Here is a 288358-nt window from a genome sequence, read left to right as displayed (position 1 = left end):
CAGCAATTCATGATCCTGGTTATGGTGATGATGGTGGCGATGATGGAGATGGTGACATTGTTGGATGCCATTTGTCCACAGTGGTTGATCCTAAGGATGAGCCAAGTCTTACTCACCTGTGTATTTCCTGTGACTCACAGAGTCCCTGACACAAGGAAGACAAGAAGTCATATTTGTTAAACAGACAAACAAACAAAAATGATGACTGCATCCCTCAGATGTGGTTCACAGATCTAAGAATGTGTCACAGGAAAAGTAAACTGGATCCTAAAGAAAGAATATTCCTCTCGCTCCTAATGTCACCTACTGTGGGGTGAGCAACCAACCCATTGGGCCTCATTACTCTAGTTGTAGTGTCCTTGCTCCTGGGGTTGGGGACACCTGACGGCTCTGTCCTTGCTGTGGGTGACTATGGGGATCAATACACCTAAGGATGGTGGGGATGGGCAGTGTGTTCAGCTATGAAGAGGGGAGTCCTGGCTAAACCAATTTAGCAGGCATTTTGCTAACACTAGGCAATGCAAAGATGAATGGGAAGCCCAACAACCAGGACCTGGTAGACAAGATGGCCCAGGGCTGGGGACTTGAGCTCAGTGGTGCTGTGCCTGTCTTGGAAGGTCTTGAGTTCAATCCTTGGTACAAAAAAAGATCGCCCAGAGGATCCAGAGTAAATTTTGGTCAAGAAGAGAATCTGTGTCCTCTTCCTCACTATAATCGCCAGTGGTTTCCTGTCTGTAACAGGAAAAAAAGACTATATCACAAGAAAATCTTACCAATAGAGATGACATGGATAAATGGGCTTAGCAAACCTTATTACCTTGTTTACCTGGTCATCACCCTATAATCAAGCATCAGCAGGCAGTGGTACTTACGCCTAAATTCCAAGCCACCTCTTAGAGACTTGTTCTTTGTTCTGGGTAGCCCTCATGGATACAAGAAGCATTGGTGTTGAGAAACAGCACTGTGTTTTTCTCTTGTCTCTTATTACAGGGGAGGGTCCAGCTAAGGACTTCAGAAAAGGCAGAGGACAGTGTTTTCCTACACTGCACCATGCGCTCACTACATGTGGCTGCCATCGCTTGAACTGTGGCTCCTCCACCTTGCTGGGCTCCAAGAGTAAAATACACATCAGATCTCAAAGACTTACTGGGGGAAATGTTAAATAATTTTTATATCAATCAGATATCAAAATGGCATTTTAGCTATATCAGGTTAAATATGTTATTAAAAATAATTTCCCCAGGCTGGGGGTATAGCTCAGTGGCAGAGCACCCACCCAGCAGTTGTGAGGTCCTGGGTTCCATCCCCAGCATTCCAAAAAAAAGTATTTCCAGCTCCAGATCTCCCAGATCTGCCAGCTCCAGAGCCCCGGGCCCACCTGGTCTTGGACCCTGGCCAACACTGACCATGCCTTTATCCCATCAAGCCTTGTGGTGTTCAGCACAGCCTGCTGGTGACATCTGAACCAAGGGAGAAGCCAGCGTGTGGCCGTGAAGTTCCCTCTGGCTTCTGAGGAGCCTTTGGTGCAGCCTTATGCCGACCTAAGGACCCAGCCTTGCTTGCCCAGGCCGGGAATGCTCGTGAACTCAAGGCTGGTCCTAGCCTGGCCCTGGGAGGGACCCACGGGAGGGCCTTGGGATCTCCAGATTTGGGTCAAGCCCTGACTCCACTCCCCAGCTGAGGGGCTATCACCAGCTTAACCATCCTGTCCAAGCCTCAATGGCCTCATCTACAAAACAGGGTCCATGAGAATATTCTCTTTTTCACACAGCTGTAATAAGGATTAAGCGAAATAGTGTCTGTGAACTGTTTTTGGCAGAGGCCAACAGAACTTGTTATTTTGAGCGGCAGGATGGTGCAAAGATTAAGGCCATCAACTTTGAAGCCAGATGGCATAGGTTTGAATCTCAGCTCTGTCATTTGCTGTGTGACCTTGGGCCCATTACTTAACCGCTCTGGGCCTCAGTTTTCTCCTCTGTAAAATAAGGAATATACTTTATGGAGTTGTCAAGTTATTAAATGAATATACACTGGTATATAAAGTGTCTCAAAGAAGACCTGGTGTACAGAAAATTTTATGAAGTTTTAGCCATTTTCATGGTCATCCTGGGCTTGGGACGGGTGCTGGCTGCAGTGGGGAGCAACATAACCTTTCTGGGTGAGGTCAGTGGTGGACAAGCCCCTTCCTGGGAGGGGGGGACCCTGAGCTTTCCCGCCTGCCACCCAGGGTGACTGTAGTCAGTCCCTGCATCATCCTGGGTCTCATTTCCTGTTCCCACAACCTGGAGGCAGGGTGAGAGACCCTCAGACATGAGCCCCTTCTTTGCAGTGACTGGGGTGGAAGCAGAGACATGGCTCAAATGACAAAGCAGAATTCTAAGGAGACATTTGGGAGCACCCAAAGGTGCCAGCAAGCAGGAACACTGTGGGACTGGTGACAGCCATGCTCATCCAGCCCGGGAGCAGCCCGCTGCTCAGCTGAGGGACCTGACTGCTGCAGTGGCTTGGAGGGGATGAGAAACCTCAGCCCATGCACCATCCCCACACCCTGAGCTCCTTGCCAGCTTGCGGCAGTGTGGCACAGACTACTCCAGCCTTGCTTGCTGCAGGAGAATAAAATATTCATGCTCAGGGGAGCCATCCCTGGGCCCAGCTGGCTCCAGGGAGGCACTCAGCAGCCTCCTCCCTCCTCCCTGAAGGTGTGGAAGGGGCCCAAGGGCAACCCATAGGAGGGCTCTTCTGAGACCACACTTCCATGGGGACCTGGGGGCCTGAGACATAGAAGTGGGAGGTAAGCTGGGGTGGGGGATGGGGGTCAGCCTGGTAGTGGAGCCCAAGGGAGGCAGAAACCAATGGGGGGACCCCTTCTCCACTGATAACCTCCTGGGTTGGGCACTGGAATTCAGTTCCATGCTTTTAGAGCAGGCCCAGGATAGGGGCCGGTGCTGGGGACACTGACAAGAGCAAAAGGCAGCCCGGCCTCCCTACTTGGGGTGAGAACAGACCAGGACAACAATGACTGCACCAGACTTGGGGCCCTGCAGGAGCGGACTGAGCTGGAAACTGGGGTCTTTCCACATATGGGCGGAAGAAGAGTAGAAACAGCAGTGTATGGGACTAGGGTCCCTCTGTGGAAAAACAAAAAGAGTATGTGAGGTGTGCATGCATGAGTGTGTGTGTGTGTGTGTGAGTGTGTGTGTGCATGCGTGCGTGCATGTGCACGTGCTTGCCCATGCATAGACTATTTTTTGGAAGAAGACAAGAAAATTAAAATGATTCCCTGTGGGGTAGTGCTGGGCTGGCAAAGAAAGAGGAGGACCGTTATTTCTTACTTGTTCTCTATATTGCTTGAATGTTTTAAACAAACATATATCACTTTAACAATTTAAAAAATCATTTAAAAGATTAAGATACCATGGTGAGTGCAATCACAGAGATGTACACAGAGCACATTTCCAAGGTGGAGATGGGGAGGCTGCAGAAGAGCTTCCCTTTGAAGAGATGGCTGAGAACTTCTTGTGAGGAAGCTTCACCCCCACCCCCAGATTATTCTAAACAGTTTGGTCAGGCACTGAGGATTGGAGAAATCGGGGAGCACAGAGAGAAGAAGTAACCAATCCCACCATGTGAAAGAATTGTTGAAGCGATCTCTTTCCACAGATAAGCAAACTGAGGCACAAAGGAGTTAAGTGAGTTGCTGGTGAGTGGCCACACTGGGAACTCAACTCGGACTTCAAACGCATGCAACTCTCCAGGGAGGTCCAAGTCCCTCCTCCGGCTAGCCATGGAGATGCCAAATCCCCCATAGACAGTGAGCCGATTGACACTGCCCTGAGCCACAGGCAGAATCTGGGGCACAGGAGCATCCACCCCCACCCTGGGCAGTGGTCCCTGTGCTCTGCGTTGGGTCCCCATGGCCCCCACAGAGTGCAGATACCACCGTGACCCACCTGATTCTGCTCTGTTCACTTTTGGATACAGCATGATTTCTGAGCACCTCACTGGGGCCTTTTCATCTGAATCATTCGGGTGATTTTTCAGATATACACCCTCACCAAAGATGTTTTGAGGGCCGGGGATTTAGCTCAGTGGTTCTGCCTCCAGTCTCACAAGTGCAAGGACCTGAGTTCAATCCCCAGTACCAAAAAAAAAAATGCTATGTAAAGATGTTTTGAGACAGCAGGGCATGGTGCCCCACACCTGTAATCCCAGCACTCAGGAGGCTGAGGCAGGAGGATTACAAGTTCTAGCCCCAGCCTGGGCAACTTAATGACTAGCAAGACCCTGTCATAAAATTTAAAACAAACAAACAAAGCATTAAGAAAAGATGGGATATAGCTCAGTGCAAAAGCCCTGGATTCAATCCCCAGACTATTACAGTGAAGTGTGACAGCTCAGCATTACAGCCAAATGTTACAGCTATCCTAAGGTCCCCAGAGGAGAAGAAACCAAGGGTGGCACTCAGAAAGATGGAGAGAACCAAGTTTATTATTACAATGGCAGGCTCAGAGGAGTTCATACTCCATAGTCTGAGGCACGAACAGAAATGGAAGCAACCTTATATAAAGACCTACAGAGTAGAGGGGTGGGCCTACATACCAGGTGAGCATGCTCACAAAAGCAGAAGGGTAGAGTTAACAGAATATTCTTGAAACATTAGGAAGGAACACCATGCAGCTCAAACAGTTACATTGCTTGAACAGAACATTTTATGGCAAAAACATGGTGGGAGAGAGGCTTGGCAAACAGACAAAGGCCTGCCCTGTTGTGCATTATTTCCTTATCACCACAAAGAAAAAGGGAGAGGTGCAGTCTTGGTGAGCTATGGAAGGAGAGATCAGAGATCAGGGCTGTTTGGAAAGCAGGGGCTTGTTAGGCAGGAAGGGGAAGAAGCGGGCATCTAGCTGTCCTAGGAATCCACAGGGCCTATCTGCTCTTGAAGCAGCATGCACTGTGAAATTCCACGAGGCCCAACAGAGCTGCTGCTGAGGGCAAGGAGGTCTTGAAGGAGCACAGTGCCCAGCCCCATGGCACAGGGTCCAGCCTGAGTGGAGAGACCTCAGGTATCCCCTCAGGAGCCTTGAAAGGTCAGGCTGCAAGATTAAGCAGCAAAATCAAATATAGACCCATCATTATGAATGAAATGTTTATGTCCCCCCAGAATTGATTAGTCCTGCAACAGCAGGTATTAGGGATGGGACCTTCAGAAGGTAATGATGTCAAGAGGCAGAGCCCTCATGAATGGCATGGGAGCCCTTATAAACAACCCCAGAGAGCTGCTGGCCTTTCTGCCATGTGAGGACACAGCAAGACAGCGGTCTGTGAGCCAGGAAGCAGGCCTCACCACTTGCTGAATCTGCTGCACTTGGGTCATAGATGTCCCAGCATCTAGAACTGTGAAAAATACATTTCCATTGTTTACATGCCACCCAGTCTCAGGCAATTTGTTGTAGCATCCTGAGTTGACTGCAAATCCATCTCAGCAAAGCATAAAACCAGGATTGAGGTGATCCTGCCAGTCAGTTCTCTGCCCGACACAACAAAACTGCACACCTTCTGAGTGAAGGTGATTGTGGTGGGCAAGTTCAACTGTCACCTGGACTGAAACTCCTAAGAGGGGACTGGACCAAGGGGTGCTGTACTCATCAGTGGGTTAATCTACTGATGTTCCTAGCGGAATGTGACCCTGTGATTGCAGAGTGATTGCCTGCGATGTGCAAGACCTTCAGTTCACGCCCTGGCCACACACACACACATCACACACACACAAGAAAGAAAAAATTGGCTGGGTGTGGTGGACCTGTAATCCCAGCACTCAGGAGGCTGAGGCAGGGGGATCACCATGAGTTTGAGGCTAGCCAGGACTACATAGCAAGATCTTGTCTCAAAAAAAACCAAAAGAAAGAAGAAAATTTTACCTATAAAGTTAAGCATATACCTACTCTGTGATCTAGCAATTCCACTCCTAGATATTTACCCCAGATAAATCAGTCTCACACAAAAATGTTTGCTCCCCATGTTCATAGCTACTTTATTTCTACTAGCCAATCCCATTAATGACCCAACTGTCTTTCAACAGGTAAACAACTGCTGTACATTCACACAATGGAATTCTACTTAATATCAATTTTTTATTTTATTTATTTATTTGGGTCTGAGTGCTGGGATTACTGGCATGCACCACCACACCCAACTCTCCAACAATTTTTTTATAGAGTTAATGCTTTGCAATAACATGGATAAATTTCAGAAACACTATATGTTGACTAAAAAAAGATAAACATAAAAGAGACCATGTTGTATGTCATTTCTATGAAACTGTAAACCAGACAAAACTAAGGCAGATGACTGGTATCAGATCATTGGTGGCCCAGGAAAGGGGGAGTATTGCAGACTGATTATAACCCATCACTTTCTAGGGCAACTTTTAGGATGATGAGAAAGCTATCACAGAATGAGGTGGTGATTATATGGGAATATTCGTTTGTCAAAACTCACTAATTGGGGATCAAACTCAGGACTTTGTACTTCTGAGGCAGTGATTTAGTGCCACTGAGCTAAATTCCCAGTCCCTAAGCCATATGTTTTTTGTGGGTTTTTTTTTTGCTTTTTTGGTACCGGGGATTGAACTCAGGTCCTTGTGCTTATGCAGCAGGCAGCAAAACCACTGAGCTAAATCCCCGGCCTCAAGCCATATGTTTTTAATGTGCATTTTTTTGTTTGTAAATTATATCTGAGCAAATTTGATTTTTTTGCAGTGGCAAAGTTTATTTGAAAAAGTAAAAGTGAAGAGTGAGGGAGAAACTGTCTCTGCAGAGCGAGCTTGGGCTGAGTAAAAGAGAAAAAAGTGAGATAGAAGCACACTCTGGAGAAAGCAGGGCTGGCTATCATGAGGAAAGCCACGGTAGCCTGATTTTTTAAAAAGACCTACTGAACATTTACTAGATGTCAGGTTTGTAAAATGAGAAGCAAGAATGAACAAGGAAGAAGTAGTTGAAGATATGAAAGAAAAGGGTCCCTCACCAGTCATAGTGGCACATGCTTATAATCCCAGCATTTAAGAGGCTGAGACAGGAGAAACTTGAGTCCCAGGCCACCCTGGGCTACAGAGTAAGAACCTGTCAAAAGGGCCAGGGATTTAGCTCAGTGGTTCTGGCACCTGCCTCGAAAGCTGAGGACCCAAGTTCGATTCCTGGTACCAAAAAAAAAAAAGTAAAACTATCCTGGTGTTGGAGCCATATTCTTACAGAAGTTCATTCTTGATGAACATGCTGGTGCAGGAATCAGACTCCTAGGAGGGCACACACAGTGCCTCCTGACAGCCCCTGCTGGCCACTGTGGACAGTAATGTTGACATTATTTGAGGTAGCAGGTATGATGCCTGTCTTCTAGTGTATTTGAGTGAGTAGCTGAGCCAGCCAGGAGAGTTTGGATGATTAAGTGAAAAATAAGAGATTCTTGGTTAAGCTGAAGACTTCATTTGGGAACCAAAAACAAGTAATCTCTTGGACCTCAAATCCCATGTTTTCCTTGAAAAGTATGGATTGTCCCACAAAATTTTGTTGTGGGTTATATTATTGAGAGGTAGAGTGAGATGAATAGGAGGTTTTATTTAATGGCACACTGTACCAGAAATCTGAAGACCTACAGATTTAAATTCCAGCTCTTGGGCCAGGGATTTAGCTCAGTGGTTCTGGCGCTTGCCTTGAAAGCGCAAGGTCCTGAGTTCAATCCCCAATACCAAAAATAAATAAATAAATAAATTAATTAATTAATTAATTCCAGCTCTTGTTATAATTTTTTAAGATCGTGAAATTACAAAAAATGCATGAGTCAAGTTTTAATAGACTGTATGATGGGTGGATGAGGCAGTCCATGGTACCATTTTTTTTTTTTTTTTGGTACCAGGGATCAAACTCAGGTCCTTGTGCTTGTGCAGCAGGTGGCGAAACCACTGAGCTAAATCCCTGGCCCCCATTTCTTTCTTTGGATTCTCAGGCATGGTTTGGCAGTGCAAGAACTCTGTAACATTAACAAAGTCAATAAAAAGTAAATAAGTAATATGGGGAAAAAATTATGGTACAATTTCCATACAGTGGAATTCACCCTTTCCAGGGTATGGAGCTGTGAGCGTGGGCCACAGTCGCTCACCAGTTAAGATATGAAAGCAATCAGCCACAAAATATTCCCCTCCCTCTGGGCAGCCAGCCTTCCCCTAGCCCTGCCCTTGGTGACTACTGGTCTGCATTTTGTCCCTGCTGTCTTACCTTCTCCCAACAGTCACATGAATGGACATACATGGAAAGGAGCCTTAAGTCTGGCTTCTTTTGGGACACAGGTTCATTCATGTTGCTCTGTACATCAACAGTTCATTCCTTTTTATTGCTGAATAACATTTCACTGTCTGGATGTACCACATATTATTTATGCTCTAGTCAAGGCACATCTGAGTCGCTTCCAGTTTCTGGCAATTATGAATAAAGCTGCTATAAACACAGATCTTCATTTCTCTTGGGTAGATGACTATGAGTGGGACTTCTAGGCTGTATGGTATTTCTCCATTCCTACTGGCAATGTCTGAGCTGTCCAGTTGCTTTGCGTTCTCACCAGAACTTGGGTTGTTTTGTTTTTAACCCATTCTGGTGGATAGATAGTGGTACAGTATCTCACTGTGGCTTAAATGTGCATTTTCCTAATAACTAATTATGTTAAACATTTTTGCATGTATTTATCTCCCATGCATATGTTGTCATTTAGGAAGTATCTTTTCAAACACATTACCTTTTTTTATTTGGTGTTTTTTTGGTACCGGAGATCGAACTCGGGTCCTTGCACTTGCAAGGCAGGCAGTGAAACCACCAAGCTAAATCCCCAGCCCTTTATTTGTTTTTTTGTGTGTTTTTTTGGTACTGGGGATCGAACTCGCGTCCTTAGCTTGTGAGGCAGGTGGTGGAACCACTGAGCTAAATCCCCGGCCCTATTTGGTTTTTTTGAAACGGGGTCTCATTATGTAGTTCAGGCTGACTTTGAACTCACTATGTAGCCAAGGCTGACCTCACACTCACAGTAATCCTGCCTCAGCCTCCCGAGTGCTGGGATTATAGCCATGTGCCACCATGCCTGACCGTATTACCTATTTTTGTTTTTAAATTTTTTTGTTGTCCTTGTTTGAGGCAGGCACAGTACAAACTGAGCCAAATGCCCAGCCCTGGTACTATTTTTAACATGCTGTGTCCTTTGCTGTGATGATTTTATTGATTAGGGGACAATGTCTTACAGATAATTAGCTTTGTATTCATGATGCCTAACAGTGCTTACACATAATAGAGAAAGAATAAATGTTCCTGGAGAGAATAAAATGAGGGGGGAAAATATAAGGGAACCAAGGAATAAAGAAAAAAGATTAGAGGTAAAGAAAAAACATGGGCTCAAGAACTGAGAAATTAGCTTGCAACATCAGGCATAGTGAGTTCTGAGGTCCTAAAAGAACAGAGTTCATGTGTGATCCTAAGGATCAACTTGACAGTGGATGATGAGTGGTAACGTTCTAAACTAGGGAGACATAAGCAGAAATCTCTGTACCCCTTAAGCCTAATACTGAGACTTCTTCTGAGGGGCTGGAAAAACATCAGCAGAAAAGCTGCCAGGGTGATTCCCTGACACATTCTGTACCTCAGAACAGCTATTCGAGAGGGATGAAAGTTAAATTCGACACCGTGGCTGGAGCCAGTAGGTGGGAAAGTGCTACAAGGACGAACGGACTGCAAGGTCTCAGTGCAACAGGCTGGGAGTGGCTCACCTGCCTGGGTCCCACACAGGTCAGCTCAAACTTATTCCTGTAAATGCTCCTTCGGAGGCAGCAGTCAGACTGTTCCACTGCACCACAGAGTGTGCCCTGGAAGGAAAAAATGACAGCATAAAAGGGAACATATACTGTACTCCGGCATGAAGAGAGTATCTAGTGACATCTTCAAATTCTAGGCTCTAGAATTTAAAGAAGAGCGGGCATTTCTGAAAGAACTGAAAGGAAAGAGGTGGCAGTCACAGGACTCCAGGGCATCACATGTGGATGGGAGAATGAGGGAGAAGTCAGCCCTGCCTGTACAGCTGTCTCATGTGTGGCCTCCAACTGAGTATAAATTTCCATTTAACACTCACTCCATTGTCAGTTTGGAATCAAAAGGAAAGGCAGGATTCCCTATTGCCAGGTGGGTGTGTTTTCAGAGAGGCAGGATTTCCCCTAAGCCACCAGTGGCGAAAGGGACTGCGAGTGACGTACTGTGCAGAGTCCTGAGGCATCCCGCCCGCTTCCAGGCCAAGGCAGTGATGGTGTGTAAGTTGGCAATCTCCTTGGGCTTCGCCTCTACCCAGATGCTTCTTCGAGGACTCCAGTTGATCACCGCAGTCTGAAATAAGGTAGAGGTTTTTAGAAGAGATAGAGGCTCAGCAAAAGCATGAAAATAAGCTTCTGACAGAAATTAGATTGGCTATATCAGAGAAGAAAGGGAATACAAGAAAATGAATAAGCTGGGCAGTTTAGCAGAGAGAACAAAAGGGGCAAAGGAAGCTGGAAAATAAAGGCAAAATTAAATGAAATAAGTAACAGGAGTGGAGAAAACAAAAGATCAGGGCAAGTGAGAAAAACCAACTGTCATAGTAGAGAAATATGGGAAAAGAAAAGAGAAATGGTAGGAGTTAGAGAAGAAAGAAACATGAAACATAAGAGTGCAGGGGACAGAAAGACAGGACTGACAAAGTTGGGGTAAAGCATCCTTCAAAGAACTGATGGGACTCAGGAGGCTGAGGCAGGGGAATTGCCGTGAGTTTGAGGCCAACCTGGGTTACCTAGTGAGTTCAAGGCCAGCCTGAATTACAGAGCAAGAATGTCTCAAAAACAAAACAAAACAAAACCCAAAAAACTGATGGGACTCAGACCCTCACTGTTTACCTGCTTTCCATTCATTCATTCACTCAAACACTGACTACATACTATGCACTAGATGCTAATCTAGGCACCAGAGATAAAAAGAGAAATAATAAGCCCTGTTCTCAAGGACTCTTTAATATAGCCAGATATGTACAAGCAAGGCATGATAATGTATTGTGATAAACTCCAAGCCAGTGATCTGAAAGAGGCAATGGGAACACACAGACAATGGTGATGAATTCTGCCTTGGAATCCTTGGAGAAGTACAGAGACAAAACGGCTAGCACGATGCATTTACAACTGCTGGCCCCTGCCAATGGATGGTGGGAGTAGGAAGAAGAAAAGGCATGAATTACAATCTGAGAATCCCTGAAACATACACTTCATTTTGTCCAGGCTTCTATTCCTGCTGAGAGTAATTTGGTCAGGCAGAGAGTTTACAGGGAAAGGGTACCCACTGTCATAACTTCTCAGGACAACAGACTGGCCCCCAGGACTCGCTGCAGCCTTGCTGAACTCCCGCTCCTGCGGGTCCTGGCTGTAATCAAAAGTCTGCAGCATGTGCCCTTCCTTTCCACAGGCCACAGTCTTCCGGTCACAGCCAGCAGCCACAATGCTACTGGTTGCCCAAGCCAAGGCATACAGTGGGCATGGGTGGTTAACCAGCTTCCCTTCAGACAGAAGGAAAGGGTTTCAGTCATACTTTTAGGGCTCCGCCCCAGAAATTCCTCATCCAGACACCAAGGACACAGGTTGGGAAGCAGAAGGGTGGATGCTTCATACTTGCTGGGAAACGGAGTAGCCAATGAAGATGCTGCCTTCTGGGACGTCCAAGGACACAGTGGCCGAGTTGGCTTGGGGGTGAGTGACCTCACATTCCTCTCACTCACTGCTCACAGGAAGCCCAGGTCACAGCTGACCAGCAGCTCATATCTGGGGCTCAGATATGAGGAGAGATGACGAGAGGGGCATCAGGGAAGCCATGGTCCCACCGAGTCCGCTGGGGGGCATTGGGGCATGCGCTTCACATCCAGGCGGAGCTCCTGGAGGGGGCGAGTATGGGGGTCAGGAGCTGCCTCGGTGGGCAGCAGCTCTCCCGGGCTCCCCGCGGCCCAGGGCAGCCCCGTTTCCCCCCGCCGGCCCCAACCCTCAGAACCTGGCGCCCCCAGTGCGAGCTCCCCAGGCGCACATCCGCCTCCACCGGCCTTCGGGCAGGTCAGGCCTGGGGGGCTGCTCGGAGCCCAGAGGGCGGCCCATCGCCCCGCTCAGAGGCGCCGTCCCTAACCCATCCCGGAGCGGGCGGGCGAGGCGGGAGGCGCGGCCAGAGGCGCGGGCCGGGGGCAGAGCTGGGTGCGTGCGGGCCGCGGGTCTGCGGGGCCCCCGAGCGCAGGCGTCCGGCCCCTGGCCGCTGGCCTCGGTCCCCAGTGCGGAGGGCAGTGCGGCTGCCTGGTCGGCCCCGCAGCGGGACGTAACCGTCCCGGCGCGGGATGATGCAGCCTTCCGCAGAGCCGGCTCCGCGCGCTCCGCCCCTCGCGCAGGGGTTCTCGCCGCCGTTAACCCCGCCCCACACCCGGCTCCGGGGCTCCGCCCACGACCCCCCCAAGTGGCGGCTCGGCCCCGGCGCTCTCTCCGCTCTCCAGCCGGAGGGACTAGCGGGGCGCGCACGCGCGCGCGGGCGGGCGGGTGCGGGGTCTCGGCACCTGGCGGCGCCCCCTTTTCCGGGATGGCGTTAGAGGAGTTCAGAGGAGGAATTCCTTCTTGGGTGTGGGAAGGGGCTGACCGGAGAGGAATCGGAGTGGTCGACATCATTGTTTTACCCATCTCATACTTGTAGACTGCGTCAGTTTAAGTCTCTTTCCCATTCATAATCTGATTTGGTTCTGTTCATTTTCTCATTCATTGTTGCATTTATTCAGCCAAATTTAGTGAGCAGCCCCTGTATGTCTGGCGTTAGGTTAAAGGCTGGAGACAAGGCGACTGACTGTTAGTGCTGGGCTTATAGGGAAAATTGGAGACCAAAGCTGGAGACACGTGTTCCGCGGCCCCCCTCCTGTGTGGTTTAGGAAAATTGGTTTATCTGCACCTCAAGTCTCCCACCTGTAAAGCACAGCTTATGAATGAAGCCTCGCAGGGTTGTGGAGAGGATCGAATGAGACAATTTGGGGAAAGACCTTTCTAAATCTTACAATACTGTGTGAGTCAGTGATTATTATTGGTTGACTCTGACTTGTTAGTTGCTTCATTCATTCAATAAGCACATAAATGTTTTAAGTTATTTCATGCTTTGGCTGAGTATGATACCTGGAGAATTTGAGTGTCTTAGTTGAGCCAGCTGTATGATCTTGAGCAATGACTTCACTGCTCTGAGTCGTTTCACTGCCTGTAAAATGGGGCTGTTGATATTGACTTCCGAGTGTTGATGTGGCCGGTAAGGTACAGGTGGATGAAAAGTGCAAGGCTCAGTGTAAATAAACAATGGCTAACACTGTATTTAGGGCAGGTTCCTTGGTTCTCATGCTCATTGCAGCATTTCTATTTCTGTGGCATTTTTTTCTCCTGTGATACCCAGTTTAGTGCTTGCACACCTGGGCTCTGAAGCTTCTGTTTGCTTCTGAGAAGAGAGGGTAAAATGGGCCAGGGGGGCAGGGAAAGACAGTGTGTGCTGAGTTTGTGATCAAGACATGGCCGGGGTCATCTGACTTCTGCTGACCCCAGGACCCTGACCTCTGGCCTCCCGGGGCACCCTGGTCCCAGAGCACTCTTGCCCAGGGATTCTCACTGGCCTGAGTGTTGTCCTGCCGGCCCAGGCTCTAGGCTTTCCAGAGGTGAGGGCACTGTGCCCAGAGGGAAAACACAATGAGCCTCCAGTCCATCTCTTCGGGGGCCAAACAGAGGTTGGCAAGTTGAGGTGCAGGCAAAGAGGACCAGGGGCTCCCCGGATGGCTGGGGGCCTGGTGACCAGGACAGGATGGTCCAGGAAGAAATGCAGGGGATGGTGCTCCGAGAGGCCAGTGCTCCTAGATTAATCATCTCTGTGGCTCAGATAAGCCTCTGCCAGCTGGAAGCAGAGTCACTGTGACCAGAGGGGTTTGTGTGGCTAAAGAGGCAGACAGGACAGTGTGACCACAGCAGGGGACCATGCCAAGCACAAAACGGTTTCAACATGTGATTGAGACCCCCGAGCCTGGCGAGTGGGAGGTGAGACCCCTCTCGGTTTTGGTCTTTTGCACTGATTCCTAGAACTGTTCTTTTTACCTGGACTTCCCTTCTCCCTGGGTTTCTGCTCCCACACACACCTCCCTTTCCCTCCCACCTCCCCCTGATCTTCCTTCCCTAATAGCCCAGAGCACCAAGTGCAGGTTAAGTGCCTGGTGTGGTGTGGTGTGTGTGTCTGTGTATAAGAGAGAGTCTGAACACTGTGCCCGCTGCCACTCCCACCCCAGCTCAGCAGGCACAAATGAAGCTTTGGCTTCTTGTCCCTATGTTTGTCCCCACTTTTTTGTAGCTGTCTGGGTATGAGGCAGCCATGCCGATCACAGAGAAGTCAAATCCACTGACCTGGGACTTGGACAAAGCAGATGCTGGGAAAATTGTTCAGTTGCTGGGGCAGTGTGATGCTGAGATCTTCCAGGAGAAGGGGCAAGGCATGCCTGCCTACCAGTTAACCCAGGCTCATCCCCTGGACACCGAGAAGAAAGATGCCTTCCCCATCTCCGCCTCAGCCTCTGCCCTCCCAGACCATTTCTCCTGGTTTGGAAACTCTGAGAGCCCTTTCTCCTTCCACTGCAATTTACACCCTCCTTTCTTGGCTTCTGATTTCCACCTGCTCCCTGCAGCGACTGTACAGCGAATCAGTTCTGACCACCATGCTGCAAGTGGCCGGGAAAGTGCAGGAAGTGCTGAAGGTACTGACCCCGACTTGTTCTCTGCCTAAACTCCTATTTCCCTCTACTTTCTCTGTTTTGATCACCATCCTTCACTTCTGTAGATCTTACTTCTCCATCCTCCCAGTCCTTCCTTTTGGATCCTTATTGTCATCTTATTAATCAGTAACAATTATAATAACATTAGCTAAATTAGAATTGACAGTGCACTTCCACACTTATTACCCTCACACAAACGTGCGAAGTTGATGTAATTGTCTCTAGGTTTCTTTATATACACACACACACACACACACACACACACACACAGAGGGAAAACAAAGACTGAGGAAAATCACAATAGCTTGCTGAAATGCACCCAGCTAATAATTGTTGGATAATGCCACTTTTACTGTAAAATTTTTATTTAGGTGACTATGTTGTTGTCAGTCCCTTCCAGAATAAATAAGGGGTTGATAAGCAGTTAAACCAGAGATGGGAGTCATATTCCAGTTTCTTTCTCCAATCCAGCGTTCTTTCTGCTGCCCCTCAGGGCCTGTATTTTATTCAACTTTGTGATGAGAGGAAGGATAAAGGAGGCCCTTTAAGTTCTCTTCCATTACTAACAGAGAAAAGAACATATTTCCCTTGGCCTAGCTGGGCCATGGTGACCTAGGCATCTTTCCTTCCTCAGGAGCCAGATGGGGGGCTGGTGGTGCTGAGTGGAGGGGGCACCTCTGGATGGATGACATTCCTCATGTCGGTGAGTACCCTGGTCCGATTTTCGTCAGTCTCCCTCTGGGGATAAGCCCTAAGACCATGAAGCTCATCATAGTTAATTTCTAGGTGGGCTCTCTCTTTCTCTTCTCACCATGGATCTCATTTCTCCTGAGCCCACTGAGACTCCGCCAGTCTGTTGCTAATGTCCCTACACCCCACACATCCCTAAAAAAAAGAATGGGGTTGTACATCTACCTCGTGCCTCTCCAGTTCCTGGATTCCCCACTGAACACAAACTTATACTATGGAAATGCAATACAAGCATCTGTTTTGTTATGTCTTTTTTTTTCTTTTTTGGTACTGGGGATCAAACTGGAGTCCTTGTGCTTGCTAGGCAGGCGGCGAAACCACTGAGCTAAATCCCTGGCCTTATTTTGTTATTAAAACTCCGCCCAACCATCCTTACATGGAGGAGGAGCCCTGGGCAGCGGGTTCCCTAGAGCCCGGGGGAGGCGAGGTCACAAGGGGCCCGGAAAGTTTGAGCTGCGGGAGAGCTCAACGCACCACCCGGTGAGCCAGCTGCAGACACCAGTGAGCGCTGGGCTCTGGACCTGGCTCTGCAGGAGAGAAAGCCCCACGCTGCAGGGGCAGGGAAGGTGGGATGTGTTCCCTCCCCCACCACAGGGAGCCCCGTGACCACAGCCCAGGATGCTTCCAGGAGAAGTGTAACAAATGTATTTAACTCAAGTTTTTCATGACTTTGGAGTCTTCAGAAATGAAGACTCAAAGACCCGGGGAAAACTATTTATTTGTTAGACTATTTTTATCCTTAGATTGGTAAAGGATGAGCAGCTGTGTGTGTACGGAGAGATGTGGATGGACAGAGAGGTCTGACCTGGCGCTAATGCTTCCTGAGGTCCGCGGCTTCACTCTTCCCGTTTCTCCGCAGCGTCTGTCTCTGTTGGGCGCAAGACAGAGTCTCGGGAAGAAACTCCCAACCTCCCGATGTCAGATTTTGGGAGTTCGTGTCCCCCCACCCCCAAGGGTGGATTCCAGGCCAGAGGGGATTAAGACTAGGAAAAGTAAGAGAGATAGGAGGGGTTCTGAAAGTGGGAGGTCTCCGAGGCTCTTTGTCCAGGGGTGATTTATACTCAAAATCACAACTCGGGTAACTATGGGTCAAACCACAATCAACCCATAGGATTACAAGTATAGTTGCTTAGCTAATATTGATCCAGTAAGGAAGGGAAGCTTGTAGTATTGCAGATAGTAAGTTAATTAAATATCTTGTAGACAGTTAGACAGGGCCAGACCATGAGGAGCCAAGATGGAGGAGAGTGAAGACACATACACTGAAGGCCGGGTTGTAAAAGGAGAGTAACTACCACACCACGTAGGATGAATAGCACTGATTGATATTCTAAATAGGTATCAATCACCTGGGTGGGGCACCAAGGTCTTCCAAGAAAGATCCCTGACCCACCCCTTACCACTGAAAAATCCTTGCTCATTCCTTGTATGCTTGCTACATGACTTGTTTCCCCATTTAATCAATGTTACCTGAGCAAGTATACTTGTCATAATCTTATTGGTTGTTCTTAGTTTTGTCCACCTTGTGATTTCTCATTGAATCAATATTACCTAAGTGACTGTACTTGTAATCTTATTAGTTGACTATAGTTTTGTCCTACCTTGAACCCGCCTCACCTCATGGTTTTGTCCCATAAAACACCTTTGAGAATCAGGGTGAGGGGGGAACCCATTTTCTGGTCCCCCTTCTGTTTTAGAAGCTATCTTTTGTAAGCCTGCTGTCCTTACCAAATGCTCCAAGGAGCTGACTGCAGCGAAGAACACGCGGGAAGGAACACACCCCGGACAAGTTGGAGAGTAAAACAGACCTTAATCTGGCCAGACGGCACTCCCAAAGCAAAGTAGCTTAGAGAGGCAATCAGCCCAGCGTCCGAGGCTCTTTTTATAGGGGGTTGCAGGGAAGTTAACTGGCGAAATTTACAGAAGAGGGAACAAAGGTTAGTGCTTTTACATTTGTATGTTAATTAGCCTGACATGTACTGATGTTCAGCAGATGTTTTGTAGATTGTTCTATAGATAGCGGTGTCTGGAACATCAGTTTTGAACAAAGAGTTGAATAATTATGGCTGATACAGATCTTATCTAGTGTCCCGGAACTAAGAAGCATCTTTATCTATTTACTCACATTCAATCACAGTTGGGGCTAGGGGAGTTTTATGATTACAGAGTTATGCAGTCCCACATTTTCGCTCAATAAATTTTTCCTGCTTTTTTTTTTTTTGGTACCAGGGATCGAATTCAGGACCTTGTGCTTGTGCGGCAGGCAGTGGCACCACTGAGCTAAATCCCCGGCCCAGATTTTTCCTACTCTTAACCTCCATTATTCCTAGAATTCATTCTTTGATTTTAGAAAACACGAACTCACACTTCAGATATCTATCAGGCTTGGGAGTTGCATCTCTTCCCCCTTTATCATTACGAAGGGTATACAGTAGGTATCATTAACTTCAGTTTAACCTTGTACTTGCAGAGAACAAAGGCATTCCTGGAAAGGGCTGGGTGTCTGGGTCAGGGCGTTCTGGTCACCCACCTTGGTGGCTGAGGCCTTGTCTGGGCTCCCTGACCTGGTAAGCTGATCCCAGCACAATCTCAAACTGCTGTTTATCTCTAGAGGCTGGAAGGCTGGGCTCTTGCATTTCCATCTTGAGGGAGTGGTTGTCTTCAGATCGTCTCCGGCCAGATTCAGTGTCTCATCTGCACTGACTCTCTGGAGGGCCCGATCCCTCTCTGACTGCCTATTAATTTCTGTCTAATTTAGCTGTCTATAATAACATGACCTCCTAGAATTAGGGGCTTGAAGGGAGAGGGAGAGAGCAACTTTTCTAGGTTTTCAGGCTTGCTGTGGGGCAGAAGGCTCACATTTCTATGCCCTGTTCTGGGGAAGAGGACTTCTGGTTTGGTGGGCATACAGGGAATCTCTCCCCTACCTCCTAAGGTTCCAGTCTTGAAGTGTGCTGAAGCAAGCTGGCACGGACACATCTGGAGGGAAGCACACATTCAGTGACACCCGCACAGGAGGCACAGGAGCCAACAGCATGACCTCCAAGAAGACCCAGAGAAGGCCTTGCTGCACTCTGCTGGGGCCCCGCCCACCTGGCCGAGCTCGTCCCACAGCTGCTGGTTAACTGGCCTGGAGGACTGTTTTGTCTGGGGAATTATTTGGCCAGGCCCTTTTGAACTGTAGGGTCCCAATGAAGTACTAGATATTATTTATGTAAGAATGAGCTCTTTTAACAATACATAACAATAATGCCCTTTCAGAAATTTCTAACTACTTTCCATGACTTAACCTGGTGATAGTTATTAAAAGTCTACCTTTAAAAAATAATAAATAGGGCCGGGGATTTAGCTCAGTGGTTTGGCCGCCTGCTGCGCAAGCACAAGGACCTGAGTTCAATCCTCAGTACCAAAAAAAAAAAAAAAAAAAAAAATAATAATAATAATAAATAGGGCCAGGGATTCAGTGGCCCCATGCCTGCCTCACAAGTGCAAGGAAATAAAGGCCAGAGGGTTGAAGCTGAGCAGCCTCTTCAGTGGGAGAGGGAAGTGAGAATGTAGGCAGTTTTAGAGGGGAGGAAAGTGCTTATTAGGGGCAATGAATGGCCCCAAAGAACAGACAATCATTTTCAAATGATTCTTTTTGGAAGTTGAATGGGTCCAAACAACAAAGTTCCTTTGGTTACCAAGTTTCAGGAGACTGAGGCAGGCTTTGGTTTGGTTCTCTGTGGTACTGGTACTGGGGATGGAATCTGGAGCTGGCAGATAGTCTCTCAAGGTGCTCAGAACTGCCCTCCGAAGAACAGAGGGCAAAGCGCCTCTGAATGTTCCTTAGTGACTTTGATATGGGGGGGATAAATGCAACTCCCAACCTGCTAGATGTCAGATATTCCCAGTTCCTGTTCCCGGAAGTTGAAGAATGAATTCTAAGGAACAAGGAGGTTAAGAGGAGGAAAATTGGGCCAAGGATTTAGCTCAGTGGCACCACACCTGCCTTGCAAGCGCAAGGTCCTAAGTTCCATGCCCAGTACCCCCTCCCCCAAAAGGAAAATTTATTGTGGAATAGGAATGGGGGGGGTAAGAATAGCTCCTGGGAGACAGGAAGAGTCCCGAATGAGTTGCTGTCAGGTGGGTGGGCTGAAGGGAGGCCGGGCCAGGAGAGGTTCCCAAACAAAAGAATAGGTGTGGAGCAGAGATTACCAGAAAGAAGGAACCAACCAAACTTTAGACACAGTAAAGCAAAACATTTTGGGTGCCTTGCATAGTTGTGTGTTTGTCCATGTGGGTTCGTTATTATAACAAACTTCATCGTGTGCCTGTGCTAAATGACAGTTGCAGTGGGCTCCTACAGTTGACAATAAACCTACTTCTCAAAGGAAGTTTTATAGAGCAAAGTCAGGAGGGGTGGGTATAATGTGGGTAAAAACTGTAATCACCCAATAGGATTACAAGTATAGTAGCTTAGGTAATATTAACCCAATAATAACAAGGGTATATGGATGACATCATTAACCTTCATTGATAATCTGTGGTCTTAGTTTTAAATCTTCTTGGTCTTAGTGGTCTTGGTTTTAAGTGGGTGGAGGAGGACAGCCCACCTACAAAGAGATAATGGGAAAACCCAAAAGGGTGGTACCAATACTCTGAAGCTTCTGTTCATCCCTTAGGAAAGTATGCAAATCTGGCCATTGTGACTTTAATTTAATTGTGATTTAATCACCTTCAGGTGTGGCTCCAGCCATAGCTTTGATGTGTTTTCATTCTCTGCATTGACTTCAAGAGCCCAGCCCTGTTGACTTCCTGCAGTATTTCTACCTTAGCTGTCTATGTCAACTTGATGCGCTTCCTAGGGAGGAAATGTAATAAAATCACGTTTCTTTTTACTTTTTGAGACAGGATCTCACTGTATTGCCTGTTCTGTGAACTTGGGATCCTCCTGCCTCAGCCCTGCATCCTACCCCCAGTAGCTGGAACTTCAGGTGCCCCCTGCAGGTGTGCCCTTGCACTCACACAGGCCATGATTTTTTTTTTTCTGTTGAAGTTATTTTATTTTATTTTTTTATTTTTTGGTATATCCTTTTATCAGTACATTTTAGGTGTACAATATAATGACATTCATCATTGGAAATTTGCACCTTTACATACTCTCTTGGTTCTTATTTATTCCCCATTCCCCTACCCTCCCTTCAACCCCTCCATCCCTCCCTATTTACAAAGACTTTGTTTCCTTTTTTTCATTTTCTCATTAATTCCATTCCCTTCTTTCCTTTCCCCTACCCCTCCCACTTCCCCCGCCCCTTTGCCCCTTTTTTTCCTATTTCACAGAGAAAAAGTACTGCACCCACTTACTTCCCCTGGGGATAAATAGCAGTGATTGTATTCTAAATAGTTATCAATCTCCCTAGCCCATTTCCTCCCACGAATTCCTTGTACACGATTGTTTTCCCATTTGATCCCCTTTCAATCAATATTACCTGGTCAGGGCTGGGGATTTAGCTCAGTGGCACCGTTTCTGCCTGGTCCTGAGTTCGATCCCCAGTACCAAAAAAGAAAAAAAAATATTACCTGGGTGACTGTACTTGTAATCTTATTGGTTGATCATGGTTTTGTCCCACCTCATGCCCAATTTGTAATTTTCCATTGGGTCTTCTCAGGATCTTGCACTTGTGAGGCAGGAGCAGTGCCACTGAGCTAAATCCCCAGCCCTCCATTGGGTCTTATAGTTTAGTCTCAGTTTGTACTACCTAACCCCATGGCTTTGCCCTACAAAACACCTTTGAAAAGCGGGGTGGGTGGGCAACCCAGTTTCTGGTCCCTCTTCTGTCTCTCTTAGACAGAAACTATCTTTCTCTCAGATTTTTCCTACTCTTAACCAACGTTGTTCCTGGAATTCATTTTTCAATTTTAAAGAACACAACTCTCTCTTGGATATCTAGCAGGTACAGAGTTAAAGTATTTCCCTTGTTTAGATTATTTTTGCTTATTTGGATAACATATTTTGAATACTTGGTGCCCTGTATTAGTTTTGTACCACCTTATACCCACCTCATGGTTTCTTTCCTACCTACCTTGTGATTTTGATATACGAAGCCTCCCCTGTAAGTGGAGTCCTTTCTGGGTCTCCTTCATCTCTCTTAGGAGATATTTTTCTCTCAATAAGAATTTCCTACTCTTGGCATATTGGATATTTAGCAGGTTGGGAGTTATATCTATTTCCCCTATATCATCCTTAGATCAGAAGCACCATACCTTGGGCTATTTTCTGAGCCCTAGCAGTTTCTGTGACCTGCTTTGGAGGAGAAAGAGAGGTGGGAGACAGGAGAAAGTCAGAATCCAAGTGGGTGTAGTGACAAATTGTAATCCCAACACGGAGGCAAGATCACTAGAGTTTGAGGCCAGGCCGGGCTACATAGTGAGTTCAAGATCAGCCTGAGCTACAGGGCAAGACCCTGTCTCAGAAAAACAAAACAAAACCACCAAAATAGGGTTGCCAAGGGCTGGGGATTTAGCTCAGTGGTACTGCACCTGCCTCGAAAGTGCAAGGTCCTGAGATCGATCCCTGGTACCCCAAAAAAAGTAAAATAAAAAAGGTTTGCCAGACTCTGAAGAGAGTGCTGTCTGTGTAGCGGAGACCTGGAGATAACTTGTATGTGCTGTGGCTCTGGCGACAACCTCCTTCCACCTGTCCGGCTGCGTGTCTCTGGGCATCCTGCGCCTGCAAGGCTCAAGCGCTTGGCAGGGCTGCCCTCTGGTGGCCACGCCGTGCCCTACAGCCCCAGCCTGCGCCCGGAGGAACCGGGTTTGGGAGCTCCTTGTGCCTGGGTCCGAATCCCAACCCCCACCTCCGTGATTGAGAGGGAAGCACCAGGCAGGCCAGGTTCCGACTCACGGCACGGCCGGATCGGAGCTTCCTATGGCTCCACTCTTCCAGGTTGCCACTCTGCCTCCCTCAGCCTGCTGCAAACCTTTAAATCCTCGGGACTACGGAGAGGCTGCTGCCCCTCGTCCCCCGCCGCCCCCCACCCCCCTTTTGGTACTGGCTATTGAACCCAGGCTCTTCACAATAAGCTACATCCCCAGTACCCTCCCCTCCTTTAATTTTTTTTTGACACAGTATCTCGCTACAATGCTTAGAGTGGACTCAAACTTGAGATCCTCCTACCTCACACTCCTAGGGTGCTGGGAATACAGACATGTGCCCCCTCACCCAGCTAAGTCTGCCCTCTTGGTCTTTCGTTTGTTTTGTGTTTGAGGTTTTGAGGTTTTTGTTTTGTTTTTTTTCCCGGTACGGGCAGATCGAATTCAGGACCTTGTGCTTTCGAGGCAGCCGTGGTGCCACTGAGCTAAATCCCAGGCTCTCTTTTGTGATACAAGGTCTTGCTTTGTAGTTCAGGCTGGCCTTGGACTATGTAGCCCCAGCTGACCTCTTGGCAGTCCTCCTGCCTCAGCCTCCTGATTGCTGGGATTACAGGCATGAAATACCATCCCAGTTGGCCCCTAGCCGCCGATGTGGCATTTGGAGCATGGAAAGGCAGTTCCTTGAAACCAGCAATGGCAGCCCCATCCAGGGGAGGGCTAGGCCCATGATCTTCCTGTGTGTGATCCCCTCATGGGTGGATCAGGCCGTTCCCAACCAGTGACCACATTGCCTCTCAGGAGCCAGTGCCCTCCTCTGTGCCAGGGTTTTTCCAGTGCTGCAGGTTGTGCAAGGGAGAAAACTGCCTTTTCCTCACCCATCCTCACAAGGTTCATGGCCCATATTCCAGTAACAAAAGACAGGCAGGGGGCCAGGGATTTAGCTCAGTGGCACTGTGCCTTCCTCATAAGTGCAACATCCTGAGTTCGATCCCCGGTACCGCAAAAAAAAAAAAAAAAAAAAAAAAAGACAGGCAAGCCAGATGTGGTGGTGCATACATGTAATGGTAGCATTCTGGGAGGCTGAGACAGGAAGGCCACAAGTTCCAGTCTAGTTTGGGCAGTTTAGCCAGACCTTGTCTCAAAAATTAAAACCAGCTGGGCGCAGTGGTGCCCATCTACAATCCCAGCACTAAGGAGGGTGAAGCAGGGGCATCACTGAGAGTTTGAGGCCAGATTGGGCTACATAGTGAATTCCAGGACAGACTGAACTGTATACTGAGACCCTGTAAGAAATAAAGAGGAGGGCTGGGGATTTAGCTCAGTGGTTCCGCTGCCTGCCTCGAAAGCGCAAGGACCCGAGTTCGATCCCCGGTACCAAAAAAATAAAAATAAAAAGAGGAGCCAGCATGGTAGTGTACACCTGTAATCCCAGCACTAAGGCAGGAGGATCAGGATTGCTGAGTTCAAGTTCAGTTTGAACTAATAGTGAGAACTTGCATCAAAAAACCCAAAAAAGGGGAAGAAATAAAGAGGAGAGAGAGACTTGCAGCAAGGACAAGCTTTATTGAGATAAAGAATCAAGAGGGGCCACTGGTTCTGAAGTGCCGAAACAGCAGCTCTCTTACAGAGTTAGGGGCTTATGAGGCATAGCAGAGAATGAGGAAGCTGGGCACTATTCTGGGATGGTGCTGTCTATCTTAGTCCATGGTCACTGGTCTGTTTCATGTTTGCATACAGTTCCCTATTCTTCTGGAGCTGAGGGCCTCTTGGTCTGGAATGGTCATATTGTAGATAGGTAAATTACACTTGATCTTAGCCAAAAGGCCGAGAAGCATAGGTAAATTAATTAGATAATTTATAGTCAGACAGGGCCAGCCCACAAGGAGCCAACATGGAGGAGAGTGAAGACACATTCACTGAAGGCCAGCAGTGTAAAAGGAGAGAAACTACCTCACCCATGTAGGATGATAGCAGTGATTGTGTGATTGTTATTCTAAACAGGCATCAGTCACCTGGGTGGGGGGCCAAGGTCTTAACCCAGCCTCTCTAGGAAATATCCCTGACCCACCCTTACTGAAAATCCTTGTGTGCTTGCTGTGTGACTTGCTCCCCCATTTGATCCCCATTTAATCAATATTATCTGGGTGACTGTACTTGTAATCTTATTGGTTGGTCATGGTTTTGCCCCACCTCATGCCCACCTTGTAAAATTCCATTGGGTCTTATAATTTTGTACCCACCTCACCACAAGGCTCTGCTGTATAAAGCATCTTTGAACCATGGGGTGGGCAGGCAACCCACTTTCTGGTCCCCCTTCTGTGTTTCTTAGACAGCAACTTTCTTTCTCTCAATAAATTTTTCCTACTCTTAACCTCTGTTGTTCCTAGAATTCATTCTTTGATTTTAGAGAACATGAGCTCACATTTTGGATATCTAGTAGGTTTGGGAGTTGCATCTCTTCCCCTATATCAGTCTGTTCTGTAAACAAGAACCAGGTGAGTTAATTAGGGGTACTGATATTACCAGGCTAAGAGAATGTGGGGTGGGTCAGAATGCTTGGGAAGATGTCCTTCCGACTTTTCCTTACAGAGTCTGTCTCAAAACAAATAAACAAAGGGCTACAGATGTAGCTCAGTGTGAAAGCTGTGAGTTCAATCCCCAGTACAAAAAAAGATAAAAAGAGAAAAGCTCACAAACTCTAACCAAAGTCTTGTATGACTTGGGAGCCTCAGGATGAAGCCTGGAAGCCCTGGGGTGATGGGATATTTTTATACACGGGTTTGATGAAGAGCCAGCAGTCGTGGAAGAATGAGGGGACCAGGAGGGGTTTAATGTGACCATGCAGGCTGGGGGTTAGCAGGCCTGGTGGCTCAGCCTCTCTCCTGGGTTTCCCTGTGACCTTTCCCTGTGTATGGTCAGGACACTGGTGCCACTGAGATAAGGGAAATAAATGTAGCTCCCAACCTACTAGATGTTAGATAGCCGAGTTCATGTTTCTCAGAGACAAAGAATGAATTCTAAGTAGCAACGGAGGTTAAAAGTTGGAAAATTTATTGGGGAATAGGGACGGCTCCTGAGAGACTGGAGGGGACCTGAATGGGTTGCCAGTGAGCCCACTTCTCTGAGGAAGTTTTACGGAGCAAAGTCAGGAGTGGGTACAGTGTGGGTCAAATTATAATCAACCATTCCGATTACAAGTATAGCCACTTGGCTGATATTGATCCAGTAGTAGCAAGGGCATGTAGATGACATCAGTAATTTTGGTCGATAATCTATTGTCCTAGTCTTATGTTTAGTCTTAGTCTCAGTAGTCTCAGTTTTAATAGTCTTAGTCTTAGTGGATGGGAGAAGACAGCCCACCCCTAATGAGATAATGGTTTATATGGGAAATTTCAAAAGGGAGGTGCCAGTAACCTCAAGTTCTTCCAGGACACAGTCCATCTGTGACACAGTATGACTTCTCAATTTGTTACCATTTGTGTCTAGATGTCCCCCCAAAGCCTCAGCAATCATAGGTGGGGCTTTTTCACAGGTGGCTAGAGTGTGTGACACTGGAATTGATCCACGGTGCAGTGCTGGAATCAAGGGCCCTAGGATTAAGGGTGTGTGAGTGCTACCCGCCCTAAGTAGGCTGGATAGGATAAAGGGGGCAGAAAGAGGCTGTTAAAGTGTAGGGAACAGGGAAAGGGGATGTTACTAGCACCTCTGCAGTAAGTCCTAGTCTCCTTCGAGCCCCGGCAGTACAAGGTGAATTACAGGAAAGGTGGAAAAATGAGACTGAGAAGAAGCTGAGCTTTGGATCTGATCAGTGCTGCTCTGGGTGGCAAAGAGGAAAGCCCCCAGCTTACATCGGAGAAACAAATGTAACAAATGACTTGCAGAGAGTTCAGTACATCCACGTAAACAAGATGTAACAATCCAAGAACAATGAGGAACTGAGTAGATATTTGTTCCTCCCAGGATGTCTTCAGCTGGTGTAATCTTGTCCTGGAGAATCCATAGCTGGGCTGTAGGCAGGAGAATTAGGCTAACCAAATGATTTTACCCAAAAATTATATAGCATTGCTCCTGACATTAAGGGGCTGGGGATTTAGCTCAGTTGTTGCGGTGCCTGCTGTGCAAGCGCAAGGACCTGAGTTCGATCCCTGGTACCAAAACAGAAAGAGGCTATTAAGGTCCCTTGCTTGCTTGCTTTTGCTGTTTTCCATTTGCCATGAACCGTTTCTCCTGCGAATCCCTTCTGCCATGCCACCCTGCCTTGGAGCCAGCCAACTATGGACTGAAACCTCTACAAATGGTGAGCTAAGTAAACCTTTTCTCCTTTAACTGTGAGTGTTAGGTATTTTGTCTCAGCAACAAGATAAGTAACTAGGACAGAATTCATTTTTCAATTTCAGGGGATGCAAACTCGGTGTGGCAAATGGCCGGGGTGGGGGGCAGTGGTGAGACTACCTGAGCAGGCTAGTGGGAGGAAACGTGGCACAGACTCTATTCATGTGGGTGCAGGTTGATTGAGGGTGACAAAAGCCATCAGTGGTGAACACAGAAAAGGCTGCAAGTTTTTTTTTTGTCTTTTTTGGTACCAGGGATCGAACTCGGGCCCTTCCTCGTGGAACCACTGGGCTAAATCCCTGGCCCCCTAGGCAGCAAGTTTTATAGGGGATTGGGAAGGGGTCTGGCATACACTGGGGGTCAGAGCAAATATTTGCAGTCAGGGTCCATGCAGCTGTCAAGGCAGATGCATGGATTTTATCAGGTAACTGGGTGCCTGGAAGATGTTGTGCTGTACTTTGTAGTTGTATCTGTTTTCTATAATATCCCTTTCTGTGTTCCGTCCACTTGGAGACAGCACAGCCTGCATCTGGTTTTTAGCCACCTAGGGGAGTGGTGCCCTCCTGCTGAGGGCTTTGGTTTTGCATCTGCTAGAACCTGTTGTTTGGAATTAAACAAAATGTATACCAGCAGGTTGGGAGTTGTCTCCTGTAGCAGTGGGATGGGGACAGAGACCAGTGACACCTCTCTCAGAACATGTTCCTGCCAAGTGATGAGTGACTCCTTGGCAGTGCCAAGCTGCTATACTTGGGATGTCATGTCCTGAGCACCCATAGATGCAGATACCACCTCCACAGGCCCTGCATCCTTGGGCTGCTGAGCACACAGCCCAGACACGAGTCGCCACACAGAACAGAGGGTGCTGACGAGCACAGGGTATGACTGCAGCCCACCCCAGGCCCAGGAAAGGTACTGCTGGCCTCATCCTTCCAGAAGTGCAGGGGCAGCATCCCCTGGGGGTGCAGGTGACTTCCCAGGGCCTCCCTTGCATCCCCAGACCCAGCTGATCTTCCTGACAGATGCTGTGGCCTTGGCACTCAAGGTCTTGCTGGCCTTGCCCGCCAGGCCAGGGCGCCCCCTGTGGTCTCTGTGTAAGGCTGGGACTCTGGGGACCCCCACGTGGCACCCATCTGCCCCTTCACATCCCCTCTCCACCTTCCTGCGCCTGGCTGCTTCTCTGGAAGTCAGCGAAGGACCCCGTGGGGACACCAGCCAGAGTGCAGGGGGAGGGCGGGCCCCAGGCCCACAGTGCCTGGGGATTAGGTGGCCGTGGTGTCTGATGACCGGTCCACCCTGAAGCACTGGAAGGGATTTGTACTGCTTTGCCCTCAGGTGGAAGCTGGTTTAAGAGAATGTGACTGATTTCAGGGTTGGGGCGGAGCTCCTGCCTCTGGAGCAAAGCTGGGGCGTGGCCGGACATTGGAGGCCGTACTCTGGGTAGCTGGACCCTGCCACTTCCCACCCTGCCCTCTGGAGGGACCTGGCAAGGCTCTGCCAGGAGAGAACCAGCTCCATCTCCCCACTGCGGTCCCAGGGACAGACTGACCCCGCTGAACCTGAGGCCATCCCCCACCTTCTCTCTCTCTGAGCCACACAAACAGCAGCTCTGACAAGGACAGGGAAGAGCTGGGTGCTGTGGCACCTGCCTGTACTACTAGCATGGAGAAGCTGAGGCAGGAGGGCTGCAAGTTCTAGACCAGCCCAGGCTACCTAGGAAGTTTGAGGCCAGCTGAGGTACCTAGGGAGGGCCTTTCTGAAAAGACAAAGGAAGGGCTGGAGATTTAACTCAGTGGTGCTGCCGCCTGCCTTGCAAGCACAAGGTCCTGAGTTCGACCCCTGGTACCAAAAAAAAAAAAAAAAGGCAAAGGAACAAAAAATAAAGTAAAAAATTTTTTTTTCCATACCAGAGATTGAACTCAGGACCTTGTGCTTTCCAGGCAGGCACCCACAAAGATAAAATTTTAAAAGGGGAGGGAAGATGGGAGAGGGTTGTAGAGAGCCACAACCCCACCCTTTTGCCTCAAGCTGGAGGTGGGACCCAGACAATCCTGCAGGCCCCGCACCCCTGTGCTGCTCCTCCCCAAAGTGTGGGCTGGAACTGGGAGTGTGAAGGAATAAAAGTCTTCTAGATATCCACTGAACTACCTGGGTGAACTCCTTACCACTTACAAGTCCAATTATTTAAACACAGGCTGACCAAAAAATTGCATATCTTTGTTAATTTTTATAAGATAATATAACAGGAAATATAAAAATGACAATTGAGCAAATTTATTCACTGGTTGAAATGATACCTGCCCAAGTGACACAAATGCACTGCTCTAGTGACACTCAGGGTAGACTATTGAGCCATTAAAAAAAACTCAGTGTTGGGACCGGGGATTTAGCTCAGTGGTTTTGCCGCCTGCTGCACAAGGACCTGAGTTGGATCCCTGGTCCCAAAACAACAAACAAACAAACAAACAAAAAAACAGTGTCAGAGACTCCTACTGGCTTCAAGAAGGAAGTAATCTTGCCAGGCATGGTGGTGCATGCCTGTGATTTCACACTTGGGAGGCTGAGGCAGGAGGATTGTGAGTCCGAGACCAGCCTAGACTACCAGGGAAAATACCAAGAAGAGAGAGAAGCAAACTGCCCTGCTGTGAGAGCCTGGAGGCCACCAGGCAATGGCCTGAGTGTGGTGTCATTGCTGACAGTGGCCAGCAGGAAGTAGGAAAGCAGAGACTTCAATCCCAAGGCTGCAGGGAAAATAGCTCTGCCAACAACCGAGCCGGAAAGAGGGCACAGCTGACCTGTGCCTGGACTCCTCACAGAACTGAGAGAAAACACATTGTGAGGTTGTTAGCTGTGAGTGTGCAGTCTCTTGGGAACACTAGTGCAGCTAGTGTAGCGACCAGGGACTTCACTCTGGAGCGCTATCACTATCCCTGGCCCAGGTTGACCTTAAGCTTGGTGGTCCTCCTGCCTCAGCTTCCTGGGTAGTTGAGATTGTAGGATGCCATTGTACTCAGCTTCTGGCTTCCTTCTCAACCAGACAGACCAGTAGAGCTAATTTTACCCACAGAAAGCACTCCATGTGGGATGTGCCAAAAGGGAGCCCTTAGATCCAAAGAAACCCTCCATATTTCCTATCTTGCTCTTGTGTCTAAAATTCCATCAATATTCACTTAGCAAATATTTATTGAACTCTGTATCAGTTATTTATTGCTCCAACAATGCCATGTAATAAATTCCATGAAAACATTAGCACTGTCACGGGGCTGGGTCACAGGTTCCCAAACTTAACCCACCCCACTGCACCAGGCTCACTGACTCCCATCAAAGAAAGAGTTTTCAGGACACATTCCAAAGAGGCACATGTAGGTTTATTAGGCACAGACAGTACAGGTCACACTCCATGTGCTCTGAGGAATGAGACACAGGATGGTTTGGACCTGGGTACATTTACGCTCCCCCCACCCCCCAACTTGGGTCCTTATGCTTGCAAGGCAGGTGGCACAACCACTGAGCTAAATCCCCGGCCCAGCTCTTTTTTTTTTTTCCTTCTGGTACCAGGGCTCAAACTCAGGACCTTGTGCTTGTGAGGCAGGTATGGCACCACTGAGCTAAATCCCTGGCCCCTATTTCCGCTTTTCTTGAGGGGTGGAAAACCCAGGAAGACAGTGCCATGGATGGGGTTTGCTTTGTCTTGTTTTGGAGAGGGGATTTAAACCTTCTCTAGATTCACTCAGCATTTCACTTAATTGGGCCAATTGACAGCCTTATGTTGATGGGTCTGGTAGGAAGATGTGTCGGTCTGGTAGGAAGATGTGTCAGTCTGGACAAGAACTGTTGGCACAGGGCTGTCTTGAGTGACTTCCGATAGGTCCTGGAAGTTGCAGTGTTTTTACAAAGTAAGTATAATTACAAAGTGTCAGATCCCAGTCCAGGCTGAAGAGAAAAAACTTCCCAGGCAACTCACATATCCTGCAAGATGCAAAAGATACAGCCCCCTGCCCCACCACGCAGCAACAGGGGTCCAGATACCCCTGGAGGCCACCACATTTCCTCCATCCCAGAACAAAAGACTTCCTCCACTCTAGGACAAAATTTTCCTGTTTTAGTTCGATCCCTGATACCGCAAAATGAAAAAAAAAAATCCACGCCTGACACTACACCTACCCTACCGAAAGTACCCTATAAAGTTTTCCCCTCACCCAATCCCCCCCCCCCCCCCCCCAGTCAATAGTCTTGTCATTCTTGACTGGCCTGCACCCACGCTGGAAATAAAACCTCACTTGGGCCGGGGATTTAGCTCAGTGGTTTCGCTGCCTGCTGTGCAAGTGCAAGGACCTGAGTTCAATCCCCGGTACCTAAATAAATAAATAAATAAAAATAAAACCTTACTTGTTGCTTCATTTTTGCCTGTTCTGATGGTTTCAGTCATGCCTTGGTTTACCCTAACACAAAGAAGTACAATTTTTGGTTATAATTTCCTTGTCTCCTTTTATTTCTTCTATGTTACCTCAGTATGAGCCAGGCATGGTACACACACTAATCCCAGCACTCTGGGAGGCTGAGGCAGTCAAAGTTTATGAGTTCAAGCGCAACCTGGGCAGTGTGGCAACTTAGCAAGACTGTCTCAAAATTTAAAAATCAAAAAGGGTTGGGGACTGCTGGGCGTGGTAGCCCACGCCTGTGATCCCAGTACTCTGGAGGCTGAGGCAGGAGGATCACCACAAGTTTGAGGCCAACCTGGGCTACATAGGGAGTTCAGATCTGGCCTGAACTACATAGCAAGACTGAATCTCAAAAAAAGGATTGTAGCTCTGTTGGAACATCCTAGGTTCAATTTCAGCACTGCAAAAACAAAACAAAATCATGGATCCCTTCCACAATTCATGTGGCACAGTGCTGGGGACATTCAGATCATGAGGCTCAGCTCTATGAATGGGCTGCTGTTCTGAAAGGGCTGACAGAGGGGGAGTGGTCTCTTGTTGTCCCTCCTGTCATCCCTGAGCTGAGTGAGACTTTTAGCAAACCTGACAACCTCCACAAACAACAGGACACCACTACAGGGTCACACTGCCCTCAGCAAGCTGAACAGATGGCCATTAAGAAAATTTAGGATAGGGCCGGGGATTTAGCTCAGTGGTTCTGTCGCTTGCCTTGCAAGTGCAAGGACCTGAGTTCGATCCCTGGTACCAAAAAAAAAAAAAAAAAGAAAAGAAAATTTAGGACAGGGCCTACAATCTCCCCAGTGCCAGTATCTGTGCACTTGCTCTGACCGCAAGCATTCCATCCCAGATTCCTTAGGATTATAACCCCATCCCCACACCCCATAAGAGCTTTGCCTCTTCTCCAGCCAGCGGCTGAAATCATTCAGAATCTCAGCCCTGTCTACACCCAGACAGATAAATCCAGCCTATGCCTGGGCAGTCCCCCATGTGCCCTCTGTAACACCTCCATCCTCCCCCTGTGCAGTCCTACCTTTGCCCCTCTTGAAGGTGCCCAGTTCAAGGTGCACCCTTGACTCTTAAGACAGCAGTCTGCTGGGGCTCTCAGATCTGTGAGATACAAACATCTCTATAACTCACTCGGGTATTCTATTATAGCAGCACAAACACACAGGGATCTCAATGCCTGTGAGTCCTTTGGCCCGCTGCATGATATTCTAGACCCAGCAGCTGGCTGGAGTAGCCACAGTCTGCCAAGGGTCAGGTAGGTGGCTGGCGGACTTTGGGTGATCTCCCTTGCACACCCAGGGGTCAGCTGGCTGTGGCTGCCTTCACCCTGCCCACTCAACCCTCCCCCTTCACCTCCGCCCCACAGGAGGCCGGGCTCTGCGTCTCACACAGCAGCAGCCTGAGCCGGACAGGCAGGACTCACCTCAGACAGCCCTCAGCTTCAGGCCTGTTGGCCCAGGCAAGATCTGTGGTGAGCCAGATGCCACAGAGGGCCTACACCAATACACAGGGGAAAAGGAGGCCACAAAGTGGGGACCGTTAACTGATTGCCACAGCTGCCACAGGGCCAGATGCCACAGGCCAGAGTGAGGAGTGGGGGAAGACAGCAGAGGTGACAAAGTGGATGTCATCTGCTGGCCACCCAGAGGAGGGGCAGGAGTCCATGACAGAGCCCCCAAGGAGACACCACACAGGCATGGAGCAGGGGCAGTGAGGCAGGAAAGGGAAGCTGTGAAGTAAGGCTGGAGGAAGCTCTTCAGCCTGCATTCCTAGTCAGATGGAATCCACTGGAAAGTTCCAAAGGGGCAGATGACAGGATCTGATTTGTGGCATTAAGGGTCACTGGTAGCCAGACATGGTGGCCCATGCCTGGAATCCCAGCACTCAGAAGGCTGAGGCAGGACTGCAGTGAGTTCAAGGACAGCCTGAAGTATAAAAGTACAAAGTGAGACCCTGTCTAAAAAAATTAAAAAAAAAGCAGGAGGATCTTGTGTTGAAGACTATCCTGGTCAACTCAGTGAGACCCTAATTAAAAAGAATAAAAATAAAAGGATGTTAGTCGGGTATAGTGGTGCACACCTGTAGTTCCCGTACTTCAGAAGGCTGAGGCAGAGGGCCGGGGATTTAGCTCAGTGGTGCTGTGCCTGCCTTGCAAGCACAAGGTCCTGAGTTCGATCCCTGGTACTAGGAAAAATAAAAATTATAGGGACAAATCTGCATGACCTTGTATTTGGCTATGGTTTCCTTTTTTTTTTTTTTTTTTGTGGTACTGGGGATCAAACTCAGGACCTTGCTCTTGTGAGGTAGGCACACGTCACAGCTAAATCCCCAGCCCTGGCTATGGTTTCTTAAATGTGACATCAAAATAATTAGTGAAATACAAATTAAAATCATAATATCTCATATCTACAGAAGGGTGAGGCAGGAGGATAGTACGGGTTACATAGTGAGCTCAAGAACAGCCTGAACTACTAGTACATAGTGAGACTGTCTCAAAGAACTGAAAGAAAGAAAGGTAGGTCACTGACTGGGAAATGGATGCATGTTAGGGAAACAAGTGAGGATACTGAGAGCAGAGAAGAAAAGGGAGTTTCCTGCTGTGTTCGGGTGGATCTGGCAGAGGGAAGAGGGTTCAGGTTACTGCTGTTTCCTGCTTGAGCAAGTGAGTGAGGTACCACTTGCTGGCCAGGTGTGGTGGGGCATAGGCTGAGGCAGGAGAATCGTAAGTTCAAGCCCAGCCTGGATAACTTAGTGACTTACTGAGAACTTATCTAAAATTAAGATAAAGAAAAAGTGCTTTTGCTCAGTGCAAAGGCCCTGGATTCAATTCTCGGTGAAGCAAAGAAAAAAGTTACCACTTACTAAGATGGTGTCTTAGTTACTTTTCTCCTTGCTGAGACAAAATACTTTGACTCCCAGAGTTTAAGGAGGAAAGGTTTATTTGGGTCATGGTTTGTAGAGGGTTCAGTCCATAGTGAGCTGGCTCCAAAGCAGGGAGTCCTGGCAGAGGAACATTGGAGAGGAGAAACAGTCCATGCCGTGGAAGGCAGAAGGTGGCAGCAGCAAGCAACTGACAAGCAGCAAGGTACAAGCGACCAGCAGGGACCCTTTCTGTCCCTTATATCCTGTCCAGACTACCCACCCTTAGAGCGGGTAGTATGGGGCAGCCTTAATCCTAGCATCATATCCTCAATCCCAGCATCACACACCCTAGATCCAGCCACCTTGAAAAAGCACCACTGTGACTGCATGAGGCTTTGGGGGGACATCTGAACATAGCCGTGCCACATGGAGGAACTGCAGGACAGGTGGAGAAGGACAGCTTGACGTGTGAATTTCCGGATGCCTGTGAGATAACACAGGGCAGCTGTGCGGACACCCTGGAGCACCTGGAAGGAAGGGTTTGGAGACTGGGTCTTGCAAAGGAGGGAGCTCACTGGATGCACGGAACTGATGATGGGATGGAGTGGTGATGGGTCCAGTAAGACGAGGGTCTTGATTTTTTTTTTTTTTTGAGACAAAGTCTTGCTATGTAGTTCAGGCTGGCTCTGAACTCACTAAATATCCCAGGCTGTCCTCCAACTCAGGGCAATCCTCCTGCCTCAGCCTCCTGAGTGCTGGGATTACATTACAGGTTTGCACCACCATGCCTGGCTGAGGTTGAGGTTTTTATGAGGGTTTGAGTATTTGGAAAAAGGGCCTAGGCAGCAAAGGTCATTGATTATCTAAAGAATGTCCTTGCCCGATATGGTCACGCATGCCTGTACCTCAGCACTTGGGAGGCTGAGGCAGGTGATCACTATGAGTTCCAGGCTAGCCTGGGCTACACAGCAAGGCTCTGTCTTAAAAAACCACAATGATAACAACAATAACAACAACAACAACAACAACGTTCTTTTCCTGGCCCATTTAGCACCTTGCAGATAGATCTTCAGGGAGTCTTGGACTGAGTTTAAAGTCCTGTGTTTACAGTTGTACTTGCAAGAAGGCCATTCTCCTCCACCCAGGGAAGACCTTCAGCTCTGGCTAGGCAATGATTTGGAATCTTTTAGAAAAAGTATGTGGGACTCCTGGGTGGGGGGAGTGAATGGGCCTGACATCAAGGGTGATGATGGCTTTGCCAAGGGCTACCACTGTAGCAAGCAGCACTTGAGGCTCAGCACACAGGCTGCTCTCCTCAGTTCCAGTTCCGAGCTGGGAGGTTCCAGTGAGGGAGGGGACATGAGCTGATGTCCCCAGGAATTTCAAAAGGTGGCTAAAATTTGGAGCTTCTACTCCTGATTTGGTAGAGAAATTGGAGAGAGGAGAAAAGGTATCTATGGGAAGAACAGGGCTTTTTTTTTTTTGAGGGACAGTAAACGGACTTTTAGACAGACAAATTGGGGTTGGGTGCGGTGGCACAGGAAGGTAATCCCAGGATTCGGAAGGCTGGGGCAGGAGGATCACTTCGTGTTCGAGGCTAGTCTGGGCTATAGTGAGCTCAGCCATCCTGAGCTGCATAGTGAGACCCTGTCTCAAAAACAAAACAAAAAACACCCCCACCCAAAAGGGACAAATTGTAGCTAAGAAAAGTCTGTGGCACTGTTTGCTTATGCAAGTGGCTTCCTCACAGCCATATGCCCCCCCCCCCCGCCCCGTTTCTCCTGGGAGTGGCAGATGCTCACAGAGGGGATTTATGGCAGTCCTTGTTTCTCAGATTTTCTGCTTTTAATCAGATATGTGGGGATCTCTGAGAAGGTTTCTTTCTGCATCTGTTAAATCTCAAATATCTTCAGTTTGAAATAATCTTTATCCAAAGCAGGTTCTTGAGCAGTCACTCAGAGCTCAGCACTTCCGCCACCCTCTGGCTCACTGTGAATGGCTCAGGTCACCTGAGCTCTGTAGCCAAGAGCTGCCCAGCCTGACATCACCCTGTGCATCCTGACAGTGCTATTTACAGCAGGGATGGGCAGGGATGGGACTTCAACCGACCTGGCCAGGGTTTTTTTTTTTTCATTCAGTTCTGGGTATTGAACCCAGAGCCTCTGCACTGAACTACATCCCCAGCCCTTTTTATTATTATTATTTTTTGAGTTAGGTCATCTGTAAGTAGCTAAGTTGCTTCAGCTGGGCTTGAATTTGTGATCTTTCTGCCTAAGCCTTTTAAGAATGGTGAAATTGGGCTGGGGATTTAGCTCAGTGGTTCTGCCATCTGCCTCAAAAACACAAGGTCCTGAGTTTGATCCCTGGTACTGCAAAAAAAAAGAATGCTGAAATTATAGGCATGTGCCACCCTGCCCCACTGAGCAAAAAATTTTTTTTATTTTTTAGAAAGAGTCTCGCTATGTAGTTCAGGCTGGCCTTGGACTTATGGTGATCCTCCTGCCTCAGCCTCCCAAGTACTTTGATTACAGGGGAGCACCTCTTTGTTTTGTTTTGTTTATTGGTACCAGGGATCAAACTCGGGACCTTGCACTTGCACGGCAGGTGTGCACCTCTTTATATATCTCTTTACATCTCTGAGGCTTCTTTTTTTTCGTACTGGGGATCGAACTTGGGTCCTTGCACTTGCAGGGCAGGAGGCAGAACCACTGAGCTAAATCCCCAGCTCCAAGGCTTACTTTCATTGGAGTTTTCTTGGGAATATAGCAAGCAGGATTTACAAAGCAGAGCAGGGGTTGCATGTGTCAGGGGAAGAGCTCAGAGTTCTGGCAGGAGTTTCTGAGTCCCTTACACCACTGCCTTTTGGTGACAGATTACAGAAGTTGTCATGGCTACTCAGGTACATTCTTCAAAGAGCACAGTTGCCTAGTTAAGCCATAGTTGCCCAATAACACAGTTAACCCATGGTTGCCCAATCCCATATGGAGGGGCGGTCTCTTCTCTCATTAGCAGTTTTTAGATAAACACTCCATGAGGGGTTAACTGCTCTGTGCAGAGCGAGCGGGGATCTGATTCCAAAGCTTTAGGTGGACAACAGGAGACAGATACAAAACGAAGGCAGAGAAGCCAAGCTTTATTCTGCTCTTGCTCACTTATTAGACACCTTGAGGCCCAAGTGAAACGTTGGTGCTTTTTCACAAAAGCACTTTTTAAGTCCCTCCCAGCCCAAGGCCATCCTCCTGACAAGCGTGCAGGTCAGTGGCCATTTACCAGGTCAGAAGTCCAAGGCTTGAGCTCAAGTGGTGCACCAGGCCCTCGCTCCACAAGGTCACTAGGGCCCTGAAAGTGCTGACAGCAGGAAGGGCTGGGAAACAGCAGGGCCCAATGCTGGGACATTGGGGGCCAGAGAGGAGAGCACATTCAGCGCAAAGTTCAAGCCCGGAGTATTAGAAAGAGGCCAGGGAGTTGTACCCTGCTGGCTCTGGACAAAACGACAGCCCTCTCCTCTCCCCCTACCTCAGAGTAGTCTTCGGGGGTTGTCTCCTGCCGACAGTGTCTCCCTTTCTTTCTTCTGAGCACCGAGAATTAAAAATTAGGAAGGAAGGAGACATTCAAAACATGCCCTGCCATTCATCCAGCTGGGACAACAAAGAAAGCCAGTTAGAAAGTCAAACAGGACTGTTTCTCACAAGGGCAAGGACAGGCAGCAGCCACAAAGTGGCAGGAGGAGGAGGAGTGCTGCTTTCTCTTTCTCGCTCCTAGAGATTTCAGACATCTGTTCTCCAAAGCCAGACTCTAGACCAACTGTGCCATTTCTGGCAGTGCGGTGGAAATCTCCCATTTTTGCCCAGAGCGTTAGGTGACTGTGACAGCAGCATCAATGTACAGCCTGGGTGAGCAGCTTTAGATAAGCATCCACATCTACCTACTCTGCCCTTTCCTTGGAAAGGACCCTCAGCTCCACCTGGCAGATTTGATGTGACACAGCTTATTTTCAGGCTTGCAAAACACTGCTTGGGGGCAGATTCCTCCTAAATTTCCCCTCCCCAAAGCACCTACCAGCTGCCTTTCCCAGGCCCAAGACTGCCATGGCTCTCACTGAGGGCTCTTCCTCCCTGCAGCTTCCCCCAGCTTGACCTCGTCAGACTCCAGGCTTGTCCCCGGTGGCCCTGCTGTTTGGTCTGGGACAGGGCCTCACAGACATTCCCCTCCTGTCCCCAGCCTTGACTTTGACTCCCAAGGCCTAGCTGGTTGGGTCAACCTCGGCTGGGCAGCACAGGTGCTTCGGCTTGTGCTCTTTCACCCGCCCATCAAGCATTCATGGTGCCAGGCGCTGGGCCGAGGCCTCCTGAGGTCCTTTCTCTCCATCTTTTACCCAGGTTGCTGGTGGGGTTCCATCAAGGCCCTGTGGGCCGGGGATTTAGCTCAGTGGTTCCACTGCCTGCCTCGAAAGCACAAGCACCGAAGTTCGATCCCCAGTACCAAAACAAACAAACAAACAAACAAACAACACAAGGGTCTGAAGCTGGGTCCCTACAGTTTGGATTTCTTCTCCCTCAGACCATCAAGAGTACAGGAAAAAAAACACCCAAAAATGGAAAAATAAGTTTATTTATGATTTGGCCAAATGGGTGAGGCAGCTAGCCTGGCCCCCAGCACTATCTTGTAGAAGGGGTAGAAGAAAAGCCAGGAAATATGCAAATTTAGCCCAGCCTAGGCCCACAAGGAACCCAGGAAATGTTGACTCCTCCTAGTACCAGGGCTAGAGGTGGGAGGTTCTGCTCTCAGCAGGAGGAAGCTGAAAAAACTGCTTACTGTAAACATTTTTGTTGTTTTTTTGAGACTGGCTGGCCTTGAACTCACTGTGTAGCCTCTATGTGGCCTTGAAATCTCAGTGATCCTCCTGCCTCAGTCTCCCAAGTGTTGGGATCCCCCAACCTTTAAAAATTTTTTATTTTGTGACACATTCTTGTTTTTTGTTTTTGGTACTGGGGATAGACATTGGGCCCTTGTGCTTTCGGGGCAAGTGGCGGCACCACTGAGCTAAATCCCCAGCCCCAACATTCTTGCTACATTTCACAGGTGGGCTCAGTATCCTCCTGCCTCAGCCTTTTAAGTGCTGGCATTACAGGCATATACCCCACTCCTGGCTCTGCAGGACTTTTAAGCAGTATTCAGAGAATTTAAGTTCACATATATATAAATGAAAAATCGCTTCGAGGCCTTTTGGCTAAAATCAAGTGTAGTATAAATGAAAAAGCAAAAAAGGCCTATGCCTGTAGTTCCAGCTACCCTTGAGCCTAGGAATTTGAGACCAGCCTGAGAAACATCATGAAAACCCATTTTAAAAACAAAGCAAAATTTTGCTCTAATCTCCCCCATCCTTTTATTTTCTTTTTTTTTTTTTTCTTCACGTTTCTCTTGTCCAATTTAATCTATGCGTTTAACTTACAGTGCTTGGAGAAGGCAACGCCACATGGTCCCAGGCCATCATATTTTTTAAGGGAAATCACTTTTTTTCTTTAAAAGTACTCTTAAAAATATGCAAAAATACAAATGGGACTGCTAAATTATAATGCATGTCAGAACAAGCATGTCTTTTCTTCCTTTAAAGTGCCATACAGGGAATGATGTCTGGTGACCCAGAGCCACTTCATTTAAAATCCAATGTGAATGGACTCTGAGAGAATGAAAAGTCTGTACAAGTCCTTGGAGCAGTGAGTCTGCTACGTGCAACTTAGCTACAAAGCACTCAGGCCTTCGTAGCTTTTCTGAAACTTGAGTCCCCATCCCATATTTAATGGAAATTAACATTTACAAGGGTGCATTTACATACACTATAATACAGGAATGATGTCCCTTTGCTGGAAGATAAAATTGTACATATTTCCTTGCTATTTCTTGGTTCCAACTCGATAATTTCTTAAGATTGTAAATTATATAGTACTCAGCTAAAATATTTCTTCATAAATAGTTACAAATCCTCAAAGCAAAATAAAGGTCTGAGGATGAAGCCAGCTCACTTGTAATCCTGCTAAAGAATGAGAGTCACCGTTTAGGTCCAATGTACTGGAAAACACTTGCTAGCTCAGAACGGTGTATTTGTAGCTTTGCTAAGAATTCAACCATGGATGCCGAAGGCATTCGCCAGCGGAGGCTCATTTTTCTGGAACCATTTCTAACATCGGGATGAGGAAATCTGTAACCTGTGCAGCATCTTCATGTGGCCAGCCATACTTTTCCACAAGTACATCAAAGAGGCTCCAGGGCTTCAGCTTGGTGATGTGCCACAGTTCTCCTTCATCCCTGGAATAGTCTTCCCCGGAATGTGGTTCAAACAAATAGTCTCCAGTTGCCAGCTCAAATGCCATGCACGCTGTGCTCCAAATGTCTGCAGGTGTGCTGTAGCCTGCTCCTATCAGCACCTCTATGGATCTATACTGACGCGTCTGGATGTCCTCGGTGAAGTGTTTATGCACCCAACAAGCATTTCCCAGGTCAGCAATTTTTACTCTAATTTTATCTGCATTCCGAGGATCCAGGGGGTTCACCAACAAGTCGGCCGCCCGGGTCTTTGTTTTTGGCAAATCCCCAGTACTGGAGGCTGAAACCGTCCTGCTTCTGTCATGGGAAGGACTGCTTTCTTCCTGCTTGGTAAGTGGCGATCCCTCGGAAAGCACAGAGCCGCAGGCCACAGGTTCATTGAATTGTTCATAGGAGCTGCTATATGTGTAATCACTTTCTGCATTTGGCTCATCAAGGTTATACTCCTCAGGATTTGGGCAGTCATCTTCATCATCCTCTTCATCTTCCAGCTGCTGTTCCAGTAAGAATGGGCCATTCTCAATATGGCCATTTGTTTTGGGTGACTCGATCCGTGTAGGGTCTATGTTCCCAAGTTCTTGATCGACATCATCTTCATCCTTCTCAACATTTTCTTTCTCAGCATCTTCCTTCTCTTCCTGGTCTTCAGCTTCACCATTGTCCTTTGCAGTCTCTTCCTCAGCCGTCTCCTCTAATCCTGCTTTTAGTTTCACCTCTGCACAGAATTCATCATCTTGCTCACTGGAAGGTACAGAAGAGCTGATGTTTTCCTCTATTATTTTCCTTTCAGCTTCTCGCTGCAATTCTTCTCTCTTCCGCAGGCGTTTTTCCAATAACTCAGCCTGCCTCTTCTGTTTCTTTTTCAGCTTTTTCTTCTTATTTTTAGATATTTTTCCTATAGGTTTTTGCTGTGGAGCCGTACTCACTGCAGACCCTGAAGGAGGAGGAGCACCTGCTTTCTGCCACTCCGTCGCCTCTGCTGCCATTCTTCTCACATATGCATCATCCACACACATCAGGATGTTTTCTGGCTTTATGTCAGTATGAATAATCTTGCACTTACTGTGTAGATAATCTAAACCTTGGAGGACCTGTTGAATGATACTCTTCACACAACGTACTGGGAGGCCCTGATAGTTGGACTTGATGATCCACTTGAGGAGATGGTGGCCAAGCACTTCGAAGACCATGCACACATGTATTCCATTCATGCCTGAAATCTTGAAGTCATCAGTGAGCTGTACCACCATGTCTTTGTTTGGGTCATTGGGATCACTTTCTCGAACACATTTGAGCAATTTTATTTCATCCAAGGCTGTCTCTGTGTAATGCTGGGCACTTTTTACAACTTTCATTGCAACAAATCTTTTCCCCTGCATATCCCAGCACAGCCAGACAGTAGAGAAGTGCCCCCATCCTAGCTTTCTAATGACATGATATCGACCATTGAAGAGGTCTCCAATTTTCACTGGATGATAGCCACCTTTCTGAAGAGGACGACTTCTCAGAGTTAACTGACATCAGCAGCTCAATCTTCTGCTTGATTTTGCAAGGATGAACTTTGGTATATGTACTGCTGAAGCAAGCACTGCAAGGATGAACTGTGGAAACATCAAGTTTTTCGGATGTTTCTCTCTTTTCGGCCTCCGCTTTCGGGCCTGAATGGCCAGCACTTTCCGGGAACTCATCTTGGCGCGGCCGGAGCGAGGCAGGGGGCTTCGCGCGGCGGCGGCGGCGGCGCCAACGCAGGAGCCCAGCCGAGCCCACTTCCAGCCTCCACGCGCTCCACCGGCCGGGAGGAGGCGGCTTCTTTTGTTTTTTGAGACAAGGTCTCGCTGTGTAGTCCTGGCTAGCCTTGAACTCCCTATGTAGCCCAGGCTGGCCTAGAACCCCTGGCAATCCTCCTGCCTCAGCCTCCCCAGTGCTGGGATTGTAGGTATGCACCACCACACCTGGCTCCCTTCTTTTTTTTTGGTACCAGGGATTGAACTCAGGACCTTAAGCTTGCCAGGCAGCTGCGGTGACACTGAGCTAAATCCCCAGCCCTCCCTTACTCTTAAAATAAGGCCGTACATAGTAATGGATTGTGTCTGTTGGGCACTGCAGGTTAAAGACAATTTAGCAAGAGAAAGATTTTTGTGTATGTGTGCTGCTGAGCATGGAACCAAGGCTTTTTGAATGGCAAGCAAGTGCGGTACCGCTGAGCTACAACCCAGTCGTACATAGATTGTTATTTGCATCTGTACACAAGAGTTCATGGAAATGTGATCCAAGAGGCCATAATATTAAAATTTGGGGCTGAAAATACCATTTTAACAATATAAAAGAAAGGGAAACGAAGGCTTCTACAGAAAGAATGAGTGCGTTTCTGTGGAAGCAAATGAGAGTCCAGAAGGTGGAGATGATGTCTGTTTATGCAGGAGGAGGGTCTTTGAGTGCCTCCAATTTAATGTTATTGTAACTCATTAATTCTCTCAATGACATTGCAGTAGATTGAATGTAGGGAATGCCCCAAATCTGACCTTTGCAGAGTACAAAATTTTAATTCTTTTTGGTCTCGCTTAATATATTGTTGTGCTCATCTTCCAAAGAATAGTGTAGGCTCAGGAGGGATAAGCCTGCTGTGGGACAGAAGTTAAGGGGTAGAGTTCTCGGATAGCTGGAGAAGGGGGCTCTGATCCCACTAGAGGACTGTGAGTCATCCGACCCCTGTGGAGTTGCTTCCTTAGAGTCTTGGGGTTAACACGTTTGGGCAGCTACAGTTGGCTCCTTCTCACAGACTTCACTGACAGTTGACTCAGTAAGAAGTCATGAGTGTTCTAGAGTTGACAGGAAGGTTATTTTAAATTTAATGCCAGGCCAGGTGTGGTGGTGCATGCCGGTTGTCCCAGCACTTGTGAAGCTGAGGCAGGAGGATCACTATGAGTCTGAGGCCAGCCTGAGCTACTGAGTGAGACCCTGTCTCAAAAAGAAAGAAAGGAGGGCCGGGGATTTAGCTCAGTGGTTTTGCCGCTTGCTGCGCAGGCGCAAGGACCCAAGTTCAATCCCGGGTACCAAAAAAAAAAAAAAAAAAAAGGGGAAACAAAGCTTTGGGCTGGGGATTTAGCCCAGTGGTTCTGTTGCCTGCCTCGCAAGTACAAGGACCTGAGTTCAATCCCTGGTACCAAAAAAAAAAAGAAAGGAAGGAAGAAAGAAAAAAATAAACATAAGGAGTCAAGATTCAACAGATACAGAAAGAAGCTTTTTTGTTGTTGTTGTTGTTACTGGGGATTGAACTCGGGTCCTTGCACTTGCACAGCAGGTGGCAAAACCACTGAGCTAAATCTCCGTCCCGAAAGAAGCTTTTTTAAAGCTTGTCTTATCTTCTTCTTTTTTTTTTTTTTGGTGCTGGGGATTGAACTTGCCTTATCTTCTAACAGCAAAGGGGAAACACTGATCAGCACCCAGAACTTGGAGGCAGAAAGCAAACTTTATTACATTGATGGACCTGGTTGGGATAGTTCCTCAAAGAACCAGGAAGCTGTCTTTTGTTCTTCTACAGTTTATATAGGGTTTGCAAGCAGGAACTAAGTACAGAAGCAGAGCAAGCAGTTGATCGGTTACACATGATACCATTTTTTTGGAACAGGGGTAGAACTCCGGACTTTGCGCTTGCAAGGCAGGTGGCAGCACCACTGAGCTAAATCCCTGGCCCTTGATATCATTATTACTGATTGGTCTACAGCAAGTTCTAAACTGTTAGAAAACATTAGTTCAATGGCTGGGGATTTAGCTCAGTGGTGCTGTGCCTGCCTTTCAAGTGCAAGGTTCTGAGTTCGATCCTTGGTGGTGGTGGGGTTATTAGTACTTGGAATGGGGATCAGTTCAGGGCAGGGTCTGGCAAGAAGGAATTTGCTTGGGCTGAAAGAAATGAAACTGCTCATGGCCAACATTATCCTGGACTGGTGTCCCACCTATCTGTCAGCTATTTTATTTTTCTGTCTCAATCTTAGGAACTGCAGGGAGTGTGGCTACCATAAATCCCTTCTCTGGAAGATTTTTATTTTCTTTTGCGGGGGAGCATAAAGGGTTTTTTGCGGAGGAGGGGGGCAGTTGAGATAAGGTTTTACTATGTAGTCCAGTCTTAAACTCAGAGCCATCTCCTGCTTCAGCCTCCAGAGCGCTGGGATTATAGGCCTGTGCAACCATTCTCAGCTCTTCTGCAATAGTTTTACTGGCCAAAAAGAATTCAAAGGCCAGGCTCCCAATTTCTAGAATTCGAATAGGAACTTTAAATTCTCACACCCTCTTGCAACAGTAAGAACTCTATTACAACTCTGAAAAATCCTGCCTTTTATTTTATCTTTGGTACCAGGCATCAAACTCAGGACCTTGTACTTGCCAAGCAGGCATGGCACCGCTGAGATACATCCCCAGCCCAAATCGTACCTTTTATTTTTTTTCTAATTTTACTTTTTTTTTTTTGGTACTGGAGATCGAACTCGGGACCTTGTGCTTTCGAAGCAGGCGGTAGAACCACTGAGCTAAATCCCCTGCAACCCCGTACCTTTTAAAACACAGCTCGACCCTGGCGTGGAGGTGCACACTAGTGGTACCAGCACTTGAGGGGAGGCTGAGGCAGGACTGCTGCGAGTTCTATGCTAGCCTGGGCACATATGCATTGAGTTCAAGACCATCCTGAACTACATAGGAAACCCTGTCTGAAGAAACCAAACCAAACTTGACCCAACCCTTGGGCCTAAGTGCTCAAATGAGGGATTTTTTTTTAAATCCCTGGCCCTCAAATTAGGGATTTTGAACCTGAAGTAGATCCTCAGAGATTGAGAGGATTAAATGTGTTGCTTCATCAGTGGTTGGCAAAGGAATGCTATGTGCAGCTGCAAGATTTTTTTTTTTTTTTTTGGTTCAGGGGATCGAACTCGGGACCTTGTGCTTGCGAGGCAGGCGGCAGAACCACGGAGCTAAATCCCCCGCCCAAGATTTTTGTTTTTGATGCTGGGAATGGGGCCCAAGGCCTCCTGCACGCTAGGCAGGTGCTCACTGTTGGGCTCACCCCGTCTCACAGGTGCAGGGTTTTTTTTTTTTGGTACTGGGGATTGAACTCGGGTCCTTGCGCTTGCACAGCAGGCGGCGGAACCACTGAGCTAAATCCCCGGCCCACAGGTGCAAGTTTTTAATCCGACTGTGCAAAAAGCTGAACACTTAGCATTCGTTTAGCATTTACAAGCGCCCAGTACCTGCAACGCCTGGAGAATTCACTGGGAACCCGAGGCGTGGTACAAAGTTGACCAAATTTTGGGTGCTCTCCCCAGGTTGTTAGGGGACTGTACGTCATCGTCTCCCCAACCCGACCCACCCCCCTCACTCCCTCCACCTCTCTCCGCCTCCCCAATCGCCTCGGGCCCAGAGGCCAGGCAGCACCTTTAGGCGGCTTGAAGCTCCCGCCCGCTACCTTTCCCGTCGCTCCGCTCCGCTCTCGAAAGGCTAATAGCCTGGGGGCGCGGCCCACAAACCCCCAAGAGCTACAGCGCTAGGCCCGCCCCTCCCACGTAGCCACGCGCTCGGAGGCGGGGCCTACAGAACGCGCGCTCCTTCGTGCCAGCCCCTCCCCTCCCACGTCGCCACGGTGCCTGCCGATTGGCCGCTGGGCCTGGGTCCTTAGGCGGAGCGCCCTCACTCCCCCCAGTTTCCCGCCAGCAGGAGACGCGCGCGGTGGATGCGGGGTCTTTGGTCGCTCGGCCTGACCGAACGGTTGGGTTTCGCTGACTGTCGCTATGTCTCGGCAGAGCACTCTGTACAGCTTCTTCCCCAAGTCTCCAGCGTTGAATAAAGCCAACAAGGGTCCGGCCAGGGCCTCGCGCGAAGGCGGCAGCGGCGATGCGGCCCGCGGGGCCTCCCCAGTCCCTGGCGGGGATGAGGCCTGGAGCGACGCTGGGCCCGGGCCCCGGCCTTCGGTGGCCTCCGCATCGCCGCCTGAGGCCAAGAACCTGAACGGAGGGCTGCGGCGGTCGGCAGCGACTGCGGCCCCCGCCAGGTAACGGTGCGGAGAGGGCGGGCGCGGAGCCACGGGGCCGGGGAGCTTCGCCCGCTGTGGAGACCAGGCTCGCGGGGAGCGGGCTGCGTGCGGGCTCTCGGGGAGTCTGCGCGGAGGTGGGGCTGCGCTGCGCCGGGCGAGGGGGGGGGCTGGGGAGGCCGGAGGCGCGGGGGACGGCGGGGGCGGAGAGCGGAAAGGCGCCTGGCTCGCCAGGGGTCCAGGGGCGGGGCTGGGGCAGTGAGTGCGGCGGGGCGAGTTTACTTGAGCGGAGCGGGAACTCTGCCTTGAGCGGCGCGAGGCGCGGGCGGCCGCCAAGAAGACGCTGTGGCGCCTGGGCCGCCGGGTGGGGGGAGGGAGTGGGTGTGTCCGGCCGCGGCCGGTATCCTGATTGGCAGAGGGATCGTTGCGAGGCGGGGCGAGCGCGGAGAGGTTGGGATCTGGCTGGATCCCCCCCCCCCCGCAGGTGTGTGGCGGGCGCACTTGGACAAATGGAAACAGCCAGAAGCTGTTTTAGCACACGTGGAAGTTCGCGCGGAGTGAAAAAAAAGGATGTTTTTGGAATACTTAGGTTTAATGCAGGAGTCCTTGAAAAGGTGGGGCACTTCTTTTTTTTTTTTTTTTTTTAATCTTTTCAGAGTTGATTGTGGGCCTTGAAAGGCCCTGATTTGGCCCAGGCTAAGGATGTAGGGACACGACCGTAGGGAAACTTGTCCCGAGGTGGCCTCTTAGCTTTCTGGGTAATTTATTGCTCTTCTGGGGCTTGGCTGTCCTTAAACTGGGGGACGGGCGGCATTTTGACACTTACTTTTATCGTGTAGCAGATACTGTTAGGGATAAAATGGACTGGTAGTCTTATGAACGGATGAAGAAGTAAGAGACCCAGGAAAAATAACAGGATCAGAAAGTTACTTAGTGGTTCCCAGTGTCCAGATGTCCTACAGGAATGCTTAGCCCCTTCGCCCTTCCTTTTCTGGTACTGGGGATAGAAACCAAGGCCTTCCCATTGAGCTACATCGTCCTTCTTTCTTTCCCTCCCTCCCTTCCTCCATCTTTATTTTTCTTTCTTTTTTTGATTTTTTGAGACAGGGTCTCACTTTGTAGTTCAGACTGGCCTTGAACTCACTGTGTAGCCCATGCTAGCCTGGAAGTCGCAGCCATCCTCCTGCCTCTGCCTCCCGAGTGCAGGGGGATTACAGGCATGCCCAGCACGCCGGGCGTCCTCCCTCTTTCTCTTTCTCACTTTGTTTCTCTTTTCCTTTTTTTTCCCCTTTCCTTTTTTTTGAGGCAGAGTCTTGCTAAGTTGCCCAGGCTGGGGTCTAGTTTGGAATCCTTTGCCTTAGCCTCCCATCACACCTGGCTTCTCAGGTTACTCATTTTATTTTTACATTTTGGTTTTTCGAGACAGGGTCTCGCTATATATTTCAGGCTGGTTTTGCACTTTATTTTGTATGGTCTATTTTTTTTTTTTTTTGATACTGGGGATCGAATTCAGGACCTTGCACTTGCGAGACAGGAGACTTGGGCACCACTGAGCTAAATCTTCAACCTGGCTTTGAACTTTCTATGTAGCCCAGGCAGGCCTCCATTCTCCTGCCTCAGCCTCCCAAGTGCTGGTATTACAGGCGTGTGCTACCATGCCCGGCTTCTCAGGTTTTTCAAAGTCTTAGGGGTGTGTGTGTGTGTGTGTGTGTGTGTGTGTGTGTGTGTGTTTGTGTGTATTGTTGGAGATTGAACCCAGAGGCTCACATGCTAGGCAAGTGGTCTCTTGAGATTCATCTTGAGCCCTGGGTTGTCCTCTTCTAAGCTATCCCTTCTGGCACTTTACATGTATAGTTGTGGGCTGGGGTGTAGATCGGTGGTACAGTATTTGCGTAGCATGTGAGGCTCTGGTTGGATCCCCAGCGCTGCAAAAACATTCGATTGTAGAATCTGTTTGTGGGAAACAGCCATTATCTGCAATAACAGGAAATGCATGATGTCTTATAATGATTTTTTTTTTTGTCTTATAATGATTTTACTTGAGCACAAGTTGATCCTTCCAGGCATCCAAACTAAAAGAAGCATTTATTGTAATGTTGTACTTTACATATTTTGGGTTTTTGAGACAATGTCTTGCTCCATTTAGTTCCAGGCTGGACTTGAACTCCTTAGGAGTCCAGGCTGGCCTCAAACTAGTAGCAATCTTCCTGTTTCTGCCTGTACTTTACATATTGAGTAGCATTTGCTTCTTGAGGTCTGACATCAAGATTGTTGTATATGGGCCGGGGATTTCGCTCAGTGATTTCGTCGCCTGCTGCGCAAATTCAAGGACCCGAGTTCGATCCCCGGTACCAAAAAAAAAAAAAGAAAAGATTGTTGTATACACTAGTTTAGTGATGGCAAACCTTGTAGTTACCAAGTTTCCAAACTGCAGCCCAAAATCCACTTTTATTGTAAAAGTGTCAACTAACTGCAGTTAAACCTGAATTCTGCGGTCTTAGTTTAGAAAAAGCTCTGTGTTAACATCTTTTGTCTTAAAAATACAAAAACAGCTTTCAATGATACAAAGAGTTTTTTGCTGAAAGATAAAAGTTTGCATTTGGCATGCTTTTGTACAATTAATGTGATCTTTGTTGTTGTGTGCTCTGGCTGATAAGTGGCCAAATTTATCAGTGACTTGGCTTGTGTGCGGGTAGAGATGGACAGAGAGCTCTGCAGGTTCCCTGTGGCACATGTGCTATAGGTTTACCATCAATGCACTAGATGTACTATGGAGAGAGATTCCAACATGGGTATTAAAATATGGGCATTTGGGCTGGGGATTTAGCTCTGGTTCTACGCCTGCCTCACAAGCCAAAGGTCCTGAGTTCGATCACCCCCCCCCCCCCCGGCATTTGATACTAGGTTTCTAAAAATTTGTCTTTCAACAAGTTCCTCTGTAATCCCAGCATTTGGGAGGCCGAGGCCGGAGACTGCCATTAGAGGCCAGACTAGGTTACATACAGTAGTGAGTTCAAGGCCAACCTGAACTCTACATAGTGAGACCTTGTCTCAAAAAACCAAAACTAAAAAAAAGTTCCTATACTGACTCTGCCAAATAGTATTGGGCATTGTAGATCCTGGATAAAACAGTGAATAAGACAAATAAAGAGGCAATTCTAGACTACAAACAGATTGAGAGCTTTTTGTGTTTTGGAGGAAGGAGGGAGGGTAGGGGTTAGGCAAGGCTAGTGAAGGCAACAAACCTTTTAGACCTTTCAATGATAACAGTTGGCTGTGGCTCTTTTGAAAGTTTACCACCTTTGGCAGGCTTTCAGCTCTGTAAACTGACCAGTGAGGAGGATAGCCAGATTATGGTGGGGGTGGGAGAGAGAAGCTGGTTCAAGAAGAGTGTGAATCTTCAGATTTTGGGTGGAATGAGGGGGGTATGAGGCTTGGAGGAGGTTAATTAACAGGGATCCAGTCAACAGGTTGAGGGATCACAAAAGATGTGGGATTGTTCTGAGAATCGAAAGCTATAAAATGAGCATCTTAGTTGGGCATATACACCAGTAATCCCAGCACTCAGGCTGAGGCAGGAGGATTGCCAGAGTTCAAGGCCAGCCAGAACTACAGAGTGAGACCATCTCAAAAAAACAAAAACAAAACAGAACAAAAATAAAATGAGTATCTTTTAATGTTTATCATTTAAATTTCCTTTTGAGTCTTTTGCCTGTTTTTTTTCCAAGTTCTTTGTCATTTACATGTGATATATATTTTGTCTCCTATCCCTAGTTGTCTTTTCACTCAGTTTTTTTTTTTTTTTTTTTTTAGTTCTTTTATTGGTACATTTTAGGTATACAATTCGTTCACATTTATCATTGGGTGTTTGTACCTGTACATGATATATCTTGGTTCTTATTTTTTTTTCCCCATTACCTGTGCACCCTTCACCACCTCTGGCCTTTCCTATTTACATAGATTTCATTTCCATTTTTTTTTCTTTTCTCATAGTTTTTTCTTTCCCTCTTTTCCTTTCTCCTTCCCCTCCCTTCACTCCTTCGTCTTTGGACCTTTTCTCCTATTTCAAATTATCAATTATTCATTTTAACCATTTTAACCCTTGTTTACACTATCAGTTTCTCACACTAGTGAAGCTATTCGTATTTACACGTGTGTCCTATTTATTTCACTTAAGAGTATGGCCTCAATATGCTTCCATTTAGCTATAAATGACTAGTTTTTCGTTCTTTATGGCTGAGTAGTACTCCATTTTATAAAAAAACCACGTTTTCTTTATCCAGTTTCTAGTTGATGGGCACTTGGGCTGCTTCCAAGCTTTAGCTATTACAAACTGTGCTGCTGTGAACATGGGTGCAACATATATCACTGTGGTATGATTCTTTTAATTCTTTTGGGAAGATACCCAGCAGGGGAATAGCTGGGTCAAATGGGACCTCTAGTCCTAGTTCTTTGAGGTACCTCCTTCACTCAGTTTGAGAAAGTTTGATGAACAGAAGTTCTGGGTTTTTTTGGTACCAGAGATCAAACTCTGGACCTTGTGCAAGTGGCCGAACCACTGAGCTAAATCCCCCAGCTGTTTGTTCTGTTTTGGGGATTTTTTGGCATTTTGAGACAGGGTTTTACTATACATAGTTCAGAGTGGCCTTGAACTCACTATGTAGCCCAGGCTGGCCCCAAACTTGCAACGATCCTCCTGCCTCTTTCTCCCAAGTGCTGGGATTACAGGTGGGACACTGCACCCAGTGTTATAACATATAATTAGTTTGTCCATCGTTTTCTTTATGGTTGATGCCTCTGTAGGTTTTATTTACAAAATGCATAGAGGAAATTCGTTTTAATTGCTGTGGCTGTGTGGTCTTTAAGGAAACCAGTTTTTATAAGATGTGGAGGACTTTGATAATGGTTATGGGGATGGAGGGATGGGTAGAGCAGTTGAGAGCACACTCCAGAGTGCTGAGCATGATTGTGGGAGATGAGACGGGAGTTGGAAAGATTAACCTGAAATACTCTATAAATGGCTAAAAGTAGCAGGATATACGTGTAACCTGAGCTTACTTCTTTTTACTGTTTAGTTTTTTTAAAAGACATGTCTTTCAGTCTTTGTTTTTTTTGGTACCAGGGATCAAACTTGGGTCCTTTCGCTTGCGAGGCAGGCAGCGGAACCACTGAGCTACCCTGGCCCTAAAGGACAAGTCTTGTTCTGTACTGCAGCCTAGGGTGCCCTTGAACTTGAGGTAATCCTCCTGCTTCAGCCTCCTGAGTGTTGGGGAGTACAGGTGTCCGTCACCACGCTGAGCTTGAGCTTGCTTTTTGGTGGGGAGTACTGGGGATCAAATTCCGGACCTTTTGCTTAGGAGGCAGGTGTGGTGCCACTGAGCTAAATCCCTGATCCCAGAGCTTGCATTTTTTTTTGTTTTTTTTTTTGGTGTACCAGGCATCCAAAGTAGAACCACTGAGCTAAATCCCCAGACCTCTTTTTTTTCGGTACCGGGGATTGAACTTGAGACCTTGCGCTTGTGCTTGTGCAGCAGGCAGTGGCACCACTAGGCTAAATCCCCGGCCTGAGCTTGCTTCTTAGTACTTTATTTTTCTGCAGTTCATTAAGTTCATAACTGAGCTGTGAGCAAGGCCTCTTACCTTAATCTGGCTTCTAAGCAAATCTTGGCTAGTTCATTTTTCACATTTCTGACCCCATAAATAGACAAGGAGAGAGAGGCATATCAGATCTGACAATGTTTTTTTTACTTTGAGACAGTCTCCCTCCCTATGTAGCACAGGCTGGTTTTGAACTCAGGGTGATCCTCTTGCCTCAGATTCCCAAGTGCTGGTATTGCAGGTGTGTGCCACCACACCTGGCTTTGGTTTTGGCTCTTTGAGACAGGGTTACTATGTAGTTCAGGCTCTTGGTGATCCTCCTGCCTCAGCCTCCCAAATGCTGAGATTACAGCCATGTGGTGCTACGCCTGGCTTTAATTTTTTCTTTTCTTTTTTTAAAATTTTTAATTTTTTTTTAATTTTTAATTTTTTTGGTACTGGGGATCGAACTCGGGTCCTTGTGCTTGCGCAGCAGGCGGTGAAACCACTGAGCTAAATCCCCAGCCCTCTTTTTTAAAAATTTTTAGACTAGTGTTGTTGGGTGCCTGTGCTGGCCTTCAACTTGTGATCTTCCTGCCTCTGTCTACTGAGTAGCTGGGATTACTGGCATTCAGAACCTGTCTGGCCATTTTTTATTATTACTTATATAAAAGCTTTTACATTTCTTTTTCTTTTTTTTTTGGTACCGGGGATCGAACTCGGGTCTTTGCGCTTGCGCAGCAGGCAGCGATACAACTGAGCTAAATCCTTGGCCCATATTTTTCTAAGCTGTAAGCTTTTCCTCTTAACTGTTTTCAGTCTTTTTTTTTCTCGGTTTGGGGAATTGAACTCAGGACCTTTCACTTGCCAGGCAGGTACGGCACCACTGAGCCATATTCCAGGCCCCCTGTATCACTGTCTTTAAAATATAAAGAATACCAGAGATTTAAGATAAATTACAAAACTTTGAGAACATTTGTGAAATAATTGACTCTTTAAGTGTATATATCATAATTCTAATTTTATTTATTTTTTTTGATACTGGGGATTGAACTCAGGACCTTCTTGCACTTGCAAGGCAGGGGCTGTGCCACTGAGCTAAATCCTAAGCATAATTCTAATATTTAGCACAGTGATGGTGAACCTTTTAGAGACTGATTCCCCAGAGTGCAACCCAAAACCAATTTGCTTATCGCAAAGTGCCTATACTGCAATTAAACCTGAATACTGAGGTTTTAGTTTAAAAAAACAACTCACACATTAACATCTTTGGTCTTTTTTTTGGGGGGGGGTATGGGTTTTTTTGTTTGTTTGTGAGTTTAAGAGCTTTTTAATGCTTAAGACTGAAACATCACGGGCTGGGTTTTTCATAGTTATTGGTCTATATCATACAGGCCACAAGTGGAGGCCCAAACTTGCCAGCAAAGTGTTCGGAGTGGAGAGGGGCTTCCTGTGTAGTGCAGTGGCTTCCTGCCCCAGAGGCCGGAAAGCAAGAAGAGTATGTAGTGAGCACCGTAACATCTTTTGTATTAAAAGAAAAACAACATGTGTGACGTAATTTCTCCACTACAGTTCTAGCATTTCAATTTGGACTGCAGGAAGAGCCAGTGTGTTTCACAGTTGGAGTATGAGGTGACTTTGGCCTTTGCACTTGGGTTTCCTTTGCATAGGCTGGACAGTCCCAGTAACAATAGTCACAGTTATATGAAAAATATGAAAAGAGAAAGATGTCAGAACTGTGAAAATGTAGCCAATTTTTTTTTTTTTTTTGGTACTGGTGATTGAACTTGGGACCTTGAGCTTGCAGGGCAGGCAGCGGAACCACTCAGCTAAATCCCCAGCCCAGGTTTATCTATTTTTTAATAGAAGAGAAATAGGTTATATGTAAATTTTTCTAAGTAAAGGTTTTTTTTTTTTTTTAACCAGGGATCGAACTCGCGTCTTTGCCCTTGCACAGCAGGTGGCGAAACCACTGAGCTAAATCCCCGGCCCAGTAAAGGGCTATTTTGAGGGCAAGGTTTCTGTTTAAACAGTTGCATTTCTGACAGCATTTTATATCCGGACCCCCCCCCCCCCCACTGACTCAGGGCCTTCACACTGTGCTATATCATCTTGGTAAGTAGCCTAGGTCATTTCATTTCAAAAAATTTATTACAGGCTGGTTGTGGTATTGCATGTCTGTAACCCTAGCATTAAGGAGACTGAGACCGGAGGATTGTTTGTGAGTTCAAGGCCACCCTGGCCTATGTAGTGAGACCCTGTCTCAAAAAACGTAAAAAAGAAAAAAAAAAGAATTTTGACTAGTTTTTCTGGGAGGCTGCAGTGACATCTGAGATTTCTGCAGTTTTGGTTGCCGCATACTAGGCAAAATAGAATTTCATTGGGTTTAGGGCATCTTGTTCCCTTGAATTTCAAGCATACTATAAAGGTGTGCATTTTTACTGAGCAAGCAACAGGCATGGCAGAGCATACTTGTGAGAGGCTGAAGCAGGAGGATTGAAAGTTTGAACCCATCCTAGGCCAATATACATCCTTTCTCAAAAAAAAAAAAAAAAAAAAGGACTAGAGATATACCTCAGTGGGAAGGCCTTGGGTTTAATCCCCAGTATTGCAAAATAAACCAGTTAAAAAAAAACCAGTAGGGCTGGGGATTTAGCTCAGTGGTTCTGCTGCCTAAGATGTGTATTCTTTTTTTTTTTTTGGTACCGGGGATCAAACTCGGGACCTTGCGCTTGCGAGGCAGGTGCCGGAACCACTGAGCTAAATCCCCGGCCCATAAGATGTGTATTTTTGCTGGATGTCATAGTGTGTAGCATCTGTAGTCTTAGCTCTAGAGCCCAGGAGTTCAGGATTAGCCTGGGCAACATAACAAGATACAAAAAGATGTGCAAGGTGTGGTATTGGGGGGGGGGCGGGGGGCTGTTGGGCTCTATGCATGCTAGGTTAGTGGTTTACCACTTAGTTACAACCTCAGCCCCAACCAAGGTGTGTATTCTTGTCAGTCTCTCCTGTACTAACTTCATTCTTGAGAATGCAGTTAAGGAAACAGCTGGTGTCTATTTGAGACCACCTTTAGATCTTACTCTCCACAGCGGAGTTCACACTGCAGGAGAAATACTCAGCTTCAATTTGACAAACCAAGAAGACAGTGTAAACTTAGTCCATATTGGTCTCAGGGCTCATCTAGAAGTATTTAGTCATTTCAATACACATGGGAAGAGCTTCCTCAAAGTAGTGAACAGCTGAAAGCTTCACTGTGTGCACATGCCAAAACCTTAAGGAATATACTTGCCATTAAATAGGGCAGCCAGGCTTGACCCAGTGGATACCCTCACCCTTTTCCCCTGAGGAAAAATCTGGCCAGTATACAGTTGAAGCCCAGAATCGGCTTTGTGTAAGGAGATGTTTGTTGACATTCATCTGCTCTGTCTGGGCCAGTCTTTAAGGAGTTCCTGGGAGATTTCAAACTGAGAATTGTTAGTTTCTTAACATACACAAAAGTGACTTTATGTAGCAGCAGAAAGGAAAAGTCTTTTCTAAACACTTAAAAAGAAAGCTTGTTTTTTTAGATAATGAATGTGATGCGCTTCATGGTTATGTAGCCAAATGGTCTAAGTGAAGAGAGGCCTTGGAGCATAGCATTCCACAGTGATAACAGCTTTGGATGTTAGTCAGGAGGAAGGACAGCTGTGTAGGGGCTGGAATTGTGCAGGCACAGCTTCCTCTTGAACATGGCCTGTGTGGTGAGCCTTAGGCAGCATTCATAAATCTGGACAGGTCACTATAGACTGAACTTACCTCTAAAGGCCCTGGAGACTAGTAGAAGCTGAAGTCATGCTCCTGTTCTTGTTTCCCTTTTAATACTCTTTTTGTTTGCTTTGTTTTTTGAGATAAGGTCTTGATTTGTAGTTAAGCCTGGCGTTAAACTCACTGTGTAGCCCAGGTTGGCCTTGAATTCGAAGCAGTTCTGTCTCAGCTTCCTGAGTGCTGGGATCACAGGCATGTGCTACCACACCTGGGTTTCTCTTAATAATTCTTTTTTTTTTTTTTTTTTTGGTACCAGGGATCAAACTCCGGTCCTTGCGCTTGCGCAGCAGGCGACGAAACCACTGAGCTAAATCCCCGGCCCTCTCTTAATATTCTTACCTGTACTTTTTTTTTTTTGGTACCGGGGATCCAACTCAGGATCTTGGGATCTTGTGCTTGTGAGGCAGGCGGTGGAACCACTGAGCTAAATCCCCAGCCTAAGCCTTTATTTTTTCCCTTTCATCCTTTTTTTTTTAAATCCTGGGGTCAGACCCAGGACCTTCCACATGCTAGGCAGGTGTCCTACCACTGTGAAGCTGTACACCTAGCTGTGAGTGCGTGTGTGTGTGTGTGTATTATTATTATTATTATTTTGTATGTGTATTATTTTTTGAGACAAGGTCTAGCCTTGTAGTCTCGCTATCCTTGGAACTATATAGGTAACCCATTACAGACACACATCACCATGCCTGGCTTTTTGGCTTCAGTTATTTTAAAAAATGTCTTGCTGAGCATGGTGATGTATGCCTGTAATCCCAGCACTTGGGAGGTTGAGGCAGGAGGATTGGTGTGAATCTGAGGCCAGCCTGAACTACACAACATTTTTGAGACCCTGTCTCAAAAAAAAGGTCTGAAGTATTATATGTAATGTGCTTATTTTAATTTTGTAGTTACTCAATGAAAACCTTTAAGCAGGCCTAGAATATCTTGTGGAGCAGGGATTAGCAGCTATTTGTGGGTCTTCATCACTGAGGAGTTCTTTAGTTTGTTAGCTAGATTTTTTTCCTTTTTGTCTTTTCAAAGAAAAACCTATAGGATCGAACTCAGGACCTTGCTCAGGACCACTGAGCTACATCCCCAGCCAAGAATGAATCTTTTTGAGTCAGTAGGCATGTGTGTTCTAATTTCTTTTTTTTTTTTTTGGTACCAGGGATCGAACTTGGGACCTTGCTCTAGGGAGGCAGGTGGTGGCACCACTGAGCTAAATCCCAGGCCCTGTGTTCAGTAATTTTGACACATCAGGCACAAATTTCTGATTTGGGTTTTTCATGAAACTAGCTTGAGGGGGGAGGGGTGGTACTGCATGAGGTAGCTTTTGAAGAGTTTGGAATACACAGTCTACCTGGAGATTCTAAGCAGTCTATTGAATTAGATACAGTAATGTGATTAGCAAGTTAATCAGTGTGCTTCAGCAAGAGAAACCAACAGAGTGAAGAGACAACCCATAAAGTGGGAAAAAATTTTTACCAGCTATTCAGACAAAGGACTATTATCTAGAATATATAAACTCAAAAAAAAATCAGTCCCCCCAAATTTAAAGACCCAGTTCAAAAATGGGCATCTGAAATAAAAAAGACAGTTCTCTCCAGGGATTTAGCTCAGTGGTACCGGGCCTGGCTCGCAAGCACGAGGTCCCGAGTTTGATCCCCGGTACAAAAAAAAAAGACACTTCTCATAAAGAATTAGAAATGGCAAATACACATTTGAAAAAATGTTCAACATCACTGGTCACTCATGAAATGCTAATTTAAACAATGCTGAGATTCTACCTGACTCCAGACAGAATGGCTGCTATCAAGAAATCAACCAGTAGGGCTGGAGATTTAGCTCACTGGTGGTGGTGCCTTCCTGGCAAGCGCAAGGTCCTGAGTTTGATCCCCGGTACAAAAAAAAGGAGGGGAAAAATCAATAACAAATGCTGCAGAGGCTGTAGGGACAAAGGAGCCCTTCTCCACTGTTGGGGGAATGTAGACTGATGCAACCACTAGAAATCAGTGTGGAGATTTTTCAAAAAACTAAAACTAGAGGTTCCCATTTGACCCAGCTATACCTCTCAGTATCGTCCCAAAAGAATTCAAAGCATCATACCACAGAGGTATATGCACACTCATGTTTATAGCAGCACAGTTTGTAATAGCTAAATCTTAGAAACAGCCCAAATGCTCATCACTGACAATGGATAAAGAAGATGTAGTCTTTTTATACAGTGGAGTACTACTCTGCCATAAAGAAGGATGAGCTTCATTTATAGCTAAATGAATGGACCTTGAGACCATCCTCCTTAAGTGAGATAAATTGGATACACATGTTTAAATACTGCATTCTCTGGTGTGAGAAACCAAAAGTGGAAAGGAGGACTGAAATGTATAATGTATGTTGCAAAATGGGAAAAAGTGTTCAAATGGGAAAGGGAGCAAGGGAGGAGGAAGGGTGAAAAGGAAGGGACAAGAAAACAAGTGAAAATAGAAGGAGAAAAGGACCAAAACTTTTGTACATAGGGAGGGGAGGGAGCTTGAAGGCGGAACGGAATAAAATAAAATTTATTTTAAAAATATCTGTGTTTTATATTAATGTAGATAGATGTGGTTTCTGACATATTGCAGTTGTAGGTGGGGCTCACTGTAATTTGGGAAGTATGTACAGTAAGTGTACCTGCTTTCTTGAACATTTTGCCAGTTTTTCCAGGTATTTTGGTTTAGGACCCCCCCTTTACTGGGAATCAGACTCCCAGACCTTGCAGTTGCAGCCACTGAGCTAAATTCACACCCCCTTGTTTTGTTTTGTAGTCAGGCTGGCCTTGGACTCACTATGTAGCCTAGGCTGGCCTCAAACGATCACAGTGATCCTCCTGCCTCAGCCTCATAAATACTGGGATTATTGGCGTGTGCCATGAGCCTGGTTTAGTTTTTCCAGTTTTTATTTGTTTTTGTTTTGGGGTCTTGCTGTGTAGTTTAGGCTGGCCTTGAACTCACTGTATCCCAGGTTGGCCTCAAACTGAGGGCAGTCGTCCTGCCTCAGCCTCTGGAGTGCTGGGATTATAGGTGTGTGCCACCACACCTGGCTTCCAGTTTTTAAACTTGCATGATTTTGAGAATTAGTTTCTCACTTTAATACTAGAATGTTTTTCTTAAACTTAAGGAGATTTTTGTTTTGTTTTTGGTACCTGGGATCAAACTCAGGACCTTGAGCTTGTGAGGCAGGTGGTAATGCCACTGAGCTACATGCCCAACCCCTTCTTTTTTTTTTTTTTTTGGTACTGGGGATTGAACTTGGGTCCTTGCGCTTGCTGCAAGGCAGGCGGCAGAACCACTGAGCTAAATCACTGGCCTAACCCTTCTTAAACTTAAATAAGCATCATATCAGCTTCATGTTTCAAAAGTTACTTGAACATTTAACATGTGACATAAAAAACCATTAATTCTTGGATTTCCCTGCTTGAATTTTAATGCCAGAAGACTTCAAAGGGGTCTTAAGGATAACTTCCCTTAGAATTGTTTATTTGTAGTTAATTGCCTTGGAAGTGATTTAACCAACTATTAACCAAGTTATGTGTTTCCTTTTGGCAACAGTTCCTGTGACTTCTCACCAGGAGACTTGGTGTGGGCCAAGATGGAGGGCTACCCCTGGTGGCCTTGCCTGGTTTACAACCACCCCTTTGATGGAACGTGCGTCCGTGAGAAAGGGAAGTCAGTCCGGGTTCATGTACAGTTTTTTGATGACAGCCCAACAAGGGGTTGGGTTAGCAAAAGGCTATTAAAAGCATATACAGGTAAGAAAGCAAGAGACACAGCGGTGTGGGTGGAAGGGAGGGGAGGAGAAGAGAGAGCAGGCACTCCATACAAAATGCATTTTACTCCAGTAAGTTGCAAGAATGGCAGTTGTGAAAGGTTTGGGCATAGTGAAAGGGTATGCAGCTGGTTATTAGCTATTTTGTTTTATGGAGTTTTATTTCTGTTCTTTGACTTAGAACAATTAAAGGGAAAATCATCTCATGATTGGAGTTAACCAAAATACAAAATTGCAAAACGAAGGGTAAATTAAACGGTCCTTATTTTGAAGGAGCCCAAAATACGTGAGCAGGATATATATCGTGGATGAGTGACATTTGCGACAGAGATGCACACTATATTGTCTTCAAAATCATCACCTTTGAGCTCACACCAGAATTCTGTGAGTTGAGCTTCACACCAGAATTCTGGAACCATACCTTTCTCTTCCCAGGTCTATCCTCATTTTACCCCAAACCTAGTCATCCTGCACCTTTGCCTCACTTGCGCTAGGGGTGCGTTCCTGTGTCTAGGAATTACATAACACTGGCTGCCCGGTGTGATTACAGGCAACACTCCTCATCCTCATCCTTTACCCTCAGGATTGTACATTGTTGAGCTTCAAGCGTGAGAATCAGAACAGGATCAGCCTCCTAGAAATCTCGGGGTATCATAACCTTTTGGTCAGTGTGCTTATCCTGCAGGGCATGGGGGACTGAAGAAGCTGATATATAGTGTGGGAAAAGAATTGGGAAATTTGTGTTGTTTTCTGACCTGCTGTATGATTTTGGCCAATGGAAGTAAATGATTTTCTGATACCTTTCTTCATTTATAAAATGCTGTCATTTAATTTCATTGCAGTCAGGTGATAAGGTCTTCCCAGGATTTAATTTTGCAGTTTTTAAAAAGTCTGCTCAAAAGGAAGAGATTGAGAAAATGTTTACGTTTATGTTGTCTGTGCACACTGCTTTCATTTGGCATTTATTTATTTACTTATTTTGGTGCTGGAGATGGAACCCAGGGCCTCTCATGAAGACTACCTAAGCAGTGTGCCACTGAACTGTATCTCCAGCCCTGCTCTTTGTTCTTTCAAATTCCCAATTGTAAAAGTCACTTGGGAGGCTGAAGGGAGGATTTCCAGTTAAACACCAGCTTAGGCAGCATAGTGAGATGCTGTGTCCACCGCCCTGCGGTGGCGCCCCCCCCCCCCCCCCAACTCAGTTGCTTAGTTGGGGTTGTAGCTTAGTGGTTTTAGAAATCTTTCCTAGCATGCACAAGGTCCTGGGTTTGATCCCCAGTACCTAATTAAAAAAAAAAAGCAACACCCAGTTGTTGCAGTACATGCATATTAATCATGTGAGAGGCTTAGATAAAAAAGCAAGCATCTGATTGACTTGATTGTGGTACTAGGGTTTGAGCTGGAGGCCTTCACACTGAGCTATATTGCAGGGAGGGTCTTGCCACCTCCCCTCCCTTGTTCAAATTTGGGATCCTCCTCCCTCAGCCTCCCAGGCTACGGTGTGTGCCTCACACTTGGCTTGAAATGAATTTTTTTTGTTGTCTTTTTGAGACAGGGTCTCACTATTAGTTCAGGGTGGCTTTGAACTCAACTTATGTACCTCTGGCTGGCTTCCAACTCACAGCAGTCCTCCTGAGTGCTGGGATTACAGGCGTGTGCCACCGTGCCAAGCTTTGAAATGAATTTTAAATGAAATTGGGTTTTTCTTTAAAGCAGAGAACTGAGCCGGGCATTTAGCTCAGTGGTGCTGCCACCTGCCTTGCAAGTGAAAGTCCCAAGTTCGATCCCCAGTACCAAAAAAAAAAAAAAAGATTTCCTATTTGGGCCAGGGATTTAGCTCAGTGGTTTCGCCGCTTGCTGTGCAAGCACAAGGACCCGATTTTGATCCCTGGTACCAAAAAAAAAAAAAAAAAAAAAGCAGAGAACTTTATGAGTGATTTTTTTTTTTTTTCTTTTTTTTTGGTACTAGGGTTTGAACTCAGTACCTTGTGCTTGCAAGGCAGGCGGTGGCACCACTGAGCTAAATCCCTGGCCCTAAAGCAGAGAACTTTAAAATTGCATACCCCCCCCCCCCCCCCCCCAGTACTGAGGCTCAAACTCAGGACCTTTTGCTTTTGGTTGCAAGGCAGATGTGGTGCCACTGAGCTACATCCCCGGCCCCTGGGTACCATTGTTTTGTAAAAATATTTTAATACATTGAGTCTTAATTAGGTTATTTTCCCAAAATGGTAAGCCTCTTGCAGTTGATTTTAATTATTCATTCATTAAAATATCTGCTGTAACTGCTTTGGGACAAAAACTTTAGAAAGGATCCCAAAACAAACATCATTACATTTCCTGCTTTACTTGAGGTGTTAGGTGTGCCATACCTGTGTAGGACCATGCTCCCAAGTCATTAGAAGAGAGACTTAAAAGTGGTCCTGGGTGACCCAACAGTTAGGACAACTTCAAGGAGGTAAAATTGGTGATTCCAGTTTCATTAGTAGTTTATTGATGAGGATTCTTTCCTGTGGGCTTTATTGATCTATCTCTAAGGATAAAAAATAATGGACATTAGAAATTGTACTTTACTGCTGTCATTCTTGTTCATTAGGGCAAATGTAGATTGATCTAACTATCCAGCAAGTTCTTATTTATAAATATATTTCTAGGTTCAAAATCTAAGGACGCTCAGAAAGGAGGCCATTTTTATAGTTCAAAGCCTGAGATACTCAGAGCAATGCAACGTGCAGATGAAGCCTTAAGTAAAGACAAGACTAAGAGACTTGAATTGGCAGTGTGTGATGAGCCTTCAGAGCCAGAAGAGGAAGAGATGGAGGTGGGACATTGCATTAAGTTACCTCTATTAGGAGAGTGATGGGGAAAAATGGCAGCAGGGGCGGGGGATATACTGTGCCCTCACATGAACTTGTTATTTTAGTGTGCATGCACACACATACTTCTGGACCCTTCTGGATTGAAGCTTAAGTTAGGCTGGTAGAATCTCAAAGGTAATTGCACTTTAACTTATGTTCTCAATCCTGTTGGTAAGGTAAGGCACATTCTGTAAAAGGTAGTGCTATTTTGGTAAGAATTAAAGAGTTTTAGGTAGTATAGGTAGTACAGTAAAAAGTCATTAAATTGGTGAGGTTGTATAGGCTTCTATATGAGTGTCAGCATGCCCTGAAAATTTTCTAGGTTTATGCTTATAGTTTTAGTACTTTTTTTTTTTTTGTATCTTGCCTTGATGAATAGATGATGTATTTTCGTTTGGTTGGGTATTTTTGTGGTGCTAGGGATTGAACCCGAGGCCTTGAAACATCCATGTTAAACAAGTGCTCTACCAGTGAACTACATCCCCAGATTTCCCCTCCCTTTTTTGGGGGCCGGGTACTGGGGATCAAACTCAGGACTTTGCACTCCCCCTCCCTTTTTGAGACAGGGTCCTGCTATGTAGCCCAGGCTGGCCCTGAGCATGTGACAATCCTCCTGTGTCAGCCTCCCAAGTACTAGGATTACAGGTGTGTGTCACCATGCTCAGCTAGAACAGATGTTAGGTAACTTTGAGATACAAACTTGGTTTCAAATGCCATTAATTCAAACCTGTTAAAGAAATGAACAAATAATTAGTTCATTTAAAACAAGATCATTCTTTAATTTAGGAAATTAATGAGCTATTTCCAAAGTAGATTTTTGTAGCTTGATTTTATGTATAACTCCTTGAAGAATTCTTACAGATGAGATAGTCAATAAGCAAGTTAATACCATGAGTATTTTAATCTTATTTTAAAGGTTGAGATTAGGGATTGTAACACAAATCATATTTAGGACTGGATGGTAACTGGAAATAACAGCTCAATACTGCTCTATACATGCAGGAGGTCCATGATAGGTCACTGTACCATGCCCAAATGATACAGCTAGTTTGTGGAAGAGAAAGCACTGGAGCCAGTCTTGATTGTTCATGCTTTCTTAAGCTAGAGAATTTAGAAAGTAGTAAATTTATAACATGACCCTTTGTTAGGTGACCCTGAAAGACAGGTATTAGACATGAAGGTAAATTCTTTTTTTGGTACTGGGGATTGAACTCGGGTCCTTGCACTTGCACAGCAGGTGGCGAAACCATTGAGCTAAATCCCCGGCTCCATGAAGGGAAGTTTGAAATTACTTCCATGCTGTAATTATTAACGATGACGTCTTTGTGGTAATAACTTTTTATAGTACAGAACTCTATAGCAATATTTAAATCCTATAGTGTGATACTTGTTTTGTGTGTTGTTTTTTTTTGGTACCAGGGATCGAACTCGGGACCTTGCGCTTGCGAGGCAGGCGCTGGAACCACTGAGCTAAATCCCTGGCCCAGTGTGATACTTGTTTTAATTTTAGGGGAAACCAAAATTAAGCAGTTTCTCATTTCTGGAGGTATATGAGTCACAGCATACTAATAGATATTTCACAGCAGTACCACAACTTTTAAAGTTTTATTTCTTACCCTTTTTTTTTGTGGTATTAGGGATGGAACCTAGGTCTTTGTGCACACACCATACCACTGAGCCCTTTGCTTTCTTTTTAAATGTACTTTCTTTGTCTGGCAGGTAGGTGCAACTTATACATCAGAGAAGAGTGAAGAAGATAATGAAATTGAGAGTGAAGAGGAAGTGCGGCCTAAGATGCAAGGATCTAGACGAAGTAGCCGTCAGATAAAAAAAAGAAGGGTCATATCAGACTCTGAGAGTGACATTGGTGGGTCCGATGTGGAATTCAAGCCAGATGCTAAGGAGGAAGGAAGCAGTGATGAAATAAGCAGTGGAGTAGGAGATAGTGAGAGTGAAGGCTTGGATAGCCCTGTCAAAGTTGCTCCAAAGCGGAAGAGAATGGGGATCGGAAAGATTGGTTTTAAAAAGAATAGTTCAAGGACGGAAACACCCTCAACCACCAAACGAGCAGCTGGCATTTTATCAGAAACCAAGAATACTTTGAGTGCTTTCTCTGGCCCTCAAAATTCTGAAGCTCAAGCCCAAGGTAGTAGAGGAGGTGATGACGGTAGTGGCTCCAGCGTCTGGTATCATGAAACTTTAGAATGGCTTAAGAAGGAAAAAAGAAGAGATGAGCACAGGAGGCGCCCTGATCACCCCGATTTTGATGCATCCACACTTTATGTGCCTGAAGATTTCCTTAATTCCTGTACTCCTGGGATGAGGAAGTGGTGGCAGATTAAGTCTCAGAACTTTGATCTTGTCATCTTTTATAAGGTGGGGAAATTTTATGAACTGTACCACATGGATGCTCTTATTGGAGTCAATGAACTGGGGCTGGTATTTATGAAAGGCAACTGGGCCCATTCTGGTTTTCCTGAAATAGCTTTTGGCCGATATTCAGATTCCCTGGTGCAGAAGGGCTATAAAGTAGCACGCGTGGAACAGACTGAAACTCCAGAAATGATGGAGGCGCGGTGCAGAAAGATGGCCCATATATCTAAGTATGATAAAGTGGTGAGGAGGGAGATTTGTAGGATCATTACCAAGGGTACACAGACCTACAGTGTACTTGAAGGTGACCCTTCTGAGAACTACAGTAAGTATCTTCTTAGCCTCAAAGAAAAAGAGGAAGATTCTTCTGGCCACACTCGACTGTATGGTGTGTGCTTTGTTGATACTTCACTAGGAAAGTTTTTCATAGGTCAGTTTTCAGATGATCGCCATTGTTCCAGATTTAGGACTCTTGTGGCACACTATCCTCCAGTACAAGTCTTGTTTGAGAAAGGAAATCTCTCAGTGGAAACTAAGACAATTCTGAAAGGAACGTTATCCTCTTCTCTTCAGGAAGGACTGATACCAGGCTCCCAATTTTGGGATGCAACCAAGACCTTGCAAACTCTTCTTGAAGGAGGATATTTTACTGAAAAGCTAAATGAGGACACGGGGGTGATGTTACCCACAGTCCTTAAAGGTATGAGCTCAGAGTCAGATTCCATTGGGTTGACACCAGGAGAGAAGAGTGAACTAGCTCTCTCTGCTCTAGGTGGTTGTGTCTTCTACCTCAAAAAATGCCTTATTGATCAGGAGCTTTTATCAATGGCTAATTTTGAAGAATATATACCCTTGGATTCTGATATGGTCAGTATAAGACCTGGTGCTATTTTTACTAAAGCCAATCAACGAATGGTGCTAGATGCTGTGACTTTAAACAATTTGGAGGTTTTCCTGAATGGGACAAATGGTTCTACTGAAGGGACCTTGTTAGAGAGGATTGATACCTGCTACACTCCCTTTGGTAAGCGGCTCCTAAAACAGTGGCTTTGTGCCCCACTCTGTAGCCCTTTTGCTATCAATGATCGCCTAGATGCAGTAGAAGATCTCATGGATGTGCCTGACAAAATCTCTGAAGTTGCAGACCTTCTAAAAAAGCTTCCAGATCTTGAGAGGCTACTGAGTAGAATTCATAACGTTGGATCTCCCCTAAAGAGCCAGAAGCACCCTGATAGTAGGGCTATAATGTACGAGGAAACTACATACAGTAAAAAGAAGATTATTGATTTTCTTTCTGCTCTAGAAGGATTCAAAGTAATGTGTAAAATTGTAGAGATTATGGAGGAAGTTGTTGATGAGTTTAAGTCTAAGATCCTTAAGCAAGTCATTACTCTGCAGACCAAAAATCCTGAAGGACGCTTTCCTGATTTGACTATAGAACTGAACCGATGGGATACAGCTTTTGACCATGAAAAGGCTCGAAGGACTGGACTAATTACTCCCAAAGCAGGATTTGACTCAGATTATGACCAGGCTCTTGCTGATATAAGAGAAAATGAACAGAGCCTTCTAGAATACTTAGACAAACAGCGCAGTCGAATTGGCTGTAGGACTATAGTCTATTGGGGGATTGGTAGGAACCGTTACCAGCTAGAAATTCCAGAGAATTTTACTACCCATAATTTGCCAGAAGAATATGAATTGAAATCTACCAAAAAGGGCTGTAAACGGTATTGGACCAAAACTATTGAGAAGAAGTTGGCTAATCTGATCAATGCTGAGGAACGTAGAGATGTATCATTGAAGGACTGCATGCGGCGGCTGTTCTATAACTTTGATAAAAATTACAAGGACTGGCAGTGTGCTGTCGATTGCATCGCAGTGTTGGGTAAGACCTAACGAGCTTGTTCCTAAGGCTCTGCTTAGTAATGATTTATTCTAGGAGTATGTTTTTTAAACGAAAGTCACAAGGTAGGTGACATGTACACACTTGCTTCCTCACTAGGGACAGGACTAGGTTGCCCACAGCAATGAAAATAACTTTAAGCATTGACTCGTTCATTTAGTGGCATTGGGGATTGAATCCAGGGCCTTTACATTGAGTTATAATCCCAGCCCCTTTAAAAAAATCTTTTGAGACAGGCTCTGACCAATTTATCCAGGCTGGGTTTGCGCTTGTAGTTCTCTGACTCAGTCTCTCAAGAATGTTAGGATTATAAGGTGTGTGCCACTGCTCCTGGCTCGAAGATCTCCTTTAATTACTAATTGCCATCTGATCTTCAGTATTGAATCACTGAACAAAAGACTGATAAAAGACTAAGACTAGCTGTATTTTATTTGAGTTTTGAATTTTTTTTTCTCTTTGGTAGTGGGGATCAAACTCAGGACCTAGAGCTTGCAAGGTAGGCACAGTGCCACTGAGCTAAATCTCTGGCCCTTGACCTCTGAATAATTTTGAGATGGGTCTTACTATGTTGTCTAAGCTCATCTTGAACGCCTGGCCTCAAGGTGATCATCCTGCCTCAGTCTGCTGAGTGCTGCGGACTAATGGCCTATACAGCAAGCTTTATTTTAATCAGACTCCCTCCACACCTCTGGTGCTAGGGTTGCCAGATTCTTTTTTTGTTTGGTGATGTTGGGGATCCAAGCCAGGGCCTCAAGTTTGTACTCCACTACTGAGACACACCACCAGCCCAGTACCCAGATTTGTAACAAGACTGTTCGAGTGTGAACACAGTTAGCTAGTGGACTAAAATAGCATCCTTATGTTTTAGTGTGCTGCATTTGGTAATTAGTTTTAAAAATCTTTCCTCAGTACAGATTGAAATTGGTCCCAAGTTTTAATAATAGTATGCCAACACTGGGGGGGAATCTTACCTGATTCCTCTTTGTTGTATGTTGAACTTCCCTTCATAAACCTCTGGAGTAGACGTTAGAGGCCAGCTCCTGGGCTGAAGCTATTTCTCATCTCATGAAAGTGTTAAAGGAGTTAAATAAAATACCTACGCGGATAACTTGTTTTAAGTAACAAAGCATTTTATGCACTGGGTGGTTAGTGGTAAAGATGCCATGTCTAATACAAGCAAATAGAACATACTGCCTCCACTGAGTGAAAAGCATTTTGGAAGACTTCTTATAGACGTGAGGTACTATCATACCCACTAAATAGCACAAAGACCCATCAGGAAATCCCTAGCTGGGTGTGGTGATGTGTGTTTGTAATCCCAGAAGTGGGGAGGCCAAGGCAGGGGTGGTCCCAAGTTCAAGGCCAGCCTGGGCTACATAGTAAGACCCTGCCTTAAACAACAAACCCAGAAAACCCCACCACCCACACACAAAAGCAAAAGAATGAAAAATGAAGCCCAAAATGATGAAGCCTTGTTTTTACCTTTTTTTGACAGATGTCTTACTGTGCCTTGCTAACTATAGTCAAGGGGGTGATGGTCCTATGTGTCGCCCAGTAATTCTGTTACCAGGAGAAGACAATCCACCCTTCTTAGAGCTTAAAGGATCACGACATCCCTGCATTATGAAGACTTTTTTTGGAGATGATTTTATTCCTAATGACATTCTAATAGGCTGTGAGGAACAAGAGGAAAATGGCAAAGCCTATTGTGTGCTTGTTACTGGACCAAATATGGGGGGCAAGTCTACACTCATAAGACAGGTAACTTAACCTTAATGTTCTGTTAACCAGAGAGAAAGGAGAGGCTTTTTTTTTTTTTTTTTGGTACCCGGGATTGAAGTTGGGCCCTTGTGCTTGCACAGCAGGCGACGAAACCACTGAGCTAAATCCCTGGCTAGGCTCTTTAACTTGATGAAATTCAGCAGGCAGGTGTATTTAAAACAGAGTGAAGAGATGAAATGTTTCAAGTTTGTCTTTTTTTTGTTTTTTGTTTTGGTACCGGGGATCAAATTTGGGTCCTTGCGCTTGCGCAGTAGGCAGTGAAACCACTGAGCTAAATCCCTGGCCCTTGTCATTTGTTTATGTACATATTTTTTCGGTATTGGGAATCCCAACTCAGGACCTTGCACTTGCCAGGCAGGCGCTGCACCACTGAGCTACATCTCACCATTTGTTTATTTTTGGTGCTAGCCAATCAATCTGGGGATTTGCACAGCCAACCTCCTTCACTTAATTATGCCCCAGCCCTCCTTTTACTTATCTGTAGGAATCCTAAAAAACCCATGGCAGAGTTGTTCAGAGGGTCTGAACTAGTGATGGGAACAGCTTTTAGGGAAGATGTGATACTCTTTTTTTTTTTTTTTGGTACCAGGGATCAAACTCTAGACTTTGCGGTTGCGAGGCAGGATGATGGTCTTTTTTTTTGATACATATTTATCTTCACTTTTCTGAACTGGTCACTTGATCCAAAATCTGTTCTGGACACCATCAGTATTTTTTTGGGCGGGGGAGAGGGTCTTACTATACTGAAGTTTAGGCTGCCCTTGAACTCACTAATGTAGCCCAGGCTGGCTTCGAACTCACACTGATCCTCCTGCCTCTGCCTCCCAAGTGCTGGAATTACAGGCATGTGCCACCACACCATCAGTAGTCTTAAGCTGGTTCTACTGTCTAGGTAGGGTTGGGACTCAGGAGTGTATGTAGTAGACTCTGATGCTGTAAAGCTCCTAAGCTAAGCTTAACTTTTCTCCATTTCAGTAGATGGGTATAAGAATAGAACCAATGTATAGTAATTGGGACTGTGAAGGCTTTTTACAGAGTGCCTGACTCACGTATAAGGATTCTTTGTAAAGAAAAATGTATATTGTGTATATCAAACTTTTTCCTGTGTTCACAGGCTGGTCTATTAACTGTAATGGCCCAGATGGGTTGCTATGTACCTGCCGAAGTGTGTAGACTCACACCAGTTGACAGAGTGTTTACTAGACTTGGTGCCTCAGATAGAATAATGTCTGGTGAGTTGTCTGTCTACCCCCTATCCCTTCAATGCTTTGACAAACCTTGGAAGTGTTTCTTGCATATGAGCCATTTAAAGTTGTTATTTAAAGAGCTGATTGGTTCAGACATTACTGTGTGCCTTATGATACTCAATTATGACAAAAAAATGATCATTTGCTCTGTGATTTCCCCCAACCCCTGTAGGTGAAAGTACATTTTTTGTTGAATTGAGTGAAACTGCCAGCATACTTAGGCATGCAACGGGACATTCTCTGGTGCTTGTGGATGAATTAGGTAAGACAAGGTTTTCTTTTGAAGACTATCTTTAAAATATTAGTAGGAAGGGGCCAGGGATTTAGCTCAGTGGTTTCACTGCGTGCCTGGCAAGCGCATGGTCCTGAGTTTGATCCCTGGTACCAAAAAAAAAAAAAGTATTTGTAGGAAGAACTATTTGTCCAGAAAATTATTTTTTTACACTTACCAAGGACAGATTAGTTGCCACGCTAATTACTAACTGGAACAGTACTCTTGGTTAAACTCTATTTCCCTAAGGGCTGCTTTATTTCTCTTACCAGGACCCATTTATAGAATACTTTTGGATGTACTAACTGATGTTATTTTAGGGACCCTCCCTTTGCATTCTTTAGTGAGGTGTACAGATTTAAGTCTACGTATATTTTACTTTCACAGGAAGAGGTACTGCAACATTTGATGGAACAGCAATAGCAAATGCAGTTGTTAAAGAACTTGCTGAGACCATAAGGTGTCGTACATTGTTTTCTACCCACTACCATTCATTAGTAGAGGATTATTCTAAAAATGTTGCTGTGCGCCTAGGACACATGGTATGTGCAGATTATTTATTAAAAATGTTTACTTTTTAAAGGGAATTAGGGAAAGAATTGTTAGCGTATGATATAGCTAATAAAATATTCTTTCTTTAAGGCATGCATGGTAGAAAATGAATGTGAAGACCCCAGTCAGGAGAATATTACCTTCCTTTATAAATTCATTAAAGGAGCCTGTCCTAAGAGCTATGGCTTTAACGCAGCAAGGCTTGCTAATCTCCCAGAAGAAGTTATTCAAAAGGGACATAGAAAAGCAAGAGAATTTGAGAAGGTGAATCAGTCCCTACGACTATTTCGGTAATTATATTTGTATATACTTTCACTGCATACCTATCCTTACTAAGTTTTCTGGAAAAACTAAAGGGAAAGGGAAGATTTTGCACTGATGAGAGATTAAAAAAAAACCAACTTTTTTTTTTCTTTTCTTTTTTTAAATTTTTAAGGGAAGTCTGCCTGGCTAGTGAAAGGTCCTCTATAGATGCTGAAGCTCTCCATAAGTTGCTGGCTCTGATTAAGGAATTATAGACTACATTGGAAGCTTTGTGTTGACTTTTGACAAAGGTGGTAACTTCAGACAACATTATGATCTAATAAACTTTATTTTTAAAAAATGACCATTTTTCCATTTTCTTTCTAGGAAATTAAACCCTTTTAATTCTTACCTACCTTCTACATAATGGTTATTGAATACTCCACAATATATTAAGTCTAGATGTTATGGTACATGCATACACTTTCAGGCTGTTTATACCCACTGTCACCAATACACATTAAAGGGGCTGGGGGAGCTATGAAACTGTATAGGGCTGTATATATACTGGTCTCAGCTTAACGCGGGAAATTGTTTTAATTTCCAGCATTCTGTCTAAACTGTTCAAAAGAAAACTATGAACAGAGTTCAAATACAGGACTGTTTTGAAGAGACTTTCTAAAGTGTACTTTAAAACATAGTAGTTTTTACCTTTCACAAAACTGAGTTACAAGAATACTTTTGTTTTACAGTGCATCCCTTCCTAGGAAGTCTCATTAAAACACTCACTTTTTGTAGGGGTGATTTTTGAATGTTGCACAGGGAAGGGAAGGAAATAATAAGTCTTAACTTTTCTTAAAGGATACCAGAAACATTGCTGGATATAATTTAAGATTAGTGTTTTCTCTTTCATAGAAAGAACGTACATACTGGGACATGAGTACAGTTACAGCAAGTCTAGGTGTGCTAACAAAACAGGGCACATTCAAGTACAATAAGATTTTGCTTGAAATTAAAAACAAACTACATGAGATTAAAGCATTAAAATCATATTTCTCAGTCTGAATACATGTTAAAAAAAAATCAAAAGAAACGCAGAAGTGCTAGCTCACATTTTTACCATATTACAAAAAGCAATTGGTACCCATGTCCGTAAAGGCAGCAACAAAGCTGCTTGTCTATTGAAGATTACTACTGCAAATGGGACTGCATTCAATGCTAGTTGTAAAAACACCAGCTTTTCAGAAGTTGGTATCTATACAAAATTGCAGCTTATTTTCTTCACTTCTGTCCCTTCAAAAGTCTTTACACAGTAATGCTAAAACACCCAGCTTTGAGATCCTGAGTCAATATATTGCCACTTTCTTTTTTGGTAGCTTGAGCTTCATAGTGTCAACTGACCTTGTGTATCCACTTTTAAAACAGTCTCTTCCTGTAGCATGGGCAAATATTTTAAATCTTCTTCCAAAAAAAGTTTTAAGTTATGATGTTAGAATGGCAGGACTTTTTCTTTAGGGAAGGAATTCAGTTGTGCTGCAATGTATTAGATTCTATAGGTGGAGCAGAGTCATATAGTGTATCTGTATCATGTGTAGGCTCACCAGCTAATGTACAAGGATTAGACAATGTTCCAGCACCACAGTCACAGAAAAACCTAAAGCAAAATGAAAACCCAAAAATTAGGAAAAGCGAGGAGAAAATAATTTGGTAACATGGCAACAAGAAGTGTGCTACATACATACCTATCATGTCTAATGAATTCTACATCATGTCCCTGATGGCACTTCTTAATGCAGTTCACACATATGGCATTTCGATCTGTGGTGTTGCAAGTGTGACATCTAAAAAGCAAAACTTTATATTAATGTTTTGGCCACGTCATTAGTTGTATTTTTACCCACTGCCCTATGACCTTTTGGCTTAATAGAAAAAGACTAAAATGGAAAAAATTTTGTGGCTTTACCCAGATTAAAGTGAAATTCATGTGTCTTTCTGAGGAAATCAATTTATAAGTTGAAAAAAACAAAACCCTCAGCTCCTATCAAGTCTTTCTGGGCTGAATCATTCATAGTGACTGTGACAGCTTTACAGTGAAACTTTTAACTTACAAACACTGCTCCATACTTTAGAGTACCATTTTCTACAATACTGGGTTTTTCCATACTTAACCATCTTTGGTTTTAGGACTCAACTGAAAAAGTTTTTATTGGCCACAATAAGTTTCCACTGGCAAATAGCCAACTACCAACTTAAAAAGGAAATCACTATTTTCCCCTTTCTGGGCTCATAAAAATGAGAAATATACCTGTAGAAGTCATGCATGGGATAGCTGGTATAACTTGATATTTTATATAAACACTGGCCTCTACTAACAGCCTTTTCTATGGCGTCTTGATTGTTCATTATTTTGTTATCTGTAATAAAAGAAAGACAGTCTAAATGACAAAGACTAAAACCACTAAAGATTACAGGATTAAACAGACAAGTTACCCAATGATGTAATTATAGGAACTCAACAGAAATGGGTTTTCCTTATGCAAGGTGTTCTAATAGAAATTAAGTTCTCTTAAGTTGTTGCTAAGTTTAAGAGAGGCAGAAGGAATCAACTAAAATAATGGCTTCTGAATGTACTTATAGGCAGAACATACTCCAACATACCTTTCATTGTCACATTAACACCAGATGCTAAAAATAAGCCTCCAAACCGGTTGTTAAAAATCTGATTGCCTTCTAATGTTGCAGTTGCATGATTTGTAATTTCAATACCTAAAGTAAAATTTACAAACAAGTAGGTGCATCATCATTTTATATTGTTTCTTAAAGAGAAACCCAAAATTAGCAAATGTAGCAAGCTGGTTCTTGTATATAAAAAGTACATTAACCCTCTTAATGTGTAAAGGATAAAATGCAAATACCGGTATCACTGACAGTAACATTGACATTTCATCACTGATAGTCTGCACACTAAGTTGAAAGGAATAGTGCCCAGAAGTAGGTTTAGGTAACTGGTAGTTTACTCTGAAAAGGAGCTAAAGTACCTGTTTTCTTCACCTGTAAAAGTGTAACTCTGCTCACACTACGTGGAATTCATTTAACAATATATTTTAAATGGGCTTCTGAGGTCAGAGTCCTTGAGTTTATCTGTGTTCCTATCAGTAGAAGCCTGCACTTTATCTAAATGTTTTATAATTAAAACTATGAACACTGAGCAGTAAGAGTACTGTAAGTTTTGGCCTAGAGTGGAAAAATTCAGACTTGGAATAGATACTCTCATAAGTGACAATTCCAACAGGCATCTGGCTACTTTGGCAGCACAGTTTGCACACTATTAGAATATACTGTACCAAAAAATCAGGTACTGCAGAATTATAAATATGCCACACACACAAAAAATACAAACCTGCAGCAAATCCATCAAATATTCTGTTTTTCCTTAAGACTGGATGGCTATTAGTGCTGATGAGAACACCTGCTTGAGCATTCCTGAAAATATCATTTTCTTCAAGAAGACCTATAATAAAATATTTTCTTAGATCAAGGCTAATGCATATAACTTTACTAGTTATTTTGGTGGCAGGTTTTCTTTTTACCTAACTACATTGTAAATTCACATAACTATTTTCTCCACCTAAAAGAAATTTGAGTATTTCAAAAGCATTTAAGGTATGACTTAACCAAAAATGACTAACCAATGAATTGAAATTCATGTTATCAAGAACCATGTCTAAGTTTCCTCATTACTCATCCCTAGAACCTGATACATAACATTCTCAATACTGTGAATTAACATTTATTTCAAATACTTTTAGAAACTTACTGCCTTTTGAGTTGACAGCAAGCCCTTATTATTTCTGGCCTTTATTACTATCTATGATCATTCTCTGATTAATTTCCCTTAATCCAGTCTCCTTTTATGTGTGGCATGGTTTCCAGTTTCTTACAACTTTTTTAAAGACGGACTTACTATGTAGCCCAGGTAGGCCTTGAACTCCTAGTGGTCCTCCTGCCTCAGCTTCCTAAGTGCTGGGATTATAGGGGTACACCACACCGTTTCCAGTTTCTTAAAGCTCTTATGCCTTTTTTCTATTTATAAATCTACTCATTTCTTTTTGGAATGTCCTACACTCCTGTCTCTTCTTCTGAGGAGGTTTTGGTAGCAGTCTTACTTTCTGGCAGTGTAACTGTGGATATACCACTTACTAGCTATATTAGGCAGGTTACTTACCTTCTCTGTTTCTTTATCTGTAAAATGGGCACAATGTACCTACTACATAGTTTTTATGATTAAACGAACACATGTAAAAGCACAGCACTAATAGCTATGCCCACAAGACCTAGTTATACACAGTGAATTATTGTTAGTTACATAGTGATATTTCTTTGCTCCCTGAAGATATGAGACATGACTATTTTTGTAGACATCTGACCTGTCTGGTATTATATAGTAGTGAAATACTGTACCTCTAAATCCTTTCCCCCTGGATGCCATGGGGAAGTTTCGCTGAAATGGTCTTACAACTTCCCATGGTTAGAAATATCATACACAAGGCTAATTATTCCTAGGTCTGTTTCTTTGCTTAGTATGATCACCTGATAATACCAATTTTGGATATTCCAAAGATGACACTAAATTCATTCTCTTAAAACTGAATTTTTTTCCCCAGACAAGGTCTTGCTATTAGTTCAGGCTGGCCTCAAACTCACAGAAATCGTCCTGCCTCAGCCTCCCAAGTGCTGAGATTACAGGTGTGCGCCACCATACCTGGCAAAACTGACCTGATGTTTTCTGCATTCTGTATCTACGTGAAAAATACCACCTAGTAGTTACCTTAATTGGAATCCTGAGTATCATATTTCACTGTCATCCCCCATATTCCTCCTTTGTTTTTTTGGGGGGGTACCGGGGATTGGACTCCGGACCATGTGCTTGCAAAGCAGGCGGCAGAACCACTGAGCTAAATCCCCAGCTCCTGCATATTCTTTTTTGTTGGTGGGGGATGCTGTGCAAGACTGAACATGGGCCTAGCTGATACTAAACATGTATTCTGTCTCTGGAGTACTGGTCCCAACATCTATCCACTGCCCCCTTTCTTTCTTCCTTCCTTTTTTTGGTACCGGAACTTGGGTCCTTTCACTTGTGAGGCAGGCAGCGGAACCACTGAGCGAAATCCCCGGCCTGTTGCTCCCTTTCTGAGACAGGGTCTTGCTATGTAGTTCAGCCTGGTTTTCAATTCACTACTGTAGCTCAGGCTGGCTTCGAACTCACAGAGATCCTCCTGCCTTTGCCTCCCAAGTGCTGGAATTACAGGAATGTGCTACCATGCCCCACAGACACCTATTTTTAGATCAATAATATGTCCCCCTGCTCTCAGGCAGTTACTTTAGTTCAGACTCATTATTTCTGGCTTGGGTGATTCCAAATCTCTGCTTCTGATCTTGCATACTTCCACTATAACCTCAAGAGCTACTGCTGAGAGGCCAATACCCTGTGTGTAGAAAACGTGTTATTTGAGCCTTGCCTCTTCTCCAGCCTCAACGTTCCAGTATCTCTTGTCTTAGTAAACCACTCTGTTTCTTTGAGACTGTTTACAATGTGCCACTCCATTAGACTGTAAATTTTATGGAAGTAGTACTGTTTTATTTACCAATTTCTTTAGCATCTCTATCACAGTGGTTGGTACAGAGGTGTTCAATCAGAATTTACAGAGCAAATCAGAGTGAAATAAATTACAGCTGGAATGGCCTCCCCACCCCTTACCCAGAGAATGCCTATTCATTTTTCAAGACAGCTCGAGCAATTTTACTACAAAAACCTTTTCTCAAACACCTTGCAACTAAAACCAACCTTTCTGTATTTTGTGTCTTTATTTTGTAAAAATAAAACCAACCTTTCTGTATTTTGTGTCTTTATTTTCCTATCACAGAAACGTTTCTTTATTGAATTATACTGGAGTCTTAAACTCCTTGAGTCTCAACAGGTTCATTACTGCTTGTCTGCAGCAGTGAATTTTGTACTAAGTCTTGGTATGTTTGGCTATCCTTCCACGTAAGATAATGTACAATTTGGGGGTTCTGACATTTTGGGAATAGTAACATTTGCATTCAAATGCATTCAGCATTATCCAGTCTCTATGAACAGCATGTATTTGCAAGCAACTAGCACTGGAACTTCTGCCTCAATGCAAAGTCAGTTTTCCTTTATGGATATCAAGCCAGGCAAAATTTGGCTTTGTTAATTCCATTCTCTAACAAATATAGAACAGTTAAAAAGCAATAACTGTTTCCCATAGACACACCACTTTAGATACTAATTTCCTCATACTTAGTTCTGTAACTTGACTTTTTTTTTGGTACCAGGGATCGAACTCGGGTCCTTGCACTTGCACAGCAGGCAGCAAAACCACTGAGCTAAATCCCCAGCCCCTGTAACTTGACTTTTAAAGTTCATTGTATCACTATTCAGAATAAAAGGTCCAGAGTCAGGATGTAAAATTCTGCTACCTTAAAAAAGCTTTACTGACAATTGGCAGAGTCAAGGTGGCTACAAAAGGAAAAGTACTGTAAACATTTGTCTTTAACTCTAGGCACTAATCTAAACCATCTCAAGATTTGAGAAGGAAAGACTGAGATTTGTTCATTTATATTAACTGACAATGTCATTAATCATTAAAGATATGGAAGAATAATGGAAAACTGGGTTTTTCACTAATGCAAAATTAACAACAATACCTCGACCCCCATTAAATATACAGATGCCACCATCTCTTCCATCGTGGATTTTATTTCTTCTTAGTGTAGGATTACTATCTGTCTTAATCCAGACTCCAGCCATTGCATTGTCAAATATTTCATTGTCTTCTATACAGCCTAGACCTATAAATGCAAAAATTTTATGTTATTTAAAAGGTATATTTCTAATTTCATTTTTTATTTTTTGGCAGTACTGCAGATTAAACCCAGGGGCCTTCATGCTATATCCCCAACCCCTTTTAAAATTTTTGCTTAATATTTTTTGCAGTCCTGGAGACTAATCCTGAGGCCTTTGCCCTGAGCTACATTTCCCAGCCTTTTAAAATTTTTGCGACAGGGTCTCACTAAATTGCCCAAGCAGGATTGAATTTGTGATCCTGCCTCAACCTCTCAGAGTTCTGGGACTACAGGCATGTGCCATCACATTTGTCTCCAAACATTAAACACAGATGATTAAACATACCAGAATTATAAACAAGAATTCCACCATTCTGTCCTCCCCAAATTTTGTTACGTCTGATTTTGGGGTTGCTTCCAGTCCTATGGATAAGACAGAATATACTATTTAAATCGCTTCTCCTATAGTCCATGTTACATGAAATAACCAGAAAAATCTACATTAATCATGGTAGAATTAACTATATAATGGAGTTCTTAAAGATGCTCTGAGAAGTCTATCAGGAAAGAAAATGGTTGAATTTAATCACTTAATTTGTACACAGAAATATACCTTCCAAAATGTTGCTGTGGATTTACATTATCACTAGAGAGCCTCCAAGTATGCAGGGTAAACCAAGGTGGTTAGATCGACCTACTGTTATACAGTCTCCCTTCACATGTAAAATGTAGGGTTAAATTATATGATCAAGACTATTAAGAGTTCCAAGGGGAGTACAAAAGCTATCAGTTTTACGTAAGTACCGTAAGAACAGAAGGTCCCATTTTACTATGTGCCAGGGGCATGTCAGGCATAAGGCAAAATACATGGCAGCTGATGTGACTCGTAGGATAGAGGAACAGTAGAAATAAGCTGTTAGGGCACATGTTACTGACTCCTGCTGCCCTTACCTAGATGAAGAAAAGCTACATTCTGACAGCTTAAGTCCGGTACAGTAAGACTGAATATATTTATGTCAGGGTGCATAAATACCAGGCTTTAAACAATTAGGAAATTCCTTCTACATGAGATCCACATATACCCAAGTCATCCCCAAAAGAAAGGCAAATGTGAAAATAGTTACCTTATTTGAACTCCTGAATACATATGATTATAGATATCATTGTCCTCTAGCACTCCATGTCCATTGTCATAAAAATAAACACCAACCTAAAATTAAAAAAAATATTTTTCTTAAGTGGTGTTTACAAAGCAGTATTTCCCATCCAAGAGTTCCAGCTAATCCTACCTGCTTGCCACTGTGTATCCGGTTTCTTCTCAGTACTGGAGTGCTGCCAGTTGTCACCCAAACTCCAGCCAGAGTATTACTATAAACTTCATTCTCTTCTATTACACCTTGTCCTTTTTCATGCTAAATAAAAGTTTCATTGGTTACAGTATATAACTTCTACAAGGAAGTATGTTTACAGTGTGCAACTTAAAAGATAGTAATGAAGTTGGCGGGGATTTAGCTCAGTGGTTCCACCGCCTGCCCTCAAAGCGCAAGGACCCGAGTTCGATCCCCGGTATAAAAAAAAACATAGTAATGAAAACAATTTAAAATTTTGGTTTTTTAGTCGAACAACAAGGTAATAATATTTTTTGGGGTACTGGAGATTGAACTTTGGGCTCACACATGTTAATGTGCTCTATCACTGAGCTACACTTCTGTCCCTGACAACATTCATTTTATGTAGTGTCTACTTGAATTTAAACTTCTAAAATTTTTATACTGTCATAAGAGTAGAAGAATTCAATTTTATTTTGTAAATGAACCTTTGCCATTCTAAGATGTGTAACAAACCGAGGACCTCTAATTTCACTTTTAGCAGAAAACGTATGGGCCATTGTCTCAGTCACTTTCTCATTGCTGGGACAAAATATCCAACATCCACAACTTAAAGGAGGAGAGGTTTATTTGATCTTACAGTTTTTAGAGGTTTCAGTATGAAGTCAGCTGGCTCCAATGCAGAAAGGGCATGGTGGAGGGGACTGGACAGAGGACAGTTGCACATCCTTAGCAGCCCGAAAGCAGAGCTGGAAGGGTGGAGCAAGGGAGGGATATATGCTCTTCCAGGTCATCCCCCATTGACTTGCCTCTTCTAACTAGGTGCCATGTCCTATCAGTACTTTTAACTGTTAGAATTAGTCCACTAAATGAATATAGTGCCCCCATAATCCAATCACATTCCAAAAGCCCTACCTCTAAATACAGGAGGCTTCTGGGGGATATTCTAGATCCAAACCAGTAACAGCCACCTCTAGCATTATGGTTTTTTTTTTTTTTTGGTACCTAGGATCAAGTTCAGGACCTTGCGCTTATGAGGCAGGCGGTGGCACCACTGAGCTAAATCCCCAGCCCACCCAGCATTATGAATAAAATTAAAAGCCTCACCTAGAGCCAGCCGTGCTGGCACTTGCCTATAATCCTAGCACTCTGGGAGGCTGAGACAGGAGAATCACAAGTTCGAGCTCAGCCTGGGCAACTTAGTGACACCCTGTTTCAAAAATAAAAGGGTGGGCTGGGGATGGTGGATCATGCATGTAAACCCAGCAAAGGGAAGGCTGAGGCAAGAGGATCACGGCAAGTCTGGCCAGCCTGGGCCTCACAGTGAGTTCATATGAGCCTGAAGTACATAGTGAGACCCTGCCTCAAAAAAAAAAAAAAAAAAAAAAAAAAAGTGGGGGTTGGGATGTAGCTCAGTGTGAAGGACCAGAGTTCAATCCCTACAATCTCTAGTATGGCATTAAAAAAAAAAAAAAAAAAATGAAGGCAGCTACACTACTGTACTTTCTGATGTTCATCAATGATAAGTTTATATCAGATAACCATGATGATAGATGATGACACAGGACTAATACATAACTTAAAATTTTGAAAGATAATTATTTTTCAACATAAATTCAAATTAAAGTGGCTTTTTGAGAAGATAAAAATCAAGCCTACTATTTTTAGACTTGTGATATTCATGTTTTTACAGAATTCCAAAAACTTACACAGCTGTTGCACTGGCAAAATTCCAATGTAAGAAATGTAATGTGGACTGCCAATTCCTTGTTAGAGTTTAGCATATACTGTCTGTAAATTAAGACATCAATAAAGAGGTATGTCTCCTATTCCCAAATTCAGTCAGCTGCTGATTAAATTTTACACAACTCTACACATATTATAAAATTAGAAGTTATTCATACACTGGCAGGAAGAATAGAGTCTTATTTATTGTCTAAATACTAAAGACAGCTACAAATTCATACTTATAATGTTGAATATGGCCCACCTAAAACTACATATAGTCCCTCAAAACCCTTTTTTTCGGCCCCGGCTTTGATGCATGCATTTAACATAACTGCATCCATTAACTTACCACATAAATCCCACCATGTTGGCCATCATGAATTTTGTTATGTCGAACTATTGGACAACTGTTTGTCCTAATCTGAATTCCTGCTAATGCATTGCCTATTTAAAAATAAAAGTCACAATGTCAATTCCTAGAGTCTAGTGGGACACAGTAAGAATTTTACATCAGCCAGTAGTAAAAATTTTTGCACTAGAATTTTAAGGAGAATTACAAGACAAAAATAAGGGAACTAGCGTGTAAACATGTAGAAGGGCTGTAGGCAGTACAGTACAGTGATTAAGAGTAGAGATTCTGGAGCCAGGCTGCCTGGTATTGAATGTCAGGGTTCTACTTATTTTCTGGGTGACTGTGAGGGTAAGGTATTTAACTTCTTTGTGGCTGTGTCCTGATCAGCAAATGGGAATATTGAATAATATACTTCATAGAATTATTGTGAATATTATGACTTAATTTAGAGAAGGTGCTCAAAATAATGCCTGGTACTTACTGAGCAGGTAAGTTAGCAGAATAGAAAGCCTACAAGCATACTGATTTTTTTTTTGGTACCGGGAATCAAACTCAGGACCCTGCGCTTGGGAGGCTGGCGCTGTGGCACTGAGCTAAATCCCCGGCCCTAGCATACTGATTTTTAACACAGAGATACCTAATAAATGCTGAATTAATATTTATAAAGCTTTAATGAGGAGTATTTTCCTTTTCTAGTTAAAGTGCGTTAAACTACAACAGAAATAATTTATTAATTGTTATGTAATGGAGTGTATCTAAGGAAGCTGTAGACAGATATTCCTTAAGACTAGGGTATTATTTACATTTTCCCTGTTATCTGGCAAGATGCCTGGTGAAGACTTTAAGTGAATACATATCATAGAATAATCTTTATTGAGAATATAAAAAAATTACATCAGTTCTCCCACTTAAGATGGTTCAAAATGGTCTATTCTGCTAACATGCACCAAGAAGACAGGCTAATCTTTCAGAACAAAACAATATGCTTACCATAAATGTCATTTCCTTCAATAAGGCCTCGTCCATCACCAAAGATGTAAACTCCTCCTTGATTTCCATTAAATATAGAATTCCCCCTACAGTTATGTGAAACAATACAATAAAAGAAGCATCTATGTAATGAAGCTGTATGACCATTTAGTCATGTGACAAATTAACTTCTACAGGCTTGGTTTATTAAATAATCTGCAAAATGAGGCATCTCTGACTACATGATTTCTAAATTCTCTTGCAGTTTTTTCTAATATCTAAGGCTTTGGAAAAGTCACCAATTGTTTGGGACAAAATAGCATTCTTCTTTTTTTTTGCTGTGCTATACGTAGAATTCAGGACCTTGCAAATGGTAGCAAGTGCTCTACGACTGAGCTACGTCCCTACTCCCAACATAGCATTCTTAAAAATTCCCCTTAAAATACTCAAAACAATTTTTTTCTGATCAAGATGTAAATAAAATTGGACAATTAAAAATAATCCCATATTCTTGATTAAAATGTAATAGAGCTGCTGGGCATGGTGGTACACACCTGTAATCCCAACACTCAGGTGGCTGAGGCAGAAGGAACACTGAGTTCAAGGCCAGCCAGGGCTACATAGTGAGTTCAAAGCCAGCCTGAACGATATGGCCGAGACCCTGTCTCCAAACAAAACAAAACAAAACAAAACAAAACAAACACCCTAACCAAACCAAACTAAACCAAATAACCCAAAAAAGCAACAGTTCTATACCATCTTGGCCAATGCCACTAATAAATACTAGGTTTGCTTGCTTTTTAGTCTGACAAGAAGAGATGGTAGGAACTATTACGGAAAGTGACAGCTTGCAGTTCCAACTTTTTGAAGTCTTAGGTTATCCAAGAATCTTTGAGATAGTTTGCTGAGTTTTCTATTTGCTGACTCAGGAAAAAAAGAGAAGACAAAGTCATTCAGGTTCCAAGGGAACCCACTTTAGTCATTTATAATAATAGTTTGGGCCAGGGATTTAGCCCAGTGGTTTCGCTGCCTGCTGTGCAAGTGCAAGGACCCGAGTTTGATCCCCGGTACCAAAAAAAAAAAAAAAAAAAAATAGTTTGGGGTGGGTGTGGTGGTGCTTGCCTGTAGTCCCAGCACTTGGGACGCTGAGGGAGGAGGATTGCTGCCAGTTCAAGGCCAGTCTGGGGTACAGAGTTCGAGGGCAGCCTGAACTGCATAGTAAGACCCTATCTCAAAAAAACAAAACCAAGGGGCCAGGGATTTAGCTCAGTGGCACCGTGTTTGTCTGGCAAGCGAAAGGTCCTGAGTTTGATTCCTGGTACAAAAACCAAAACCAAAACCAAAAAACCCCCCAAAATCAAAACAAACCCCAAAAACCAAAACCAAAAACCTAAAGGTCAGTATTTTGACTTTCTTCTTCCCTTTTTTTTTTGGTGGTACTGGGGATTGAACCCAGGGCTTTCAAACTTTTCTACATTCCCAGCCCTTTCTTATTTTTTATTTTGAGACAGGATCTCACTAAGTTGCCCAAGCTGGGTTCAAACTTGTAATCATCCTGCCTTTAGCCTCTAAGAAAGGTGAAGCAGGAGGATCACAAGTTCAAGGGCCAGCCTGGGCTACACAGTGAATTCCAGGTCAGCTTGAACTACACAGTAAAATCCCATCTCAAAAAACCAAACCAAACCAAACCAAAAAAAACAAGGTGAAAAAGTAATTTCCACCCGTAATTATGTGTAAATACCTTATTGTTGGGTCACTATTTGAGGTAATCCATACACCTGCAAAGTTGTTTGCATAGATTTTATTCTCTATGAACTGTCCTCTTCCTTTTTCATGGACATATATTCCTCCAGTTTGCCCATGGTGAATTTCACATCGAACCACTGTGGGGTTAGCATAGGCTTTGACTTCAAAGCCTGCTATCCTGTTTCTGTGTATGTTGCAACTTTCAAAGTAACCCTGAAAAATTCAGAAATTAAACCTGTAGGTAAAGGCTACTTTGCAAAAAAGAAATTCCACCTGCAAAACTTTGATGCACACCTCAAAATTAAGTATCAGAAATGTTCAAGAGTGAATGAAAAATATATGCTACACATCAAATGATAAATATGGAAAGAAACAGATTTAAATGTTTTAGTAAAATACAATTACAAATCTGGTTTGAGTACAAAGGCAAGAGAGAAAAACAGGGAAACAGCTATTCAATAAATACAGATAAATACCATTACCTAAGGAATATATATACACATACATCTATCTACAACAAAAGGATTAAGTCATTAAAGAAAATTGGTTGCCCTATAAATGTCCCAGCAAAACAGGCCGGGGCTGTAGTTCAGTGGGATGGTGCTTGTCAAGCATACAAAAGGCTCTGAGTTTGATCCCCCAATGCCAGAAAAAACAAAAAAGAAAAATACATACAAATAAAACAGCAAAAAACTAATGGGGTGGAAACAATCCATCAAGACTATCCAAAGTGAGGTGAAATGAAGAAGAGAGAGGACAGCTAGTTCTCAATACAAATAACACAGGTAATCTGTAATCTGTCATAGGTTAAGTTCAGAAATTTGGAATAAATGCTTTAAAAATGTTACAGCAGTTTGGCACTGTTACTAGATTTTTATCGTATTTTACAAAACTAGCACTGCAAAGGACTAAACAGTAAATAGAAGATAATTGGGAAACTAAACACGGACAGAAAATTTGATGATGATAAGCAATTATTCCTAATCACTCATTTATTGCAGTACTAGGAGTTGAATCTGGGGATGGGGGATGGCTCTACTACCAAGCCCCTTCCCCACCCCGCCCCAAGACCTTTTCGAGACAGGGTCTTACTATGTTGCCCAGCTGGCCTTGAATTTACAATCCTCCCATCTCAGCCTCCCAAGAACCTGGGATTACAGTTGTGTGCCATTGTGCTCATCTTTCTTTTCTTTTTTTTTTTTGGTACGGGGAATTGAACTCGGGACCTTGAGCTTGCGAGGCAGGCAGTGAACCACTGAGCTAAAAATCCCCAGCCCCATTGTGCTCATCTTTTAAAAATGATGTAATTTCTATAATCCCAAATCTGTGAAAAATAAACTAAGGGGTGTGTGACAAGAGGGGTAAATTACTACACTGAACTTTAGTAAGTGACCATTACCATAGGTTCTTCAAAAACAAGGAACTTATTATAATCAGACTATCTCACTGTATCTCAAATGCTTTGTGAATGAAACAGAATTATGCAAATATGATACATGAAATGGACATAACTCTGAGATACAGCCTAAAGGCAACATAGGCATTAAAATAACAGCACACAGTTCCATTACAAAACAAGGGTTTTGGATCTATAGCCAGTATAGGTCTCTAAGGAAGGGGACAGTCTCCATATTTAGACTTCTCTAATTCCCACACTCTCCCAATCCTTGGAAAAAAGCTATGCTCTGCAACAAGATGTCAATTTTTTTTTTTAAGAGTAGGAAAAATTTATTGGGAGAAAGAAAACTTCTGCCTAAGAGAGACAGAAGGGGGACCGGAAAGTGGGTTGCCCACTCACACCACTTTTCAAAGATGTTTTATACAGCAAAGCCATGTGGTGAGGTGGGTACAAAGTGGGAGAAAACTGTAAGACCCACTGGAAATTTATAAGGTGGGCATGAAGTGGGACAAAACCATGACCAACCAATAAGATTACAAGTACAGTGACCCAGAGAATATTGATTAAATGGGGATCAAATAGGGGAGCAAGTCACACAGCAAGCACACAAGGATTTTCAGTAAGGGTAGAGGTCAGGGATATTTCCCAGAGAGGCTGGGTTAAGACCTTGGCCCCCCACCCAAGTGATTGATACCTGTTTAGAATATCAATCGCTGTTATTCATCCTACACGGTGTGGTAGTTTCTTTTACAATGCTGGCCTTCAATGAATGTGTCTTCACTGTCCTCCACGTTGGCTCCTTGTGGGCTGGCCCTGTCTAACTGCCTACAAGATATCTAATTAACTTGCCTATTCTACAATATTCCCCCGCTCTGAAGAAGTAACCCTAACTGCTGTGAAGGGGCAAAAGGCGAAGACCAGTCTGGCTACTTGCGGCTGAAGAGGGTAGTAGTTGTGATCAGCAGTCAGGGTTACTCTACAGAGTAGCTATCTAAAGGCCTTCAATAGGCACCAGGCATTGTCATCTTGGGTAGCCTTACAGCTTTAAGTCAAAGATATAGGATCCTGTAGGAAAGGTTCCTTTGTGTCCTGGATCTTTGTTGACCTTGAGGAGCCAGGGCCAAAATATTGACTGTCCTCACAACCCAGTTTTGATCTCCAAACTCCAACCAGTAATCTTGGTGGAAGACCTCCAAAATGATACAGGGGGGAAGAGATGTAACTCCCAAATCTACTAGACATCTGAAATGTGAGTTTGTGTTCTCTAAAACTGAAGAATGAATTCTAGAACAACAGAGGTTAAGAGTAGGAAAAATTTATTGGGAGAAAGAAAGCTTCTGACTAAGAGAGACAGAAGGGGGACCGGAAAGTGGGTTGCCCCAAGATGTCAATTTCTGTATTCTTTGTTTTTGGTACCAGGGATCGAACTCAGGACCCTGTGCTTGTGAGGCAGGCGGCAGCATCACTGAGCTAAATCCCTGGCCCTCAATTTCTTTATTCTAACTAGAGAAGAGAAAGTAGACCTTTTTTCACTTTGCTTTCTTATTTACAAGTGTAAGCTACATCCTGAGTTGTAAGTGAAATGAAATCTTTTCAGGTTATACTTGTAACAGGAACTGGCTAATATGATGAGTTAGTTTCTGGTCTGAAACTACAGTATTTATTTAGGCTTAAACAGCAATTGATAAAAGGGTACTCTTCATGGTCTAGTTCAGTTGAGACCTGAATTAGGATTCCAGGTACAAGCAATGACAATGACAAACATTTTCTTTGCCACTATCTGTATATATGGTCCTAGATTGCTTAGTTAATACTACATAATGGCAACAAAACCTCACCATAAAACCCTTTTTGTCATCACATTACCACCTTCTCTTCCATCTCTCTAATGCCTGAACAAAAATACTGCCAATGTTGTACTAGACAGTCAAATGAAGAGTATCTGGACACTTAAGAATACTATTTAAAACAGCAGCCTTACAGAGCTCAAAAAGTTGTCTCTGGAAAATTTGTAAAACTGTATCATAGTAGTATTTAAAATAAAGTATTATCTATGAAGATCCCCCCGCCTTTTTTTGGTACTGGGGATCAAACTCAGGACCTTGTGCTTGTGAGGCAGGCATGGTGCCACTGAGTTAAATCCCCAGTTCCTATCTATGAGGATGCCAGCATTAATTGCTGCATAACAGTTTTAGAAATGACATCATCACTGTATCTCTTATTAAAGTTCTGACAGTTTATATAGAAGTCAAACTAATAATGAAACATTTTAAAAAATGTATTCTATAGATAATTTATGTTAAACTCATTTATGGTTCTTAATAAAAATGTCTATCTTTGTTGTTGTTTTTTTTTTTTTTTGGTACCGGGGATCGAACTAGGGACCTTGCGCTTGTGAGGCAGGCGCCGGAACCACTGAACTAAATCCCCGGCCCAAAATGTCTGTCTTTGGATCCTTGGAAATTCTGATTAAACAGGAAGAGTCCTGTCTCAAAAAACGGCAAGGGATGCAGTTTAGAACAATGGCCCTGATTTTTTTGGAGACAGGGCCTTACTATGTAATTCAGGGTAGCCTTGAACTCTCTATGTAGCCCAGGCTGTCCTCGAACTCGGCAATCCTCCTGCCTCAGCCTTCCGAGTGATGAGATTACAGGTATGTGGCATCATGCCCAGCAATGGCCCTGAGTTTAATCCCTAGTACCACCGCTGTCAAAAAATAAAATAAAATAAAATAGATAAAAAACCCCCAAGGGGCCACGTAAGATTTAGCTCAGTGGTTCCATGCCTGCCTCTCAAGCCCAAGGTCCTGAGTTCAATTCCCAGTACTGCAAAAACGCCCACAAACAAACCAAAACCAAAACCAAATCTTTCCCCCAAAATATGTTGATGGCACATGCCTATAACCCCCAACTGCTCAGAAGGGTGAGGCAGGAGGATTGCAAGTTTAAAGCCAATTTGGGCAACTTAACAAGACTCTCTCTCAAAAAATAAAACTGAAAAGGGCTGGGGTATAGCTCAGTGGTAGAGTGCTTGCCTAGCATGCCGGAGGCCATGGTTCAACCTCCAGTACAGCAAAATGAAAGGGGGTTGGAAGAGGGTGTTTGTGAAGTTTAGCTTCTGGGTGATTTTCATGTATACTTATATTTGAGAACTACTTACTCCCGCAATTTCCTACAGCCTCTATCAGCATTACTACATTTACCTGGATATAATGTTTGATACATGAATTCATATAATGAATATTGCATATTGACTTTAAGATGTGTTCAACTTGCTTTTACAATTATACTCAATTAAGATAATTTGATGAGAAAATAATGCCAAAACATATTTGACATTTACATGACACAGAAGTCAGTTTTTCTATTAGGAATAAATGTTCTTACCATGCCATGATCAAATGTGAACACACCGACGTCGCGTCCATGATGAATATGATTCCGTCTAATAATTGGGTTCCCATGGTTTTTAACCCAAATCCCAGCTAAAGCATTATTGGAAATTTCATTATCTTCATATATTCCCTATAACAATCAGAAACAAACATTAGTAGAGTTTTTTAAAAATTAAGGAAGAAAAAAAATCACAAATTAAAAAATACCTGTGCATGATCTGTTATATAAAGTCCAACATTTTCACAGTCACTGATGTTACAGTGCTTGATAGTGGGACATGCTCCTTGACCACTAACACATACTGCAGAACCAACTATAAAGAAAAATTATTATTTTTTCATTAAAACGCCTACTGGGCAATAATATAGTGACTCAATTTTATCATAAAAGGCAAAGCAAACACTAACCTGTACATGTACTCCGGATGATACAGTGATCAATAATAGGGCTACAATTTACTGTAATCTCTAAGCAATGGTGTGCATTATGGTGTTGAGCAGATTTGTCATCAGGGTTAAACTGAAAAATAGAAATTTTATTTGAAATAAACAACCACTGTCTTAATGATTTCAATATACATATTTTAAATCTTAAATTTCTTACCCTTATTGTCATATATCCAACATAAGCATCTTCAGAACCTTCCATAAAAACAAAGGTTGAATCTCTAGTGTTTTCAATTATAACTTTGTCTGCTACTTTGCCAGGTGCTGTGGAGAAGATATTTTAAGGTATATTACCTTTATTTCATTGCAACAGATAGGTACTTCTATGGAGAGGGAACTTTCTAAAACCATTAGTATTAGACAGTAGGACTAATATTCACTTTATCAGTTAACTATGTTTCATCAGCTTTTGCAATAGTCATATTTAATAGGGATAGTATCTGATTACCACTGCACGCAAATCTATGCACAGAAATATAATTCAATGTGAATACTATTAATATTAAAGAAAAGATCATACTAAAAATGGCTTCTTGTAGAAACAAAATTATCACCAGTAGTGGTACTGAAAAAAGGAGCTCAGGGAGAGAAGGGAAGAAGAGACCTCTTTATTTAAACGTATTTTTATTTTTATTTTTTTTCTGGTACTGGGGATCGAACTCAAGACCTTGTGCTTGCAAGGCAGGCACAGTGCCACTGAGCTAAATTCCTGGCCCATTTAAAAGTATTTTTAACAGTCACCCTTATTTAGAAAGTAATAAAACCACTGGGCATAAATTTTCTATACTCTCCTCTTCTTTTTTGTAGTTCTGGGGATCAAATCCAGGGCCTCATGTGCTAGGCAAGTGCTCTGACCTTCAGCCACATCCCACCCCTTTCCTTATTTTCTATGAGGCAGAGAAAGGAGGGAAGCAGAAGAGATAGTACTACAAATTTCACTAGCAAACAGTAGGTACTACTAGCTATCTGCAAATGATCTTTATCCTCAAGAAGCTAGAGACAGCACAAATCTTTAAATGACTCATCAATGTTCAATAAGTACTTCATTATTTTCTCAGAAACTTAACCATAAAAATCTCTGAAACAGTACAAAAAGTATTTAAAAATTACATTTCAGTTTGTTTAAAAACATACCAATAAAAACATCAGCACCTTTATTTTCAAATGAAACATCAAACTAACATTATTTTCTTTAAAAAACTACAGACAACTGGGGCCGGGGATTTAGCTCAGTGGTTCCAGCACCTGCCTCGAAAGCGCAAGGTCCCGAGTTCGATCCCCGGTACCAAAAAACAAAAAACAAAAACAAACTATAGACAACTAAAGTACTAACATTAAAAAATATATACAATTTCTTCGAATTTCTATAATTTCTAAAGTCTTTATGTTTGATTTCCTTTAGAAAGTTTGAAATATCTTTATCATTAAAGTATTAACAAAGTTCAATTGGATTTTAAGTCACATTTTAAAAATCCAATATATAATTAAATAATATGAATAAAATGTTAAAATTCTAATGACAGTGCATTTCAAAATACCTGCACCAATCATGGTGATTGGAGATTCAATATATATCCATTCATCAGTATATATTCCAGAATGAACAAAGATAAGTCCATCAAAATGAGCTTCTTGTACCCCACCAAGGGCATCTTCAATAGTATCATAATACTAGAAAAAATTAAAAGTATTAGTACACAGAAAGATTTTATATATATACATATTATATATATACATATTATATATATACATATATATACACATATTATATATATACATATATATATATATATATTTTTTGAGACAAGGTGTCACTGTAATTCAGGCTGGCCTTGAATTTGCAATCTTCCTGTCTCAGCTTCCCAAACTATGGGATTACAGGCATGTGCAATCCCACCTGACCTTGAAAGAGTAGCACATAAGTCATAAAAATACATACCAACATATTTTCTCTTCCTTTATATCTTGCAGGGTTACTGTAGAAATGTTCAGCAAATCCTGGCTTTACATGTGCACCTTTATACTAAAATGTCAAAAACAAAACAAAACCAAACACTGACTAATGTAAACATTATATTCTAGAACAATGTAGCATAGTAAAACTTTCATTAAGTATTTAAAAAGCGGGCTGGGGATTTAGCTCAGTGGTGCCGGTGCCTGCCTCGCAAGCACAAGGTCCCAAGTTTGATCCCCTGTACCAAAAAAAAAACCCCACTCCAAATATTGAAAAAGAACCTCAACTATTCCAACTAATTTTCTGTCAAAGTATAATATAGAGTAAGTTATGACTCGGTAATATCTAGTAAGAAAGGCAAAGTCTCTCATTCTCACCACTACTATTATTTTGGGACAAATAATTCTTTGTGGTAGGGACTATCGTGCAATGAAAGACACTCAGCAGCATCTTCAGCCAATGTAATAGCAGCAGCACCCTCTGCTAGCACTGTGACAAACAAAAGTATCTCAAGATACTGCCAAATGACCTCTGATATTTAACCTCATATTAAAATTAAGATAAATGTGGGGCTTTGGCGCCTGCCTCACAAGCACAAGGTCCCGAGTTTGATCCCCCGTACCAAAAAAAAAAAAAAAAAAGATAAATGTGGGGCTTTAAAACAATACAGTAAACTAGTAACTTAAATACAAACAAACGAACTCACTGAAATCATAACTGCTCTCAGGCTATGATTAACACTGCCCCTGGATAATACAGTGATACTTTGGTTTATGAATGCTTCTGTTTGCAAACAATTTGGTTCACAAACAGAAGCATTTGGCAAAATTTTGTTTTGGTTTGTAAACTCTGAATCAGGTGACAACACAACAGCAACCATCTTTGCAGCATAAACACAAATGTGGCCATCTTTTCCAAGATTGTAGAATAAATTAAGTTCACGAACCTATACCAATTGTAAAGAGAATTAGAGAATTGAGTATTTTGCTGGTTAATAAATGTTCACAGGCTTGTCTTTAAAATCTACCTATAGTATTTACTTATTTATGGATGAGACCAGGTCTTGCTATGTGGTTTAGCCTGTCCTTGAACTCATTAGGTAGCCAGGCTGGCCTAGAACCACCAGCAATCCTCCTCCTTTAGGCTCCCAAGTGCTGCAATTACAGGTGTGCATCACTATACCCAGCTTAAATTTATTTATTTATCCGCCCTGCCCCGCCCGGCATCGAACTCAGGACCTTGCACTTGCAAGGTAGGTGCAGTGCCACTGAGCTAAATCCTCAGCCCTTAAATTTATTTTTTAAAGGAATATTTATTTACAAATGTATAATATAAATCAGTATTTTTATTTATATTTCATACCAACTGCTGGAAACTCTCTTTCCAAGGATTTGGATGTTCGTATTCTTCTGGATTAATCTGATAGAATTTACCAGGTTCAGGATGCATCATAGGGCGGGTATATTCAAATACTTCCATGTATAATCGTTTCCTGAAGGGAAAAAGAAATTAAAGATTTCTTTGTAAAATATCCTTAAAGTTAATAAAATTTAAAATTTAGGCTACTCCAAAGAACAAAAAAGCGGCAATGTCTTAAAAAGTTGTTTACTCAGAAGGAGAAAACCCCACTCCTATTGTGAAAACTTAATGCAATTATTTAAAAATTTTTCAATAAAATATTTTAAACTTAATTCTTCCTACATCTTCAGTACATTTACATCCTATCAAGTACCATAAATCTTTTCTTGTACAATGCAAAATACTTTCTTCTGCTGCTGCTTTTCATTCTCAGTTCTCTTTTCTTTTCTTTCTTTTTTTTTTTTTTTGAGGCAGGGTCTCTTGTAGTTCAGGCTGGCCCTGAACTCACTGTGTAGCCCAGGCTGGACTTGAACTCATGGCAATACTCCTGGCCTCAGCCTCCTGAGTGCTGGGATTATAGGCTTGTGCCACCATGTCCAGCTCTCAGTTCTCTTTTCTAAACATATCTTTTCTCTCTTAAATATAAAGTATACCTTATTTTTCACATCATAAAACACCTATAAATGGTAAAATACAAAAAAGTATAAAGAGAAAATGTAAAGAGAAGAGATGAGGGCCGGGGATTTAGCTCAGTGGCACTGCACCTGCCTCACAAGCGCAAGGTCTTGCATTCAATCCATGGTACCAACAAAAGAGAAGAGATGATATGTAGTTTCTTTGCGTGTGTGTGTGTGTATGTGGTTTTTTAGAACAGGGTCTTGCTATGTAGTACAGGCTAGCCTCGAACTCATGGTGATCCTCCTGCCTCAGCCTCCTGAGTGCTGGGATAACAGGTGTGTTCCTCTATGCCTGGCTTGACATACAGTTTCAATACAGGTATTATTAGCTGGTTTAGTACATTTCCTTCCAGTCTTTTTATCTAAAGATTACTCATTTACATATTAATAATTATATAGCTTACTAAATTTTACATTCTGCTCTTTTTTATAGTATAGTATTTTTTCCATTTTATTAAGAAACTGTCAGGCTGGGTGTAATTCAATAGTATAGCACTTGCCTTGCATGCTCAAGGCCCTGGGTTTGATCCCTAGCATTGCAACACCCTTCTCTTCTTTTATAGAAACTGCCATAAGCAGACAGTCCTCAATCCTCCAATTAAGACATCCTAATAGCTATGATGTTTGGAAAAATTTGTACACAAAACAAAAAGATCGTCAGAAGTAAAATTACTGGGCCAAAGGGAATGTGTATTTTAAGTTTTATGAGTGTATCTTACAAAAGTGATGTATAAAATACCAGGTTTAATTCATTAGCTATTTTAAATTACTTTTAACTGTTTCTACAAAACAAATGAAAAACATTTTCCAAAATCACTCAGTTACAATTAATTGATAAACACTAGAGAAAATTCTTCATTTACTATTTCATAAATACTGTATGGACTGAGCCCACATTTGTGGTAAATAGGTAACGTGGAATTTAAAGCATTTTAGTTTTGTTCTGACTACTTACTTGTAACTCAACCTATTCTTCAACACTCTTACTATATATTTAGCACTTTGGGCAGCAAATCATGTATCTTAAGATAATATGGAATAGGTTTTCACTTACCACAAAATTGGGTCATTAGCAAGTTCACTAAAGCGTTTACACACACAAGCTGCTCTACAAAGATCCTGTTCCAGCAAGTAAGAGAAGATTTTTAGAACTACTTCATCTGGCAGTTTTTCCTGAAGATATTGTTCAGCAGGTGCTGCTAAAACAAGATTGACAAATAGAACGTAAACAATTTATTTAACATGTTAGTAATGACTTTCTCATTATTCAAAAGTTTTCATTTTATTTAATAGCTTTTATTGTTTGATGGCACTCATTTATAGGAAGCATATAGTTTTCAGAGATAATACACATCTCGACTTAAGTAGTTTTCTTTTTTTTTGGTATTAGGGATCAAACTCAGGACCCTGCCCTTGCAAGGCAGGTGTGGTGCCACTGAGCTAATCCCTGGCCCTATATAATACCTAAAAGAAAAATATTTGGGGCCAGGGATTTAGCTCAGTGGGACTGCCGCCCGCCTCACAAGTGCAAGGTCCTGAGTTTGATACCAAAAAAAAAAAAATCAAATATATGATAAATCTGCCAATAAAATATTTAGCACCAAGAAGGTCAAAAGTACTATAAAATTTAAAAAACTTATTTACCATATTAAACAATGGATTCCATTAAAATAAGAACTGAGAAAAACAAAAAAAAATTCAGCTCTTCTTCTTTTAGTTATGTGTTATCTGAAAAACTTCTTAAAATAAATTAAACTATTTTTATGTAACAATAAAAGTTAAAGAGGGGAGAGGCCAGGATTCTAATGTATATTTAATAAATTACTTTCTCATCCCAAATGTAATGCTCCCATCTAATTTCAATTTTCTGGTATCAAACAACTTTTTAAAAATTTTTTATCCCATTCCCTTAATATCCCCATAGGAAATACCAGATAAGTCTTGGGACTTTCCAGATACTCTTGCACGTTTTGCTCGATGACCAAAGTTTTCGGTAGTTGAAGTTGAGGCCCCCTTCAAAATTAAAAACAAAAAGAAAATAAAGCCAGGTGTAGCAGTGCAGGCCTGTAATCCCAGCTATTAGGGAGGAGGAGGCAGTAGGATAGTAAGAAAGCCTTGGCATCTTAGTGATACCCTGTCTCAAAGTAAAATAAAGAAGGCTAGGGATACAGCTCAGCACTCCCTGGTTCAATTTCTAGTACTGCAAAGAAACAAGCAAATATTTTTATCATACATAATAATCATTACTTTCTAAAAAATGACAGTGATAATTTTTGTGTTTCCTAAAAATGGTTTCATTTATTGTACAAAAAAAATTGCAATTAACTTACCTCCATATTGCTCTTTGTAGGACACGCTGTTCTTTTCGGCAAAAGAGTTTTTCTACGAAGTTGGTAAGGACTATTTTGTGCACCAGGACCTGATTCTTCTGCAACCATATCTGCAGGTACATCATCATCTGTTACAAACCAAAACAATAAGAAAAATGTCAACCATTTCTTATAAAAGGTCTATGGATGTAGTAAACTTTGTTAAAACTTCAAATCTGGAGCAAGAAGGGACAAATACAACTTTTATGTAAAATTCTAGATAACTGAAAACCATCTGAAAGAAATCTAAGATTTTTACAAAATTTGGAAGACATTAAAGAGACCAAAAGAATAAACCCTTTGGTGTTAGATTAGCATTGGAGATACTAAAAATATAGTACAAACTAATGGTTTCTGAACATAGATAAAGAGACAAATATTTGGATTTTGTACAGACATATGCACTTATATTCCCCACCTTTCTTCACTGACAAATCCTGAGACCAATGACCTTCTAAAAGCAATGAGCATCACTAGCAAATGGATCTTGGCTTCTGAATAACATTTTCTATAAAAGGAGAAATGGCTGATTCCAGGGCTGGGGCAGGCATGTGCAAAAACCTGAATAGCCTGTGGCACAAATCAAGAAAAGTGCTCAAAGAGCAATGAGAACATGTCAGAACATACCAGTCAGGATGAAAAGACTTACACTTAGCAAAATTATGCTGAAGCATAAAAACTAATAATGAAAGTAAAAGGATTACCCATAGAATAGCAACAAAAACATTTATTAATATAAACAAATGAATACTATACATTCAAAGACTCAGGATGAACAGGATATTTAAAGTTATCTCTCCACAAAACACTTAAGTAGAAAAGAAAAAGGAATTTAACTGTACAGTGGAGATGCCATTCAGTCTTAACCAAGTGCTCCAAGTGAGCATCATCAATAGGACAACCTGAAATTGTGCGCCACCTCATAGTATAAATAAAATCACAGCACTTCTATGATATTCCTGACAAAGATACATAATCTGAATTGAATCATGAACCAATTTAAACTCAAATTGGTTTTAAGTTGTTCTATAAAATAAACTCATCTGTAACTATTACACTAACAAAATCACGAAAGGTAAGGAAAGTCTGAGGAAGTGTTCCAGACTGAAGTATTTGTTTGGGATTGAGGGAGATTAAGGAGATATAACAACTAAATGTAATGTGTGGTTCTGAGCTGCATTACTCTGGAGAAAGGATACTATTCAGAAGATCAGTGAAACTGGAACTGGGTCTAGAGATTACAACATGAGTTAGTATTAATGTTCCAATTTTAACAGTTACAGTATGGTTGGTTGTTAAGAGGAATTTTCTTTGGAGGGTAGGAAGTATGCATTGAAGTATCAGGATGTGACTGGGCAACATGTTGAGAACTCTTAAATGGCCTGGGGTGAAAACTGTATTATCCTTCTAACTATTCTGTATGTTTGCCTTTTCAATACCTAGCATATTTTGCTAGGTGTGGTGATACATGCCTATAATACCAGAATTTGGTAGGCTGAGGCAGGACGATTGTGAATTGAAGACCAGTCTGGGATACATAGTAAGACAATTCTCAAAAACCAATCAGGGCCGGAGATTTAGCTCAGTGGTTTTGCCGCCTGCTGCACAAGCGCAAGGACCCGAGTTCAATCCCCGGTACCAAAAAAAACCCAAACAAAAACAACAAAAAACCAACCAAGACAAACCAAATACAACACCTAATAAACTTCAGTGATACACATAGACACATATACATATATATATGTATATATCTTTTGCAGGTTGAGGTACAAGAGCAAAACCACATTCCTTTTTTTTCTTCACAATTCCACAGAGAGATTTGTTCTTAGCGTAGATCTCACTAGTAACTTTGGCATATGATTGATTTGTTTTTCTTTATTTAGTTTTTACCATTTCACTTTAAAGAAAGCACCATATCTGAACTGCCAACATTACTCTATGGGGCATTGAGTAAATTAGGGGTTACTTGAACACAAGCACCATGATATGGTGACAGTTAATCCAAGGCAACTACTAAGTGACTAACAGGTGGGTAGCATATTCAATTGGGTATGTTGGACAAAGGGATGATTTACAACTTGGGACAGCTGAGCAGTGTTTTTATTATGCTACTCAGGAGAGGCATGCCACTTAAAACTTATGAACTGTTTAGTTCAGGAATTTTTCATTTAATAGTTTTGGACTACAGCTGACCTTGAGTAACCGAAACTATGGAAAGCCAAAGTGCACGTAAGGGTGGAGGACTACTGTAGTATCTTATAATCAGTGGGCTGCTGAAAGGACTTGAATAACATACGCAAAATACTCAGCAGTGTGCCTCACACATATTCAGTGTTCAGTGAGTATTCTAGATATTATTATTTCAGATATTTGAGACGTTATTAAGTATCACTTTCAAATGAAACTTGGAAGACTAAGCTTTCCATGTACTGCACTGGAGTCTGAAAAGGTAGCCTGTGTGATATATATAGTTAGGTATTCATGGAATCGTTTTTGTGATCTAACATGTGGTTAAGTTCTATAAATGTATCATGTGCGCTTAAAAGAAACATCCACATTTTTTAGAGTACAGTTTAAACATATCTAAATATCAAGCTTTTTATTTTTGTTCAAATATTCTACACCTTTCCTTTTGTCCAGGATGGTGATGGTTTGATTTCTCTACTGGCTTCTGAAAAAAAGGTGCTAACATTTCCCATGATTTTTGGGTAGTTTATTTTTAGCCTGTAAATTTGTTTTATATACTTTTTTTTGAAACAGGGTCTTGCTACATAGCCCAGGCTGGCCTCGAATTCATGGCAATCCTCTTGCCTCAGCCTCCCTAGTGCTGGGATGGATTACAGGCATGTGCCACCACACCCAGCTGTTTTATATACTTTGAAATGATGTTATTTGGACACAGATTCAAGATTACTCTCTCTTCCTCATGAAAGATTCCACATATCATTATGTAATTACCTTTCCATAATTATGCTTTTTCCCTTAAAAATCTGTTTATGTTTGATAACAGTATTTTGCCTTTTTTTGATAACAGTACTTTTCAGATCAGCTTTTTGGTTTTGTATCAGCCTAGTATTTTTTTCAGTCCTGTATTTTCAATACTCTACTTCTGTGTAATTAATTACCTTCTAGATTTGGATCTTCTTAATCATTTATTGATAATTTTCTTTCTTTTTCAACCACAGGAGATCTAACTTGAAATCTAACCCATTTAATGCCAATTTCCATGATTATACTGTGAATTTTTAAAAGTGGACGTGATTTTTTCACATTGGCTTGTTACTTCATAATTCTTAATTTCCTTCTTTTATCGCTTCAATTATTTTACAAATATATTTTTAGACCCACATGCCTGGGCTTTGCAAAGACCTAAGGTCACACGTCCTATTCCTATATGTACACTAAAATTCTACCCAGACTCCAAAGGACACACTGTATATCAAGGATCAAAAGGCCCTTGTGCTTCTATATAACGGCACCAGATCTCACTCTTCTGACTTCTCTCTTTCTGATATTTATGAATCTCTTCATCTTCTTTCTTTCCTTAGAATTTAGTTGCATATTTTGTCTTTTTTTTTTTTTTACTGGGAATCGAACTCAGGGACTCATGCTTGCCAGGTAGACACTGTGCCACTGAGCTACACTCCCAGCCCATTACATATTTTATTTTATTTTATTTTTTGGTACCAGGGATTGCTAAATCCCCGGCCCATACATATTTTATTTTAATATGTTTTTAGTGTTTTTGCATATGGGGGTGACATATCTATCATGCTTTGCCATGGTGCCAGTAGTTTCTATAACAATCAAATGTACATTCTCAAATATTTTATCCTATACAACTCCTTTACCCCCTGACTTTCACCTGTTTATTACTGATACCCACCCATCCCATCATGGAGTCCTTTCTTTCTCACTAACAACACAACAAATATTAAGACTGAAGGGCAACAGGAAAGAGGTGTGTTGGCTAACCCAAGTGCAACCTTAAGTTTACAGTAAATAAATGCAAGAAGCTACATGAGTTGAACTGTAAATTACAGAACCTTTAACTTCCCATTCATAAACACTGTCCTACTGCAAAGCAAAGCTTAGTTCTAGCTCTTTTTTTTTCGTTGTTACCAGGGATCGAACTCAGGACCCTACCCTGCGTTTGCAAAGGAGGCACGGTGCCACTGAGCTAAATCCCCGGCCCATCAAAGCTTAGTTCTAAAAATACATTATTATACTCTCTGCTGAGGTAAGGAATCTGTGCTAAATTTCCATATAGTTCTAATAATTAATTACCACTTATTCTGAGAAACAGGTACCGTGCCAAAAGATACATAAGAGAAAGCTCACTTGGCTACTATTGTGATAAGAAACAAAGGAAGCTTAAAAACAAAATTCTAGTCATTAGTGTTTTCTTCATCTTTTAACTCCATAAAACTGAACATGTATCATATATTCCTTACTACTACTCTTTAGTTGACTTATGCTATATTTACTTTTTTGGTTATGTCATATATCCCTAACAAAACCAAACTCCAAAGTCAAAGTATAGTCTTCTTTAGTGTTTAGCGCTATGCCTAGTAAGAAATCAATAAATGCTGACTCCCATTTACAGAGAACTGTTTAATTTCATTCAAGTTTTTCTCAAAAGCCATCACTAGTGGGGAGCTATGATGATCTTATTCCTACTTCAGTGAAGAAATAAAAAGCCAGACAGGAACTGCTTCAATTTCTATCTCCAAATCCACAAATTCTTTTCCATGTGTACTTATTATTTTTTGTTCCCTCCTGAAATTATAAAGAAGTTTTCCCCCAAGACAGACCTGGAACACAATAAGCAATAAAAAAAAATGTTAATAAATAAGCAAAACAATGAATAAAGCCAATACCAATAGACCATGGCAGCTGCCAAACTAGCTCCAATCCAAGAACCATGAAATCATGAAGGATTAGTTTTATGCTAACAAGAAGTCTAAAACAAGATCTTAAAATAATTTTGTTGAATTTTAACTTTCATATCTAATTGTAAAGTTACAATAGTTATGTTGTTATAATCTATGACTACTAAAAAATTCCCAATACTACAAATGTTCACACTATAACTAGGAGAAATGCAATTTTCAGAAAAAATGTTCTAGACCAGGTATGCCCACAGAAAACGTAATCCATGTACGTAAATTTTTTTTTTTGGTACCAGGGATTGAACTCAGGACCTTGCACTTGTGAGGCAGGTGGTGGAACCACCAAGCTAAATCTCTGGCCCCCATATATGTAATATTAACTTTTCTAGTAACTACATAAAAAGAAAATACTGAAATCAACATAAAATTATCAATAAGATGTTTTTACATTTTTTCATACTGTTTTTTTTGGTACCGGGGATGGAACTCAGGGCCTTGTGCTGAGGCAGACGGTGGAACCACTGAGCTAAATCTCTGCCCCCCCCCCTTTTTTTTCTTTCTGAGACACGGTCTCACTATGAACCCCAGGCTGGCTTCAAAATTCCTGGCAATACTCCTGTCCTAGCTTCCGAGTGCTGGGATCGCAGGTGTGCATCACCATGCTCAGCTCACACTTTTTCTTTGAAATCAGTATGTATTTTAACACATCATGCCTCAATTCAGACTAGCTATATTTCAAGTGCTCAACACCCATATACAGCTATAGTGGCTGCCCTAATTGGGCAATACAATCATCTGTATCTATACATATCACACATATGTATTTTTCATTAAAATTTTATCAGTTACTTTAAAGCATAAAGTTAGTACCGTGCAATTTATTTATTTTTTCCAAGACAAACTATCCAGCTTTATTAAACTCTTCATAAACAATCGTGGTATTTTAGGCAGGACATGGGCACACTACTGTTAACAGTACACAACTTTTAAACTCTTCTTGATTGGTTGGACTACCAAAAATTTGAAAGCCATTACAAAATCCAATGAAGTCTTCATTTGATGCTCTGAGTAGGGAAAGTTTATAGAGTGATGGTTGACTCTTCATATTGAGCATGTTAACAACTTTTCACAAGCCGACTCTGACTTTCAGGAAATGAAATGAAGATGGCAGAATTATCAGTCTGAAGATCCACAATCTAACAAAGGAAATCTTTGCTCTTGTGGGACACCATCTCAATGTCACTGGCAAGTTCAGATTGCCTGACATTGGTAACACCACTTTTTGGGAATCAGGTCCCAGTAGGTCTCTGGGCTTAAGGGAGTAAAGTTGATGCTGACAGCAGAGAAGGACATAAAAACAAACTTGGAGTTTCCCACACCACAGGCACTTGTGCCAAGGTGGCCAAAGGTGTCAACATCAGGAAATCCCTCCTCCTGGGAGCCTAGAGGAAGTCTCTCAAAACTTGCAAGGAAAGATTTTTCCCCACATCGATCTAGCTTTGAAGACATTGTATTACATACACTCCTTTCCCCCAAAACAATGAAGTGTTCTGTGTGCTAACAATAGCTTAAAAAAGAAGTAAAGCAAAATTCTGCATTTGTATAAAACTTGATAAAAAATAGTATTTCAAATTGTACAGTCACCAGAAGTACAGTTATCAAAAATGCACACACTTCACACTTGGCATCTCCAGCACTTTTCGCTTTTTGTGCCTGGTCAGATTGGGCCTCTCCATTTTCTGCAGGGTTATCTTATCCTCGCCAGCATGCACTTCTCCCTTTGGGCACATTCTCTCCCTTCTTTTCAGGGGCCTTTTTAGACTTGGGCTTTGGCTGTGGGGGAGCAGGTTTAGCAGACAATCTTGAAGATCTTCTTGTGATTGTCCTTCACCTTGGCTTTATCTCCTTTAGCATCCCCATCCAGCCTTTCTCTTGGGGATGGTGGCGACGGTGGTGAGGCGCAGGCCCTGGATGCAGGATGCAGCAGTGCATGGCTTTGGTCAGTACAGGGGTAGTTCTCACCTCTTCTTCTTCACACTGTTCCAATACCATGAAATTTAGAATAGCAAACCAGGCATGGTGGTCCACACCTGTAATCCCAGCACTTGCTGAGGCCAGGAGGATCTGGTCGCTGCAAATTTGAGGCCAGCCTGGGCCTTGAACTACTTTGTGAGTTCAAGGCCAGCCTGAACAACACAGTGAGACCTTGTCTCAAAAAACAAAAACAGGGCCAAGGATTTAGCACAGCGGTTCCATTGCTTGCCTTGCAAGCATAAGGACTCGAGTTCGATCCCTGGTACCAAAACAAACAAACAAACAAACAAAAACAAACTAGAAAACTATACACATACAAAATATCAAAATTTATAATTCCTAAATTTTTAGATTTTTACCACAAATCCTATAAATTCTTTAAATACAAGAGAATATTCACTATTAATATGAACCACAGGGTTGGGGGATGTAACTCAGTGGCGCTGCATCTGCCTGGCAGGCGCAAGGTCCTGAGTTTGATTCCTGGTACCCCCCCCCCCAAAAAAAAGTGAACCACAGGATAAGTAAAGCCTTCTGGATAACTTTTTTTTTTTTTGGAACTGGGGATCAAACTTGGTACCTTGTGCTTGCAAGGAGGGTAGCGGTACCATTGAGCTAAATCCTTGGCCCTTAGAACATGCTTTTTTTTTTTTTTTTTTTTTTTTTGGTACCAGGGATTGAACTTGGGACCTTGCGCTTGCGAGGCAGGTGCCGGAACCACTGAGCCAAACCCCGGGCAGAACATGCTTTTTAAAGTAAAAAACTATCTCAGAAATCTTTAGCATTAAATAGCATTAAAAATTTATAGTAGGATTCAAGTAAGAATTTTGTATCTCTCCACTCTGAGGCCTGCAGAATACCTTGATTTTAACATATTTATAACTACCTTAAAGATATGCAAAAAACTATGCTGGGGTTTAAAGTCTATGTACTTAGGTTATAAACTATCTTAAAGTTAAAGAACAGTTTATAGAAGTTAATATACAAGACCCCCTCCCCACTATACATAGTCCAAAGTTACTTACCCATAGACACAGACTGTACTGGAAACTCAGACAAACCTATGCTACTAACAACTGTATGTTTAGAAACAGCTCTCAGTCTCACAGTGCATAGAACCACACTTGACAACTGTTTCTAACACAGTTGGGAATGACCACAGCTTTTCTCCAATTAAAGTAATTTTGAATAAACTGAACTCAAAACAAAATTTATTTTAAGTACTCTTTAAATATTTAAAACTTAAATTAAGGTAGGGAGTCCAAAAGTAAAGCTAGTATTTAGAAACTGCTTTTTAAAAGCCCAACTTGCTGGATTCAGTTGCTTCTGATACTTTATGTATATATTTTGGTACCAGGGATTGAACTCTGGTCCTTGTGCTTGTGCAACAGGCAGTGAAACCACTGAGCTAAATCCCCGGGCCAAAAGTAGAGAAAGTCAAGGGTACTTATGTTTTTTTTTTTTTGGTACCGGGGATCGAACTTGGGTCCTTGCGCTTGCACAGCAGGCGGCGAAACCACTGAGCTAAATCCCTGGCCCCTGATACTTTATAATTACCCATTTAAAAATTTTAATTATCGTAATATGTTTATAAATATATTCAATTATATACACATGTACACATTTGGCTATACCATGTAACAGAGGCCAAATGCTGTAGGCTATTAACACTCTAAACTTGTCTTTACTACATTGGAAACAATGGATAGGTGGCTGAATGGTTTTAGAAAGTGTAATGATGGAGCCGAGGATTTAGCTCAGTGGCACCGCGCCTGCCTTGTAAGTGCAAGGTCCTGGGTTTGATCCCCCGTACCAAAAAAAAAAATGTATAATGATGTATTCTGATTTGTTTTAGGAAGATCAGACAAACAACATAAAAACAACTGAAAATGTATAGCAATGATGGTGTGAGACCAATTAGGAAGCTGTGGCAGTAGTACAACTGAGACATAAAAGTGACTTTGTAACTATGGTAATAAAATGAAAAAAGGAGGTCTGGGGATTTAGCTCAGTGGTGCCACTGCCTGCCTCGCAACCGCAAGGTCCCAAGTTCGATCCCCAGTACCAAAAAACAAAAATCTGAGATAATATTTACAAAGCAAAGTTCATAAAACTTCATGACTACATATGGGTAGGGGTGGACAAAAAGTGGAGCCAAGGAGTAATACTGATTTGGGCAATCCAGTGGATACTAGTGTCATGTATGTAAGGCAAGGACCTCTGTAGGCTGGGGAAAGAAATGAATTAAAGTTTGGATTTTGAGTTTTGAGTCATTTGTGGACATTCAAGTGGAGTTGCTCAATGTAAACATAAATATAGTGGTACCTTGGTTTACTAACTCAATTCTCTCCAAAGTTCTGGTCACAAACTACACTGGATGAGAACTGAATCACATTTTGCCATAAGGTCAACATTGAACCTAACCAATGAATTTTTTTTTTGCTTTTTAAAAATTAATTTCTAACCATTGAATTTGATTTAGTTCTTGTCCAACTTGGTTTGCGACCTGAATTGTGGAAAGAATCAAGTTTGTGAAACAAGTACCACAATCTCAAAGTCTAGTGAGTCCTCTGGGTTGGAGACAAAAAAATTAGGGAATTCTGTCACTCTTAAAATACTCTATAATGCAAGGTCCCGAGTTTGATCCCCAGTACCAAAGCAAAACAAAACAAAACAAAAAAAACTCTACGGTAGGAGTGGAGTCAGGAAGCACAGACTATCATCATTTACATATGGCACAATACTCATATTTCACATTAGATTTGCCATCCGAAAGGTATGTAACATAAAGTGGATTGGTATCAATGTCAAAATTATCAATACTGTACATAAAAAGTCTGTGGATCCCAGAATTGACAAAATTTCAGTTTTAGCTTGATGAAAAAGAAAATCTCTGAATTTTTTTTTTTTTGGTACTGGGGATCGAACTCGGGTCCTTGTGCTTGCGCAGCAGGTGGCGAAACCACTGAGCTAAATCTCCAGCTCAAAACTCTTAAATTTTTGACAACTACTAATTTAAGGCTTAATGCCCTTGGAAATAGCTTAGGTTTATTTTCATTCTTTTATCATGTACCACATTATGATATTCCAAGACATTTTCCCCCTACTACTTTTAGAAAAAGGTGTAAAATAGCCTCTCTCTAAAATGGAACATTAGCCAGGCATAGTGGTACAAGACTGTAATCCCAGCACTCAGGAGGCTAAGGCAGGAGGATCACCAAGAGTTCAAGACTAGCCTGGGCAAACCAAAACCAAACAATCCTCCCAGAACAACAAAAAAATTAAATAAAACAAAACATTTAGAAATTCTTCTACTTTCACATTTGTCCACCCAGTTCTGCATATTCATTATTTCCTGAGTGTCAAAGTTCTTAAGTACAACATTCTATTTTAGTGAACAAGAAAAAATTATTTTTAGTAACTTTATTAATTTTAAGTATGTCCAAGTTTAATCCAAATTGACTTTTGTTAATTTCACACAAGAAACAACTACTTATTGAAAGAAAGAAAGGGAGGCGCATGAGGCAGGATGTGGGTTGGCACTAGGCCTTACAATTCTTTTCTTTTGGTCTCACAGTTAAACCATAATTTCTGGACTGCAACACGATTTCTAGTAATGTTTTTACAGATCAAGGAATCATCTAACAGGAAAGGTTAGTAGTTGGTTTTATTGATGGACACTCAAGACCCACTGAAATTGAGTGAAACGCTAAAGGTTAGAAAGCTAGTAAGTGGTAGTGTAACAATTTTTAAGTTATCGTACTCTAAAATGTTATTTTTCACTATAAAGTAACTTGGAGTTTATTATACAATCAGTACAAATGGTAATAATAATGACAATAGTTGAAATAAAAGTACCATTAGTACTACAGTGTACTGGACATTTGCTGAAAATGCACATGTACAGGCACTATTTCAAATGTTTTACATATGTATGAACTCAGTGAGTCCTCCCATTAACTCTATGAAGAACATCTTATTCTTCCTATTTTATAGTGGGGAAACCAGGCACAGGAAGCTAATGGTCACACAGTATTTAGCAGCAGAGGCACAATCTGAACTCAGGTTGTCAAGCTCCAGAGCCCCATGCTCTTGTTTTGAGACTGGGTCTCTCTATGAAGTTCAGGCTGGTCTTGAACTCACTAGGTAGCCCAGGTTGGCCTGGAACTTGTGATGATCCTTCTGCCTCAGCCTTCTGAGTGCTGGGATTACAGGTGTGTGCCACCACATCTAGTTATCAATTCTTTACTTTTTTTTTTGGTACAGGAGACCTTGTGCTTTCCAGGCAGGCGCAGCATCACCGAGCTAAATCCCTGCACCCTCAATTCTTTACTTTTAACTTAACCTCCCACATTGACTTGCAGTTCATCTATAAAATGGAGACAACCACGGTGCCTACTTTATAAAATTATTGTAATGATTAAATTAGACTAGTAATACAGCATGTGCCAGAGAAAACATGCTAATGTTAGCTATTATTGTAACTCAGACAGGACAATGAAAATTAGGAAACTCCACATAAAATGTTTCAAATTCCAGCTAGAGACTTTAAAAATTTTATTCAATTTAATCTTCTAAACACTCTATGGGGCAGAAATAATGACTTTTTAAATAAAATACTACTCATGATGGGTATTTAGGATTAAAAGCAAAAAATGCAATATTAAATAAAAAGCAAACCAAAACAAACAATGCCCCTTTAAAAGCATTAGTAGTCGTTCTGGAAGGCTACAAAATTATTCCAGGCTGGGCCTGGTGATACACCCCTGTAATCACAGCACTCAGGAGGCTGAGGCAGGAGAATCTCCTTGAATTTGAGCCAGACTGGGCTACATAGTGAGTCCAAGGCCAGCCTAAACTGCATAGCAACATCCTGTCAAAACAAACAACCCTCCCAAAAAAACCAATATTCCTGTGTCAAAGTAATACGTCATTTTTTTCTAATTATAGATGTTCATTTAGAAAATTTGAACAAGCAAGTGCAAGGTCCCGAGTTCGATCCCCAGTACCAAAAAAAGAAAATCTGAACAAGAAAACATAAATTATTCAAAACCCCATCAATCACCATTAATATTTATATTATTCCAGTTTTCTCTACACAAATTATTTAACTTAATTAAAACCAGGTATTTCTCTGTTATCTTGAATTTTCTTTCTTTATTTATCCATATCAGGACCTTTAGCCTGCCATGCACGTATTGGCGGCACTGAGCTAAATCCCTGGCCCAGGAATTTTCATTTTTACTACATCCTGAATATGAAATATGTTCAAGATACAAGTCATAAAATTTTGATATATTTCACTTTTTGGGAGTGTGTCTTCTTAAATTGCCCAGGCTTGCTTTCAACTTCTATGCTGTCTTTCTACCTGAGCCTGCCAAATAGCCTCAACTATAGGCACAAACTACTGTGCCCAACCCATATTATGAAATTTTTCTGTAGCGTCATTTACTCCCCCCAGTACTGGTAATCGAACTCAGGACCTTGCACTTTCGAGGCAAGTGCAGCACCACTGAGCTAAACCCCCAGCAGTAGCATCATTTTGAATAGCTACAGGATATAAATGTTTCATGACATAACTAATTCTGTTATTAAAACTTACTTAAACAGTCTCATTAATAAGCTTTTAACCTTAGCTGTACAGTATTTGTATTGTATTTCTATTTATCCTTTGACCATGGAAAATTTACCCTTTAAGAATAGATCTGATTTTTCTTTTGCTGGGTGTGGTGGTGCATGCCTGTAATCTCAGCACACTGGGAGGCTGAGGCACTAGGATAACAAGTTCGAGACCAGCCTGAGCAATTAGCAAGACCCTGTCTTAAAATATACATAAAATAAATTCAAGGGCCACAGATGTAACTCAGTGGTAGAGTACCCCTAGGTGCAATGTTCAGTACTGAAAAAACAAGTGAAGACAAATAAAAGAATGTAGCCAGGGATTTAGTTCAGTGGTTCCGCTGCCTGACTTGCAAGTGCAAGGACCTGAGTTTGATCCCCGGTACCATGCCCACCCCCCAAAGTGATTTTTGAGATATCCTTTTGTCACTTGGAGTCATATGACTTACCAACCCAGAAGGTAATGACATTACTATTGTTATTACTATTATTACTTTTGGCTTTTTGAGACAGGATCTCTCTTTGTAGTTCAGGCTGGCCTTGAACTCACTATGTAGTACAAGTTGGCTTTGAATTTGTGGCCATCCTCCTGCCTTGGCATCCTGAGTGCTGGAACTACAAGTGTGTATCACCATGCCTGGCTAATAGACATTATTAAAAGTATTAATCCTTACCATCAACCTATATGGTTATATTATTATTCCTATTTTATAAATATGAAAACTGAGGTTTAGGGGAGATTAACTTTTTAGAAATCAAATAGCAAGTGATGACTGGAATATGACTCAGGAATCCAATCTTGAAAACTGTTTTATCAGAAACACTAAACCTGCTAGAAGATAGGTTAGGTAGAACTCTTGAAGATACTGGTGTAGGAAAAGACTTTATGGACAAAATCTCACACGAGAACTAGCACAAAGGATCAACAACTGGGATCTCATCTTCTTTTCTTGGTACTGGGGATCGAACTCAGGACCTTGTGCTTGCAAGGCAGGCACGGTGCCACTGAGCCAAATCCCTGGCCCTCGGAACTCATCTTATTAAAAAGGTTCTGGGGCTTGGGATTTAGCTTAGTGGTTTTGCCGCCTGCTGTGCAAGCGCAAGAACCGGAGTTCGATCCCCGGTACAAAAAAAGAAAGCTTCTGCACAGAAAGAGAAATCACCAACAGAGTGAAGAGACAACCCACAATGTGGGAAAAAAGTTTTACTAGCTGTTCCTCAGACAAAGGTCTACTATCTAGAATACATAAAAAACTTAAAATCAGACCCCTCAAATTTAAAGACCCAATCCAAAACTGGGCATCTGAAATGAACAGACATTTCTCAGACGAAGAAGTAAAAACAGCATATAAACATATGAAAAAAATGTTCAACATCACTGGTCATTTGTGCAATGGAAATTAAAACAACTCCAGAAAGAATGGCTGCTATCAAATATTCAACCAATATAACAAATGCTCGTGGGGCTGTGGGGAAAAGGAATTCTTTTCCACTGTTGGTGAGAGTGCAGACTGGTGCACAACCACTGTAGAAATCAATATGGAAATTCCTCAAAAAACTAGGATTAGAGGTCCCATTTGACCCAGCTATTCTCCTGCTGGGTATCTACCCAAAAGAATTAAAAACATTATACCACAGCAATATATGTGCACCCATGTTTATAATGGCACAGTTTGTAATAGCTACATCTTGGAAACAGCCCAAATGTCCATCAAGTAGTGACTGGGTAAAGAAGATGCATTTTTTGTTTTTTTTTTGTTTTTTTTTTTAAATAAAATGGAGTACTACTCATTCACAAAGAATCATAAACTAGAGACATTTATAGCTAAACGGATGCATATCGGGGCTGTACTTTTAAGTGAAATAAATAGGACACACACGTATAAATACCAAATTGTTTCTCAGGTGTGAGAAACTGAAAGTGTAAATGAGGACCAAAATGTATAATAGATATGAAATAGGAAAAAAAAGGTTCAAAGGGGATGGGGAAGCGGGGGTTGGGGGAAGGGAAAGAAAAAAATATGAGAAAAAAAGGAAAAAGCAAACAAAGCTTTTGTAAATAGAGAGGGGTAGACGGGTGGAAGGGAGGGAAGAGGAATGGGAAAAAAACAAGAGCTAAGATATATCATGTACAGGTACAAATTCCCAATGATGAATGTGATCATAACATATACCTAAAATGTACCAATAAACTTAATTTAAAAAATTCTGTTTTAGCCAGGTGTGGTGGTGCATGCCTGGGCTACATACTGAGTTTAAGGCCAGCCCAAACTATGTATCAAGACCCTGTCTCAAAAAGAAAAAGAAAAAAAGAGGAAAAATTCTGAATTGTTTTGCACTGTCTCCCTTGCAAAAACAAAATCAACAATACAATCAAGCCACGCAGGTAATCCCAGCACTTCAGAGGCTGAGGCAGGAGGAATGCTGTGAGTTCAAGGCCAGCCTGAACCATCAGACCCTAACTCAAAAGAAACAAAACAAAGCAATACAATCAGTAACACTAGCCAACAATAACATGATATGGTGCAATTAACACTTTATAAACATATCAGGCACTGTAAAAATTATTTCATATATCTCTGTAGTTCTAATAAAGAACTAATTATTAGTTCAACTTGCCTATTCCGTTCCTAAGGCATGTTATATATTTTTACATACACACATATATATATAGTGATGCTGGGGATCAAACCCAGGGGTGCTCTACCACTGAGGTACACTTCCAATCCCTTAAAAAATTTTTTTGAACAAGGTTTTGTGAAGCTGCCCAGGTGGGACTTGAACTTGTGATCCTCCTGCCTCATCTCTCAAACTGTTCCAATTACAGGTGTGCACTACTGCATGTGGCTCACATATATATCTACATCTATTCACTATGGGCTTCCTTTGTAGAACTTTCATCTTTTTTCTGTGTTTACAAAATGTTATCATTCAGAGTCCAGTCAAATTTCATGTTCTCCTTTAATCCCTTTCACACCTTCCTCATCTCTGACTTTTTTCTAATTACAAATGACTTTGCATAAGTTAGTTAATCTCTCTGGACCTGACTTTTTCACTTGCAAAATAGGAGGGAGAGGTCAGACCAGCAGACTGCAGGGGATGCATCAAGAGAATCACAGGCAACCCTGGAAACCAGACTGCTGGGCTCCACACTTCAATAATTTTTGATTCAGAAAGGTGGGGAGGAGTTAAGAATTTGCACTGGTAGCAAGTTCCCAGAATGTGCTGCATGAGGATTGCACTTTGAAATCCACTGGAGCCTAATAAAAAATCTTCGCCAAGGTAAAGGGATTATTACTGTTTTTAAAAGAAAGAGAGAGGGAAAAGTGAAAGTTTTCCATTAATGTTAATATTTTTCAAAGGTTTTGTTAAGGGAAGACAGGCAGCAATGTGTATACAAGAAACTAGGATGCAATAAGAAGATTCCTTCAATAATGGCAGTAAACCCGAAGGCCTGGATTAGAGTAATGGGAACAGGAAACAAAACAACACAAAACAATGCAAAAACATTTTGGCTCACTTATTTACCCCTGCCAATGCCACTATCTACTGGATAGCTACACAGACACATACATACACACCCACACCCACCAACCCATATTACCTAGAGAACAACATAAAATCAGGAATCACATCCTGGTATAGTGAAATCACTAAAATAGCATTGTTAGGGATCCAATATCCAATTTGCTTTCTTAGTACATTTCAATTGCAAACTTTGAAAAATATGAACTTGAGGGGAAATGACAGATTGAGGCAGACTCATTTCATCTCCAAAACTTCACATTGTAAGGAAATAAAAAATTATAAACTACTACAACAAAGAAAACAGGATGTGGGTGACCAGTGCATGAGATAATTCAAAGATTTGTGGAAGATACAAAAATAAAAGAATGTTGATTGGTGAAGCAAAGTAGAAGAAGGTATTGCCTAGTAAAGTATGATGAACCTACAGCAGATTAGTAGCTGTCCAATTTCCTCCAAATTTTGGAAAAGCTTTCAACTCTGAAACTGCAAGTATACAACAGAGGCCAACGGTGATATGCAGATCTAAAAACAATGGAATTCATTGCAGGTCAACAAGACAGTCAAATCTCTTCATTAAACTATAAAATAAAGGTTCCAGCGCCTGCCTCGCAAGCGCAAGGTCCCGAGTTTGATCCCCGGTACCAAAAAACCCCAAAAAACTCCACAAAAAATAAACTATAAAACAAGGAGAAAGGTAGAATAAACCAATTTCTAGACGTGCAGACACAAAGTTACTCTCCTGTATAACCTTTCTTAGGAAGTTACTTCAGGACATATTTCAACAAAACTACACAGAGTAAACACAAAAATAGGAAGACATGGGTTATTAAGAGTCATCTCAGAAAAGCAACCAAGGGAAGAAGTCTCAAGACAGAATTTGAAGCAGGTCCAAAGAAACTAGTATAGATTGGAAGAGGACTCCAGGAATAAACCATTGTGGGAAAATACGGCAGTAAATTAGTAAAGAGCTTGGAAAAACTCGAGGACACAATAAAAGCAACAAATGCGGGTCAGAGATTTAGCTCAGTGGTGCTGCCGCCTGCCTTGCAAGCACAAGGTCCTGAGTTCAATCCCCAGAACCCCCCCCCCGCCAAAAACAACAAGTGGTATTTTAAAATAAAGAAATCATCACCATGGCTAGTAATGATCCCTTCTGAGTAACCCAGGAAAAATAACAATATTAGCTAGTGGAGAAAGATCTATAATTCTAGCATATACTCAGCACTACAGAGGTAATATACTCACTCATATTAACAAGGTAAACCCATTATACTTTCAATTTCTAGAATAAAAATGTACATATAATCACTGAAGGAAATTTCACCATTAGGATATTATATATTGTCAATCTTGATAATAAAGATGTACAACTTAACCAGTATAGTCGTAAAAACCATAAATGTCTTTATCATACAAAAGAGGGTGTTGACTAGATACTGTATTATCTAAGTTGAAGAAATATCAAATGAGTAAATTTTTATTTGTTTTGTACCAGGGATTGAACTCAGGACCTTGCACTTGTGAGCCAGGCATGGCACCACTGAGCTAAATCCCTGGCTCAAATGAGTACAATTTTTTATAAAAATTTAAGAATGAGTTGAAGGATTAAGTTTAAGGATGAGATGGGTAGAGTACTGTAAGGAGATCATCACAGCAGAAATCACTAGGCAAGGTTTAAATGTGACAGAGTAATAGTGGGAAAGCTATGAGTGACCAAAAGAGATATTATTTTACAGAAAGTCATCTACTCTACTCAAAATTCACTGCTTTGAACTGATCTGTCTTTACTCCATGTCGCACTAAGGAAGTATTTATAAGTCTCCATACCTAATAGTACATTTAGATTTATTTTCTGAAGATTAAAAAACCTGTTGCTTATAAACTGTTCCAATTAACAACATGCAATTTATTTGAAGAGAAGACATATATAGAAGTTAATGAGCAAAACGGTATTTTTATATTCCCATACACACATTGCTGTACTAGACAGAACCAGATCATGAGACAATTAAACACTATGAATATAAAATAAGATGCTATATTTGTAATGCAAATGACTTATATAAGAAGAAGCTATAGAAAAGCCATAAAAAGTAAAAGTAGTTTAGAATTACAGGGCAAGATTTTCTTTTCTTTTCTTTCTTTCTTTTTCTCTCTCTCTCTCTCTCTCCCTCCCTCCCTCCCTCCCTCCCTCCCTCTCTCTCTCTCTCTCTCTCTCTCTCTCTCTCTTTCTTGTATGGGGATTGAACTCAGCTCCTTGTGATTGCAAGGTAGGCGGTAGAACCACTGACCTTTTAAATCCCCAGTCCCAGGGTAAGATTTTATAGCACAGACAGAGGTAGGAGTTTAGGGTTAAGATACAGATACACATGAAAAAATGAGAAACTAGGTGTTCAAAGAGAAGTGACATTAAAAAATGGAACAGCAAAGAGTAACAGTAAGGAATCCAGTGAACCTGTCTTAGGAGCCTCTCTCTTGGGAGAGGCACACTAAGCTACAGGAGGAAGTCTTCAGAAATTCAAAGACATGTAAAAGTTGCAGAGGCAATGGTACAGAAATATGTTACATAAAACTCACCAAAATTATAAGATGATAACCTTGGCGCTGGGAACACAGAATTGTAAGGCAGATGTAAAATTCAATTTTTGTGTTCATATGTGCAACAAGAAGAACATATCTGAATTTACTACCTACAAAATTTACCACAGTAAATGATATATCATATTAAGTAACAGCAGATGGCGCCAAAATGCCATTTAAAAATTATTTGGCTTGGGGTCACTATAAATGGTTAATTGAAACTAAAGGGGAAAAATCCCTTGTACTATTTTTTTTTTTTTTTTGATACTGGGGATTGAACTCAGGACCTTGCGCTTTTGAGGCAGGCGGTGGTTGAACCGCTGAGCTAAATCCCCGGAGCCCCTTGTACTATTTTAGAGCCGAAATGTATGAAGTAGAAACAAAATTACAAATTATCCAGTTTCTCATATGTTACACACTGATGTCAATAACAATAGTACAGTATAACAACAGTATTCTACTAAAGCATAAATACTTAATAAAAAACAGCTTCGTCTAAAAACCTCAACTGATTGCAAGTACTATGAATTTTATTAAAAATTTACACTTCTTAGGACTTACTAGTCTAGAAGAAACCTACTATCTATAAAATTAAAAACCCATAGCAACATTTATTTAAACTCTTAATGGCACTAACAGAATGGCTCCGTAATATGGGTAACTTTAAACTACTGTTCACAGAATGTTTTTCTTGATTCTATGATATATAAGGAAGAGCACCACCAAAATAAAACATAACCAATCAAAGTTCAAAACATTAAAATGAAAAAATAAAATAAAAATTGGGGTTTAGGAAACAATTTCTGTCAGACAGTGGTTTACTTTTATGATATGTATATGGGTTAAGATTAAAATAATTTTTACTGATTGGGGGTAAAGGTAAAGGGAAGAAAATTTGGCAAGATTTAAAAGCAACAGGCTCTGGGTCACTTATATATAGAAAAAAGTACATTTTCATAAACTTATATGGATGAGACCTCAGGAACTGTTCTGCTCTAATCTCTTGTATACAAATAGCTAAAGAATGCTATACTATATCTTTCTTATCTGTACTCCTCAAAGTGTTTGCATAGTTATATTTTCAGAATCGCTGAGAGTTTACATTCTTCAAGCACCAGAAGTTTTAAAAATCATATATAAATAAATTATATTATGTAAATAATAAAAATATGTAGTTCAGGCTGGCCTCAAACTCTCAGGATCCTCTTGCCTCAGCCTCCTAGAATGCTGGGATTACAAGACTATGCCACTACACCAGGCTTAGAATTTTTAATTTTAATCATTTTGATTAAAAGTGATTTTATTTTTAAAAAGAATATCCTTAAAATAGTGCCAATATTTGTGACTATTATATGAGTCATTAAGATCATGAAGTAGGCTACAGTTCTGGGATATGATGTAAGACTGGATTTGTGAGTATGCTGATATTTTCTAGAGTAACTTGGTCTAAACTGCTAGGTTTCTTCAGATGTTCCTGCCATTTATAGATGTTTCTCCTTTTCTGACTGTCATATTTTGTGTCTGTCACTTTTTTTAGATGTCTGTAAGACTATAGAGTTCTCTCTTCTCCAATAAATCAATAAAATAAACTTGTCAGACCTTCTGGGTTTTTTGAGACAGGGTTTCACTATATAGTTCGGGCTGGCCTTGAACTCACTATGTGGCCCAAGCTGGCCTCAAACTTGTGGTGATCCTCCGGCCTCACCCTCCCAAGTGCTGGGATCACAGGCGTACACCTTCTGTTTTCAAAAGCAAGAGTAAATGGGCACTAAAAGGAAGCTTAAGAGATTTTTCCAGGAATAAACAACTGTATGCATTTTAGAACTATGTTATGGGGCTCTGAAGTCTTTATTACTTCTGTTTTTGTAAGTGTTAAGATAAATGAAATTGCTGGACACTTTATTGCAAATAGTTAAAATACTTTTATCATTATGGCCTCAGTGGTTGTTGAGTCACTTACCAAAAAGTGCACAAGCAAACAATGGACCTCCAGCTGCTAGGGCATTAGAAATCGGCTGTATTTATTTCATATGGCTGGCTAAGAAGTTTACATGGGAGAATTATTTTGCCCTGGAGCCATAACCTAAGGCTCATCAAAACTTTAGCCTTTTCAGGAAAGATAAGATAAATTAAAGCAAACATAAGAATTTGTTCCACTGGAAAATAAGGAAACAATAGTTTTCTCCCTCCCTGTTTTCTTTCCTTCCTTCCTTCTTTTTTTTGGTACTAGGGATTGAACTCACGACTTTGTGCTTGTGAAGGTGCTGTGCCACTGAGCTCCCTCCCTATTTTCAAGTCTTAAATTGGGAAGTATAGTAGAGGTTTCAAACACTATACTGAATCAATGGCCTGCAGGCTTTGTAAAAACACACATCCATACTTCCTATGGAGTAGGTGTTGTAAATGGCTTCACATTCCTTTACCCCAGATGATTAGTTTGGCCATTTAAGGTCATTTCATACCCTTCAAGGATAGGCAGGCCCAAGACAGTCTAGGCTTGTCCCCCTCACCCCCCAAACACTGTGTGTGTGTGTGTGTGTATGTATAAAAGAGAGGTGGTTCTTTTCTCCAGGTACAACTGATCAAGGGCTCAAGGTTAAATGTTGCATTATTTATGCATTATTTATTTATTTATGGAGAACTAATGTAAGGCCCATGGTGATACACCAAGAAAGACACAGCGAAAATTACAAAAATTCAGAGACAAAACTTCTCATCATGTGAGATGTTTTCTTACATCTAATCTAGACTAAATGAGACCTAAGTTGCATCAAAAACGTCTTGAATTTTCAAAAAGCTTCACTGCTCACTTTACAAAAACCAGAGTTGAAAGCTATTGGACTACAGAAGTAATAATCTGAAATTCAAAAGGAATTAACTAAAGTGGAGTGATGTGAAGTAGGAAAGCAAAGTGAAAATAAAAATCTAAACCTATCTACAAGGCAAACTCTTAATCTTAAAAATTTAAGTACAAATTTCAAGATTTGTGCACCATTTAATTCTCTAGATCTTCCCTCAACAATGATTATCACAGTACTAACCAGATGAATGAAACTTAATTACTTTGATAAATAAAAAAAATAGCCCAAAGCCTTACATTAGCTTTAAATGTTTTCTGTTGGATTCAAGTCTGTTTCAATATAGAAAATAAAATCAAACTACCGTTAAATTTAGCCAACATGCAGTAGCCTTGCATTAAAAATGCTACAGATCTCTTGCTTCCACAGAAAAGCTAATGAAGTAATTATTAAACTGAAATTCTGTATTTATATTTTTGTTACTAACAATCACTAGCTCATTTATAGATGTTCTGTTTTGACAGCCATGGTGGCGTACACTTGTAATCTTAGGTGCTTGGGAGGCTGAGGTATGGGGGTCCCAAGCTGAGCAACTTAGCAAGACTGTATCAAAATAAAAAGAGCTGGGGATATATAGCTCAGTGGTAGAGTGCTTGCCTAGCTTGAGGCCCTGGGTTTGATTTCCAGTATTATACAATAAAAACAAAAAAATCTTCTACTTTAAGGCCAACAAAGAACAGAATTAAATGAAAATAAACTTTAGTTTCCACTTGAATAGCTCATTTACATGGTTCTGAAATAATACAATTATGTAAAACAAGTGAAATCTATAACTGAATCATAAGGACAATTAATTGCTCTAAACAAACAAAAGTCTATAGATAGCTCCCAATGTAAAAAGGAAAAGTAAAAGCTAGTAACTTTATTTTAAAACTTCCCTATAGTTCTCATGAGACCTAATAATTTTGGGTTGCAGTACAAAAAAATTTCAAGGGTATTGGTTACTTTTTTTTTTTTTTGGTACTGGGGATCAAACTCAGGACCCTGTGCTTGCAAGGCAGGCGCAGAGCCACTGAGCTAAATCCCCAGCCCAGTATTGATTACTTTTGAAGAAATATAAAATCTTTCACTAGGGGCCGGGGCTACAAGATGGATAGAAGTCCACATAGGCTAGGTAAACTACTAAGTTATTCATTAGGGCAATGACAGGCATATAAATTAGTTTTTATATTGTTTTGTTTTTGAGACAGGATTTTGCTGCTAGGACTCGATTTTCCTGACTGTAGATTAGGGCCTCCATGCCTGGCTGAGTACGGTGTTCTGACACACAAATGATAGTGAGAAGTAAAGCCTTGAAATTTATTTCTATTTTTCAGATCTCAAATGAACACACACATAATGTGGTATTAATCTTTCTTTGCTATGTGAGACAAGAACACACTTCTCACTTATTTTGCCAACATTTAAAAGTAAAATATCAACCTAACACGTCACCAGACTTTTCTTTGATGTGTATAAAAACACCTTGGTACTCTTTACCTCAGTGGTCCCCTTTTCTGGCATTAGGGACCAAACCTGTGAAGGCAATTTTTCCATGGATGGGGTGTGTGTGATTTTTTTTGGATACTGGGGATCGAACTCAAACTCAGGACCTTGTGCTTGTGAGGCAGGTGGTGGCACCACTGAGCTAAATCTCCAGCTCTTTTTGGGGGGGGATTTTTGAAAGTCGGTTTTTTTTTTTACTAGTACTGTGTATGTTTGTAATATATAATAATTACATTCCCTAGCTTTAGCATGACTGCCTCAGCTCCACTTCAGATCATCAGGCATTACATTTTCATAAGGAATACATATTAGATCCCTGGACTGGCCTGGCCAGTTCACAGCAGGATTCAGGCAATGTGAAACAAAACCTGATGGCATCATTATGACAAAAACTACTATCATTCCAAATCTATTCACTCCTCCTATGACAGATCTCAGATTTTTAGTGGAGCAGATAAACATCTAGAATAAAGCCAACATTTCTCAGCCTCTCTTACTGAGTTGGCCATATGACTAAGTGTTGGCCAAAAGGATTATAAGAAGTGTCCTAGAAGACCTCTGGAATATCCTCTTGAAACAAAGAGTGCTCCTCTTCACTCTTTCTGCTTCATGCTAGGTAGAATGTCAGAGCATGAATAGATACTTTGAACCATAAAAATCCTGTTTATGGAGAGTAGTCCACTATTAGTCCTCCTATTAGTCAATAGGAGCCTAGATTCTTTTTTTTTGGTACCAGGGATCAAACTCAGAACCTTGCACTTGAGAGGCAGGCAGTGGCACCACTGAGCTAAATCCCTGGCCCGAGGAGCCTAGATTCTTAATGCCATAGTGGAACCTTTATACCAAACCCCAGATGCCTAACTTCTAGACCAGTGATGGCAAAGCTTTTAGAGCTTTCAATAATAACAGCCAGCTATGGCACATGTGCCATAGGTTCGCCATCACTGTGACTTTTACAACAGGAATATACTTCTATCTTTTAAACAACTGTTGTTTTGGGTTTCCTATCAGTCTGTCAAATATAATTTAATTTTATTCTTTAAATATAATTTTAATTAATCACACAAATGAAAAAACATTTTCTATATTTGTATGAAAGTCTTCACTACATATAAGATGTCAGTGGGTTTGAATACCAGCTCTTCTACTTAGCAATGTGATTTTGGGCACATTTCTTAACCTTGGTCTCCACAAACAAAAAATAGTAGAAAAATACCTATTTCTTTCTTTTTTTTTTTGAGACAGTGTTTGGCTATGTAGTTCAGGCTAGCCTTCAACCCACTATGGAGCCCAGGCTGGCCTTGAACTCTTGAAAATCCTCTTGCCTCAGCCTCCCAAGTGTTAGGATTACAGGTGTGGCCACCACACCCAACAAAAAACAGCTGTTTCTTAAAAACTTTTAGCTCCACAGCTGAATATGGTGGCAAATGCCTTCCCAGCCTATCCTAGGCAACTTAGTGAGACCCTGCTTCAAAATTTAAAAAATAAAAATGGCTGCTGATGTAGCTCAGTGAGAAGGGTCTGGGTTCTACCCCCAATATTAAAAAACAAAAACTTATAGCTCCCTATCACTTTGAGAAAAAACCACCACACACGCCCACTTTTTTTTGGTACCAGGGATCAAACTCGGGTCCTTGCTCTTTCGAGGCAGGCGCCAGAACCACTGAGCTAAATCCCCGGACCTGACACTCCCACTTTGGTAACAGGTAGTATTCTCCACGATAAGGCTTGGTCAGTAACAGTGTGTTGTTTCTGCAAAATGTTCTGTGATACTTGGTTTCTATTGTATGTACTTTCAAACAGAATTGCAGTTTGTAAGAATTAAGGCCTCTGATGATGTTCATAATTCGTAAGAGTTAAACATCTAGTTGCTCCCAGGCTTCAGATGTTAGTAGAATTTCCTTTAATTAGTTGGTTTACTTTATTAATTTGTTCATTTTTAAATATTAATGCAATATAGTATTGGATAAGGAAGGTTAAGATGTAGTAATGAACCCCCAAAAATCAGTAGATTACAACCAGTATTTATTTCTTGCCCATTTAAAAAAAATTTTTATTTATTTTTTTTGGTTTTTTTGACAGGGCTCTCACTATGCAGTTCAGGCTGGCCTCAAACTCACAGTAATCCTCCTGCCTCAGCCTCCCCAGTGATGGGATTACAGGTCTGCACCACCATGCCTGGCTTCTTGTCCATTTTAGTGGTTTATCATGAATTGGTGAACAGCTCTGCTCTGTAGAACCATCTTCCTCTGAACTCAGGCTTACGACTTCCACTCTCTGAAACGCTGCAGTTTGAACAGCAGAAAGGAAAGCTCTGGAAGGTCTCATACTGGAGTTGAGTGGCCTGGAAATAACAAACTTATTTCCATTTACAGCTCTTTGGTTAGAATCATTGACATGATCCAATGATGGAGGAGGGCAGATGGAGAAGAGCCAAAACTATTCAATAAGCAGTGTAAGTGACTAACTCCAAGGTCCAATTAATGACACATCTGAAGGATGCTAAATATGTTTTTAGTTACACAGATTTAATAAATTAATTCTGTAATCATACTGTTATTTCACAAAATTAGGACCTGAATTCACAAACATTTTTCTTATAGAAATTACCAGACTTGCTGGGCGTGGTGGCACACACCTGCAGTCCCAACACTTGGGAGGCTGAGGCAGGAGGATCGCCATGAGTTCGAGATCCTGGACTACATAGCGAGTTCAAGGCCAGCCTGAACTACACAGTGAGACCCTGCCTCCAAAACCAAACCAAAGCAAAAACAACAACAAAAAGAAATTACCAGACTCTAGGGCAGTGGTGGTAAACCTACAGCACACATGTTATTAGCTTTTCTTTTAAAATAAAAGATGTTAATGTATGAGTCGTTATTTCTAAACTAAAACCTCAATATTCAGGTTTAATTACACATCTATATATTGGTATCTATTTTAGACATGGACACATATAAACATACATAAGCATATTCTCCTAAAGGCAGTACATTACCAAGGAACTAAAGATGGCAATGCTAACACAAATTTGGGGCCAAAAAACAAAAACATGTCGGGAGGCTGAGGTGGAAGGATCACTTGAACTGAGATCAAAATCATCTGAGGCAGCAGAGCAAGACCAAGATGAAGTTGAAGACCAAGGCTCAAACAAATAAAAAACTTTTAGTTTATTCCTAGTATTATTAGTTTCCCATGTCACAAGCAATTAACAACAGCAGCAGCAGCAACAACAACAACAACAACGTTTAAAGGCTCTGAATAACAACAACAACAGCAGCAACAACTGTTTAAAGGCTTTGAATTGAATGAGCCCCAAAGTTAGCAAGGGTCACATATTTAAATGGCTTTAAAGATCAACAGGCAAAGAAAATAAGTGAAGCGAAACACTAAGAGATAGTGAGGGATTCAGAGAACTGCAAGTTATGATCCACACAATCCCTACGCAATGCTAGTCTCTGGTCAATTTTTGCCCTCTTGGAATTCAAGCCAGTGTTTATTAGATGTTCTGTAATGCTAACAACAAAACAACACCAAAATCTGGGTGCCAGGATCACATAAATTCTCTGAAAGCTTTTAGGTTCTCTTCCTAGATATACTGAAACTTCAGCATAATATGCTACAATGTGGGCTTTTAAAAATCCACTGTCAAGACTTCTTCACCTCTATCTAACAATTCTATTTGTACTGGGAGGCTGAGGCAGGAGTATTTCATGTTCAACTCCAGCCTTGGCAACTCAGTGAGATCCTGTTTCAAAAAATCAAAAGGGGGGCTGGGGATTTAGCTCAGTGGTTCCACCACCTTCCTTATAAGCGCAAGGTCCCAAGTTCAATCCCCAGTACCAAATAAATAAAATAAAATAAAACAAAAAAGGATGGGAATGTAGCTCTGTGAGAAGGTCCTGGTTTAATCACCAGTACTGCAAAAATCAATAAATCCTATTTGTATATTTTAAATTATTTTATCATTTTCTATTTTTATTATTCTTACACAAAGGCAATTATTACAAAATGTTTAAGGTCATTATTTTTTATTACAAAACAAACATCTGTTTATATAGTGTGACGAGGGACTCTGACAATCTTTTTTTTAACTATTTCAATGGTTTATTACATTCACAATGTTAGGCTTATTAGACCGTGTGAGCAAGAATTACTAACTACTCTAGGCTTACTGATAAGACATTTACCCGGCAGAATGTGGGAAATACGTCTCACAGAAATTCAGGGGTCTTTAATTTCAATGCAATTTCCAGGGGTCCAGTGGAATAGGGCATGGTGACACTAGAGCTCTATAACAGGTCTAAGCTGCCATACAAACTGCTCTGCCATTTGGGCTATCTTATCCAGCAGATCCAACGGTGCTTTAAGTGTCACCAGCAGACAGGAATATTGTTTCAAGTCTTTGGTAGGCCCCTGGAACCAAAGCGCATCATATTTTAGAACAAATCCCTGCCATTCCCTCTGGGTAAAGAGAAAAACTGACGGCCTGTAACTGGACCTTTAAGAGAGACTAAACATTTAACCATGGGCCATCATGTTATATCATGCAACCTGAGCTGCCCACTATGAACTAGGTATCAAGGGACTAACGAAGCCATAAAACTAGGCATAAACAATGGCATTCTATCAAATAGAAGTGATATACAAGACTGGCCCCCCAAAAAGGCCCCGATGGCACAAGTTACTTAGATGAACAAGTGCTCTAAATACCTGTGTGCTCCTTGAACTTGCCATATTTATTTTTTTTTCCCAGCCTGCACATATGGATCCATGGGGAGCTCTTTAAAATCAGTTGCCAAAGGCAGGCCTGGTTTACAGGTGGTTCTCTAAAATATGGAGGAATCACCAAAAAGTTGACAACTACAGGATGACAGGCCTAAGAGAAATCCTCCTAGTAGGCAGAACTCCAAGCAATTTACTTGGTTATTTTCCTCAGGAGGAAAAATGGCCAGATGTGTGATTATGTACCAACCCACGGGCTATGGCCAATGGTTTGGCTAGATGGTCAGGGACATGGAAGAACATAGTTGAGAACAAGTGACAAAAGAAATCTGGGGAAGAGGTAAAAGGATGGGCCTCTGTTGTGAGCAAAAAACAAGATGCAGTATATATGTTCCTCATTAATGCCCACCAAAGAGTAACATCAACAGAGGAAAATTTTAATCTTAACGTGGATACTGATGATCCATTCTGTAGACATTCTGATCATTCTGATCTCCAGCACCCATCACTGCCCAATAGGTTCATTAAAAAAGTGCCATGATGGCACAGGGATGCAGACTGTCTGGGCTCAGCAATATATGGACTTCCATTTGCTAATGCTGATTTGGCTATGGCTGCTGCTGAGTGACTAACCTGGGGGCAGCAGAAACTAATACTTACTAGTCCATGACATAGCAACATTCCTTGGGGTGACTGGCCAGCTACTTGGTAGAGGACTGACTGCACTGGACTACTTCCAACACGGAAAGGGCATTTGTTCTTACTGTCATACATACTACACAGCAAAGGAAAGGCAGTAATGAGCCTGTGCTCGTGGAGTTCACTGATCTTACCACATTTCTACCATCCTCAAGTGGATGGCTTCATAGAAGAGTGGAATGTTTGTTGTTTCTGCAATGCTGGAGGTGAACCCAGCACCCCTGCACACGCTAGGATATTGCTCTACCACAAAGCTACATCTGCAGCTCTTGAAATGGTCTTTTTTTGGTACCAGGGATGGAACTTGGGACCTTATGCTTGCCAGGCAGGCAGCAGAATAGAAATGGTCTTTTTAAGACTGTTATGTAGTAATATCTTGTAGGACTGAAGCAAGGTTTTCCGAGTGACTATATAGTCTCTGAATCAGTGCCCAACATATGGCACAGTTTCATAACCAGGATTCACAAGCCTGGGATTCAAGAGGTGGATTCATTAATGGTATCTCTCACTGTTACCTGTAGAGACTCACTAAGAAAACTTTTGCTCTTGTCCCTATGAGTTTATACTCTGCTGGCCTAGAGGTGTTAGTTCCAAAGGAAAGAATGCTCACACCAGGAGACCCAAATTCCACTGAACTGAAAATTAACATTGCCACCTGGCCATTTTGAACTCATGTTTCTCAATCAAAAAGTGAAAGGGGCTTTAAGCTGGCTGGAGTGTTCAATTCTGACTACCAAGGGGAAACTGGATTGCTATTCCACAATGTAATAAAAGGAGAATATGTCTGGAATACAGGAGATTCATCAAGGCATCTCTTAGTATTACCATAATTATGAGAGAGTTGATGGAAAACTACAGCCCAGATCAGGCAGGACTACTGTAAATAGCCCAGATCCTTCAGGAAACAAAGTTTGTGTTTTTCCACCATATAAAGAAACAGAACAAGGGCCAGGGATTTAGCTCAGTGGTTCCGCCGCCTGCCTCGCAAGTGCAAGGTTCTGAGTTCGATCCCCAGTCCAAAAAAAAAAAAAAAAAAAAAAAAAGAACCAGGACAGGCTGAGGGGCTTGCTGAAGGCAAAGGAAACACAGAATGGGTAGCAGAAGAAGGTAGTTATGAATAAATGCTATAACCACACGAGTAATTACAAAAACAAGGACTATAATCATCATGAGTATTTCCTCCTTAGTTTGTTATGGACATGTGTGCGCATATATTATAGGGCAAATATTTTTGTTTTTCTTCCTTCTCTTACCCTCTCTATCATGTAATAGAAGATATATTAGCTGTTTTATCACTGTATTAAGTACTGTTAACTTTGCATCATATTTAAGTACAAGATATCAAGAAAAGTAACCACCACCCAAGGGCTTTGTATCCTTTTCTGGGGAAAAGGTTAATACACTTTCAGTTAAACACAGGCTAGATGTACTGTATCAAGTTAGGTACAAGTATGACCCTGTTATTTGGGGAGGTGAGAGAGGGGGACTGGTGATTGAACCTAGGGCCTCAAAAATGCTAAGCATGTGTTCTACCTCTAAGCTACATTCCTTGTCCTCCTTGTTATTTTTAATTTGGAGATTAAACATGGTTTAAAGAGATGCATATGGATGCCAAGTCACAGTGAGGCAGACTTGTAATGGTTATTTTTTTTTGGTACTGGGGAGGCAGGCGCCAGAACCACTGAGCTGAATCCCTGGCCCCTGTAATGGGTTTTTTTTTTGGTACCAGGGATCGAACTCGGGACCTTGCACTTGAGGCAGGCGCTGGAACCACTGAGCTAAATCCCTGGGACTGTAATGGTTATTTTTGTGTCAACTTGGAGGGTGTTTTTGGATGAGATTAAAATTTAGATCCGTGGTAGTTTGATCCCCAGTACCACTTTCCCCCCAAAATTTAGATCCACGGGCTGGGGATTTAGCTCAGTGGCACCTCGTCTGCCTGGCAAGCTCAAGGTCGGAAGTGTGATTCCCAGTCCTGGGAAAAAAAAAAAACTTAGATCCTTGAACTCTTAAGTAAACAGACTGCTAGTGAATAAGTCTTACTTAATGAGTTGAAGACTTGAATACAAAACAAAACTGGCCTCCTCAAGCAACAGCAATTCTCTAGCCTTCTGCCTTCAGAGTTCATCTGTACTATTAGCTTTCCTGGGTCTCAAAGCTTGCCAGCCCACCCTGCAGAATGTGGAGGCCACAGAACTTCATAATTTTACGTTAACCAATTTCTCATAGTAAATGTATTTATTAATACATACACCTCCTTGTTGGTTCTGTTTTTCTGGAGAACTGTAACAAAGGGATTTTAAATTTATACATTACTAATAACTCACTTCTTATCCTGTTTCTTATACTTTTTGCTATGTACTATGTGAACATCTAATCAGCTGCTGCTTTTTTTTTGGTACCAGGGATTGAATTCAGGACCTTACGCTTGTGAGGCAGGCTCAGAGCCACTCAGCTACATCCCCAGCTCTAATCAGCTGCTTCCGATTGGGACATAACAGTGCTTCTGTCTACCAGTTAAATTATGTCCCTCAAAAAGACTCATTATAGGTGGGAGCATCACTTGAGTCTAGGAGTTCAAGTCCAGTTTGGACAAGATAGCAAGATCCCATCTTAAAACAAAACAAAAACACATGTTAAAATTCTAACCTCTGGCACCTGTGAATGGGACATTATTTGAAAACAGGGCATTTGCAGATGCAATCAAGTTAAGATGAAATCATTCAGTGGACTCTAATCAAATAAGACTGGTGTCCTTATAAGAAAAATGCCATGAAAAGACAAAAGTTACACCGAGAGACCACCATATGACAACAGAGGTAGAGACTGAAGTGATGATACTGCTACAAGACAAGGAATGCCAAAGATTAATAACTACCAGCCACAACTATAATCTATGAACAGGCAAGGAAGGATTCTACCCAAATTCTTGAAGGAAGCATGGTGGTGCTGTTACTCTGATTTTGGACAGAAATGTGAGTGCTCCATACCTTCAGAATTGTGAGAGAACAAATTACTGTTGTTTCAAGCTCCTAGTTTATGGTACTTTGTTATGGCAGCCCTAAGAAATTAATACACTGTACATTCAGAACAATTAATGCTTCCAACTTCCTGCCACTGCAAATAATGTCAATGAATAACTATGTACATATCCCCTTGAGAAACTCTTACAAAAACCCTGAAGTATCTCTCTAGAAATGAAATTACTGGGTCACGGGGCATTCAAACACTTGAGTACTACTAAACTGAGCTCCAGAATGGCTGGAGTCTATACTCCTATAAACACTTGACATTAACAAGTGTAGGGGTTTTAGAAAGTCTAAAAGTTTGTGTGGCACAAATATTTCCCCCCTTCACGAGACAAGGCCATACTCTTCCCCTGAGAATGGGTGGACTTGCTTGCAATGAATAGGAAGTGACAATATGCAATTTGGGAATGTAGGTCATAAAAGGCATAGTGGCTTCCTGCTTGCTCTCTTAGAACACTTCCTCTGGAAGAAGGCAGATGCCACGTCATCAGAAGTCATGCATCCACTCAAGCAGCCTTGTGGACAGGCACATGAACGGAGGAAGGAGACCTTCTGCCAACAACCAGCAAGGAACTAAGGCTGTCTTACCAACATAGGTGAATGAGCCATCTTGGAAGTAGATAGTTCTGCCCACGTCAAACTTTCCAATGTTCTGCAGCCCTGGTTGATAGTTTGACTACAACCTATGAGAGAGGGCCTTTAATACAAACCCCTTGATTTATCCAAGCGCTTACCAGATTTCTGATTCCTACCATCTGTGAGATAATAAATGTTTACTGTTTTAAGATGTTAAATGTGAGAGGATGATCTGTTACGAAGAAACAGATAACACAGTTTTTTCCCCAAACTGAATGATTTTGAGCATGTCTTCGTAAGTTTACTAGCTTTGAGGTTCCTTTTCCTATAAACTCTCTCTTCAGAGTCTGTATATTTTTAGACTGGAGTGAATATCTTTTCTCCTTTCGATTTTCACAAGTTCTGAATTTTCTAGGTGTTAAATTCTTTGCTAGTTTTCACATTTTGAAAATATTTTCTCCCATTTCATTATGATGTCACTTCAATACACAGAACTCCTTAATTCTTTTTTTTGGTACCGGGGTTCAAAATCAGGACCTTGCGCTTGCAAGGCAGGCACAGTGCCACTGAGCTAAATCCCTGCCCCAAGAACTCCTTAATTCTAATGCAACAGATTCATTTCCCTTTTGATACAAGCAATGCGTTTTTAAATCTTTACATATAAAGTTCTTCTCCACTCTTGTTATAAATATCTGCTAATTTTATCTTCCTCATTTCTTACCATTTTGGTTTTTTTTTGAGAGAGTCTCGCTATGTAGTTCAGGCTGGCTGAAACTCTACATTTAGCCCAGGGTGACCTCAATCTCATGGCAATTCTCCTGCTTCAGCCTCCCAAGTGCTGGGATTACAGGTGTGTGCCACCATGACTGGCCACTATTTTGATTTTTTTTTTTTTGGTACCAGGGATCGAACTCGGGTCCTTGCGCTTGCGCTTGTGCAGCAGGCGGCAAAACCACTGAGCTAAATTCCCGGCCCATATTTTGATATTTTTAATTAGCAAGACCTCAGTTTTGCTCTTTGATGCTTCTTATTTGTAATTTCCAGTTCTGAATGTGAGTTTCTCTCAACTATTCTTCCTGTATCCTTTCTGATTATTTTATTAAAAAATAATTTTTATTAGTACATGTTGGCAGTAGTAATTACATTCATTGTGGAGAACTGATATATATATGTACATAACAATTCTTAATTCTTTTAAAATCCCTCCCCCACTTCTTCCAAGTGACTCTTTTTCCTCTTCTGTTTTGGCTTTCATCTCTCATATTTTTTTTTTTTGGTCATCTCTCATATTGTAAGTTTTCTTCAAGTATGTGGTAATCTCCAGCTATCCATTCACATATTACAGTAAAGCACTAAATGTTGTTTAGAGATTCTGTGATGGTTTATGACTGCTAGGCTTTAGTGTAGAGCATCTGTTATCAAAGGAGCATGGTCCTGCCAGGGATTTAGCTCAGTGGCACCACGCCTGCCTTGAAAACGCAAGATCCTGAGCAAGATCCTGAGTTCAATCCCTGGGACTGGAAAAAACAAAAAACAAAAAAACAAAACAAACAAGCATGGTTCTCAAACTGCTGAGAGTCATCAAGGGATGACTTTCAGAGATTATTAAGATCAAAACTATTTTATTATTAAGAGACATTAAGATGTTCTGTCTTTTTCACTTTTACTGTAAAGTACACAAGGAAAGTTTTCCTGAGGCCACGCATATAACGTGGGGTATCACAACAACAGACCAAATGAAGAAAATATTAAAATTCAGTCAATCTCTGTTAAGTTGGGAATTAGATTCACACACACACACAAATAAAACAATGCTACTTTTCTTTTTTTTGGGGGGGTTATTTTTCATAAAAGTATGCCATGTTAACATATAATATAAAGGAGTATTTAACCTTTGTGCTCTTATACTACAGTAAATATTGACAATTATAGCCCACTCAAAAAAAGCTACTAGGGGTGCCTCAAGAACTTTTAAAGGTGTCTTGAAGTAAAAAAATTTGAGAACAGCTACTTCAGACTAATACTGTAAAGTAGCACTATTTTTCAGTGTAAACACTGGTAAATCTATAGCTTTATTTACAGACAGAGTACTTTCTAAAGTCATCCTGAAAGACATATGTCTAGAAGCTAGTATTCAAGAGGGAGAAAAGGCTTAAGGCACCAAAATTCTCAACATTTCATATGTACATTTACCATTTAATCACCATTTTAGGTTTGAAGTCTCTCATCTATGTCTGATAAAACCTCTCCTATAATAAGCTTCAGCGTTCTGCCTTGAAAGTAAAGAGTCAAGTGCCTAATTGCATGGGATGCAGGAAGAGAGCCAGTCATCTAATTGACTTTGTAAGTCTTAATAACCAGTACTCTCTCTCTTTTTTTTCTGGAGACAGGGTCTTGCTATGTAGTTCATGCTGGCCTTGAACTTGCACTGATCCTCCTGCCTCTGTTTCTCATGTGGAGGGATTATAGGCATGTGCCACCATACCTGGCTATATGATCGATTTTACTTTCAATATTAATGAGTATAAAGCAGCAATATCCGGTATTAAAGTCTAAAATCAGCAATATTATATAAAACTTTATAATGATGAAAATGTTATTTGCACAGTCCAATACAGTAGCCACAGTGAAGAATGACAGTGTATAAAACTGACACTTTTCAATTTACAAGACCACCTGAAATGTGGTTAAAGAGTGATTGAGGAATGAATTTTAAGTTTTATTAACTTTAACACAAATGTGGGCTGGGTGTAGTGGTGCATACACTTAGTCCCAATACTCAGGAGGCTGAGGCAGGAGAACTGCCGTGAGTTTGAGACCAGCCTGGGCTACACAGCGAGACCCTGTCTCAAAAAGTGCCAAGTGTGGGCTAGGGATTTAGCTCAGTGGTTCCATGACCTGCCTTGCAAAACTCAAGGTCCCAAGTTCGATCCCTGGTACAAAAAAAAAAAAAAAAAAAGGGGGCAAGTGGCTAACATGTGACTACTCAGATCTAGAGTGCTATTTCTTTTTGCATTTATCGACTGATCTCTATGATTTCCAAATTCTTTTCTTTTTGAAGGAGTATTCAATATTTGAGTAATGCAATGAGAAAACTGCAAAACGACTATTTCACTATTGCATCTTCCTTGTAGGAGACTATCATTCTAACATTCTTATTTTAGTCCTTTTAGCACAGTATTAACTAATTGGTGAGTAATAATAAAATAATCCCTGTATTTTTTTTTTTTTTTTTGGTATCAGAGATCAAACTCGGGACCTTGCAAGGCAGGCGCCAGAACCACTCAGCTAAATCCTAATAATCCCTGTAACAGCAAAATATTTCAATATATAGAAAAGTAAGATTGTTAAGATTTGATAATATACTTAAGCTTATAAGTCTAATGGACTACAATGGTAATTGCAAGACAGATTTTATTTTTATTTTTTTCCATACTGGGGATTGAACTCAGGACTTTGTGCTTGACAGGCAGTGGCTGTGCCGCTGAGCTACATCCCAGACCCAGACAGAATTTTTAAAACGTAAATTTTCTCTTTAGATCTCTAATAAATAACAAGATCTTTAATAAAATATCAACTCTTAGAAGTGTTTAGAAAGAGTTAAAGCCAGCCACAGTGGTGCACGCAGTGTAAACCCAACATTCTGGGGGGATAAGGCAGGAAGATTGCAAATTCGAGCCCAGCCTGAACAATTTAGTGGGAGACTGAAGATGTAGCTCAAGGTGAAGGCCCTAGGTTCAATCACCAGTACTACATACACTCATACAAAAAAATCAAAAATTTAAATTACCCACCCAACCCAGATGGTGTACTATTAAGGGTTAAAGGTTTCTTTATTCCCTATTCCTATATTTTAGTTCTCCTGGCCAAGGATATATAGATTTCTATTTCTATTCTTTTTGCAGTAGCAACAAACAGGTATTGAGTACTTACATGATTTAAGTAGTGTTCTAATGGCTTTACAGCTATTTCACTTACTCTTCCCCATTTGAGAAGGTATTGTCATCCCATTTAAAGATAAGAAAATTGAGACACAGGAAGGTGAAATAACTTAATGTAACACAGCTAGTAAGGAATAAGCTAAGACTTCAGGGAGTGTGGATGCAGAGCTACAAGAGCCATATATTTTTGTAAGATACTCTAAAGTTAATATCTATACTTCTCATGAACAAGAAAAATGCATTCTTGACTTAATGATCTCTTCAGCCCCACCATCTTCCACTCTTGTTGTTTAGAATATTGGTTCAACTTTAAAAACTATTATATACATTTATGAAAGTAGTTAATTTGATTAATGTATTTTAACAATTCTTTGTTCATCACTGTCTTCTTCTAATTTTTCTTTCCCTCTAGCTTATTCTTCTGATGAAATTCAACCTTTGATTCTTGCATCAAGCTTTTATAAGTGATGACTTTTAAGTTTTGCATATATTCTCACTTTGGGTCCCCTTCTTGCTGACAGCTAATAGTTTTGAACTTTTTTTTTTTGGTACCGGGGATCGAACTCTGATCCTTGCGCTTGCGCAGCGGGTATCGAAACCACTGAGCTAAATCCCCGGCCCCTGACAGCTAATAGTTTAAATGGGTATAGAAGTCAAGACAGGGTGGGGGATTTAGGTCAGTGGTTTCGCCGCCTGCTGCCCAAGTGCAAGGACAGGGTTCAATCCCTGGTACCAAAAAAAAAAAAAAAGTCAAGGTAAACAGTACATTATCTACATTTTCAGGAAAGAGGAATCCATTATCTTCTGAAAGATTATTCTGGTAAATATGTTGTTAGTTTAATTGATGCTTTGGTGTAGGTACTGTGGTTTTCTCAACACTTTAAGTATCTTTTGTTTTGCAATTTCACTATGGAACATCTAGAATAGATTTTTTTAAATGTATCCTATTGGGGCTGGGGATGTAGCTCAGTGGTGCTGTCCCTGCCTGGTCCTGAGTTCAATCCCTGGTAACCACACGCACACAATCCTATTAAGCAATTGTTCAGCAATGTGCAATTTCAGTATGACAACTTAGTTCAATCTGGAACAGTTCAGCATGAAAACTTCAAATCTGAAAAAGTTTTAATTGTATCACTGAATATTGTTTCTGTACTACTCTAATATTCTAAAATTTCTTTGACATAGGACTTGTCTGAATCTCTCAATAACTTTTTCATGTTTTTCACTTTCTCTTGATATTCTGAATTTCTTAATACTGAATTCCTAATCACTCTTTCATTGACTATGTTCAGAATAGTACATCTCTATGATTAGTCCATTAGATATGATATGATTTGTAACTGATACCTACTTAACTTTGATTCTCTTTTATGGTCATTATTCCTTCATTTTCTTGAGGCTCTTTTAAGCATATACTTTAGAATTATTCTATTATTTACATTTTATAGACTAGGAATTTACTTGAATAAAAATACAATTATACTCTCACTCCTGGAGAAAATGAACCATAATGCTATACCAGGCATGATTTTGCCCACTAAGGAAAAAAAAAAAATCTTGGAGATTTTTTTTTGGTTTTTTTTTTTTTTTTTGGTACCAGGGATCGAACTTGGGACCTTGCACTTGCGTGGCAGGCGCTGGAACTACTGAGCTAAATCCCTGGCCCTTGGAGATATTTTCTTATCAGTACATGGAAAACATTTTTTTTTCTTTTTAATGAACATGTTGAAGGAGGTTAGTTTTTACTGTGTATTTTTACATTTCTGTTTGTAGGTTCATTATAATTACAAAGCCCCTTTTTACTTTTTAAAATTTTGAGACAGTGTCTCACTAAGTCTCTAAGTTGCCCAGGCTGGTTTCAAACTTGCCATCCTCCTGCCTCAGTCTTCCAGAGTCCTGGCAATTGTATCTTTATTCATTTGGCTGCATCTGTTTTAAGGGATTTCAATTTTATAATGTTAGATCTACTGTATTCTCCATGTGCTCCTTCCAATTTCATCTGCATTTTTTTTTTTTTTTTTGGTACTGGGGATAGAACTCGGGTCCTTGCGCTTGGGAGGCAGGCGCCAGAACCAGAGCTAAATCCCCGGCCCTCATCTGCATTTTTGTGAGTTCTTTGGTACTTCGTTTCCAAGTTCTTCCAATTCATATTTCATCTCTTTCCTGTTGCTCGTCATTTCTTTCTTTAGTCCTCCTACATTTCTGCTTGTGATCTTCCTTGTAGAACTTTTTACAGCTTTTTCCAACTTTAAAAAATGTATGGTGAAATGCCAGGTCACAATTTTCATCTGCTCTGTAATAGTGTTTTTCTTTTTTTTCGGTACTGGGGATCGAACTCAGGTCCTTGCACTTGCACAGCAGGCAGTGAAACCACTGAACTAAATCCCCGGCCGTTGTAATAGTATTTTTCTAATGTATGCCCTTTGGTATGTTTTGCTACCATTTCAGCTTTTTTTTTTTTTTTTAAAGCTTCTTTTATCATTTTCATCACAAATACACTGGACAATCCTGAATTGGCAAGAGATGGGAAGGGAAGAAATTACAGGTTTCAGAGTCCAAAAACTCCCTTCCTTTGATGCTACAGGACAGCGATGGCAAACCTTTTAGAGCTTTCAATGATAATAAAATAGCCCGCTGCAGCACGTGGTTCACCACCATCGGTACAGGGAATACTGAGAAAAATCAGTTCTGTGTGCACCTATATGGTTTTATACAACTCTACTCTCCATTCTTTCCTAAATCAAACCAGGTATTTCTTTTTGGTACTGGAGATTGAACTCAGGACCTTGTGCTTGCAAGGCAGGCATGGGTGCTGCTGAGCTAAATCCCCGGCACCAAACCAGGTATTTCTGCCACCAATCTTGTCATTACAAATGAGACTTTTTTGAAATTCAAAGTGAAGCATTCAGCTTCAGTAAGTAAGCTGACAGTCTTTGCCCTTCTCAGAATCTTTTGATAGTCTTTGACAAACATAATTTTTAAATTCATTGCAAAGGCAGGTTAAGGCTTTTTTTTTTTTTTTTTTGAGGTGCTGCGGATCGAACTCAGGGACCTTGCATTTGCCAGGCAGCTGTGGCGCAACTGAGCTACACTCCCGGCCCTCTTATTCTTTTCTTGTAAATTCTAGAGGACAGAGACTTTTAAAAGACTATTAACTATGTATGTACGTTTAATCTATTGTTATCTTTGGAGAGATGGGGACTCTCAATCCTGAAATTCACAGCACCATCCTGATGTTTTCCACTTACAGTGCAATTTATAATAGAAAAAAATTAGAGGTAATCTATAATAACTAAAACCAGATTAAGTAAGTTCCACATATATGTGAATTATGCACCCACTGAGAGCCATGTTCAAATAATATATATGCAGATCTACTTATAGCAGGAAAATAACATGTTAAATGATAGGGGAGAATATAAAAGTATATACACAGTATGATTCTTATATTGTATGTAATTGATATGTATTTCTATATATTTACTTATACTGAGTGAAAGGATAGTTTTGCCTAGTTTAATTGTTGCTTATTTTCAATCTTTTAAAATGCTTTTACTGAATTTTCAAAAATGTTTTGTAAGTATATAGTATATAGCTCATTATTCCCCCCTGCCTTCCAAAACATGTAACTGCAGAGCAATTAGTGATCATTTTCATCTAAGAAAAAAGTTTATTCTTCCCTGAAAAATCTTAGAAAATCTTTACATGAGATTATGGTTACTGGTGCATATAATATGCAATTAAAACTTCATTCAGGTAAGGCGTGACCATCTACAAGGAAATGATTAAATACTGAAGTGAAGTGCTCAGTTCACAATTCTACAACAGTGTTGGCCAGATGTGGTGGTGCACTCCTGTAATCCCAGCACTTGGGAGGCTGAGGGAGGATAGTGAGTTAGAGGCCAGTCTGAACTACATAGCGAGAGCCTGTCTCTAAAAAAACCCCAAAAACCAAAAAGCACAATTCTACAACAGTGTAAAAAAAAAACAAAAAAAGGTAACAGTTGTGTGCAGCTCACTCAAGAACAACATGCAACATGTAGATTAAGCCAAAGAAGAATTGTGTTTTTAAACAAACAGGCCATCAAAGTGGGGATGACTTTGAATTCTTGGCCCAAGTATTTAGATTGTTCCATGGTGGTACAACCTTGAAGAGAAATATAAATATAGAGTATTCAGAGATGTAAAGATGACAGTAAAAAATTGTCCTGGTAAAACTCTTACATGCCCTTTGGCCCAGTTCCTTTCACTGACCACCCCCCCACCCCCCGCACCCACATCCATGGCATTCTCATTCTTTAAGATACAGTTTAAATATCCATTTTCTCTGTAAAGTCTTTTCAACTCATTTTAGCCCTTAACAATAGTTATCCTTCTACTTTTAAGTATTTTATGCATTCATTCATTAGCATTTAACCTTTAAAAATACAATGTGATTTTTAAAATAACATTTTATATATACACACATTAAAAAACAAACATAAAAGAAAATTAAGACCAAAAAAACCCTAAAAGACTTCCTCCTTTAATTTTTCCTTAATTCATTTAATAATAACTTAAGAATTCCAGGGTGTTAACCCCTCATGATCTATGATACACACTTGGTACTTACACATTAAATATCTTTTGAGAATATCCCTTTTCATTTACCCTTCAGAAAACTCAGAAAACAAACACTCTGAAGCAAGCTCTTAATTTCCCACAGCAATAACCACAAAACTTCATATACACTAAAAGTTTACGAGTGCACATTTATATACAAAAATACTAAAAGATGGAGCTGGGGCAGGTGCAGTGGGATTACATGACTGTAATCCCAGCAACTTGGAAGGCTGAGACAGAAAGACTGAATTTGAGCCCAGACTTATGTAGCTCAGTGCAATAAACCCTGGGTTAAGACAAACAGGTTTGTATCAAAGTCATGATTGCTTGTTTCTGAGAAGGCTGAAAGTAAAGAGGAGAATGGGAAAAAAGGTATTCTTTAAAGTTCAGGGACAAGGGAAGTAGCTCAACGGCAGAGTGCTTGCCTACTATATTAAAGGCCCTAGGTTCAATCCCTAGTTTAAAAACAAAAAAGCTCAGTTCTAATATTTTTTGTCTAAAATTTTAAAAATAAAAACTTGTGTTAATAAGCTGTAACTTAATTTTTCTTTAGCCTGTCATTTGCCTTAACTTTGTTCACAGTACCTTTCATTGCACAGAACTTTCAATTCATCAATTCCTTGATTTTTTTTAATGGCTTTGGATTTTTTTGGGGGGAGCCTTGTTAAGGTTCTAATATTTTGTAATTATTTTTTAAAGATATTGATCTCGTTAGTCAATTGAAATGTATCCTTTGGCACTGAGTAAGATAGGAAATTAACTGAATGTTTTTCCAAATGAATAATCAATAGTATCAATATCATTTATTGAATGGTAAAAGCCCACCATAAATGGACACTTGAATTCACCCTGGAAAAGTTTTCAAGTATGTGAAATCAGTTCCATTGGGAATCATTACATGAATCTATTAACAACATGGTTCACTGTACACAAAATATAATTCCTTTTTTTCTAACTGCTGCAGTAACAGCTAAAATAGAACAACAGGGCCTGGGGATGTAGCTCAGTGGTAAAGCACTTGCCTAGCAGGTACAGTCCCAGCACCATTAAAAAAAAAGAAGTCAAACAATAACAAACTATAATTTTACTCCTATATTTCTGTAACTTAGTAAGATAAGTACTCAAATATTTATTTATTTTTAAAATTTATTTATTTTTGGTACCAGGGATTGAACTCGGGTCCTTGCGCTTGCGCAGGAGGCGGCGAAACCACTGAGCTAAATCCCCAGCTAAAATATTTATTTTTGGTTAGTTCAACTGAGGAAATTCGGAAACATTTAATAGATTAATAGGTTTAACAATTTATTAACATGAAAAACGAATAGACAACAGTAAATTTTGGAATAAGAACATGTAACACCTGTTATCACTGATTGGGAGTCATAAGACTGGGGTTCTAAATCCTAATGTCACTTTGAACAAGTGAATAAACCTCCAAAACTGGATTCTGGTTCCTTTTATTTCAAACATTTTATAATTTTGTTTCTAACTAACTCATCTCTAAGATAAAATATCTAACATTTATAGCTTTAACCACAAAAAAGTATATAATCTTTAGTGCTCCATTTTAGAGTTTACCAGATGTTCTTCATACCAACTTAATCCAATCTAATAATTTATATTTATTTTCTCTACCTTTTCCGCATACAGAAAATAACTGAGCAATGTTTTTTTTTTTTTGGTACTGGGGATCGAACTGGGGACCTTGCACTTGCAAGGCAGGCGGCGGAACCACTGAGCTAAATCCCCAGCCCAATGAGCAACATTTTTAACAATTACTTTCAAATAAAAGATTAAGTTACCCTTAAGCTTGTCCCTCTTTAAAGTAACATTTAAAAGTTTCTAAGAGACATAATTTTTAAACAATTTCAAATCTTCATAATAGAGTACTGTGAGTTTACACACACACCTCCATGCCCACATATACTATACTTTTTGTGGCGGAAGCAAACCTATGTTATGTGTGCCGTAGCTGGCTGTTGATCATTGAAAGCTCTAAAAGGTTTGCCATCACTGCTTTAGAACTTCAATTACAGTCCATACCACCTATATATAGTTCAGCTTCATATTTCTAAGTCTACCTCTTTTGTTTCCATACAAATTAAACCTTATTTGTCTGTTTTTTCAAATAGACTACTCAAATTAATTTGATTCCTATTCTTGTTTTTCAAGTACTTAGTATCATTCAATTTTATCATCCTTGAACATATTTAATATGTCCAATAATGACCTAGGTCCAGAGAAGGAAGCTGAAGGGTAACAGAAACTATCATTTACTAAGGGTCTATCTGCAAATGGTTAGCACTATTTTTAAGAGTTATAGCTTCCCATAACACAATTTAGGAGAAAAAAAAATTCCCTTAATGGATACACCAATGACTGCTCTATAAAAGAATAAAAGCTTTATTTAAATCTATGGTGCTCTTGTTCTTCCTTCAGATACCAAAAATTACTGTTTCAGAGAAACATATCAAATATATGTTGATTATTACCTAAAATCTACCCTTTTTTGCTTTTGTGGAACCGAAGGCTGAACCTAGACAGCACTGAGCTACATCTCTAGCATTTTTCCTTTTTTCAACTGTTTGAGACCATATTGCTCAGTTGCCTAGGCTGCACTTGAACTTTCGATTGTCCTCACTCAGCCTCCCAGAGTGGTGGGTTTACAGGCGTGTGTCACTATGCCCAGCTTTAGAATCTTTTACTGACTGCCATCAAAACACATCAGTAGCCTCTATTCTATTTTTGAGGGGTGTACAGGATCATATCCAGGTCCTTGCACACGCCAGGCAACTGTTCCACTATGTTACGGCCCCAGCCCAGTGGCCCCTACTTTAAACCAAACCAAATTTATTTCAGCATTTTAAATGAAGGTTTTTAGTGTATTTCCTAATAGGAAAATGCTTATTTTCTCTTGGTTTAGGTTTATAAAGAGCCTCTAACATGGTCAGACAAAATTCACCAAGTGAGTATGAAGCAGAGGCAGTTCAAACTCTAGTGACTAAATTTACCTCTCAAAGCCCCATATTTCTTGAAAATGGTTCTTATTTATCCCCTCCAAAAATTAGGTACAATTCAAAACTTCCTAAAACGTCTTAGAAAGTCAGGGGTGTGGTTTTTTAATCGATGATGAAACAATTTCCCTTAGCATAAAAAAATGACAGCAATTTCTTCACAGTTTGACCCAGTTTTATAAAAAGAAAAGTATCTGCAATATAATATCTATCTATCTATCTATTTTTTGGTACCAGGGATTGAACTCAGGGCCTTGCACTTGCAAGGCAGCCGGTAGCACCACTGAACTAAATCCCCGGCCCTGCAATATAATATTTTCAAACAGACATAGTCTATACCATCAGAGTATCCTACAGAAGAGTCAGCTGTTGTGACAACAAATGTGTCTTTCAAGCCAGTTCATTTAAACACTATAATTATCTCTTCTATCATTCAGCCAGGCATATAAGTAAAATATTATATGTATAAATCTACTATCATAATTAATACAAAAACAATTCTGTGCTGCAGTCACTATCTGTATGTCTTTTTTGGAGAAATTATTGAAGTCTTTATCCTATTTTTTTGAGACAGAGTCTCAGTATCCCAGGCTGGCCTCATACTCATGGCAATCTTCCTGCCTCAGGATTCCGAGTGCTGGGATTACAGATGTGTACCACCACACCTTACCACCACACCTGGCTAGTTTATGTAAACTTGGTGGATTTTTTGGGTTTTGTTTTTGTACTGGAGATTGAAGCCAGGGCCTTGATAGCACTCTACCACTGAAGTACAACATTAGCCTTATAGCTAACAGTTTTCCACTATTGTGTGGTAGGATTTCCTTATATCATTTTAGAGATTAACTCACCAGATACCATGTTTGCAAATATTTTCTCCCATCCCATACACTGTCCTTTTGGTGGGCCCTTTGCTGTGCAGAAGCATTTTTTTTTTTTTTTTTTGTGGTACCGGGGATTGAACTTGGGTCCTTGTGCTTGCGCAGCAGGCGGTGAAACCACTGAGCTAAATCCCCAGCCCCAAGAAGCATTTTAGTTTCACTGCAGTTTCACTATTTTTCCTTCTGTTGTCATATCCATAAAATTATTTCCAAGACCAGGCAGGGGATTTAGCTCAGTGGTTTCGCCACCTGCTGCGCAAGCGCAAGGACCCAAGTTCGATCCCCAGTACCACAAAATAAAAAAAAATTATTTCCAAGACCAGTATCCCAAAGCTTCCTCCTCTCTAGATTCTATGTACAGTATTTGAAAATGAACTTAAAAAGCAACAAGATGCTACCTAATATCCCACCAAAAATGCTCACACATTTCACCACCATCTAGAGTATATATTTTCAGTTTGGTATGTCACATTTTTCTAGCCCCATAAGAGGTCTAACTTTATAGGTCTTGGTCAAGCTATCTACATGCAAATCTCCCACTCCAGTTTTTCAACTCTAAGAATTTCAGCAAAGAGGTTCTCAAATCAAGTAACACCAAACTAGAGTACAGGTTCCCTGTGAAATGTCACAATGGAGACACATTAAGACTGACTCAGGAAGATTCACAAATGGACCCTGGGAGTTAGAACTACTGTGAGATTATAGATGCTATGAGGAACATTAAAGTGGTGTTTCATCTCTGCAACTGAAGTGATTAGACTCTAGCAACATGTGATTTATACCTGTCCCCCCCAACTTTCAATTTCTAGATATAAGGGCAAATAATGAATAAAATGAAAGACAATTCAAACAAGGCCAATGTCTCCAACTCAGCAGGTATTTCCTTATTTAGGCATGATTCTTAATCATATACACAAAAATGCTAAAACTTAGCTTAATCGTAGGGTTGCAACAATTTTTGATGTGCAGCATAAAGGTAATTCAATAAATGATTAGAAGTCAGAACAGATATGGAACAGAAGGGGGGGCTTATAATCATCTTAATATTTCACAGAAAGCTAACAGACTGTGGTCTTGCAAACTGTCTAAGGATTAAAGTTACAAAAACTCCAGTTACATATGCTCAAGTGGAGATACAGAGGTAAGTGTATCTAAATCTGCCTATCTCCATCCATGGAAGTATAAATGTATTTGGTGTAAGCAGAAAAATATGAGCTAACTTAGGAGATAAACTGTTGATTAATGAAAAGCCTGATTTTTACTCGTTAGAAGAAAAAGGCGCAAGTAAAAAATGTAAGACAATAAAAACAGTATCAATCTTATTTGTAATTCATCCTGATCTCAAATTTTATTTAAATTTAGCTTAAGTTTCATTAAATCAAGAACTATATAGTAATAACCAACAAATTCAAACCTTTCACATTTATACTAGGTAACTCCAATGATACAAAAAAATTTTAGAGCACAGAAGAAGTCATCTTATTCAAAAAGCCACCCTGAATCAGCTCAGGCTCCTTGTCCTCAAACTTAAAAGCAACACTTACTGAATGTGGCTGTGTGAAAAATAAAAATAAGTATGAAAAAGAAGATGGCAGTCTTCTTTACACTTCTTTCTGTAGACAAGAAAGCTTAAACGTTACCACTGGACTGGCAAGTGCTGAAAGAGCAGATATATTTCAAGCAAGTAGTTCCTTAAGAACAGTGCCTCATCTGTCAATCTCAGGGGACACTTGTTTATATGGAAGTACAAGTTTATGTGCCAGGAGCACTTTAGCACAAGAGCTCACTTGAAGGAGAGCTTATCAGGGATGCTGGCAGAGGTACTTTTTCATCTTCCTCCCATATATCAGGAATGGACAGATACAGTCAAGGACTAGAAAAACACCTTTGAGAGCAAAATGTGCCTCAAATTTTCCATGAAAGTGTTACAATTTTAAAAGAAAAGCTGTAATATAATAAAGGGTAATCAAGGATAAGCAGAAAACCAGAATCAAATGAAATAACTGAAACTTTGCCATCTTTGGGGAAACCGGAACTATACTAAATAAACTTGGTGACTTTTGAAAAAAGATCCTCATTGTATTATTTGCAAAAATAAAATTAAATAAAACCCACTAAAGCTATTCTTCCCAAGCTGAACAGCATAAAATCAGTACATAAAATTTTTTAGCACACAAACTGGGTACAGTGGCCTGTACCTGTTGTCCCAGCCACTCAGGAGGCTGTGATAGGACTACTTAAGTCCAAGAGTTCAAGGCCAGAATGGACAAAATAGTGAGACCTTATCTCTCAAAAAGAAAGTTTATAATACCACATCTGTGCCACAGCTCAGCATATTTTAATACAATGTGGTTATCTACAAAAATGAAAATGGAAAAGAACATGGCTGTCCCCTATAGTGGTATTTGAGGATTAACTCTTAGTCCCAGAACTAAATTGTTAAAGGATAAAAGAGCAGATATATGGGGGTGAGGGGCCACGGCCCACAGTAGTATCTGAAATGGAATCATCCTTTCCAGTCACTATTTTTTTTTTTTTTTTTGGTACCGGGGATCGAACTCGGGACCTTGCGCTTGCAAGGCAGGTGCTGGAACCACTGAGCCAAATCCCCGGCCCCATCCAGTCACTATTTTAACAACAAAATTACAAGGCCATATTCATGTGTCTTAAAGCTATTTTACCTTCTATTTCTTATAAAGCAACTGGAAGTTCTGCCTTTTGGAAAATATGAGCAATGGTATATGTTGAGATATAAAACTCAAAGGGAAGTGTGCATATGTTTACTGAAGATACATATAAGAATGCTCACCATTATTCCTGACAGTCAAACACAAAACAAGTCTAAGTCCATCTCTATGTCCTCATCAGTGGTAGAATGAATGAACTGTATATAGTATTTATAATGTAATATTAAGCAGCAAAGAGTGAACGAACTAACACTACATGCAACATTATGGATAAAACTCACAAATACTAAGGGAAAGAAGCCAGTAATACAGGGAGCACACACTGGGTAATTATATGTACATAAAGTTCAAAATCAGGTACAACTAATCAAAGCAATAAGAAAGAGTTGGGAGCAGTAACTGGGAGAGCCCTGAAAGGGGACCTTTAGATGCTGGTAGTGTTTTAGTTCCTCATCTAGGTACATGGCTCCATTGGTTACATGGCTATGTTCATTTCATGAAAAGCAACCAAGCTGTATGCCAATGATCTGTTCACTTACTTCAATTAAAAGCTTAATTTTAAAGATTAATAAAATAATTTCTATGAACAATTATATAGATATAAAATCTATATCTGAAAAACAGAAACATTCTAATTCAAATGACCCATACATACTGCCCCTCCCTCCTACCTGCTCCAGCTCTTATTTCTTTCCATCCTAATCCTCAACCCAAAATTGGTCTTTTTTTTTTTTGGTACTGGGGATTGAATTTGGGTCCTTGCACTTGCGCAGCAGGCGGCGAAACCACTGAGCTAACTCTCCCCCCCCCCTTTTGAGACAGGGTCTTGCTATGTAGTTCAGGCTGGCCGCAAACTCATGGGAATTCTCCTGCCTCAGCCTCCTGAGTGCTAGGACTACAGGCGCGCACCACCACACCCAGCTGGTCTTTTGAAAAAAAGGAAGGAAAAAAACAAACAAACCACCATTTAATTTCATTTATCTTTTTTTTTTTTTTTTTTTTTTTTTTACTTATTGCAATTCAAATATTTATTTTTTTTACTTTAACTCTGCAAATTTGAGCCAAACTTATTTGGGAGTGATATGTTAGAGAATTAAAAGGCTCACATGGAATATTTAAGGAGGGCATGTAAGGACACCTTATCCCTTTTAAGTAGGCCAAAAATAACAAAATTTGAGAAGTAATCATAATCAGATCCTTAAAAATGTAAATACCTTTCAGAGGATTATGATGGCATCCGTGATTCATATACAACTATTAATGAGTTCAGGGTCCACTTTTAATATGCACTTGACCTTACATGAAAAAGAGAAAAAATGATTCTACGACTTCCTTTACTATAAGATCACTCTGGGAATATTATATTCCAAAATATAGGGCCTTCTCTCTATTCCTTTTTCTTTCAAACAAGTATTTTATCTTTCTTCATTGCCATGATGCAAGCCTGAAAAGACTTTTTATTAAATTCTATTCACTTTTTTTTGGTACTGGGGATTGAACTCGGGTCCTTGCACTTTCGAAGCAGGCACTGGAACCACTGAGCTAAATCTCTGGCCCTACTCACTTTTAATTCTCCTTAAAGCCTGTGTTCTTACCCCCAAAAGGGTATGATTAGTTAGGTGAGAACAATTATTAGTGACATATATACAACGTCAATCACCAATTGTGTCCTTCTCAAAACATAATGGATAAAATATAGTTATATAGTCGTCTTCCTCCTAAGTGTTATGTTCCCATACAGCCAAATGTTCTTATCATGCTATATACAGTATCATGGATGGAAGACACAAAGTCAATGCTTGGGAGTAGAAAGAGTTTTCATATCCGACCTCTGAATACTAGCAAGAAAGCATCTAAACCCCAGCAGAATTGGCAAACCAGCAAAGATTAATCTGACTCAAGTCAGGTGGCTATATATTACAGTACTAAAGAAACTAATGCCAAAGGCTGAGCTCCCAAGGTGGCCAATTACTGTAATTCCACACTAAAGAAAAGCTTTTGGGGGGTGGAAGGCTAAGGTAGAAGGATCCCCAAGTTCACGCCCATTCCAGGCAAGGCCATATCTCAAAAGAAAAGATTAAAGAAGGGGTCTGGGGGCCGGGGATTTAGCTCAGTGGTTCCAGCGCCTGCCTCACAAGTACAAGGTTCCGAGTTCGATCCCCAGTAACAACAACGACTAGAGGGGCTGGGGATTTAGCTCAGTGGTTCTGGCACTGTGCAAGGTCCCGAGTTCAATCCCCGGTACCAAAAAAACAAGGGGGACTAGGAATGTAGCTCAGTGCAAAGGCCCTGGATTCAGTCCCTATTACTGAAAAAACAAAACCTCAACATTTCAATGAAGATTTTGGTGCAACCCAACTTAGCCATCAGGAAAAATCAGAGTAGTTGTTCATTAGGGGAAAACAGTGGAACTACAATTATTACTATTACCATAAAAACAATTTATTTTTTCTCTCATGCAATGTCTAGGTCTTAATGGTTTTTAATGTTTAGTCACCAAGTGGGAGAATAGCTTCTAGTATTTTACCCCCTTTTTGAACATAACTCCACAATGTTCCATGTGTTAGAAGGGCAGAACATTCGACAACAGAATTTTCAGAAACTGAGAGTAAGCATAAATACACGAAATTATACTTGCAAACTTACACTTAAAAAATACTGTCTTATTTTTCATTTTAAAATGAAAAATGCAATTAATACATTCATTTTCAAAGTAAAGTAAGTACTTTTGGAATTTGACTAAAACCAAAATAAATTAATGTAAAGGAAGTTAGCTGGTTTCATTTCTCTAATTCTAATGGATTAGTTTAAGCACATATCTTATGGTAGCCAAATATATACAAAAACCCCAAAGCTACACATATAACAAACATACAAAACTGTGCTAAGGAAAGGATATTTAGCCCACAAACCAATTAAAATTATGATTGAAGGCTAATACTATCATTTAACACATTTTTCCTCTCCTAAAATACTACGTCTGTAACCATGAGCTAAAATGACTTAACATTCTTTATTCATAACTTATGAGTAATTCAGGGGAAATCTACCCTTCTTTGTACAATAAGTGCTTAGTGATCTCATCAACATGCTGGAAAAAGCATGCGGTCAATCAGTGCAGTCTCTTCAGAGACAAATCTACATAGAAGCAAAATTATGATCAGACATGGAAAATGAGGAATCAGATGATTTAACACTCACTAACATAGCCAGGCACGGTGATGCACCCCATACTCCCAGCACTCTGAGGGGCTGAGGCAGTAGGATTACAAGGCTGAGCCCAATCTAGGCACTTAGGAAGACTATCTCAAAATGAAAAAAAAGTGCTGGCAAGTAGCTCAGTGCAAAGGCCCTGGGTTTAATCCCTGGTACTTGAAAAAAAAAAAAAAAAGTCATGAAATTGATATATCTGTCTCCAAAAGATAGATGGGATAATGGACACAGATCTGCTATAAGAGCTAGGTTATTTCCTCCTCTGAAAGTGATGAAGACTTTCTGCCAAATATTTTGGTATCTTTGTTTATGGAAACACTGGGGGATCGATATATGAATCAATTTTGATAGTCTTTTTCTGCTACTTCTTATGCATCTTCCCTTCTATGTAACTGTTAGCCTCAGTTCATTCGTTTAAAAATGCATAATAAGCCTGACATGGTGGCACATGCTTGTAATTCCAGCAATCAGGAGGAGTTCGAGGCCAGCCTGGGGTACATATTGAGTTCAAGGCCAGTCTAAACTATACATAGTGAGACTCTGTTTCAAAACAAAACAAACGAACAAATAAATGCATGATAAAAACACTTTACAAACTAGCTAAAAGAGATAATACGTGAGAAAGGCTGTCTGGCTCAGATTCTAGTACACAGCAGAAACAGAATATTATTATTCCAAATACCTGTTTCTCCTGTTTCATTAGTCTTTCTTCAAACAGTATTTCAATTCATTAAAGGTAAGATTACTCATTAACAATTATAACCAGTCTCTCTTAGATTTGTTTATTTTTTAGGTTTTTTGAGACAGTCTAGCTCTAATTTAGGCTGGTTGGGAACTAGTTAGCTCAGGCTGGCCTCAAACTCCCAGTGATCCTCCTGCCTCAGCCTCCCAAATGCTGGGATTATAGGTGTGCCACCATGCCTAGCACTCTAAGTTTTGAGCATTCTGGGGTATGCCAGAAACTATGACAACTCAGGCATATTTTAAGTCCTGAGTTTAATTTTATATACATCCAAAAGAATCTCTTATTTTTTTTATTATTTAAAAGAATGTCATTTCCTGAGCATTTATCATGCACCAAGTACTTAACTATCTTTTATCATTACAATTATCCTATAAGGTAAATGTTATCCCTATTTTATAGATTATGAAATAAGACACAGAGAGGTTAACAATACTGGCCCAATGTCAAACAGCTAATCAGTGGTCAGACTAGCTGTGAGCTCAGTATATCATACTACCTACTAATTCATCCCTTATATTTTGTCTTTATAATTCTATTTTCAGAAGGCAACAACTGCAATTGGGGAGGAGGACCTTGCCACCAATAATCTCAAATACTAATCAGGGTTTTGTCTTTTTTTAAAGAAAAGAATGCAAATCAAAGAGCTGATGAATTAGTGAAATAGAAGCTTGAAACAGTAACACTGTACTTCACAGACAAATAGGATGAGATAAGACACAAAATAAGAGTAACTTATTAGGGACAAACAGGGAGACAATAAGACATCTCACACTGAAATAACTCTGTAGTTATAATAACTGTGTAGATTGGTTATTTTCAAAGTTATGAAGGGGAGGGCCACAGATGTAGCTCAGTGGCACAGCGCCTGCTTGGCAAGTGTGAGGTCCTGAGTTCAATCCTTGGTACATACACACAAAAAAAGATATATGGGGGAAAAACTGAGAAAATACAGTCAACCTCTATACGTAGGGGTTCCATATCCCTGTATTCAACCATCCATGGATTGAAAATGTTGAGGGAAAAAACTACTGAACATGTACGAACTTTCCCCCAACATTATTTTCTAAACAATACAGTATATACCTTGTATTACATATTATAAATAACTCAGAGATGATTTATAGTACATATGGGGGGATCTGTGTAGGTTATATGCAAAATCTATACTACTGGTTTGTCATTTTGTTAGGGACTTGAGCGCCTGTGGGGGATTTTGACATCCATGGACTACTGTACTTGCTATCTTTAAATTCTGCCAATTTCAGGAGGGGGGAATCCTCACTAACAGATCAGGATCTACTAGTGTCTTGCTTTATCTGATAGGTCTCCAAGTTAGTTGGCCTTTCCTTAGGCTCCCAGAACTTCAAGAAAGAGAAAAGCAACAGGACAGCCCTTTGGCCTCATCATACCTTCCACATGAACACTGATATTACCCCATTTGTAACTCTCAAATAATTTTTAAGTTTTGAAAAAACACTCTCCACAGGGGGGGAAAATCATTTGACACTTCTCCCATAAGACATGGTTTGAAGATTAATCCAGCACATGGGAGAGTAGGGCCTACTAAGCACTTAATTCCTACAAGAGGAAAAATCATGTTGTTTGAAACTCCTGAATCTACTAAGGTTGCAGAGGTTCCTTATTCTGTAAGCAGAAAAAAAAGTTCCTTATTCTATGAAGGTAAAATCTCATGAGCTCAAACAATCCCCCAGAAGGTGTAACTAGCATATATAACTAGAACATACCTAACTAGAACACCAAGGAGTGTCCTGGCTACTATATAAATATGAATGTGAAGCTCCCTCAGAAATACTATTTGTGTGTCTTTTTGAGACAGGATTCTGCTATGTTGTCCACACTGGGCTCAAGTGATCCTTCTGACTCAGGCTAGAATTACAGGGGCCTGGCCATCAGGAATAGCTTATCTATTACTATGTACAGAATTATTCCAACAATTAAAAAAAAAAATCATCCCTGAATACCATGGTCAGAGGTGATTTTTAAAAAAATCCTACAAATAGGGGACTAAACAGAGTCAGTTTAACTCTAAAACTATTCCAGATTATTTCTTGAATTATGTCACTAAATTTTCAGCATTTCAAAGTTTTCCCAGTCCCTGTGAAAAAATTACAACTTTCAAAAATTCCCATATAAAGATTATTTTCAGTACTTAAATTTCATCTTTTATTGAAACACAATAACAAGAAACAAGTAACAGTGACTGATTCTACGTAAAATAATTTAGTAGCCAGAGGCAGATATAAGACTTTGTAATTTTAAATTATGTACATTACCTAAAGAAATTAATTTTCACAATTTAAAACTACTGATCAGAATAGCGAACACTTTGGTAGACTTGTAGTTTTTCCCATATGTATTTCTAGAAACAAGATACAAAACAGAGTTCAAGAACAAAGATGATAAATTCGGCAGAACAAACTGCAAAAGCTAAATCCTTTTGGAATTTTAAAACAAAATATAAAACCAAAGGAAATGAAATCAGTATGCTAAAAAGACATCTATACCCCATGTTTAATGCACCACTATTCACAATGGCTAAGAAATGGAAAAAAACCTAAGTGTCCATCAACTGATGAACGGATGAGCGATATATATACACAGTGTATATAATATATACTGTGTACATAAACAGTATATATGAATAATAGAATACAATTCAGCCATAAAAAGGATGAAATCTTACCATTTTTGTCACAAAATGGAAACTGGATATCATTATGTTGTCACAAAATGGAAACTGGATATCATTATGTTAAGTAAAATAAGCCAGGCACGGAAAGACAAATACCATAAGCTTTCACTCATATGGAATCTAAAAAAGTTGAATTCATAGAAGTTGAGAATACAGTGATGTGTATCAGAAGCTGGGAAGAGCTGGGGAAAGGTGGGGGCACATAGGGAAAGACCGGTTAACAGTACTATGTTATAGTCAGAAAGGAGAAGTTCTGGTGTTCTGTTGCATAGTAAGGTGACTATGGATAACAAAATATATTTCAAAAAGCAAGAAGAGCCAAGTGTGGTGGTACACACCTGTAATCCCAGCTACTTGGGAGGCTGAGGCAGGAGGATCCCAAGTTCAAGGGCAGCTTGGGCAACCTATCATCTCAAAATTTAAAAAAAATTAAAAGGAATGGGGATGTAGCTTAGTGGAGGAGCACTTGCCTAGCATGCATGAGGGCTCAGGTTCAATCTTCAGCACTGCAGAAAACAAAAAACAAAACAAGCCAGAAAAATTTTAAATGTTTTTACTACTAAGAAATGATAAATATTTGAGGAGACAGATACACTTACCCTAAACTGAACATTACATGATATACACTTGTATTGAAACATCAAACAGTGCCTCATAAATGTACAATTTTTATGTCAATTAAAAAACAGAAAAGATACAAAAACCCCCAAATATTAAAAACCCAACCCCACATTACTTTTGGTTTCACTAAATCATAGAATATATTATCAAAGTGTGACTGTATGGAACACAAATTATTTTCTATTAGCTGAAAGTGTTCATTGAAATTCCAAATTCAAGAATTTAAGAATCAAAAGGCTAATGATTAGTATTCAGTTATAAAATAGTGGCCCAGTGAGGCACAGAGATGTATACATGTGCTCCTTGTCCTTTGGAAGGCTGAAGCAGGAGGACTGCAAATCAAGGCCGGCCTGGGCAACTTAGTGACAGTGAGTCTCAAAATAAAAATATAAAAAGGGCTGGCATCTGGGAGCTGTAATCCTAGCACTGAGAGGAGAAGGCAAGAGGATCTCAAGTTCAAGCCCAGCCTGGGTAACTTAGTGACAGCAAGAGCTTGTCTCAAAAGGTAAAAATGAAGAGTTCTAAGATTTCACTCTACAAGGTTCAGTTTCTTTCTCATCAAACATTGACCATTATACATGAGAAAATATGTGCATGTGTGTGCATATATATAATATACATATACATACATACAGGTAAATATATTTTTGCCAAGGAAGTATTTATTCCAATTAATCTATAGGTGAGGAAGCAGCTAAAAACTACCTTGGCAGAATTTCTGTTTGCAAAAACGTTCTGTTATTACCACTAAAAAGCCTAAAGTGCATCTTCACATGAAATAAGTGACTTTATATACGGATTGAACTAACCTCTTAAAACAGTGAGTCTCACTTTGATTCCCTACCTGGAAAACTGCCTGATCCATTATTATGTAATACTACCCAAGATGAATTAAAGAGTTACAACATATTTATCAGGAATTAAGGGGGAGAATAAAGAAAAGGAAAAACCTCTTTTCCAAACTAGAAATAGCAACACTGTATGCTCCATAAACTTTTTAAGACAAAAATGTTCTTCTTAGCAAACTTCTGATTATATAAACTGCACACTTTAAAATATAATCAAAACGCCAATTTTTCAAAGAATGATGTATTTTTTACATAAGACTAGGCAAATCTTTGTCTTTTAATTCATCTTAATGTTTTATTCATTTTGAGACCATTTATTTGCCCTCTGAAAAACACACTATTTTCCCTGAAGACTAATCAGCAAGTTCTTTTCCCCTCTGTGCCAACACTGAACCTCCAGAACAGTTCCTGCTAGCCACAGCAGAGCAACACTCCTACAGTGCATTTCATTCACCATTTGCTAAACTACACACTGAAATTCTGATTCAAGAACATCTTTGTCAGTGTACTAACAGCAACAAAAAGGACACTGGCATGTAACTGACAACAAACTAGTCACTTTACTTCATATATATGTAGAAATAAACTTTGGTAGCTAATAATTTTGATTAAGTGAAAAAAACTGTCGAAGAATTACCTCAACTAAGTTGGAAATTATACACAAATTGTGAAATGGAGATTCAGAACTGACATTTAAAAATACACAATGTGAATAAATTAGGTTTGACTGACACATTTTGATTCAGTGCTAAAGTTATTAACAAAATCAGTACATCTTGAAAAAGCTTACTGTAGCAAAAGAATCCTTAATAGTAAAGGCTAGCATTTCAACTTTGTGTCATTGTTTTCTCAAAAAAAAAAAAGTAAACTCTAGAATATACAGTGCCAATTGTGGAAGGAGACTAGCATCTTATTTGCATGGAACACCAGAAGAACTCTTAACATGCATATAGAAAAGGAAATGGTGAGACTACATTTAAAAAATTTGTCCCTAAACAGGCAAACGTTTCAAAGAATCAAAATCTATTTACCTATTATATTGCACAAGACAAGCTTGAAATAGCACCTTCTTTCAAGAAACATAAAGCAAAATGCTTTCTCAAAGACTTACAGTGACTAATACAAACCCTTTAAACTATTTTCAGATTAATATCTTTGTTAAATATTTTGATCAAGTACAACAATGAACAGTTTGTAAGGAAAGAATGTATAATTTTAAAAATACATTTACATTCAGTCCCCTCCATCAAAGGAGGCGTGACAAACAACGCATGTAAAATTAACCTTAATCCGCCAACTAAAGCACGCAAAATGTCTCCGAACAATTCTCCTCCTTAAAACAACAATCATACACAAAAAACACGGTTACTGACCTCCACCCCCACTGCAAACAGCTAATTAATAAAGAGACTAGTTGTTTGGAGATCAAGGTGCAACACCTTCATTTCACAAACCTCTCAAAAATAACCGTAACATCTAAGTAGAACTGAATGTTATTTTTGCTAAAGCAGGAATCCAACCCCGGGGAGTCTCAACCCTTAGACAATGGTGGTTACCAGACAGTGCTGCACAGTTGGGTCCAAATGACACATTTCGCTAGGCCTTGGTCACAAACGCGCGCGCGCGCTCACACATACGATCCCCAGAGGCCGGTTCTGGGGAACCGGTGTTCCAGCCCCACGAGGGGAGGGGGGGTGGGGGCGGCGGGGTTGGGGGAGCGGAAAGTAACCGCACGGCACGCGACGGAGGGGGTCCGAAATGGCCGATGGCTCCTGTACTTCTTTATTCCGAGGTCTGGATTTAACGGGTCCTTCCCCGGGGCTCTGTAACTAAGGGGCAACTACGCAGCGAGCGTCGTGGGTGGGAGGGGAGTCGCCGCTGCCTTACCCCGTGACCGGGAAAGGTAGGGAACAAGTTCCCGGCCGCCCGGGTCCCGGTCCCTGTCCCCTCTTCCCCCTGAGCCCATGTCGACTAGCTCCTGGCTGCCCCCGCCGCCCGAGGACTGGCGATCACTCCGCGGCCTCCCGGGCCCACAGCCCGGTGGGCCCGCGAGGAGCTAGGAGCCGGGCGGGGCGGGAGGAGGCGCTGGCCCGGAACAGACAAAGCGCGGCCTGACCGGGGCCGGGGCCGCGGCGCTTCCTGCCGGGCCGACGCTGCGGCACCGCGGGTCCCCGTCCCCCTCCCGGTTCCCCGCGTCTCCCCCCCCCCCCGGGGGACCCGCGGCCTTACCCCGCTCGCCCGCGTTGTTCCGCTCCTGAGGCGGTGGCGGCGGCGGCGGCGGCGGCGGCGGCGGCGGGGGCTGCTGCTGCTGCGGCGGCGGCGGCTGCTGCTGGGGCGGCGGCGGCTGCTGGGGCGGCTGCGGCGGCGGCTGCTGCGGGGGCTGCTGCGGGGGCTGCACCGGGCGCGGCCGTGACACTCGCCTGGGTCTCCGGTTGGCGGCTCGCACGGAGTTCATTTGCCGGGCTGAGGTGGCGGCGGCGGCGGCGGCGGAGGGACACAGTCAGGCGGGAGCGCGCGGCGAGCTCGGGGCCGGACCGGCGGGGAGGGAGGAGACGATGGTCGAGCTGGGGACCCTGAGTGCGGGAGGGAGGCCGAGGCGGCGGGGAGGAGGGCAGGCGTCCGCCCCGTGCCCGCGCGGCTTCTCGGGCGAGGAGCGGAGCGCGGCGCGGGGAGCGGAGCGCCCGGCTCTTTCTTCCCCTGCCCCCCACAACCCCTCAAAGAGGTTCCTGCAAGGAATTTTCTCTCCCCTCGGCCGCTCCGCTCTCCTCCCCCTCTCCTCGGCGACAGGGAAATGAGTGTGAAGGGAGGAGATAGGGGAAAGAGGCGTCGTCGTGCCTCCTCCTTAAAGGAGCCTTCCCTCCGCCTCCTTAGCGCCGTCGCCGCCGCCTCGGCTGCTGCTCGGTGGCAGAAGGAGCCATGGACGCCGCCGGAGGCTCCGCGCTAGCCCAGTGGGTCCCTCCCCGCCGCGGGGCTGACCGGGGGCGCTGGGAGGGCCGCGGGCGCGGGGAGGGGGGGACGGGAGGGGTGGGCCAGGAGGGCGGGATTCCATCCAGGCGACCAATGAGAAGCGTCCAGACAGCCCGCGGGCCAATGGAGCCTCTGCTCGTATCGCGCAGCCCTTCCTTTAACGCCCTGTTTCCTCGCTGGGGTTTCCTCCCTCCCTTACCGCGGAGGGAAAGGGGGGGGGAGTGTGTCGGGGCGGGTGATAATGGGGAGGTACCAGGGCAGATAATAGAGCTGGGGTAGGCGAAGGGAGCGCCTGTGCGTGGCGACGACTCAGGGAGAGGAGGTTCTCGGAGGAAAGGGTGGGGGCTGCTGATGTAATGGGGAGAAGTGATTAATCCTTCGTTTTGCTCTTTCAGCTCTCCCCACCCACCCCAACCTTCACCCGATTTTTTAAGCGGAAAAAAAGTGGAGCGAGGGAGCCAATCTTTGGTAACTCAGGTTTTCTGTGCTAGGTAGGTTCAAAATCTGAGCTGTAGGGAGCGCTAGAGATCCTGTGCCCTTTCGCCCAGGTACAGTAGTATTCGCAAACCTTAGCGATCTACTTTACGGAGCTTTGAGTTAAGTTTGGAGTCGGTTCTTACAGTCATCTAAACCTTCGGAAGATTTTGACCTTTGGGCAGTTTGCCCCGCTTTTTGGAGAAGTGATCACCTTTGAGAAGATAATATATGAAAAAGGGGAAAAGTAAATATGTTGAGGTTGTGATTGTGACCCCCCCCTTTGGTTTTGTTTTGTTTTTGATCCCATAAACTCAAAGGAAAAGAACCCCCTTTTGTATCTGTATCTGGTCCCCTGATCATAATCTCTCCCTAAGGAAAACTCGTTTCTATTCCCTAGCTGCTGTTGTGATGACTGAAGATGGACTTTCTCAATTCTCCCTCTTCTCTCTTCTTTCTTTCCTTTTTTGAATGTGGTACAACTACCAGTTTTCTGGATTTTTTCAGACCTTTCTATTTCTCACTCATTTGAGCTTCATCAGTTGTTGCCTAGGTTTTAGATAATTAGACGATTACAAAGAATGATAAAGGAAGAGTGGGAGGGAGAAAAATGTGTATTTTGAGGGGATAGGGAAGACGGAGAGAGGAGATATGAACCGGTATTGTGTAGTTTAAGTCCCAGATTTGAATCTAGGCAAAGTCCTCCTTTCTAGATATAGTAGCAGGCCCCCTGCCCCCATGTATTTTGTACTACAATGGTGTTTTCAATTTTTAAAAGTTCTGTGATATTGAGGTGCCTTTTTTGGTCTCAAAATGGAGAAACTTGGATCTGTTTCTTGTTCAGAAACATACTGGAGGGCCAGGCTTGATGGTGCACATTAGCACTCTGGAGGCTGAGGCAGGAGAATTGCCATGAGTTCAAAGCCAGTCTGGGCTACATAGCGAGACCCTGTCTCCAAAAAACAAAACAAAACAAAAAACCATACTGGAGGACAGCTGTTAAAAAACAGCTTGAAAGACTACAAATTTTTATGGTTGTTAAGTAGGTACCATTGAATAAAAATTTACATTTGGGGCTGGGGATTTAGCTCAGTGGTGCCACTGCCTGCTTCACAAGTGCAAGGTCCTGAGTTCGATCCCCGGTACCCCCCAAAAATTTTGGTTTATATAAACATAGAAAAAGTAAAAGTAGAAGAAAGTTTCACGATACAGTAGTTGTTATGTGTGGCTACAATTTTGATTTTTTCCAAAAATGTACTTTCTTATTCAGTAAGTACTGATTCATTCCATGTACTCGAGGGACTGTGGGAAATATCAATAAAATAAAAGGCAAAATCTTGGGCATAAAGTGTTTGTATTTTGGTGCAGCAGAGTTTTACTTACACTAATTGGGATGTACAATGAAAATATGGTTTGTTTACTTTGTGTAAGTTTTAATCCTAAGCCCATATATTCAAATAAAATTTTTGTCTTTCAGATTTTACTTTCCTGTCTTCTTATTCCAAAATATATATGGAGTAGAGGGTTATTGTATAAAGTACAGAAAGTGGCTTATCCTGGATTCCTAAATCTATTATGACAATTCCAGGCCTTTGGAAGTAACATGCCTTTTTCTAGCATGACACTTCTTGTTCTGTAATGACCAATTTCTGATAGATGAAAGTGTCTTGAAAATGAGAGCTCCCTTTTCTAATTGACATGATGACCAGTGTGCTAGGAGCAGACCTAAAGGATGGGGAGGCTTATATGGCAGCAAGGAAGAGTATCTGAACCACACATCCCAATCCTTAGGTAGTATTCTGGAATGACGGTAAGGTCTGATAGCAGGATTGTGAGCCTCAAGAGTAGAACTGCTCATTTCTATTCTTTTAAGTACCACAGTTTCCTTTTGCTGACGTCTGTACCAAGGCATTTATCCTCCCATGGTACAACTTCTTTGTACTGACCCAATGGGTCCACTTATCCTCACAGCACTACTTTCTGAATCTTCTCTGTTTATCCTCTGCATCTTCTCAGAGATATGGGCACTTCTGGTTTTCCTGAATATCCTACGTGGGCCTTGATATGCCTGCCAGGGGCCTTGTTTTGGTCTTCCAGGGCCACTTCCCCTCTTTAATGTTCCTTTATATTCCCATGTCATTGTAAACGTGTCAAACTGAAAGCAGAACTCCTAGAGATCTTGACTTTTCACAGGGATGCCCAGAAAAACAAGCTACAAGCCTTGGCTTTCTTGAGTTTCCGCGTATTTATGTGAATATGTCAACTACATACCTCCCATTTTAGTTTCCCACCCTGAGAGGGGATGGAAAGTAAGCACATTGAGTCTCATCACCTCTCCTCTGTTCTTTTCTTTCCATTTTCCTCCAGGAATACAGGGGGTAGATTTTTCTCCTTATGTGTCAGGAGCTTTCCTTATGTGCTGTATTCATTCTTGAATGAGCATTTGCTCTGCTCCCTTCCTTGAAACCATGAAGGCTGATGAAGTGCAAGAGAGAAACTAGTTTAACAAATGGATCTATTGGGAGATATTTAGAAAAATATTATCCTATTCCCATGTCACTGGTTTCTACATATTTTTAATTTATTTCACAGGGTTAAATGTTAAGAGTCTTGTTTGTGTAAAAGTATTCAAAGCCATCTTAACTTGAAATTGTGGAACTTGAGAATTTTTAAGATGGGCCTTGGAGATCATTTAATCTCATTTCTGTATTTGACAGACTGAGAAATTAAAGTCCAAAGAAGTGAGATGACAAAATCAAATCCCATTATTATTTAGTAGCAAAGCTACTGCCTGCCTATCCAATTATTTCCATTCACAGATTAATATCTGTGAATACCATAATTCTTCTGTGAAAATCCAAAATATTGCAAAGGATTTTATCCACCATCAGGTCCTCCTGTATTAGCAAATAATCATGTAAATTAACCTCATGGAAGTTATATATGATAGAATACAGGAGAAATATTTAAAAGGCATTTTTTTATTTGAGGTAGTAGTCTTCCAGATTTATTTCAGTAACACTTAGCATAATTTCAGAGGACTGAATTCCCTCAGGGTTTGCTCTCTCTTCAAGAACATTTGTTTGTTTTTCCCAACTAATTACTGGTGCTTAACAGGTTAGTGACTTTAAAATTATTTGTTTATAAAATCTATCACAATAGGAGTGTAGAAAAATAAACTCTTTAATCATTTTAATTCCTGGCAGGTGATATTTACTGTGATTTTTAAATTATAATTTTTGCCATTTCAAAGGTTCAGCCTTCCTCTCCTCTGTCATTCCATCAACTCCCAAGCCGGCAGCACTCAGCCAGTTACATAAGATACCTCAAAGCTGCTCATTCCTTTAATGTCATTTAAGAAATTAGTTTGATCTGAATATGGTTTCCCTACAGGAATAACCAGCTCGGTTTAAAATATCCTTGTTAGAGTATAAATGACTTATCTCACTAAGCTTCAAAAATTCATTTTTTAGTACATGTCAGATAATATTTTATCAGTTGGGTAGAGAAAATTAACTTGGAACTAAGGATTTAAATTTAATGTATATGTGGGAAAACCTGGTAAGCATACAATCAAGTGATACTCATAATAGAGGCTATCTTTAAAGAAGTATTGAATCTAACTTTAATACCTTTCTCTTTGGAATAATACAGACATATTACTATTAAAAAGATTATGTTCAAGATTTAGGATAGGCTATGATAGATGGTTGTAAATCTTTATGTTTGCTTTTTAAAAGGAGAACCCAATTTCTAAATGTTGAGAGAAGACTGGGCAAAAATAATAAAACTCTGTTGTATTATGGAAATTCTGGTAGGGGACAGAAGTGTAGGCAGATGTGAGAGTGGATGACCAAGAGGGAGCTCTGCCACGTACTTGGGCAAATTCCTTAACCTATGCTTGTTTCTGAATCTATAAAATGGAGTCATAATAGTCATTTTATGCAGTTGTCATGAGTATTAAGTAAATTAATATCTATAAACTGCTTAAAACAGTGCTTGGTGGATAGTAAGGACTCAGTAAACTGTTAGCTATTATTATTGCCTCTGCTGGATGTGGTGTTGAAGGACTGATGGATTTCTTTTTTGTTTTTTGTTTGTACCGGGGATCAAACTTGGGACCTTTCGCTTGCAGGGCAGGCGGTAGAACCACTGAGCTAAATCCCTGGCCCTAATGGATATCAAGATTACATAGATATTGTATGTAGGGAAGCAGGTATGCTTTTGTAAGGAAGTATGTCTAGAAAATGAGTGGCAGTAGAAATTTTTTTAACAAGGTCCAATAAATAGAACTAAGGAAAGAGGCAGAGCAATTGGTACCAGTCAGACATGGGTTGAACTGATGGGAGGAGAATTGCATAGGATTTATCTGCTCAAGCAATCCTCAACTGAGGACCTTGTAGTAGATACAAGAAATAAATACATAGGCAGGCTTAGAAAAGAAAGGCAGCAGATGAAGGTTTATTTGTGTTGGAGGAAGAATTGGATCCCTTTAAGAAAGTAGCAGGTTAAAATTTAAACACTCATTTGGGCCTCCTTCAATATAGTGAACTATGGAAAGAAATGGAACAAGCATAGAGAAAGGAGTGGCAGAAAGTAATATACACGGTAGCACAAGTTTCTTTTTTTCTTTTTTTTTTTTGAGACAGGGTCTTACTCTGTAGTTCAGGTTGGCCTCAAAATTGTGGCAGTTCTCCTGCCTCAGGCTCCAGAGTGCTGGCATTATAGGTGTGTGCCACCACGGCTGGCGCACAAGTTTCTTATGGGCCAGGGGATCTCAAAACTAAGGGGAAGGAAATCTGGGGGGAAGACCACATATCAGAGAACACATTAGATCCCACTGTGCTCCTGAGATGATGGCCTTTGGAAGCATCAGTAGCAGCTTCAGACTCAGGAATCAATGGAGAGTGATTGCCTAGCTAAGACACATTTGGGAGAAGGGTTAATAAACCTAAGGAGTTCTAGAACAGGAAATAGTGGCAGCATCTGTGTCATAAATTTAAAAAGTCTCGAGGCTGCACTTGGTGGCATATACCTGTAATTCTAGCACTTGGAAGGCTGATGCAGGAGGATAGCCCACAAGTTTGAGGCTAGCCTGGGCCATGTAGTGAGTTCAGGGCCAGCTTGAACTAAATAGTAAGACCCTGTTTCAAAACAAAACAAAAAAGTCTCATGTTCCTGCTAGGGATGGACAAATCCCCAGAATAAATTAACCATTAGCAGATACTGCAGGGCTGCCTGTTTTAAGTGTGGGGTGCTGAGCTCTTACGTGGAAGAGGGAGCTATGTCCTTGGACAGAACTCAGGATCAATTGAATATTGTGTTTCCAGGCCAGAAACACCAAACTCAAAAGGAAAATTGAAATAGAAGTATTCAAAACATGGACAGGATACCAAGAAAAAGAAGGAAGACTTGGGAATGACATAGGCATTATTGGAGATCCTTCCACAGCAAACCTCCACATGTCTCTCTGAAACAAATGAGGCCCTATGGCCATTCTTGAATTATCCTCTGGCAAGGGATAGGAGATTGCTCTTAGACCAACTGGACTTGTTATTGTACCTTCAGATGGGGTGAGATGGATGAAGAAGTGAAGGTTCCTAGGGAGAAAAATGAAATGGGGGGCCATGTTTTACAGAAAGTCAACTATGTCCTTGCTGAAAATGTAGTGTCACAGTTAACTGCTTGATGAGAAATTTATCCCAAATGAATTTAAATTAACAAGTGGTACTTGGAAAACAGACATGTTCAAATAGGCATCCCCACAAGGCAGAAACCAAGATGTTTTCTCTTCGTCTTTTGTTCCCTCTGTGGTATTCCGTTTCCTCCAGGAAACACTAAGTCTGCTACAATTTTTGATAGGGAATAGCAATATATTCTATACCCTGGGTTCTAGCAAAGTGCTGTTACTTCAGGAGTCATGTCTGCTTCTACATTTATAGGATACAAGTGGTTTGAGTAGATTATTTCAATTTTAAAGTTACTGAAAGTGCTGTATCTGCTGTAGTGGAAGAAGATGCAGTAGCCACTCAAGGACCCCAAACCCTCAGGTGTTTGAGGGAGAACCCTCTGGATGGAGACGGAAAAAAATCAAGAAATCAGGGAGAAGAGTGTCACGTTTTAAGACCTTGGGATTTCAGTTTACAATAGGAAGAGGAATTTGTTTTGGACTTGAATTACCTTGGGAATTTAATAATGGGAAGGGCTTCACTTTGTTCAACTTTCAGCCATTCTTTGTTGTTTTATTTGAACCTTTAAAAGTAATCTTCCCTGTTGACCAATTTCGGACAATATGAGTAGCATGATTTCAAACAGACTTGAGAGTGAATATTTGGCCTAGGGTACAGGGCCTTGAAGTTAAATTGCTTAATGATCCACCTCCCCTTCTGACCCACTACAGAAAATCTTGGGAGGAAGAATATAACTTGCATCTCAGTGGTCCCAGGAAGTTATAGTAAAGATCAAAGGTAATAACTGGAGTTGCTGCTGATCTCTCCTAGTTGAACAGTCTTCAATGAAGAAGTATTTGGTTATTAGGCCCAATTGTTAAAGAGAAAATAAGAGGGTTTGGGGGTGAGGAATTATTCAGCACCTCTCTCTGCATTTCTACCAGAGCTTGTGAGGGAGAAAACTTCCATCCAAGCTTCTGTCCAGCTCTCTACCCTCTTATTGGATCTTCTACTTGGAAGAATTGACTAGTCTGCTCAGAGACACTGGTGACAGTTCATAACATTGAAAGGCACTCATTTTTTTCCCCCTACAGGCCCTAATGCCTGTTTTTAATTTCATACTGCTAGGAGCAGCAGGCTGGTTTGCACATTTCCTCCCACATAGTAAGCAAATCAAGAGGTAGAAGGTGGTTGTGTTCTCTTGAGAAGGCCCTGTCTTCCTCCTCTACCCCCTGTATTTCTGACTCCATGGTTCTAGCAGGTCAGCCTCATCCTGGCACCTGGTCAGATAGATGGACTTGTGCTTAGCTATTGGTACCTCTGTACTTCAGTGGTTTTCTAATCCCTGGTCTCACTTCTGTTTTGACACACTTGACAGGTCCCAAGATTCAGTTAGAAAAGTAAGAGGCAGGGGCCAGGGATTTAACTCAATTGTTCCGCCAGCTGCCTCACAAATACAAGGTTCTAAGTTCAATCCCTGGTACCAAAAGAAAGAAAGAAAGAAAGAAAGAAAGAAAGAAAGAAAGAAAGAAAGAAAGAAAAGTAAGAGGCCTCACTTTGACTTCCCGCTCTCTACCCAGCCATGACCCAGGCTTCACTTTAAATTTGGCCATTTGTCAGTCTACTAATAAAGTGGCATTGGGTTTATCACTGGAGAGAGATACTGGGGAAATGCTCCTTGAGGGAAGTTGATTGGGAGAAGCGGGCTGGTAGGATTTGGATTTGAATTTTTTTTTTTTTTTTTTTTTTGAGACAAGGGCTTGGGCTTGCTCTGTAATTCAGGCTGGCCTTGAACTCATTATGTAGACCAGGCTGGCCTTGAACTTGTAGTAATCCTCCTGCCTCAGCCTTCTGAGTCCTGGGATTAGAGGCATGCACCACCATGCCTAGCTGGGTTTGAAATTTAAACCTAAATTTCTAACATTGTTTTTGAGGACAGATGGTTATTTTCTACTTGTTAAAGCCATGGACATGTCTTGTAAGAGGCTGTATTGCTAAGAAATTCCCAAAAGAAAAATAAAGAACAAGAACTTTGAAATGTTAGAACTGTTTTTATGACATAAAAACAAGTTTTTTTTTTAAAAAAAGAACTTGTAAATATAACTTGATCAAGATTTCATAATTATAATTTACCTCTATGCTTGTTAAGTAACTTTTTCTATTCAAGTTATGTCATGAAAAAGCTGTGAAATGAAAGACAATTCCAAAGAAGTAGAAATAGTGTTATATTCAATGCATGTAATAAATTCTTATTTTGACCATAAGGAGCTATACCTTCTATATTAATAGAAATTGAATTTTTCTCTGTCCTCAGCTATTTAAAGAATATTGGTTTGAAGGGGTGCCAGATGACTCCTTTCCCAAGGCCCCATGTGACCTGAGCCAATCCTTTCTCAGTCTTCTTCCGCCCTGTCCTCTGTCCCCTGCTGCCTGCAGGACAGTGTGGCCACAGTGTGGCCCAGCCCTCCTCTGCTGTGGCTCCTTCTGGAAGGAGAGTCTACTGAAGAAGAGGTGAGAGTGGGAGGAGCACAAGGATATGAACTAAAAAAAGGAGGGAAAAGTCCACTTTTCTATGTTTTGTTTAAAAAAAATCCTGTATTACCAGACTACCCAAACATATGATAGACGTTTGCTCCTTGAAGGCTGCTCTGGAGGTGGAGGTGATAAGCTTCACACATGTGTCAGCCACGTCAAATGACACTGGTTCCATGGGCTCCTGCCTATCACTTATTTCTATTCAATGGGCGGTGAGTGAATCAAGACCAACATGCAGATTTATATATAAAATAATTTTGAGAAAATGTTACTATTTTTGTTCAGTATACAGCTAGAGAAGGGGCCTTTGTGTGGAGGTCCAGGTTTTGCGGTACGAAGGCATCAGGGAGTCTTACCCAATCCATTCTCTTAACTCTCCACCCTCTAACATTTCAAGACAGCCTCGGACATGTAGAAATTTACATTTTTGGAAATTGAAAATTAGGGAACTGATCTTTTTGTGTAAGTAAAACCCTTCAAGCTACCACTTACCTAGGATCACAAATGAAAGGGGTCAGACTTTTGAAACCGAGATCAGGGCCAGGGATTTACCTCAGTGTTTCCGGTGCCTGCCTCACAAGCACAAGGTCCTGAGTTCAATCCCCGGTACCAAAAAAAAAAAAAGAAAGAAACTGAGATCAACAGATTAGTATTTAATAGCCTCAGTTGAAAACCCTTATTTTAAAAAGTAAACAATTAAGAGATACTCATCATGGGAGTGGGGGTGGCACTACCTGAAACCCTAACAAGAAGGAACTGGAGCTCTCCCGTCATGACACACCTACCTCGTTCACAGGCCAGGCCCCACCACAGGATGTGTCTTCCTCCTGATACACATCAACTTTCTTATGGTAATGAATGCTTAAGATGAAATTGAGGGTATTTTTGTTTTAAAATATAGTTTGTTATTAGCCTTTAGGTCAGGATCCTTTGAGGAAGTGGGCAGGGTAAGGATTGTTCACAAACTAGAGTAGGGTAAGCAGGTACAACCAGATATTCTTCATGTCTCCAGCAACGAGCCCCCTTTCTAACCCTCTGACTTCGATTTCTATTTATTGCATCTGTTCCTCTTGAGATCGTAATCTTCATGTTGTGGACCCTGAGCAGGTAGTTTGACCAAGATTTTCTGTTTCCTTGTGTGATAATTTAATTTGGCGTTATGACAAAGTAGAAAAACATAGGTTTTGTAGTCAAGAAGACTTGATTTTAAATCCTGACTACAACACTAACTGGTGGTCTGACTTGGGTAATGAACTTCTCTGAGGAAGTTTCCTTTTTAATAAACAAAGATATTAATACACACTTCAAAATGTGGTTGGAAATTGTAGTGATGGTTCCACAACATTGTAAATATACTTAATGGCACAGAATTATGTACTTAAGAATGATTAAAATGGGAATTTTATATGATATATATGAAATAAAATATCACATATATGATATATATACACTGATATAATATATATCATTTATAGTTATATATGTATGAAATAAAAATATATGTTTAAAAATTAGTTTAGTTTAGTTTTGTTTTTTGGTGGTACTGGGAATTGAACTCAGGGCTTTTGCACTGAGCTGCATGCCCAGCCCTTTTTATTTTTTATTTTGAGACTGGCTCTCCCTAAGTCTCTAATTGGCTTGCACTTGTGATGTTCTTGCCTCAGTCTTCCAGAGTGCTGGGATTACAGGTATACAGTACCATGCCTGGCTTAGTTGTTAGAATTAGACTTTGTGCGATACCCATTACAATGCCTGGCACATAGCAGTCACTCAACAAGTGGTAGCTATTATAGCGTAGGATATTTTATGTTGTAAGTAACAAAAAATAACAAACTGGCTTAAACAATAAGAGAATGTATTGATTCATGAAACTGGAAGGAAGAGGTGTAGGGTAGAATTTTGAGTTAGTTTATATCACTAAAATTCAGATTTTCTAAGTTGTCAGTCACTAGGGACTCCAGCATGTCACTAAGGACTCAGCTTCTTTTCATCTTTCTACTCTGCTTTCTCCAATGTCTGCTTTAACCTACAGCCAGCAACCCTCATGATCACAAGATGGCTGCCAACAACTCCAAAGAAGTGCCTGTTCCCTTGTCCACATCTAGAATTACTTGGTCCCAGGATTCCAGCAAGTATCCTGCCCTCGAACCTGGAACCAAAAGCCGTGCATAAGAGAATTGAATGTATTGAGCATTGTATCATATGCCTGTAATCCCAGCTACTCAGAAGGGTGAGGCAGGAGGATTGAAAGTTCAAAGAGCCCAACCTGGGCAACTTAGTGGTACCCTATCTCAAAATAAATTTTGAGGGCTGGGGATTTAGCTCAGTGGTGCCACTGCCTATCTCCAAAGCACAAGGTTCTGAGTTTGTTCCCTGGTACCAAAAACAACAACAAAAACAAATTTTATATATATATATATATATATATATATATATATATATAATATAATAATAATATATGTGTAGTATATAAATTTTTTTTTTTTAAAGAGAGAGGGAACTGGAAATATAATTTAGTGGTAGAGCAATTGGCTAGCATGCATGAGGCCCTTGGTTCAATCCCCAGCATGATGGGGAGGGTGAAGGAGATGGAATGTAATGGTTATAAATAACCAGGGAGTGGATCAGCTTCTGGGTAAGCACAGAATAATCTACATAGGGAGGAATGGTTTCCCCAAAGGAAAATCAAGGTACTGTATTATGGAGGAGAGAAGGCAGGAGTACTGCATGAAGTAGGCAACCAACAAATGTCTGCTATAGTAACTGCTATCATTATTATTAGCTTTTTTGGCCTTTAGCCCTCAGCTCTTGGCTACTTCTTTAGAAATCATTTTTTAAAAAAATCTGAGAGCTCTTATTTCAAGTAATTGTAGTCTTTCTAGCAAAGAAAGATCAATGAATGTAAAACTAGGTTTAATTTACTTGGGTGTTAAGTATGAATAGCACCAATAAAACAAGCAGCAAAAATTACTGAACAAAGGGGTTCAACAAGAATGAATGCCAGGTGAGGACAGCAGGGAGGGAGCTAGAAGATGGCAATTTACCAACATGCCAAACAGAGATAAGCTTAGCTATGACATAAGGCTATGACATAAGTTAGGACAAAGGGACCAACCAACAAAGGGTAGGGTCAATCCCCACAGCAGAGCTGACAGGAGAAAGAGCTCATTAAAATCTCACGTTGACTCTTCTGCCCACCTCTGTGCAGCTCCCATCTGCCCACCTATGAGATTTCTTTTTCTCTCTGCCCCAGCCCCCATCTGATGACTCACCAATCACTGCCAATTTTATTCCATCCGTTCTGCCAAAAAGGCTCTTCCACACTCCTTTGCCACATTTCATCTGGCTATATTCATTGGTTAAGACTTTAAATTCTGGTCTTTCTTTTATGCTTCCTGTATACCATTGCTACCTCACCTCCTACCATCAAGAAAACATGACACACACCACAGGCTGACCTGAATAATCCTGTTTGGTGCTCCCCCCACCTCTAATCAATATGCAGAAGTCTAATGAGTGGCTTTCCTGTCTGACTCCAACCCCTGACTCCTCTACTCCCCCACCACAGTACAGCTTCTGAAGAGCATAGACTTTACCTTGGTCATTTTTGATTCCATGATGCCCAGCACAGCGTCAGGCACATAGTAGGAGCTTGATAAACAAAGCCTTCCCCAAAGATTAAGAAATAGAATGACACAGAAAAATTAAAATGTTTCTCAACCTGATGATAATCTGGGAACAGGAGTTGGAAATGAGGCATAGCAATTTGTATCCACTTTGTCTTTGTAGTGGTAAAGACAATCAGAACTGCCAAGAAGATTTGAATATCTACTTTCTTTTTTTGTTCTCCATCTTCAAATACTGTTCCTATTCCCAAACTATTAGAAGATATTTATTTACTTCTTTAGCCACAGATTGCTCACAATTTTTGTGTTGTTTATTCTTCAGACAATAAGGATGCAGTTATTACATGAAAGCACCCATTATAATCGTTCAGACTTACAAACACTAGTTATTGGCATTTATAGAGTGAAGTAAGCCACCTGAACTAAATACCAGGTGCTTAGTAAACTCAGTGTAATACCTCATTCCTGACTACAAAGAGCTCATGTGACCTTTATGTAGGGAATTTGCTTTTTGTTTCATTTATTTTTCCACTCTGATGGAAACAGATTCATCTATTATAGGAAAGGATTCAATTATTGGGAAAACACAATAACACCTAATGACTATACCTTTTGGTATTTAGCCTCAAAACATTTTGCATTTCTTAACACACAGAATTAAAAATATTTTAACATTACATTAAAAAGAGATTAAATATAATTTAAAATGTTCAAGGAGGTAGAACACTCAGCCCTGTTTCTCAAGAAAGCTAACTGAGGGCTGGGGATTTAGCTCAGTGGTTTTGCCGCCTGCTGCACAAGCGCAAGGACTCGAGTTCGATCTCCTGTATCAAAAAAAAAAAAAAGAAAGCTAACTGAAAGATCTCGTGCTTTGACTGATGATTAGATTTTGAAAACAAGCTAAAAGAACATGTTTCAGGAGTGAGGGCCACTTTAATAATCTCTCATAGGCTTCTTTTATTTAGGATTACAGTACAGTGTTTGGAGTCGAGCTAGACAGAAGCGAGTTTCGTGATGTAAAATCTCTTTATCCCCCCATCCCTGCATGACCCATGGCTGCTGTGAAAGCCCTTACCCATTTGGTCCTTCCCTCCATGTCCTTGTGCTTGAACTCTCTGCCTTCATCTAGAGCTAAGGGCTCTCAGTCTTTCCCTAAATAATGACCTACATGACTTTTCTTTCACTCCCATCATTCCCTAAGACCTCTCATGAGAATAACAGCTTTCCTAATTCTAAAGAACACTTTAGGAAACATTTTTAGTGTTTTCTTAATTTGAAGACATACATACTTTTTTCACACTTCGGTGTTTCTGAAATTAATCTTACAGTCTTTTTACTTTTTTCTCCTTAAAAAGTGATTCATTTTTGGTCAATCATATAATCAAAATTATCTTGGAACTAAAGAAATGTGGTGTTAGTGTGCTTTACTGAACAGTTATTGGATGAGTCAGAAAATGTTGCTGTACATGGAGATTTAAATTTTATATATATAGCAGAAGAAGGACATTAAGGGTAGGATATATGAGTTGTTTAGGCAGAAAAAACTGTTGGTTGTCTGTCTGGAGTAACTGTTGTCAGATAATTACACAATCACCCTTATCCCTTTGGATTTTCTAGTTTGGGGATCAAATACAAAGGACATATGAAGCTAAATGTCTTCATCATATAGATGATAAAGGATCTCAAATTCTTTCTCTACATTAAGGGTCCCAAGGCCTAATATTTGTATTGAACAAGAGTCTGGGGTTTTAAACAGATCTCTCTACAGAGTATCCTTGATATGGATGACCAGCTTCCCTGAAAGAATTATAACTTGACCCCCTCTATTCTTACTAACAACATGATGGTTGATTTTGGAGACAGGATTTCAACACAGCCATTAATATATAATACTTACTTCCTGCTCGGGATAAAATGCTGAGATATCTGAGCCCCATTTCTGATATTCAGTAAAATTATAGAGTCTTTTTCTAAAATATTATGAGACTATAAATGGAATAAAAATTATTCTAAGGATCTTTATCCAAACATTTTCAGTTGCTAAAATTAAAAGTAAAAGGGAAGTTCTGAGAACAATTGTGTCTCTAATATTTGCAGTACCTAAGACAAGTGTACAAATAGAAGGCTACATATAACAGATTAAATCATGTAAACTTATAAATGAAGCTATTTATAGTATAACTATTAAATATCTTCTATCCACCTTCCTTGACAAGTTGTCAAATATGCTCTTGTTTTGACAATATTTTTTGAGATGTATAAAATAATAGTTTTTATATAGCTAAACAGCAAAAAGATTGGACTTTATTGTGCATTTGGGTGTTCTAGTGATGGATTTGTGATATTTAAGAACTAAATATGTACATAATTCATAAATCGCTATGTATTTATTGCATAAAATTACATTTTCAATTTTTTCAGCAAAATAATTATGTTAATTAGATTTTCATGTACAAATTTGTGTTCTGTGAACAATAAAATAGCAAAATAAACAACTTTTCTTGAAATAGTGTACTAGGGAATCAGAGTAACTCACCCTAAAACATGCTACTTTGATACAGAATTATTTTGAACTGAAGGCAATTAAGTAGCAAATATAGGGGCTGTGGGAATAACTCAGTGGTAGTTTGTCTAGCATGCATGAGGCCCTGGGTTTTATCCCCAGCATTGAAAAACAAGAGTAGCAAATGCTGTACAAAAGAAGCTCTTTGTCCTCCTGAACAAGGCTTATCACTGAAGACAGAAAGCCAGCACTGAGTTAGGTCTGCACAAACCATAGTAAAGTAGCCCTTATCTTCCATTATCCCCCAACCCCCATATAGCCCACAGTTTATTGCGTTTGGAAGCTCTTTTCCTTTGTCGTCTCTCTCTTCACAATTTATCACCCTCTGTTAAATGGTATATAAGACCCAGGCTCTAAACACTTTGGTTCTTCACTTTTTTTCTATGAAGTCCTCCATACACATAAAAATAGGGCTGGGGATGTAGCTGAGTAGCACTGTGCCTTCCTGGCAAGCTCAAGGTCCTGAGTTCAATTTCTGGTACCGGAAAAAAAAAAGTGTCAGTTGGGCATGCTGGTGCACACCTGTAATCTTAGCACTCAGAAGGCTGAGGCAGGAGGATCTTAAATTTGAGGCCAGCCTGAGATACATAGTGAGTTTGAGGCCAGCCTGCACTATATACCAAGAATTGTCTTAACAACAAAAAAATTAACATCAAATAAAATTTTTGCCTTTTCTCCTGTTTTTTTTTTATTTTTTTGGTACCGGGGATCAAACTCAGGACCTTGCACTTGTGAGGTAGGCAGCAGAACCACTGAGCTAAATCCCCGCCCCTTTTCTCCTGTTAATATGTCTTTTGTTAGTATACTTTGCAGGCCCCAGTTTCAAAACTTCCAAGGATAGAGGAAAATATTTTTCCTCCTCTATATACTTAGATTTTTGCTCAACTTTTTCTTATGGAAAATTTCAAACATTTACTGATCTAGATAGTAGAGTATAAGTAACTCCCATGCTGGATGTGGTGGTGCTTTCCTATAATCCCAGCACTGAGGTTGAGGCAAGAGAGTCACAAATTGAAGCCCAGCCTGGGGAAGTTAGTGAATTAGTAAGACCCTGTCTCAAAATAAAAAAAATCAAAAAGGCCTGATGATGTAGCTCAGAGTGAAGGTCCTGGGTTCAATCTCCAGTACTGAAAAGAAGAAGAGGAAGAAAAAGAGGAAGAAGAGGAAAAAGAAGAAGAGGAAGAGGAAGAGGAGGAAGAGGAGGAAGAGGAAGAAGAGGCAGAGGAGGAGGAAGGGGAGGAAGAGGAAGAAGAGGAGGAGGAAGAAGAGGAAGAAGAGGAAGAAGGAAGAGAAAGAGGAAGAGGAAGGAGAGGGAGAGGAGGAGGAGGAAGAGGAAGAGGAAAAGAAAGAACTTCCATTATTGAGCCTCAATAATGATCAACTCTTTCTTAATCTGGCTTCATTTGTATTCCACAGTTCTACCCTATTATTTTGAAATAAATCCTAGGTATCATATAATTTTATTCATGAATATATCAGTATGAATCTCTAGAAAGAAGAACCCCTTAATGATATTTTCACATCAAAGAATAATTTCTCAATATTAGATGTTTCTGGCATGGTCAATACAATTTCTAAATCAATACTTACATTTGGAAGTGAACCATAAATTTTATATATCATGTTCAGATGTATTAATGAGGTCACAATAATGATAATTACCAGAGAAAATATTATAAATTTTATCATATGGATTGTATTACTTTTATCGATTTTTTTTGCCAACCTGAAAAGCAGTATCTATCCAGTTTACATTCTTTCAATTTTTTTCAGTGCTGGGATATCTATCATAAAGGAAAACAAAAGGAACAATATGTAGTTCAGTTCATTCAAATTTCTTTTGGGGGAGATCATACTGCTGTCTAGAATGTATAAATAATAATGCATGTATATAATATATATAAAGATATGGATTTGCAGATAAATGTTCCCATATAATCATGCATACATTCCTGTTTCCTTGTTCAAATTTCTTTTGTTGAAATATAATTTTTGTTGGATGTCACATTCTATATTTAGAAAAAGTTTATTTAAAAGTTTAAAAAGTATGTTAAATTCTTTTAAAAGTGAACTAGCAGTCTGTGCCTTTTATAAGCTTTTGTTAACAACATTAGTAGCAAGCAATAGTCCATACAAAATAACTGTGGTTGGCACAAATCAAAAGTATTTACCACTAGAGGGGCCAAGGATTTAGCTCAGTAGTTCCGGCGCCTGCTTTGCCAGTGCAAGGTCTCAAGTTTGATCCACGGCACCAAAAAAAAAAAAAAGAAAAGTATTTACCACTGGAGATCACAATTGTTTATTTGAGGATCTTCTGCTGTTTCACTTAACTCTTCTGGTACAACTAACTATCTTGTCTAAATTGAATGTAACTGCTATCACAGGATTTTTTTTTTTTTCTTTTTTTGGTAGCGGGGATCGAACTCCGGTCCTTGAGCTTGCGCAGCTGGGGGCAAAACCACTGAGCTAAATCCCCGGCCCCATCACAGCATTTTTAATGGCATATCCATTGTTAATTGAGAGTGGCTATGAGGTCAGATTTGATGCGTGTTTAATCAAGATAATCCAGAATATATTGTATATAATCTCTGAATCACTCCAAAGGATGTCAATGCTATCATCAGAGTTGAGGCCATGTCCCGTAGGTACATATTTTTGGATGTCTGATAAATTTATATGTCCATGTGTTTTGTTGTGCAGAGCCCTTTTGATATGCAAGAGCATAGTCTCCTCTTGCTTGAGTCTAAAAGTGCATTGCAGAGCAAATAATTGTAAGTTTTAATAATACTTTATAATATGCATGCTTTACACTTTTGAAGTGCTTCCATATTTACAATTTCTTTTGATCTTCCTAATAACTTGACTAGATAGGGTAATTAGAGATGGGAAGCATAGGTCTAGAGAGGTTAAGCGATTTATCTAAAATTACACATCTAATTAGTGGTAGAGCTCAGAGTAGAGCCTACATTTCTCCACGTACAGGTCTTCCTGTTACTGTTATACCATGATGTCTCCATAATGTTTCTGAGACGAAGCAATCTAAGTTTGTCAGGTTGCATCCCAACATTTTTCACTTCTTAAAACCCTTTGGATTTTAGTATAGAAAAAAAGGTAGGGCAATGAATTTTAAAAACCCATACGCTCCTTCATACCTATTCAGTCCATGTAGGACCAATATATACATATTGACCAAGGTTTCAGAAACTAGAGAGGATTTATCTCCTTCTGGGCAAAGTTTCATTTGAGTAACACAGAAAAAGCCTTCCAAAGGATGAGGAGCATATACTTTCGCCTATTCATATGGTACTAAGTACATTTCTGGGAATATAAATAGCATTTTCCAAGAGCCAGAGCTTTTGGAAATGATTGCCTTAGTTCAGAATACCTAGAAGTATAAAACATTAGTATGCATATGAATATCATTCTCTTTTAATCATACAATCCTGGTTTTTTGTTGATTTTCCTTTACAGTTTGCTTAGGTCTACCTTGTTGTCTGCGTTCTCTGCTCACATAGATCCAAGATTGCAAATCGTCACTAAAATACTTTCTAGAAATTTAAATTAAAAATTAGTATGTATTTGCAATATATAATGAATACTTTCATTGTGGGGAGTTGGTACATGTACATATCACATCTTAGTCCTTTTTTTTCCTCTTCCCTCCCCTTTCTCCCTTCTCCCTTCATCCTTAGATCCCCTTCCCATCTGCAAAATGTTGACCTCCTTGTTTCCTATTGTCTGACTTTTATTTTGCTTTTTTAATCATTTACATTTTGAGTTTCTCATATAAGATACCACATGATATTTAACCTCTCTGTATGATTATTTCACTTTCAAATAAAATCCCCTTTTCTCTTTTACTTTTTAGCATTCTTGAATTTAGAATGCACCTTACAGTCAATGGCACCTTAGATGAAACAGTACAGTGAACTGTTAATAGCAGTTACCTCTGAGAACTCTGTATTGTTTGCATTTTCTACAAGAATACATTATTTTAAAAATGAGAACAATTTTTAAAAATTTGACACAAAATCTCATGTGGTTTACATACCCTATCTCTTAATACTAGAAGAACTTAGACTCCAGTAATAGTAGTCAACATTTCATAATGTCTAATATTGCTACTGCATTTCATAAGCTCTTACATGTCAGCAGTGGACTTTATACTGCTGAGGAATTCCTCACAGCAGTTGGCTGTGGATTAAACCTGAAGAAAACACTCCTTGGAACTCCACATTGTATTGTAATTGTCTTTTATGTGATCACTTTTTCCTGCAAGAGTAAGAGCTCTTGGAAGGTGGGAACTCTGGTCACTTATTTTTTGGTCTCTGGTGTTTAATGCAGAGTTGAGCCTATCAGGTTCATAAAATGAATGAAAGGCCCATAGGTACACTATATACCGTCAATGTTATTTTCACCTCTACTCTTTTAACAGTTGGCCTCTGAAGAAGGCATTTATTCTCTACTATGACATGGCTTGTTGGTTTTTCCTTTGTGAATGGTGAATGGCAAGGCACAAGAAATAAATGTTATTGTAAAAAAGTGTCTTTATATTCTCCCTTCAGGCATGTACAACTTTAGCTTTCTTCTGTCACATCTGTTAATTTTTGTAATTGTTGTGTATGTAAAGGAAGGCTTTTTCTAGCTCGCTAATACATTAAATATAGTCATCATCACCTAACAACGGGTGTAAATTCTAAGGAATGTGTTGTTAGGCGATTTTGTCATTATGCAAACACCACTGGGCATACTTAGACAAACTAAGATGGCTGTTAACATTGCTCGGTGATATAACACTGTTGCATATGTAGTCTGTCTTGGACCAAATCATTATTATGAAGTGCATGGCTGTATCTTACCGAGACTTATTGTGAATAGGGAAAATTTTTTTCTCACTATTTAAAATTTTGCAAGTGAAAATTTTGCATCTAGTCTTTAAACTATGGTATCATTTTTATATAGGTGAAGCCTGTTATGTATGTGTGTGTGTTTATGTGTGGGTGTGTTCTCACTTCCTAAAGCTCCATGATGAAGGGTTGAACATATTTTTATAGGATCTGGTACATGAATAAAAATAAAAAATACTTGGTAACCCATTAAATGAGAGAAAATATTTGCAATTCATATATCCAACAAAGGATTAATATCCAGAAAATGTAAAGAACATCTCCAACAACAACAATAACAACAACTACAACAACAGGCAAAGGGTTTAGGCACATGAAAAGATGCTCCACATCACATATCACTAGGGAAAAGAAATCAAAACTATAATGAGGTACTACTTCACAACCATTAGGATGGCTATTTTTTTTTAAGATGGCTATTATTAAAACAAAAATAAAACTAGAAAATAACAAGTGTTGGCAAGAAGGTAGAAAAATTGGAACCCTTGTGCATTGCTGATGGGGATTTAAAATGGTGCAGTTCAACAAGCTGTAGTATGTACATGTAACCACTCCCCAAGATGACTGTAAACTGCTTGAACTGCAAACATGTACTAATAAAATTAAAAAAATTAAAAACCAAGATATTGGCACAGATTGAGAGAAAATAAAATAGAATGGTGCAGTTGGAAAATACTGTGGCAGTTCCTCAAAATTTTAAACATGGAATTACTATATGGTCCAGCAATTCCACTACTTCATAAATACACAAAAGAACTGAAGGCAGAGACTTGAGCAGTTATTTGTACACAATGTTCACAGCAGCAATTAGTCACAGTAGCCCAAAGGTCAAAACAAAAATAGAGGTTATATTCAACAGAATATTTTTCAGCCTTACAAAAAAAAAGAATGAAATTCTTTCCTAGATCCAGCTATTGGAGAGGCTGAGGCAGGTGAGACCGGAGTTTAATGCCAGCCTGGGCAACATAGTATCTCTAAAACATTAAAGATAAAAATAAAAAAGAAAGAAATTCTTACATATGTTACATGTAGATAAACTGAGAAATTAGTATGCTAACTGAAGTAAGTCAGACAGAAAAGGACAGGTACTATATGATTTCACTTATATGAGTAGTGAAAGTGGTCAAATTCTTAGGTACAGAAAGGACTCAGGGGAGGGAAGAATAAGGTGTTCTTGCTTAATGGGTACAGAGTTTCAGTTTGGAAAAATGAAAATGTTCTGGTAATAGTTGCATTACAAAGTGATAGTACTAATACCACTGAATGGTACAGCTAAAAATGGTTAATACAGAAAACTATATTTTAGCACAACAAAAATGCTTGATTGTAACTTAGCACATGAGCATTTATAAAGGACTTGTCACTTACATTATCTTGTTTGTTCTTCACAGTAAGTCTAAGAGGTAAGTGTGGCAGTTATTAGCTTCATTCCACACATAAGCAAATGGAAGTTTATTTAGTTTAGGGAATTGCTAAGGGACACAAAGCTAAAAAGGTGTTCAACAGGGTCAGAATTAGGACTCAGGACCTCTGTCCAGCTCTCTTTCCTTTATCCCAAACTGCCTTTCATAGAAAAGTTCCTGGACCCTGAAAATGGATGCCAACCCTCAGTTCACTAGTAAATGATTAACTAACATGGACTGCATGTGTGAAGCTGATTTCAGGGAATGATCTTTTTTTTTTTTTGTATTAAATTCTTTTATTGGTACATTGTAGGTATACAACACAATTACATTTCTCATTGGGAATTGTACCTTTATATAGTGCATCTTGGTTCTTATTTTTTCCCCATTCCTAGCCCTCCTTTCACGCCCTCCATCCTGCCCTATTTACAAAGACTTTATTTCCATTTTTTCCATTTCTCAGCATTTTTCCTTTCCCTTCTTTCCTTTCCCCTGCCCCTCCCACTACCCCTACCCCTTTGGACCTTTTCTTCCTATTTTACATTATCGATTATTCATTCCAATCATTGGTACATTTTAGGTATACAATATAATGACATTCATCATTGGAAATTTGCACCTTTACATGGTCTCTCTTGGTTCTTATTTTTCACCCTTGCCCAGCCCTCCCTTCCACCCCTCCAGTCCTCCCTATTTACAGAGATTTTGTTCCTATTTTTCCATTTTCTCATATTAATCTCAGGGAACGATCTTGAAAGGGTTTTCTGGAGAACAGGAGCAAACAACAGGCACAGTAATTATGAACTAGGTGTACCTTTCCCCAAGACAATAGTAGTGTTACCGTTCAAACAGAAAGAGGAGGGCCGAAACAATAGCTAGGACACGCCCATTAGCCATTTGTCAATTTATTATCAGAGCTCTACCTCATTTTAAATAATTTTTAAGGAACACAATCTTGGTGAATTAAAATTTTTGTCAAATATTTCTTAAAGTTCATTTGTAGGCTGTTAGATTATTATTATTATTTTTTTTTTGAGACAGGTTCTTGCTATGTAGTTCAGACTGTCTTTGAACTCATTATGTGGCCCAGACTGGCCTCAAAATCATAGCGATTCTCCTGCCTCAGCCTCCCCAGTGCTGGATTACGGGTGTGTGTGGCACCATGCCCTGTTAGATGATTCTTGACAGTGTTTTTATTTAGGTTAAAAAGAAGTTTTATAGGGCCGGGGATTTAGCTCAGTGGTTTTCGCCGCCTGCTGCGCAAGTGCAAGGACCCGATTCGATCCCCGGTACCAAAAAAAAAAAGTTTTACAGTTGCCATGTAATATAATTAGATCTATATCTGATAGCCTCTTTGAAAAATAGTTAGAACTTTGAAAATACAGAGACATGATAAATGGCAAAATAAACTTTTATCCTGCAACTGTGCTTGGATTGTTCATTCAGTCTCACAAAATCTTTCCAGTAAATTAATTACAGCTAAGAATCAGAAGGGACCATAATGCAAAAAACTGTCGAGAAGTCACAGCCAGCTGTTCTTTAAAAATGGAACACTGATTTTTATTTTTAAATATCTAACAAACAGTTGTAAAGCACATTCAAGAGAATCTTAATCATATATTGTTGGTGGACTATGAGGTTTTGTTTTGTGTACTGAGGAAGAAAAATGTCTGCTATATAATATTAACATTCTAGAGTATTCTAGAATTCTAGTATTCTTTTAACATTCTAGAGTATAGGTTATTTTTATGGTACGGTGGGAGCTAAAATTTTGTGGTGACAAAAAGTTTGGAAATTTAAAATGTGATAATTACACAAGGACAAAAAATAAATACTTCAAAATTTTCTTGGAATATGGAGGTGTTTTTCTACCCCACTGACCACTTCTCCTTTTCATTATTTTCTAAATGAGCATATCTTACAACTATAATGGAATAAAATAAAATTGATTTTAAAATAATGATAATTAAGAGCTGGGGATGTAGCTCCGTGGTAAAGTTCTTACCTACCACGCAGAAGGCCCTGGATTTGATCCCCAGCACTTCAGAAATAAGTAAACAAACAAATGAAATAATGATAATTAGAGACTCACACAGGCTAGATGTGTTAGATTTCATTACTATGATAAATACCTGAGCTAAATTATCTTAGAGAAGGAAAAGTTTAATTTAGCTCATGGTTTCAGAGGTTTGAGTCCATGGTCACTTGGCCCTGTTGCTTTGAGCCTATGCGACACAGTACATCCCGGTGGGAATGCATGGCAGAAGACACCCAGTTCACTTCACAGTGGCTGGGAGGCAAAGAGAGAAAGAGGAAGGGGCCAGGCTTCCTGTGTCCCTGCAAGGGCAAACCCTCAATGATCCGACTGCCTTCCTTGGGCTCCATACTAACAGTTCCACCATCTGCCAACTGGGCCCTGGGCCTGGGGACCAAGCCTTCCACACACGTTCCTTAGGAAAACATCTAAGATCTAAACTGTAATACCAGGCCATTGGGAAGGGTGTGTGTGTGTGTGTGTGTGTGTGTGTGTGTGTGTGTGTGTGTGTGTGTGTGTGTGTTTAAACTAAAATTAACCAAAATAACCCAAAATGTAAATTATTTATGTACTCCACAACTTTCAGACGAGTGAGTACTGTATATTACTAGTTCCATTTATAGATAAGAAATGTGAAGCCCTAAAAAGTTAAGGTCTTGGGCTAAGAGCATCCAACTGGTGAGCAGCAAAACAGCAAGTAAAAAAACCAACCAACCAACCAAACAAACAAACCAAAACCAGCAAGTGAGCCCAAATTTCTGTCTTGTTGGGAGGAAGGTGGTTGGGGGGGGTGGAAGATGGGTAATTTGCTTTACCACACAGCCTGCCACCTGAATGGTAAGGGCAAGATGGAAGCACTATAAACTCAAACAGGTCTGGCATGGTGCTGCACATCTGTAATCCTAGCACTCAGGAGGCTGAGGTAGGAGGATTGCCATGAGTTCGAGACCAGCCTGGGCTACATAGTTCAAGGCCAGCCCAAATTACATAGTGAAACCCTGTCTCAAAAAACTAAAAACAAACAAAAACAAAACCAAACCCTCAAACAATGGTACACCATTATATCTGGCTAGATGACCTTGCGTATAATTAAGGAAACTCCTATGTTCTAGAAATATGGTTCTTTTGCTCTGAAGCATCTTTTCTTTTAATGATTCAAGATCTTAGTTCATGGGCTGCAAATGAACCACACCTACAACCACAAAGAATTTCCATGCATGTTTTGTAAAATTAAAGTATCATTATATCTTGTCATTCCTGTGTACATTTATACAGTACCTGTCACATAGGATGTCTTGCTGGTACCTGTGGGGTCCCTCATCCTATTTTAGTTAAGGCTCATTTATCCTCTTCCTTCTCTGAGTTTAGCTACTGCTAAATCCTGTGACTATAGGTCCCAGTTTTGACTATAAATCTCACTTCCTTAAAGCTGTCTTTTAGTTCCCTACAATATGACACATCAAATCAATATTAATATCTACCATTTATTGAGTGCATTTCATGTACCAGTCACTTTATACCTAATATTTCATACCCCATGACCTGAACTTTTGAGGCAGGCGGCGGAGCCACTGAGCTAAATCCCCGGCCTGACCTGAACTTTGACTACTTCCACAGCTTCATTTTTCACTGCTCCCTAATTCACCTTTTATTTGAGCTCAGAAGTCAGCACACCATAGCATGTGGGTCAAATCTAGTCTGTTGCCTGTTTTTGTATCGCTGAAAGCTAGTAAGTATTTCGTTTGTTTTTGGAAATAGTTTCTTGCTGTAGTCCAGGCTGCATTTGAACTTGACATGTAGCCCAGACTGGCCTTAACCTACATAGACTTAACCTGCCTTAGTCTCCCAAGGCCTAGGATTATAGGCCTCAACACCACAGCTGGCTCTTAAGAATGGTTTTAATATTTTAAAAAATCATTGAACAATATCAAAAGATGTATAATGGTTGTAACATGTGAAAATTATATTAAACTCAATTTCTAGTGCCCATAAATGTTTATTTGAACATAGTCCTTCTTGTTCATTTAGGTGTTACTATAGTTATTTTTATGTGTTAACTGGACTAGCCATGGGGTATCCAGATTAAAAGTTACTTCTGGGTGTGTCTGTGAGGATCTTTGGGAAGAGACTTGGAGAAGACCACCGTCTTTGATGACAGTGTATATCATCCAATCCATTAAGAGTCTGAACGAACAAAAAAGTGGAGGAAGGGAAAATGTGCTCTCTGCTTGAGCTGGGACATATGTCTTCTTCTGTCATTGGATGGTAATTCTTCTGGTCCTCAGTCTTTTAGGCTCTGAGTAGAACTTATGTCATTGGCTGCTCTGGTTCTTGGGCCATCAGGTTTGGGTTGGAACTATACCTCTGGTTTTCCTGGCCCTCCAGCTTGCAGATGGCAGATGGTGGGGTTTTTCAACCTCCATAATTGTGGGAGCCAATCCTTCTTTTAGTAATATTTCTGTAATTTTTTTTTTTTTTTTTTTGTACTGGGGACCTAACTCAGGTCCTTGCGCTTTCAAGACAGGCAGAAGAACCACTGAGCTAAATCCCTGGCCCTGGCAATCCTTCTTTTAATAGATCTCCTATTGATTCTGCTCCTCTGGAGAATCCTGAATAACACAGGTGTTGTCTGTGGCTGCTTTCATGCTATGATGGTGGATTTGAGTAGTTGGAGATGGTATGAACTACACAGTCTAAAATATTAATTAATATTTGAGAATAAATCTGGTCTTGAACTCACCATGTAGCTCAGACTGACCTTGAATTTAAAGTGATCCTTCTGCCTCAGCCTCCTGAATGCTAGGATTACAGGTGTGTGCCGCCACACTTAGATAAAATATTACCTGGCCCTTTACAGAAAAGTTTACTACTTAACAAACTAATTTGCATATTTATCCTCTTATCTTAGATATGTTTTCTCTTCTATGTAGAATACTTTTCTTTGTCTTTATTCTCTTTTATATCTTCATTCTCTTTAGGTAATTTTATACAATGGTGTTACATTTGATGTGCAAATTTATATTCTCAAATCTGACATCTGCCCTGAACTCCAGACCAAAATATGCAACTGTCTACTTGACAATGCTAGTTGGATATCTAAACATCTCAAACCCAAACGTGTTTGAAATTCTACTCTGGATCCTCTTAAACATCGCCTTGCCCATCTGTCTCATTTCAGTGATGGCAATTCCATCTGTGCTTTTGGTCAGGCCAAAAAACTGGGTGATTTTCTTACTTCTTTCTTTGTATCACAGTCCATATTCAATCTATCATAAATCATGTTGGCTCTACTTTCAAAAGATACCCAGAATATGCCCATTTCTCACCAACCCCATTCTGTAGCTCTGGTCTAAGGCAACCGTCTTTCACATTGTAAAAGATGCAATGACTTGCCAATAAATCACAGACAAGACCAGGGTGACAGGATATGTGTGACTTATATCATGCAGTATCAATTTGTCAGACTGTGTCATTCTTGGCTGAGAACCTTCTGAGGTTCTCCCTCATCAGTTGTGTCTCCAGTCTCATTTCCTACTGCTCTTCCCTCATTCACTTTAAACTGGACCCTGAACTTTCCTTCAGGGCTTTTGTCTTTGCTGTTCCCTCTATCATATCATCCCATTCTATCCTCCGGACTTGTTCTCATGGTCTGCAGGTATTAAGAGTCACCCCCCTCCCCGTACTCCCATGCTAGTGATCAAACTCAGAGCCTTGTGTATTTTGGTCGAGTTCTCCGCCACTGACTATACCCTCAGACCCAAGGGTGACCGTCTTAATGAGACCTCCTATGACTTTCTTATCTACAATATCACATCCACATTTACTGTCTAATTTTCATTTCTTAGCACTTATCACTAGTAATATACTTACATATCTTGTTTATTGTCTATTCAGGAATGTAATTTTCCTTAGTGGCAGTTTTCGTGTGTTTTGTTCACTACTGTATTTGCAGTTCCTGGGACAGTACCAACCATATAAAGAGTGTGGTAACTGTAGAATGAAGCTGTGAATGAGAATATTTCCCTCAAGGCCATTCTCTGTGAAACTTTTCCTGCAGCGCCCAAGCTGAGTCGTCCCCTTCTTCTGTGCTGGTGGACCGTTATTACTGCACTGGCCCAATGCAGAGCAGTGTCTTAACATGTCTGTTTCCCCTACTAAGCTGAACTTAATTCAGTTTTGTAACCCAGGGCCTAGTGCAGCTCCTGACTCATGACAAATGGTCACTTAATGTTTCCTAAGTGAATGAATAATTGCTCAACATTAAAAAGTATTTTTATTTTATTTATTTATTTTTTTACTTAAATTCTTTTATTGGTACATTTTAGGTATACAAAACATTTACATTTCTCATTGGGAACTTGTACCTTTACATGATGCATCTTGGTTCTTATTTTTTCCCCATTCCTACCCCTCCCTTCACCCCCTCCACCCTTCCCTATTTACAAAGACTTTGTTTCCATTTTTTCCATTTCTCATCATTTTTCCTTTCCCTTCTTTCCTTTCCCTGTATGTTTATTTTTTAAGAAGATACTTTTCAGGGTTGAAGGTATAGTTCAGTGATAGAATGGTTATTTAGCATGCTTGAGGCCTATGGGTTTGATCCCCAGCAACAGTTCCTAAAAAGATACTTCTCAGAGATCTGTTCAAATAGTGAATGATACCAGAATTGGAATTTGATTAAAAATACGACAACAAAATTATTCAGACTGTGCTTGGGTTAGACTATGAAAGCAGCTGAGGAGGCTTTGGGTTGTACTGCAGCCCTACAACTGCATTTCACATGTCACTGAACATGATACCAGAGGCCTCCTGGTCAGGAACCAAGGCTGACTGCCTTACTTAGTGGTATTTCACATGCCTTGTTTAATGCCATAGAGTAAGATTTCTAAACTTCTATTTTACTCCATAAAGAATGGCTATTATCAAGAATTCAAAAAACAAATGCTGGTGAGGTTGTGGGGGAAAAGAAACTACATTTTCGGCAACATAAACTAGTACAACCAGGAAACCAGTATGAAGGTTCCTCAAAAACCAAAACAAAACAAAACACCCAAAAAACAAAATCTAGAAATTCCATTTGGCTCAGCTATTTCCCTTGTAGGCATCTTCTTGAAAGAACGAAAGACATCATATTACAGTGATATACGGATACCCATGTTTATAGCAGCACAACTCACAATAGCTAAATCTTGGAAACAGTCTATATGCCATAACAGGTGAATGGATATAGAAAATATGGTGTATATATACACAATGGAGTACTACTCAGCCATAAGGAAATACAAGTCTGAGTCATTCATATGAAAATGGATGCACCTTGAGTCCATAATACTAAGTGAAATAAGTCAGATACAGAAGGTTAATTATCTTATGGTTTCTCTTATATGAGGAACCCAAAGTATAAATAATAAAAAGAGCAAAGTACAGAACTTCCTCATTTAATGACTGAGTTATGTTCCTGCGACTAGGTCGTTAAATGAATTGATTGCTAAATGAGGAATTGTATATAGTACGCACATTATACTATTCAGAACAATGAAATGGTCAAAGGAAACTCCAACTTGATGACTTTGCTTTTATTTGCATAACTCTTACATGCAGTACTGTAATGTATAACAGTACCAAAAACTATAGTATCGTATTATACGGTATGATCAGCAAAAATTATAGTACTGTATAAATACGGTGTAGTGTATAAAAAAGACATTGAGGCTTTTTAAACAAGATGTACAGAACTGTACAAAAAAAAGATGGATAGTAATTCCAAGTGACAGGTTGTAAGTCTGAACAGTCATTAAACAGGTGAGTCATTAAATGAGAAATATCTGTAAAAGACAAATGATAGGAAAGACGTTGTGGAGATGGGGATGGGACCTGGTGATCACAGGAGATGGAGGGGAGGAGGAGGGCAAGTAAAAAGGGATCAAGATGCAATATGTGTATGTACCAATTTTCCATAATGAATGTATTTTTATGTATTGTAAACTTATACTAAAAAAACCAGAAAGACTTCAGGTGTCAGAGAAAATTCTAACTTGCTGTTTTCAGTCAAGACCTTTAAGACTGGCTAATTGGTGAAGTGAAAGGATTAAAGATCTTTAATCACTGTTGGAATTAAAACCTGTCCTGACTTTTTCTTTTTTTCTCTAAATAACCTTTCTCCATTTGTGTCTAGGAAATAGTCACAAGTCAGCTAACTAAAATCTTTCCGTTGTTCTTTAAAAACAAGCATTTCCTAGATTATTGACTCCAGCCTGGTTGCAACAGTCTGAGGGTAGGGTGGTATTTGGTGCAGCAGGGGGCTGCTGTATCAACACATTTGGAAGGGAGACTGAACAAGGAGAGAGAAGGCAAAGAAAGCGTGCCCTCAGACACTTGTATTCTAATCGGGAGTCATTAATAAAATTAGACTGGAATTAAACATTGTATTTGATTCTTGTGTTCTCTTTTAAATGATTTCATATGGATTTCTTTATTTGAGTCTCACAACATGGATGTAAGGCAGTAAGGAGTGACTTGGCTAAGTCAGTGACTGCTTAGGATAAGAACTCAGGGGGCTGTTCAATGGTCTTCTCATTGGCCTTTTCTTCTGCACTACCTTCTGCTTGCTTCAAGGTCTTTTGTTTGCTTGCTTGCTTGTTTGTTGGAATTGTGTATGTATATGGAGAGAGGCAGCAGTGTTTTTTTTCTTTTAAGAATATTTATTTTTAATTTTTAATTTTAATATAACATACGTAGATAGCAATAAAGAAAATATAAAAGCTGTTCTATGAAAAAATAATTTTTCATAACAAAAATTATTAGAGAATAACAGTGGTAAATACACTGTGTATCATGATTTTAAAGGAATATATTTTCAATTGGTAATCTGTCTCTCATCTCATTTCCTAATAGTACTATACCTTTTTAAAAAAATCTTGGAAACAACTCAAATATCTATCAACAACTGAAGAATGGATTAAGAAGATGTTTTAAAAAAAATATAATGGAGGCTGGGGATTTAGCTCAGTGGTGCCACTGCCTGCCTCAAAAGTGGAAGGTCCCGAGTTTGATCCCCACATCGGGAAAAAAAAAGTAAAAAAAAAAATAATGGAGTACTATTCAGCCATAAAGAAGGATAAACTTGAGACATTTCTAGGTAAATGGATGCACCTTGAAACATACTCTTAAATGAAATTGAACACACATATGTAAATATCACATTATCTCTCTGGTATGAGAAACTAAAAGCGCGAATGAAGATCAAAAAGAATAATAGATATTGTGAAATAGGAAGAAATTGTTCAAAATTATAGTGAGTGTGAGATGGTACTTTGTTAATAACTAAAATGTTTTATGCCAGCAGTATTTTGGACAGCAGTATACCAATTATCTGCTTTGTGCTCAGTGCTGAGGCTGATTCAAAGAAACGTACAAAGAAAGGTAAAACACAGTTCTTGTCTGCCAGGTTTTTATAGCCTTTTTGGGAGAAGTAAAACAAACATTAAGCAATATCATAAAGTGAAAAAATTCAGATTACATAAGTGTGTATGCTGAAAATATCTGTAAATCTTTATTCACCTCATTTTGCTAAAAACACTTGTAAGATCTATAAGAGAGGCATAAACACTTTACTTCTCTACTCAGGAGCCAGAGCTTGTGGCTTCTTCTCTTAATTGCTCTAGTTTCCCACCCTTCCAATGAAGGGTATCTCCTCCCACTTGAATAATCTCTGTTGATTTAACAGTCTTTTGATTTCAAGTAGTCTCTATGGATAAATATTCAATCAATTCAAAGTTCAGTCTTCCTACCAAGGCTGTTTCTCCCCGAGACTCCTCACAATGCTGGTTATGCACGGGGCAGTCAGCAATTAGCACCGGTGAGGCTGGTCTCCACGGCAGGCAGCCGCTGTGGCTCATGTGCACTACATGCTTCCCACCTGAGGCTCGGCAAAATTTTAGATTCCCCCTGGAAAGGTCCCTTGTGCCTCACGGTGGAACCAAGACTAGTTTGGGATTGCTGTTCTGCCTCAGCTGTCTGGTCAGGCCCTGCTGTGGCTCGTGCCTCACCCTTGTGCTAGAGTGGGATCTTCCAGAGCTGTGTCATTCCAGGTTTTTTTCTGAGGAGCAGAGCAAAGACTCCTTTCCCTTTGAGTTTAGCCTTCAATCTGTCCAACATGCTTTTCCCCCTAGGAATTTAGTCCACCGAGTGGTCACACAATATATTTTTCTATCTTGTTTCCTTTTCTCCATTTTCTTCTTTTCCCCACAGTCCCTTGAGCCAGCCTGCAACCTCTAAAATGCACACTGAAAGTACACTTCTTATATCCTGAAATTTCTCTATTTCTGATTCTTAGTAAAACTCCGATTTAATTCATTGGCTCTATCTCTTCATTTATTAATGAGAAATATCAAGCCATTAAAAATTATTTTCTCTGTTCTCAAAGTCTGATTTTCAGAATTCTTACTGTGTACACAAAAATCTTATTTTTGAAGTAAGAAACTGAACAATGGCTTTCCCTCTCACTCTTTGCATTCCTGCTCTAAGAACACTAATTATCTAAGGAAAGAGGATGCTTCATACAGAACAAGCAGTGGTGACATACAAGGAAGTGCAAAAAAGAAAAATCCCATTAATACAGTTCAAAAATATTTTTCCTGTTACATACACATAGAAAAATAATCTGGAAAAAAATACACTAGAAGAAACCCACCAAAGAGGGATTCTTTAAGTTATATTCTCTTGTATTTTCTGATTTCTAAAAAGTACATATGAACTAGGTGGAATGTGTCAAAGGTCATAAAAACCCATGCCTAACAGGTTGAGCGAGATGTTTCCTAAAAAGCCATATCTAGAACACAGGACTCAAAATGATATCAGACTACAGCTTGGAAGTACTATGGACCCATCAGAAAAATCCTATTTTCAATCCTTTGAGTCTCATGCTATTTGCAGGACCAATCAGAAGACGCTATCCTCTATCTTTCATTTACAAGTGGACATGACCAATCGAAAGATGCTTCTCTGATCCTTCATTTACATCTGGTAAGAAGTAAAGTGAATTTTTCCATAGCATAGCTTACGTCTGGCATGAGGCCAAGTGAATTTTGAGAGGACAAATGTCCCAATGCTTCATTTGCATGAAGTGGAGATCCTTCCAGATACAGTAAAACTTTGGATTGTGAGTAACTTGTTCTGCAAGTGTTCCGCAAGATGAGCGAACAATGCTAATAAATTTTAACTTGGTAAACAAGTGATGTCTTGCAATATGAGTAGTATGTGATGCCTAATGTCACATGATCACAACTGAGCCAATGGTTCTTCCCTCTCCTCTCCTCCCCTCTCCCCTCCCCTCCTTTCTCCTCCCTTCCTATCCCCTCCCCTCTGCTCTTTCCTCCTCTTCTTCTTCCTCCTTCTTCTTCTACTCTGTCTCTATCCCCCCCCCCCCCCAGGGATTGTGGATCATCCTTTCTCAACAGCAAGAGCTTATGGAGGAGATCTTTTGTGTGGAGGAGAAAAAAAGGTGGAGGAATCCATCACTTCACCTGAGATTAGGGAGATGTGTAAAATGTGGGGAACAGTGCAAAATTGTGTAAAAAGCACCACCCGATTAAGGCTCCAGCAGTGTGAGTGATGAACCTGTTTAATGCAATGTCACATTTCTGCAAGATCCTCAAAAGGAGGCAAAAGCAAGTGTCATTGGACAGATTTCATTGAGAAGAAGATTTCATTGAGCTAATAGGTAGCAGTGATTCAGTTAGTGATAGTGAAAGTCGTCCTACACAATGACACTCCTCTCTTATTTCCCTCATAGTCATGATGGTTTTCAAAGGTAAGTGCAGGTTAATTAGTTTATTTTTCTTTACATTTTGTATTTTCTTTATTATTTTGTGTTATATTACAGTATTGTAATCATTTTTATATGATTATTTTTGGGTTGTGGAATGAATCATCTGAGTTTCTATTATCTCTTGTGGGGAAATCTGCATTGATATACAAGTGCTTTGGATTACAAGCATGTTTCTGGAATGAATTATGCTCACAAACCAAGGTTTTACAGTATTTGGGTTACAAAAAACCCCTTTTGGCTGGGGATTTAGCTCAGTGGTATAGCTGCCTGCCTTGCAAGCGCAAGGACCCGAGTTCGATCCCCGGTACCAAAAAAATAACCCCCCCCCAACAAAAACAAAAACAAAACAAAAACAAACAAAAAAAGCCCCTTTTGCTTTATCCTCAGGGTCACTGTTAGCCTTTTCACTGGGCTTCTCTTGTCCTGTAGAATATACTTCTTTTCTACCTTCAATAAATTTATACCCTCACTGGGGTTTCTATGTGTCTTATCCAATTCTTTGTTTGGGACACCAAGGACCTTGAGAGAAGCCCTGGAACACACCATATGTATTGCTTTTACAACAGAAAAGCCAAGAAATGATATCTATTGGCCGGAAGTGGGTAGAGTTAGAGGTTAAATAGCATAGAAGTATACATAGCAGTATCTCAAGACTATGCCCCAAATTAATTGCCAAATAAGTGACTCAGCTGTAATTGTTAGTTTTTAAAAGACAGGATCTCACTGTGTAGTACAGGATGGCCTTGAATTCACTATCTAGCCCAGGCTGGCCTTGAACTTGCTGCAATCCTCATGCCTCAGCCTCCTGGAATTATAGGCATGCACCACCAGGCTTGGCTACATAGCGCTAATTGTAATATAAATATAATGTAATTGAAATGTACATTGTAAATTGTAATGTAATATAAATTTTAGTCACATTTCTGTTTTCTTCTTCAATTGAGATACAATTCATATAAGATAAAATCAGCCCTTGTAAGTGTTCAGGTCTGTGGTTTTCAGTATATCCACACAGTTGTGCAGCCCACCATCTAATTCCAGTACCTTTTCACCACCCCTAAAGATGCCTTTATACTCCATAGCAGTCACTCTCATTTCCTCTTTCCCCAGCCCTTGGAAACCATGAATTCACTGTCTACAAATTCACCTATTCTTGACATTTCATGTAAATGGAATTACACATTATGTAGTCTTTTGTGTTTTTTTTTCACTTAGCATAAAATTTTTTCAAGATTCATCTCTGTTGAGTCACATTTTTCTTGATTTCTTTTTCTGAAAAGCTTTTTCCCTCAGTTCTGTAATAATATTCATACTCTCCCCTGGACCTTTGCTATACAGTCTGTACCATTTCCCGCCTCCCCCCATTCCCCCACTTTTTGCTCCAAATTTGCACAAACCTCTGCCATGAAACAAGAAACTCATCCCCAAGAACCATTCACTAAACTATATTTAGCTCTGGGATACATTACAATATGAGAATAGGGAGTGGAGAGAAAAGCAGATTTGGGTTAGGCTGAATGATTTTGTTTTCCTGGAATCTAAGATTGATATGATGAAAAGCTTATAGGGAGCATAGCACAAGTGAATCCTGAGTATCTTACATTATTTACTCTGTAAACAGACTGCATTCTACATTTTATTGTGGATAATAAACTTTCTTAGGTACTAGATGTTAACACTGGACAAATAGAATATATGTATTATTTTGAAGCTTATTTTATCATATTTGTTAGTACAACTACATACTGGTTATGTCTTTAGGTGGGACATGAAATAAGACAAGATTCCCCAATCCTGAAGTTTCTTGTAATCCTGCAGAATAAAAACATAAAGGTCACTCTAAATTAGTGATCTATAATCTTTTTGAGGATCATAGATTTGGTCCTTTGAATCTATGATAAGAATTTTGGCCCCTTTTGTGAAAAATGTAACATAATTTCTAAAGGTGTACAAGTGCTTTAAACCCTTCTAGGTGTCCATAATGCCTTAGTCAGCTTGGGCTGCTATAATGAAATACCATAGACGAATGACTTAACACACATTTTGTCTTAGTTACTTTGTTATTGCTGAGACACAATACTCAACACCCACAACTCTAAGGAGAAAAGGTTGATTTTGGTTCACAGTTTATAGAGGTTTCAGGGTGGCCTGGCAGAGGGACATGGCAGAGGGACATGGCAGAGGAGAAAGAGCTCATGGCATGGCAGCAGGAAGCAGAGAGATCAAGGGAAAAGGGGAGAGATAGGCCCTTCCAGGACATATCCCCAGTGACCCACCTCCTCTGACCAAGCTTTATCTCCCAAAATTAAATTCAGCTATCAACTTGCTAGTGGACTCACTGACGTCACCTTCCAAAAGCCCCATCTATGAGTGTGTGAGGCTTTGGGGGAGATTTTAGATATAAATTATAAATTATTTCTCATAGTTCTAGGAGCTGGGAAGTCCAAGATGAAGATGTTGGGAGATTTGGTATATAGTGAGGGATTCTTCTTGATTTGCAGATAACCTACACTCTGACATTCTGTTGCAGGCCCAAATATTTCTTCCTATGAGGTACTAAGTCCCATCACAAGAGCTCTATCCTAATCTAATGAGCTAATCTAACTGTACTTATTTTCTGAAGGCCCTCCTTCCAAATACCATTATATTGGGGGATAGGGGTTCAAAATATGAACTCTGGAGGGACACAAATATTCAATTGATAGAACAGATAGTCCTCAGGTTGAGAACCTCTGCTTTTGGAAACTTCCCCTTTATTGCACATTAGTTTCAGTTCTAGCTTCCAATCTTGACTCTTGTTCTGAAAAAGTGTGGGAGAACACAGCCTTTGAAGACCTCTTGGCTTTATAGAGAATCCTTTACATCTCCCACTGAATCCTATTCCATCATAATACACCATCCAGATGGAGCAAAAGGAAGAAGGGAGAGAGTAACAAGGACAATGAGCTTTGGACATCACCTTTGAAATGTTGCTACATTAGGTTCTGGATGTATCTTTGGTTTCATCCTTATTCTTCAGCAGAGTTTATATCTCTTGCCTGTAGAACGAGGTTGGGGAAAGCATGAGTTCTTTAGTGTGGGATGTAGGAAGGCTCTTGGTAAGGAATGGATGCTTTTAGCCAGGTTCACGAGTAACTGAGGGCAGATTCCAGGTCAGAAAGAAGGAAGTGACCCTGGAAGACAGGAGGAAGCATCTGGAAAACATAGATCTGGACTTGAGCAGCTGATCTCTCTCAATGGACAGCTCAAGTCTTTGAATTCCCTTTATTTCAGTGTCTGGCAAAACTCAAGTGTGTTCATCTTTAAGGCATTATATTGGTTAAGCATTTGTTTGCTTTTGTTGTAGGGAAGAGATGGTGTTTTCTCAAGTGAAAACAGAGGAGAAGCTCTGTGTTCTTAGTGTTTGCTTTGATTTGCCTTTGCTCCTGGGAGTGTCTGAAGCACCCCATCTCCTTGGTAATAAGGTTGAGTTTATTCATTAGAGTTCTGAGAAGGATCTGCAGGTTTGTATCACCTGCAGGAGCCTGTGGCTGGGTCAAGTGCCAATTGACCTTGTCCTGAATACTGAGATATAGGTGATGCCTGAGCAAGATACAGCAGCACTGAAAACTTTCAGTGGGCTTTGATGTGCAAAGATGCTGTTTTTAATTAGCAGACATTTTAGTATAAATAAGTGTGATAGTGTCCATAAAATATAAAATTTAAAAAATCTACTCCAAGAGGGATTGTTAAGGAAAATACTAGTCTACATTCTGCTAAGTTTGGTGATCGTTCTTTAGTCCTCATCTTACTTGATCTATCAGTAGTATCTAACATTTGTTCTGCTATCTTCTTGAAATTTTTTTGTACTTGGCATTAGGGATATTCCACTTGTCTGGTTTCTTTCTATTTCTTAGATGTTTCCTATTCTATTTCATAATGATTTCTCCTCATCTTCCCAGGCTACATACTTAGTATGTTTATTAAAATATTAGTGCCCAATCCTTTCCTCCCCCCATACCTGTCCCATAAATACTAGGATCTTCTAATCAACTGTCAACTTGACATCTCTACTTGATCATCTGTTAGGATTTTCAAACATAACTGGGCTAGAACAAAATTCTTGCTCTCTCCACCCCACATCTTCTTCTCCCATGGTCCTCCCCCTAAACCTTGCATCATTGTTGACTCTTCTCTTCCTTTCCATTCTATACCCAAGTCATTGTTTTAAAAATATATCAAGAGTACAACAATCTGTCTCACCACTTCCATTGCTACTAACCTGGCCACTATTTATCTCCCACCTGAATTTGTTTTTTTCCCCTGTACCGGGGATTGAACTCAGGACCTTGTGCTTGCCAGGCAGCCACGGCACTGCTGAGCTACATCCCTGGCATCCCACCTGAATTATTACAGTAGCCTTTTAATTGATCTTTCTACCCCAGCCCTTGGCCTTGTACAGTCTTTGTAATACTTCAAACAGATCATGACATTCTTCTGTTTGACATTCTGCTACTGGAGCATCTTCACTATCTGGCTGCAGGTACCCTGGATGCCTGCCCTAATGAGCAGGCTCCCATCTTAGGGCTTTGCCAGTTAATCTGTCCAAGATCACACAACAAATAAATGGCAGAATTGGGGATCTAACTCACCTCTGATTGTAAATCCAGTGCCTCTATTATTGCATTATGTAAACAGTATTCAACCAGTCATTTAACAAGTGTTATTCTAGGTGTTCAGGATACAGTAGCTAATAAGACAAAGTCCTTAATCTCGTAGCTCATATTGTAATTAAGGAAGATAAGCAATGAACCAATTCGAATCACTCTATATCAAATGATATTAAGTGGTATGGAGAAAAATCAAGCATGATAAAAGAGATAGGAAATGTGCTATTTTATAAATCTACTGGTGGTCAGGAGACCTCACAATAAGGAGACACTTAAAAGGTGGGCATGGTGGCACACACTTGAAATTTCAGCACTCTGGGAGGCTGAGGCAGGAAGATTGCAAATTCAACCCCAGCCTGGGTAACTTAGTGAGAACCTATCTCAAAAAAAAAAAAAAAATTAAAAGGCTAGAAGTGCAGCTTAGTTGGCAGGCTCTTAGCACTGCAAACAACAACAACAACAACAACAACAACAAATGGAGACATTTGAGCAGCACCTGAGCTGGGGAAGAAGTATGGGAATAAGCCATAGGGATAAGCAAAAGGGAAAAAGATTTAAATTAAAGGCCAAAGAAATTCACATTTCCTTTTTTCAACGTTAAGCATTTACATATTGAAATATTTCTAAACTACTCTAGCTCACCTGTGTTTGAAATATTTTTGGAAGTGTTATAAACAGTTTGCTCTTGTGCTGGTGACTACATGGCATGCAACTGAAGCAAAGTCTCTGCCCTATGGAAGCACATATCAAGTGGCTAAGAACATGGGCTCTAGAGGTAGATCACATGCATGAAAATCCCAGCTCTACTGTGTATAGTTTGTGTAACTAGGACACTTTATTCCGTTCTAAATCTGTAACACAAGGTGGTCACAGCTGTTTGATTTTGAGCCAGTATATACCTATATTTTGTGTTCTGATTGATTGTACATTTAAGCTGTTCATAACTTTCAATGTCATCCTTAAATAAGAATATTTACGTCATGGGGGTCTTTGTGATGATTAAATGGGGTAAGCACTCATTATTGCTATATATTTATTATTAGATTTATCATTATTAGTATAGTTGAAATCGGGGCTCGACAAAGTACAGCCTGTAGATTAAACCCAGACCCCCATCATCTTTATAATCTGTGTTGGTAAAGTTTTATCCACACACTTCCGTGCCAATCCAGGAATGTATTGTCTATGGCTGATTTCAGACTATAAAGGTGGAAGATGGCTGGACTCTTCAGAACAAGTTTGGGGACTCTTGGCCTAAATGGAGATCAAATCCTACTTTGTGTTTATCACTTAGTCTAAACAGCTTTGCTCTCTATCAAGATATTAACATTTTCAACTAATTCTTTTTTTTTGGTACCAAGGATTGAATTCAAGACCTTGCACTTGCCAGGCAGGCACAGTGCCATTGAGGTAAATCCCCGGCCCATAAACTAGTTCTTTTTTTTTTTTTAAAATTTTATTGGTACATTTTAGGTATTCAATACAATTACATTCATCATTGGAAACTTGCACCTTTACATAATCTCTCTTGGTTCTTATTTTGTTCCCCCTTCCCCTGCCCTCCCCCTTCAACCCCTCCATTCCTCTCTATTTACAATGACTTTGTTTCCATTTTTTCATTTTCTCATATTGATTCCATTCCCTTCTTTCCTTTCCCCTACCCCTCCCACTTCCCCTTCCCCTTTGCCCCTTTTCTTCCTATTTCATATTATTTATTATACCCTTTAGTCCTTATTTACATTTTCAGTTTCTCACACTAGAGAAACTATTCAGTATTTACACATGTGTGTCCTATTTATTTCACTTAAGAGTATCACCTCAATGTGCATCCATTTAGCAATAAATGTCTCTAATTTCTCATTTTTTATGGCTGAGCAGTACTCCATTTTATAAAAAAACCCACATCTTCTTTATCTAGTCTCCATTTGATGGGCAACTGGGCTGCTTCCAAGTTTTAACTATTATAAATTGTGCTGCTATGAACATGGGTGCATATATATCACTGTGGTATGATTCTTTTAATTCTTTTGGGAAGATTCCCAGCAGGGGAATAGCTGGGTCAAATGGGACTTCCAGTCCTAGTTCTTTGAGGTATCTCCATACTGATTTCCACAGTGGTTGCACCAGGCTACACTCCCACCAGCAGTGGAGCAGGGTTCCTCTCTCCCCACAGCCCCGCCAGCATTTGTTATTGGTTGATTTCATGATAGCAGCCATTCTCTCTGGAGTGAGGTGGAATCTCAGCGATGTTTTCAATTGCATCTCTGGAATGACCAGTGATGTTGAAGACTTTTTCATATGTTTATTTGCTATTTCTACTTCTTTGTGTGAGAAATGTCTGTTCATTTCACATGGCCATTCTTGGATTTGGTCTTTAAATTTGGGAGGTCTGATTTTTTAAAGTTCTTTATAGATTCTAGATAGTAGACATTTGTCTGAGGAACAGCAGGTGAAGATTTTTTCCCACATTGTGGGTTGTCTCTTCACACTGTTGGTGGTTTCTTTAATAATGTTTAAAAAAATAATAATGGATTTTTAATAAGAAGAGATCCCAATTATTGATTGTTTGTGCTAGTTCATGGGCAACTGAGGTTTTGTTCATGAAATCTTTTCCTATGCCAATGTCTTCAAGAGTTCTACCTAACCTCTGTTCCAGCCAGTTTAGTGTTTCTATTTTAATATTTAGATCCTTGATCCATTTCAATTTTAGTTTAGTGCATGGTGACAGATACAGGTGTAGTTTTAATCTTTGACAAGTTGAAACCCAATTTTTCCAGCACCATTTATTAAAGAGACTATCTTTCCTCCAGTGAGGCTGTTTGGCTCTTTTGTTGAAGATGAGGTGGCTGAGTGTGTCTGGAGTTGTTTCCGCATCTTCTAATCTGTTCCACTGATCCTCAGGTCTGTTTCTTTGCCAGTACCAGCTGTTTTTATACAGTAGCTTTGTAGTATAGTTTCAAGTTGGGGGTTGTAATACCCACTGCTATGTCTTCGTTACCTAGAATTGCTTTTGCTATTCTGGGTCTCTTCTTGTTACAAATGAATTTTTGGATTGTTTTCTCAAGGTCTGTGAAGTATGCTGCTGGGATTTCAATTGGGATTGGATTGAATCTATACAGCAGTTTTGGAAGTATGGGCATTTTCACTATGTTGATTCTTCCTACCCAGGAGCAGGGGATGTCTTTCCATTTTCTGATATTATCTTCAATCTCTCTTTTCAGAATGTTATAGTTTTCAGAGAAGAGGTCTTCGATTTTTTTGTTAGGTTGATTCCTAGATATTTCAGTTTTTTGGATGCTATCATGAAAGGAATTGTTGCTGTATTACTCTCTCAGTTAGTCTGTTGTTCATGTAGAGGAAAGCTATTGATTTTTGTGTGTTGACCTTCTATCCAACTACGTTACTGAATTTGGTTATTAAGTCTAGAAGACTTTTGGTGTTGTTCTTGGGGTCTTCTATATGGAGTATCATGTCATCTGCAAATAATGACAATTTGACTTCTTCATTTCCTATCTTTATTCCTTTTCTTTCTTTCTCTTGTCTAGTTGCTGTGGCTAATGTTTCCTGATTTTAGTGTGAAGGATTTCAGTTTTTGATCCTTTAGTATGATATTGGCTGTTGGTTTTTCATAGATGGCTTTTGTCAGATTGAGGTAGAGACCGTCTATTCCAAGCTTTTGTAAGGAACTAGTTCTTGATAGCTGTACTGTGCCAAACTTTTCCAGGCATTTTCTAGGGATCTGCTTGGAGATGAAGGAACTGCCCTCCCCATCTCAGCTGAAGGTGTGGAGGATTGGGATCTTCAATTAACTCTGAGATCAAATTCTTAGAAAAGCCCTCTGTGAACATGCGATATTCATGTGAACAGTGAGATATGTTCATGCATCTGCTTTCCATTTTCCTTTGCCCACCACTTGCCCATCTTTTACCTTGCAATGATGGATGGAGGCAAGGGATAGAGGAGTATTTGCAAGTAAGGCAGAGAGAATACATTTCCTCTGCTTGCTTGAGTGGGACTCAAGATCAGTTTTACTCTTCAGAGCACCTGAGTCCTTCAAAAAATTATTTGGGCTTTTGTTAGATGTTGCTTCTTTAGGGAAGGGCAAGTGCTTTAGGAGTTTTAATAGTTTTAAAAGAAGTTAATTTATTTTACCTTTATTAAAAATAAAAACAAACACAGTTCCAATGTCTCAAAGAAATCAGGTGAAATCCAAAGGAAGTGGTCATACTGAAGTCAAAGATCTAAAACACCAGAGTCATAACCCCCCTTTCTATTCTTTCGCTTGTTTGACTCTTGTAAGAACTGTGCCTCTGGGAAGGCTGAGAGTGTAACTGAGCTCTTTGTAATGGTCTCATTTTACTTCAGAAACATGCTGCACAGTAAAGGGAATGGAGTCAATATATGTGTTTGATCAAATAATTCCATGTGAATTCTTATCATACACAAATCATTGTATTTATCTAGGTATTTCATATAGGTCCAAAGAGTTTTCAAACCTACATGCAAAGCTATAGTAGCTGTATATCCATAATTCATTTTTTTAAAAGTTATTACTTCAGTGTTTGGAAAGAAAACCTTGAAATATTTAATATTGGTCTCAGGAGAAGACTAAATGTATTTACTTCTTATTTATCATATATTAACTAAAAGCTTTTATCTTGTATGTAACAATCTTGCCATCTTGATTTTTCCAAGAAAGACCTGATTGGAAATCAATTGTTTTTTGTTTTGTTTTGTTTTGGCACTGGGGATTGAACTTGAGACCTTGAGCTTGTGAGGCAGGCGCCAGAACCACTGAGCTAAATCCCTGGCCCTCAATTGTTTTTTTTTATAGCACAACAGTTGTTTCAGAGCAGCTGAGAGAGATTTGGAGATATAGTAAAGATTCCTCTTACAATGGTATGTGTTATGGGTTGTGCCTCTGCCTAGGTCGAAAGACAAAGTGGTCTCAATGGTTGACCTTCTGCACAAGGTCTGGAATGTGCTGGGTGACCAGGACAGGGGAGTCTTAACACAACCCCTGGAACCCTTGGTTTCCTCTGAAGAGGCAGCATGATGTGACATCCTGGCCCCCAGGGCCCCTGAGTGTGTCTTCAGCCAGGACATGTTTCCTTGTCTCCCATAACCCAAGCTTTCCCCTTCTAAAATATAGCTTTCTTTCCTTATTCCAACAGATCACTGCTGATCATTCATCTTGTTGGAAGAAGACAGGAAGTTATAAAACAAAGGTATGTTTTTGCAAAAGGTTGTATTTTTCTAGTTGTGTTACAGGCTCTGTACCTGCTCTCTGCTTTTTCCTTCTCCTTGCCCTGAGTTGAGACTGGCTTCCAGCAGAGCATGTAACTTCCTCCTGTTAAACCTATCTCAGAAGAGAAAGCCTGGTAAAGCCATCTATTCAGAGCTAATGTATGGTTAGTATCAACCTTTGAGAGTATTTGCATTTTACCTCAGGAAAATCTCATTAAAAGGTGACACTCCAGTATGAACTTTCAGGGTTTAGTAAGTAGGGGAGTCAGGAGAGGGTACCATTAAAATAACAATCTACAAAATCTGCAGTTTATTGCAATTAATCTCAAAAATAAGATTGTATGTGAATACATGAACATGATTTAACACAATTTTAAGGAGAAGGAAAAAGGTTGGTCACTATCCAAATTGACTTATTTTAGCTTTTTTGAAAGCTAGGAATTTAGAAAGTCAAAGAGCAGAGCCAAAGGAGACAGTTATCTTTTAGTCTTTCAAAAGAAGATTTCAATCCCATTGGCTTTCCTCTAAAGATATCTGAACAGGACATTAAGTGACCAAAAAGCCAAACTTTTCAATGTTTCATAGCTGCAATTAATCCTATGCATTAATTTTAGGGAAAGATTAAATTATAAAAGGTTGCATATTCAGGCAAGTGGCTCTATGGGTTTAATTTTCTTTCCTATTCTTCCTTCCTTCCATTTTCCTATTTATTTATTTATTTATCTATCTATTTAGGTGGGGAGATGGGAGATTTTATTTTAGTTAATGCTTTGTTTTAAAAAACTATGGATCAAGGAAAAGAAAATGGTTTTCTGGCACACAGCAAACTTTCCCATAAAACTCTCTTTGGCCATGAACTAAGTACAACACACATAGTGCCAAAAGGGGTTTTATTCCTTTTTTTTTCTCCTGTAAAGAAAAAAATAGGAAGCACAGGATCAAAATAAAGCTAGAATGAAAACCACATTTACATGTCATCAGCCGGGCTTCTACCGTATCTCTTAAAAATCACTTCAAGGATTTGGCTTTGTCAAAAGAAATTAAATAACCAAAATGCTATCTCCTCACCCCCTACTTCTAGAAGAGACAACAAAGAGGGAATTCTGTGAGCTGAGATCCCACTGCCACGTTGGTCAGACATATTTATAAAACTCAATTTGGCCAGCAGCCCCTGGGAGCCAAGTGGTGGAAACAGCCGTGTCCCAGCAGGTTCTTTCTGAGTACTGGTAAGTTGTACACCAGGGCGAATCTGGTTAGCTGGCAACCCTTCCTCTGCTCTTTGAAACCCAGGCCCCTTAGCTTCTAACCTAACACCACAGCCACTCTGTTGGCTGGGATCATCCTACCCAGATAAATCAGATGAAATAGCGGGGATATTCTTTTCTATCATGGGATTCAGGGAAGTAAGCAATCATCTTGTCAGAATTGACATTTTCAAAATTTCATTCAGGATGGATTCTCCTCTCCCTTTTGAACCCAAACCCCAACTTCCCTACTATTGATAGTGAGGATTTTCAATAGTTTTACAGCAAAAGATATATATGTTCCTATAGTCAACACATCTTCTATGTTGTGACTACAACCTTCACACTTAAACTTGATAGGGATTAGAGAAAATTTTCCTAAGCATATCAATGGACCTCATTTTTGTTGTTGTTTTAAAATTCTTTTATTGGTACATTTTAGGTATACAATATGTTTACATTTATCACTGGGTGCTTGTACCTGTAAATGATGTATCTTGGTTCTTGTTTTTTTCCCCATTACCTATGCTCCCATCACCCCCTCCACCCTTCCCTATTTACATACATTTCTTTTTTTTTTTGTTGTTAAATTCTTTTATTGTTACATTGTAGGTATACAATACAATTACATTTCTCATTGGGAATTGTACTTTACATAATGCATCTTGGTTCTTATTTTTTCCTCATTCCTAGCCCTCCCTTCATGCCCTCCACCCTTCCCTATTTACAAAGACTTTATTTCCATTTTTTCCATTTCTCAGCATTTTTCCTTTCCCTTCTTTCCTTTCCCCTGCCCCTGCCACTACCCCTACCCCTTTGGTCCTTTTCTTCCTATTTTGCATTATCGATTATTCATTCTAATCATTGGTACATTTTGGGTATACAATACAATGACAGTCATCATTGGAAATTTGCACCTTTACATAATCTCTCTTGGTTCTTATTTTTCACCCTTGCCCAGCCCTACCTTCAACCCCTCCATCCCTCCTTATTTACAAAGATTTTGTTCCTATTTTTCCATTTTCTCATATTAATCCCATTCCCTTCTGTCCTTTCCCCTAGCCCTCCCACTTCCTTCCCCTTTGCCCCTTTTCTTCCTATTTCACATTACCTATTATACATTTTAGTCCTTATTTACACTTTCAGTTTCTCACACCAGAGAAACTATTCGGTATTTATACACATGTGTCCTATTTATTTCACTTAAGAGTATCACCTCAATGTGCATCCATTTAGCTATAAATGTCTCTAATTTCTCATTTTTTATGGCTGAGTAGTACTCCATTTTATAAAAAAACCACATTTTCTTTATCCAGTCTCCAGTTGATGGGCATTTGGGCTGTTTCCAAGTTTTAGCTATCACAAACTGTGCTGCTATGAACATGGGCGCACATATATCACTGTGGTATGATTCTTTTAATTCTTTGTGGAAGATCCCCAGCAGTGGAATAGTGGGGTCAAATGGGACTTCCAGTCCTAGTTCTTTGAAGTATCTCCATACTGATTTCCACAGTGCTTGCACCAGTCTACACTCCCACCAGCAGTGGAGCAGGGTTCCTCCTTCCCTACAGCCCCGCCAGCATTTGTTATTGGTTGATTTCATGATAGCAGCCATTCTTTCTGGAGTGAGGTGGAATCTCAGCGCTGTTTTCATTTGCATCTGTGGAATGACCAGGGATGTTGAACATTTTTTCATGTATTTATTTGCTATTTCTACTTCTTTGTCTGAGAAATGTCTGTTCATTTAAGATGCCCATTTTTGGATTGGGTCTTTAAATTTGGGAGGTCTGATCTTTTTAAGTTCTTTATAGATTCGAGATAGTGGAACTTTGTCTGAGGAAGAGCAGGTGAAGATTTTTTCCTACATTGTGGGTTGTCTCTTCACACTGCTGGTGGTTTTTCTTACTGTGCAGAAGCTTTTTAATAAGAAGAGATCCCACTTGTTGATTGTTTGTGCTAGTTCACAGGCAACTGAGGTTTTGTTCATAAAATCTTTTCCTACACCGACAAGAGTTCTACCTAACCTCTGTTTCAACTGGTTCAGAGTTTCTATTTTAATATTTAGATCTTTAATCCAGTTTGATTTTAATTTAGTGCATGGAGAGAGATATAGGTCTAGTTTTAATCTTTGGCAAGTTGAAGCCCAATTTTTCCAGCACTATTTATTAAAGAGATTATCTTTCCTCCAGTGAGGGTGTTTGGCTCCTTTGTCGAAGATGAGGTGGCTGAGTGTGTCTGGTGTTGTTTCTGCATCTTCTAATCTGTTCCACTGGTCCTCAGGTCTGTTTCTTTGCCAGTACCATGCTGTTTTTATCACAGTAGCTTTGTAGTAGAGTTGCAGGTTGGGGATTGTGATACCCCCTGCCATGTCTCTGTTACCTAGAATTGCTTTTGCTATTCTGGGTCTCTTCTTGTTCCAAATGAATTTTTGGATTGTTTTCTCAAGGTCTGTGAAGTATGCTGCTGGGATCTCAATTGGAATTGCATTAAATCTACATAGCAGTTTTGGAAGTATGGCCATTTTCACTATATTAATCCTTCCTACCCAGGAGCAGGGGATATCTGTCCATTTTCTGATGTCATCTTCAATCTCTCTTTTCAGAGTGCCATAGTTTTCAGAGAAGAGGTCTTTGATTTCTTTTGTTAGGTTGATTCCTAGGTATTTCAGTTTTTTGGATGCTATTGTGAAAGGAATTATTTGCCCTATTTCTCTCCCAGTGAGTCTGTCATTCATGTAGAGGAAAGCTATTGATTTTTGTGTGTTGACCTTGTAACCAGCTACTTGACTGAATTTGGTTATTAAGTCTAGAAGACTTTTGGTGGAGTTCTTGGGGTCTTCTATATAGAGTATCATGTCATCTGCAAATAATGACAATTTGACTTCTTCATTTCCTATCTTAATTCCTTTTATTTCTTTCTCTTGTTTAATTGCCGTGGCTAATGTTTCCAAAATTGAACAAGAGTGGTGATAGTGGACATCCTTGTCTTGTTCCTGATTTGAGTGTGAAAGATTTCAGCTTTTGACCATTTAGTATGATATTGGCTGTTGGTTTTTCATAGATGGCTTTTATCAGACCATCTATTCCCGTTTTTTTGTAGGGTTTTTATCATAAATGCATGTTGGATTTTGTCAAATGCTTTTTCTGAGTCTATGGAGATAATCATATGGTTTTTGTCCTTGGCTCTATTGATATAGTGTATTACATTGATTGATTTGCATATGTTGAACCATCCTTGCATCCCTGGGATGAATCCCACTTGATCAGGGTGTATGATCTTCTTGATGATCTTCTGCATTCTGTTTGCCAGTATCTTATTAAGGATTTTTGCATCTATGTTCATTAGTGAGATTGGCCTATAGTTCTCTTTTTCGTTTGGGTTTTTCTCTGCTTTGGGAATCAAGGTGATGCTTGCTTCCAGGAATGAATTTGGGAGTATTGCTTCCCTTTCAATTTCATTGAAGAGTTTAAACAGGAGTGGCAGTAGTTCCTCTCTAAATGTCTTGTAGAATTCAGCAGTGAAGCCATCAGGGCCCAGGCTTTTCTTAGGTGATAAGTTTTTAATTACATTTTCAATTTCATTGGTTGATATTGGGTTGTTCAGAATTTTTAGGTCTTCTTTGTTCAACTTTGGTAATTCATATATACCTAGGAATCTGTCAATTTCTTCTGTGTTGTCCATCTTATTGGCATATAGGCTCTGGAAGTAGGTATTGATGATCCTCTGGATTTCTGCTGGGTCTGTTGTAGTTTCACCCTTTTCATTCCTAATTGCATGGATTTGGGCCTTTTCTTTCCTTTTTCTGATAAGGTTGGCTAAGGGTTTGTCAATTTTGTTGATTCTTTTGAAGAACCAATTCTTGGCTTCATTGATTTTTTGTATCGTTCTCTTAGTCTCCATTGCATTGATTTCTCCTCTGATCTTTATAATTTCCTCCCTTGTATGAGCTTTGGGTTTGTCCTGCTCTTCTTTTTCTAGAAGCTTGAGGTTCAGCATCAGGTTGTTTAATTGGGCTCGTTCTGTTTTCCTAATATGCATATTCACTGCTATGAATTTCCCTGGTAGGACTGCTTTCATTGTGTCCCATAGATTCCGATATGTTGTATTGTCATTGTCATTTAATTGAAGGAACTGTCTGATTTCTTCTTTAATTTCCTCTGTGACCCATTGGTTATTCAGAAGTGTGTTGTTCAATTTCCATGTGTTTATGAAATTTTTTGAGTTTCTTTTGCTATGGATCTCCAATTTCATCACACTGATAATGCACAATTTCATTGTCTGATAATGCACACTGATAATGCACAATATCATCGTCTAATAATGCACACGGGATAACTTCAATTCCTTTGCACTTACTTAAACATGTTCTATGTGTGAGTATGTGGTCTATTTTGGAGAATGAGCCATGTGCAGCTGAGAAGAATGTGTATTCTGATTTTGTGGGGTGGAAGACTCTGTAAACATCTGTTAAGTTCATTTGTTCAAGAGTTCGATTGAGTTCTAGTATTTCATTACTTATTTTTTGTATAGTTGATCTATCTATTTGTGACAGTGGGGTGTTGAGGTCCCCCATTACAATTGTATTAGTGCATATATGACTTTTCATGTCCGTTAGTATTTGTTTTATATAGTTGGGTGCACTAGTGTTTGGTGCATAGATATTTATGATGGTCATCTCTTCCTCTTGGATTGTTCCCTTTACAAGGATGTAGTGTCCTTCTTTGTCTCTCTTAATCAGTGTTGGTTTGAAATCTACTTGATCTGCAAACAGGATAGCTGCTCCTGCTTTTTTTCAGGTTCCTGTTGCATGGAGTATTGTTTTCCACCCTTACCTTTCAGTCTATGAGTTTCCTTTTGAATGAAGTGTGTTTCTTGTATGCAGCATATTGTTGGATTTTGCTTCTTGACCCATTCTGCCAGTCTATTTCTTTTGATTGGTGAATTGAGACCATTAACGTTGATGGTTATAACTGAAATGTATTGACTTATCATTGTCATGACTTTTTCTTTTTGTTGGGTTCTCCCTGTTTACATTTAATTTCTTGTCATGCCAGATGGGTTCATTCTGCTTTGCTTCCTGGGGTTGTGATCCTCAATGTCTGTTCCTAGGATATTGTGTAAAATTCTTTGGAGTGCTGGTTTGGTATTCATGAAGTTCCTAAGGTGCTCTTTGTCATGAAAGTATCTTATTTCTCCATCCATTTTGAAAGATAGTTTTGCAGGGTACATCAATCTGGGCTTGAGGCTGTTTTCTTTTAGGGCTTGGAATATGTCACTTCAAGTTCTTCTTGCCTTGATGGTTTGTGTTGAGAAGTCTGCTGTGATTCTGATGGGCTTTCCTTTGTATGTGATTTGTTTCTTTTCTCTAACTGCTTGTAGAACTTTGTTCTTCTGTTGAGTTTCTGGAATCTTAACAATTATATACCTATGTGTAGATTTTTTTTGATCAAGGCTATTTGGAGTCCTATATTCCTCACTTATCTGTATGTCAAGCTCTTTTCCCCTGCTTGGGAAGTTTTCTGCCATTATTTCTTTGAAGAGTTTTTTTATGTCATCTGCACTCTCTCCTGTTTCTTCATTGACTCCAATCAGTCTTATATTATTCTTCTTTGCATCATCTAGCAGCTGCTGGATTGATTTCTCATGTTCCCTTATAATTTTGAAGCAATTTTTCTTTTCTGGGTCATTAGTTGCAATCTTATCTTCTATATCTGAAATTCTATCCTCATATTGGCTCATTCTGCTGTGTAGACTTTCAATGGAGTTTTTCATATCCTGGAAATCTATTTGCATCTGTTTTATGGATTCCCTTTGTTTCCTATGTTGGGATTCCATCATGTTCCTCAGCTCCTCTCTAGATTTATTAATCACGTCTTGCACTAGGAGCACAATTTCTCTTGTTATCTGAGAAATTATTTCTGATTTTATTTTTCCAGATCCCCTTTTGTTGCCAGTTCAGTGGGTCCAGGTGGTTGAGTATCAGAGTGTTCCATCTCATTTCCCTTTGGGGTTGCTGCAGGTGATCTGGAAGTCTGGTTTTGAGACTTATTTACGTGTTTTCTCATTTCGACTGGGGGGCGGGGCTGTTGGCGCCTGCACGGATTACCTCCTCTGAGCTGGGAGAGGTGGGACAGGGGCCAGGAGCAGCGGTTGGGATGGTGGCCCAAAAGGTCTTTCCTCTGGGCTGTGGGCAGCGAGAGGGATGGTGGCCGGGAAGCACCTTCCTCTGGACCAGGAGCAGTGGGATGGTGGCTCAGAAGCCCCTACCTCTGGCCCGGGAGTGGCGGGACTCAGTACCATGGTCCGGTGGTCCGGTGTCCTGTGGGTCTTTGTAGTGTGGAACCAGGTGTGGCTGTACAGAGGAGGGGGTGGTGCCCAGTGGATTGTTGCTGGGGTGTGGGCTGATTCAGCATGTTCGGTGAGACTCGCGACCTCGGTAGGGTGTGCACAGACCTGCCTGTCTGCAGCCGGCAGATTTGGCATGTTCCGCGCACCACATAGATTTCATTTTAATTTTTTTTCTTTTCTCATACTTTTTCCTTTCCCTTTTTTCCTTTTCCCTTCCCCTCCCATCACCCCTACACCTTTGGACCTTTTCCTATTTCAAATTATCAATTATTCATTTTAATCATTTTAATCCTTATTTACACTTTCAATTTCTCACACTACAGAAACTATTTGGTATTTACCTATGTGTATCCCATTTATTTCACTTAAGAGTTTCACCTCAATATGCATCCATTTAGCTATAAATGTCTCAAATTTCACGTTCTTTATGGCTGAGTAGTACTCCATTTTATAAATAAACCCACATCTTCTTTATCTAGTTTCCAGTTGATGGGCACTTGGGCTATTTCCAAGCTTTAGTTACCACAAACTGTGCCGCTATGAACATGGGTGCACATATATTGCTGTGGTATGATGCTTTTAATTCTTTTGGGAAGATCCCCAGCAGGGGAATAGCTGGGTCAAGTGGGACTTCCAGTCCTAGTTCTTTGAGGTATTTCCATACTGATTTGCACAGTGGTTGCACCAGTCTGCACTCCCACCAACAATGGAGAAGGGTTTCTTTCTCCCCACAGCCCCACCAGTATTTGTTACTGGTTGATTTCTTGATAGCAGCCATTCTTTCTGGGGTGAGGTGAATCTCAGTGTTGTTTTCATCTGCATCTCTCGAATGACTGTGATGTTGAACATTTTTTCATATATTTATTTGCTGCTTTTACTTCTTTGTCTGAGAAATGTCTGTTCATTTCAGATGCCCATTTTTGAATTGGGATTAGACCTCATTTTGTAAGAATTCAATATTTTTCTATAACAAGAGAAACTATAAATAAATCAAAGTAAATGACAAATAGAAAAAACAACATAAGTAAAAGGCAAAGATTACTCTGCTTCCCCAGGAAGAAATTCTTACACAGCAATGAGAAAAAAAGAAATTACTACCCCTTCATGAAAGTGGGAAAACAAAGCATTCTTGAAGAACAAACTGAAGGACCTAGATTCTGAGATATTATAGTAATCAAAACACTGAGCCATTGGCCTAAGAATACACAAACCAATTAATGAGGGGAACAGGATTGAGAGTCCAGAAACAAGACCATATATGTGGTCACCTGGTTTATGACAGAGGCAATAAATATAGTAGGACAGAGGGTAAAAGATGTGTTTTCATTAAGTGGTGTTGAGTGAATTGACAATCTGTATAATATACAGTGTATCTGGATCCCTACCTCACATCATGCACAAAAATTCCAAGTGGATTACAGATCCAAATATGAGGTAGTAAGCAATGACTAATTAGAGGAAAACATAGAAGAGCATCTTTATGATCTTGGAATGGTAAGCCAAAATAAAACTTTCTTCTTTTGTAAATTTATTATCCTAGCAATTTGTTACAGTAATGGAAAGGTGAGCAACAGAATGAATTATTATGCACATTAAATATCAAGTTTTTGAGCCAGGCCTTGTGGTGCAGGCCTATAATCCCAGAACTCTGGGAGGCTGAGGCAGGAGGATCACAAGATCTCCCAGAGCTTGTGCAACTTAGTGATTTAATAGGACCCTGTCTCAAAATGAAAAATAAAAAATGGGATGTAGCTCAGTGTGAAGGTCCTGGGTTCAATTCCCAGTACCACCACCACCAACAGGAAAAATCATGTTTTTGAAGAATATTAATAACATTCAATAGTCATGATTTAATGTTAGGAGAAAATACAGAATAGGAAATTATTTATAAAATGTAGTTCCAGTTTTTAAAATCTATATACACTCACCATAATGCATACATACATACATACTACAAAGAAAGAAACATACTACCAAAATTGGTCATCTGTGAAGTGGAACTGTAGAGCATTTACCTTTTCTTCTTTTTGCATTTTTCCATGCTAGTCCCTGGGTCTAATTCCAAGGCTCTATCATAGGATGCCCATTATCACCACTCTTGTTCAATGTAGTTCTGGAAACACTCTCCAGAGAAATTAGACAAAAGAAATAAATAAAAGGAATAAGGATAGGAAAGGAAGAAGTTTAATGATCATTATTTGCAGATGACATGATACTCTACATAGAAGATCCGAAAAACACCAAAAGACTCCTACATTTAACAATCAAATTCAGTAGCATAACAGGATATAAAGTAAACACTCAAAAATCAATAGCATTGCTGTACATAAATAAACTTACTGAGAGAGAAATTAGGGAAACAACACATTTCACAATAGTATGAAGAAAAATGAAATACTTAGGAATCAGTCTAACAAAGTAAAAAACCTTTACATTGAAAATTACAGTACTCTGAAAAAGGAGATCAAAGAGGGTATCAGAAAATGAAAAGATGTCCCCTGTTCTTGGATAGGCAGAACCAATACAGTGAAAATGGCCATCCTTCCCAAACTGTTGTACAGATTTAATGCAATCCCAATCAAAATACCAATAACATACCTCATAGAAGTAGAGAAAAAAAAATCCTAAAATTCCTATAGAATCAGAAGAGACCTAGAATAGCAAAAGCAATTCTGGCCAAAAAAGGCAAGGCAGGGGACATCACAGTCCTTGACTTGAAATTATACTACAAAGCTACTGTGATAAAAACAGTATGGTACTGGCAAAAAATAGGTCCGCGGATCAATGGAACAGAATAGAAGACACAGAAACAACTCCAAATACTCAGTTACCTTATCTTTGACAAAGGGGCCAAATACTTTCACTGGAAGAAAGATAACCTCTTTAATAAATGGTGCTGTGAAAACTGGCTTTCCACTTGCCAAAGATTAAACCTAGACCCATATCTCTCACCATCCACTAAACTAAAATTGAAATGGATCAAAGATCTAAATATTAAAACAGAAATAATCTCCTGGAAGATAAAATAGGTAAAACTCTTGAAGATATAGGTGTAGGCAAAGACTTTATGATCAAAACCCCAATCACACAGGAAATATTACACAGAATCAACAATTGGGATCTCATCTTATTAAAAAGCTTTTGTGCAGCAAAGAAATCACTAACAGAGTGAATATACAAACCATAGAATGGGAAAATATTTTTACCATCCATTCTTCAGACAAAGGATGTAGAATATATAAAGAACTAAAAAAAAAATCAGATCCCCCCAAATTTAAAGACCCAATTCAAAAATGGGCATCCGAAATGAATAGACACTTTTCAGATGAAGAACAAACAGCAAATAAATATATGAAAAGGAATCCAACATCAGGCTGGAGATGTAGCTCAGTGACACTGCACCTACCTGGCAAGAGCAAGGTCCTGAGTTCGATCTGTGGTACCAAAAAGAAAAAAAAACTCAACCCTGCTGCTCATTCGAGAATTGCAAATTAAAACAACATTGAGATTCCATCTTTCTACAGGAAGAATGGCTGCTATCAAGAAATCAACCAATAATAAATGCTGGTGAGGCTGTAGGGAAAAAGGAGCTCTTCTCCACTGTTGGTGGAAGTGTAAATTGGTACTACCAATATGGAAATCAGTATAGAGAATCCTCAAAAAACTAAATTTTATTTGACCCAGCTACTCCCCTTCTTGGTATCTTCCCGAAAAAGTTAAAAGCATCATACCACAGCGAAATATGTACACTCATTTTTATAGCAGCACAGTGTATAATAGCCAAATTTTGGAAACAGACCAGATCCCCATCAGTGGATGAGTGGTTTTTAGATACAATGCAGTAGTACTCTGCCATAAAGAAAGATAAACTTGAGACATTTTTAGGTAAATGGATTTACCTTGAGACCATGCTGTTAAGTGAAATCAATTGGATACACATGTTTAAATATTGCATTGTTTCTCTTGTGTGAGAAACTGGAAGTGTAAATAAGGAGTAAAATGAATGATAGATATTGGGAAGTAGGAAGAAAATATTCGAATGGGAAGGGAAACAAAGGGGGATGGAGGGAAGTGAAGGAAGAGAAAAGAAAAAAAAGGAATAGAAGGAAAAAATGGAAACAAAGCTTTTGTAAATAAGGAGGGGAAGAAGAGTTGAAGGGAGGGGAGGGGAATGGGGAAAAAAAGAAGAATCAAGATATATTATGTACAGGTACAAATTCCTTATGATGAATGTGACCATTATGTATATCAAAAGAGTACCAATAAAATTAATTTTTAAAAGACTATCATAGCCTTGAGCTTATCAAGAAATGAGACTCAATACCTCTCTTATCCATAAGCAGCTGTTGCTTTGTACTGAAGATTTTATAGGAAAGGTGAAGGAGATTTTACACTATGTAATCCACAGACCCTCCTATATTTCCTTCAGCTGTGCCTCCTGTCTCAATCCTGTGCAGCCACAAGGCAGGCAAGATTTCCCCTTTATTGTCCTCGAGGAGGAAGCAACCAGATTGGCTATTTTATAGCTTCCTCAATTCCAGACCTTTCCTGCCCCAGGCCTTCAGTGTCACTCCCTTTGTTAATGGAGGATAATTCACTTCTCCAAATACGAATACATCTACTACCCCACTCAACAAAAACAAAAATTCTTGTCATAAGCAATTTTCAAGTTTTCTATAATAAATTCACATTACTTTCAGAATAAGAAACTTCTGAAATATTCATAGAGAGTCAATAGGGGGAAATTTTTTTCTAGGCAGCAGCAATATTCATGGAAACATGTAAATAAAAGACCAAGTGGAACAGGTTAAAATTAATCTTAGGAGCTGGGTGTGGAGGCTGAGGCAGGAGGATCACAAGTTTGAGGCCAGCCTGGGCTGTGTAATGAGATTAACCTTAGGGCCAGAAATCTCTCAGCCTAACAAAAATATGCATATCAGATACAAATGTATCTGAATTATCTGCAGAGGAGCTCTCCTTGGAGTGAGGCAACTGAAGAATTATCTATTGTAGTCTTATATAGCACTGATTAGTTACTAGATGAAAGTTAATTCTGGACTCTGAAAAAATATTGGCACAAGAAAACATGAAACACAAGTGGTGGGAAACTCATGCCTGCTTGGTTTTGTAATGTTTTAGTAGCAGCACAATGATCTTCCCAGTCACTCTGAACTATGCCAGTATGGGTCCCCCAGAGGCATGAATACCCCTCCTGGTGCCAGCAACTGTCTTAGGAGCTGGGTGCAGCCATGAGCAAGGTACACGTGGCCCTTTGTGTATGGAATGTGTGGGAAGAGAGACTGTAACAGAGGATTAAAGCTGTACTATCAGATGTGATTTTTTTTTGTATGACAAAATTTAATTTCTGTAAAAAAAACACATTGCTTATGTGCTTCTATGTGGGTACATATGTGCATGACATAACTTTATATGTGTGTATATGATTGGTTAACATTCTGGATGAATATATAGCTAAAGTTACCAGTAGTTATACATTTCTGAGCAGTATAATTGTGGATGCTATTTTTTTTTTTAATTCTTAAGTTCTTTTATTGGTACATTTTAGGTATACAATACGTTTACATTTATCATTGGGTGTTTGTACCTGTACATGCTGTATCTTGATTCTTTTTTTTTTTTTTTGGTACTGGGGATCACACTCGGGTCCTTGTGCTTGCGCAGCAGGTGGCGAAACCACTGAGCTAAATCCCTGGCCCTGTATCTTGATTCTTATTTTTTCCCCATTACCTATGTGCCTTTCACCCCCTCCACCCTTCCCTATTTACACAGACGTCATTTCCATTTTTTAAATTTTCTCATAATTTTTCCTTTCCCTTCTTTCCTTTCCCCTTTCCCTCCCTTCACCCCTACCTTTTTGGACCTTTTTTCCTATTTCAAATTATCAATTATTCATATTAATCATTTTAATCCTTATTTACACTTTCAGTTTCTCACACTAGAGAAACTGTTTGGTATTTATACACGTGTGTCCCATTTATTTCACTTAAGAGTATGTCCTCAATATGCATCCATTTAGCTGTAAATGACTCGTTTCTTGTTCTTTATGGCTGAGTAGTACTCCTTTTTTTTTTTTGGTACCGGGGATCGAACTCAGGTCCTTGCGCTTGCGCAGCAGGCAGTGAAACCACTGAGCTAAATCCCTGGCCCAGTAGTACTCCATTTTATAAAAAACCACATCTTCTTTATCTAGTTTCCAGTTGATGGGCACTTGGGCTGTTTCCAAGCTTTAGGTATTATGAACTGTGCCGCTATGAACATGGGTGCACATATATCGCTGTGGTATGATTCTTTTAATTCTTTGGGGAAGATACCCAGCAGGGGAATAACTGGGTCAAATGGGACCTCTAGTCCTCTTTCTTTGAGGTATCTCCATACTGATTTCCACAGTGGTTGCTCCAGCCTGCACTCCCACCAAGAGTGGAGCAGGGTTCCTCTTTCCCTACAGCCCCGCCAGCGTTTGTTATTGATTGATATCTTGATAGCAGCCATTCTTTCTGGGGTGAGGTGGGATCTTAGTGTTGTTTTCATCTGCATCTCTCGAATGACCAGTGATGTTGAACATTTTTTCATATATTTATTTGCTGCTTTTACTTCTTTGTCTGAAAAATGTCTGTTCATTTCAGATTGGGTCTTTGAATTTGGGGGGCTGAAGACATTGGCATAGGAAAAGACTTTATGAACAAAACCTCAGTAGCACAGGAACTAGCACAAAGAATTAACAGCTGGGATCTCATCTTATTAAAAAGCTTCTGCACTGCAAAAGAAACCACCAATAGAGCTAAGAGACAACCTACAATGAGGGAAGAAATTTTTAGCAGCTGTACCTCAGACAAAGGACTACTATCTAGAATATATAAAGAACTGAAAAAAATATCAGATGTGATTTTGTGTCCTCTAAATCTCACTCCTATAAGACTTCCCACCCACAGCAGCAGTGCATTTCAGAGCTTCAGGAGAAAGATAAATATTTGTTTTTTAAAAAAGTCTTTATTCAGCTTCCCGCACCCCCCCCCCCAGCAAGAAATGTGTGGTAAAAGACTGGTGTCATCAAAGGAAAAGATTTCTAAATTACATTGCACATCAATGAGAAAACCTGAAGGACTCATACAATATTACTTTTTCCATAATCCAAAAGATACATCTACTCAAATTTTGCTGTTCTAGAGTAAGGAAGGGCCCCAGAGAACATCTGGCATTTTGGGAGACGGGGAGAGGAAGAAGGGTGGGGAATCAGTAGACTGAAGAAGAAAGGGGGATAATAAAGAGAGCTCGGTGGGCAGAGATATTTAGACCATGAACACATGGATGGGACCAGGAGCTCCCATTAGCAGTGTCAGTATACTAACCACAGTACTCAGACAGGATTATCATTGCACGAAAATACATGGTCCCGTCACTCTACGACCAAGACCAGCAAAGAGCCAAAGGACATTTTAGGGATCCCAGTAATGCTTCCACTACCGACAGTCATCTAAGGTATACCTGGGCTCTGCATGCCATTTGTCATCTCAGACAGGAGAAGGGGGAAAGAGAAGAAGTATGAAATATGGAACTGTTTATCCTCAAAAGACTAACAAAAGAGCTCTGGCTAGAAGAGGTTGGGCCCTAAGAGCCTGCTCCCTTCTCAAACTGATGTTGGAAAAATGGGCTTGTGTCATGTTCCTGGTGTCCCCTCTGTCACCCTTTGTAGGATATTCTCTATACTCCCAAATTTATTCTCTTTCCACCTGACCTCCATTCTAAAACAAAATCCTTATTTTCTCTTTGGCTTGATCTCAATTAACAGTCCAAAGGGAAAAGTCAACAAATTAATGTGAAATGTTATGAATTCTGATAAGGATTTTAAAGTCATACACATACATAACAGCTGGATAGCGGTTAAAACTCAATTCAAGCAAAATTAAAAATCATGAGAGTGGAAAGATTATTAGAGAGAAATTTAATATTAAAAAGTTTCCTATGGGCTGGGGATTTAACTCAGTGGTTCCAGCACCTGCCTTGAAAGCTCAAGGTCCCAAGTTCGATCCCTGGTACCAAAAAAAAAAAGTTTCCTATGATGAAAGTGTTCTAAAACTGGATGATGGTGGTTGTTACAAAACTGTACAAGTTAAGTAAAAGTCATCTAACTTTGTTTTGTTCAATATGATAGTCACTAGCCACATGTAACCATTTAAATTTATGAAAATTATATTACTACAAACCTACAGTAACCAAAATGGTACGGTACTTGGATATACATATCCAATAATATAAGAGGAGGATATAAGAGTGTCCAGAAATAAAGCAATAAGTCTGTAGTCAACAGATTTGCAATAGTGGTGTCAAAAACCATAAAGTAGAGAAAGAATAGTTTCTTCAATAAATGGTGTTGGAATGAATGAACAGCCAAATGCAAAAGAATGAAGTTGGGCCCCTATTTCAAATCATTTACAAAAATGAACTCAAAATAGATTAAAGACCTACACATAAGAGCTAAAACTATAAAACTGTTAGAATAAAACATAGGTATAAATCTTTATGACACTAGATTTGGCAATAGAATTTTAGATATGACACCAAAAGCACAAAGAAGAGGGGAAAAAATAGATAAATTGGGTATCTTCAAAATTAAAAGCTTTGTGTTTCAAAGGACACCATCAAGAATGAAAAGGCGGGGGCGGGGATTTAGCTCAGTGATTCCACTGTCTGCCCTGAAAGCACAAGGACCCAAGTTCGATCCCCAGTACCAAAAAAAAAAAAAAAAAAAAAAAAAAAAAGAACGAAAAGGCAACCATTAGAATAGAGGAAAATATCTAAAAATCATTCTAACATCTACAATATATAAAGTAGTTTTACAACTCAACAAAAAGACCAACAGTTCACTACCAAAATGGGAAAAGGACCAAAGAGACATTTCTTCAAAGAAGGTATATAAATTACCTGTGAGTGTGTGACAGGTGCTTAATATCATTAGGAAAACGGAAATCAGAACCACAATGAGATACTGCTTCACTCCACTAGGATGCTATAATTATTATTAAAATAAGTAAGTGCAGGCAAGGATGTGGAAAAATCAAAACACTTCACATTGCTGGTGAGAATGTAAACTGGTACAATCACTGTTGAAAACAACTTAGCCTTTTCTCAAAAAGTTAAACAGAATTACCTTATGACCCAGCAATTGCACTCCTACATATATACTTAAAAGAACTGAAAACAGGTATGCAAACAAAAGTTGTTCATTAGTGTTCAGAGCAACAATATTTATGGAAATGATCAAATGTCCATCAACTGATAAATGGATAAATGAAATGTGGTATATTCATACAATAGAATACTATTTGGCCATTAAAATAATGGAATACTGACATGTGCTATAACATCCATGTTTTAGGTGCTCAACAGCTACTGATTAGACTTTGCATATTATGGAACATTTCTACCATGCACAAAAATGTGTTGGAAGTGCTCAGGTTTTCAGGAGGTGAATTCATGGTAGGTAAATTATCCTTTGGTAAAAAGACAGGACAGTTTAAAAGAAATGTTCCAAAGAAAAATATTGATCTTTTCAAAGAACCACTGTTTGGCTTCATTGATTTTTCTCTACTGTGTTTCTGTCTTCAATTTCATTGATTTCTGCTCTAATTTTTATTATTTTTTTCTTTTGCTTAGGTTTATGTTGCTCTTTTTTCCTCTAGTGTTCTAATGTGGAAAAGTAGATTACTGATTTTAGATTTTTCTTCATTTTAATAGATGAATTAAATGCTTGAATTTTCCCTCTCAGCACTGCTTTTGCTACATCTCACAAATTTCCGTAATTTGTATTTTTTATTTAAATCAAAATGTTTAAAAGTTCAAGACTTCTTTGACCCATGTGTTATTTAGAAAAGTTTTGTTTAAACTTAAAATACTTGGGAATTTCTAACTAGCGGTCTGTTATTAATTTTTTTAAAAAAATTTTATTTTATTGGCACAATTTAAGTATAAAATATAATGACAGTCATCATTGGAAATTTGCACTTTTACATAATCTCTCTTGGTTCTTATTTTCCCCCTTCCTCTGCCCTCCTTTCAACCCCTCCATCCCTATTTACAAAGACTTTGTTTCCAATTTTTTCATTTTCTCATATTAATTCCATTCCCTTTTTTCCTTTTCCCTGCTCCGCCCACTTTCCCTTCCCCTTTGCCCCTTTTCTTCCTATTTCACATGATCTATTATACCACTTAGTCCTTATTTACACTTTCAGTTTCTCACACTAGAGAAACTGTTCAGTATTTACACGTGTGTCCTATTTATTTCACTTAAGAGTATTGCCTCAATGTGCATCCATTTAGCTATAAATGTCTCTAATTTCTCATTTTTTATGGCTGAGTAGTACTCCATTTTATTAAAAGAACCCCACATTTTCTTTCTCCAGTCTCCAGTTGATGGGCATTTGGGCTGCTTCCAAGTTTTAGCTATTACAAATTTTGCTGCTATGAACATGGGTGCATATATATCACTGTGGTATGATTCTTTTAATTCTTTGTGGAAGATCCCCAGCAGGGGAATAGCTGGGTCAAATGGGACTTCCAGTCCTAGTTCTTTGAGGTATCTCCATACTGATTTCCACAGTGGTTGCACCAGGCTACACTCCCACCAGCAGTGGAGCAGGGTTCCTCTCTCCCCACAGCCCCGCCAGCATTTGTTATTGGTTGATTTCATGATAGCAGCCATTCTCTCTGGAGTGAGGTGGAATCTCAGCGATGTTTTCAATTGCATCTCTGGAATGACCAGTGATGTTGAAGACTTTTTCATATGTTTATTTGCTATTTCTACTTCTTTGTGTGAGAAATGTCTGTTCATTTCACATGGCCATTCTTGGATTTGGTCTTTAAATTTGGGAGGTCTGATTTTTTAAAGTTCTTTATAGATTCTAGATAGTAGACGTTTGTCTGAGGAACAGCAGGTGAAGATTTTTTCCCACATTGTGGGTTGTCTCTTCACACTGTTGGTGGTTTCTTTAATAATGTTTTTTAAAAAAATGGCTTTTTAATAGAAGAGATCCCACTTGTTAATTGTTTGTGCTAGTTCATGGGCAACTGAGGTTTTGTTCATGAAATCTTTTCCTATGCCAATGTCTTCAAGAGTTCTACCTAACCTCTATTCCAGCTGGTTTAGTGTTTCTATTTTAATATTTAGATCCTTGATCCATTTCAATTTTAGTTTAGTGCATGGTGAGAGATATAGGTCTAGTTTTAATCTTTGGCAAACTGAAACCCAATTTTTCCAGCACCATCTATTAAAGAGGCTATCTTTCTCCCAGTGAGGGTGTTTGTCTCCTTTGTCCAAGATGAGGTGGCTGAGTGTGTCTGGAGTTGTTTCTGCCTCTTCTAATCTGTTCCACTGGTCCTCAGGTCTGTTTCTTTGCCAGTACCATGCTGTCTTTAGCACAGAAGCTTTGTAGTATAGTTTCAAGTTGGGGATTGTGATACACCCTGCCATGTCTCTGTTACCTAGAATTACTTTTGTTCTTCTGGGTCTCTTCTTGTTCCAAATGAATTTTTGGATTGTTTTCTCAAGGTCTGTGAAGTATACTGCTGGGATTTCATTTGGGATTCCATTGAATCTATATAGCAGTTTTAGAAGTAGGGCCATTTTCACTATATTAATCCTTCCTACCCAGGAGCAGGGGATGTCTTTCCATTTTCTGATATTATCTTCAATCTCTCTTTTCAGAATGTTATAGTTTACAGAGATGAGGTCTTTGATTTCTTTCATTAGGTTAATTCCTAGGTATTTCAGTTTTTTGGATGCTATTGCAAAAGGAATTGTTTGCCCTACTTCTGTCTTAGTGAGTCTATTGTTCATGTAGAGGAAAGCTATTGATTTTTTTGTGTTGACCTTGTATCCAGCTACTCTACTGAATTTGGAAGACTAGAAGACTTTTGGTGGTGTTCTTGTGGTCTTCTATATAGAGTATTATGTCATCTGCAAATAATGACAATTTGACTTCTTCATTTCCTATCTTTATTTCTTTTATTTCTTTCTCTTGTCTAATTGCTGTGGCTAATGTTTCCAAAGCTATATGGAACAGGAGTGGTGATTCTGGACATCCTTGTCTTGTTCCTGATTTTAGTGTGAAGGATTTCAGTTTCTGACCATTTAGTATGATATTGGCTGTTGCTTTTTCATAGATGGCTTTTATCAGTTTGAGGTAGAGACCATCTATTCCAATTTTTTGTAGGGTTTTTATCATAAATGCATGGTGGATTTTGTCAAATGCTTTTTCTGCATCTATGGAGATAATCATATGGTTTTTGTCCTTGGTTCTATTGATATAGTGTATTACATTGATTGATTTGCATATGTTGAACCATCCCTGCATCCCTGGGATGAATCCTACTTGATAAGGGTGTATGATCTTCTTGACGATCTTCTGCATTCTATTTGCCAGTATCTTAGTAAGGATTTTTGCATCTATGTTCATTAGTGAGATTGGCCTATAGTTCTCTTTTTTGGTTGAGTTTTTCTCTGCTTTGGGAATCAAGGTGATGCTTGCTTCCAGGAATGAATTTGGGAGCATTGCTTCCCTTTCAATTTCATTGAAGAGTTTAAACAGTAGTGGCAGCAGTTCCTCTCTAAATGTCATGTAGAATTCAGCAGTGAAGCCATCAGGACCTGAGCTTTTCTTAGTTGGTAAGTTTTTAATTACCTTTTCCATTTCATTGATTGTTATTGGGTTGTTTAGAACTTTTAGGTCTTCTTCGTTCAACTTTGGTAATTCATATGTATCTAGGAATCTGTCCATTTCTTCTGTGTTTTCCATTTTATTGGCTTATAGGTTCTTGAAGTAGTTATTGATGATCCTCTGGATTTCTGCTGGGTCTGTTGTAATTTCACCCCTTTCATTCCTAACTGCATGGATTTGGGCCTTTTCTTTCCTTTTTCTGATAAGGCTGGCTAAGGGTTTGTCAATTTTGTTGATTCTTTTGAAGAACCAACTCTTGGCTTTATTGATTTTTTATATCATTCTCTTAGTCTCCATTGCATTGATTTCTCCTCTGATCTTTATAATTTCCTCCATTGTATGAGCTTTGGGTTTGTCCTGCTCTTCTCTTTCTAGAAGCTTGAGGTTCAGCATCAGGTTGTTTAATTGGGCTCACTCTATTTTCCTAATATGTGTATTCACTGCTATGAATTTCCCTGGTAGGACTGCTTTCATTGTGTCCCATATATTCTGATATGTTGTATTGTCATTGTCATTTAATTGTAGGAACTGTCTGATTTCAATTTGCTCTGTGACCCATTGGTTATTCAGAAATGTGTTGTTCAATTTCCATGTGTTTATGTAATTTTTGTGGTTTCTTTTGCTATGGATCTCCAATTTCATCGCACTATGGTGTGATAATATACAGGGGATAACTTCAATTCCTTTGCACGCACTTATACACATTCTATGAGTGACTATGTGGTCTATTTTGGAGAATGACCTGTGTGGAGCTGAAAAGAATGTGTATTCTGATTTTGTGTGGTGGAATACTCTGTAAACATCTGTTAAGTTCATTTGTTCAAGAGTTCTATTGAGTTCTAGTATTTCATTACTTATTTTTTTGTCTAGTTGATCTATCTGTGACAGTGTGGTATTGAGGTCCCCCCACTACTGTTGTATTAGTGCATATATGAATTTTCATGTCTGTTAGTATTTGTTTTATATAGTTGGGCACACTAGTGTTTGGTGCATAGATATTTATGATTGTCATCTCTTCCTCTTGGATTGTTCCCTTTAGCAGTGTCCTTCTTTGTCTCTCTTAATCAGTGTTGGTTTGAAATCCACTTGATCTTTAAAGAGGATAGCTACTCCTGCTTTTTTTTGGGTTCCTGTTGCATGGAGTATTGTTTTCCACCCTTTAACTTTCAAATCTATGAGTTTCTTCTTGAATGAAGTGTGTTTCTTGTATGCAGCATATTGTTGGATTTTGCTTCTTGACCCATTCTGCCAGTCTGTTTCTTTTGATTGGTGAATTGAGACCATTAACACTGATAGTTATAACCAATAGGTATTGACTTATCTTTTTCATGGCTTTTTCTTTTTGTTGGATTCTCCCGCTTTACATTTAATTTCTTGTCGTGCCCTATGGATTCATTCTGCTGTGCTTCTTGGGGTTGTGATCCTCATTGTTTGTGCCTAGGATATTATCTAAAATTTTTTGGAGTGCTGGTTTGGTATTCACAAAGTTCCTAAGGTGCTCTTTGTCATGAAACTGTCTTATTTCTCTATCAATTCTGAAAGATAGTTTTGCAGGGTACATCAATCTAGGTTGGAGGCTGTTTTCCTTTAGGGCTTGGAATACATCACTCCAACCTCTTCTTGCTTTGAGAGATTGTGTTGAGAAGTTTGCTGTGATTCTGATGGGCTTTCCTTTGTATGTGATTTGTTTTTTTCCTCTACCTGCTTGTAGAACTTTATTCTTCTGTTGGGTTTCTGGAATCTTAACAGTTACATGTCTATGTGTAGATTTTTTTTTGATCAAGGCTAGTTGGAGTCCCATATGCCTCACTTATCTGTATGTCAAGTTCTTTCCCCCTACTTGGGAAGTTTTCTACCATTACTTCTGTGAACAGTTTTTTAATGTCATCTGTACTCTCTCGTTTCTTCGTTGACTCCATTCAGTCTTATATTATTCTTCTTTGCATCATTTAGCAGCTGCTGGATTGATTTCTCATGGTCCCTTACAATTTTGAAGCAATTTTTCTTTTCCTGGTCACTAATTGCAATCTTATCTTCTATATCTGAAATTCTGTCCTCACATTGACTCATCCTGCTGTGTAGATTTGTAATGGAGTTTTTAATCTCCTGGAAATCTGTTTGTATCTGTTTTATGGATTTCCTTTGTTTCCTATGTTGGGATTCCATCATGTTCCTCAGCTCCTCTATTTTTTAACATGTGTCTGCTCTATATTTATTAATCATGTCTTGCACTATGCGAACAATCTCTGCTGTTATCTGAGAAATTATTTCTGATTTCATTTTTTCCAGATCCTCTTTTGTTGCCTGTTCAGGCAGTCTAGGTGGTTGAGTATCAGAGTATTACATCTCCTTTCCCTTCGGGATTTCTGTAGGTGATCTGGAAGTCTGGTTTTGAGACTTTTTTAGGTGTCTTCTCATTTTGACGGTGGGGAGGTGCTGTTGGCACCTGCAGGGCTCACCTCCTCTGTGCTGGGAGCATTGAAATGGCGGCCTGGAAGCCCCTTCCTCTGGGCTGGGAGAAGTGGAACCTGTTATTTATTTCTATTTTAATTTTATTGTGGCCTGACAACATTGTTTAATTTACATTCCTTAAGATTTGCTGAGGGTGCTTGATACCCTTCAATGTAGTTTATCTTGATGATTGCTCCACGTGAGTTTGAACAGGGTTTATTCTGCAGTTGTTAAATGAAGTTTTTGTAAGTATCAACTAAGTCCACTATATCCATGGATTTTTCTGCCCACAGAAGCTATCAATTACTAAAAGAGGGATGCTTGAACCTCCAGCTGTAGTAGTCAATTTTTCCTTATAGGTCTTTCAGTCTTTGGCTCATCTATTTTGAGGGTCTTTTGTTAGGCATATAAACATTAAGGATTGTGAGGCCTTTTTGGAGAACTGATACCTCCTTTATCTTTACGTAATGCTCCCTTTTCCTGATAATTTCTTTGGTTTTTTTTTTGGTACCGGGGATTGAACTCCAGACTTTGTGCTTGCAAGGCAGGCGTTGGAACCACTGAGCTAAATCCCCAGCCCTCCATCCCTTTACTTTTAACATTTGTACTTAAAATGGGCTTCTTGTAGACAGGCTGTCCTCTCAGTCTGTTTAAATGATGTGCTTAGACTAGTCATATTCAAAGTGATTAATTAGGTGGACTAATATCTACCATAGTTTTTAACCTTTTTCTTTGCATTTGTTCCTCAGTTTTTGTCTTCCTCTCTTTGCCTTCACTATATTTAATTGGCCATTTTATATAATTAATTTTCTCTTCTTTCCTAGCACATCAGTTACGGTTCTATTTTTTTTTGGTACTGGGACCCAAGTTCCATCCCCGGTACCAAAAATAAAAGTTTGTAGTGGTCACCACACTTTGCAATATACATTTACAGTTATTCTAAGTCTATTTTCAAATATCATTGTGCTGCTTAACAGGTAAGACAGACTCATAACAGACTACTCCCATTTCTGCACGCTTGTCCCTCGTAACTGTCAATCATTTTATTTTTCATAAGCTATAATCGCCTAATGCATTGTTGCTACTTTTAAGATCTATTAGATCAGTCAGTGATATCAAATATACAACACTTTGCCTTCACCAACTCCTTCTCTAACATTCTTTCTTTTTATAATGATAGAGCTTTTTTGAAAGGGGAGGGGAACATGAGATGGAGGGAGAGGAGGGGAAGGGAGAGGAAGGGGGTAAAAAAAGAATTAAGATGTGTGATGTACATGCACCAACTCCATAAAAGGAATGTAATCATTATGTATTGCAAATAGGCACTAATAAAAACAAAAATTTAAAATTTTTATTTAGCTATATAATTTTCTTCCTCTCTGAAGAACTTCTCTTTTTCCTACCCTCCAGCCCACCCTGAAGAACTTCTTTAAACATTTCTTACAAGGCAATTCTAATTTTTTTGAGGTACTTGGAATTGAACTTGGGGTCTTCCTACTGAGCTACACTCCCAGCCCTTTTTATTTTTTATTTTGAGCCGGGTCTCACTAAGTCACTAAGTTACCCAGGCTGACTCTCCTGCCTCAGCCTCCCAGAGTGCTGGGATTAATGGTTTGTGCCACCATACCTAGCTATAAGGCAGTTCCAATAGCAATGAATTTGGTCCGTTTTGGGTTGTCTGAAAACATTTGTATTTTTCCTTCACTTCTGAGGGATAATTTCACTGAATACAGACTTTTAGGTTTGTAAATTCTTTTTATTCCAATACTTTTAAGTGTTTCATTCCACCTCTTCTTGCACAGTTTCTGAAGAGAAGTCTAATGTAATTCTTATCTTTGTTCCTATATATATTTTTTATTTTTTATATTTTTGTTCCTATGTTTCTTTTTTCTGCTTTTCTACAATTTTTTTCTTCCAAAGACAAGTAAGTATTAAATAAATTTGTCTAAACAAAAAATAATAAAATTTTATGTGATCAAAAAAATGAAAGGAGACAAATGACACAAAAATAAGAAAAGAACTTGGAAAAATTTCATTGCACATATAGACAAAGTTAATATGATTCTGAAAAGATCTCTAATTAGTAAACAAGATAAAGCTACATATTGTAAAAGAAAGACAAATAACAGGAATAGGAAACTTATAAGTTAAAACAAGGAATTAAACATGTAATAAATTCTTTGACAACTGAACATGAAATTAATTCCAGAAGGACATACATTTTAATCTCTTCAATTTGCAACAATTTAAAAACATTTACTGCATATGGGACTATTGTCATAATTGATCTCATATATATATATGTATATATATATACATATATATATATGCAATTCTTGGGTGTAGTTTGGCAAATTTTATTAAATTCTTTGAAGACATCATTTTTTTTTCATTCAGCAACCCTGCTTCTAGGAATTTATCTTCAGGAAATAACTGGATAAATATACAAAGATTTATGTATAAAGATGTTTATCACGACAGTGTTGGTAATAGTGAAAATTAGCAACAACCTGAACATCTAAAAAGTGTTTTTTAAAGTTGATATAAAAATAAAAGAATGAAAGATGAGAGACAAGAGATAAAACAAAATTGTTTGGAATAAGCAATGGGTACATGTTTATAAAACAGACTTGTCTTCCTAAGTGGCAGCTTCCCTCACAGATAAGACAGTGGAAGGAAAAGAATGAAGTGTGACCTCCAGTATGTGTGACAACTGCATCTCTCTGAAGATGCAGAAAGCTGCACTGTTGACAAAGGATCACTTTCTCCTGTGAGGGTGGGGGCTTAGCTCCACAAACACCCATCACCCTTGCCCCTCTGCAAATAACATTACCCATCATCCCCTTTGAAGATGAGAAATAGCATTCCTTCATTCAAAAATACCTGGCTGAGACAGTGGGAGAGGGTCTCCAGTTGCATGAGTCTGATTCTGGGAAGAAAGATAACAGGAGAATGTTACTTCTCTAGACATGGGATTGGGGGGAAGGGAACCAAAGAATATAATAGCTATTCAATAAACCCTTGGGTGGATCCAAAGCAGCAGGTGACTTCAGCATGCCCAGCTTCATAGTGGCCCCCTTGAGTGGAGCTGACGATTTATAAAGGCAAGGACCAGGAACTCAAGGCAAAGCTTATGTACCTAGAGTTTTCCCATATCCCTTTCCATTTTTGAACTGACTCTGCTAGTCATGGGTTTTGTATTCCTAAATCCTGTGACTTTCATATGGCTGTGAAGATACTTTTCAGGAAGCCAGTCCAGCAGCTGGCTGTCTGGCTTTCCCTCTGCAGCATCATCTGGAGAAGGTAGAATGTGTCACACTCACGTATCTCCCCAGCTTAGTGGCTTACATGTTCCATCTCAGCCTACTGTCCACCTCATGGGAGAGGGATCAAAAATGAAGATTAGAGAACATTAGAAGGAATATCAGACATCATGTAGCTTAAAGTGATCTCATTTCAGGTGATTTGTTTATAGTCACACAACTAATTCCAATGTAATATAGCACATGGGTACCAGAGTAGGCTCCTCACCAAAATAACATAGAATGATATTTTGTACAATCTATAAGGTATGATTCAGACTAACTGGAAATGGACCACAGGTCCAGGTCTTTTGGGAGGAAGGAAATATCCTATTTATTTTTCAAAGATCTCTGCTGTGTGCTTGTTTGATCCACTTTTTTTTTTTTTTTTGTACCAGGAATCAAACTCAGGACCTTGAGCTTGCCAGGCAGGCATGGCACCACTGAGCTACCTCCCCAGCCCGTTGATCCACTTTCTAGGAAAGATAAAGCTGGTCTGCTGATGTTCCAGCCTGGAAGTTGATGTCCAGAGTGGCCAAAGGTAGAGACAGACAAAATGAAAGTGCAAACATTCCTGAGGGAATACTCAAGGTCCAGCTAACAGAAGCTCTGTCTCTGTGAAAAGTCCAAGAATAAGTAAACAGGGACACATGGTAGTAATTGGGGTAGGCGACTGTGGAGAGAAGGGACTGAGAGACACAAAAGGGGCACTGAGTAGGAAGCAGCTAGGTTATACTTGGTAAATGGGTGAACAAGGCTGGAATATGCACTGCTTCATGGATGCTGATTGAAGATGTAACATGGGCCGACTTAATTAAAAGTTACAAAGCAGGAGATGTGAACTTGTCTATACCACCTTGCTGTTAACCTGTCATCTGCTGTCAGAGAACACAGCAAGGCCTGATGACTTGACTCAATGTCTGCTCAATTTTACAGACAGTTTGAGGGGCTTTACAGCCATGAAAAGTTTCTCCAGACTTCTTCCTACTGTTGTGCTAGACATAATGTCCTGACACAGCTTCCCTATAATTCCTATGGCTTTGCATATATCACCATTCTATATTCCACTCATTCCTAAATGTAATTAAGGATAAGAAACATATGAAACTTACACATGTATGTTCTGGATCCCAGTTCAAACCTGCTGAACAATAAGTGTGGTAAATCTCCCAGAAATCAGTCTGTCTATCTATCTATCATCTATATTATCATTTAAAACCAACCCTCCATTTCTGATGCACAGTCAGTTTGGGAACTACTGCTATGTTTCACTACCAAATGCACACACATCTGCTTGCTCAAATTCTTTAAGAAATTCTCAGAATAAATTGAAATATCATCCTAACATTAAATATTCCAACCTATTTATCAAAAATTTTACTATTATTCTAGTCTATCTTTAATTGTGTAACCTTGAGAAAATCAAGGCTACATAATTAAAGCCTGTCGAGTATAGAATCGAAGACACAGCCCCTATCAGTTATTCCATGCTACAATTCTTCTGGAACTAACTTAAAAAGTTTTGGAGTAATAATGCCTTTACTTCCTTCTCCAAATACTATTTAGTGTTGATTTTTGTCCCTGTCATTTGTTTTTTTCCACTTCAGTCTCCATTCCATTCTGCTTCTTGGTTCTCTTCCTGATTTTTAATTTTTTCATTTGAGATAGGGTCTCACTATGTAGTTCAGGCTGGCCTTGAGCTCACTATGTAGCCCAGGCTGGTCTCGAACTCAGAACGATCCTCCTGTCTCAGCCTCCCAAGTGCTGGGATCACAGGAGCACCATGCTCAGCTTCTCTTTCTGATTTTTTTCTCTAATTAAATAGTCATGCACTTAAGCAAATTAGTTCATTATGTTGTTAATCACAAAGTGATACATGTTTGTTGTAAATAACTTTAATGAGATGGAAGAAAAATGCAATAAAAAGTAAGAGTGCTTTCTCTCCTTCTCCATCAAGCCCTATTAACAGGTCACCTCTATTTTTTTTTTTCTCATTGGGAATTGTACCTTTATATAATGCATCTTGGTTCTTATTTTTTCCCCATTCCTAGCCCTCCCTTCACCCCCTCCACCCTTCCCTATTTACAAAGACTTTATTTCCATTTCTCATCATTTTTCCTTTCCCTTCTTTCCTTTCCCCTGCCCCTCCCAATACCCCTGCCCCTTTGGACCTTTTCTTCCTATTTTACATTATCGATTATTCATTCTAATAATTGGTACATTTTAGGTATACAATATAATGACATTCATCATTGGAAATTTGCACCTTTACATAGTCTCTCTTTGGTCTTATTTTTCACCCTTGCCCAGCCCTACCTTCAACCCCTCCAGTCCTCCCTATTTACAAAAATTTTGTTCCAATTTTTCCATTTTCTCATATTAATCCCATTCCCTTCTATCCTTTCCCTTAGCCCTCCCACTTCCTTCCCCTTTGCCCCTTTTCTTCCTATTTCACATTACCTATTATACATTTAGTTCTTATTTACACTTTCAGTTTCTCACACCAGAGAAACTATTCGGTATTTACACATGTGTGTCCTATTTATTTCACTTAAGAGTATTGCCTCAATGTGCATCCACTTAGCTATAAATGTCTCTAATTTCTCATTTTTTATGGCTGAGTAGTACTCCATTTTATAAAAAAACCCTACATTTCCTTTATCCAGTCTCCAGTTGATGGGCATTTGGGCTGTTTCCAAGTTTTAGCTATTACAAACTGAGCTGCTATGAACATGGGTGCACATATATCACTATGGTATGATTCTTTTAATTCTTTGGGGAAGATCCCCAGCAGTGGAATAGGGGGGTCAAATGGGACTTCCAGTCCTAGTTGTTTGAGGTATCTCCATACTGATTTCCACAGTGCAGGTCACCCCTATTAACATGTGTAAAGCTCTTGAACATTTCTTACATTTCCACTTTCCATAGGAATTATGCACCTGCATCTTTCCAGTAAGGTTTGTCTCTGTGTTGGCTGAGATCAAGTTGTTTTTTGTTTTGTTTTTTTTTTGTACTGGGATGGAACTTGGGACCTTGCACTTGAGAGACAGGCAGCAGAACTACTGAGCTAAATCCCTGGCCCCTGAGATCAAGTTTTATCCCCAACTTCAGCACCCATGTCTTATGACACACCTGCAGACACCTAGGACAGCTCGTTCTCTCCCATGATGTTTCTGATTACAAAAGGAGTTGAGCAGCAATACACTATTATTTTCCCAACATCCATCAAGAAGTAATTTTTTAATTTTAGACAGGGTCTGGCTTTGTAGTTCAGGCTGGGCTTGAACTCAATATGTAGCCCACACTAGCACTGAACTCGAGGTGATCCTTCTGCCTCAGCCTTCTGAGTGCTGGGATTACAGGTGTGCATCACCTCAGCTAAGGAGTAATGTTTTAATTGCTGCTAATACTTTTCTCTCTGCCATCACTTACTCTGGGGCTCCCTGTTGTATTCAGGACCATGTGTTTCTGCAGCACATTTTACCAACAGGCAGAGTAGATAACTGACTACATAAAATGATTTTCTAGCTAAGTGTGGTGGTGCATGCCTGTAATCTCAGGACTCGGGAGGCTAAGGCAGGAGGATCACCATGAGTTCGAGGCCAGCCTGGGCTACAGAGTGAGTTTAAAGCCAGTTTGAGCATAGCAAGACTCTGTCTCAAAAAAAAGAAAGGATGATTTTCTGAGTCCTAGAACAATTTCCCATCACTCTTTCTCTCAAATATTTCCTCTACTAGAGGCTAAGGTTTGGAATTCCTCCAACAATTTTAATCGCAGCTTTTTTAATCTATAATTTATATATCATAACTTTAAAGTGTATAACACAATGAATTTTAGTATATTCATAAACTTATACAACTATGACTGAAATCAATTTTAGAACATTCTCATCACCTCAAAAAGAAACCTCATATTCATCAGTAGTCACTGTCTCCTTCCCCAAGAGCCACCCAGTTCCAGGCAACCACTGATCTACTTTCTCTCTGTATAGATCCTGGACATTTCAGATGAGTGAATTCAGGCAAGACATGGTCCTTTGTGACTACCTTCTTTCAATTAGTGTAATGTTTTTAGGATTTGTCCACACTGTAGCATATATTAGCATTTCATTCTCTTTCATTGCTGAATTATATACCATTGTATGAATATACCACATTTTATTTATTCACATGAGTCAACGGTCATTTGAATTTTTCCTGCTTTTTAACTATTATGAGTGATACTGCCATTCATGTCCAAATTTTCAATGGACAGATATATTGCTGGGTCATATGGTAACTATGTACCATCATACTATTTTCCAACATAGAGGGCTGGGGATTTAGCTCAGTGGTTCCGGTGCCTGCCTCGCAAGCGCAAGGACCCAAGTTCGATCCGCGGTACCAAAAAAAAAAAAAAAAAAAATGCAGCCAACATAGATACACCTTATTTTTTTCTTTCTTGCTTTTTTTTTTTTCAGCATTGGAGATTGAACCCAGAGCCTTCAACTGAGCTATGTCCCCCATCCTTAAATTTTTAAAGAAAATATTAAGATAGGGTCTCACTAAGGGGCTAAGTTGTCTAGATAGGACTCATACTTGCAATCCTCCTGACTCAGGCTCCAAGAGGACTGGGATTACAAGTGTGTGCCATCATGCCCACTTTGATGCAACATTTTATATACCCACTACTAGTAGTGAATGAGGGTTCCAACTTTTCCATATTTTTTCTTTATCTTTTTTCTTTTTTAATAGTCATCCAAGTGGTATCCAATTGTGTGGTTTTAATTTCCCTAATGATTAGTCATTTAATTTCCCTAATGACTAATCACATTGAGCATTTTTCATGTATTTATTAGCCAATTTCATATATTCTCTGCAGAAATGTCTATTGAGGTTCTTTGATCATTTTTATGGGGGCTATTTATTAGTGAATTGTAGGAGTTCTTTATATATTGTAGATATAAGTTCCTTATTTGATAGATGATTTGCAAATTTTTCTTATATTCTATGAGTTGTCTTCTTACTTTCTTGATGGTGTCCTTTGAAGCAACAAAGCTTTTATATTGATGTCTAATTTATCTACTTTTGCTTTCCGCTTGTGCTTTTGATGTCATATGTAAGAAACCATTGACAAATCCTAGGCCAAGAAGATTCACACCTATGCTTTTTTCTGTGTTTTTTAGCTCTTACACTTGATTTACTTTGCATTCGTTTTCATATATGGTGTGAGGCAGGGGTCCAACTTCACTCTTTTACATGTGGTTATTTAGTTGTTGTAGCACTATTTGTTAAAGAGGCTGTTCTTCCCCCCACTGAATTGTTCTGGTACCCCTCCAACAATTTAAAAAGACAGAATATAATAAAATTCATTTTCGGGCAGGAGATTTATTTATTTTTTATTTTTGGTACTGGGGATCGAACTTGGGACCTTGTGTTTGCGAGACAGGTGCCAGCACCACTGAGCTAAATCCCTGACTCGGGCAGGAGATTTAGTTCAGTGGTGCTGGCACCTGACTTGCAAGTGCATGGTCCTGAGTTTGATCCCTGGTATCAAAAAGAAAAATTTCATTTTCATAGTCAGAAAGGACCTTAGGAATCTGTGCTGGTCAGCAGAATGCACTCTAATTGAGAAAAATTTATTAAACTATTGTTGGAAAGAAAGAGGCAGAGGCTCAAGTTCGAAGATTCTCAATCCATTGGAATCACCAGAGAGTCTATGCTACCCCTCATACCATAAATTAGATTGTGTGTAATAGAAGCCAGGTATTTTCATGTTAAATAATCTCCTCAGGTGATTCCGATACATACACAGATGGAGAATCAGTACTCTTGACTGAGCTTTTTTTTTCTTTCTCAGAACCGGGGATCGAACTCAGGACCTTGTACTTGTGCGGCAGGCACCAGAACCACTGAGCTAAATCCCTGGCCCCTCTTGACTGTTCTTTTATGAATAACATCTAGAACCATAGAACCACATGGCTGAACTGGCCTGGTGAGGGAGCTGTGAAAACATATACCCTAGAACAACATAGCCTTTGCTATAACCTACAAACTACAGCCACCACTGTCAACCTCAGAAATCAGGGCCTCTGTAGTCATCTATGCTAATGACAATGGGCACCCTGTGCCCAGACTGTTTACTTAGGTAACTCTTTTGGAATCAAACTCACATGCATGCATCCTAGCAGCAAAGGAACCGGGAAAATAGTTTGGATTTTTCAATGCAAAGTTAAGATTTACAATGTGAAGAACTATTAAAATATGATGCTATATAGAGAGGTTTTTTTTTTTGGAGGCAGCCGAGAAAGACAGGGCTTGTTGGTTGCTTACAAATTTGGATGTGCACCCCAGTCATCTGGAGAACTCTACAGTATAAGTCCCAAGATTTACCCCGGAGAAGCTGATTCAGTAGGTCTATGGGGTTCTGGATACTGCAAGGCTTGGGACTTTTGTGAATCCAATCTCCCACTATGAATAAATGTCCCCCCTGCATCAGAAGCCTTTCACTGTGCATCCATACCAATATAATAAATCCTGGCCAGCACCTATTATATTAATCCAACTGAATCTTCTAAGAAAGAAAAGCAGAGTTACTTATGATGAGGAGTTTCTTCTGTGTTTGGGTACTGTATGTCAGGCAGTGCTATAGCAGGAAATAACAAATGAATAAAAATAAAACACTATCTTCTATCCTGCACAGCTGTTGAGTAAACCTCACATTATTGCAGTAAGATAAGGCTTATCTACACATGTCTCCAGAGAAGCAAGAGAGTGACGTAGATTCATACTAAAGCACAAGTGACCTACAGAACCTTTGGCCAGGACCTTGAATACATGAATGGTGCACAGAAGTGGGCAGGAAAAGGAGTCTAGACTACTAAATGTTAGGAATATGGTATTTCTGGATCCTCTGGGATGACTGTTGTCTATTCTTGGTCAGTTTGTAAAAGTAGTTTGAAAAGTCTTTTGTAGTTAGAAAAGTCATTTTAAGTATTTGAAGACATTTAACAAGTAAGAATAGTTTCTGATTATTGTCATAATAAAAACATTTACAAGTAAAACTAGATAAAATCTTCCAGGCTGGTGGGGATATGCAGAAAGTAGTGATTTTTAGGTTGAACATGTGTGCAAGCCATTGGAATTCCTCTGGGGCATATATATGAGATTTTTGTATTTATTTGAATAAGGCATGTGTTCAAGAAAGCCAGGTAGTACAACCTTAAACCACTGGTTCTTCCTTTCTGCGGAAGAGTGGGTATGAATTCAAAGCAAAGCAGGAGAAGGGGAATCCTCTGCTGGCCACATACTCTCCCAGCTGCTCCTTGTGCCCAGGAAATGAAGTGCTTTCTCCAAAAGATAATTGAAAAGAACTCCCTGTAGTCCTCAGTATACAACTTTTTAAAATTACTGGAGCCACCCAGCTGTAGCTCAGGTGACCATTGCTTCTTATTTAGTGTGCTGTATATTCACCGTGTCCTGGGTCAGGGCTACTTTAAATCGCACCTTCCCAGAAAGCTCATTACTTTCTATCAACAGCTTGATTTACAACCAGCAAAAATCCATAGCCCTCTGTAACCCTTCTAAATATCTTGCCTTTCACAGCCTGTCCTCTTCAGAGAGAATAAAACACCTTCATTTCATAGGTCAGTGAATTGGCTAGAAACACTACCTGGTCTAGTGGACTATTTGAGAGACTTGTGTTCAGGGTGAGCAGCCTTGAAGATACACAGCTGATCTCACAATGTAGCCAAAAGCAATATTTACTAGCCTGTTTTCTGCAGAGAAAACAGGAGTAGGAATTTGTACATGTTCACAAAGGCAACTTGGGCTGGCAGACTTATTGGTCCTTATAACCTCTCTTCATACATTTTCCTAACCTCGTAACTCTTCCATGCAAGGTGGTGGGAGTGGAAGGGAAGATTGGTCAAAGATACAAATCATTTAGGTATTTGCTGGAAAAATTATTCCTACCAATATCCTAGCCAATGACTATCAATCCAGTAGAATCTTGTAAGAAATAAAAGCAGAGTTACCTATGGTGAGGTGTTTCTTCTGTGTCAGGCAGCAAGTAGGAAACCATAATTGAAAGGAATCCAACTAAATCAATCCTTTTCTCACTCAGGGCTTCTTAGTAAAGCTCATATTATACAAAAAAAGCATTAATTGCAGAATCAAAGTGCAGGAAGACTTTGTTTAATATAGCCAAAATATGAGCAATGATAAATTAACTTTCAGTGGCTTGTGATGAAATAGAGAATTTGAATGAATACCTTCCAAGGCTGGAAGCATCACATTGCAGTTGAAATCCAGCATACTATAGCAATGGGATGGAGAGGACACTTGGGCTGTCTGCATTCTTCCAGCTGTTGCTCTGAGAGGCACGAGGCTCAGGTCCTAGTGGTGGATTTCTGTTCTTTTAGAAACAGGAAGGAAGCAACTGGTGTCCCAGTGCCTCTCAGATATAGATGGAGATATAGATGGAGGCCTGGAGAGCCTGGAAGATGTCAGGAAGGATCCATTGTCAGAGACTGAAATGAATGCTAGCACTCATGTAGGGAAGGATGTGGTGACACAGACATTTTCATATGGTGCCGGTAGAAGAGCAAATTACTATGGGCATTAATCAGTTCTACCAAAACTTTAAATATGCATTTCCTTTGATGAAGAAATTCCACTTCTAGGACCCTCTTCAACAACTAAACACAGATGTTCACATAGGGATGTTTATCCAGGATTTTTATAGCAGGAAACCACCTAAATGGAGATTTTAAAAAGTCATTTATAGCATATCCACACAAAAGCATTCTATATAACTTTGTAAATGAGATCTGGAAAGACAGAAAAAATGTTAGCAGAGGTTTTCCTCTGGATGGCATCATTTCAGATTTTTTTAAATGAAGAGAAAAGAAACAAATTCAAGAAGAACTCTCTACCTTCCAATACTTGCAAAACAAAGCTATTACACCTTTTCAGTATTAGGGTTATAATGGTGAGGCACTTTTATCTAGGGATTAAAAAAAGTATTTTTTTGTAGTTTTCTCATTTAGAGAAACCTTATATGTTAGTTATCTTTCTGTTAGTAGGGGAAAAAAAACAACCCTGAGATAACCTATGAGGAGGAAAGGTTTATTTTGGCTGACAGTTTCAGGGGTTTTAGTCCATGTAGGTTGGCTCTATTGATTTTGGGTCTGTGGTGAGACAGAAACATCATTGTGAGGAATATGTGGTGGAGCAGAGCTGCTCACTTCGTGGTGACCAGGAACGGGGGGGAGAAAGGGGGGGGTGAAGGAAGGGAGGGAGAGAGAGAGAGAGAGAAAGAGAGAGAGTCCCAATATCCCCTTGAAGCACATACCCTCAGTAACCTAATTTCTTCCACTGGGCCCCACCTCCTAAAGGTTCCATGACCTCCCAGTAGCACTACAGGTTGGTAAGCAAGCCTTTGACTCATGTGCCTTTGGAGGACACTTCCAAAGGATTGCACTTTGAGTAACTTTCAATGCTTGTGGTCAAGAGGCCAGCGGAGAGTTCTGCTAAGGGAAAACCTTGCAGAGATCATGTGTTTAACAGATGTTTTAGGATGCTTTGCTAACTGTGGATATATTAAGGTTATTCATAGAATAAGATGGCCAAATAGTGAATGAATGAATGGAGTGAAGGCTTAGTAGGAATAGGAGAGGCAAGAGAAAGTATTCAAATCTCATTCTGCAGTAGGGAATGAGAGCCTTGCGTAGGTGCACATAGCTAGGAAGTGACAGAGTAGGGACTGGAGGCCACGGCCTTGCTCTTCTCATGTTTACCAAAAACTGCCAAAGATCTACTCTGGGTCCTTCTCCAAGGACCAAAAAATGTTATTAAATAAACATTGTTTCTAAGCTGTATTTAAAAATGTTTCATTATGGAAAATTTCAAGTGTTCAAAAAGTAGCAATAATATCTATGATACTATAATTAGTCTCATCAATTATCAAATTTTGTCAATCTTATTTCAACTGTTTCCCTTTTGACTTTTTTCTTGAGTATTTTGAACCATACCCCAGATATATTATTTCAACCATAAATACTTTAGAACAAATCTCTGAGAAAAAAATTTTTTTTTTGGTATCAAGGATCAAACTCAGGACCTTGTACTTGCGAGGCAGGTGCCAGCACCACTGAGCTAAATCCCCTGCCCAAAAATTTTTTTATAAAAACATTTCCTGCATCATTAAGGTTTAATATCATCTAACACATGATTCATGTTCAAAGTTCCTCAATTACCAGAAAATGTATTTTATAATTCATTTGATTGATTCAGAAACAAAACAAGGTCTTTGTATGGTATTTGGTTTGAATATTTTCAAGACTTTAATAGATATGTATAAGGCTGGGCACTGTGGTGCACACCTACAATCCCAGCACTTGAGAGGCTGAAGTAGGAAGATTATGAGTTCAAAGCTAGCATGGGCTACATATAGAGTTCAAGACCAGCTTATCACATAGTAAGAGCCTGTCTCAAAAAAAACAAAAACAAAATAAAAACAAAAAGTGATATATTTTTATTGAGGAGGAATTCACTAACATAAAATCAGTCAATTCAAAGTCATTTACTGAAATGAATAATTCAGTGGTATTTAATGCAGTCACAATGCAACCACCACTTCTATCTAGTTCTAAAATATTTTCATCATACCAAAGGAAATATCAAACCCCATTCATTAACCCCATTCATTAACTCTCCATATCCCCCTTTCTACCAGTCCCTGGCCATCATCAATCTGTCTTCTAGCTCTACAGATTCACTGATTCTGAATACACATATTTCATAAAATAGAATCATATCATATATGTCTTTTTGTATCTTGATCTTTTTCCTTAGCATGTTTTTGAAGTTCATGCAGGTTATAAAAGTACCAGTAAATTCATTTCTTTTTATAGGTGAATAACACTCCATTGCATGTATATACCACAATTTGTTTCTCTCTTCATTTTTTGATGGCCATTTGGCTTGTTGCCATCTTTTGGTTGTTGTGAACTGTGGTGATAGGAGTTAGCACATACATGTATTCATTTCACTGCCAGTTTCTAGTTATTTGGGGGGATATACTCAGAAGTAGAATTGTTGGGCCATATGGTAATGTTGTTTAACTTTTTGAGGAATCACCAAATTGTTTTCCACAGGGGTTGTACCATTTTACATACCTGCCAGCAATGTGTGAGTCTTTTAATTTATCCATATTCTCTCCAGCATTTGTTATTTTCTGCATTTCTGATTATAGCCATCCTCTCTAGTATGAAGTGTTACCTCATTGTGGATTTGATTTACGTTTCCCCAGTGACTAATGGTGTTGAGCATCTTTTCATGTACTTCTTGACCATTTGTGTATCTTATTTGAAGATATGCCTATTCAAGTCTTTTTCAAATTTTTTTGCACACAGTGTCTCACCATGTAGTTCAGACTGGCCTTGAACTCACTATGTAGCCCAGGCTCGGCTTGACCTTCCAGCAATACTCTGGCTTCAGCCTCCAGAGTGCTGGAGGTTTGCACCACCATGCTTGGCTTCCTTTTCCCATTTTTAAATTGAGCTTTTTTGATATAGACTTTTAAAATCTAATATTTTCTAATCTAATATTTTAATTATTTTATTTTAGATTATTAATATTAAAATCTAATATTTTCCCTATTTCCTCTCCTTTTTATGCTATGTATTTGCGGAACAAACCACATTATCTTACAGAATTTCCCACATTTTGCATTTGGCCATTTCTTTGTGATATAATTTGTTTCTCTACCCCCTTACTTCCAGTAATTAGATATTTTAGAACTAGAGGCTTGACTAGATTCATTTTTGTTCTAATTGTTGTTTGGGGTATGAATACTTCACTGAGGGTCCTACTGTCCTTCTTACTGCATTACATTGAGGGCACCTAATATCTTATTACTTGGCTTTTAATTATCCAAACTGCATACTGAGGAACCCTAAGGCTCTGCAAGGGTTTTCAAAAGACCCTGCAAAGATTTAACTCATGTTTCATTTAAAAATACACGATCAAGCGCCAGGGATTTAGCTTAGTGGTGCCACCACTTGCCTTGCAAGCGCAAGGTCCCAAGTTCAATCCTCGGTACCACCCCCCTCAACCACCACCCCACCCCCCGCCAAAACACGATTGATTATTATTTTCTTGGAGTTAAGTCAAGCAGGTGAGGACCAGCCCTCTACTTCTGCTTCAGCCAGAGTACTGTGCCTTTTGTATATTGGAGGTCTAGGTAAGATTTCATTGGGAAAAGTATTCCACTAATTAAAAAAAAATAAATAAAATGACCACTATAAATAAAATGAACACTATAATATAAAACAAACATCATGAGAAAAGTCTTTCTACAATGTTAACTGATTGTGCAACCCTGACATAATGAGATGATGGAGGTTAGCAAGACCTTAAGACTCAAAGGGAGGAAAGTTCTTTGGTGCAAGCAGTGGGCTCAGCTGATGGGAGACAGAGTGGAGTCTTTCTGGTGCTCCTAAGTCATATAACATGGGAACTTTCCTATTTTCCCCAAATCTATGATTACCTTCCATTCATACCATTGTCTCTGCCCCTTTAAATGAAAGCAGACTTTGAATAAAAGCAACTCAGACTTTAAAGTAGAGACCAAAGTTTTATGAGAGGACCATGATCCAGAATGGATGGTGTTGTGGGAATAGCTAAGAACCTGGCCATTGCCTCTGGGGTAGGGTTTAGTTGCCTTTGTATATCTTTTGCTGGAAAGATGTCTAACTCTGGTCACAAGGACATCTCCTGTATCTTTATGACACAGAATATATGTACCTTCTGTGGTAACTCAAATCAATACCTGATTGTCCACTGGGCTCTGTGATATTTCATTGAATGGCACTATATAACCCAAAGCTGGACATATGGAGATGGACAGTGCACCATCCCCTGTCTGTGGGATTTTGGAGGCAAAGTCCTCAGTCTTCTTGTATCTAAGAGAAGATATAATGATGGAAAACTTGTAATATCTGCCCTCTGTGGAAATAGGAAGAGCAAGGTGGACACAGAGATGGGGAAAACTGAGTCTCCATGTTTCCTCTGGGAAGAGAAGACTGCAGTTCTGACTATCCTATGACTGTTCTGTGGTATTGTTTCTGGATTTGAATATTTTGTCCATAGAATGAATGCTCAGGTAAAGTCAATGCTCAGTCATTAAATTCTTATGATAGAAATGCCATCATCATCATCATCATGCTTGTATTCCAATATAATGTTGGAAGTAAAGGACAATTACTACCTCTTTTAACATTCTGTAACTTCCTTTGCTATGGACACAAAGGAAGAAAAAGCAACCAATCAACTGCTGGCTCCTCAAACTCCAAATTTAATGTAGAAACTCAATTGCTTTTTTTATTACCCAGAAAGAATTCTCATGAATTGGCCATAAAAATTTTGGTTAAATTTTACCACTTTTATTTAAACTAATAAAAGATGTATATAGATAATAAAAGTGAATTTTTAGAAACAAATGTCAAGCTTATCAGCTCCCAAACTCTTTCCCTGAGTCTATTCCAAAAGAATAGGTTTCAGAGTGACAACTGTAAGACATAGACACAGATACTGTCAGAAGGAAGGTCACCCTAGGCATGCACAAAAAATAATGCTATCTAACAGACCCCTGTTGACTGTTATGGCATTCCTTATGCTATAAAAATCAGGCCTTGTGTGTACAGGTTTAAGATAAGATGCTGACTGTGTTAAACAACTGAAGGCAACCTAAGTGGTCCACTGTGGGAAGACAGTGAAGTATAACTGAATTTTGAAATCTTAAAAAAGATACTGCCGAAAATTGATTGATGTGGGAACATGTTCATGATAAATTAGAAAAATAAAGTGGGGGAAATTTTACAATTTACAAATTTTTTTAGTTTTGGGTATTTTTAGACTTGAAAGAACTATGTGTGGTTTATTTGGGAGGGGAAGAGGGATCCCATTTTGAACCTTTAAGAATTGCATGGATTGATTTATCAGTTTAGCTCACTGTGGAAGGATCAATGGGAATGAGGCAGAGAATGAGTACAGTTCAACTTGGGAAGAGAAGGGCTTGGAGGACAAGCTGAGCTTGCTGGGGAGCAGTATTGCTTGGTTAATGGGGGAGGGGCAGATGGGAAATGAATGGAGAAAATGAAGGCTTGTGATGCACAAATGACAAGCTTTGAGCCCTTCACCGTGCAGTTCAGCATGAGGGGATGTGGGGTAATGTTAGGGCTCGGGCATACAGAACGACAGGAGCCATCCCATGATGTTTCTGCTTGTGTTGTTGCTTTGAATTCTTTATCTTCTTTCTTTACTTACAATACAGTTCTTGGTTCTGGGTAGAGAGAATCTCCTTTTCTCTCCTGAGTATCTTAAAGCCCAGGAGTAATGATACAAACATTAGGTAGAAGATAAATGGTTCAAACAGAGGGAGGGTGGTAAGGAGACACACATGTGGATTCTGTCTTTGAGTGGCAGTTCTCCACTCTAAACGTAATGTCCTAGGTAGAAATGAAGGTTAGGATTCAGAGCCTAACATCAAAGACTGGACACTTTGTTTCTGGAGGTTAAAAAGCAGGTATCGTTGAAAGTCTATCTCTAAGATGCTGGCCACTTCAAAGAGATTCATTAAGAGATTTCATTAAAGTCCTTGGACATTTACTATACCACATAAAGTTGCTTTTACAAAATCAGTCCTAGGAGGCATTTTAACAAAGATATCCCATTAGATAACTGGACCAGGACAGTTGTGTTTAAGGTCTGGAAGGGAGGGCAGTTTGTTATGATTCATCTCTTAGGCTGAAGTTCCTAACCCTCTCATCTTAGTTTCATCTGCTTGAAAATGGTAGTAACAAAATTCATCCTTACTGGTAGACTGGATGGCTTAAATCATATTGTTGTGAACAAAGTCCATGGTTAAGTTGGCACTCATTAATGTTAATTCTTATGTTAAAAAAAGCGCTCAAAATTGCTTCTGAACCAAAATCGGTGGTACTTGCTTAGAAAGACTCAAGTTTTTTCCCCCTCAAGTGAATCATCCCTGAAAGACAAGCAGTGTAAGAAGAAAAAGTCAGCCTACTTCTCACGGTTCAGGAAGAACAAAATGGTGGGATGTAGAATTAAAGAGGCTGTTGGAAGGTCAGAATCTGAATAAGAATTGAAAGAAACATTCTCTCATCTCCTTAATGTTGAAATGATCTCTTCTTAATTCTTGGAATTAAGAAATGAAATCTATGTGTCTGGTAAAATTTTGAAGCTTTCTGAAAGATAGCTCAAAAATTGTTCTATAAGAAAAAAGGGAAGAGTCATTGCTGAAGTGAAATACACACAATATACTATTGAGCCTTAAACAAAGGAATTCACTATGATTACAATTCAGCTTCCAGTCCAGAGGCCAGTTCTGCCAAATATTTTGTTCATGGTTTTAAAAACTCAGTGGCAAGTACATAAAAATGTCTGCAACCCAGATGAGGTTGTTGAATTCTTTCTTAAGAACAAGACAGAAAAAAGAAGTGATTTACTGGAGTGTGATACTGGGTTTGTTTTTTATTTTTATTTTTGCTCTTCTAATCCCCAAGCCCACAACAGCCTGTCTAGTTGAATCTTGATTTGTTTTTGTCTCATGTGAATGTGAACATCCATCCTCCCAGCAGAAATGGTAAATAGCTGTACACATCTATGTCATAGACTGGTCGTAAATAACCATCATTTATGGGGGTGGTGGGAGGGCAACCTTTGGGCTTACAGAATTGCCTGCAGTAACATTGTTCTATGAAGTTTTTTGCAACTACAGGAGTAAAAACATTTATTTTTGTTGTTGTTTAAAATTATTACTTTAAAGTAATACATATACACAGTAAAAAAAGAAATTAATATATCATAGAGTGGCATTAAATGAGAAAGCTGTATGTCTTGCTACCTCTACTTCTTTGTCCCAGTGGTAGCCACTTAAAAATGATCAGTTTTAGGTTGCACAAATCATGCATACTTTCTTGTAAAAATTTCAGATCATACAGCTAAAGCTATAGTCCCTTTTGACTATCACCTCGATTACATTCCCTTCTTCAGAGGTAACCACCATTATTATCAGTGGTTGGTTTTTGCCAAGTATTTTATAATCTTTATAGGTGTGCTTGCTTTGGTTTTTATTTTACACAAGTGGTATATCATATCTGTTATCTGACGCTTACTTTTCTGACTTAAAAATATTTCTTGGATATCTTTCTATGCATGCATATATATCCATTTTACTCCTTTAAACTCCCACATGACTACATGATAATTAATACTGATGCACAATGAACATTTAGATATTTTAAATTCTTCACTATTACAGCATAGAGCTGCAATGAACAACCTTGTCCTTGTTTCCTGATAGATAGATATGCTTTCACTTGAATAGACTAAAAAATACCTATTATTTGTTCTCCTGTTGGTCCCCATGACCATTCAGAATAATATTCTAATCATTTATTTCTTGACTTACTAAGTTTAGATCTCAGTTGACTCTTTGCTATGAAAGATGTGGAATTTAGCTTGCTTGTACTGACTTTTTACTTCCCTTTTGCTCCCAGACTGTGTTAGTTATATTTTTATTATTGGTTCTTCTGATTAGCCCTAAAATATAATACAATACATTTACACACTAGTTCTTATACAGTCAACTTTAGACAATATCTTCTGATTCTCCACAATAGTGTGGTATTAACACTTCTACTTCTTCCCGCTCTGCTCTTTTCCCAACCTATGTCAGTTACAATGTGACTTTTTATACTACACAGGGTTATAAATTTCCTATTCTGTTCTGTAGCTATAAATAAATCTTCCATGGTTTCTCTGGATTAACTCTAAAAATAAGAAAACTTCTGACAACGTTTTAATATTGTGACTCTTTAAGTAATATTATCAATATGCCTAAATAATGTTGAATGCTTAGAGAAGCTGTAATAATCGTCAAAGAAACCTGTTTAAGCATCAAGGTCAAATGGGTTGTATAGTATTTTGTTATAATCTACCATATTCTAGAAATCATGCTGACTGGGTGGAGCTTAGCTTCCAGACAAAATCTTCTCAGCTCTAACATTTCTAATCATATTCCTTTCTATTTTCCTTTTTTCCCCTTCATTATTTCTTACACAACTCAGCTTTCATTTTTTATATGCACACATTTGGGGTTATGGCTCCCTTTGCTGTTTTTACCTGCAAATAAAGTCTTATTCACTTTCTCTTTTCCAGAATGTCATCAAATTCTCTAATCTATGAATGGTTTCTCCCTTCGATTCTCTTTTGTATATCTTTAATCATGTTTGAGTAAAAACTTGGATGAAGGGAATGTAAATCCATGAGTTTAGACATCTGGTTTTCTTTGTTTGTTTGTCTGTTTGTTTTGTTTTTGTTTTTGGTACCAGGGATTGCACTCAGGACCTTGTGCTTGTGAGGCAGGTGCGGTGCCACTGAGCTAAGCCCCTGGCCCTAGACATCTGTTTTGGACCCAACAAAGTAGGAATTTTTAAAAGGTCCTTTCAAGCTCTACTGTTTCTTTTAGGGCACTTTCAATATTACATGCCATCCAGCTTCAGCAAACAACCTAATTCTCAGTCTTTTCAGTTTATTGGGGACAAGTTAAAGTGGTCTATAATCTAAACCACCAAACCAAACCAAATCACCTGGCAGAAGTGGTATTCATTACTGATTCTGTTACAAGGTACCTAGTCTAAAAACTTGACTTCTGTATTCTCACCTGTCAGTCCAGACTAACAAGGTGAGGGAATGAGGGAAGAGTCTCGTGTCCATGGAAGAGCTAGAGTTAGGCTTTTACAAACTTTTAAACATTTTAAAAATATTTAAAAATTTTCTTGCCATGCTGTGGATTGAACCCAAGATCTAGCATACTCTAGGTGAGTGCTCTACCACTGAGCTACACCCCAGCTCTATAGTCAGGCTTTTTTTTTTATTCCATTAAGTTTATTGGTACATTTTGGGTATAAAATACAGTTACATTCATCATTAGGCTCTTGTACCTTTACATGATGTATCTTGGTTCTTATTTTTTCCCCTTCCCCTACCCTCCCTTCACCCCCTCCACCTTTCCCTATTTGCAAAGACTTTGTTTCCATTTTTTTCCTTTTCTCATATTTTTTCTTTTCCCTTCTTTCCTTTCCCCTACCCTTCCCACTTCCACTACTCCTTTAGACCTTTTCTTCCTATTACACAATATCAATTATACATTTTTAAAATCACAATATCAAAATTTACCACAGATTTTACAGAATTTAAAAGGATATAGAAAGCATATTACAAAAATCTTTCTTGAAATAAATTTGACAACTTCTAAGAAATACCTTGGAAGACAAATTAATGAAACTGACTCTGGAGGAAATATAAAATTTGAATAGCATCTATTAAAGAAAGTATATTCCTAGCTTGAAAACCTACCTATATGACAACAACAACAGGCTCATATACATTTTAACTGATAAATTATATCAAACATTTAAAGCAGAAAAAAGAAGGAACACTTCTCCCCTCATTTTAGGAAATCAACATTGTGCTAATACTAAAGCTGGATAAAGATAATAGAAAAGTATGAACAGAAATAAAAATTTGTTTAACCAAACAAACTATTGAAAGTCAGATGTGGCAGTATGTAGAAAGTGGTTTTATTATAGGGATGGCAGTGTTGGTTCAGCATTGGAAAGTCCACCCCCATTAGTCATCATTTTAACAGAGGAAAGGAAAAAGCCATATGATCCTGTCAGTAGTTGCAGAAAAAGTATTGGACTAAATTCTACAGCTGTTCATGGTAAAAGCTATCAGGAGACTAGAAGTAGAACAGAACTTCTCAACAGATAAGCCATTTATAGAGCCAGGCTTTTTAATGGCTCATCCTTTATTGGGGCTGCCTCAAAGAACTGGCACAGCCAGTAGCCCAGGGGAAGGCACTGATTAAGAATTAGAAATCCAGGGATTCCGACCCTTTTTAGCTATAATTTTTCACTACTTAATTTCTTAAGCTTGAGCTTCCTTGTTTATAAAGTGGAAGGAATAATAATGTCCCCCTTAGAACTGCTATGAAGATTAAATGTAATAATATATCTAAGACACTTGGTTCAGTGCCAACACCTAGTAAATATCTAATAAATAGAAAGTGTTTTTATAATGAACTTTGCATTCTGAATCTATACAGACTTCTGTTGGAAATTCTAAAGGAAGGAATTGTTTTACAACCACATGGAGTTCATAGTCTAAGGTGAATATATGGCCAATATGTGGCCAAAACACTCTATGGGTTTTACATATGGCAAGAATTTAAAGGACATTTATTGGATAAATAATTCCATAACTCCTTAGTCCTGATGGAAGGCATAGCTCCTCCTTCTTAGGAAAATTCAGTCAAAGAGAAATAAGACACATGCTATATAAATAAGTATGAGTGTATGCAGTCACAGGTCACGCCTATGATAATTCATTTAACCAATAAGTGTTCCTTATCAACTATGTGAAGACATTGTTAAGAAATATAACAAGACACGGTTCTTGCCTTCAAAGGCTTTAAAGTCTAGCCATTAAGATTCATACACAGAGCTCAATTCATCACGGTGAGGGAGTTACTAATCACTTGGATTAAGGCAGTTTTCCGAGTCTCATTCTCCCATTCAAGTCTTCTCTGCTCTCTCTGGCCACCACCCTTCTCTCATGATGTGTCTGTAGCAGTGTTTATTTCTGAAGTGTGAAAACATCATGTTGACTGTGTCTGAGGAAAAACAGAGAGGTGCAAAGCTCCCAACTTCCCTGAACAGTCTCATGGGTTTAATCTCCCCGCGGGCAGGTGAGATCTAAACAATAGACATTGTTCACACTGACTTCCTTACCCTAGCCACTCACTGACTCCTTTTCTCTCTGGTAGAAACCTTTTGGTCAATTAGTCATCTTATAGAAACATACCTATGGGAAAGTTGGAAAAAAATCTTAAACTGTTAAGTTTCACTATTACCACAAACTCAGAACGTTGTATGTCAGGGGAACAGTGTGGAGAACACACTTTGAAGTTAGACAAATATAGTTGGAAATCTCAGCTCTCCTGCTTACTGGATGAGAGACCTTGGATAAGTTAACTCAAGCTCTGAATCTCAGTTTCCTCTTAAATGAACTGAAAATTCTTTCCCCAAATTCAATCTCTTCTTTAGTATGATAACAGAATTTTTAGCTGACCATTAAGATGTTCAGAATAGAGCAAGCTTTCCTTGGCCAAGTGAATAAATTCTGATGAAAGAGATGTAGGTGGAAGCAGCAGTGTGCTGGTAAATGTGAAACTGGCTGTACACACACAGTGTGTATATACATACATGTATGTTTACATATTTATTATAAATTTTATAGATAATAAAGATATACAATTTACGAATAATAAATGATATGCAGAGCTCTTTACCATAAGTTCCATATAGCCAATTATACCTTACAGAATGTTTTGACTGATTTTTGCTAAACTCATATCCATATGCAATCTATGATTGCAATTCAACCATGATTTGACAAATGAAGTTTCATTCCAATTCACTGACTCCTTTCCCAATAAATGTATTGTCATTAAATCTGTACTGTGATCTTACTATTAAATTATTTCTCTGTACAAATTATACTCACTAACTGAAATCTCTTTCAGCTTCAGCCTTACCTAGTGGAACTTCATTCATTTATCAATTCTTTGCTAAACTGGATAATAGTTTTCAAGTACTGGAAGAAGAGTTCCTTAATGTTTTCTGCTATTCATAACATAATGGATACAGACTTGCCACAGTTTCAAGTTTAATCTGCATTTTAAGCATTTTTTGTTTATCACATTTTAAAAGAAGTTTAGACAATTGACAAATAATAAATCAAACCCTGATTTGCAGGATTTGGTATTTCCATGGTGTAAATATTCCCTGCATAGCTGAATTCAAACTGCTACCACAAGGTCGCTGAATACTGTTTTGGGAAGAAATACGCCATGTTTCCATGTTATGAATGCACTAGGCATCATTTCATATCATTATGGCTATCTGAAATCCTCAGAATTATCTACATTTTCTTATGCTTCTGTTGAGTTGTTTCTTTATTATTTGTAAGGACTCTGTATAAGTCAAATGAATCATCTATCCTAGAATATAAGCTTGCAAATGTAAGGATATTTCTTGTCTTATTCAATACTGCATCTGGTAGAACCTACCATTTAAAAAATATTTAAACAAATACTTAACTGCATAAATGTGTTGCAAATATTTTCCCAATAATGGTCTTATTTTACTCATGCTTGTGTTTTTTGCTATATAAAAATGTTAAATTGTATATTGTCAAATATGTGTACCTTTTCATTTATTGTATCTGAATTTTTTGTCTTATTTAAAAAATGCCTCTCTTATCCCAAGGTTGCTTGTTCTCCTAAATTTTCTAAAAGGTTTATTTTATTTTTGTTACATTTAATTTGGAATCCATCTGGAATTTACTTTTGTATGTTACATGCATTTCTTTCAGATGGCTAGCCCATTGGGTCATTTTTGTAAATAAATTATTTTCCTCTGTTAAATTGAAATTCTACCTTAGTGGTCGTACATTATGCTCCTGTGTATGTCGCCCTCCAGTTCTGGGTCTCTAATTTGTTCAAGTATGTATTTGCCTGTGTCTGGAGCTTTATGATACTCTTTTGATGCATTAACTTTATGGTAATTGTAATAACAGAGCATAATTGCAGTAGAGTCATGTGCCACTTAATGAGGAGGGCACATTCTGAGAAATGTTTCCTTAGGCACATTTCTCCTTATCTCCCTTCTCCTTCCCTGCCTCCTTTTCCCCAGTTTTCTACTTTTCATCTTTCCTAGGACTTTGGAGAATGTAATCCCAAGTAGCTATATTTTACTATCTTTAAAAAGAAACCATTTTCACCTAAACCTGTAAAACAATATGAAAGATTTTATATTTTTTCACTAAGAAGAAATCTTCCTGGATGAAATTACAAGTATGTGCAGAATATATTTAATTTAAAAACTTACAAAATACCTAACTATAGAACTTACATATAGATTGATGTGTAGTATATTGAGCAATATTCCATATAAATAACTTTAGCCTTTTAAAAAATGAAGTTGCAGACTGACATTATGTTTTGTATTTAATAAGTGTTCATGACTCTTATAAGCACTAAGTATAATTCATTTCAAATGGTTAGCTTTCTTTAAATGCAACCAGGTTATTTTATTCATTGTTAATGCTTTGATGAAAAGGCTTTATATGCAGTAAATCTACAAAAATATTGTTCATACTGATCAGAATTAAATTTGTATAGAGCAGAGTTTTAAAATGAATGTAAATAGAACTAAACATTTTCTTTCTGCAAACTGTACTTATAGATTCTTTCTGTAAACTAAATAAAAAAGGTGCTGTAGTACACAAAAAAAAAAAGTAACCAGAAAAATGAAATATTTCTATGAAATATCATAATTTAAATGTTGGTTTAAGTTTTTTAAAAGTACTTTTCAAGACAAACAAAAAACAATCTACAAGTTAGGAGAAGACACTTTGTTTTTATTGAGCTATTGTCCTTTATTTAAAAATCTTTGCACTGATTATTTCATTTTTTTACTCTTTATTCCATCAGCTAGGAGTTCCAAAATATTATTTAGTAATGGTGATTGTGAGGTTTCCCATCTTGTTTTTTGCTTTTAAAGCAATGGCCTAATAATTCATCTTTTAGCACAGTGATTGTTATTAGTTTTTGGTAAGTAGAGTTTATCATATTTAAGAAATATCCTTTAAGTTTTTACTAGAAAGAGATGTTGCCATTTTACTCTCTTGCTTATTAATAACATTAATTATATTGATAGGTTTGCTATACTTAAAACAGCCTTGAATTCTTGGAATCAACCTAATGGTAATGATATACCATCAACCATAATGGTATATCATTCCTTCTGATACACTGATAAAATTGATTTTTTATATTTTATTTAGATTTTTAAAATCTGCAGAAATGTAATTGATCTAGTATGGTCACTTGGTTGGGGATGGAGGTTCTATCTGTGTGAAGTTTATTAAAGTTATGTTACTTTCATAAAATAATGACTTTACATATTTGAAATGGTCTGAGATAATTTATTGGTTTTTTTCCCTGGTTTTTTATTAGAACATGTTTATAGTACATGTTTACATTCCTTGTGGGGAATTGTTGCATGTATATAATACATCTTATTTCCCCTTTTTCATTCTTTTTCCATTCCCTCCCTTCCTCCTCCATCCATCTCTTGATCCTCATCATTTTTTGTACATGTTCGCAATAAATATGTTTATATTGCTTGTGTGGAGTTGGTACACATAAATAACAAATCTTAATTCCTTTTTTAATCCCCTTTTCATCTCCTCACTGCCCCTCCATCTCTTGATTCTCTTCTTCTTTAAAAAGATCTATCTCCCTAATTCCTATTATCTATCTTTTATTTTGCTCTTATTTTATACTTGGGTTTCTCATATAAGAGAAACCATGTGAAATTTAAGCCTATGTATCTGATATATTTCACTTAACATTATAGTCTCAAAGTGCATCCATTTTCTTACAAGTGACTCAAGCTTTTCTTTATGGCAGAGTAGTACTCCATTGTATATAAATACCATATTTTCTTTCTCCATTCATCTGTTAATGGACATTTAGGCCATTTCCAAGATTTACCTATTATGAATTATGCTGCTATAAACATGTATATGCATGTATCACTGTAATATGATGTCTTTAACTTTTTCTGGAAGATACCTAAAAGGAGAATAGCTGGGTCAAATGGAATTTGTTTCAGTGTTTTGAGGAATCTCCATACTGATTTCCAAAGTGGCTGTACTAGTTACATTCCCACCAACAGTGTACAAGGGTCCCATTTCCCCCACAGCTTCTCCAGAATTTGTTATTATTTGATTTCTTGATGATATGCATTCTTTCTGGGGTAAGATGAAATCTCAGTGTGGTATTAATTGGCATTTCTTTAATGGCCAGAAATGTTGAACATTTCTTCATATATTTATTGGTCATTTGTACTTCTGTGAAGTGTCTATTAATTTCACTTGCCCATTTTTTGACTGGGTCTTTTATTTTGTGGTATCTCATTTTTTTGAGTTCTTTATATATTCTCGATACTAGTTCTTTGGCAAAATTTTTTCCAATTCTGTATGTTGTCTTTTCGCACTGTTGGTTGTTTCTTTTGCTATGTAGAAGTTTTTAATTTGTTATGATCCCATTTGTTGATTCTTGGGACTGTATCCTGTGCAGTGTTCTGTGCACAAGGCCTTGTTAACTTCAAAAGTTTTACTTATTTTTTTAAGTGTCATCTTTAATTGAAAAGCTAACAAACTGTCTAGTTACATTTCTCCCCCAAACCACAAAGTTGGTAGTTACTGAGTCCCTAGGGAACATACTCAAAGCTGAGAAGATTAAAAATTTTAAAACAAATAAAATAAGACCTCAGGTCCAACTAAGGGAGCCCTGCTACATACAGGCCTATCTATACCAGTGATACTGCTTGACTCTGGAGGCTGGAAGACATCCTAAATAAACCCACTTGGAACAGTTATTTCAAGTAGCCTTTTTCCAGTTCCCAACTTCTGAGTAAAGATAATATTTTGTTAATTCTATTTCAGAAAAAGTTTTGCAAATTGTTTTATTTACAATGCCAACTTTTAAAAGCTCACTAATGTCAACTGGACAATAAACTAGAAAGAAATCACTTTACAAAAAGAGGGAAAGCTCAAAATGTCAACTTTCTACAGAGAACCCACAGTTGCATTTTATTCAGAATATTTGCTCAGACTAGAAGAAATTCAGCCATTGGTTTGGAATCTGTACTGAAAGTACACATGCAATGAGAACAATATTATGCTAGTACAACTGATTTGCTGCTGCATTTGTCTACTGTTTGTCTAATATTAACAATTGTAAACAGAGCAGTGCAACTAGTATTTGGAACAATCCTTACAGTGTTACAGTGTCAGGCACAATGTTTCACTTCTCTTCACACCACTGGTTCTCCTTGCGTACCTGGGCTTCCTCCTCTTCAGTAAAGTCATTTTTGATATTGAAGATCTTACAAATCTCCTCAGAAGTTTTCCCCTTGATCATATTGGCAACAGTCTTGCATGTAACATCAAGCAAACCTTTGACTTCTAGGTAGTTTGCTGCCAGAATAAGTTCAAAAAGGGTTCCTTAGTCAACTTTCAGGAATTCTTGGTCCCAAACAGGGATATCATCTGTTTGTTTTTCTTTGTTCTCATCATCCTGAAGAGGAGGAGGGTCATCCCTGTGGTGGGTGCACCACTGAATGCCCTTTTTTAATATTGCTGCATTAACATTTGGTAGAGGAACTGGGTCATTATCTTCTTCATCATCCATTCCCAAATCTTCCAATATGGTCTTGATTGTCACAGACTGGCAATTTCAACATTAACTTCAAATATCTCTCCATCAGAACTCTGCAACTTAATTGAAGGCATGGTGCTTGGTCTCTAGAGGACGGTGGGCCCGACTGAGGGGGATGAGCACAAGTAGCCGAGCCCACACGGAGGAGGACGGCGGCGGACGAAGCCACTACCAAAAGTTTTACTTATTTTGTCTTTCCATCAGGTTGTTTCTGTTTTAATATTTAGTTCTTTAATCTATTTTGATTTTAGTTTAGTGCATGGTGAAAGATATAGGCCTAGATTCAATCTTCTGCATGTAGACAGGCAGTTTTCCCAACATCATTTATTTAAGAGGCTATTTTTCCTCCAGTGTATGTTTTGGTCAAAGATCAAATAGTTAAATGTGCTTGGGGTTGTTTCTGCATCCTCTATTCTGTTTCATTAATCATCATGTCTGTTTTTGTGCCAGTACTATGCTGTTTTTATCATTGTAGTTTTGTAATATAACTTTAAGTCCAGAATTGTGACACCTCCTGTTTTGTTCTTTTTACCCAGGATTGTTTTTGTTATTCTGAGTCTCTTCTGGTTCCAAAAGAATTTTAGGATTGTTTTCTCCAGTTCTGTGAAGAATGCCTTTGGAATTTTGATTGTGGTTGCATTAAATCTGTGTATTAATTTTGGAAGTATGGTCATTTTGACTGTATTGGTTCTGCCTATACAGGAACAGGGGATATCTTTCCATTTTCTGATGTCTTCTTCAATTTCCTTTTTCAGAGTACTTTGTTTTCATTGTAGAGGTCTTTCACTTCCTTAGGTTAATTCCTAAGTGTTTAATTTTTCTTGGTGCTATTGTGGATGGTATTTTTACTCTAATTTCTTTTTCAGTGGGTTCAGTATTAGTGTACAGTAATGCTATTTATTTTTGTGTGTTGATTTTGTATCTTGCTACAATACTAAATTTGGTTATTCATTCTAAGAGTCTTTTGGTGGATTTTTTTGAGTCTTGTATGTAGAGGATCATGTCATCTGCAAATAATGATAATCTGACCTCCTCCTTTTCTATACATTTCCCTCTTATTTCTTTTTCTTGTCTAATTGCTCTTGCTAATGTTTTGAGTACTAAGTTGAACAGGAGTGTTGATTGTGGACATCTTTGTCTTGTTCCTGATTTTAGAGGGAAAGCTTTCAGCTTTTCCTCATTTAATATGATGTTGGCAATAGATATCATTAATGGCTTTCATCAGATTGAAATAAAATCCTTCTATACCTATTTTCATAAGTTTTTTTTAAATCATGAAAGGATGTTGTGTTTTGTCAAAGGCTCTTTCTGCATCTAGTGAAGTGATCATGTGATTTTTGTCCTTGCTTCTCTTTATGTGATGTATTACATTTATTAATTTGTATATGTTGAATTATCGTTGCATCCCTGGGATAACCCTCTTTGGTCATGATGTATGATGTTTTTTGATAATTTGTTGCATTATGTTTGCCAGTATCTTGTTTGGGAATTTTGCATCTATATTCATTAAAGAGATTGGTCTACAATTGTCTTTTTTGGTTGGATCCTTTTCTGTTTTTGGAATCAGGGTAATGATAGCTTCTGCAGATGACTTGGGCGTACTTCTTCCCTTTCAATTTCATTAAAAATCTTTAGTATTGGTATTAGAACTTCCCCGATGTTTTTGTAGAATTCAGCAGTGAACCCAGCCAGATCTAGCCCTTTCTTAGTAAAAAAACCTACTGCTTCAATGTCATTGCCTGTTATTGGATTATTCATCATTTTAAAATCTTTTGGTTCAGTTTTGGTAATTCATGTGTAGCTAGGAATCGATTTCTTTGGATTTCTCCAATTTATTGGTGTATAGGCTAGTGAAGTAGTTAATAATCTCTTTTTATTTTAGCAGCGTCTATTGTGGTTTCACCCTTTCCTTTTTTTTTTAAATCCAAAATGTGTTTATTGAGATGGTTTCCCACTCATCTTGACTCAAGGCACTCTTTGTGCTGCTTCCTCCTAAAGGAATATTCTTCTGTAAGCCTTGCTTTTCCTTCTGCAGGACAGCAGAGGACAGTGGAACAGCCAACACACAAAACTACCATTTGGGCATGGCTAAAGATCATGCTGATTTTATAGCTTCCTGAGCATAAGAACTGAGACTATGCACCAGGTGCATCTTCTTGTGTTTCCTTTTCTACTTTTCTGCAGAGGGATGAAGGAAATCTTTTGTGAGCAGGGAGAACTTGCCCCTCACCACCCCTGGTGTCTGTGCAGCTGGGCCACCATCTTATCTCCTCTCCACTCATGTCTATGTGGGTGGTCATTGGATCACTGCAGTCCCTGTAGTTAAGATTCTAAGAATTATGGAAGGTAAATGAGAACCCTCTATGATCTGAGGGAGCACGAGGGAAGCATGTAGACAGAAGAGCAAGAGCTCCGCCACAACCTGGACCAAAGAAATCACAAGCCACCCTTTTCATTTCTAATTGGATCCATTTGGGTCTATTCTCTCCTTTTTTGGTTAGGATGGCTAAGGGTTTGTCTATTTCATTTATTCTTTCAAAGAACCAATTCTGCGTTAATTCTTTGGGGGGAGGCATCTCAATTTCATTGATTTCTGCTCTGATTTTTATAATTTCCTCTTTATACTACTTTTGAGTTTGGACTGCTCTTGTTTTTCCAGGACCTTAAGGTGCTGGTTATTTGGGCTCGCTCTGTTTTTGTGATGTGGGTATTCAGAGCTATAAACTTCCCTCTTAGGGCTAATTTCATTGTGTCCCATAAGTTCTGATATGTTGTATTGGCATTATCGTTTAGTTCTAGACACTGATCTCTTCTGTAACCCACTGTTTATTTAAAACTGTACTGTTTAGTTTCCATGCATTTGCATAATTTCTGTGTTTTCTTTTGTTATTGATTTTTCTTTTTTGTTTTGTTTTGTTTTTGAGGCAAGGTCTCCCTATGTAGTTCACGCTGGCCCTGAACTCACTATGTAGCCCAGGCTGGCCTCAAATTCACAGCACTCCTCCTGCCTCAGCCTCCTGAGTGCTGGGATTACAGGCATGCACCACCATGTCTGGCTTTTGTCATTGATTTCTAACTTCACTGTGATATGATCTGATAAATGCGTAATATAATTTCCATTCTTTTACATTTACTTAATCATGCTTTTTGGGCTAGTATATGGTCTATTTTGGAAAAAGTTCCATGTGCTTCTGAAAAGAATGTGTATTCTGTTATTGTTGGGTAGGACATAGATATCTACAATCTATTAAAGCCATTTATGTGCTCACTTCGGGAGCACATATATTAAAGCCATTTATTTGAAGATTTTGCTCAACTCTGATATTTGTTGATCTTTTTGTCTAGTTGATCTATTTGTGATAGTGGAGTATTGAGATTCTCTACTATAATCGTGTTTATGCTTATCTAGTCTTTTATGTTCAGTAGTACTTGTTTTATAAAGTTGGATATGCTGTTGTTTGGTGCACATATGTTAATAATTTTTATCTCTTCCTGTTGGATTGTTCTCTTAACCAATATATAGTGACTTTCTTTGCCTCTTTTGATCAGTTTTGGCTTAAAGTCAACTTTGTCTGAATATAGGATAGCTATGCTTACTTTTTTCTGGGCTTTCATTTGATAGAATATTGCTTTCCATCTTTTGATTTTTAGTCTTGGCATTTCTTTTTGGGTTAAATGTGTTTCTTCTATACAGCCTACCATTTGATTTTGTGTCTTGATCCATTCTGCCATCTGTGTCCTTTGAATGAGGAATTGAGACCATTTACATTGAGAGTTATTACTGAAAAATACGGACTCATTCCTGTTATTGCTTTATTTTCCTGTTGCTGATTCCCTATCTTTCCCTTCTACTTAACTGCTAACCCTAGCTGGTATATTCATTCTGTTGGACCTTTTTCATTGTTAGCTTCATGGTCTCTTTCTAGTGTATCTTGAGAAATTTTTGGAGTGCTAGTTTGATAGTTATGAATTTCTTTAGGTGCTCTTTATAATGAAAGTATTTAATTTCTCCATTAATTTTGAAATATAGTTTTGCAGGATATATCAGCCTGGGTTGCACATTGTTTTCATTTAGGGCTTGAAACACTTTACTCCAAACTCTCCTGGCTTTTAATGTTTGTATTGAAAAATCTGCTGTAATTCTACTGGGTTTTCTTTTATAAGTGATTCATAGCTTTTCTCTAACTGCTTTTAAAATTTTGTTCTTGTTTTGGACTTTCAGAATTTTTTTTTTAAAACAGGGTCTCACTATGTAGCCCAGGCTGGCCTTGAATTCATGGCAATCCTCCTGCCTCAGCTTCCTAAGTGTCAGGACTACAAGTGTGCACCACTATACCTGGCTATTTCTAGGATTTTGACTATGATGTATTGTGGAGAGGTTCTTTTCTGAATGTGACTATGTGGGGAGTTCTATATGCCTTACTTGTCTGTATGTTAAATTCTTTTCCCTTATTTGAAAAGTTTTCCGTTATTATTTCAGTAAACAGTTTTTTTATACCATTGTGCTGTCTTCCAATTTTTCATTAATTCCAATTAATCTTAGTCTTCTTTGTGTCATTTTAGGAGCTGATGGATCCATTTTTCATGAGGTAGCTCTCATTAATTGGTCAATGACAATAGCCTTGTCCTCTAGATGTGATTCTCTATCCTCACATTGATCACTTCTGCTGCCCGTACTTTTGATAAAATTTTTAATTTCCTGAATTTGTTTTTGGAGTATTTTATAGACTAATTTTTTATAGACTCTAATTCTTTCCTATGCTATTCATGGATATTTTGCATTGTTTTGCTTAGCTTTTTATTAATGACTTCTGTAGATTTGCTGCTCCTTTTGTTTATTTGGCTCAATGTCTTGTTACTTATATCTTCAGTGAGCTTGCTAAATGTCTTATTGATCTATTTTATTATCTCCCCCAATATTATTTTGAATAATTTGAGCATGTGTCATTTGGTTTCCTCCCCTTTGATGCCACATAGATCAGCTTTGCAGGAGTTGGGAGCTTTGGAGGCATTTTGTTAGCTTGTATTCTCATGTTTCGTGTGTGTTGTGTGTGTGTTTGTTGAGGAGTGCAGGTCGATTGTAGTGGAAAGTTTTGTTTCTAGTATGGATTTCTTAATGTCCTTACTTTTCAGTGGTGGCCTCTGGGTATTGCTAATTATTGAACTTTGCCTCTGTCCCAAGACCAAACCACTTCCCTTTACATGAAATGGGAAGTTGCAGCATATTTGTCCAATTGCTCAGTTTTCAGGAATACAATACAGTATTATTAATGATCCCAAGGCAATTCAGATATTGGCATCCCAAGAAAACCAATTAATAGCAACAGCTATGTTACTTTGGCTATGGCTTTAAAATCAGCATCAATTATAGAGTCAAATACAAACTGAATATCAACAAACTCTAAGGCCCAATAAAGTACCACCCTTAACCATAGAAAAGAGATCTATAACTATAGTATGAACACCAATACAAACCAAATATTGACTTACTATTGACTACTGTAAATATTTACTAAATGGAACAAGTTTACCTCTACTAACAATAGAACAGTATTCAATAGCAATAGCATAAATTTATTTAGCCACTGAGAGATTCATAAAGTTTAGTAGTTATACTAGTAAAGGTGGATGGGGATGGGAAAGCAAAATTTGAAAAATTTATCTTTGGGCTATGAGGAGGAGAGAAAAGTGCGGTAAGATCTCCTTAGGAAGAATAAAAGGAAATGAATAGTGATAGAGAAAAGTTGCAAGAAAGAATGAACAAGAAAAAAGAGTAAAAACAGGAAATAAAAGAAATAAGGAAGAGAAAAAAGTTGAAATGAGAAAAGAGAAAAGGAGATTAAAGAAGCTACGAGGAAAAAAGGGAGAAAAAAATCCACCCCCCAAACTCAGTGAAAGATAAAAATAATGCAAAATAGAAATACCAAAAAAAGAGTCAAAGAAATAAAAACCTATATTAGTGAATGAGTGGTTTCTTTTCTAGATCTGCAGTCTTAGGATCAGCCAAATATGATTTTCTATGCCTAGGTATAGGGTCTATGGGTTTTTGATGTGCCCTCCCTGCTCCAAAGCTCTCTCTGTTCCTTCCCCCCAGGTTGTGGTTACTGTAGAAGTCAAAACACATCCTTGCTCTTGTTGGTAGATGGGGAACACAGTCAGCCCTCTGGTCTCATCTGTATGTAGGCTACAAGGTGGGGGTTTGAGTGGGCTATTGGACTTAATGTCTCCAGCTGTGGGGTTTGGTTTCTCCCTTTTCTCCTTGGGCATTATCCTTGTCCAGGATCAGGTCAGTTGGTTGATCTTCACCTCTGCTGCCCTATGCTGTGGAGAAACAACATGTATGGAGTTGGTGTGTGGTTGCGTGCTTGCATCAGGGGCCATGTCTGGTAGAGATCTGCTTGGTCACATGGGGCAGGGGCACCACTCCTACCACTCAGTCCTGCTTGCTTGTATGGGGGAGGAGACAGATAACTTAAATAGCATTAGAATCATATATTATTTAAGGGTTAGATAGATCTTAATTGCAAAACTGAGCTTACTGACTTTTAAAAAAGTAGAGAATTATATTTTACAATAAAAATTATAACTGGTATATTTAAATTACTTATTTCTTCTTAGGCCAACTTTGATGATTGTTTGATTGGTTGATTGTGGTACTGGGAATCAAACCCATGGGCACTCTACCATTGAGCTACATCCTCACCTTATTTACTTTTTAAAAAATTTACTTTTATTCTTTTGATCCTCCTGCCTCAGTATTTTTTTTTTTTGTACTGGGGATCGAACTTAGGACCTTGTGCTTGTGAGGCAGGTGGTGGAACCACTGAGCTAAATCCCTGGCCCAGCAACTTGTATTTTTATAATCAGCATTTTTGTACATCCAAGACTTGCTGGTGTACATGTAAAAGTCACTTAACTTTGGTCTTCAACCATCCCTATAATCCTGCTCAGTGGGGTAGTCCTGTGCATGTCTATCTTAGGCAGGTCTTGGAAGGAAGTCCAAAAGTCACAAAGACAGTCCCAGTTGGGTACACCAGACCAAAGCACTCATCAACACTTCAGTCTTCATTAGGAAGACTACTTCTCCATCTACAGTAGGTGGTAGGTAGACGAGAGTCTTGGCTTTCTTTTGTGGTTGCAGGTGATGATTTTATTTTTGCCCTTTTCCCCTATTCCCTTCCTCTCTATTTTTCCTCTTCCCTTGCCCCTTTCCCCCTTCCCATTCTCTTCCCCTCTTTCTCCTCAACGTGTTCTTCCTCCTCTACATTTTCATTGTAAAATAAAAAACAAACATTGGAAGACTGAATAAAATAAATGCATAACTTAATGAATTAAGGTAAGGCCAATATCCTTGTACTAGTTACCCCCTTCAAGAAGTAGAAAACTTGTGTCAGTCATTTGAGGAACCCCATCCATGTGTCTCATTCGCATTGTCCCTCTCTTTCTCCCTACAACTATCTTGACTTTTTCAGTAATCCCTTTCTTGTTTACTTCACAGTTTTACAGCCAAGTATGCATTTCTATGCATGATATTTTATTCTTGCCCATTTAAAATTTTGGCATGCTTTATTTTTTCAATTTTAATTTTTTATTCACACAATAGATTCTTGGAGTGTTTTTAAAGTCTTCTCTATAGTTTTTCCTTTACTTCTTTCCTTCCCTTTCCCCACTTCCTTCAGAATTTAACTTTTAAAATACCTAAGATATCTGATCTGCAGTTTCTCAAGACTTAGATGTTACCGACTACATAGTCATGTGTAGGTCAACATATTCCTTTCTGTATTTTCTGAAAATTGCAATCTGTATCCAAAAATTTATCAAGATTCTAGTAGTGTTGTATTCTATTATCAGAAAGCACAAGATTTCAGATTGTCTTCATTTTTTTTGTGATATTACTAGCATTAAATGCCTATATCCATTAACTAATTGGAGGATACAAAATGGTTATATACAGGATATATTTATATGCTAGAATATAACCATTTTGTTTACATTGTCATCTGGAATTATTTTATAAAAAAGTTCTTCCTCTAATCTATGTTTTGGTCATTCTATCAAAAAAACCATAGATTTAGGTGATGATACTATTATAGGAAAAGATGGTATAAATTCTTGATTCTTTCACTTTTATTTATTACTTTTGAAGATAATAAATTAATAAGGTAATATAATTCTCTGAAAGTGACTAGCTTTTTTTCAGTCCTTTAAAAAGCAGTAGTAAAATACATATAACAAAAGTTACCATTTACTGGATTCCCAGTGTTGTTCAAACATCACCACTATCTGGTTCAAGGTCCTATCACTTCAACAGGAAACCCCTACTTATGTATTAGAGGACTGCCTCTTTCCTCCTTTCCCCATATTATCTCTATGTATTCTATCTCTATGTATTCACTTATTCTGAATATTATGTATTCACTTACTCTGAATATTTCATATAAATGGAATCATATACTATGTGTGGTCTTTCGGGTCTGATTTAATCAACTAATTTTTTAAAAGACTATGAATTCATAGATCTAAACCTATTTGATGGGTTTCAATCAATTATAGATACTATGTTATGGATTTCCCCCCAAAACTAGATGTCTTTCCAAGACCTCATATGGTCAGAGGTGGGGCTTTTGGGAAGTGACTTGATCATGAGTGTGCGATACTGGATCATGCGTGTGTGACACTGGATAGTCCACTCTTTAGTTTGGCATAGTTCTAGGTGTGAATGATGGACTTGCTGAAGAGGGAAGACCCACCCTGGCTGTGGATGGCAGCGACCACTAGGCTTGTAGCCTGAAAAGGGAAAAAAGGAAGGGCTGTACCACCGACCCAGAGGGCTGAGGAGGTGAGCCATGTGAGCGCCATCCCCCTACCCCCACTCCGGCTGTGCTGAGCCATTACCTGGATCCACACCACAGAGTTGCAGGGGTCATAAAGGACATTGTTCTGAGCTTGAGAAGATAGAGTAGAAGTGAACAACAGAAAGAGGGCCTCTCTGAGGCCCCTTGATGAAAATTAAAGCCCACCGGAAAAGTGAAGAAAATCTCTACAATAAAGGCACATCAGATCACCTTAGTTGGGGGAGCAGCAGTGTGGACCTGAGCAGTGGGGCTGCAAGCAGATCCCAGCCAGGACTCTGCCCTGACCCCAGAGGCTGGGGCACATCAGCCCAAGCCAAGGGCCTGCCTGGAAAAGAGCTGCACAGGCACACAAGCAACAGTCAGAGGTTCACCCCAATACTATCAGTAAGTGCATGAGACCCTAGCCAGAAGCTTGCTTACACAACAGAAACTGGAGTGCAAAGCCCCCAGCCAAAGACCCTCCCAGACAATAGCTACATAGGGGCTCTAGCCAGTGGCACACCTAGATATCATCCCAAGTGTGCACAGGCCCCAGCCAGAGGGCAACCCAGACAACAGGTTAGCTCAGGGATCCAGAAGGCCACCTTTCTGAATCTAGGAATTAGTGTACCAGTGAGCACCAGAGAAAAGGCAGCTCTGTGGCTTGCTGAGAATTGAAGACCACTGGGTGAGCAAAAAGTTGCCTCAACAAAGGCACAGCAGGCTGCATCTATTGAAATGGGAAGACACGTAAACAAGCCTCAAAACCAGACTTCCAGATCACCTATGGCAACCCCAAAGGGAAAGGAGATGGAACAATCTGATACTCAACCACCTGGACTCCATGAACTGGCAAAAAAAGAGGATCTGGAAAAAATGAAATCAGAAATAATTTCTCACATAACAGCAGAGATTGTGCCCATAGTGGAAGACATGATTAATAAATATAGAGCAGACACTGATAAAAAAAAAATAGAGGAGCTGAGGAACATGATGGAATCCCAACATAGGAAACAAATGGAATCCATAAAACAGATGCAAATAGATTTCCAGGAGATTAAAAACTCCATTAAAAATTTACACAGCAGGATGAGTCAATGTGAGCACAGAATTTCAGATATAGAAGATAAGATTGCAATTAATGACCAGGAAAAGAAAAATTTCTTTAAAATAGTAAGGGACCATGAGAAATCAATCCAGCAGCTGCTAGATGAAGCAAAGAAGAATAACCTAAGACTGATCAGAGTCAATGAAAAAACAGGAGAGAATGCAGACGACAAAAAAAAAAAACACCAAACTTTTCACAGATGTGATGGTAGAAAACTTCCCAAATTGGGGAAAAGAACTTGACATACACATAAGGGAGGCATACAGGATTCCAACTAGCCATGATTAAAAAAATCTAAACATAGGCATATAATAGTTAAGATTCCAGAAACCCAACAGAAGAACAAAATTCTACAAGCAGTTAGAGAAAGGAAACAAATCACATGGAAAGAAAAGCCCATCAGAATCATAGCAGACTTCTCAATGCAAATCCTCAAGGCAAGAAGAGCTTGGAGTGACGTATTCCAAGCCCTAAAGGAAAACAGCCTCCAACCCAGATTGATGTACCCTGCAAAACTATCTTTCAAAATTGATGGAGAAATAAGACACTTTCATGACAAAGAGCACCTTAGGAACTTTGTGAATACCAAACCAGCACTCCAAAAAATTTTAGACAATATCCTAGGCAAAGACAATGAGGACCACAACCCCAGGAAGCCCAGCAGAATGAATCCATCTGGCATGACAAGAAATTAAATGCAAAGGGGGAGAATCCAACAAAAAGAAAAAGTCATGACGATAAGTCAATATGTATCAGGCTATAATTGTCAGTATTAATGGTCTCAATTCACCAATAAAAAGAAATAGACTGGCAGAATGGGTCAAGAAGCAAGATTGAACAATATGATGCATACAAAAAAACACTTAATTTAAAAAGAAACTCATACACTGAAAGTTAAAGGGTAGAAAACAATACTCCATGTGACAGGAACCCCCCAAAAAGCAAGAGTAGCTATCCTCTTTGCAGATCAAGTGGATTCCAAATAAAAATCTGAAACACTTCTGGTCCCAAGAATTTCAGATAAGGGACAGTCAACCTGTATGTACAAATCTATTGTGAACATGTGTTTTCATTTCTCTTAAGTAAAAACTTAAGAACAGAACTGTTGGTTCTTAACAGTAATACAAGAAATTTCTGTATCGTTTTTTGAAATGGTTTTATCATTTTACATTCACATTACATTAGCAGTATTAGAAAGTTCTAACTGGTTCACACCTAAGCTGACATTTGTTCTTTTAAAACCTTTAACTTAATCTCCCTAATGAGTGTATAATATGATCTTGTTATTGTACTGATTAGTATTTTTCTGATTCTAGTGTTGCACACCTTTCCTTGTGCTGTACTGGCTATTTATCATCTTCTTGTGTCTATTTTTTAATTGGGTTGTCTATTAATGAGCTGTAAGAGTTATTTACATATTCTGGTCATAGGTTATATGTATTATAAATATGTTCGGGTTAAGGACTACTTTTCATTTTCTTAACGATGTCTTTTAAAGTTCTAAATTTTGATGGGCTCTCATTTATCAATTTTTCTCTTTTATACATCATGTTTTTTGTATCCTAGGAAATTCTTGCTTACCCTAAATTTATGAACATTTTCTCTTATAATTTCTTCTTAAAGTTTTATAGTTTTAGTCTTTCATATTTAGGTTCATAGATCCTTTCAAGTTACTTTTATGTATGGAAATAAAGGGTTGAGGTTAATTTTTTATGTAGATACCAGGTGTTCTAGTACCATTTGTTGAAAACATTATCTTTTCCTCTGTTCTTGAGTTGAGTTTACAGTCTATAAAATGTTAATGTTATATAATCATTCAAGAATCAGTGGACCATATATGTGTGGTTCTATTTCTAGATTCTGTTTTATTCCATTGATCTATATGTCTTTCCTTACACCAACATTGCCTTGATTACTGTAGCTTTAGAAGAAATCTTAAAATTAGGTACTAAATGTCTTCCAACCCTGTTATTTTTTTTATTTTTATTTTTCCAGGTCCTTTGTATTCCTACATAACTTTTAAATTTCAATATCCAATTCTTCATTTATAGCAAGCATACATAGATCTGAATTTTTATATATACCTTGTGTTTTCTAATCCTGTTAAATTCAAATACAAGTTCTAGGGGCTCGTAGAGATTTCTTAGTATTTTCTCTGTAGATGATCATTTCATCTACATATAAAGATTTTACTTCTATCTTACCAATCCTATGCTATTCGTTTATTTTTATTGCCAGACTATTTTGGTTTGGGCCTGTGTTTCAAAGTTTAATGGACAGATGAAGAGTAGGCATATTTGCTCTTGTTCCCCACCTTAGGGAGAAAGCATTGTATCTTTTCCATTCATATAAGATGTTTTTGCTGGAAGTATGGAGTACATGTCTTTAATCTGTTGAGAAGGTTCTGTTCTACTTCTAGTCTCCTGATAGCTTTTACCATGAACAGCTGTAGAATTTAGTCCAATACTTTTTCTGCAACTACTGGTAGGATCATATGGCTTTTTCCTTTCCTTTGTTAAAATGATGACTTTTGGGGGTGGACTTTCCAATGCTGAACCAACACTGCCATCCCTATAATAAAACCACTTACTACATACTGCCAGATCTGACTTCTAATAGTTTGTTTGGTTAAACAAATTTTTATTTATGTTTATACTTTTCTCTTCTATCATCTTTATCCAGTTTTAGCACAATGTTGATTTCCTAAAATGAGAGGAGACATGTTCCTTCTTTCTTCTGCTTTAAATGTTTGATATAATTTATCAGTTAAAATGTATATGAACTTGTTGTTGTCATATAGGTAGGTTTTCAACCTAGGAATATACTTTCTTTAATAGGTGCTATTCAAATCATATATATATATATTTTTTTTGTTTTGTTTTGTTTTGATACCAGGGATTGAACTCGGGACCTTGTGCTTGCAAGGCAGGCTCCAGAACCACTGAGCTAAATCCCCGGCCCCAAATTTTATATTTCTTCCAGAGTCAGTTTCATTAATTTGTCTTCCAAGGTACATCTTAGAAGTTGTCAAATTTATTTCAAAAAAGATTTTTGTAATATACTTTCTATATCCTTTTAAATTCTGTAAAATCTGTGGTAGTGCCCTCTAAATCTTGATATTGTAATTTTAAAAAAATGTATAATTGATATTATGTAATAGGAAGAAAAGGTCTAAAGGAGTAGTGGAAGTGGGAGGGGTAGGGGAAAGGAAAGAAGGGAAAAGAAAAAATATGAGAAAAGGAAAAAAATGGAAGCAAAGTCTTTGTAAATGGGGAAGGGTGGAGGGGGTGAAGGAAGGGCAGGGGAAAGGGGAAAAAATAAGAACCAAGATAAGTCATGTAAAGGTACAAGATCCCAAAGATGAATGTAACTGTATTTTGTACCTAAAATGTACCAATAAATTTAATGGAAAAAAAAAAAAGAAAGAGGAAGGTGCTCGTTGCTTCCTGCCTGCTTTACCATGAGCTATTTCTCCGCTGGCATAGTGCCTCATCTTGGAGACAGCTGACTATATATTGAAACCCCTACAGACTGTGAGCTAAAAAAAAAAAAAACCCTTTCTTCCTTTAATTTGTGGGTGTCAGATATTTTGTCCCAGCAATACAGAAGTAACTAAGAGATACTATCTTTTTGAAACTCAAATTTTCCTATTTTTTGGTCAATATGAGCCTTTTAAATTGGCTTTTGGGTTCTTTGGATATGATCACATGGTAAATAGTATTACAGGATATTCTAGGCATATTGTGTACATTCATTGCTGCAGATCCAGAAGCAACTATTTCTCTAAGAAACTCATATTTCTTTTAGTGAGTTATAATATTACTAGACACATTTGCACATCAGATTAGCTCATTGGTATTGGGTGGTTACTATTTTTGGGCCTTTTAAGTGGGCAAAGCTAGTTAGTATCTTTGTTTAAATTTCTGTATTTTCTAAGGTAAATATTTCATGAGTTTATAGTGATAGTTCCAATTGAAATTCAGATCTACAGCTTTTTATGTAGACACTTTTATATTACAGTTGTATCTGTTTATTTCATACTAAGAGTTTAGGTTCTCAAAGACACAGAGGATGACAAAATTAGAAAATTCATATTCATTTTTTAAAAAATCTCACATAGGACACATATAATATTCTCAATAAAACAATATTTATTGAGAACAATTTAAAACATTTTTGCATCATTCTTTTCCTATTCCCCCTAATATTTTTCTGATTATACTGTGTCTATATTCCCTAACTATATAGACAGTACAGACTAGATAGAGTTCCTTCCTTTTAGTTACCATTCAGTCTTAGTTTTACAGATAATTATATATTCTATGTTTAATGTTCACCAACAGTTCTGATGTCAATATTTTATAAATATTTTGGTTGTTTCAAGTTCATTCTCTAGTAAATTCCTTGGGAAGGGCCCATGGGTAAAACATTCCCTGAGTTATTGTTTGTCAATAATAGTTTATCTATGCCTTTTATACTTGAGAATCAATTTTTCTGACATAAAATCCTTGGTTTATATTTTCTCTTTTCAAGTATCTTAGATATATCACTTCGCTTTCTTCTGGTATATGATGTTGCTATTGAAACATCTGATGTTAATCTAATTTCCTTTACCTTACATGTCACTTGCTGTTTTTGCTTAGATGTTCATAAAAGCTGTTTTCTTATTCTTTACCATTATAGAAATTGTCTTGGTGTTGGATATTCTGGATTGACATTCTCAGAAACTGGTGTGTCCGTAGTTTTAAATTTTTTCTCACTTCATGAAAGTTTTCTCCAATTATATTTTTCCCCCCTGGTTTGCTTTCTTCTTCAGGATCTTTATTATCTATACATTTGATCTTCAATCTCTGTCACTTTCTCTCAAACCCTTTTTTAGTTTTTCATCTTTTTGTTTATTTGTTTTGAGACAGGGTCTTGCTGTATAGTTCGGACTGGCCTTGAATTCACAGTGATCCTCCTGCCTCAGCTTCCCAAGACATTTATCTTTCATCTTTGAAAACTAAAAAAACATTCCTCCTTATCACTTTCTAGTCTTCTGAAGGAATAATCAATTGTGTTTATTAGCTCTCTCTATTTTTTTTCCTTTGTCGGTACTAGAGATTGAACCCAGAGCCTCATGCACGCTAGACAGGTGTTCTACCATTGCACTACACCCCCAGTCTTTTTCATTTTGAGACAGGTTTTCACTAAGTTGTCCATGCTGGCCTAGAACTTGAGATCCTCCTGCCTCAGCCTCACAAGTAGTTAGGATTACAAGAGTCACTACCACACCTAGCTTAGTCTTCATGTTTTAAATAATGTTTTTTTCCTTTCACTTCTCTTTCTGAGATCCGTCACTTCAGTTTTAATTTTTTCTAAGTTTATATTGGTCTGTCACATATTGAATTATTTCCTTCTGTCCTTTGGCCCATCTTGAAATGGTTTTGATCTGTTCCCTGAGGATACCTGTGTGGTTTCATTGTCTATAACAGTGGATCTCAAAGTATGGTTCGGAACCTTTTAGGAATCCTGCAAAGCAAAAACTATTTTCATAACACAAAAAGATGTTATTTCTTCAAAAGCAAGGATAGGTAATAACATTTGTGTTTTACCATGAATTAAGTTACTGGTATCAAAATGTTCTACTAGTCATTTTACATAGTTGTATTTTAAAAGCAGTTTTATTTAAGAATGTCCTTGATGAAATAATAAGTTATTAATTTCATAAAATTTGTCCCCACAGTACATACCTTTTTAATGTTCCATGTGGAAAAATGGGACGCATACATAAAACACATGCTGCCTACTAGTTATATGATGGTTGTTTCTAGGAAAGTATTTTAATTAAATCCTTAGCTGAACTCACCACTTTTTTTTGTTTTCTATAAAATTCCACCTTTACTTGAAAAGATGACTAACATATGAACTATGATTATTTGGGCATTCAGTGGACATTTGAAAATGAACTAGTGAGTCAGCACCCTCAAAGAAAGTAACTGATAGTATTTATTTGTTGTCTATGATAAAATGTGAGCTTTTAAGTGAAAATTAGAATTTTGGAAAACTTGTATCTGTCACCATGAGCTTGACAGCTTTCTAAACTTAAGACTTTTCTGGTGAGATTGGTGATGACATTTACACATGATTTAAATTTGTCAAGATTTAGAAGGTCTGCATAGTTCGGAACCAATGTTATCTGAATGATCAACACATCACTATAAAATCATATGTGGGTAAAAAATTCATTCAAAAATACATCAACAGATTTTAATGGAAGAATCTGAAAAGTTCATTGATAGGGTTTCAAACTCCATATTGCAACTAACTTCCAAATAACTACCCTCAGTCAAAAGTTGGTGTAATATCAAAGACGTGATTATCTGAAAAAGTTAAGACACTTTTTCCTTTTCCAATTACTTATCTACACAAGGCCAAATTTCTTCATTTATTATCAGTAAAACAGCACATAACAAGTGGAATGCAGTAGCAGATATGAGAATCTGGCTATCTTCTATTAAGCCTGATATTAAAGATATTTGCATAAATATAAAACAATGCTATTATTCTCATTAGATTTTCTTTTGTTGTTTTGGAAAATATAGATATTTCTCATAAAATGTTACAGTTAACATGTAATGGATACATTATTATTTGTAAACAAATTAATACATATTTAAACATCACTCAGCTTTAATTTTGAATTAGGCAAAAATCAGTAGCTATACTCCACATAAACAAAGTTTCGTGGTATCGTTGATATTTTTTAACAGTATAAAGAGGTATTGAGAACAAATGAGAATCATTGGATCATGGAGTTCTTATCCTCTGTCTTAATTTTTTGTATAATATCTTGGCATGAGATTTGATTTCAATTCTTTTCTATTGTTCATTTTAAAATATGAAACCAGTTTTCCCAAACTTTTGGAAGAAAGTATGGTTCAGGACAAACAGAATATTGTAGCATTTAGCAATCTGACAGCTTGTTTTTTGAGATTTTAATAGGAAGATTCATTTTCTTTTTATTCTCAAATATATATTTACAGATTTCAATTTAACATTCACTTATAATAGTTTCTTATAATAGCTCTTTTCTTAGTCCTAATTTTGTGTTCCTCTTTTTCCTCTATTTTTCCTAAATTGATTTTGAGAGAGATTAATGGATTTTATTGATCTTTTTCAAATATCAAACTTGGAGGCTTTATTTACACTTCCTTAATTTTCTTTATGCTTCAATCATTTCAACATGTTTCTCTATTAATTACTTCCTATTACTCTTATTTGGTTCCTTTTTTGCTATTTTAATACTTTGTTAAAAATAAAACTCATTTGTTTTTGATACTCAGGCTATAAACTTTCCTCAGAGTACAGTTTAAGCTGTGCCTTATTGATTTTCTTAGTACTCTCCTCTTGATTTTTACATGATTTGTAATTTCAGTATTACTTTTCTCTTTAATGAAGAAAATTTCATATAGAAATTAATGAAATATTAGCAGAGTGTGGTGGTGCACACCTATAATCCTAGCACTTGGGAGGCTGAGGCAGGAGGATAGCTATGAATTCTAGGCCAGCCTGGCTTCCATAATAAGTTCAAAGCCATCCTGAACTGCACAGTGGGATCCTGTCTCAAAAAAAAAATTAAAAGAAATTCATGAAATGTGAAATAAAAGCAATGCAGATGGGCAATGACACCAAGAAGTGAATTTGATCCTCCCCAAATTTTAGATCACATCAAAAGCAACAATTCACTGAGAAGAAGAGATACATTTTAAATAGAAATAATGCAAATCTTTTAGGTTGTTTGATGATCTGATTGATGGAAATTATATGAACATAGTGGAAAATTATATTATCTAATGATGTAACATGAAGTATTAGTAAAAAAATAATAAATTAAAATTCATATAAGCCTTACAATAAGAGCAATGATGATAACTAGTTAATGAATATCATCCATTCAAAGAGAATTTAGGGTTAGTCAATGAACAAGAAAAACTGACATGACCTACAGTCATAGTTTATATGTAAAAGAAACCTGATAGAGATTTTCCTATGTTTGACAAGAATCCTATGATATTACATGAAAATACCACTATCACATCAAAAAGCTGAAGAAAACTTTTACAAATTGTCATTAATAAAAAAATAAAATTTGATCAATGATACTAGAAAAATAGAATTGCTATTTTATCTAGAGAATAGTATAAAATAATTGTCATATGAAGAGACAATCAAAGAATATATGGATGAAACATAGATGACTTTCAATATTGTGTCTGGCAGTTAATAAAATATTACGTTAAATTTTTTATCTTTGTAGACTGCATTAGCTTTAAATTTTAAAAATTTATTATAATTTCTCTTCATTCCAGGTGTTCATGTTTATACCTAATTTTGTATTTGTAATTTTATATTATTTATCTTAAAGTACACTCTCTTTCTTCCTCCACACTTTTATGTGGCCTTATCAAAGCTTGTTTGCCCAGACTTGGATTAATTCCAATTCCCATGCTTCTCATTCATATATATATACTACTTGTTCCAGCATCTTCTTCTCAGGCAATGATGGTGCTTTCCATGTACTATGCAAGATGAATTTTCCAAGGGATTGGAGGCTGAAGGTAAGTCCAAGATTTCTTTTTCCAGATTTCTTTTTCTTTTCTTTTTTTTTTTTCAGTACTGGGGATTGAACTCAGGATCTTGTGCTTGTGAGGCAGGCGACAGCATCACTGAGCTAAATCCCCAGCCCTAATTCCAGATTTCTTAACTGTGTTCCCAAGCATTATCTTAAAAAGAAGAAACACAAAATGGTTTTTGGAACACTTGGCAGCTATTTAGAAAACCAAAATAAAACTGAATCACTACCTTGCTCCTTGTATCTAATATATTCCAGATGGATCAAAGATTCAAACATAAAAAATGTAGCCATAAAATGCTAGACAAATGCTAGGAGAATTTCTATATAATACCAGTGTGGGAAAAAGCTTTATAAGTTTGATACTAATCCCAGTGGCCATAAAAGATAGGATTAACAGGCCGGGGATTTAGCTCAGTGGTTTCACTGCCTGGTGCCCAAGCGCAAGGACCTGAGTTTGATCCCTGGTACCAAAAACAAAAAGACAGGATTAATAAATTTTAATGCATAAAAATGAAAAAAAAATGGCCTGCCAAGAAATAATGAAGCTAAAAGACAAGCAACAAATTGAGAAAAATAACTGAAACACATATTCCATAGGATTTATTTCCTTAATATAAAAAAGAGTTCCTATACATTAATAGGAAAAAGGGCAAAAACCTAACAGAAAAACAGGCAACAGAGAATAACTGGTGGTTTATATAAAAGGAAATAAGGATGACATGTAAACACATGAAAAGTTGTTACCCTTATATACTCTTATATTAAAAAAAGGCAAATTAGAACTGATGATCAGATTGACAAAGATCCAAAGGTGTGTAACAATTGTGCAGATGAAGATATTAGGAAGCTAGTCCATTATTAGTACAAGTATAAATTGGCACAACCTCTGGAAAGGGCAGATTAGATTTGACAGGGCAACTTTATTTGGAGGAATTAAAATTATAGATATGGTTACATTTGTATCTTGCTACAAGTTGAAGCAAATTCACTGTAGCATTGTAATAGCAAAATGATGAAAACACCTAAAAATCTGTCAAAAGACCTGTCAAATACATTATGGTACATCTATCAATGGAAACTTACACAGCCGTAAAAAAGAATAAAGCAACTGTATATATGCAGATATGAAACTATCTCAAAGACACATTATTAAAGATACAATATTCAGAGTGGTGTGTGGCTGTAATTCCAGTTACTTGGGAGGCTGTGGCAGACAGATCTTAAATTTGAGGACAGCCTGGGCAATTTAGTGAGACCCTATCTCAAAATAAAATAAAAAGGGCTGAAGATGTAGCTCAGGAGTAGAGGACTTGTATGAGGTTCAGTACGCAGTACTCTTTAAAAGAAAAAAAAAAAAAGTGGCCCAGGGATTTAGCTCAGTGGTTCCGCTCCCTGCCTTGCAAGCACAAGTTCGATCCCCCGGGAGCCCCCCCCCCCCAAAAGCAAAGCAATGTTTCAGGTGGGACATTGACATTTAAACACATAAAGTCAATGCTTTTGTTATCATGGAATATCCCTTAAGAGATAGTGGCTGCCTTCAGGCTGAGAACTGGAGGGTGTAGGTGGGGGTAATGGGTTGGTAGGTAGATGGTAAGACTTACTTTAGACTACATATCCTTTTGTTCTTTGTGAATATTGTTTCATTTACTTATATTATTAAAATGACACACTTATTTATAAAAAATAAGTTACGCACTGTAACTAGGTTAGGTTGTGGCCTAGAAAACACACCTGTGTAGGGCTGATACACAGTAATCAGAAGTAATTTCTTCCCTGAAAGTACAAGATAGGAGCGGTCAAGATTTAGAGGAAGCAAGGTTAAACTCCAGGCTTGCATGTCAGGTTTTCGCCTGCAAATAAGAGGATCGTTTGAGCAGGGATATGTGAGTGGTTGCTGGGGAGTTTCTGAATTGTCCAAATCTTAGTTCTAGTCTGGAGAACATACAAAGTTTCACACATCTGAGGGTGAAGCCTGTTCAGCTCTGCTGAAGTGTTGGTCTAAAGGAAGATTGAGCTGACAGGTGGGGGCTGCTAGAACAGGGTCTAGAATACAGGATCTGACTAGCAGGATTTGACACAGTCATCTGATCCTGATAGGGAGAGGATGCTCCCAGCACAGTTAGGGCTTCTAGTTTTCTTGCAAGATTAGTAACTATCATTTAAGTGTTCCTTTGGATAGTGGCTAAGAACAGGGCTTGGAAACAAACAGAAATGGGTTCAAATCCCAGTTCTTCTATCAGCTGAGTCATTTTAGACCAATGTCAATTTGATGAGCCAGCCTCAGTTTTATGTACAGGTAAAACAGGGATAATAATGTTTACTTTAAATACTGTTACAGACTAAAGAAAATACCATTTTGTGGACAATATTGGGTGATATTAATTGATTAGTAAATATTACTTTTAATTTTTTAAAATCATCTTTACTATTTTTTTGTTTTGAGACAGGGAATTGTTATATAGTTTGGGCTGGCTTTGAACTCGCTATGTAGCCCAGGCTGGCCTTGAACTTGCAGCAATCCTCCTGCTTGAGTCTTCTGGGTGCTGGAATTACTAGTGTGGGACTCTATGCCTAGTTCTACCATTTATTTAAAAGCCTAAAGATTGCTTAATAATTGAAATGAATTGAGTCAAATATATAATATTTTGCCATTAGCAAGATAAACATTCCTTCTCAGGGGGCCTCCAAAAAGTTGTGAGAGCTTTCTTTTGCTCTTTTATTAATTTTTAGGCTCTTACTATATAAAGTAAAATTTCAAAACTGGGTTTCAAAAATTATAGTGTTTTAATTCTTTTTTTTGGTACCGGGATCAAACTTGGGTCCTTGTGCTTGCGGAACAGGCTGCAGAACCACTGAGCTAAATCCCTAGCCCAATTATCATAATTATAGTGTTTTAAATGTTGTTTACATTAGATGCAATGACATGTATTTGCATGATTCATGTGACAATAACATGTGAAATATTAACATCCAGTGTACCACACGCGTCACACGAGATAGGCAAAAGTTTTACAATGAATGTCATCTTCCTTCATTCTGGGACTGGATGATCTCCTTGGATGCTGACACCAGATGTCTAAAGTGGAAGCTTTTCATGAATGTGAAAACCAGCTAAATGGTCATCGTGAATCCCCACCCCTGTTCTATGAAGTGTGGATAGAAAGGCAAAGTCCTATAAAGGGCTACAAAACTTAGCAGGCACATTTCCTCCTTCTACTTGCTCAGCATTTCTAAGTTGCCAATGACAAAAGCCAGCATTTGTGTCTTCCTCTCAGCTGGTGTGACACAGTCTTTAACACTAATCTGGGCAGGTTGCCACTTGGAGGCCTGGATAATTCCCTTGTAATGTAGAGAAAACTCAATTCACCTCACATTTCCATGTATTGTGGGGGGCTGCCTCCGTCTAGTTAAAATCAAGAAATTATACAGTTAAAAGACTCTTAAAGAACCAAGAAATAGCTCCTAAGTGGGGTCTTCAGTTGGAGACCAAAGAGAAATGGCCCATTTTCTTCCTGGTTGAGTGAGTTTTTGCTGCTGACCTATAAATTTCACACTATTTCAAAGTTACTGGCTGGGAAATTAATGAAAATTGAGCAGGGAATTTTTTCTTTCTTACCCTTATGTGTGATGCCTTATTTAAAATAATTCAAACCTAAAGTGAATTTCTAGCAAATGGTGCTATGGCTGCTATTAAATTTATTGATGGTGAATACATCATCCTTGCTTTTTATGTACAGTGTTGCTGATGTGGTGATTTTTTTTTTTTTTAGAGCTCTATGATAAGACTTTCTTAAAATTCACCTCTTCCATCTGCCCTATGGTGCTGTAAGAGACTTCAGGTTAAAATGCCGTTTAGCAAATTAATTTACCATGTTGATATTTTAGGGTAAAGGTTTATAAAACCATTAAATAAGCCATATTTTTTTAAAAAAAATATTGGGGTGTTTTTGATGTGCTAAGATTTTATATAAATTTGTTATTTATCTTGATGAACGCCAGATAAATAAATGCTTCTATTGTGCCCAATAACTCAACTCTGCTTTCAAAAGGCTAGGGGATTGCTGAAAGAAAATTCATCTCAAAGCTATTAAGAAAAGCCAGACAGAAAAAGAGTATAAAAATGAAATGAACTATGGTGAAAGGGCCAGACCCTCTTCCAGCCTGCTCTACATCATTGCAGCTACCCAGATGGAACAAAGATTTAGAGTTCCCAACAGAACTCAAGAACAGAATGAAATGATGTGGGATGGTTTGAGAAAGGGATCAATCTATCCTGTGTTCATAGGAGACACAGGGAGAAAAAGAAATCATTTAGCAAAACGTTTCAACAGCCTACACTAGAAAGAACACAACCCACCCTCAAGCTGGCACCATGTCCCCATTTGAATACAGCTCGAAAGCAGACCTTGTTTCCATTGCTCTGTTTCCTGCTCATTTGTGCAAGGAGACAAAAACAAAGGAAGTGAAGAAATCACCTGGCTGCTTCCTCCCTGATATTTGTGGGACTAATTGGTTCTACCTTTTAATTTCACTGAAGCCCCTGGTGGCCAGAACATAAAGAAAGTGACAGATGATTTGGACCTTGAGGAGCTCCTCTAGTAACATACTTTGGGTGACTTTTCTTTTTAAAGTCTCTAAACTTGCACAGTCCAGAGCTTGATGTCTCTCTGGTTCCCTTATTATGTGATGGAGTCTGTGTATTTTCTCTTTCCACCAAACTGGAGGCCCACTCAAATTCTTGAAGAACCCAGTTTAATTTCCACCTAACTAACACAATTCCTTCAGCTGTAATGTTCTTCTCATTATCTTGCTCCAAATCCTATCCATTCTCAAAGAGTAGCTAAGGCTATTTTCATTTTGAGAAATTTTTGTAGCAGCATTAGCCACCTACCTTCTGTGCTGGCAGAATTACCCTTCTAAGTCATAGTTCACTTTTTCCTACAACCCTGACGATGCTGGATAGTCACTTTCTCAGTTTCAGTTGTTAAGTGTGGCCACGTGATGGAGGCTGTCACAGTAAAATGCCCATGCCTCACTAACTGTGAGAAGAACCTGGAGCAGGGAAGAATCCATTGTGGTGCCCTGCGGAAGCCACAGCAGGGGCAGGAATGGCTATCCCTCAGCTGAACTGTGGTGCCTGGGTAAGGAGCACTGTTGTTATCTAACAGCGATGGCTGTGATGTGTTTGCTCTTCCAGTGCCTGCATAATCTGGGTCCTTATTTCTGCCTATATGAGTTTTAGCCCAGCTTTCTGGCTTCCTGGAGATTTTGTAAGCTACTCATTTGTATTTTTAAAAGCAGTTTTGTTGAGCTACAATTAACATACCATTTAAAGTGTTCAATTCAGTGTCCTTTAAATAAATTCATTGGCTTGGGAAATCTAATTTTAAAACACATTTGTTCTCTAAAACAAAAATCCTACACTTGTCAGCAGCCTCTTACCATTTCTCCCCCACTCCAAGCTCTTAGCAATCACTAATCTACTTACATCTCTATAGATTTGCCTGTTCTAGGAATTTTGTATAAATGAAATATTACAATATGTGGATTTTGTGTGTGTATGTCTGGTTTCTTTCACTGAGTATAATGTTTTCAAGGCTCATCTGTTTTATACTATGTATCAGCACTTCCTTCCTTTTTATGGCTGAATAATGTTCCATTAAATGGATATACCACATTTTCTTTATCCATTCATCAGATGATAGATATATGAATTGTTTTCCATTTTCTAAATATTATAAATTATGTATGTGTAAATAGTATACATTCTTATAAGATTTTATTATACATATAAATATATTTACAATATATAATACATATATTACAAATATTATAAATTATGTATGTATAAGTTTTTGTGTACATGTTATGTCTTCATCTCTCTTGGATGTGTACTAAGGAGTGGAAGTGCTAGGTCACACAGTAACCATGTTTTAACTTTTTTTTTGGTACTAGGGATCGAACTTGGGACCTTGTACTTGCGAGGCAGGAGGCAGAACCACTGAGCTAATTCCCTGGCTCCCATGTTTTAACTTTTTGAGGAAATGTGTGAGGGTTCCACTTTCTCCACATCCTTGCTAACACTTTTATTATGTGTCTTCTTTATTATTTCTAGTGAATGTGACATGATATCTCATTGTGATTTTGCCCACTAACTTTTAAATAAATTATTTGTTTAGATTTAATTTCTTACTAGAACCTTAACTGATCATTCCTTAGTCCACACTGGTATGTCCTATGTCTGAATTATACTACACAACTGAGCATTCAACCAATTGTGGGTAAGTCTCTGGATATAAAACGTTTTGCACCTCCTGGTCTACAACCTACTGGGAGGCAGTGAGGCCATCATCTACTTCTGTGTATCCACCACAGTGCCTCACCTGGAGCTTTGCACTTAAGAGGCTTTAAAGACGCATTTGTTCATTGGAGAATTGTTGATGGATTCATCAAAAGAGCTCCTCGGATACACTGCAATTCTGGAAATGTGTCTTTCATTCTCTCAGTAAGTAGACCTAATCATGGAGACATGTAGCAGGTGCTGGGGAAATGGATTTTGGAGATTGGTTGGGTTTAGGTTCTATCTCTACTGATTACTAGCCATGGAACTCAGAGCCAATTAACTTCTCTGAGCCTTGGCTTTCTTATTTACAAAGGGAGATAATAACAGACATCTCAGATAAGTATTATGGGGATTAAACTACATCTTGTATTAAAACAATAGAAAACAGTGCATGGAAATTGCTCAATAAATACTAGTTTCCTCTGCACTCCCCTATCCCTCCCAGTCCTGTCCTTAGTAACCTGGCTTAGAGACACATCCTAGTTAAATGTGATTTTTAACAGTTTTATCAGAAAGACACATCAAGGCTGCTCCTTATATGACTTAAGTAATATTCTTATAAATTAGTATAATGTTCAAGGGTGACAGCAATGGAAATGAGGGGAAAGTGGGAAAGACCTTGCCCAAACCCAGTTTAGAAAACAGAGAGCTGTTGATTTTAGAGAGGCCAAAGATGAAATTGCCACTGGGAAGGAAGGAACAGGATTTTTTTTTTCAAGAGATGCCTGACCTCTGCTGTTTACATGTCCTGCTTCCCCTAAGGACTCTTTTTTTGGGTTATGACCACATAGGCATAGAATCTTTTTGAAGCGAAGTTGATGTTTATTTCAGACAACCTATTTCTAGGAGCATTCTGGGACCTGACTGGAAGAAGTCATGTGTATAACACAGGCTGAAGGATTAATCATGAGGGTGGCTGACAAGAATGTTGGTGTGGTACAGGAAGATCGTTGGTTGTAGCAGCTGTCTTTATCCATAGCACATTCAGAGAAAGGTTCCATCCTGGAGGGCTTAAAATAAAGCATCTAATGGAGTGAAACTTTTGCTAACATGGTTGTGAGGGTGTTGAACTGACATCTGTGTGATAAACTAATGGCTTTTTAATGATGCTTACCTGTAGGACAATACAATTTGCTACTTATTTAGTATTAACATTTTCCACATCTTTGACTTAGTGATTTAAATTCCTTTAGCAGAGGAATTAAATTTTGTCCCGCTACAGATTCCTCAGTGAAAGGTCAGGTGAAGAGCAAATAGACTAATATTTTATAGTGTTTTAATATTATAAGGTAATAATATTTTTATTAATATGTAAATTATTGGATGCAGGGCCTTTGTGAGAGTGGATTTCAGTAGTGAGCAGAGGGAAGTGATCATGAGATTTAATCAGATTCTTAAATAGGACACATTATGAATGAGAAAATAGCATGCTAGGGAGACTGCAGATATACAAGTTATCTTCTTAGTTTTCCTAAGACCCATTCTTCTCTAACTTTAGTATTTCAACAAACATTTAGTGACTATCTTCTAGACACAAGGTTTTGTGCTGGGAACTTGGATGACAAGGGAGGAGTTTTGCTGTGAAGAGCCTTCATGCTGTATAAAGACCACAATCTAATCTATTTCATGTAGCCTGGATCCTGGATCCCTACAGCCTGGATTCTAGACTAGCCCAGCTAAGCTGTAGCCAACCTATAGACTTGTGAACATAAGGACTACTGTTTTAAGACCTGACTATGCGGTAGTTTTGGGGGTATCGTTGTGTCAGTAGCTGATCACATACATCATGATAAATTTGGATTGTCTTCTGAAAGCAATAGGAAGCCTAAAGAATTTTAGTCAAGCCTGGCACAGTGGGGCATACCTATAATTCCAGCTACTCGAGAGGCTGAGACAGGAGAAGTGCAAGCTTTAGATCAGCACGGGAAACTTAGCAAGATCCTGTCTTAAAAATTTAAAAAACTAGGAGACTGGAGATGTGAAGATGTAGATTTGTATTTTTTTTTTTTTTTTGGTACCAGGGATCAAACTCGGGACCTTGCGCTTGGTGAGGCAGGCACCGGAACCACTGAGCTAAATCCCCAACCAGTAGATTTGTAGTACAGTAGCCTGGGTTCAGTCACCAGTACTAGAAAAAAAGGAATTTTAATCAAGGAGGAGCTAACTTTTATATTTTAGAATGATTTTTCTACCTGTAATAGACTCCTGGGTAGCTTCTGCTCCTTCAGCTTGAGTGCCAGAATGAAACACAGACAGCAGTACTCAAAGCTTCAAGTGGTGGCTAGTTCAAAGACCAAGAGAGATAAGTGGATCATTTGGAATCACCTTGTAGCTCACAGCCCAAAGAATGGAGTAAAAAGCAAGACTGGATGCAGGGAGACCATTGAGGAGACTGCTACAATCATGTAGGCTTAAGCTTTGGGAAGTGATAGTGGGAGGGAGGAGCTCTTGAGGATGTAGAATTGACTGGTCTCAGTGATTGATTCATGGTATGTGAGAGCTGCAGGACAGGAATATTAAATTGGTTGGCCAACAGAGTGGACAATAGTACTCTTTACTGAAATATCACTCAGAAGAAGGAACATATGTTTTTTTTCAGGGGGAGCTGGCAGACCAGATAGTTTCATTTTAAGATTTGCTGAATTCGTGTGCCTAACAGATGTCCAAGTTATGCCCAAAAGACAACTGGATGTTCAAATCTGGGGAACAGGAGATGATATGACTAAATACCTGCATTTGGTGTCATTGGCAAATAACGCATAGAGCACCCCAACAAATTACACTAACCTTCCAAGGAGATCATGTGTGAGAGTATTTTAAATCCCAGAATAGAACTCTGAAGAGCACTGACATGTAAAATATGGGTTCAAAAAGAAAAACTTGAAAAGGACACTGAGAAGAGCCTAGTGAAAGTAGGAGACAGCTGACTCATGCAAATCAAGAGAGGAAACAGTTATACAAAGGAGACCATCCTGACAGGGTAAATTCTGCAGAAAGAGACAGAAAGAGAGAGGATATGTACATATATGAGCCAAAAAGATTCAGTCAGTGGTACTGGTGGCAAAATTAATTAAATTAATTGAGTTGAGGTCCCAGCTCAACAATTTATAGGGATTACCTAAGGCTGGATTATCACTGACGACAAGAAAAGTCTCAGTATCTGCCTCATGTGGCTGTTGTAAGGACACAAGATTATGGGTGTACAAATCCTTATCTACAGCAGCATCTGATGCATAGTAGGCCCTTATTAGCTCCTAAATTTTATTATTGTTAGCCATTACTTAGGAAAAGGAAGTCACTAATGACCAAGGTGACAGCAGTTTCAATGGCACACAAGGGCAGAGGCCAGGTTGCAATGGGCCAGGGAGCAAGTAGAAACTAAAGAATCTGGGAAATGATTGTAAAAAAATTTTGTCTGTTAAAAAAAATTCTGTCTGTTGCTTGATCATGAGGGAGACCATGCCTAGCTAAATGGGAGGCAGGGCCTTTATTTCAAATCAAGTTAGTCTAAGTTTTTGTTTGTTTTCTTCCACTCCCTATTATGTATTCAGTTTCACAATTTACAAACCCATATCAAGCTCTGTGATGAAGTTTAAAAAAAACTCAATTGGTAAAAATACATTTCATCCAATCTTGGGGGAACCATGTCAGTTGTGTAAAGTGAGACACATTTGTGCCCAGAATTTACAGTAAATTTATATTTAAAGATTTTTATGTCACATAATTATAAAAAAACAATAACAACCACCTTATTTCTCAGTGCAGCAGAGACTAAAAGTAATGCCATCTACATATTGCAGGTGCAAAGTAAACCTTGCTAAGCCATCACTTTCGCAAGGGTCCTTTCTATTCCAGAGCATCCCAGTTTCTGAATATGTGGTAAATCACAGAAACTTCCAAACAAGAACAGTGAAGAAGTAAGCTATCATCTATTAATATTTATGGAGCCCTTGTGTCATTCTCATTGTATTGTAAATGCTATAAATTATTAAAATAAAGATGTGCAATACACATTCTTGCACTTAAAAATCCTATAATTTGGTTAGAGAGACCCAAACTCAACATATTAAAAGTTTACAAAAATACTAAAGGCTGGGCTGGGGATTTAGCTTAGTGGTTTCGCCGCCTGCTGCGCAAGCGCAAGGACCTGAGTTCGATCCCTAGTACCAAAAAAAAAAAAAAAAAAATACTAAAGGTAAATATCAATTTCAGACAGTGACAGGAAAAATCCTGAGGCATATGTGATGCGGAGCGTGAACAGAATAGACAAATTAGAAGTCAAAGCAAAAGAGAAGCCAGAATGGGCTAAAGTTGACAGAGAAGATTTCATGTAGTGGTGAGAAATTTAACCAGGCCTTGGAAAATGGGTGTTTGTTAGAGTCACCATTATCATTAAGCAAATAAGATAATGCTTATATGAGAGCAGCTATTAAGTGTGGAACCTCTCAAGTCTCCATTTGAGAGGATCACAAGTCTGAAAATAACTCCCTCTGAGTTAAGCATTGAGAGAAGAAAGAGATGAGGGAAAAATGTACTAAGTATAACATTACTAAAACTCCATTTCCCCCTGAAAACAGGCTCCCCCTGATTAGGCTGATTAGATCCTTCCTTAGGATTCTCATAACCTCATTGCACGCATCTCCTTTGTGCTGACAATCTCTACACCTGTAACACAAGTTAATTCTCCAGACACCCTAGTTCTTGATGCTTTCCTCCTTTGCTCCTTCATGAAGTAAAAATGCTCAGTCCCAAACCTTGTAAATTTTCCAGAATGTTTGCTTCACAGTTTTCTGGGACAGTCTCTGGAGCTGGCACACCCTGCCATACACAGAATCATGGCAGGGCTGGGCATTGCTTTCTCTAATTTCTCAACTGGAAATCTGATGGGCAAGAGCTCAGAGACTCAACAGCCCTTGCCCATCTTAGCTTTGGATTTTTACCCATCTGCAGTCTGCATTTTCAGCTGAGGGAGACAGAAAGCTCACTGAATAGTGACTGTCATAGAGTTCTCTCTACTCACTCAATGGATACCTTCCAGGCAGCACAGTGACACTGGGACAACTTTTCAAGAATGGGTCCCTGGCATGTGTGACCTGAATCCAGAAGGCTCTGAACTTGTCTGTTTTCTCCAAACAAGAGCCTTCATCCCTTATTTTCTCCTACAATGGGATTAATGACTCCCAGAGAAGAACTTATTTGTTCATAAAATGAAATAATTCAGCAATCCAAGACTCTATATTTAGAAATGGAGTTGACTTATGGTCCCACAGAACATCAGAAATCTACTTTCCACTCCAAACACATAGAGCTGTTATATATTAATAGAATTTTAAGTACATTTCTTATAAGAAAGACATAGAAATTGTCAGTCACGTATGAGAAATCAAGAGAGAATCCATGCGGGTATACAGTGTGTAAGTTTCATGAGCAACGCTATTAACCTGGCATAGATTTTAACTACTGCTAAGGATGTAGTGAGGTCTTTAGGTTGCCTGTGCATGGGGACAGCTGTAGTTAGGCTCTACAGAGCAAGGACAAGGCCTCCATCCCTGGGCTATGAGTGTCACACTGTCAGCTCAGAGAAATAAAAATCCTTATCCTGTACTACCTATGCAGGCTCAAATTCCCACAATACTTATGATATAGATCCCCTGAGCCAAGAATCTACACTAAATATTTGTATGAAATCTGAATTCTAATAAACCTTTAGCAAAAGCAGCCATGGAAAGCTCCAGGGGGCCATCTCCATAACCTAGAGCAAGATTCAAAAGGTGTTTTGAATGTGTCTAGCAATACAAAGAAAGAAACAGTAGCACTTTAAAGTAAGAATAGGACTCATTTATTTAATTTTTTGGTATGGGGATCTAACTCAGGACCTCATGCTTGCCAGGGAGGTGCTGTGCCACTGAGCTACTTCTCTGGCCTCTGGGACATTATTATTTTTAAAGCAGGGATTTGGAAAAGAATTATATAGCATGGTAGATTTCACTTTCCAAAATTGTTGTATTTCATTGGCCATGGGAATATTTTCCACCTCACCTGCTTTTTTAATAAACTGTCATTCTGTCAAGAGGTGGTGTCTATGTCTCCTGCCTTGATGGATATGATTGTGGTTTACTTGTAATTAATAGAATGTGGTATGAACAGAAATGTGAGGCAGTTTTGGCTTTGTTTACTGGATGATGTGCTGGAACCCTGAGCTGCCATTGAAGAATCTACCTGCCTAGTGGCTGCCAGATGTGCAGAAGCAAAAATTAGCCCTTGCAAAGATAGGACATATAGAGGAACTATGATGGCATAAAGTAAAAGAGATATCTGGCATTTCCCTAACTTCTCCAGCTCTCTTCCGTTCGAGTTGTAGCCACTCTGACAAACTGCATGAAAGATCCTAAGCCAGAATCTCTAGTTGAGCAAATTCCTGACCCCTCCAATCAAGAGCAAAATATAATGGTCATTTAAAGTTGTTAAGTTTTGAGATAATTTGCTATGCAGCAAATAACTGCAACACACATACATAACTGGAACATACAGAACTTCCAGAAGATAACATATTGAGAAAACTTAATGTGTATTAAATTGTAATTTAGAAAACTACAAAGTTTAAATCTGTAGGTATATGAAACATACATAGAAATCACATAGACTGCATATCAGAGACAGTAACGACAAACAATTAAGAGAAATGGAGGTTGAAATAACCATACATCTAATAGGGATTGCACAAAAAGAAAACAGAGATGGGAAGAGAGAAAATATATGAAGAAGCAATGACTGAAAATTTCCAAAATCAAATCGAGACAGGAGTCCTCAGGTAGAAATTGCATAATGAGACAAAGGAGGCTTCTGGGTAGGTGTGCCATGGCGCCCAGCACAGAGAAAGCTTCCGGGTCGGTGTGCCATGGCTCCCAGCCCAGAGGAGGCTTCTGGGTCAGCGTGCCGCAGCTCCTAGCCCAGAAGAGGCTTCCAGGTAGGCGTGCTGCGGCTCCTAGCATGGAGCAGGCTTCCGGGTCGGTATGCCACAGCTCCCAGCACAGAGGAGGCTTCTGGGTTAGCTTGCCATGGCTCACAGCCCAGAGGAGGCTTCCGGTCGGCGTGCCACAGCTCCCAGCCCAGAGGAGGCTTCCAGGTAGGCCTGGCGCAGCTCCCAGCATGGAGGAGGCTTCTGGGTAGGTGTGCCGCAGCTCCCAGCACAGAGGAGGTGAGCTGCATGGCCGCCAGCAGCACCCGCCCACCCCCCTCAAAATGAGAAGACACATAAACAAGTCTCAGAACCAGATTTCCAGATCACCTACAGCAACCCCAAAGGGAAATGAGATGGAATGCTCTGATACTCAATCACCTGGATTCCCTGAACTACCAACAAAAGAGGATCTGGAAAAAATGAAATCAGAAATAATTTCTCACATAACAGCAGAGATTGTGCCCACAGTACAAGACATGATTAATAAATCTAGAGAGGACACAGATAAAAAAATAGAGGGGCTGAGGAACATGATGAAATCCCAACATAGGAAACAAATGGAATCCATAAAACAGATGCAACGATTTCCAGGAGATTAAAAATTCCATTGAAAGCCTATGCAGCAGAATGAGCCAATGTGAAGACAGAATTTCAGATATAGAAGATAAGATTGCAATTAGTGACCAGGAAAAGAAAAATTTCTTCGAAATAGTAAGGAACTATGAGAATTCAATCCACCAGCTGCTAGACAATGCAAAGAAGAACAACATAAGACTGACTGGAGTCAATGAAGAAACAGGAGAGAGTGCACAAGACATAAAAAAACAGTTCACAGAAGTGATGGCAGAAAACTTCCCAAGTAGGGGAAAAGAACTTGACATACATGGGCCGGGGATTTAGCTCAGTGGTTTTGCCACCTGCTGTGAAAGCACAAGGACCCAAGTTAAATCCCTCGAACCAAAAAAATAAAAAGAACTTGACAGACAGATAAGTGAGGCATATAGGACTCCAAATAGCCTTGATCAAAAAAAAATCTACACATAGGCATATAATTGATAAGATTCCAGAAACCCAACAGAAGAACAAAATTCTACAAGCAGTTAGAGAAAAGAAACAAATCACATACAAAGGAAAGCCCATCAGAATCACAGCACACTTCTCAACACATACCCTCAAGGCAAGAAGAGCTTGGAGTGATGTATTTCAAGCCCTAAAGAAAAATAGCCTCCAAACCAGACTGATGTGCCCTGCAAAAGTATCTTTCAAAATTGATGGGGAAATAAGATACTTTCAAGACAAAGAGCACCTTAGGAACTTCATGAATACCAAATGAGCACTCCAAAAATTTTAGACAAAATCCTAGGAAAAGACAATGAGGATCACAACCCTAGGAGGCACAGCAAAATGAATCCACTGGGCACAATAAGAAATTAAAAGCAAAGGGGGAGGATCAAACAAAAAGAAAAAGTCATGACAATGATAAGTCAATAGGTATCAGTTATAACTATCAATGTTAATGGTCTCAACTCACCAATCAAAAGAAATAGACTGGCAGAATGGGTCAAGAGGCAAAATCCAACAATATGCTGCATATAAGAAACACACTTAATTCAAAAAGAAACTCATAGATTGAAAGTTAAAGGGTGGAAAACAATACTCCATGTGACAAGAACCTCAAAAAAACAGGAGTAGCTACCTCTTTGCAGACCAAGTGGATTTCAAACCCACACAGAATTAAGAGAGACAAAGAAGGACACTATATCCTTGTAAAGGGAACAATCCAAGAGGAAGGGATGACAATAATAAATACATGTGCACCAAACACTAGAACACCCAATTATACAAAACAAATACTAACGGATGTGAAAAACCATATAAGCCTTAATACAATAGTAGTGGGAGACCTCAATATCTCATTGTCACAAATAGATAGATCAACTAGACAAAAAACAAGCAATGAAATACTAGAACTCAATCAAATTCTTGAAGAAATGAACTTAACAGATGTTTAAAGAATGTTTCACCCCAAAAAATCAAAATACACATTCTTTTTTTTTTTTGGTACTGGGGATCAAACTCAGGTCCTTGCGCTTGTGCAGCAGGTGGCAAAAGCACTGAGCTAAATCCCTGGCCCCTAGAATACACATTCTTTTCAGCTGCAGACGGGTTATTCTCCAAAATAGACCACATACTTGCTTATAGAACATATTTAGGTAAGTGCAAAGGAATTAAAGTTATCCCCTGTATATTATCAGAGCATAGTGTGATGAACTTGGAGATTAGTAGCAAAAGAAACTGCAAAAATTTCATAAACACATGGAAGCTGAACAACACACTTCTACATAACCAATGGATCACAGAGCAAATTAAAGAAGAAATCAGATAGTTCCTTCAATTAAATGACAATGACAACACAACATATCAGAATCTATGGGACAGAATGAAAGCAGTCTTACAAGGGAAATTCATAGCAGTGAATACTCATATTAGGAAAACAGAGTGAGCCCAGTTGAACAACCTAATCCTGAACCTCAATCTTCTAGAAAAAGAGCAGGACAAACCCAAACCTCATACAATGGAGGAAATTATAAAGACCAGAGCAGAAATCAATGCAATGGAGACTAAGAGAACAATACAAAAAATTCAACTATGCCAAGAGTTGCTTCTTTGAAAGAATAAACAAAATTGACAAACCCTTAGCCAACCTTATCAGAAAAAGGAAAGAAAAGGCCCAAATCCATGCAATTAGGAATGAAAAGGGTGAAATTACAATGGACCCAGCAGAAATCCAGAGGATCACCAATACCTACTTCAAGAAACTATACACCAATAAGATGGAAAACACACAAATAAATAAATAAATAAATAAAAGATGGAAAACACAGAAGAAATGGACAGATTTCTAGACATGTTTGAATTACCAAAGTTCAATGAAGAAGACCTAAAAATTCTAAACAACCCAATATCAATCAATGAAATTGAAAACATAATTAAAAACTTACCAACCAAGAAAAGCCCAGGTCCTGATGGCTTCACTGCTGAATTCTACAAGACATTTAGAGTGGTTTTATTGCCACAACTGTTTAAACTCTTCAACGAAATTGAAAGGGAAGCAATACTCTCGAATTCATTCCTGGAAGCAAGCATCACCTTGATCCCCAAAGTAGAGAAAAACTCAACCAAAAAAGAGAACTATAGGCCAATCTCACTGATGAACACAGATGCAAAAATCCTTACTAAGATACTGGCAAATAGAATGCAGAAGATCATCAAGAAGATCATACACTCTCACCAAGTGGGATTCAACCCAGGTATGCACAGATGGTTCAACATATGCAAATCAATCAATGTAATACACTATGTCAATAGAGCCAAGGGCAAAAACCATATGATCATCTCAACAGATGCAGAAAAAGCATTTGACAAAATCCAATACGCATTTATGATAAAAACCTGACAAAAAATCAGAATAGACAGTATCTACCTCAATCTGATAAAAGCTATCTATGAAAAACCAACAGCCAATATCATACTAAATGGTCAAAAAATGAAATCCTTCACACTAAAATCAGGAACAAGACAAGGATGTCCAGAATCACCACTCCTGTTTAATATAGTTTTGGAAACATCAGCCATGGCAAGTAAACAAGAGAAGAAATAAAAGGAATAAAGATAAGGAATGAATAAGTCAAACTGTCATTATTTGCAGATGACATGATACTCTATATAGAAGACCCCAAGAACTCCACCAAAAGTCTTCTAGTCTTCCAAATTCAGTAGAGTAGCCGGATACAAGGTCAACACACAAAAATCAATAGCTTTCCTCTACATGAACAATAGACTCACTAAGACAGAAATAGGGCAAACAATTCCTTTTGCAATAGCATCCAAAAAACTGAAATACCTAGGAATCAACCTAATGAAAGAAATCAAAGACCTCTTCTCTGAAAACCATAGCATTCTGAAAAGAGAGATTGAAGATGATGTCAGAAAATGGAAAGACATCCCCTGCTCCTGGGTAGGAAGGATCAATATAGTGAAAATGGCCCTACTTCCAAAACTGCTATATAGATTCAATGGAATCCCAAATGAAATCCCAGCAGCATACTTCACAGACCTTGAAAAAACAAACCAAAAATTCATTTGGAACAAGAAGAGACCTAGAATAGCAAAAGCAAATCTAGGCAACAGAGACATGGCAGGGGGTATTACAACCCCCAACTGGAAACTATACTACAAAGCTACTGTGATAAAAACAGCTGGTACTGGCAAAGAAACAGACCTGAGGACCAGTGGAACAGATTAGAAGATGCAAATACAATTCCAGACACACACAGACACCTCATCTTTGACAAAGGAGCCAAACACCCTCACTGGAGGAAAGATAGTCTCTTTAATAAATGATGCTGGAAAAATTGGGTTTCAGCTTGCCAAAGATTAAAACTACACCTATATCTCTCACCATGCACTAAACTAAAATTGAAATGGATTAAAGATCTAAATATTAAAACAGAAACACTGAACCGGCTGGAACAGAGGTTAGGTAGAACTCTTGAAGACATTGGCATAGGAAAAGATTTTATGAACAAAACCTCAGTTTCCCGTGAACTAGCAGAAACAATCAACAAGTGGGATCTCTTCTTAATAAAAAACTTCTGCACAGCAAGAAAAACCACCAGCAGTTTGAAGAGACAACCCACAATGTGGGAAAAAATTTTCACCTGCTGTTCCTCAGACAAAGGTCTACCATCTAGAATCTATAAAGAACTTTAAAAAATCAGATCTCCCAAATTTAAAGACCCAATCCGAAAATGAGCATCTGAAATGAACAGACATTTCTCACACAAAAAAGTAGAAAAGGCAAATAAACATATCAAAAAAGGTTCAATATCACTGGTCAAGACATGCAAATGAAAACAATGCTGAGATTCCACCTCATCCCAGAAAGAATGGCTGCCATCATGAAATCAACCAAGAACAAATGCTTGCGGTGCTGTGGGGAAAGAGGAACCCTGCTCCACTGCTGGTTGGAGTGCAGACTGGTGCAAGCACTGTGGAAATCAGTATGGAGATACCTCAAAGAACTAGGATTGGAAGTCCCATTTGACCCAGCTATTTCCCTGCTGGGTGTCTTCCCCAAAGAATTAAAAGAATCATACCACAATGATATATGTGCACCCATGTTCATAGCAGCACAGTTTGTAATAGCTAAAACTTGGAAACAGTCCAAATGCCTGTCAACTGGAGACTGGATAAAGAAGATGTGGTTTTTTTTAATAAAATGGAGTACTCGTCAGCCATAAAAAATGAGAAATTAGAGACATTTATAGCTAAATGGATGCACATTGAGGTGATACTCAAGTGAAATAAATAGGACACACATATGTAAATACTGAATAGTTTCTCTAGTGTGAGAAACTGAAAGTGTAAATAAGGACTAAAATTTATAATAGATAATGTGAAATAGGGAAAGGAGGTCCGAAGGGGAAGGGGAAGGGGAAGTGAGAGGGGCTGGAGAAAGGAAAGAAGGAAAAGGAAAAAATGAGAAAAGGAAAAAATGGAAACGAAGTCTTTGTAAATAGGGAGAGGTACAAAGGTTGAAGGGAGGGCAGGGAAATGGGTAAAAAAATAAGAACCAAGATATATCATGTAAAGGTATAAATTTCCAATGATGAATGTCATCATATTGTATACCTAAAATGTACCAATAAACAATGAATTTTTAAAAGATATTAATATTTAGTAAAAATATTCTGAATTAACTGAAATATACAATTACCAAACAAAATATAATACTTCAGATTTTACATTTTGTTTCACTTTTAAATTTCGAACAATTAAAATGTCTAAGTGGTGACATTAAAAGATAATTTTAGTAACTTAGTAACTAATTTAGGTTCTGTTTCTTGGTCTACAATTACTATGATATGAGTGTTTATTTCCTTTTTCTTTTTTTTTTGGTACCCAGGATCAAATTCAGGCTCTTGGTTCTTATTTTTTCCCCCTTCCCCTACTCTCCCTTCAACCCCTCCATCCCTCCCTATTTACAAAGACTTTGTTTCCTTTTTTTCATCTTCTCATATTAATTCCATTCCTTTCTTTCCTTTCCCCTGTTCCTCCCACTTCGCCTTCCCCTTTGCCCCTTTTCTTCCTATTTCACATTATCTATTACAACTTTTAGTCCTTATTTACACCTTTAGTTTCTCACACTAGAGAAACTATTTGGTATTTACATATGTGTCCTATTTAATTCACTTAAGCGTATCATCTCAATGTGCATCCATTTAACAATAAATGTCTCTAATTTCTCATTTTTGATGACTGAGTAGTACTCCATTTATTTTTAAAACCACATTTTCTTTATCCAGTCTCCAGTTGACAGGCATTTGGACTGTTTCCAAGTTTTAGCTATTACAAACTGTGCTGCTATGAACATGGGTGCACATATATCATTGTGGTATGATTCTTTTAATTCTTTGGGGAAGACACCCAGCAGGGAAATAGCTGGGTCAAATGGGACTTCCAATCCTAGTTCTTTGAGGTATCTCCATACTGATTTCCACAGTGCTTGCACCAGGCTACACTCCCACCAGCAGTGGAGCAGGGTTCCTCTTTCCCCACAGCACCGCAAGCATTTGTTCTTGGTTGATTTCATGATGGCAGCCATTCTTTCTGGGATGAGGTGGAATCTCAGCATTGTTTTCATTTGCATGTCTTGACCAGTGATATTGAACCTTTTTTGATATGTTTATTTGCCTTTTCTACTTTTTTGTGTGAGAAATGTCTGTTCATTTCAGATGCTCATTTTCGGATTGGGTCTTTAAATTTGGGAGATCTGATTTTTTAAAGTTCTTCATAGATTCTAGATGGTAGACCTTTGTCTGAGGAACAGCAGGTGAAAATTTTTTCCCACATTGTGGGTTGTCTCTTCACACTGCTGGTGGTTTTTCTTGCTGTGCAGAAGTTTTTTATTAAGAAGAGATCCCACTTGTTGATTGTTTCTGCTAGTTCACGGGAAACTGAGGTTTTGTTCATAAAATCTTTTCCTATGCCAATGTCTTCAAGAGTTCTACCTAACCTCTGTTCCAGCCGGTTCAGCGTTTCTGTTTTAATATTTAGATCTTTAATCCATTTCAATTTTAGTTTAGTGCATGGTGAGAGATATAGGTGTAGTTTTAATCTTTGGCAAGCTGAAACCCAATTTTTCCAGCATCATTTATTAAAGAGACTATCTTTCCTCCAGTGAGGGTGTTTGGCTCCTTTGTCAAAGATGAGGTGTCTGTGTGTGTCTGGAATTGTATTTGCATCTTCTAATCTGTTCCACTGGTCCTCAGGTCTGTTTCTTTGCCAGTACCAGCTGTTTTTATCACAGTAGCTTTGTAGTATGTTTCCAGTTGGGGATTGTGATACGCCCTGCTATGTCTTTGTTACCTATAATTGCTTTTGCTATTCTGGTTCTCTTGTTCCAAATGAATTTTTGGTTTGTTTTTTCAAGGTCTGTGAAGTATGCTGCTGGAATTTCAATTGGTATTCCATTGAATCTACATAGTAGTTTTGGAAGTATGGCCATTTTTACTATGTTGGTTTTTCCTTCCAGGAGCAAGGGAAGTCTTTCCATTTTCTGATATCATCTTCAATCTCTTTTTTCAGTGTGCTATAGTTTTCAGAGAAGAGGTCTTTGATTTCTTTCATTAGGTTGATTCCTAGGTATTTCAGTTTTTTGGATGCTATTGTGAAAGGAATTGTTTGCACCATTTCTCTCTCAGTGAGTCTGCTGTTCGTGTACAGGAAAGCTATTGATCTTTGTGTGTTGACCTTGTATCCAGCTATTTTACTGAATTTGGAAGACTAGAAGACTTTTGGTGGAGTTCTTGGGGTCTTCCATATAGAGTATCATGTCATCTGCAAATAATGACAATTTGACTTCTTCATTTCCTATCTTTATTCCTTTTCTTTCTCTTGTCTAATTGCCGTGGCTAATGTTTCCAAAACTATATTGAACAAGAATGGTGATAGTGGACATCATTGTCTTGTTCCTGATTTTAGTGTGAAGGATTTCATTTTTTGACCATTTAATATGATATTGGCTGTTGGTTTTTCATAGATGGCTTTTATCAGATTGAGGTAGAGACCATCTATTCCAATTTTTTGTAGGGTTTTATCATGAATGCGTTTTGGATTCTCAAATGCTTTTTCTGCATCTATTGAGATGATCATATAGTTTTTGTCCTTGGCTGTATTAATATAGTGTATTACATTTATTGATTCACGTATGTTGAACCATTCCTGCATTACTGGGATGAATCCCATTTGGTCAGGGTATATGATCTTTTTGATGATGTACATTTCTTTGCCAGTATCTTAGTAAGGATTTTTGCATCTAT

General features: G+C 39.6%; 4 protein-coding genes, 1 long non-coding RNA gene and 4 pseudogenes across 13 annotated transcripts; 3 read left to right on the top strand and 6 right to left on the bottom strand.

Moving 5' to 3' along the window:
* Positions 1-4468: 4468 nt before the first annotated feature.
* Positions 4469-12733, bottom strand: LOC147826980 (uncharacterized). The gene is made up of 5 exons (XM_087216256.1): positions 12084-12733; positions 11711-11970; positions 10280-10406; positions 9800-9895; positions 4469-5394 (listed from the first exon to the last, which is right to left on the bottom strand). Exons 1-2 carry the CDS (start codon positions 12731-12733, stop codon positions 11952-11954), a joined length of 669 nt encoding a protein of 222 aa, XP_087072382.1. The 3' UTR covers positions 4469-5394; positions 9800-9895; positions 10280-10406; positions 11711-11951.
* On the top strand, positions 12612-20317 carry LOC110347979 (glucokinase regulatory protein-like). Its single transcript, XM_087216418.1, has 4 exons — positions 12612-14125; positions 14764-14832; positions 15485-15553; positions 18536-20317. Exons 1-4 carry the CDS (start codon positions 14066-14068, stop codon positions 18602-18604), a joined length of 267 nt encoding a protein of 88 aa, XP_087072544.1. The 5' UTR covers positions 12612-14065; the 3' UTR covers positions 18605-20317.
* Positions 20318-31184: 10867 nt separating this feature from the next.
* On the bottom strand, positions 31185-42106 carry LOC106008900 (SRSF protein kinase 2 pseudogene; annotated as a pseudogene). The gene is made up of 3 exons (XR_001183061.3): positions 37611-42106; positions 32257-32333; positions 31185-31226 (listed from the first exon to the last, which is right to left on the bottom strand). The product of XR_001183061.3 is annotated as an SRSF protein kinase 2 pseudogene (transcript).
* A 3978-nt stretch (positions 42107-46084) lies between these two features.
* Positions 46085-71194, top strand: Msh6 (mutS homolog 6). The gene is made up of 10 exons (XM_004839410.3): positions 46085-46452; positions 59385-59584; positions 62253-62419; positions 64176-66717; positions 68231-68496; positions 69632-69749; positions 69937-70026; positions 70423-70577; positions 70678-70877; positions 71024-71194. The coding sequence occupies exons 1-10, from the start codon at positions 46193-46195 to the stop codon at positions 71103-71105; spliced, it is 4080 nt and encodes a 1359-aa protein (XP_004839467.1). The 5' UTR covers positions 46085-46192; the 3' UTR covers positions 71106-71194.
* Positions 71161-153690, bottom strand: Fbxo11 (F-box protein 11). Of its 5 annotated transcripts, none has more exons than XM_087216415.1 (23): positions 152939-153690; positions 95381-95508; positions 94982-95063; positions 94105-94246; positions 92377-92506; positions 91000-91083; positions 90599-90731; positions 89218-89324; positions 89022-89133; positions 88821-88927; positions 88606-88743; positions 83816-84033; positions 82096-82181; positions 81103-81197; positions 78987-79109; positions 78822-78907; positions 78044-78120; positions 77560-77703; positions 74231-74341; positions 73489-73596; positions 73136-73244; positions 72573-72671; positions 71161-72484 (listed from the first exon to the last, which is right to left on the bottom strand). In XM_087216415.1, the coding sequence occupies exons 1-23, from the start codon at positions 153162-153164 to the stop codon at positions 72355-72357; spliced, it is 2775 nt and encodes a 924-aa protein (XP_087072541.1). In that variant the 5' UTR covers positions 153165-153690; the 3' UTR covers positions 71161-72354. The 5 variants fall into 5 exon arrangements, with proteins under 5 accessions (XP_087072541.1, XP_004839470.2, XP_021109492.1 ...); XM_004839413.4 differs by having other exon boundaries at positions 94105-94249; positions 152939-153689; XM_021253833.2 differs by having other exon boundaries at positions 94105-94249; positions 153130-153689.
* Positions 95518-113285, bottom strand: LOC106008894 (non-histone chromosomal protein HMG-17 pseudogene; annotated as a pseudogene). The gene is made up of 2 exons (XR_015453058.1): positions 113281-113285; positions 95518-102341 (listed from the first exon to the last, which is right to left on the bottom strand). The product of XR_015453058.1 is annotated as a non-histone chromosomal protein HMG-17 pseudogene (transcript).
* LOC147826979 (uncharacterized) lies at positions 152396-284172 on the top strand. 3 transcript variants are annotated; one of them, XR_015453117.1, is made up of 6 exons: positions 152400-152501; positions 196541-196594; positions 197695-197839; positions 223088-223230; positions 266578-266653; positions 272626-284172. It is a non-coding gene; the product is annotated as an uncharacterized LOC147826979 (long non-coding RNA). The 3 variants fall into 3 exon arrangements; XR_015453118.1 differs by lacking the exons at positions 266578-266653; positions 272626-284172 and adding an exon at positions 213600-213700 and having other exon boundaries at positions 152396-152501; positions 223088-229498; XR_015453116.1 differs by lacking the exons at positions 266578-266653; positions 272626-284172 and having other exon boundaries at positions 152409-152501; positions 223088-229498.
* On the bottom strand, positions 247403-248185 carry LOC101709674 (S-phase kinase-associated protein 1 pseudogene; annotated as a pseudogene).
* On the bottom strand, positions 249591-254378 carry LOC110347987 (small ribosomal subunit protein eS27 pseudogene; annotated as a pseudogene).
* Positions 284173-288358: the final 4186 nt, after the last annotated feature.

The sequence above is a fragment of the Heterocephalus glaber genome, unplaced genomic scaffold, assembly GCF_053883595.1.
Source record: "Heterocephalus glaber isolate CG9 unplaced genomic scaffold, H.glaber_assembly_v1.0 deba00001457, whole genome shotgun sequence".
In the NCBI taxonomy this organism is placed as follows: domain Eukaryota; kingdom Metazoa; phylum Chordata; class Mammalia; order Rodentia; family Bathyergidae; genus Heterocephalus; species Heterocephalus glaber.
Note: the sequence above shows the minus strand (reverse complement) of the source record. Positions and strands in the feature narration are given on the sequence as shown.

Excerpts from the sequence above, each read along its gene's own strand:
- LOC147826980 (XM_087216256.1), bottom strand. The coding sequence starts at position 12,733 with ATGTCGACCACTCCGATTCCTCTCCGGTCAGCCCCTTCCCACACCCAA.
- LOC110347979 (XM_087216418.1), top strand. The coding sequence starts at position 14,066 with ATGCCAAGCACAAAACGGTTTCAACATGTGATTGAGACCCCCGAGCCT. Across the intron at positions 14,126-14,763 it reads CCGAGCCTGGCGAGTGGGAG|CGACTGTACAGCGAATCAGT; the intron begins GTGAGACCCCTC and ends TGCTCCCTGCAG. Across the intron at positions 15,554-18,535 it reads GGATGACATTCCTCATGTCG|GTTCCAGTCTTGAAGTGTGC; the intron begins GTGAGTACCCTG and ends CTACCTCCTAAG.
- Msh6 (XM_004839410.3), top strand. The coding sequence starts at position 46,193 with ATGTCTCGGCAGAGCACTCTGTACAGCTTCTTCCCCAAGTCTCCAGCG. Across the intron at positions 66,718-68,230 it reads CGATTGCATCGCAGTGTTGG|ATGTCTTACTGTGCCTTGCT; the intron begins GTAAGACCTAAC and ends TTTTTTTGACAG. Across the intron at positions 69,750-69,936 it reads CTCAGATAGAATAATGTCTG|GTGAAAGTACATTTTTTGTT; the intron begins GTGAGTTGTCTG and ends CAACCCCTGTAG.
- Fbxo11 (XM_004839413.4), bottom strand. The coding sequence starts at position 153,164 with ATGAACTCCGTGCGAGCCGCCAACCGGAGACCCAGGCGAGTGTCACGG. Across the intron at positions 88,744-88,820 it reads ATATAACAGATCATGCACAG|GGAATATATGAAGATAATGA; the intron begins GTATTTTTTAAT and ends TGATTGTTATAG. Across the intron at positions 79,110-81,102 it reads AACATGGTGGGATTTATGTG|CATGAAAAAGGACAAGGTGT; the intron begins GTAAGTTAATGG and ends ACTTTTATTTAG.